The 270000-nt window shown below is 48.1% G+C and overlaps 11 protein-coding genes across 49 annotated transcripts in view; 7 read left to right on the forward strand and 4 right to left on the reverse strand.

The window, feature by feature from the left end:
* The first annotated feature begins 46413 nt into the window (after positions 1-46413).
* LOC126981437 (fork head domain transcription factor slp1-like) lies at positions 46414-48190 on the forward strand. Its single transcript, XM_050832476.1, has one exon. The coding sequence runs from the start codon at positions 46686-46688 to the stop codon at positions 47997-47999; it is 1314 nt and encodes a 437-aa protein (XP_050688433.1). The 5' UTR covers positions 46414-46685; the 3' UTR covers positions 48000-48190.
* Positions 48191-61904: 13714 nt separating this feature from the next.
* On the reverse strand, positions 61905-74172 carry LOC126982361 (angiotensin-converting enzyme-like). The gene is made up of 14 exons (XM_050834376.1): positions 74035-74172; positions 72361-72505; positions 71428-71612; positions 67594-67812; positions 67460-67464; positions 67003-67235; positions 66101-66301; positions 65597-65748; positions 65123-65265; positions 64621-64759; positions 63900-64067; positions 63254-63393; positions 62300-62431; positions 61905-62180 (listed from the first exon to the last, which is right to left on the reverse strand). Exons 2-14 carry the CDS (start codon positions 72503-72505, stop codon positions 62015-62017), a joined length of 2028 nt encoding a protein of 675 aa, XP_050690333.1. The 5' UTR covers positions 74035-74172; the 3' UTR covers positions 61905-62014.
* A 2701-nt stretch (positions 74173-76873) lies between these two features.
* On the forward strand, positions 76874-89006 carry LOC126981445 (MFS-type transporter SLC18B1-like). Of its 3 annotated transcripts, none has more exons than XM_050832487.1 (14): positions 76874-76973; positions 78435-78695; positions 79500-79798; positions 79988-80083; positions 80184-80257; positions 81148-81295; positions 82968-83127; positions 84030-84181; positions 85173-85366; positions 85957-86052; positions 87286-87454; positions 87883-88023; positions 88233-88312; positions 88422-89006. In XM_050832487.1, exons 1-14 carry the CDS (start codon positions 76970-76972, stop codon positions 88471-88473), a joined length of 1926 nt encoding a protein of 641 aa, XP_050688444.1. In that variant the 5' UTR covers positions 76874-76969; the 3' UTR covers positions 88474-89006. The 3 variants fall into 3 exon arrangements, with proteins under 3 accessions (XP_050688444.1, XP_050688452.1, XP_050688463.1); XM_050832495.1 differs by lacking the exon at positions 76874-76973 and adding an exon at positions 77070-77253; XM_050832506.1 differs by lacking the exon at positions 76874-76973 and adding an exon at positions 77680-77739.
* Positions 89007-90594: 1588 nt separating this feature from the next.
* Positions 90595-110728, reverse strand: LOC126981459 (monocyte to macrophage differentiation factor 2-like). 2 transcript variants are annotated; one of them, XM_050832521.1, is made up of 8 exons: positions 110006-110728; positions 103947-104034; positions 103250-103407; positions 102480-102602; positions 101848-101977; positions 97869-98391; positions 93941-97735; positions 90595-93908 (listed from the first exon to the last, which is right to left on the reverse strand). In XM_050832521.1, the coding sequence occupies exons 1-6, from the start codon at positions 110035-110037 to the stop codon at positions 98137-98139; spliced, it is 786 nt and encodes a 261-aa protein (XP_050688478.1). In that variant the 5' UTR covers positions 110038-110728; the 3' UTR covers positions 90595-93908; positions 93941-97735; positions 97869-98136. The 2 variants fall into 2 exon arrangements, with proteins under 2 accessions (XP_050688478.1, XP_050688487.1); XM_050832530.1 differs by lacking the exon at positions 110006-110728 and adding an exon at positions 104206-104335.
* Positions 110729-112490: 1762 nt separating this feature from the next.
* On the forward strand, positions 112491-166022 carry LOC126981470 (uncharacterized). 15 transcript variants are annotated; one of them, XM_050832610.1, is made up of 38 exons: positions 112491-112651; positions 118565-118694; positions 124008-124134; positions 124489-124663; positions 125313-125508; positions 126855-126956; positions 129122-129229; positions 130112-130207; positions 132973-133131; positions 135805-136038; positions 136466-136604; positions 137261-137610; positions 137937-138076; positions 139248-139383; positions 139777-139919; positions 140594-140783; positions 140989-141311; positions 141664-141881; positions 142614-142738; positions 143228-143453; positions 143927-144033; positions 151173-151760; positions 152914-153078; positions 153453-153669; positions 154130-154253; positions 155077-155277; positions 155803-155935; positions 156373-156450; positions 156828-157121; positions 157260-157388; positions 158033-158182; positions 159694-159791; positions 160061-160208; positions 160689-161178; positions 162156-162310; positions 163811-163909; positions 164124-164247; positions 165005-166022. In XM_050832610.1, exons 2-38 carry the CDS (start codon positions 118572-118574, stop codon positions 165016-165018), a joined length of 6624 nt encoding a protein of 2207 aa, XP_050688567.1. In that variant the 5' UTR covers positions 112491-112651; positions 118565-118571; the 3' UTR covers positions 165019-166022. The 15 variants fall into 15 exon arrangements, 14 of the variants coding, with proteins under 14 accessions (XP_050688567.1, XP_050688506.1, XP_050688518.1 ...); XR_007733956.1 differs by lacking the exon at positions 112491-112651 and adding an exon at positions 112740-112898 and having other exon boundaries at positions 164124-164314; XM_050832549.1 differs by lacking the exons at positions 112491-112651; positions 129122-129229 and adding exons at positions 112740-112898; positions 127518-127619.
* Positions 166023-167789: 1767 nt separating this feature from the next.
* LOC126981551 (zinc finger and BTB domain-containing protein 24-like) lies at positions 167790-173927 on the reverse strand. 5 transcript variants are annotated; one of them, XM_050832846.1, is made up of 4 exons: positions 173868-173927; positions 171837-171952; positions 171309-171441; positions 167790-171108 (listed from the first exon to the last, which is right to left on the reverse strand). In XM_050832846.1, the coding sequence occupies exons 3-4, from the start codon at positions 171432-171434 to the stop codon at positions 168538-168540; spliced, it is 2697 nt and encodes an 898-aa protein (XP_050688803.1). In that variant the 5' UTR covers positions 171435-171441; positions 171837-171952; positions 173868-173927; the 3' UTR covers positions 167790-168537. The 5 variants fall into 5 exon arrangements, with proteins under 5 accessions (XP_050688803.1, XP_050688792.1, XP_050688814.1 ...); XM_050832835.1 differs by lacking the exon at positions 173868-173927 and adding an exon at positions 172229-172763; XM_050832857.1 differs by lacking the exon at positions 173868-173927 and adding an exon at positions 172111-172763 and having other exon boundaries at positions 171309-171360.
* LOC126981518 (zinc finger protein 729-like) lies at positions 173479-187133 on the forward strand. Of its 10 annotated transcripts, none has more exons than XR_007733974.1 (8): positions 173479-173628; positions 176700-178171; positions 178309-178390; positions 179278-179458; positions 179915-180069; positions 180348-180707; positions 181440-186488; positions 186573-187133. XR_007733974.1 is itself a non-coding variant. In XM_050832672.1 (7 exons), exons 1-7 carry the CDS (start codon positions 173577-173579, stop codon positions 185423-185425), a joined length of 6288 nt encoding a protein of 2095 aa, XP_050688629.1. In that variant the 5' UTR covers positions 173479-173576; the 3' UTR covers positions 185426-187133. The 10 variants fall into 10 exon arrangements, 2 of the variants coding, with proteins under 2 accessions (XP_050688629.1, XP_050688675.1); XR_007733973.1 differs by having other exon boundaries at positions 181440-186444; positions 186530-187133; XR_007733975.1 differs by having other exon boundaries at positions 181440-186402.
* Positions 187134-189308: 2175 nt separating this feature from the next.
* LOC126981531 (uncharacterized) lies at positions 189309-206765 on the forward strand. 8 transcript variants are annotated; one of them, XM_050832757.1, is made up of 23 exons: positions 189309-189588; positions 189937-190170; positions 191008-191118; positions 191373-191587; positions 192547-192652; positions 193383-193547; positions 194218-194348; positions 194661-194921; positions 195366-195446; positions 196291-196446; positions 196586-196688; positions 197075-197188; positions 197806-197967; positions 198833-198934; positions 199667-199803; positions 200271-200516; positions 201502-201643; positions 202106-202248; positions 202424-202654; positions 203563-205847; positions 205934-206019; positions 206106-206277; positions 206486-206765. In XM_050832757.1, exons 1-20 carry the CDS (start codon positions 189313-189315, stop codon positions 203753-203755), a joined length of 3309 nt encoding a protein of 1102 aa, XP_050688714.1. In that variant the 5' UTR covers positions 189309-189312; the 3' UTR covers positions 203756-205847; positions 205934-206019; positions 206106-206277; positions 206486-206765. The 8 variants fall into 8 exon arrangements, with proteins under 8 accessions (XP_050688714.1, XP_050688696.1, XP_050688687.1 ...); XM_050832739.1 differs by having other exon boundaries at positions 205934-206105; positions 206192-206765; XM_050832730.1 differs by lacking the exon at positions 206106-206277 and having other exon boundaries at positions 205934-206105; positions 206278-206765.
* A 649-nt stretch (positions 206766-207414) lies between these two features.
* LOC126981553 (uncharacterized) lies at positions 207415-213049 on the forward strand. Its single transcript, XM_050832874.1, has 7 exons — positions 207415-208233; positions 208454-208610; positions 208854-209056; positions 209908-210102; positions 210493-210591; positions 212465-212623; positions 212885-213049. The coding sequence occupies exons 2-7, from the start codon at positions 208460-208462 to the stop codon at positions 213026-213028; spliced, it is 951 nt and encodes a 316-aa protein (XP_050688831.1). The 5' UTR covers positions 207415-208233; positions 208454-208459; the 3' UTR covers positions 213029-213049.
* A 1313-nt stretch (positions 213050-214362) lies between these two features.
* LOC126981554 (uncharacterized) lies at positions 214363-221254 on the forward strand. Its single transcript, XM_050832890.1, has 10 exons — positions 214363-215510; positions 216081-216317; positions 216676-216855; positions 216944-217146; positions 217409-217603; positions 217969-218067; positions 218611-218769; positions 219233-220005; positions 220412-220586; positions 220679-221254. The coding sequence occupies exons 3-8, from the start codon at positions 216711-216713 to the stop codon at positions 219368-219370; spliced, it is 939 nt and encodes a 312-aa protein (XP_050688847.1). The 5' UTR covers positions 214363-215510; positions 216081-216317; positions 216676-216710; the 3' UTR covers positions 219371-220005; positions 220412-220586; positions 220679-221254.
* An 18176-nt stretch (positions 221255-239430) lies between these two features.
* LOC126981555 (nuclear factor interleukin-3-regulated protein-like) overlaps positions 239431-270000 on the reverse strand; it is an 88434-nt gene continuing 57864 nt past the window's right edge. Inside the window, exons 1-2 of one of the 2 annotated variants that reach the window (XM_050832917.1) lie at positions 246384-247177; positions 239431-241261 (exon numbers count right to left, since the gene is read on the reverse strand). In XM_050832917.1, coding sequence (XP_050688874.1) covers positions 239748-241261; positions 246384-246408 — 1539 coding nt within the window. In that variant the 5' untranslated portion in view covers positions 246409-247177 and the 3' untranslated portion in view covers positions 239431-239747. Of the gene's footprint in view, positions 241262-246383; positions 247178-270000 lie in introns of those variants that run through there. The other variant, XM_050832906.1, reaches the window with a different exon arrangement.

Consider the following 270000-nt stretch of genomic DNA (forward strand, 5'->3'; position numbering starts at 1 on the left):
GGCACTACACGATATCAGTGCCGACTCCCTTCCCCTGATGAGGCTCAATCTGGCACTGGGAGGGGGGGGTGTAGAAGGGGGGAGGGGAGGAGGGGAGGAGGGAGGGAGGGAGGTAAGAGGGGAGCGTGGGAACTGAACTGGAGTGAGTGGGGAGGAGGTTGCTGCAACATGGTGGTGTGTGTGTGTGTGTGTGTGTGTGTGTGTGTGTGTGTGTGTGTTATTTGTTGGTGTTGGGTTTGTTTATAGCACTTTGTTTGTTTGTTTGTTTGTTTGTGTGTTTATGTGTGAGTGAGTGAGTGAGTGTGTGTGTGTTCGTGTGTGCTCGTGTGTGTGTGTGTGTGTGTGTGTTCTGACATGTTAATAGTATACATTTTTTTTCTGCGGGTTATACTTCTTTCCTGTTGCTAATCTATTTTCTCTATTATATATCTATTTTTTATTGATGTTATATATATTCTATTTTTTTCATATTATTTATTTCTCTGTTTCTTCCGTTTCTGTGAGGGTTATCGTAATATCTTCTCCTCTATTAAAAATGTTAAAAAAAAAAATGAAGTATATAATTGTAAGTGTAAAAAGTATTCAAGGTTTAAATACCGTAAAATAATGTATATAAAAAAAGTGCCCCCCAAAAAAAGTCAGAAAAAAAAGTGAACAGATTGTGAGAGATAAAAAAAATAGTAAGAGAGAAAAAATGAGAAAAGAGGTAGGCCTATATACAAATTAGAAAAGAGGTAGGCCTATATACAAATTAGAAAAGAGGTAGGCCTATATAAAAAATAGAAAAGAGGTAGGCCTATATAAAAAAATAGAAAAGAGGTAGGCCTATATAAAAATTAGAAAAGAGGTAGGCCTATATAAAAATTAGAAAAGAGGTAGGCCTATATAAAAAATAGAAGAGGTAGGCCTATATAAAAAAAATAGAAAAGAGGTAGGCCTATATAAAAAATAGAAAAGAGATAGGCCTATATAAAAATTAGAAAAGAGGTAGGCCTATATAAAAAATTAGAAAAGAGGTAGGCCTATATAAAAATTAGAAAAGAGGTAGGCCTATATAAAAAAAATCACTAGAAACATTGCGAGGCCTAGAAGCAAAATGTAAAAAAAAAAAATGCAAAAATAGTAAAAAATAAGTCTAAACAAGTGTAGAAATAAATGCGTAAAAAGAAAAAAAACTCGCGAGGCGGGAGAGTTAAAAAAAAATAAAAAAAGAGCGGTAGACAAGATGAGGAAGGGGAGTGTAAGTGGCGTGTTTGTTTGTGCGAGCGAGTGTTTGTGTGTGGATGCCCGGGGTGTTTGTGTGTGTGTGTGTGTGTGTGTGTGTGTGTGTGTGTGTGTGTGTGATGGAGAGGGAGGGAGTGAGAACATTGATAAAGATGAAAAAAAATAAATGAAAGAGAAAAAAACAGACCCATAAATAGATAGATAAATAGATAGATAATAGATAGATAGATAGATAGACAGATAGACAGATAGATAGACAGACAGATAGATAGATAGACAGGTAGATAGATAGATGAAATGACTGAATGAGAATGAGAAATACACACACACACACACACACACACACACACACACACACACACACACCAGGAGTTGACTGACAATAACAATGAAAAAGAAACACACACATTGACAGACAGACAAAAAAAAAAAAAAAACACGCGGGAGACACTTAGACTGTGACCCTTATCGACTTAATCTGTCCCTCGTTAGTCTGTCTGTCTGTCTGTCTGTCTGATCGGTTGACTGGCTGACTGACTGAGTGACTTCGTGTGTGTGGATATGTGTAATGATGGATGTAGGGATGACTGACTGGCTGATTTGACTGATCGGTTGACTGACTGGATGACTGACTAACTGGTTGAATGGACGACTGACTGACTGGTTGACTGACTGGCTGATTTGACTGATCGCTTGACTGACTGGATGACTGGATGACTGACTAACTGGTTGAATGGACGACTGACTGACTGGTTGACTGACTGGCTGACTGGCTGGCCGACTAAGTGACTGAATGACTGACTGGTTTGGTAACTGACTGACTGACTGGATTGCTAGTTGAGGGTTGACTGACTGGCTGACTGGTTGATTGGTTAGTTGAGTTACTGGTTGAGTGACTGAATAACTGACTGACTGACTGACTGGGTGGGTGTCCGGCTGCTGACTCACCTGTTAATTAGTGTGTCTGATCACCTGCTGGGAGACTGGTGACTGCGGGCGTGTGACAGACAGACAGACAGACAGACAGACAGGACACAGGAGCGGCTGTTAACTGTCTAATTGGGTGGCTGCCTCGTGACGGATTGACAGGCTGACAGAGTGACTGGTTAAGTGAGTGGAGGGTGGAGAGATGATCTGACTGGGGGGGGGGGTGACGTTCTTGGCCCTCCTTACCCCATCCCCCTTTTTTTTTATTCTTCTTTATTCTTCTTCTTCATTCTTATTTATTTTATTATTTTCCTTTATTGTCAACTTCTTTTATTTTTCACTATATTTCCGTGTCTGCTTATTAATGGAACTTTTAGCTATTTTGATTTTTATTTTCCCTTGGTGCTTTTTTGTGGAACTCGAAAATAATAATGATAATAATGATAATAGTAGGCCTAAGTAGATGGGTGTATGACTGTATGAGTGCGTGGATGTGGGAGTGGATGAGCAATGAGTAGGTGGATGTGTGGATGAGTGGGTATGTGGATGAGTGGCTGGGTGTGGGTGTGTCTGGGTGTCTGTTTGAAAGCCTAGGTGGGTGTGTGGATGAGTGTGTGGGTGTGTCTGGATGTATAGCTAAGTGGATGGGTGGTGGGTGAGTGGATGAGTGTGGGTGTGTCTGTATGTATAGCTAAGTGGATGGGTGGTGGATGAGTGGATGGGTGTATGCCTGGGTGCGTGCGGGGGCGTCTGTGGGTGAGTGGGTGTGTGGTTGGTTGCTGGGTGTTGGCGAGGGGGAAGGGGGAGGGTCTGGGTGTGTGGGGGGAGGGTGTGGGCGTTGGGGGGGTGGGGGGGCGGGGGCGGGCAGGATGCGGTCTGTTGTATCTCCATCAGCGCCTCAGGAAGTGAATTACACAACACAACATCAAACTCCACATCCGCGACCCCCACGAATTGATGTCCTTCCTCACCCCCCCCTTAACCCCTCACCCCCTGCCTCCCCATCCCTTCCCCTTCCTCCCCTTAGCCATTTATCCCTTCCCCTGACTCCCCCTGCCCTTTCCTTCCCCTCATTCTGATTCCCCTTCCCTCCTTCCCTTCCCCTAGTCATTCATCCTTGCCTCCCTTTCCCCTTCCTTCCCTGATCCTTCCCTTTCCCAGTCATCCCTCCCCCTGCCTTTCCTTCCCCTCCCTTTCCCTCCCCTCTCATCCCTCCCCCTGCCTCCCCTTCCCTGAGCCTTCCCCTCCCCTCTCATCCCTCCCCCTGCCTTTCCTTCCCCTCCCTTTCCCTCCCCTCTTATCCCTCCCCCTGCCTTTCCTTCCCCTCCCTTTACCTCCCCTCTCATCCCTCCCCCTGCCTCCCCTTCACTGATTCTTCCCCTTCCCAATCACTCATTCCTCTCCCTGCCTTCCTTCCCCCCCCTTCCTTAGTCCCTCTACCCTCGCCCTCCCTCCCCTTCCCTTCCTTCCCTGATTCTCTCCCTGCCCAGTCCTTCTCCTCCTCCCTTTCTCCCCTTCCTCCCCTAGGTTTCTCTACCCTCCCTGCCTCCCCCTGTCCTTTCTCTCCCCTTCCCTTAGCCGCTTTCCCCTCCCTTCCTCTCCCTTCCCTTCCCCTTCCCTATCGTTCATCTCACACACACCCTCCCCTTTCCCTTCCCCTCTTTTCCCCTCTTTTTCCTAACTTTCATTCGTTTCCTCTTCTCTCCTCTTTTCTCTGCCCCCTCTTTCTTTTCCTTCCCTCATCCTCCTTTCTCTTCTTTTTCATCCTCTCTTAATTCTTGTTTCCTTTCCTTTTCTCTTTTCCCTTTCTCTCTCCTTTCTTTTCCTGATGTTCCCTTCCCCTCCCTTTCTTCTTTCTTTCTTTGTTTTCCTCTCTATCTCCTTCTCTTCTTCTCTCTCCTTTTTTCTTCCCAAATCTTTTTTTTCTCTCTTATCGCTTTCTTTATATTTTCTCTCCTGGTGTCCTACGATTTCTCTTCCTTTCCTTCTCTTTCTTTCCTCCCTTCCTTCCCTTTTACCTCCCTCTTCTATCTCTCTTATCTACATTCATCTCTTTCTCTCTCTTTAATCTCATCCCTATTCCATCCCTCTTTCTCTCTTTCCTCCTCCTCCTCCTCCCTCTCTCTCTCTTTCCTCCTCCTCCTCCTCCCCCTCTCTCTCTCTCTCTTTCCTCCTCCTCTCTCTCTCCCTCTCTCTCTCCCCTACAACCATCTATTCTCCATTTCCTCTCCATTCCATTCTCTCTCTTAACACACATCCCTCCCTCTCCCTCTCCTTCCACCATCCCTCTCCGCAGTCCACCTCCTCCTCCTCCTCCTCCTCCTCCTCCTCCTCCTCTCCGTCCCGTCTCTATTTTCCGACAGACTCTCCAAACTCGAGTGATTCATATATTGTTTTTCGTCATTACTACTGTCGAGTTCCAACAGAATGTGCCAAGTTGGACAGCTGGGAGAGGGTGAGTCGCCCTCCCGCCCTGCCCTTCGCTCCCTTCCTCTGCGTTTCGTTCAGCTCCGGGTAGTGGCGGTGGTGGTGGTGGTGGTGGTGGTGGGGTTGTGTTGGGGTATGTATGGGGGTGGATAGGGTGTGGTGTGGTGGAAGTTTATAGGGTATGGGGTGGAAATGAAGGGTGTGTTTGTGTGTTTGTTTGTGTGTGTGTTGGTGTGGGGAGCGTTTATAGGGTAGGGGGTGGAAAAGAAGTGTGTTTGTGTGTGTGTTTGTGTGTTTTGTTTTGCTTCCTTTTTTTCTTTTTTCTCTACTTTCTCTTTTGCTTTCTCTTATCTTCGTTATCCTTTACCCTTCCTCCTGTTTACTTCTCTTTTCCTTCTCCTTCTCCTCTTTTCCTTCCTTCTTCTCTCCTCTTCTCCTCCTCCTCATCCTTCTCCTTTCCTTCCTTCTGCTTTCCTCCTCCGCCTTCTCTCTATCCTCCTTCTGTCCCTCCTTCTGCTCTCCTTCCTCCTACCTCTTCTCTTTTTCCTCCTCTTTTTCCCTCCTTCCTCTCTCCTCCTCCATAACTTCCTCCTCCTCTTCTTCCTTCTATCCTTCCTCCTGCTTTCCTCCTCCTTATCCTCCTCCTCTTTCTTCTCCTCCTCCCTCCTCTTTGTCATTATCTTCTTTCTTTCCTTCATCCTTTCCTCCTCCTTCTCCTTTTCCTTTCTGTCCCTTCTTCTGTTATACTCCTCCTCCTCCTCCTTCTTCTCTTCTCTCTCTCTTGGTGTTTTCCTCCTCTTCCTCCTTCTTTTCCTCCTGTCCTTCCTCCAGCCACCCCTTCCTCCTCCTCCTCCTTTCCTTTCTGTCTCTTCTTCTGCTCTCCTCCTCCTCCTTCTCTCCTTTCCCTTCCTGTTTTCATCCTCTTCCTCCTTCTTTTCCTTCTGTTCTTCCTCCAAACACCCCTTCCTCCTCCTTCTCTTCTCTCTCTTGGTGTTTTCCTCCTCTTCTTCCTTCTTTTCCTCCTGTCCTTCCCCCAACCACCCCTTCCTCCTCCTCCTCCTCCCCTCCCCCCCCTTCTCCCCCCGTAGTGGCAACGCAGCGAAGGTCACATGCACGGAACGAAACCCAGTGGAACGCGACCCTTCGAGGAACGTGCCGGATCCGACTTCGGCGACGGCCCGGCGGAGAAAACTCGACCCCCCCCCCCCTCGCCCCCCTCCCCTCGCCCCCCCCAGCGACTCCCGCCCCCTTCTCCTCCCGACGGCGTAATTGCTTCAATCAGGCGGAAACACGAAGGGCGTGTCAGGGTATCTGCAACATCCCCCCCTCCCCCCCCGCCCCCCCTCCGCCCCCCGTTGTCGTTCCCCCTTTCCTCTGTCTCTCTCCCTGGTTCCGTCTCTCTCTCTCTGCCCTCTGTTTCCCCTCTTTCCCTGCTCCCCCCCCCATGCCCCCTGCCTCCTCTCTCTCTCCCTCCCTCCCCCTCTCCCTCTCTCTTGTTTCCCCTTCAGTATGTCCTTTCTCTCTTCTCTTTTCCCTTCCATTCCTTTCTCTTCCATTCTGTTCTGTTTCCTTTTTTTCTTTCCTTCTCTTTCTTTCCCTTTCCTTCCATTGTCTTCCCTTCCCTTCCCTTCCCTTCCATTCCCTTCCTTTATTTTCCATTACTTTGCTTTCCCTTCCCTTCCTAGCCCTCCCCTGCCTTTTCTTCCCTTCCTCTCATTTCCCTTTCATTCTGCTTCCTTTCTCTTCATTCCCTTCCTTTCTCTTCTCTTCCTTCCCTTCCCTTCCCTTCCCTTTCCTTCCCTTCCCTTCCCCTCCCTTTACTTTCCTTCCCTTTATCTTCTCTTCCTTCCTTCCTTCTCTTCCTTCCTTCCTTACTTCCCTTCTCTTATCTTCCCTTCCCTTCCCTTCCCTTCCCTTCCCTTCCTTTCCCTTCCATTTCATTCTTTTGCCTTCCCTTCCCTTCCATTGCCTTCTCTTCCTTTCCCTTCCTTTCTCTTCGTTTTCCTTTCCTTTCTTTTCCTTTCCTTCCCCTTCCTTCCCTTCCCTTCCCTTCCCTTCCTTCTGCTATCGACCATCTCCCTTATCTTATATCTCTCTCTCTCTCTCTCTCTCTCTCTCTCTCTCTCTCTCTCTCTCTCTCTCTCTCTCTCTCTCTCTCTCTCTCTCTCTCTCTCTCTCTCTCTCTCTCTCTCTCTCTCTCTCTCTCTCTCTCTCTCTCTCTCTCCTTACCTTCCTTCCACCCTCCCTCCCTACCTCCCCCCCTCCCTCTCTTTCTCTCTCTCCCTCTCTCTCTTTCTCTCTCTTTCTCCTCTCAAGGGTTCAGCTGTTAACACAATATTGGACTTCATGTTTGTGTCATTGATGCCTCACCACCACCACCACCACCACCACCACCACCACCACCACCACCACTTCATCACCACTCTACCGCCCTCATTAACCACCACTCACTACCAATTATCATCACCAGTTTTTCATCACCCACCACTACACACACACACACACACACACACACACACGTCCACCCCCCACACACTCACAAACTTACCCCTACTCCCTACAGCCCATCTCCCACAACCTCCCCCCCACACACATGACTTAACCGCCCATACATGTGACAGGTGTGCATCAATGGGAGTCAGGTATGCATGGAGGTGACACATGTGCGTACGGGTGTCAGCAGGTGTGTGTGAGGTGATACAGGTACAGTGGTTTTTACAGGTGTACATGAAGTCAGGTATGCGCAGGTGAGAGAGAGAGAGAGAGAGAGAGAGAGAGAGAGAGAGAGAGTCAGGTATGCGAGGAACTTGTTAACCTGTGTGATGTGAAGGGAAGGGAAGGGATAAGAAGTGATGGGAAGGGGTGGTGGATAAGGAATGGGAAGGGAAGGGAAGGGAACTGCAAGAGAGGGAAAGGAAGGGATTTAAAGAGAATGGGAAAGGATGGGAAGAAAAGGAAAAGAGAGGAGGGTAAGGGAAGGGATGTCATGGGAAAGGAAGTGAGGAGAAGGGATGCGATGTTGAGGGAAGGGAAGGGAAGGGAAGAGAAGGGAAAGAAAAGGAATGGAAGGGATGGGAAGGGGAGAGAAAGGATGGGAATGAAGTAAGAAAGGAGGGAAGGAAGGAAGGAAGAGAAAAGGAAGGAAGAAAGAACGAAAGAAAAAAGAAAGAAAGAAAGAAAGGAAGGAAGGAAGGGAAAGGAAGAAGTGAATCAAATCAAGAGAGAGAGAGAGAGAGAGAGAGAGAGAGAGAGAGAGAGAGAGAGAGAGAGAATATAAGCTAACAGGGAGTGAACAAAAGAAAGGGAGTGAATATCAGGGAGAGGAATGAAGGAGGGAGGGAGGGAGTGAATAAACAGGAGGAAAAAAAAGGGAGAGAGAAGTGAATGAGAGGTGCGTGGGGAATGCGAAGGGGGAAGGGGGAGGGGGAGGGGAAGGGGGGAGGGAGAGGGGAAGGGGGGAGGGAGGATGATTGGCAGGGGCGGGACACAATGTAACGGGGGGGCGGGGGAGGGGAGGAAGGGGGAGGGGAGGGGAGGAAGAGAAGAGATGGAGAAGTGGAAGGTTGTGTTTGTGGAGGGGACAGGAAGAGGAGGAGGAGGAGGAGGAGGAGGAGGAGGGAAGATGAAGCGAAGTGGATATTGGTATAGAGAGGAGGAGAAGAAGAAGAAGAACATGAAGAAGAAAAAGAAGAAGAAGAAGAAGAAGATGGAAAAGAGAAATAAGTTAGGAAGAAGATAAATTAATGGAGAAGGAGGAGGAGAAGAAGAAGGAGGAGAAGGAGGAAGAGGAGAAGGAAGAACTGAGAAAAACAGCGAATTACGAAAGAGGAAGAAGGGGAAGAGAAGGAGAAAAAGGAAGAGAGTAAGAAAAATAAAAAAATAAAAATGAGAGAAAAAGGAAATGGAAGGAAAAGGAAAAAAAAAACACAGCAAAATAAAAAAAAAATAAAAAAAAGCCGAAAAAATCAAAGAAAACGAAAACTTCAAGAACCGCAACACAAACTCAACTAAAGAAACACAACACGGATTTTTCTCTCACGGCACAACACAAATCAATGGGTGGAGTGTTTCAGGTCGCCCCCCTCCCCCCCTCGCCCCCCTTCGCCCCCCTTCAAGATTTATATACTCTCTGGGCCCACAAACATAACTTCCATTCAATTAAACACGTTGGGTTGCCATTATGAAGAGTTCCCATGCTTTCTCTCTCTCTCTCTCTCTCTCTCTCTCTCTCTCTCTCTCTCTCTCTCTCTCTCTCTCTCACTACTGCAGGAAGCTTATTGTCGTGACGGATGACTCAGTTTAAAAGGAAAGAAAAACATACTAAATGGAGGAAGAAATGGAGGAGGAGGAGAAGAAGGAAGAGGAGGAAATAGGGAAGGAGGAGAAGAAGGTAAAAAGGGAAAAAAATAAAGAAGAAGGAATAGGAGGAGGAGAAGAAGAAACAGGAGGAGAAACAGAACGAGAAAGAAGGGAAAGAGGAGGAGGAGGAGAAGGTGGAGAGAGGGGAAGACTCGGAGAAGAAGGAATTAGCAGAGTTGAAAGAGGAATAGGAATAGAAGTAGAAGGAAAAAGAGGAGCAAGAGCAAGAGGAACAAGAGGCAAAGAATGAAAGGTTTGAAAAATGTATATAAAGAGTAGGAAAAGGAAGAGGAGGAGCAGTAGGAGAAGAAATAGGAGATAGCGGAGGAAGAGGAGGAGGAAGAGTAGAAGGAGGAGGCAAAGAATGAAAGGTGTGGAGAGATAAAGATAAAGATACAGGTAACATAGCCAAAGGTAGATAGGTAGATTTGGGCAAATGTGGGGAGGGAGACACTTAGGTAGATATTGACATGGATAAACAGGTAGGTAGATAGGCAGGTAGAGAGGTAGATGATAGGTAAGGACAGGCATATAGGCAGGGTGGCTGTAGGTAAGTGCGGGTAGACAGGGATTGATAGGTTGGTAGATTGGTGGGTAGGTAAGTAGATAGGCAGGCCGAGGAGGGTAGAAATAGGTTGATAAATAGTGGTTTGGTGGATTAGTGGGTTGGTTGATAGGTAGGTAGGTGGGTTGTGTATCAGGAGCTTAATCTCACCTTGTTATTGAGACATTCTTGGGGCGTGGTGGTGGTGGTGGTAGTGGTGGTGGTGGTGGTAGTGGTGGTGGTGGTGGTGGTGGTATCCATTTCACCCAGCTTGTGTGTGTGTGTGTGTGTGTGTGTGTGTGTGTGTGTGTGTGTGTGTGTGTGTGTGTGTGTTCGCCTGACCACCCTGCGGGCCCGACACCTCTGACCCCTCCCTCTCACCCCCCCTTTCTCTCTCTCTCTCTCTCTCTCTCTCTCTCTCTCTCTCTCTCTCTCTCTCTCTCTCACACACACACACACACACACCCTGTATACCTCTTTTCCCTTTCCCTCTCCATTTCTCTCCCTCCCTAACGCTCCGCTCCCTCTCCCTCCTTTTCCCTCCCTCCCTCTCTTTCCCTCCATGTCTTTTCTCCCTCTCTCCCCCTCCCATCCTGTCTCTTCATCTCCCTCACCCTCACCCACCCTTTTCCCCCCTTCCCTCTCCCTCCCTCCCCTCCCCCCTATCACCGTCACTATCGGAGGCTGCATCTCCCTCGCCCGTCATCTCGTTAGCGGCTTTACTCTCACTTGAGCAAACAAATCCTAATTACTGCCAAATCCTGCTCCTTCCTCTCTCTCTCTCTCTGTGTTTGTGTGTTGGGGAGGGTGGGGGATGTATGTGTTTGTATGTTTGTTTGTGTGTGCGTTTGTATATATATATATATATATATATATATATATATATATATATATATATATATATATATATATATATATATATATATATATTGTGTGTGCTCTGTCTTTACGTTTTAGCCTATGGCGCCGGAAGGCTTTCTTGGCGGGCCTGGTGGTCGGCCCCAGCCATGGCCTTGCCCCAGCCCGTTAAGGGGCACGCAAGTGTTTATTGACGCGCCATCTTGTTCTGGCTCATGCTGCCGCCCGGAACTCATCATTGATCCACATTGAGAGGGAATCTAAAATACAGGTTGATAGGTGGTTTTCAGGACAGCATGTGGGCAGTCTTGGGCCACTCGGCGATGTCTGAAAAATTGCCAGATCGTTTGTCCCGGCCAGCGGGAGGCGAACCAGCTTCCTCCTGGACGCTGTGCCCGCACGCTGCCCACTCACCACCGCCTCCCCCTCTCTCCGTTTCTCTGATGGAAGTTTGTATGTATGTCTGTGTCACACCACACGGCACCGATAGCTCAGTGGAGTATGGCTCTGCGCTGTCAGGATCCCGCCTGGCAGGAGGTTCGAGCCCCTTCCCTTTTCCGCTGATGAGTAGCGGTTATTGCCCATCCTTGAGGACGGGGGATGGGGCGTGTGGTGTATGGAGGCCCCGGCTGCACCCACACATCGACTAATGACCCCTGCCCTTGTCGGGAGGGTTCTTCCTGCCAGTGACGAGTCCAGCTCGTAGTCAGACCGTGGTGAATGACACACACATACAAAGACATACACACAAACACACCCCACACTCCCCCTCCTGACACACACACCTGTAGCCCATCACCTGTTTGTCCCGACGAGGCCGCGGGATTATCCTCTTAGGCGCGTCTCCTCCCTTAAGCCGCGGAGTCAAGTGCGTGGAGGCGCCCCATCAGGCAATCTGGGAGAGAGAGAGAGAGAGAGAGAGAGAGAGAGAGAGAGAGAGAGAGAGAGAGAGAGAGAGAGCAGTACCCAAAGGAAAACAAACAGAAGCAGAGGACCCCACACACAAGGCTTTCTCTCTCTCTCTCTCACTTTTCTGAACTCTAAATTAACTTATGGTCATTTCTACAGGAGGGAGGGGGGGGGGGAGGCCAAGGGTGATGTGTGTATGTGTGTGTGTGTGTGTGTGTGTGTGTGTGTGTGTGTGTGTGTGTGTGTGTGTGTGTGTGTGTGTGTGTGTGTGTATCTCGCTTTGTTATCGGAGGCGACGCAGCAGGAGGAAGGTCCAGAACTGCCTCCTCCTCCTCCTCCTCCTCCTCCTCCTCCTCTTCCTTCTTTTCCTCCTCTTTTTATCTCTTCTTCTCGTGCTTCCCTTATTTTTCATTTCCATCCTCCTCCTCCTCCTCTTCCTCCTCCTCCTCCTCCTCCTCCTCCTCCTCCTCCCTTCATTTTAGTTTCTTTCTTATTTTTTTTCTTCCTCTTACACTGAATTATCTTAGTGTTTCTCTTTCTCTTCATCCTCCTCTTAGTCCTAGTCCTCCTCCTCCTCCTCCTCCAAGTCCTCCTCCTCCTCCTCCTCCTCCTCCTCTCCCCTTCACAATAACACACAGAGAAGGGGTGAGAGGGAGGGTGGAAGAGGGGTAGGGGTAGGATAAGCTTCACCCCATTTCCAACCCCTCCCTCACCCCTCACCCCCCCTTCCCTCACCCCTCACCCCCCCTTCCCCCTTGTTAAATCTGTATAGAATGGGGTTATAAGGAGATGGTAACGCTCCCCTTTCCTCCTCCCCTTCCCCCCCTTATCCCCTTCCTTCCCTAGTCCCCCCTCCCTTCCCCTCTTCCCCCCCCCACTGAATTAGGCCCTCCCCTTGTATGTCTCAATATCCAGACCTCCTCCTCCTCCTCCTCTTCTTCTTCTCCTGTGGACCACCTGGATTTGATGTGTATTTTCGACTTTTTTTCTTGTTTCTTGTTTTCTTTTTTTCTCTTTTTCCTTCTTTCTTTATCTTGTTTTCTTTGTTTTTCTTCCTTTGTTGGTTATTTCCTTCCATTTTCCTTCATTTTGTCTCTGTCTTTCATTTCTTCTCTTCTTTCCTTCTCTCTTTTCTCTCTTTTTTTTTATTTCTTGATCACTCGTATTTTTCTTCCTTTTTTTCTCATTTACGGTCTTTCTTCTTTTCTTTCTTTTCCATTATCTTTATTTTCTTTCTCTTCTCAGTCGTGTTTTTATTCCTTATTCTTTCTTCTGTTCTCTCTTTATTTCTATCTTTCTTTCCTTCTTTATCACTTGTTTTTTTCTTCCTTTTCTCTCATTTGCTCTTTTTTTCTTTTCTTCTTTTAATCTTTCCCATTTTCCTGTTTTTTTCTTTCTTTTTTTTCTCATTATTTTCTTCCTCGGTCTCTCTTCACATCAATCTGTCGTTCTCTTAAGGCACTCGTTTTCCACTTCTCTCTCTCTCTCTCTCGCCACCAGTCAGCTCAGGGTGGACACTTCTTATCTAAGACTAAAGAGGAGGAGGAGGAGGAGGAGGAGGAGGGGGAGGAGGAGGAGGAGGAGGAGGAGGAGGAGGAGGTGTGGAGTGTGACTTTCCTTATTTGTATTTGAGATCTTGTTTTCCACTCTCTCTCTCTCTCTCTCTCTCTCTCTCTCTCTCATGTATTATTAATTTTTCGTCTTAATTTGAATAAAACTTCATAATCGTCATCATCATCATCATCATCCTTTTTTGTCCACTGTAGAACGAGGGCCTTTCCCAACTTCCTCTACCTCTTCCTTTCTCTCTCTCTCTCTCTGTCTGGTGTTAGTGTACTCCATCCTGCCCCGGCAAATGTTCTAATTCCACCTCTCCACCTGGTTGTGTGTCTGGTGTTAGTGTACTCCATCCTGCCCCGGCAAATGTTCTAATTCCACCTCTCCACCTGGTTGTCTGTCTGGTGTTAGTGTACTCCACCCTGCCCCGACAAGGTTCTAATTTCCCCATTCCACCTGGTCCCCTATTTGATATTTGTGAACTCCATCTTGTCCCGGTAGAGGTTCGAATTCCACCTCTCCGCCTGGTTCTCTGCCTAGTGTTAGTGTGCTCCACCCTGCCCCGGCAAAGGTTCTAATCTCTTCTCTCCGCCTGGTTCTCTGTCTGGTGTTAGCGTACTCCATCCTGCCCCGGCAATGGTTCTAATTCCACCTCTCCACCTTACTCTGTCTGATGTAAGTGTACTCCATCATCCCCAGGCAAAGGTTCTAATTCCACCTCTCCACCTTACTCTGTCTGATGTGAGAGTACTCCATCCTGCCCCGACAAAGGTTCTAATTCCACCTCTCCACCTTACTCTGTCTGGTGTTAGCGTACTCCATCCTGCCCCGGCAAAGGTTCTAATTCCACCTCTCCACCTTACTCTCTGATGTGAGTGTACTCCATCCTGCCCCGACAAAGGTTCTAATTCCACCTCTCCACCTTGTTTTCCATCCGTATATGTCTGTAGAAGGTGGACAACCCTTTTTGGCTTAGTTTCGCTGTAATAAAAAAACAGAAAACACACACACACACACACACACACACACACACACACACACACACACACACACACACACACAAACTAATATACCCGCTCCTGTGACAGACACGCCTTGTACACCATCCCCTGCGGTGAGAGGAGGAGGAGGAGGAGGAGGAGGAGGAGGAGGGGGTGATAAGGCATGCAGGAGGGAGAGGTGAGAGAAGAAGAAGGTGGGGTATGGAGGGGAGGGGACAGGAGGAGGAGGAGGAGGAGGAGGAGGAGGAGGAGGAGGAGGAGGAGGAGTGCAGGTGAACTGTCTTACTAATGAGGCAGCATAACTCCGCTCTGTCAAGGAGAGGAGATGGAGAAGGAAGAGGTGTGGGAGGAGGAGGAGGAGGAGGAGGAGGAGGAGGAGGAGGAGAGGAGGAGGAAAAGAGTTCGGGAGATGGAAACGGGCGATATTTAGAAGAAGGAAGAGGAGGAGTAGGAGGAAGAAGAAGGGAGTTTATAAAATGGATAAGAAGAAAGAGATATAGAAGGAGGAGAAGGGAACAGAAGGAGAGAACATAGAAGCAGACGGAAGAGGAGGAGGGGGAGGAAGAAGGAGAAGAAGAAGAAGAAGAAGAAAAGGAAGAAGGAAGTATAGAAGGAGCTGATGAAGAAAGAGGAAGAAATATAGAACGAGAAAAAGAAAGAGAGAAAGAAAATCACATAAGAAGAAAAAGAAGAAGAAGAGGAAGAGCAAAAAGAGGAAGAAGAAGAGAAAAAAAACAAGAAAAACAATAACAACAACAACACCCAACCAACCACTTAATCAACTCGGAAACACTCACTCTCTGACACCGTTATTTCCTCCCCCCCCCCTTACCCCCCCTTCCCCCCCTTCCCCCCCCCCCCTCCTGTCACTTCGGTGTTGCGCGCGGGACACTTTAAGAGCGGACAATGGGAGCAAAAAGATGAATTACCGACTTCGCTGAGGAGATACACATTCATATATTCTCTCTCTCTCTCTCTCTCTCTCTCTCTCTCTCTCTCTCTCTCTCTCTCTCTCTCTCTCTCTCTCTCTCTCTCTCTCCTTTGTTTCGCCTTTTTATCTATTTTCTTTTGTTTTTCTTTTTTTTCGTTTCTTTTTTCTACGTCTTTCTTTTTTTTCTCGTTTTTTTCCACTTCTCTCTCTCTCTCTCTCTCTCTCTCTCTCTCTCTCTCTCTCTCTCTCTCTCTCTCTCTCTCTCTCTCTCTCCAGCACCCTCACCCAGACCGACTCACACCCACACCCACGTCAACAGGCTCGGGGGGGGGGGGGGGGATGGGGAGGGAGGGGAAGTGAGGGGAGCGGGGAGGAGTGATGGAGAGGGATGTTTTGGATGCTGACGGAATGGAGGGGAGGGGAGGAGGAGATGAGAGAGATGCAGAGGAGGAGGAAGAGAAATATATACGAGAAATGTAGAAGGTGATGATTTAGGTGGTATATTATGAGAAGGGGGAGAAGGAGGAAGAAGGGAAGGATATGTTGGTAGGATATGAACAGGAACAGAAGGTGGAGGAAAAAGAGGGGGTAGAAGGAAGGAAGAAGAGGAAGAAGAAGAGAAATATAAGAGAAGGTGATAATTTAGGAGGAAGAGAAGGATATGTTAGTAGGATATGAATAGGAGAAGGAGGAGGAAAAAAAAGAGGATTGAGGTAGAAAAAGGAGAACCAGATAAAAAAAAAGAAGAGGAGGAGGAGGAGGTGGAGGAGGAGGTGGAACAGTAACAAAAGAGGCAAAAAAAATTCATGAGGTGGAGGTAACAGTTATGGTAGTGGATGACAGGCAGAACAGGATGAGGAGGAGGAGGACATGGGTGGTGGTAACGATAGGGAGGAGGAGGAGGAGGAGGAGGAGAAGGAGAGCAGGAGAGAAAGAGAGCAAGAAAAGGAAATCAGAAGAAGAATGAGGAGGAGGTGGAGGAGGAGGAAGAACAGACATGGGTGGTGGTGGCGGTGGTAGAAGTAACGATGGTGGTGGTGGTGGTGGTGGTGGAGACATGGGTGGTGGTGATACATGGGTGGTAGCGGTGGTGGATGGTAGTGGTGGAGGAGACATGGGTAGCGGTGGTGGTGATGGTGGCGGTGGTAGGAGTAGCCATGGTGGTGGTGGTGGTGGTGAAGACATGGGTAGTGGTGGGCGGTGGTGGCGGTGGTGGTGGTGGTGGTGGCGGAGGCTGCGGGTGACGGGCGGGAGATGTTTATCAAAGCGTCTTCACACGTGAGCGGTGATGCGAGTTGGCAGGCGCCCCTGGACCCCCGACCCACCGCTGTTATGATAGACCGCTGAGGTATGCGTGTGACCCCCCCCTGGCCCTCCCTCACCCCCTTGCACCCCTCCCTCCCTCTCCCCCCACCCCCTGCCACCCCAGTTGAGGGATTTATAAAGTTGTAACAGGTGAGAGGAGGAGGAGGAGGAAGAGGAGGAGCTAGGAGGAATGAGACTGGAGAAAGAGGAGAAGGAAAGATTGAATGAAGAAGAAGAGAAGGAGGAGGAGGAAGGAAAAGAGAGTAAATGGAAAGATGAAAGGAGGAGGAGGAAGAATGAGAATGGAGAAAGAGGAAAAGGAAAGACTGAATGAAGAAGAAGAGAAGAAGGAGGACGAAGGAAAAGAGAGTAAACGGAAAGGTGAAAGGAGGAGGAGGAGGAGGAGGAGGAAAGGAGAACAAAGATAAGGAGACGAATGAGAACAAGGAGGAGGAGGAGGATGGAAGGAAGAGGGAGAAAGAAGAAGAGGAAGGAGAAGAATGAAAGAGGAAAAGGAAAATTAGAAGGAAAAAGGGAAGTAAATAAGAGAGAAGGTGCAAAGGTGAAAGGAACGAGAAGAGGAGGAGGAGGAGGTGGAGGAGGAGGAGGAGGAGGAGGAGGAGGAGGAGAATATAGTTCTGTCGAGGTGGCTTTCTTAGTGAGGCTGATATGGTGGTGGTAGTGGTGGTGGTGGTGGTGGTGGTGGTGGTGGTGGTGGTGATGGTGGTGGTGGTGGTGGTGTTGAATGTGGTGTTGAATTTGTAATAGTTCTTCGGTGTTGCTTGGTGTTGTGGTAGTGAGTGGTGGTGATGGTGGTGGTCGTGGTGGTGGTGGTGATGGTGGTGATGGTGGTGGTGGTGATGGTGGTGATGGTGGTGGTGGTGGTGGTGATGGTGGTGATGGTGGTGGTGGTGGAGGACGGAAAAGAAGATGAAGAAATAAAAATAGATATGAAAATAGTGATAAAAATAATAGTTGAAAAGAAAAACAAAAAACAAAAACATGATCGAGAAGAAGAAGAAGTAAAACAACAACAACAACAAAAACAACAACGGTAGGAAAAAGAACAAGAACAAGAAGAACAGGGAGAAGAGGAGGACTGCGAATATAAAGAAGGATAGAATGAGGAAGAGGAGAGGCAGGTAGAGTAAGATAGGGAAGTGGAGAAGAAGAACAAGAACAACAAGAACAACAACAACAAGGAGGAGGAGGAGGAGGAGGAGGAGCGGCGGATTACGTTCCTCTTTCTTCGGGGTAGTTCAGTTTTGGTGCGGGGTCAATGGAGCGAACAAGGGCCGCTCAGGGGAGAGTGACAGAGTTAATCTCGGGCCACCAAGAGCCTTCCTAACACAGCCGGATTAAGGGGAATGAGCTGCGCGGAGGAGGAGGAGGAGAAGGAGGAGTTGGGATAGTGTGGGGATAAAATATGGTATTGGGTATGTATATGAGGAGGAGGAGAAGGAGGAGGACGAGGAGGAGGAGGAGGAGGAAGATAAGGAGGGATTGTGTGTTGATAAGATATGGTATTGGGTATGTATATGACGAGGAGGAGGAGGAGGAGGACGAGGGAGAGGAGGACAACGAAGAATGAGGAGACACGGAGAGCGAGGATAAGAGGAAGAAACAGGTGTATTGAGACGAGGAAATGGAAGAGGAGAGAGAAACATGGAAATTCAGGCAACAGAAAGCGTATTTGGCTCCTTACATGGTTAGGCCTACCCACTCTGGTGATTTAATCCGCTCGACAGTCACAGAGCAGATGAAAGCGCTTAGGTGTTAATTTAAAGTGTATTACCAAGAGATACAGACCTTACTACACTAGATGACTGTCTGTAAGTGTGTTTGTGGATATACTTTAATCCCGACGCAGCGAAATGACGGTCGATGCGATTTTTGATAAGGGAGTTGATGGTATTTCTCCGGTTTGAATAGGTAGAGTAAGACAGAGAACGGGATTGAAGGAGGAGGAGGAGGAGGAGGATAAAAAAGTAAAGAAAAATGAAAATCTGAGAAAAAAATGAGGAATGGAGGAATAGTAGAAGGAGAATTGAAGATAAAGGAGAAAGAGGAAAAGAACAACAAGAACTAAAAAAAGAAACATGAAGAACGAAAAAAAAAGGAGAAAGAATGAAAGAAAGAAGAAAATAAACGAGAAATAGAATCATCACCAGTAGTAGTAGTAGTAGTAGTAGTAGTAGTAGTAGTAAAAGCAGAAATAGTAGAGAAACAAAGGCAGAAGGAGGAGAAGGAGGAGGAGGAGGCAAAACTAGACTCAGTAATCCATGTATATAAATGAAGAACCGAAGAAGGTGTGTGTGTGTGTGTGTGTGTGTGTGTGTGTGTGTGTGTGTGTGTGTGTGTGTGTGTGTTCTAGGTGTTTACGGGCGTGGTAATGAGACGACAGATATGACTAAAGAAAGGGATAGACAGATAGATAGAGAGAGAGATAGGTAGATAGATAGATAGAACGAGAGTTAGGAGGATAGATAGAGAGAGAGAACCACCCACTTACCCACCTACCCACCTATCCACTTACCCACACATACCTAGCAATATCTACACACAAACCTCCCCACCTCCCCTACTCCCCTTCCCCTCGCTCCTTCCCTTCCTTCTTCCCATCTCAGCCCTTCCCCTCCCTTCCTCTCCCAACCCTTCGCCTCCCTTTTCTCCATCTCACCCCTTCCTCCCCCTTCCCTTTCCTTCCCCTCCCTTCCTCCCATATCTGCCCTTCCTCTCCCCAAACCCCTTCTCCCCCCTCCTCCATTCACTCCCTTCCTTTCCCTTCCTTCCATATCAGCCCTTCCTCTCCCCAAACCCCTCCCCTCCCCTCCTCCATTCACTCCCTTCCTTTCCCTTCCCCTCCCTTCCTCCCACTTCACCCCTTCCTTCCCTTTCCCCTAACGTCACCCCTTCCTGTCCCTTCCCCCATCTCACTCTCTCCGCTCCTCTCCCCTCCCTTCCCCCTTCAGTGCCCTTCGCCTTTCCAATACATACACTCACACCTTCCCATTCTTCCCCAACCCATCTTCCCCTCTCCCCTATCCCCCCACCTCCCCTTCTCATCCACCCTACCCCCTTCTCTCTTTCCCCTCATTCACCTCTCCCCTTCTCCTACCCCACCTCCCCTCTCCCCTTCCCCCAATCCCCTCTCCCCTTTCCCTCCACCTTCCCCTTCTCCACAACCTATCCTCCCCCTTCCCCCACCTTCTCAGTCTCTCCAGCCTACCTCCCCCTCTCTCCTTAACCCCTGTCCCCTCCCTCCTTCCCCCACGCCCAGCGCTGTTCACGATAGGCGGGTGGGCGGGTTAGCAATATATACACACCTCCGCATCTCTCCAAACCGTTCTCCCCTCTCCCCATCCTCCCCTCCCCCTCACCCCCGTTCACGATAGGCGGGCGGGCGGGCGGGCAGGCACCACAGCGCCCCCAATTTGCATGACAAAGCCGCTAACACCTCAAGATAATAGATTTTTAACCAGGTTTGTTTGCCGGAACGAATGGCCGCCGCCCCGCGTCACTGGGGAGGCGCTGACGAAGGGGGGGAGGAGGAGGAGGAGGAGGAGAAGGAGGAGGAGGAGGAGGTGACGTGGGTGGTGGTTGTGATGAAAATTACATAAAACAAAAAAAGAAAGATTAAAAAGAAGAGGAAAAGCGATAATTGTAAAGTGGAAAAAGAGGAAAAATGTGGAAGGAAGAGGAAGAGGAAATGATGAGAAGTGTAGAAAATAGAAAAAATAAAAAAGCAGAGGGAGAGTAAAAAGAAGAGAGAAAGAATGAGGTAGACTGAGGACAAAAAAGAGGAGGAGGAAGAGAGGGAGAAGGAGGAAGAGGTCGTAGAGTGGAGGAAAAATAGAAGGAAGAGAAGACAACAACAGCAAGGAATGGAAGGGAAATTAGGAAAAGGAGGAAGAAGAAAATATTTAAAAAAAGAGATAAAAAAGAAATCAAGCAGGAAGAAAAAGAGGAAGAAGAGGAAGATGGAGAGAAGGAAGAAGTAAGATAAAGGAGAAATATAAAAGAGGAAAAAGATAAAAAAAGAAGAACCAGTGATTTAGAGAATGAAGGACAGCAAAAAAAATAAGGAAAAATAAACGAAAGAAAAGACAAAGAATTAAAATGAGAAAAAGTTAAGAGAGGAAAATGTTAAAAAAAGAAGAAGAAGAAAAGGTCAAAGGAAAAAGAACTAGAGATAAAAGAATAGTTAAAGAAAAGAAAGAAAATAAAAGAATATAAAAATGAAGAGAGAGAGAGAGAGAGAGAGAGAGAGAGAGAGAGAGAGAGAGAGAGAGAGAGAGTCCACCCGTGACACGCCGCTAACAAGGGTTATGACCTCAGAGGCGAGAACGTCTTGCCCTTAATATCACCTCCTCCTCCACCTCCTCTTCCTCCTCCTCCTCCTCCTTCTCTTCATTCTCCAGCTTTTCCTTTTATCATTTTCTTTTTTTTATTTTCTCCTTCGTCCGTCTATTTTTTTCTTCTTCATTATCTACACACATACACCATGCACGCTTACACACATATGCACGCACACTCTCTCTCTCTCTCTCGCTTCAAAGCCCGGTCAAACTATATCAGTAATACATATTCAATATAAGAGAAGTAAGTAATGAAAGAAAGTGACGGGGGATAACCCGTTAGTCTGTCAAGTGACGGGGGATAACCCGTTAGTCTGTCAAGTGACGGGGGATAACCCGTTAGTCTGTCAAGTGACGGGGGATAACCCGTTAGTCTGTCAAGTGACGGGGGATAACCCGTTAGTCTGTCAAGTGACGGGGGATAACCCGTTAGTCTGTCAAGTGACGGGGGATAACCCGCCAGTCAGTCAGTCGGTCAGTCAGTCAATCGGTCTGTCAGTCAGTCGTTCAGTCAGTCAGTCGGTCTGTCAGTCAGTCGTTATTCAAAGTGTCGGAGGGAGGATCCGTCACGAAGTTCAGCATTCAAAGTGTCGGCGGGAGGATCCGTCACGAAGTTCATTATTCAAAGTGTCGGCGGGAGGATCCGTCACGAAGTTCATTATTCAAAGTGTCGGCGGGAGGATCCGTCACGAAGTTCATTATTCAAAGTGTCGGCGGGAGGATCCGTCACGAAGTTCATTATTCAAAGTGGCGGCGGGAGGATCCGTCACGAAGTTCAGCATTCAAAGTGTCGGAGGGAGGATCCGTCACGAAGTTCATTATTCAAAGTGTCGGAGGGAGGATCCGTCACGAAGTTCATTATTCAAAGTGTCGGAGGGAGGATCCGTCACGAAGTTCATTATTCAAAGTGTCGGCGGGAGGATCCGTCACGAAGTGCAGCATTCAAAGTGTCGGAGGAGGATCCGTCACGAAGTTCATTATTCAAAGTGTCGGAGGGAGGATCCGTCACGAAGTTCAGCATTCAAAGTGGCGGCGGGAGGATCCGTCACGAAGTTCATTATTCAAAGTGTCGGAGGGAGGATCCGTCACGAAGTTCATTATTCAAAGTGGCGGCGGGAGGATCCGTCACGAAGTTCATTATTCAAAGTGGCGGCGGGAGGATCCGTCACGAAGTTCAGCATTCAAAGTGTCGGCGGGAGGATCCGTCACGAAGTTCAGCATTCAAAGTGTCGGCGGGAGGATCCGTCACGAAGTTCATTATTCAAAGTGTCGGCGGGAGGATCCGTCACGAAGTTCATTATTCAAAGTGTCGGCGGGAGGATCCGTCACGAAGTTCAGCATTCAAAGTGTCGGCGGGAGGATCCGTCACGAAGTTCAGCATTCAAAGTGTCGGCGGGAGGATCCGTCACGAAGTTCATTATTCAAAGTGTCGGCGGGAGGATCCGTCACGAAGTTCATTATTCAAAGTGTCGGCGGGAGGATCCGTCACGAAGTTCATTATTCAAAGTGGCGGCGGGAGGATCCGTCACGAAGTTCAGCATTCAAAGTGGCGGCGGGAGGATCCGTCACGAAGTTCAGCATTCAAAGTGGCGGCGGGAGGATCCGTCACGAAGTTCATTATTCAAAGTGGCGGCGGGAGGATCCGTCACGAAGTTCATTATTCAAAGTGGCGGCGGGAGGATCCGTCACGAAGTTCATTATTCAAAGTGGCGGCGGGAGGATCCGTCACGAAGTTCATTATTCAAAGTGGCGGCGGGAGGATCCGTCACGAAGTTCAGCATTCAAAGTGGCGGCGGGAGGATCCGTCACGAAGTTCATTATTCAAAGTGGCGGCGGGAGGATCCGTCACGAAGTTCAGCATTCAAAGTGGCGGCGGGAGGATCCGTCACGAAGTTCATTATTCAAAGTGGCGGCGGGAGGATCCGTCACGAAGTTCAGCATTCAAAGTGGCGGCGGGAGGATCCGTCACGAAGTTCATTATTCAAAGTGGCGGCGGGAGGATCCGTCACGAAGTTCAGCATTCAAAAGGACGGAGGGAGGATCCGTCACGAAGTTCAGCATTCAAAAGGACGGAGGGAGGATCCGTCACGAAGTTCAGCATTCAAAAGGACGGAGGGAGGATCCGTCACGAAGTTCAGCATTCAAAAGGACGGAGGGAGGATCCGTCACGAAGTTCAGCATTCAAAAGGACGGAGGGAGGATCCGTCGGGATGTTCTTCATTCGAAATTACGGAGGCAGGTTCCGTCGGGGTCTGGTCGTGAACCTCCTGCACAAGCAGCGTCGGGGCGCCACGCGTTGAGGCCGCCGGGGAGACGCCCGTGAGTTAGCGTGGGGCTGTCCCGCCTTCCCCTGCAGCGGCCCCGCGTGCCGCGTGCTGCTGGTACTAGAGGCCCTTCGCTGCCCAGGCCCCGCACATCCTCCTACACAAAACAAGAAACTTTGAAACGTTTTGTCGGAAAGCAAATAGAAAACATGAAACTTAGTGACCGGAGCATCAGGAGTGGTTTGTAGATGGAAGTGGAGGGCTTGCTGAACACGCCCTGTAGAAGGCCCCTCCTTCTCCTCCTCTTCCTCTTTGTCCTCGATTTCGTCTTTTTCCTCTTCCTCCTCTTACTCTTTCTCCTCTTCCTCCTCCTCCTCCTCCTCCTCCTCCTTATCCTCCAAACATACTCTAACGCAGGTACAGCAAGTGTTATAATCAACTCTACAGGTCGATCTGATTAAACCACTAAAGCGGGCAGCCTCGTTATGAGCAGACCGTCTTTCTGTTGCCTGCCTTTTCATGTTACCAACAGAGTGGTGGATGAGTGGAACAGGCTAGGCAGTCATCTTGTGAGTACCAATACGATATACACTTCAAAAAAAAGATTAAATAAGTTCGTGGATAGTGATGTTAGGTGAGGTTAGTTTCACAAGAGCTGCCAAGCTTAAACTCCTTAAGTTCTTATATATTTTTTTCTTCTCTCTCTCTCTCTCTCTCTCTCTATGATATTTCCCATGATACTTCCATTGTCTCCCTGAGAGAGAGAGAGAGAGAGAGAGAGAGAGAGAGAGAGAGAGAGAGAGAGAGAGAGAGAGAGAGAGAGAGAGAGTGGGGGGGCAGGGGGCTATACAAATTGGACCAAGGACCCCCACTGGTCTGTAACAATATTATTTTTTTATACAAGAGCAACTTTTAATTGGGGAGGAGAGAGAGAGAGAGAGAGAGAGAGAGAGAGAGAGAGAGAGAAAAAGAAGAAATGATACCTGACGCTTGAACAATCTCTCTCTCTCCGTAATCCTGATAATGAGGTTGTTAGTTGTAATAATATAAGAAGAGGGTTGAACCAATGGTGGAGGGGAGGGAGGGGGGAGGGGGAAGAGGGGAGGGGGGGAAGAGGGGAGGGGGGGAGGAAGAGGGGAGGGGGTGGCGGGTGGCGTTGGGTAGCTTATCTGGACTTACCGAGAGAGAGAGAGAGAGAGAGAGAGAGAGAGAGAGAGAGAGAGAGAGAGAGAGAGAGAGAGATGCTGCGCTCATCGACATGTATATTTAATTGCAATATGTAAGATGTAAAAAAAAAAAAAAAAGAGGGATGTTGGTGGTGGTGGTAGTGATGGTGGTGGTGGTGGTAGTGGTGTGGTGGTGGTGTGAGAGGTCGTTTTGGTCGTCGAGTCGTGTAATTGATCCCGGCATTATGACCTTGTTAATGGGGGGGGGGGGGGAGGGAGGGAGGGGAGGGACAGGGAAAGAGGGGAGGGGGGGAGGGAGAGAGAGAGAGGGGAGGGAGGGAGGGAAAAAGGGGAAAGAGAGGAGAGGGTGAGAGGGTGAGTGAGTGGTTTGTGTGTGTGTGTGATTTGATGTGTGTGTGTATGTGTGCGTGTGTGTGTGTGTGTGTGTGTGTGTGTGTGTGTGTGTGTGTTAAGGAAGAGGTGTGAAAGGACATGTTACGTACCTCTCTCTCTCTCACACACACACACACACACACACACACACACACACACACGCCCTCATCCCTTCAACCTTATTCTATTAATTTGAATCACTTTGTGTTTATCAAACCACCAAACACTCCCTTAGTCTCCCCCTCTCCCTCCTCCCTCCCTCCCTCCCTCCTCTCCCATCTCCCTTCTCTCCCTCTCTCTCACTCTCTCCCATCGTAATCCCATCATCCCTCTCCCACGACCCATCAACTCTCTCTCTCTCTCACGCATCAGATATGAAAAATGGTTATCCCTTCCCTGTGTGTGTGTGTGTGTGTGTGTGTGTGTGTGTGTGTGTGTATTGGGGTCATAATCTGTCAATCAGTTTCTATCTCACGGACTACGAATGCGTGTCGAATGTTGTTGTTGTTGTTGTTGTTGTTGTTGTAGCAGCTGTGGTTGTTGATATATATATTGTTGTTGTTGTTGGTGGTGGTGGTGGTGTGTTCTAATATACACATACATAAATACGTGAAGATTCAGTACTATACATAAATTTTAGTGAAGTATAAGTTTGGAGTATACATTTAGAGCTGCGCGTGGCCTCAGTGCTCAAATCCGTCACTTCACCCCTTAACCTGTTAGTAGAGGGATCAAAATAAATGTTAATGGACCTCTACACGAACATCAGGTAAAGGTATGTAAAGGCAATGCTCAGAGGTAATGGTAGAAAGTGAGATTAATATATTTTTTTCTGCTATCCCAACACGTGAACAACCTCTCAATTAACCTTTCCATTAGTCCAACAACCCTGTCCTTTCTTCGCTTGGAACCCCCCCCCCCCCTTCCCCCTGCCCCTCATCTGTCACCCCTCCCCCCTTCTGCCCCCATCCCTCTCTCTCTCTCTCTCTCTCTCTCTCTCTCTCTCTCTCACTATCCTTCACCATCTGTCCTCAGCATCCTTCTCACCTTCTTCACGCCCTTGTCACGCACGCACGCACGCACGCACACCCCGCTGGAGACTCAGGGGGGAGGGGGGGGTAAGGGGGCAAGGGTCGTCGTGGGGAGACTATCATGGGTGAGCTGTTTGGGGTGCTAATGAGCGAATTGTGGCCGCCAGTTCGAGTCCCCAGGAGGTCCAGGAGGCGTGTGAGGGCGGGTCCGGTGTTCCGCTGGGCAGTGACTTGTTCCGTATTGGTTCGTTTGGGGTGAGGGAGGGAGAGAGAGAGGGAGGAAAGGAGGGAGGGAGAGATAGGGGCTGAAGGCAAGGTACAGAGGTAATGGAAGGAAAAGGACGATGGGAGGAATGAGAGGAAAGAGGGAGTGAGAGAAGAAAGGAAGAAGAAGGAAGAAATGAAAAGGGAAGAAGAGAGGGAAAGAGAGAAGAGGGAATGTGATGTGAGTGAGAGGTGAGAGGGAAGATGGGAAGAGAGGAAGGAGAGGAGAGAGAGAGAGAGAGAGAGGAAAGAAGGGAAGGGAGATAGAAATGAGAGGAAATATGATAAAAGGGAGGAAAGAAAGGAAGGAAAGGAAGATAGGTGAAGGAAGGAGGGAGAAGGAGAGGGGAGAAGAGAAGAGAGGAAGGAAGGGAAGGAGAGGAGAGAGAGAGAGAGAGGAAACAAGGAAAGGGAGATAGGAATGAGAGGAAATATGAAAGAAGGGAGGAAAGAAAGGGAGGAAAGGAAGAGAGGAGAAGGAAGGAGGGAGAAGGAAAAGTATGAGAGAAGAGAGAAAAAGAAGGAAGGAAAGAAGATAGAAAAGAAGAAAACATGACCAATGATTTTATGAGCCATTTTTTTCTCATCTCCTGTTGTTGTTGTTGTTTGTTGTTTGTTTGTTTCCTTGTTTGTTTCACACTTCCTCACCCTTTCTCTCCCTCCCTCCCTCCCTCCCTCCTATTTCCTCCTTATCTCCCTTCCACCTCCCCTCCCTTCCTCCCTTTTTCATCTTTTTAAATTACTCCCTTTTCTTCTCTCCCTTCTGTTCCACTTCCTCCTCCCTTCCTTCCATTCCTCCCTTCCTCCCTTATTTTCTCTCTCCCTTATTCCTTTTCTTCCTCTCTTTTCTTTTCCTTTCTCTCTTTCCCTCTTTCTCTTCCATTCCCTTCCTTTCCACTTCCTCCTCCCTTCTCCCTTCCTTCCATTCCTCCCTTATTTGCTCTCTCCCTTATTCCTCCCTTCCTCTCTTTTTAAATATCCTTTCCTCTCTCTCTCCTTTTCCTCTTTCATTCCTCTCCCTCCCTCTCCCTCAATCCCTCCCCTCTCACTCCTTCCCCTTCATTTCTCTCTCATATCCTCCCCTCCTGATATTCTCCCACGCTGATAATGGGGGTGGGGAGAAGGGGAGGAAGGGAGGGAAGAGGGTGTAAAAAGCTTAGGATAGGGGAAGGATTTGGGGAGGAAAGGAAGGATGTGGGGGAGATAGGAGAGGGGAGAAGGGGAGAACTAGAGGATGGAGTAGGGATGGGGAGGTTAGTGATAGGATGGGATGAAGGATGGATATTCTGGGAGAGGTAGGATAGGTTAGGATGGGGTAGGATAGGGTAGGATTGGGTAGGAGATAGGATGGAGTAAGGATGAGGTAAGCGTAGGATGGGTAAGGATAACGTAGAAGTAGGATAGGGTAGGATGGGGCAGGATAAGATAGGATAGGTAAGGATGAGAAAGGAGTAGGATGGGAAAGGATGGGGAGCTTGTAATGTGGTGGGTACGAGGAAGAGGGGGAATCGAAGTGGGGTGAAGCGGGGTATGGGTGGGGGGTGGGGAGGGGAGAGAAGAGGAGGAGGAGGAGGAAGAGGTGGGGAGATAAGATCGTTGTCGTCCTGTCTCCCCGTCACTCCCTCCCTCCTCCGCCATCCATCCTCCTCCTCCTCCTCCTCCTCCTCCTCCTTTTGTCCCTTCCCTCCTTACCTCTTGGCCTGTCCACGCGGATGACTCTATCACTGCTCTCTCTCTCTCGACTCAGAAAAAAAAAATACGAAGGCAAAAACTTGAATTATTACGGAATTTGTCGCTTTGAAAATAGTTTGTCGTGTGTGTGTGTGTGTGTGTGTGTGTGTGTGTGTGTGTGTGTGTGTGTGTGTGTGTGTGTGATAAAAAAAGAAAACGAGATGATGAAGATAAATAACTTGAAGACATATAAAAGTTTCCGAACCAATTTGTTGATTTAAAGAAAATCTAAATAAATAATAATGCGTTTTTTTTTTTTTTCAAGCGGATTAAAGTATAACAAAAAAATTATCAAGAGAAAATAAATTATAGACGTGGCCGGTAGGGAGAGGAAAAAGAAGACTGAGGAATGGAAGAGAGGAAGGAAAAGAAGAAGGTTGGGAGGAAATACGCGAGGAACGGAAGGAAGGGAGAAGAGCGAGGAGGCAGTGGAAAGGGAGAGAGAGAGAGAGGGGAGGGAAAGAGTGATTTAAAGAGGGAGAGAAAAGGTCCGTAGAAAGCTTTTAAGGAACGGAGTCTGGCGTATAGTGACTGATAGCTTGGGAACTGATGTCTAGGGAATGGCCGAGGAAGGAAGGAAGGGACGGCAGGTGGGAGAGCTTGTAATATGGGTGGTAAAATCTCTTGTAGCGGCCTGACACCTGTTGATGGAAGACTGGGTGAGGGAGGGAAGGTGAGCGTGCCATAGAGATGTGAGGTTGGGAAGGAAGAGATGGAGATGGAAACATGGAAACGTGGACGATCAGGCAGCAGAAAGACTATTGGCTCATTGCGAGGCTGCCTGCTTGCATGAATTGAAGAAGAAGAAGAAGAAGAAGAAGAAGAAGAAGAAGAAGAAGAAGTAAAAGAAGAAGAAGAAGTAAAAGAAGAAGAAGAAGAAGAAGAAGAAGAAGAAGAAGAAGAAGAAGAAGAAGAAGAAGAAGAAGAAGAAGAAGAAGTAAAAGAAGAAGAAGAAGAAGAGGTCCTTTTTTACTTTCCTTTAAGAGAGAGCCGATCAAGTGTCATCCTCGTGTGGCGATGCTCTCTTGTTCCCGAGCTGGAGGAGGTAATGAGGGCGGAGAGAGAGAGAGAGAGAGAGAGAGAGAGAGAGAGAGAGAGAGAGAGAGAGAGAGAGAGAGAGAGAGAGAGAGAGAGAGAGAGAGAGAGAGAGGAGAGGACAGGAGGAAGGATGTATCTCATGTTAACAGGGAGATGGGAGAGGAAAGAGAGGAAAAGGAGAGGAAATACTACTACTACTACTACTACTACTACTACTACTACTACTACTACTACTACTACTACCACAACTACCACCACCACTATAAATAAACAAACAAACAAATAAAAAATAATAATAATAATAACGTTACAAAACCAAAAGGAAGGATGAGGGGTTAAGGGGAAGAAGAGGGAGGGGGGGAAAGGGGGGAGGGGGGAGGGGGGAGGGTCTGTTTGCCTGCCAATGGTCGCGGGTGAAACCAATCGTCATCACGCCCCATTAGCTTGTATGCCCCCTTAGGTAATACATCGGTCCCCTTAGGTCGCCCAGTGGTCCCCTTAGGCAACACAATGGTCCCCTTAGATAACAGGATGCTGAATTTCACGCCCTCTTGTGTGTTACTTGTTCCTCTTGCCCTCCTCTTGCCCCCTGCTGCCTGCTTTTCCTCTTCCCTCGTCTTTTCTGATCTCTTCTTCCTCCTCCTTCTCCTCCTTTTTCTTCTTCTCTTTCCTCCTCTTCCCCCTCCTCCTCCTCCTCCTCCTTCTTCTTCTTCTTCTCTTTCCTCCTCTTTCTTCCTTCTCTTCCTTCTTGATTAAACTCCCAAACTCATCTTCCCCCTCTTCCTTCCTCTCCTCTTACCTCCACTTTCTCGTTGAAGATATGAGTCTAATGATGAATGACTATTTCCTCCCAGTTTTCACGCAGGAAGATCTAACAACCATTCCGGAGAGAGTTCAGGTATATGAGGGCGAAGAGAACGACAAGTTGAGGGATCTGATCACTAGGCAAGTAGTCCAGGATGAGATTGGTAGGTTGAAGAAAAACAAATCGCCGGGGCCGGACGAAGTATTCCCACGGATGCTGAAAGAGCGCAAGGAGGTCCTCAGTGGCCCAATTACCGATATCTTTAAGATGTTGGTGAATTCTGGGTATGTGCCCAATCAATGGAAAGCAGCTAATGTGACGCCGATTTTCAAAAAGGGAGACAAGTCAGCCACCTCAAATTATCGCCCAATTAGCTTAACATCAGTTGTAGGAAAGATGTTGGAGTCAATTATAGCCCGGAGCATTAGGGACCATCTAGAGAAGCTTAGTTTAATTCATGACTCACAGCGTGGGTTCACAAACGGTAGGTCTTGCCTTACTAATCTGTTGTCCTTCTACACTAAAGTGATCGAGGCGGTTGACAGAGATGAAAACTATGACATATTTTATCTAGATTTCAGTTAGGCGTTAGTGTAGCTTGTCACAAACAGTCTCGTAAGGACAAGCAGGTCTGCTGTTGCTTGTTCTTCCTTTGTGTTTTCCTCCTCGCCCCAAGTGTACATGCAGCCTGCCCTTCCGTGCTTGCCCGCTTCCCGCCCCGCCCCCCGCCGCGCGAAGCATTGCGAGGCGCGGGGCGAGGCGCCGTGAAAGGCGAGGCGCTGTTCCTATCGATTCCGCCTTTGTGACGGCCGACATCTTTATCGTGTGACGTCAGATGAATAATGACGCCTGATTGGTCACGCCCCATCATTCAGGGGACCACTCACAGGGGCTCCGCGGGGTCACGTGGGGCGGCAGGGGGAGGGGGAGGGGGGGGAAGGGGGATGCGGGTGTTTACTTTCCTGCGGCCCGTGAGATCTTCATTTGATTGGCCGAGTCGTGTGTGTAAAGCGGCGAGGACGAGGACGAGGAGGAGGAGGAGGGCGAGGACGAGAAGGAGGAGGAGGAAGAAGAGGAAGAGAAACAAAAATATGAGAAGGAAGAGGAAGAGGAGGAGCACGAGGATGAGGAAGAAGAGGAAGAGAAGCAAAAAGATGAGGGAAAGAGGAGGATGAGAGGAGGAAGAAGAGGAAGAGAAGCAAAAAGATGAGAGGAAGAGGAGGAGGAAGAGGAAGAGGAAGAGAAGGAAGAAGAGGAAGATAAGCAAAAAGATGAGGGAAAGAGGAGGAAGAGGAAGAGAAGGAAGAAGAGGAAGATAAGCAAAAATATGAGAGGAGGAAGAGGAAGAGGAGGAGCACGAGGAGGAGGAAGAAGAGGAAGAGAAGCAAAAAGATGAGAGGAAGAGGAGGAGGAAGAGGAGGAGGTGAGGGACAGAGGACGAGGGCACGGGAAGAGAAGATTAAAGGTCGGATCACACGGACAAATTTTCCTTCATCTTTTGGTATTTTCCCGCCAAGTGATACCGGTACTTACGGGCACCTCTTGGTAGGACGTAGAGTCGCGCCTGACCGCAGTCCCGCCGCCAGTACGGTCACCGGTATCCTTTGACTCATATCTTCTCCATTCTCTACGAGCTCACCTGTGTTTGTTTTCAACGGTTCAATTCTGTCCTATCTTTTCCATTCTCTACGAGCTCACCTGTGTTTGTTTTCAACGGTCTAATTCTGTCCTATCTTTTCCATTCTCTACGAGCTCACCTGTGTTTGTTTTCAACGGTCCAATTTTGTCCTATCTTCTCCATTCTCTACGAGCTCACCTGTGTTTGTTTTCAACGGTCCAATTTTGTCCTATCTTCTCCATTCTCTACGAGCTCACCTGTGTTTGTTTTCAACGGTCTAATTCTGTCCTATCTTCTCCATTCTCTACGAGCTCACCTGTGTTTGTTTTCAACGGTTCAATTCTGTCCTATCTTTTCCATTCTTTACGAGCTCACCTGTGTTTGTTTTCAACGGTTCAATTCTGTCCTATCTTCTCCATTCTCAACGAGCTCACCTGTGTTTGTTTTCAACGGTCCAATATTCTGTCCCTTGTTTTCGTTCTGTGCAATTTGAAGAAGCCCTTGGGATCGCTCTTGGCTTGGCTACCCTAATCTCATAATTTCTTTTTGCTTATTATTTTATTTTTGCTTTGTTTGTTTTGTGTACTGGAACAGATGACGCCACACACCACCGTCCTGACAAAACGTGTCTTGTACTTGGAGTGAAATAAAGAGAAATGGTTAATGTTGGTTAGTCGAGAGATTATGTACCACCTCTATGTGATATATTATGAGAATACCAAATATATTTCTTACCATATATATTTCTTGGCAAATAATGTGCCAAAACACAAATCTCTCCATCCATTGTTTGTGTGACAGAATGAGGGAGACGAAGGAAGCAGAGGAGGAGAAACAGGAGGAGGAGGAGGAGGAGGAGGAGGAGGAAGATGAGGAAGAGAAGGACGGGAAAAGAGGAAGAGAGGGAAAACCAGACTAACAGCTTCATCCTTCCTTCCCTTCCCTTCTCCCTTCCTCTTCCTCCTCCTCCTCTCCCTCCCCCTCTTCTTCCTCGTCTATTGAGCATAACGATTAAGGAATTTGACGATTTAAGAGAGAGAGAGAGAGAGAGAGAGAGAGAGAGAGAGAGAGAGAGAGAGAGAGAGAGAGAGAGAGAGAGAGAGAGAGAGAGAGAGAGAGAGAGAGAGAGGGTATGTTCTTAATTAGAGCCTTCACACCTGGTCTAAGGGAAAAAGGAGGAGGAAGAGGAGGAGGAGGAGGAGGAGGAGGAAGAGATGCTGACGAGGTGGCGGCCGTTGGAAGTCAAGGAAGGAAGGAAGAGAGGAAAAAAGGAAGGAAGAAGGAAGGTAGAAGGAAGGAGAAAGAGAGTGAGAAGAGAACGAAGGGAGGAGTAAAGGAGTGGAGGAATAAAAGAAAGAGAGGAAGAAAGGAAGTAAAGGAGAGAGGAAGGTAGGAAAGAAGAGAAGAAGGAAGGAAGGAAAAATTTGAAGGAAGGGAGAAAATGGAAAGAGAGAAAGGAGGAAATGAGGAAGATTCGAAGTGAAGGAAACACACACACACACACACACACACACACACACACACACACACACACACACACACACACACACACACACACACACACACACACACACATACAGGTAAACACGCTTCTTAAATGCTCCCTTGAGAGTCCTTTGATCTCCCTCCCTCCCTCCCTCCCTCCAACCCATTCCTTCCTACCCAAGAACCCTCCCGCTTTCCTTCCTTCCTTTCCTCCCTACTGGAAAGGATTCAACGACGCGCCACAAAGATGATTCCAACCTTCAGGGCTCAACCGTACGAGGAACGACTCAAGCGACTCAATCTCTTTACATTGGAGAAAAGACGCCTACGAGGGGATATGATTCAAGTCTTCAAGTATCTAAAAAAGTTCAATAACGTCGATTACTCCAAATTCTTTGAACTGCAAACCAACTCAAGAACTAGAAATAACGGTTTACCCATTCAGTCGAGTTGATGTAACACAGACATTGGAAGGAGTTTCTTTTCAAACCGAGTCATCCGCCACTGGAACAATCTTCCCTCAGAAGTAGTGAATGCGAATACCATCAACTCCTTCAAATATAGAATCGACCGTCATTTCGCTGCGTCGGGAGTAAACTGAATAACGAGGGGCTTCCATCTGCTCCTCAATATCGAGGTGCTGTCATCTGCTCCTCAAGCCCCAAGTGGCGATCGAGCAGATTAAATCACCCAAGCGGGCGACCTCGTAATGAGCCAATAGGCTTTCTGTTGCCTGCATTTCCATGTTTCCATGTTTCCCTCTCCCTCTTTCTCCTTCCCTCCCTCTCTCCCTCCCTCCCTCTCTCCCTTCCTCCCTCCCTCGCTCCCTTTTCCTCCCTTTCCCTCTTTCTCCTTCCCTCCCACCTTCCCAATTACCTTCCCTCCCTCCTTCCTTCCCTTCCTTTCGTCTCTCATTACCTACCACCACCTCCCTTTCTCCCTCCCTCCCTCCCACCCTTCCTTGACCTGACCTTCGTGGCGGCGGCAGGGTCAGCAGCATCGGGGGAGGGGGGGGGAGGGTTAGAGGGGGGCAAGGGGGGGGGGTCAGCTCCCTCACTAATGACTTAATTGGAAAGTTAATTTGAATATTATTGCACCGCGGAGGGACAGGAGGGGGGTGGGGGGTGGGGGGAGGGAAGGAGGAAGGGAAGGGAGGGAGAGAAAGGGAAGGGAGGGAGACTGAAGGGGAAGGAGGGAAGGAAGGAAGGAGGAATGAGATTGAAGGGAAGAGGAGGAATAGGAGGAGGAGGAGGGGAGGAGGAGGAGGAGGAAGGAAGAGAGAGAGAGAGCGAGAGAGAGAGAGAGAGAGGGAAGGAGGGAATAAAGGGGAGAGAGAGAGGAAAACGGAAAAGAAAGGGGAGAGGAGAAGAGAGGAATGCGTAGAGAGAAGGAAGGAAAGGCGTGTGTGTGTGTGTGTGTGTGTGTGTGTGTGTGTGTGTGTGTGTGTCTGGTATAATTAGTGTGATGGGTCAGGTCATCCCGCAGCCGCCGAACATCGATGGCCAATTAGTGATGGCTTAGTGATATTCTCTCTCTCTCTCTCTCTGTAATTTTATCATTTAACATAAAAAACAAACAAACCCAGTATAAGAACACAAGGTCATAATCATTTTCATCAACATCATCATCAGCAGCAGCATCATTTATCAAGAATCAATAAAGGTAGAGTCCGTTCAAACAACCTCGGCACCTAAGCCCCGCCCACCACACCCCAGCCCAGCCAATCACCAATAAGATGCTTTTTCAGCCTTTCCCAGCATCCACCAATCACATGCAGGAAATTTTATCTCTGTTTTTTTTCCATATATGTTTTATTATCATATATTTTCTCACCAAACAAACCAAACAAGAATATGCCTTAGTACAGTGGTTCTCAAACCCATTCCTGTTCATTTACAATTATTTTATAATTCTTTAATTTACATGTTTTATCAATCCTGCGAGAGCAGGATTAGTTTCGATTTTTGACGTTTCGGCCCGATCATAGTGGGTGGGAATGTCCGTCCGTCTGTCTGTCCGTCTGTCCGTCTGTCCGTCTGTCTGTCTGTCCGTCTGTCCGTCTGTCCTCGAGTTCTTGTCCGCCACGCATCCTCCAGAGTTCTTGATGGATATCAATGAAACTTCACACATTTTGTCAATTTTTACGGAGGGGGATGAACCCCCAAAAAATTGAAAAGGAATTAAATTTCTAAATGAAATTTTACATAACTTAACTTACTAAACCGGAGGGCGGAAATTTCATTAGAATACGAATATTTTAAAGGGGTTTACGCCCCTAAAAAATTATATGCATTCGCAGGATTGGGTATGCAGTTTTGTTAAAAAACTGCACTTCTACTTTATTATTATTTATCAATTTTTTAATTTTAGAAATACCTCATTACCCCTCAGAAACGGCTTCATTACCCCCATGGGGGTAATTACCCCCAGTTTGAGAACCACTGCCTTAGTAGAATCAAGCCATAAACAAAACTAACTATATAAAAAACAACGTATCATTAAATTTTCCAGTATTATATTTATTTATTTTGTATCATCTCCTTTATATAGTTATGGTGAAAATAATACAGCAAAATATAATGTATGTTATTTCACTTATATTTTTTTTTTTTTGGGGGGGGGTGGAAAGGGGAGCGATGAAAACAATAGTATAGGATCAAAAGTATGTGCGTGCGTGTGTGTGTGCGTGTGTGTGTGTGTGTGTGTGTGTGTGTGTGTGTGTGTGTCATTCAGTCTGTGGACATGCGAAGCCGTGGGTATGGTCGGCTGGTCGGCTGGTCGGCTTAGCGGCGGCTGGGCACACTTCGCACACAAATCTCAGCTTCACTTCGCCTTGATCCTCCTCATCCACCCGCCCCGCCTCATCCCTTGAGCCAACAGAGGCGACCACTGGCGGGCGGGGCGTGTCAACAGCCAATGAGAGGCGAGAGGCTTCATGCGTGTCAACACCGGGCCCTTGTCAGCGGCCCTCGCCACTGTCTCCTTGTCCGCCAAATGTCAACAAAAGGGTTAAGGGAAGCTTGTCTCTTGTCGCCTCTCCCACAAGACGTTTGCTCAGACGCTTTCGGTTCCCACAACAACTGTTTCCAAAGGGCCGCCACCACCGAGGAGATTAGTCTGGGCCGCATGAGTGTTTTTTATTTATCATGTTCATTGTGCGTGCAAGAGAAGGCGGTGGCTGAGTGATTAGCGTGCCGGTGTCGTGAGCCCAGGGACCTAGGTTGGAGTTCCACCGTTGCACACTGACAATTTCCAACCACCGCCGAGTGGCTTAAGATTATATGCCTACATGCTGCCCATATCTTCAATCAGCCCAAACTTCAGCGACTTCGGTCTTCGGTCAAGTGGAGTCATACATTAGGGCAGCTACGGCGCGTGTGTGTGTGTGTGTGTGTGTGTGTGTGTGTGTGTGTGTGTGTGTGTGTGTGTGTGTATCCTTCAGCCTTTTTTCTCGTAGCAAACAAACACATACTTCCTATAGTGAGCATTGCTTTTACGCTGTAGGAGTTTGGCAAGATCAGTGTTGGTGGATTAAGGCTTCTCGGACTGTTAAAACGAAGTGTGTACTTGTGTAATCTTCAGCCTTTTTCTCCGGTAGCAAATAGCCTTCATTCTAGGGCTTGTAGGACTGGAAAACTGGACCTAAAGCTTCTCGGGCTGATAAAACGGTGTGTGTGTGTGTGTGTGTGTGTGTGTGTGTGTGTGTGTGTGTGTGTGTGTGTGTGTGTAATCTCCAACCTTCTTCCCTCGCAGCAAACACACACATACTTCATTCTAAGGTTGTGGCAAGGTCTGGTTAAGTGCCCCCTTGCCGCCGCCTGACGCATTCCTCACCCCACCACAACAGGCCACCAGCAACCCGACGTTACTCAGCTGGCCGGGGAATGGAGGAATGAGCGCTGAGGGAGGGAGGGAAAGGCAGGGAAAGAGTGGAAGAGAGAGAGAGAGAAGAGCGATAGCATTTTGGGGTGTTAAGATGCATGGGTCATTTACCGCTAAGCACCCTTCATCTTTGCCTCTCCTTTCTCTCCTCTCCTCCTCCCTTTCTCCTCCTCTCCCCCATTCCCTCCCTCTCTTGAAAGCCCACTCGTGTAAATTTTGTTATATTTATGTTGTCTTGTGATAAAAACACTCATATAACATTGCATTGACCCCCTTCTCCTCTCCTCCTCCTCCTCCTCCTTTCTTCCTCCTCCTTCACTGCCCCCCCCCCCCCCGACCTGATCGAGGTTTATAAGTGAATGAAGGGCTTGACTAAAGGGGATGTCAATAGGGTTTTGGTCGTAAAAGAGCCAGGGAGGACACGTAGCAATGGTTTTAAGTTGGATAAAGTCAGATTCAACAGAGATATAGGCAAGAATTTGTTTACAATTTTTTTTCTCTCTCTCTCTCTCTCTACCACTGAAAGCATTAGCCACGCCACTTATATCATTTTAAGTGGTGTGTGTGTGTGTGTGTGTGTGTGTGTGTGTGTGTTCGCCCCTAACCCACTAGTATATCATCTCCCCGCTACTTATTTTCCCTTCTTTTTTTCCCTCCCTTCTTTCCTTTCTGCAAGCCTTCCCTTCCTCGCCCTTCTTTTCTCCCTTCCTTCCCTCCTTCCTCTTCCCCTCATCTCCTTTCCCTCCCATCCTCCACAATTCTCCTCCTCCCTTATTTTCTCCTTCTCCAACTCATCTCCATTCACCTCTTCTTTCTCCAGCATGCTCTCTTGAGGGGCCTCTTCTCTTGGGGGACCCCTGTCCATAGTGGCGCAGGCGAATTTAATTTATAGTGGGTCCCGTGATGTATTATTTATTTTTACAACAAAGGAGACAGCTGAAGGGCACCAAAAAAAGATACAATAATTAAAAAAAGCCCGCTACTCGCTGCTCTCAAAAAGAATCCAAAGAGGTAGCGTATGACTCTTGTTTGACCTATGCTGCCCAAAGTCGCTGAAATTAGGGTTGACTGAGGATCTGGACAGCATGTATAGGTAATCTTCCGCCACTTGGAGATGGTTGAAAATTGTTAGTGTGCATCAGTGAGACTCGAACCCAGGACAAGATGGAAGAACTGTATTGTGGCGCACGGCAGGGAGAAGAACTTGGACCTTGAAGTGGCGGAGGACAGGGTTAGAGGGAGGAGACGCATCAATAACAGCGACCTCGTATATAAACAGGATAATAATGCTGCGGATGAAGGAGAAATGAGACTCGAACCTGGGTCCTTGGGCTCACCACGCCGGCACGCTAACCACTCAGCCACTGTCTCCCCTCATTTCCTTCTCCTGTCTTCTCTCTTTCCTATGCTTCCCTCCTTCCATCCTCCTCTCCTCCTCTTCCTCTTCCTCTTCCTCTCTTCTCTCATCAGTCTTCCTCTCCTCTTCCCTACTTGCATCCCACTTCTCCTCGACTCGTCCCCCCCTTCCTCTTCACTTCCTCCCTCCTCCCCCCTTCCTCTTCACTTCCTCCCTTCTCCTCCCCCCTTCCTCTTCACTTCCTCCCTTCTCCTCCCCCCTTCCTCTTCACTTCCTCCCTTCTCCTCCCCCCTTCCTCTTCACTTCCTCCCTTCTCCTCCCCCCTTCCTCTTCACTCCCCTCCTCCTCCTCCCCCCTTCCTCTTCACTCCCTGCCTCGTCCTCCCCCCTTCCTCTTCCCTCCCCTCCTCCTCCTATCATCCCTTACATCTTACCTCCCCCTCCCATCCACCAACTTCTGTCCATCTCGTCCTCCCTCCTCCTCCTCCTCCTCCTCCTCCTCCTCCCCTCCCATTTTCCTCCCTCTCTTCATTCCACTTCTGTTTCCGTTTCCTCCGCTTCCCTTTCTTTCCTCCCTCCTTCCCCCCTCTCCCCCCTTCTCTCTCCCCCAGCCTGGCGTGCATGGTCCCGTTGTGTGTTAATTCCGGGGCTTCCGCATGTACACACTCGAGCCCAGGTGAGAGAGAGAGAGAGTGAGAGAGAGAGAGAGAGAGAGAGAGAGAGAGAGAGAGAGAGAGAGAGAGAGATGGAGGGGAGGTAGATTCCAAGCACACGACTCATCTTAATCCCTCTCATCCCCCCCTCCTCTCTCTCTCTCTCTCTCTCTCTCTCTCTCTCTCTCTCTCTCTCTCGCTTCCCTCCCTACCCCTACCCCCTACCCCCCCAGCATCCGTGACACCCCTCAGTTTGTCTGGCCACACACCTACACACTTCAATCCCTTACGAGTGTTTCCTTTAAATCCCCTGAACCCCCTCTTTCTTTCCCCCTCACCCCTCTTTCTTTCCCATTTTCCCTTCATCTGTGTGTTCGTCCGTTCGTCTGTTTCTCTCTCTCTCTCTCTCTCTTCTTCCCTCCGGTTCTCTCTCTCTCACACTCTTTCTCTCCCTTTCTCTCCCTCTCTCCAAACCTAAATCCAGTCTCCTCACTCTCCTACTTCTCTTCTTCTCCCTTCTCTTCTCTTCTCTCTCTTCTCTTTTTCTTCCTCTTCCTCTTCCTCCATGTTAAGTTTCCATGCGAATCAGTAAAGTTTTGGGATGGAAAGAAGAAAGGAAGGAGTAGAAGGAAGGAAAGAAGAAGAGGAAAATGAAAGGAAGGAAGGAAAGTTTCTTCGTGATGGTTTTTAGGCCTTGATAGAAATGAAGGAGAAAAGAGAAAAAAGCGACTATAAAAAGAAGGGTATAGGAAGGAAGGAAGGAAGGAAGGAAGAAAGGAAGGAAGGAAGGAGGGAAGGGAGGGAGGAAGGAAGAAAGGAGGGAAGGAAGGAAAGAAGAGGAAAGGAAGGAAGGAAAGAATACACACACACACACACACACACACACACACACACACACACACACACACACACACACACACACACACACACACACAATGCCAGCCTGTCCAAACACTCGACGTATCCTTCGCTCTGAATCCGCGGCCACCAGTCAAAGAGGAGGAGGAGGAGGAGGAGGGACATGAGGAAAGAGTCGCAAGAGGAGAAAGGAAAAAAAAACAATAGAAATGAATAGAATGAAAAGAAACAGGAGAGGGAGAGAAGGAATAAGAAGAGCAAGAAGAGGAAGAGGAAGAAGAAGAAGGAGGAAGAGGAAGAAGGAAAGAGATAATAGGGTGAAGAAGAGAGAAGCAAAAAGGAAGAACAGAAGAAAAATACGAAGAAGAAGAAGAAGAAGAAGAAGAACCACAAAGAAGATACAAGTAAGAAAGAGAAGAAGAAAGACGAAAACTGATTGGAGAGGAGGAGGAGGAAGAGGAGGAGGAGGAGAAGGACCAAGAGGAGAGGAGGAGGAGGAGGAGGAGGAGAGAAAGAAAAAGGAGAAGAAGAAGAAGAACCACAAAGAAGATAGAAGTAAGAAACAGAAGCAGAAAGACGAAAACTGATTGGAGAGGAGGAGGAGGAGGAGAAGGACCAAGAGGGGAAGAAGGAGGAGGAGGAGGAGGAGGAGAGAGAAGGATAAGGATAAATAAGAGGGATGAGTGTGGATTATTGCCCGCCAGAGGTGACTGTGTAAACTAGTGGAGGAGGAGGAAGAAGAGGAGGAGGAGGAGGAGGAGGAGGAGGAGGAGGAGGTATAGTCTTCAATACCCCAGATGTTGATGGATCGGAGCCGCGGACCAAACAAACAACAAACAAACAAAGGAAGAAGAAGAAAAACAGGAAGAAAAGGTGAAGGGAAGGACAAAAGCAGAAGGAAAGGAGAGAAAGAATAAGAAATGGATGATGAGGAGGAGAAGCAGAGAGAGAGAGAGAGAGAGAGAGAGAGAGAGAGAGAGAGAGAGAGAGAGAGAGAGAGAGAGAGAGAGAGAGAGAGAGAGAGAGAGAGAGAGAGAGAGAGAGAGAGAGAGAGAGAGAGTGCCGAAAGAAAAAGAAGAGGAAGAAAATTTAATGAAGAAAATAAATGTTTGATGAGAAATAACGAGAACAGGAGTAGGCCTATCAAAGGAAAGGCAAAAGAAGAAAGAATTAGAGAAATAGTGCGGAAAGAAAGAGAAAAGAAGAGAAAGAAAATTTAATGAAGAAAATAAATGTTTGATGAGAAATGAAAACGAGAACGGGTGTAGGCCTATCAAAGGAAAGGCAAAGGAAGAAAGAAATTTGAATGATTAAATGATAAATAGGTAATGAAAGAGAGAGAGAAAAAAAAAGAAAGAAAGTAGAAAGACAAGAAGGAAAGAAGCAGAAAAGAAGCAAGTAAATAAATAGGAAATAAAAGAGAAAAAAAGAAGAAAGAAAGTAGAAAGTAAAGAAGGAAAGAAACAGGAACGGTCGTAGATAAAGAAACACAAAAGAAAACGAGGAAATGAAGATGAAGCAAAAGAAAATATGAAAGAAAAGAAAGAAAAAGGAAGGAAATAAATATGAGAAACAGAAATTAGGCCAAAAATTGAAGCCACAGAGAGAGAGAGAGAGAGAGAGAGAGAGAGAGAGAGAGAGAGAGAGAGAGAGAGAGAGAGAGAGAGAGAGAGAGAGAGAGAGAGAGAGAGAGAGGAAAAATCAATTCAAAGACCATTAAACTTTAGGGAAAATATGGAAAAAAAAAGGGAGGGACCACCACCATCATCACCACCACCATCATCACCACCACCACCACCGCCACCACCACCCTTAATGGCCTCCCCCTTCCCACGTAAATTACCCCTGGCTGAGTCCCCCGTCAACCCCCCAGCACGTGTTCCCTTAGACCCCAGGAGAGAGAGAGAGAGAGAGAGAGAGAGAGAGAGAGAGAGAGAGAGAGAGAGAGAGAGAGAGAGAGAGAGAGAGAGAGAGAGAGAGAGAGCATGTAATAAGAGGAGAAGGAAAAACAAGAAGACAGAGAGAATAACGAGGAGACAAAAGAAGATAAAAGAACAAAATGAGAAGAGAAGAGAAGAGAGAAAAACAAGGAAACAATAAGAGAAGAGGAGAGAAAAGGACAACAAAGAGAAGGAAAATACACTTAACTCTCCTCAATCACTAACTCTACCTCCACAGCCTCCCTCGCTCCCTCCTCAGCATCTTCATCTCCTCCTCCTCCTCATCTCCATCTTATACCACCACGGAGCATCATGGAGGAGAGAAGAGGAGAGGAGAGTGGATGCTGGACTCTCCTCTCCTCTCCTCTCCGCCCGCCATCTTTTTCCGTCCCCCGCATACCTTTTTTAGCCCGTCTCCACGCCTCGCCTTGCACCTGTCCCCCGCCCACACCTGTTACACGCACACACGCACACACACACACAAGGGGACGCCGCCGTAGCTTTCACCAAATGGCAGCGATGTGGGGCTAACTAAGGTCCATGTTAGAGGAGGTTGAGAGAGTGATGGAGGAGAGGAAGTTTAATGTTCACTCTCCTTAATATAATGATGCTGGATGTTGGAGAAATTTTACCCTCTTCGTTTTCTTTTATTCCTCTCTTTCTTCCATTCCTTTGTTCCTTTCTGTATTTATTTATTCATCAATTATTAAGTTAAGGCGACAAATTTTCCCTTTTTCCCTCCTTCTCATTTATTTATTCTTCAAGTATTAAGACGACGAATTTTCCCTTTTTCCTTCCTTCTTTTCTTCTTTCCTTTCGACTTGTCTTCTTTCCTTCCTCCCATCACGACCATTTTCCCAAGGCCACAGGGAAGATTAAGCTCGTTTTCATGGGTGTTTTTTTCCAGTTCGGGGTGTGCGTGCAGTGGTCGTGGTAAACTATCACAATAGGGTCACAAAACAGTCCAGGAAAACCCCGACAGCAACTTCGACGAGAGGCTTTTCAAACAGGCGAATCGAGACGCTAGTACGTTTAAGACTACGGACTAAGAATGCATTGTGTGTGTACCAAGGCTCGCTCTAAGGTAAACTGAGATGTTGGTTTTAGTTTGCTTTAATTGGGACCCTTAGCGTTATTATTATATGTGTCTGGGAATGTTTAGTGTGTTTAGTCCAGTGAGTTTAGAGAGAACATTTAACATTCAGTATCCAGACGAGGAAAACGCGCACAGTAACGTTGGTTGTAGTTTGCTTTGGAACCCTTAGTGTTATTAATATATGTGTCTGGGAATGTTTAGTGTGTTTAGTCCAGTGAGTTTAGAGAGAACATTTAACATTCAGTATGCAGACGAGGAAAACGCGCACACTAACGTTGGTTGTAGTTTGCTTTGGGACCCTTAGCGTTATTAATACATGTTTGGGAATATTTAGTGTGTTTAGTTCAGTGAGTTTAGAGAGAACATTTAACATTCACTGTGCAGACGAGGAAAAATCGAACATTGTGCCGCCCTCCTCGCGCAATATAACGTATGGATTAAATAGTTGATTCTAGTTTCCCGGCGATCATATTTAATAGGGATTATGTTTTGAGACTCACTGCTTTTAGAGAGATAATTTGACATTCGCTGTACAGACAAAAAAACATCGAATTACTATGCACATTACAACCTCCGCGCGCCGTAAGAAAGAATAAGATTGGTTCAAGTTTGCTGGAGACTTTATTTAAGCGGGATTATGTTTTGAGGTCCTACAGTGGTGATGGTGATGATGGCAGTGGTGGTGATGATGTGATGACGGTAGTGGTGATGATGGTTGTGGTGGGGATGATGGTGGTGGTGATGATGATGGCAGTGGCGGTGATGATGGTGTTCGCAGTGGTGATGATGGTGATGATGGCAATGGTGATGATGATGTGATGACGGTAGTGGTGATGATGGCAGCGGTGGTGATGGTGTTCGGAGTGATGATGATGATGATGGTAGTGGTGATTATGGTGGTGGTGGTGGTGGTGGTGGCTCAGGATATGACGAAGCCTGCCAAGAGAGCCGAGCGTGGCCAAGCCTTGATGCCCTGGACTCGGCTTTGGGAGGATCTGCATAATGGGCGCAGTTGAGGGGCTCCGGCGTGTGTGTGTGTGTGTGTGTGTGTGTGTGTGTGTGTGTGTGTGTGTGTGTGTGTGTGTATCAAGATCTAGACACAGGGAAGGCTTCTAGCGACTCTCTCTCTCTTTCCTCCTTCTTCCATGGGGCTTCCAGATGAGAGAGAGAGAGAGAGAGAGAGAGAGAGAGAGAGAGAGAGAGAGAGAGAGAGAGAGAGAGAGAGAGAGAGAGAGAGAGAGAGAGAGAGAGAGAGAGAGAGAGAGAGAATGTAAACAAATAAGGAAAAAAAAACATATAAAGCAACAGAGATACGAAGATAGAAAGAAAGAAAGAAAGAAAGAAAGAAAAAAGAAAAGAAAAAAAGACAGAAAGGATCAAGTAAAGAAAGAGTGAAGGAAAAAGAGAGAAAGAAAGAGAGTGAGTGAGTGAGTGAGTGAGTGAGTGAGATACAGTAACACACAAACAAATAAACAAAAAAAAAGAAAGAAAGAAAACAATAACTCACAAAACTCCATCCCTCCCTCATCTCTCCCTTCCTCCACACACCACCACCACCACCACAACACAAACAAACAAACAAACAAACAAACACCACCACCAACATCAACACGAACACCAACACCACCACAAACAAACACGCACATCACCACCACCACCACCACCCCACCACCGCCACACCTCCCGCCGGTCTAACACCAAGGTGCTAATCCCCCACCTGGCCGCAGCTCGTCACACACCGATTAAAACATCATTTGAGGCGCGCTCTCTCCTGACGGGGCGGCGGCTCGCTCGTTCACCGCCCTTCGCTGGTGGCCGCGGGAGGAGAGAGAGAGAGAGAGAGAGAGAGAGAGAGAGAGAGAGAGAGAGAGAGAGAGAGAGAGAGAGAGAGAGAGGAGAAAAGAACGAAGAGAGAGGGAGAGAAATGGGAGGAAAACTTAAGTATCTCCTGGAGAAGAGAGGAACGAAAGAAAGAAATGCAAGGAAGGAAGGAGGGAAGAAGGAGGGAAGGAGAGGAAGAGAGAGTGGGAGGAATCGGAAGGAAGGAAAAGAGGAGAGGGGAGAGAGAGAGAGACATGGAAAGGAGAGAGAAGAAAGGGAAGGAAGGAATGGAAGAAGGAGAGAGGGAGAGATATGGGAGGAAGAGTAAGTACCCGCTGTAGAAGAGAGGAACTAGAAGGAAGGAATGGGGGGAAAGAGGAGGAGGAGAGAAGAGAAAGAGAGAGACATGGGAGGTAAACTAGATGACCACTGAAGGAGAGAGAGGAATAAGGAAGAAGAAATGGAAGAAAAGGAAGGAGGAAGGAGGAGGAGGGGAAGAAAGAGAGAAATAGAGATAGAGAAGGAGAGAAGATAAAGAGGGAATGGAAAGAGAAGAGAGAGGGAGAGAAATAGGACGGAGAGAGAGAGAGAGAGAAGGGGAGGGAAAAGAGGAGGAGGGGGAGAGAGAGAGAGAGAGGGAGAGAGAGAGAGAGAGAGATGGGAGGCAAACTAGGTGCTAATCCCTCCCTTTCTTGCCTCATCTGCCTCGTAGTTAAAATGTCATTCGAAGTGATTTCCAGGTTGATTGTGGAGGTGAGACGTGATCATGGGGCGGCTGAGGAGACTTAGTGGGGGGGGAGGGGGAGAGGAAAGGGTGATGGAAGGAAGGGAGAGGAAGGAAGGAGGGAAAGGCAAGGGACGGGAGAGGAAGGAAAGGGTGAAGGATTGGAAGGATAGGGTGAGGGAAAGAATGCAGATAAGGGAAGGAAAGTGTGAGGGGAAGGGAGATAGGGAAGCGAAGGGAGGGAAGGGAAGGGAGAGGAAATAAAGTATGAGGGAAGGAGAGAAGGAGTGAGGGAAAGGAAGGGAGAGGGGAGGGAATGAAGGAAAAGGAAGGGAGAGGGGAGGAAATGAAGGGAAAGGACGAGATAGGGAGGGAAGGGTTAGGTAGGAAACGGTGAGGGAAAGGAGAGAAGGAAGGAAGGAAAGGAGGGAAAAGAAGGGAGAGGGGAGGAAATGAAGGGAAAGATTAGGTAGGAAACAGTGAGGGAAGGAGTGAGAGAAAGAAGGAAGGAAAGAAGGGAAAGGAAGGGAGATGGGAGGAAATGAAGGGAAAGGCTAGGTAGGGAAAGGTGAGGGAAGGGAGAGAAGGAAGGAAGGAAGGGAGGGAAAGGAAGGGAGAGGGGAGGAAATGAAGGGAAAGGTTAGGTAGGAAAAGGTGAGGGAAGGAGTGAGAGAAAGAAGGAAGGAAGGGAGGGAAAAGAAGGGAGAGGGGAGGGAATGAAGGGAAAGGTTAGGTAGGAAACACTGAGGGAAGGAGTGAGAGAAAGAAGGAAGGAAGGGAGGGAAAGGAAGGGAGAGGGGAGGAAATGAAGGGAAAGGTGAGGGAAGGGAGAGAAGGAAGGAAGGAAGGAAGGGAGGGAAAGGGCGTTCTGTAAAGAGAGGGCGAGTGTGATGAACGAACGTAAGATATAGGAATTGCTTATATCGATGAAAGAGAATGAGAGAGAAAGAGGAATAAAGAAAGAAAGAAAGGAGAGAGAAGAAAAGGGGCGAGAAAATAACATTAAAATAGAAAGACGAAATAAAAAGCATGAGAGGAAGAAAAGAAAGAAAAGAGAAGAAAAAACACAGAGAGGAGAGAGAGAGAAAGGGAAACTAGAGACAGAAAGGAAAAAGGAAAAAGACCAGGTGAGAGAGAGAGAGAGAGAGAGAGAGAGAGAGAGAGAGAGAGAGAGAGAGAGAGAGAGAGAGAGAGAGAGAGAGAGAGAGAGAGAGAGAGAGAGAGAGAGAGAGAGAGAGAGAGAGAGAAGGAAGATGTTACACCACAGGAAACTCCATCACCATTTTCATCACCATCATCATCATCATCAACACCATCATCATCAACAGATCCTATTTTATATTATTTTCTTTCTCTCTCTCTCTCTTTTCACACCCCATTTCGACAGTACATAACTCCGTTTATCACCCACGAATGTGCAATCACCACCACCACCACCACCTTCATCACCACCTTCATCACCACCTCAACTCCGCATCATCACCACTACAAGACTCCATAAACTTTCCTTACTCAACACCCCATCACCACCACCACCACCACTGTCATCACCACCACCACCATCACCATCATCTTCATACCCTCCAATATCATCACCATCATCACCACCACCCCAATAACCATCCCCTCCCACACACCTTCACCCCTCCCCCCCACCTTCTAACCCCTTCACCACCACCACCACCACCACGGGGCTCTGAGGTGGCGGGCGCCTTTGTTCGGTAATCCTCGCGCCCAAACCTGACAGCTCGTGGGAGAGGTGTGAAAATACCTTTCTTCGCTATTTTCACCGGGAAAGAAAAGATATTTGTCGACGGTCCGCCCTGAGTTACCGGGAGGGCGTTTATTCGGTGGGGTTTTAGTGGTGTTTTCAGGGTTTGTCTTGCGGTTTTTACATCTGGGTTTGTTTTAAGGGAAGAGTCGCGGGTTTTTGGGCGGGAGGCGTCGGTGGAATTGCTTGGTGTGAGGGGCGTCGGCGGGTTGTTGTGTTGCCGCAAATATTGACGCAAATCAGGCAAGTTGTTCAAGCGTGGTCGCCGCCCCGCCCCGCCGCCCCGCCCCGCCAATCAGCACGGGGCTGTCGCAGGGGGCGGGGCGAGCCGTGACGGAGGCCGCTGATGGGTGTGCGGGCCTCGGAGGGGAGGAGCCGCGGCAAGTAAAATGTTGAGCGGACAGGTAGACGGTGATCAGTTTGGAGGCCGTGCGGGAAGGTCGTGTGTGTCCCCGAGTGTCCCGCCCAGTGACTCTTCCGTTCCGCTTCCTCCCGCACGACGCGACGCCCTGATGGTCAACCTGGGCTGCGGCGGCTCCTTCCAGGCCGGCAACAGCAGCATGGACTCCGGCGCGCCCCTCAAGCACTCCTTCTCCATCAGCTCCCTGCTGTCCGAGGCCGTCCTCAGCACCGCCCCCGAGGACACAGCGGAGCAGCAGGCGCGAGACGACGACCTCAGCCTGCAGGACTTCGAGATGGCGGCGGCAGTGGATGACGAGGACGAGGACATCGACGTGACCGGCGCCGGGAGTCCCGCGGCGGCTGCCATGTCAGACTCTGAGCCCGAGGAGGCCGAGAAGGAGGACAAGGAGGCCAAGAAGAAGGAGGGTGAGGAGAAGAAGAAGCCCGAGAAGCCACACTTCAGCTACAACGCCCTCATCATGATGGCGATCAGGTCCTCGCCGGAGAAGAGGCTGACACTCAGCGGCATCTACGAGTTCATCATGAAGAACTTCCCGTACTACCGCGAGAACAAGCAGGGCTGGCAGAACTCCATCCGCCACAACCTGAGCCTCAACAAGTGCTTCGTCAAGGTGCCGCGGCACTACGACGACCCCGGCAAAGGCAACTACTGGATGCTCGACCCCTCGGCGGACGACGTCTTCATCGGCGGCACCACCGGCAAGCTGCGCCGCCGCTCCACCGCCGCCTCCAGGAACAGGCTCGCCGCCTTCAAGCAGTCGCTGCTCGGCAGGTTCGGATGCTACTCCCCGCTGGGCCTGGCGCCGTACGCCGCGGCAGCTGCGGCCGCAGGCCTTGGGGGTCCGCTGGGCAGCCTGCCCGGGGCCCTCACCTCGGGCCTCGCCTCCTCCACGCTGTACCAACAGGCGTCGGCAGCGGCCGCGGCGGCGGCCCTTTACCGCAGCTACCCACCCACCTACTACCCCACCCTGCTGCACGCCAGCCACATGGGCCCGGCGGCGCCCCCGCCAGGGCCCCCGCCACCCGCTGCCCTGCCCAAGGCTACCACCCTCAGTCCGCCACCTCAGCAGTCATCCGCCTTTAGTGTGGACCACCTGCTGTCTGACGCCGCGCACCCCACGAGCGCGCCGCCGCGGGGCCTGCTGGTGGGCCTGGGCGGCCTGTCATCCCACGCCCAGCATGACGCCTACCGCAACTCCCTCCTGGCGCAGGTGAGCGAGGCGAACCGCCGCGCCGCCCTGCACCGGCCAGTCACAGTGGTGGGCGGCAGGCCCAGCTAACTCCCGCCGCCCGCCTCGCCGGGACACCCGCCTCCTGGCGACGCCCGTGCCCCGTCCACCCATCCGCCCACCTCGAGTCGCCCCCACGCCCCGCCTCCCCCAGCCGGCAGTGCTCCTCCCCCGCCACGCTTCCCCCACTCCCCCGCCGCCGCGCCTGACTCCCCGAGGACCAGCAGGTGACTGACTTGGTGTTCGTGAGTGTTTATATGACTCATCCCGCCCGTGCCCCGCTGCCCCACACTGTCTGGCCGCCCCGTGTCTTCCCTCGCCTGTGCTGCCCTGCACGCCACCCTCGGGGGCTGCCCTGCCTCTCACTGCCCTCCCCCCCTCACCCTCACGCGGCCAGCCAACACTTACCACCGGTGACTCCCGCAGAGCCGCCCCGCGCCCTCCACCATGTGTCGGGCGGCTCGTTGCGGCCTGGCACAGCGGGGGCCTGGCCGCCTGGACCTCCGGCGCCCACACCTCAGCACGGCTCCCGCCGCCCTCCTTCACGGTGGACGCGCCTCAAGTCACTCCTGAGGCCCCTCCGTCACGCCTTTGTCGGGTGCTCCAAGATGCTGCCAAGGGCATGCTCGACCTCTCATCGCCCCCTCGGAAGCAGCGCGCGCCTCCCTCCTCGCCAGTGTGCGCCGCGCCCAGCTCCGCGCGCCGTGGATTGAGGAGCCCCGCCGTTCAAGTCTCCACCACTCCTCGTGGGCGGCCCCGCGCGGCGTGTTGCTGTGTCCCGCGGCGCTCGGAGGCTGTGGCAATGGTTCCCTCCGCCCTGCGCCGCCGCCCCGCCAGTGGTCCAGCGCGTGGCCTGTCGCGCTCATCCTCGTCCCTCGTCTTCACCTCCTCGCCCTCGTCCCTGTCCCATCAAGTGTTCGTCAGTAACCCCGAGGCGTGGGTCTCCCTCCTCACCCTCACCCGTCATCCCTGTCTGCTCATCCTCACCTTCTCATCCGCTCTTCCTCCTCCTCCTCTTCCTTCTTAACTTCACACCCTCCTCCTCCCCCTCCTTCCCCCATCCCTATCCTTCCTATAACTTTACATCTTCCTCCTCCTCCTTCCGTCATCCTTTACCTCCCTATCCTTACATCCCCCTCCTCCTCTCATCCTCCTTATCCAATATCCTTAATTCAATGATGACAGCGTGGCCTACCGTCCTTAACCCCTCCTCCCTCCCTCCCCCAACCCTCGTCGTCCTCGCCGTCGTGTGTGTGATGTACATATAATAATACCTCGTGTACATAGTCGTTCGTCGGCCGCCAGCAGGGACCCACACGCCCCGCTCCCTGGCCGACCCCCCCCCTCCCCTTACTCTTAGGTCCAACTTCTACTCTAATTTGTAGCTGTTACTCTTATTCTTCCTCTTACTCTTCTTCCTTCTCTCCTTCTATCTTCTCCACCTTTCCTATCTTCCTTCCTTCCTTCTTTCCTTCCCTATCGTCATCCTTTCCCATCCTCCTCTCCTCCCCTATCTTCTCCTTTTCCTCTTCTCCTTCCTATCTTCCTTCCTTCCTTCTTTCCTTCCCTATCGTCATCCTTTCCCATCCTCCTCTCCTCCCCTTCTTCTCCTTTTCCTCTTCTTCCTATCTTCCCTTCCTTCCTTCCTTTACATACTTACTCTTGGGTTTTTCTCTTACGTCTTCCTCTTCCTCTTCCTCTTCCTCTTCCTCTTCGGACGCGTATCTTACTTAAGTTCCCCCACCCAAACCAAAGACTCCGGATCATCGCTCGTTACTTCGTTATTCTCGTTGTTGGCGCTTGTTGTATTTTTCTAATAAAAGATATATTGGTACTCAAACGCCCTCTTGATTCTCCTCTTGCTTAATTGTGTGGGGAGGGGAGGGGGGGGGTTACTCTCTTTCTCTTGGCTGCCTTGTGTGTGGTGAGGGGGGGAGGGGGGTAGTGTGTGTGTGTGTGTGTGTGTGTGTGTGTGCGTGTATACATCTCGGGAGCTTCCTTTTCAGAGTAATGGTGAGAAGTTTGACAAGGAAGGGAGAGGGTGCATGAAAAATCTCTCTCTCTCTCTCTCTCTCTCTCTCTCGCTCTCGCTCTCGCTCTCTCTCTCGTGTATACAGCCCCGCGGAGTTCAAGGTGTTGTGTGTAAGTGGTGTGTAGAGGAGGCTACCCACACTGCGTCTGTGTAAATAAACGGTTTGGAGAGACGGGAGGGAGGGAGGGAGGGAGGGAAGGAAGAAGGGAGGGAGGGAGGAGACGGGAAAGGAAATGGCTGGACGATGTAGATGCAATAATGTGTAAGGAAAGAGAAGTGAAGGAATTGAAGCGGGGGGGGGGGGGGGGGATGTGTGTGTGAGTGTGTGTGTGTGTGTGTGTGTGTTACCGGCGCCCAGGCACACACATCTCACAAGGCTTTCCTATAGGAGTTGTGGAGTGGGGGCCTTTCCGTGGGTAGTTTTATGACCCTGGTGGTGGTAATTTGACAAAGCCTCTGAGCGTGATCGTAAAGCAACACTCATGGGAAACCGATTCATCTCCTGTTTGGCCTTTCGGAAATAGTTGATGTGAGCGGCGGAAGAGTCTCAGAATCCCGCCCTAAAACTTGACAGGGATGGAGTGGCAGAAGGAGACAAGAGAGAGGTAAAGATTGGTTTTAAACGCGGCAGTATCACCTCTCCTATACTTAACCAACTGCTCTTCTCAGAATCCCGCCCTAAAACTTGACAGGGATGGAGTGGAAGAAGGAGACAAGAGAGAGGTAAAGATTGGTTTTAAACGCGGCAGTATCACCTCTCCTATACTTAACCAACTGCTCTTCTCAGAATCCCGCCCTAAAACTTGACAGGGATGGAGTGGAAGAAGGAGACAAGAGAGAGGTAAAGATTGGTTTTAAACGCGGCAGTATCACATCCCCTACTTAACCAACTGCTCTTCTCAGAATCCCGCCCTAAAACTTGACAGGTATGGAGTGGAAGAAGGAGACAAGAGAGAGGTAAAGATTGGTTTTAAACGCGGCAGTATCACATCCCCTACTTAACCAACTGCTCCTCTGTCGTCACATATGCATGCTATCTGACCTTTAAACCTCCCGGGAAACCATAGGAAGGCGTGTAGAGATGGAAACAAATGTGAAAATGAGGTTACATAGATTCGTTAGTTATGACATAGGTCCAACTTTTACTCAAATTTATTGCTGTTACTCTTATGGTTCCTCTTACTCCTTTCCTTCTCTTACTCTTCTTCCTTCTCGCCTTCTATGTTCTCGACCTTTCCTGTCTTCCTTCCTTCCTTCTTTCCTTTACCAGGCAGGATAAATTAAAAGGAGATGAAGTTTAAGAAAGACAAATTATAAAAGTGTGAAATTAAAAGCCTGTTTGGATCAAGGTTAGTTTTGTTAGTGTTTAGTTGTGATAAAGGTAAACATACACGCTAAAAGTCAAGCAGTTTATGGAAGGCAGTATAGGAAAGGTGTGAAATATCAAGGCTGTCTGGATCAAGGTAATTACTGTGACAGGTAAGATAAGGAGCCATAGAGGTGTGTATATATATGGCTGTAAAAGAGTATCATATAAGGTGTGTGGTTGTTAATGAAAGGTGTGGCAGGTAAGGAGGAGGTGAAACAGAGGTGGAAAGGAAGGCAGTCATGGGCGTAGCTTTGGAAGAGGTGGAACAGAGGTGGAAAGGAAGGCAGTTATGGGCATAGCTTTGGAAGACGTGAAACAGAGATGGAAAGGAAGGCAGTTATGGGCATAGCTTTGGAAGAGGTGGAACAGAGGTGCAAAGGAAGGCAGTTATAGGCATAGCTTTGGAAGAGGTGGGACAGAGGTGGAAAGGAAGGCAGTTATGGGCATAGCTTTGGAAGACGTGAAACAGAGATGGAAAGGAAGGCAGTTATGGGCATAGCTTTGGAGGAGGTGGAACAGAGATGGAAAGGAAGGCAGTTATGGGCATAGCTTTGGAAGACGTGAAACAGAGATGGAAAGGAAGGCAGTTATGGGCATAGCTTTGGAAGAGGTGGAACAGAGATGGAAAGGAAGGCAGTTATGGGCATAGCTTTGGAAGACGTGAAACAGAGATGGAAAGGAAGGCAGTTATGGGCATAGCTTTGGAAGACGTGAAACAGAGATGGAAAGGAAGGCAGTTATGGGCGTAGCTTTGGAAGAGGTGGAACAGAGATGGAAAGGAAGGCAGTTATGGGCGTAGCATTCACAGGGGAAGGGAGCAGGTTGACATAGGGAAGACAGAGAAGCAGAAATGATAGGTTGACAAAGAGAAAAGTGAGATATAAGATGTTTTTTAGACGGGAGAGAGGGAGAAGGGAGATGACATAGTGGAAGAGAGAGATATAGATACAAATAAATAAATAAATTGATAGATGAAGGGATGAGAGAGGGACATTATAAGATGCTTTGGCCGTGGGGTGATGTGATGTATAGAGTATAAGGAATGCATTGAATTAAAAAGATACATACCTATATTATTACCTCTAAATATTACTATACATGTTACATACCTATATTATACATACATTATTGTTTCCTTTTTGGTGCCCTTGAGCTGTCTCGTTTGTTGTAAAAAAAAAATAGATATATAAATGAAGGCAGGAAAAGATCAAATAGCGAAATTAAAATAGGACGGTAGCCAATTAGGTGGAGAAAAAGCAATAGAGTTCTGAGGTAAAGAGAGATATATTAATAAAGACAAAACAGAAAGGAAAAGAAGAAATAAAAAAGGAGAGGAATAGTAAAATAAAATGGGAAAAAATTGTATATATAAGAAAAATAAAACGAAAGAACAAAATTTTAATAGCTCACATTTATAGGCTAGCGAAGTGTATAGCAAGGGAGACTTACCAAGGACTTGTAAAATGGGGTTGAAAGGGAGAGGAGAGAGTAGAGATGACATATCCTTGGCAGGGGCACATAATATAAACAGGACACGTGTGGCAGGGGAAGTTTGTGAATTACAGGGTAGAAAGTCTTAACAGGGGAAGGGTATTGGCTACAGGGTCATAATGATAATCGCCAACCATTAATATTGAAACTAATCAATATTTATTTAGAGCAAGGGAGACAGCTCAAGGGCAAACATAAATTCCTGCTTGGCGCTGCTCCGATAAAAGAGAAAATGAGTGTCCAGGAAAGAGGTTCATTCCGGAAGGCAAGATGTCGTGATGCTCTCCTCTTGAATGAGTTTAAATCGTAGACAAGTCCATTTTCCTCAATATTAACCCTATTTCACCTATTTCCCCTATTTTTCCATATCCTTACTAAGCTTCTCTCCTTATCAGCATTAACAAGCTTATTTTTCACCACCGTTTATAACACTATTTTCCACTACACTCTCCTCGTGAATGAGTTTAAATCGTAGACAGGAGGAAATACAGACGGAGGGAGGCTGTTCCAGAGTTTACCGGGCAAGGGATGAAAGTATGAAGATGCTGGTTAAATCTTGCATAAGGGGTTTGGACAGAATAGGGACGAGCAAGATTTGTAAGTCGTGTACAGCGGGGCCGCGGAAGTGAGGGGAGGCATACAGTTAGCAAGTTCAGAAGAGCAGTCAGCATGAAAGTATCGTTTGCGTATAGAAAGAAAAGCAACACTGCCGCGGAATTTAAGAGGTAGTAGAAGAGGAGGAGAGCTGATGAGACGAAGGACCTTTGACTCCACTCTGTCTAGCAAAGCTGTATGCGTTGAGGACCCCCAAACATGAGATGCATACGCCATACATATACATCAATGGACAAAACCGGGTACTAGATATCTTAACAAGGGGTGATGATGTGACAGGGTAGTGTGGCAAGGGTTATAGTGATGGTGTGGCAGGGGTTATAGTGGTGGTGTGGCAGGGGTTGTGGTGGTGTGGCAGGGGTTGTGGTGGTTGTGTGGCAGGGTCGGGCGGTGTGCGGGGGGGCAGGGCGAGCAGAGGCGAGCAGAGGAGAGCAGGGCTGAACACTTGGGGAGGTGACTGATGTGTTTACTAACTTGGCGGCCACACCTCTCCAGCATCCATCACCGCGTGTGTGTGTGTGTGTGTGTGTGTGTGTGTGTGTGTGTGTGTGTGTGTGTGTGTTGATATCCCTCCCTCCCTCCCTCCCTCCCGCTCCGCCCTCCCGCCCCTCCCTCATCACGATTCTATTTACTCAACTGATGTGTTTTCACTGTTGTTAGGATCTGCTAGTGGAGGGGGGGAGAGGGGAAGGGGTGGTAGTGGGGGGAGGGGGAGGGAGGGGGGGGGAGTTAAAATTATGATATATATAATTCATCTGCATTATTCTCAGTCCGTTCTCTTATAATAAGGATAACAGTAGTAATGATAATAATGATAATAATAATAATAATAATAATAATAATAATAATAATAATAATAAGAAGAAGAAGAAGAAGAAGAAGAAGAAATAAGTAAACCACACAAACTAGAATATAAAACACACACACACACACACACACACACACACACACACACACACACACACACACACACACACACACACACACACACAAGCATACACACACACAACCCCCCCCACACACACACACATAAGCACCCCCCTTACACACACACACACACGCACATAAACACACACACAAACACTCACTCCCCCCCCCCCACACACACACAAACACACACACAGACACGTATACACGACAGAAACACGTGTAAGCGAAACATTATCATGACTACGACGCGATAACAATCATAATAAGACTTCCTCCCCCCTACCCCCCCCCCTCTCTCTCTCTCTCTCTCTCTCTCTCTCTCTCTCGGGGCGGTAATCACATCCTGTCCGCCCCGCCACACACAGCACAAAGCCCCTGAACAAGGATTAGCGCCCCGGGCCTTCTCCTGGGGCATGGCGGGGCGGGGCATGGCATGGGGGGACTCGGGGCAGCATCACGAGACCGTCATTCCGTCATACTGTCACCCTACACCCTGATCTTCTTCCTCTTCTTCTTGTTCCTCTTCTTCTTCTTCTTCTTCTTCTTTCTTATCATGTTGCTGTTGTTGTTTTTCTTCCTCTTCTTCTGGGTCTCTCTCGTGTTCCTTTATTTTTATTTTTTTTTATTTTTATTTCGTGTATCATTTCTTTCTGTTCTTTTCCTCTTTCTTTTTTTTTCGTATGATTTTGCAGTTGAAGAAAAGGGAATAAGGAATAGGAGATGATGTAAAAAAAAGAAGGAGATGGAGGAGAGGAGGAGGAGGATGGAACAGGAGGAAGAGAAGAAGAAAGAAGAAGAAGAGGAAAAAATAAATGAGAGAAGAAGAAGCAATATTAGAAGGTGGAAGAGGAGGTGGAGTAAAAGGAAGAGGAGTAACAGAAGGAGGAGGAGGAGGAAGAGGAGGAGAAGAGAAGAAGAAGCAATATTAGAAAGTGGAAGAGGAGGTGGAGGAAAAGGAAGAGGAGTAACAGAAGGAGGACGAGGAGGAGGAGGAGGAGGAGAAGAGAAGAAGAAGCAATATTAGAAGGTGGAAGAGGAGGTGGAGGAAAAGGAAGAGGAGTAACAGAAGGAGAAGGAGGAGGAGGAGGAGGAGAAGAGAAGAAGAAGCAATATTACAAGGTGGAAGAGGAGGTGGAGTAAAAGGAAGAGGAGTAACAGAAGGAGGAGGAGGAGGAGGAGGAGGAGGAGAAGAGAAGAAGAAGCAATATTACAAGGTGGAAGAGGAGGTGGAGTAAAAGGAAGAGGAGTAACAGAAGGAGGAGGAGGAGGAGGAGGAGGAGGAGAAGAGAAGAAGAAGCAATATTAGAAGGTGGAAGAGGAGGTGGAGTAAAAGGAAGAGGAGTAACAGAAGGAGGAGGAGGATGAGGAGGAGGAGAAGAGAAGAAGAAGCCATATTAGAAGGTGGAAGAGGAGGTGGAGTAAAAGGAAGAGGAGTAACAGAAGGAGGAGGAGGAGGAGGAGGAGGAGGAGAAGAGAAGAGAAGAAGAAGCAATATTAGAAGGTGGAAGAGGAGGTGGAGTAAAAGGAAGAGGAGTAACAGAAGGAGGAGGAGGAGGAGGAGGAGGAGGAGAAGAGAAGAAGAAGCCATATTAGAAGGTGGAAGAGGAGGTGGAGGAAAAGGAAAAGGAGTAACAGAAGGAGGAGGAGGAGGAGGAGGAGAAGAGAAGAGAAGAAGAAGCAATATTAAAAGGTGGAAGAGGAGGTGGAGTAAAAGGAAGAGGAGTAACAGAAGGAGGAGGAGGAGGAGGAGGAGAAGAGAAGAAGAAGCAATATTAGAAGGTGGAAGAGGAGGTGGAGTAAAAGGAAGAGGAGTAACAGAAGGAGGAGGAGGAGGAGAAGAGAAGAAGAAGCAATATTAGAAGGTGGAAGAGGAGGTGGAGTAAAAGGAAGAGGAGTAACAGAAGGAGGAGGAGGAGGAGGAGAAGAGAAGAAGAAGCAATATTAGAAGGTGGAAGAGGAGGTGGAGTAAAAGGAAGAGGAGTAACAGAAGGAGGAGGAGGAGGAGAAGAGAAGAAGAAGCAATATTAGAAGGTGGAAGAGGAGGTGGAGTAAAAGGAAGAGGAGTAACAGAAGGAGGAGGAGGAGGAAGAGGAGGAGAAGAGAAGAAGAAGCCATATTAGAAGGTGGAAGAGGAGGTGGAGTAAAAGGAAGAGGAGTAACAGAAGGAGGAGGAGGAGGAGGAGGAGGAGAAGAGAAGAAGAAGCCATATTAGAAGGTGGAAGAGGAGGTGGAGGAAAAGGAAAAGGAGTAACAGAAGGAGGAGGAGGAGGAGGAGGAGGAGAAGAGAAGAAGAAGCAATATTAGAAGGTGGAAGAGGAGGTGGAGTAAAAGGAAGAGGAGTAACAGAAGGAGGAGGAGGAGGAGGAGGAGGAGAAGAAAAGATGAATTATTGGTCTTATTGTTGGATAGAATAAACGTTTAATATAGTAAAAAAAAAAAAAAAGGGGGGGGGGGGAGACAGGGTGAAATATGTTTAATCTTGAAGGAAAAGGAAAAGGGAAAGGGATAGAGCTTATTTTTTTCTTTCTATTTGAACAACCTTATTATTTTTTCTTTATTTAGGCAATCATTAATTTTAAGCTTTCTGTCAATCTTAGGCTTTTTCACCTTATTTTTCCTTACTGATCTTTTCTCTTCACCAACAACAACAACAACAAGCTTACTTTTATTACCAGCATTAACAAGTTTTTTCTTTACTTAGTCATATTAATTTTACCTTCCCTTTCCAGCAACATTAACAAGCTTTTTTTTATACTATTTGAACATTAAGAACAACAACCTTATTTTCATTATCTAAACAACCATATTAATTTTACCTTCTCCGTCCATATTCAGCTTATTTTACCCTGTTTTCCCTTGCCATCGTATACAACAAGCTTATTTATTTTATCATCATTATTACATGCAAGCAGCCCTATGCCCTTAGCCTCTTCCTCTCCCTTAAGATTAAGCGTATTTCACTCGTTCATTATCTAAACAGCCATATTAATGTTACCTTCTCCGTCCGTATTCAGCTTATTTTACCCTGTTTTCCCTTGCCATCGTATACAACAAGCTTATTTATTTCATCATCATTATTACATGCGATCAGCCCAATCCCCTCTCCCTCTTCCTTTCCCTGTTTCAGCCGTTCCCATATTTTTTTTCCCTTTTCCTCAAGATTAAGCTAAATTTACCTATACTTTCCCTCACTGAACTCTTCTATAACAACAACAATTTTATCATTTTTACTCTGCGATCAGCCCAATCCCCTTTCCCTCTTCCTTTCCCTCAAGATTAAACGTATTTCAGCCGTTCCCCGCGGCGGTGCCTGGGGCGGGCTGTCAGCGGGACCCACTAGGCTGAGAGGACCTTCTGATGCGGTTTCAATAAGCCTTTTATCGGCAAACATCCCATAATTCGGCAGTGTTTGTGTGAATGGGTTCGGTGTAAAGTTTGTGCCGCGGGCTAACATTACCGCCCAGAGCGAGAGGAGGAGGAGGAGGAGAGTAAGAGGAGGAGGAGGAGGGGAAAGAGGAGCTGGTGGTGGCCTGTCAGTTGCCTCACACGCTATAAACTCAACCCTCAAAGCACCCTACTTCGAATCCCTCCGTCGTCCCATACACATCCAGCCACCAATACGCATATACACACACACGTTTCAGTAGTTTATAGACCATTTATAGTCCCGAGGTTTGGTTAATAAGGTAAAGAAACAAAAAATATATATAGACCCTTGAATCGCCCTCTTTGGAAACTCTTCCGTCGCCCCGGCAAACAGCTGTGAAGGGATCCCCCGTTTTTTTTCACGCTGTTCGACGCGCATACAACAGAAAACGGGTTATGAATGCTCCACTGCCTCGGGGCGGGGGGATACTGGGGAGGGGGGGAGGGGATGACACAAGGCAGGGGAAACGAAGAGGAGGAGGAGGAGGAGGAGGAAGAAGAGAGGAAGAGAGAAGCAATAGGAGAGGAGGTCCCTTGGTTTAAGCTTGTTAGCCTCTCTCGGTGGGGTCCAGGAGGAGGGAGGGAGGGAGGGGTTGGAGGGACAGGAAGGGGAGGGGAGGGGGAAGGGAAGGGTAGGGGGAAAGTGGGAGGAAGATATTGGATAAGAGAGAGAGGGAGACTTGACGGGAAAGAAAGGGGAGAAAGGGGAGGAGATTGGATAAGAGAGGAAGAGAGAGAGAGGGTAAGAGGGAGGGAGGGAGGGGTTGGAGGGAAAGGAAGGGGGGGGGGAAGGGAAGGGTAGGGGGGAAGTGAGAGGAGGAGATTGGATAAGAGAGGAAGAGAGAGAGAGCAAAAGAGAGAGGTTTGAAGGGAAAGGAAGGGGAGAAGAGAAGGAAAGAGGAAAAGAGGGAGAAAGAGAGGGAAGGGAAGAGAGAGAGAGAGAGAGAGAGAGAGAGAGAGAGAGAGAGAGAGAGAGAGAGAGAGAGAGAGAGAGAGAGAGAGAGAGAGAGAGAAGGGAAAGGAAGAGGAGTTAAAAAGTAGAAGAGGAACACTAAGAGAGAGAGAGAGAGAGAGAGAGAGAGAGAGAGAGAGAGAGAGAGAGAGAGAGAGAGAGAGAGAAAAGAACTCGGGACATGGGGACAGAGAGAAGGGGGAAGGACAGAGAGACAGAACCGGAGAGGGGTCGAGGAAGGGAGGGGAGGGGTGGAGAGAGGGGAGGGCCTGGCCGGGGAAAGGGGAGGGGTGGAGGGTGAGAGGGGAGGGTCGAACGGGCGCATTGAGGAAGCTTATTACCCGATGCGACAAATATGGTCTTGAGCCGCTGGTAATGACAGGCCTTACCCTCCGCGGCCCTGTCAGGCGGGACGGCCGAGCGGCGCCACCCACTTGACAGTTTTGTCCCCCGACGCTCACCCGCCTCGCCCCCCTCCCCCTCCTCCCTCCCTCCATCCACCTGGGGTCCTGAGTGATGCGGGGGGGCGGGGGGAAGAGGAGGAGGACAGGAGGAGGAAGAGGAGGAGGACCAAGAGGTAGATCAGAAAGAGGAGGTGGAGAGGGAGAAAAATATGAAAAGTAGGAATTATATGAAGAAGAAGAAGAAGAAAGAGGAAGAAAGTCAAGAATCAGGAGGAATTAAGAGAAGGAGGAGGAGGAGGAGGAGGAAGAAGAGGAGCACCAGGAGGAGGAGGAGGAGGAGGAGGAAGAAGATTATGAAAAGCATATGAAAAGAAGGAGGAAGAAGGGAAGTAAAAGTAAAATAATATAAAGAAAAAAGAAGAAAAGGGAATAAGGAATAGGAGATGAAGAGAAAAAAAAGAAGAAGGAGAAGGAGATGGAGGAGGAGTAGGAGTAGGATGGAGGGAACGGGAGGAGGAAGAAAAGGAGAAAGAAGAAGAAGAGGAAAAAATAAATGAGAGAAGAAGAAGCAATATTAGAAGGTGGAAGAGGAGGTGGAGTAAGAGGAAGAGGAGTAACAGAAGGAGGAGGAGGAGGAGGAGGAGGAGAGAAGATGAATTATAAAGATGACGATGATATGGATAAGTGAAGGAAAGTGGAGGAGAATGAGGAAGAAGATGGGTGGAGTGACAAGGAGGAGGAGGAAGAAGAAGAAGAAGAGGAAGAAGAGGAGGAAGATGACAAGAAGAAGAAAAAAAAGAAAGAATTGGGCGGTAAATATAATCACAAAAGAGAGGAATACCGACAATAAGGAGGAGGAGGAGGAGGAGGAAGAGGAGGAGGAAGAAGAGGAGGAGGAGGGCGATGAAAAAGGAGAACGATTACAGCGATGACAAAAGGGAAGAAAAAGGCCACAACAGAGAGAGAGAGAGAGAGAGAGAGAGAGAGAGAGAGAGAGAGAGAGAGAGAGAGAGAGAGAGAGAGAGAGAGAGTAAAGGAGAATTCCAAGTCTATTTTCTCTTCTATTCCTCATTCCAATATTCCAAGTCTTATTTTTCTCTTCTATTCCTCATTCCAATATTCCAAGTCTCAATTTTCTCTTCTATTCCTCATTCCAATATTCCAAGTCTATTTTCTCTTCTATTCCTCATTCCAATATTCCAAGTCTATTTTCTCTTCTCTTCCTCATTCCAATATTCCAAGTCTATTTTCTCTTCTCTTCCTCATTCCAATATTCCAAGTCTATTTTCTCTTCTCTTCCTCATTCCAATATTCCAAGTCTTATTTTTCTCTTCTATTCCTCATTCCAATATTCCAAGTCTATTTTCTCTTCTCTTCCTCATTCCAATATTCCAAGTCTTATTTTTCTCTTCTATTCCTCATTCCAATATTCCAAGTCTCTATTTTCTCTTCTCTTCCTCATTCCAATATTTCAAGCATTCCTAATTCTTACATTCCAACTCCTCACACTCCTGAAGAACTGGAGAAGGGAGGGAGGGAGAGAGGAAAGGTTGGAGGGAAAAGGAAGGGTAGGAGGGAAGAGGAGGAGGGAGAGATGGGAGAAGAGAGGAAGAGAGGGAAGCTTGAAGGGAAAGAAAGGGGAAAAGGGAAGGGAGGAAGAGGGGAAATAAGAGAGAAAGAGAGGGAGGCTTGAAGGAGGAGGAGGAAAAAGAGGAAGAAGAGGAGCAACAAGAGGAGAAGGAGGAGGAGGAGGAGGAAAAGTATGAAAAGAAGGAAAATGAATCCTCTCTCCCTCCTACCCTTCCTTTCCCTTCCTCCCTCCCTCCTCCAGTTCTTCAGGAGTGAGAGAAGGAGTTGGAATGTAAGAATTAGGGAGATTTGGAATACTGGGATGGGAGGGGCTATCATTTTGGGCATGGAGGACTGGGGACTGGAGGTGACGAAGGGATAGCCGAGGTTGTGTTGAAAGCCCCGTATCCATATAAACGCCTCGATGCCTCGGTCCACCTGTTTGAAAAGCCTCTCGTAGAAGTCCCTGATATTTTCATGGACAGTTTTGCGATCCTAGTGCCGATTTCACAGTCCAACACAGTGTCTTCGTAACAGCCCGAACCAAACTACAGAATCCCATACAATCTAAAATGGTGAGGTCCTCGATGCCACACTAAATACACAAGACTTTTCCAGTATAGTTTCATCAAATTTGTGAACTTAAATATAAACACCAGACACTATAGAAGGCTAACCCCGCAGCCGCCACTACCCCATAGGCCACCTTAACGTGGAAATACTATATATTCTCTTCTTCCCTTCTTGTTTCATATACCAACCCAGAGTGAGGTCATTTCTCTCCTTCTCTCTCTTTCCCTACAGACCTCCATACCTCCTCCTTCTCCTTCTCTTCTCTTCTTTCTCTTCTTTTCTTCTTGTCTTCATCTACCAGCCCAGAGTGAGGTCATTTCTCTCCTTCTCTCTCTTTCCCTACAGACTTCCATACCTCCTCCTCCTCCTCCTCCTCCTCTTCATTCTCCTCCTCCTCCTCCTCCTTCTTCCTTCTCTTCTTCCCTTCTTCAGACTTCCATACCTCCTCCTCGTCCTTCTCTTCTCTATAGTCCTTTCTCTGTCTCCTCGATCTCTCTTACCCTTCAGACCTCCATACTTCCTCCTCCTCCTCCTCCTCCTCCTTCTTCCTTCTCTTCTTCCCTTCTTCAGACTTCCATACCTCCTCCTCCTCGTCCTTCTCTTCTTTATACAGTCCTTTCTCTCTCCTCTATCTTACCCTTCAGACCTCCATACCTCCTCCTCCTCCTCCTCCTTTCTTCTCTTCTTCCCTTCTTCAGTCTTCGTCTACCACCCCAGCGTTAGGTTTTCCGCCCGGACGCGCCTCTGCAGCCATCTGGTGAGCGGCGCTAAGTACTCCAGCAGCGGCGCGGCGTCCAGGTCCCGCGAGCCCCCAGTTAGAGCCCCGAGCGCCTCCCTCCACGTGACCGAGGCGCCGGCGGACATGACCCTCCTGACGTGGCGGGAGGGAAGGAAAGAGAAGAGGAAGAGGAGAAGAGATGGATGGTTAGGTTGTATTACTTATACCTTGTGAGTTTGTTTGTGTTCTTTTTTTTTGTGTGTGTGTGTTACCTGAGGGTGGGGGCAGCGGTGCGGAGGGCGGCGGGGGGGCAGGCGTGGGAGGGCAGGGGCAGCGGGCGTCCCAGGGCAGCCTCACACAGTCCTTGGTGCACCTGGAACTGAGCCACCACGGCCACGAGGTACCTGACGAAGGGGGGGAGGGAGGGAGTTAAAGGGGGAGGAGGGAGTTAAAGGGGGAGGAGGAAGTTAAAGGGGGAGGAGGGAGTTAAAGGGGGAGGAGGAAGTTAAAGGCGAAGGAGGGAATTAAAGGGGAAAGGAAAGCAGAGAGTAAAAACATAATTAGATAAAGAGTTTGCAAGACATTTCGGCACCCAAGCACACATATATTCCACAATGCCTTCGTAGGAGTTTCGGGCATTTCCAGGGATACTCCTATGACCCTGGTTGTAGTCTGACCCTTCCTCTGTGCCATGAGCCAAAGGGAACACTCATTAGAACCCGCCTGATCTCCATTTCGGCCCGTGGAAATAGTTGAAGTGAGGGACCACAGCGGCTGAGAATGGCGACCCGGGAAGGAATGGAAGTAGATTCGTGAGCCATGCAGTGTGTGTAAGGGGCGGCGTCCGGGAACAATGGTGGCGGTGAGAGGAGTGATTTAAGAGGGAAGGGAGGGAGGGAGAGAGAGGAGGAGGACACGAGAGGGAAATGGGGTGGAAGAAGTGTGGGAGAGAGGGACAGAGAACGAGAGAGAGAGAGGGAGAGAAAAGGAAACCGACCGATAAATAGCTAGACAGACAAACAAACACAGACATAAACAGACGGACAGACACACAACCAGACAGAGTAAAAGGCGGATACACAGACAGACAGACAGACGGACAGAGGAACAGACGGGTACACACACACACACACACACACACATTCCCCCACCTCACCCCCATCCCCTCCCCACCTCCCCCTCCACCCCCGTCACCCATCTCCACCTCATTCCCTCCCCCCCTTTACCTGACGTAGGGGATGTTGTGGGCGACGTGGTACTTGGCGGCGGCGTCGAGGGCGTGGGGTGGGCGGGGGGAGGGGGGGGACACGCCCTGGTAGTGCGCCCGCAGCCGCCAGAAGGAAGGGTTGTACTCCGAGGGGCCTACCTGTGGAGGGGGGAAGGAGGGGGGGTGTTAGTGGTGGTGGTGGTGGTGGTGGTGATGGTAGTGGTGATTGTGGTGGGTGACTACTATATTTAATCTCCAGCCTCCTTTCTTTCTATCTTCTTCAGTGTTTCCCTTTCTTCCCCTTCCTCTCTTCCCTTTTTCTCTCCCTCTCCCTCCTCCTCCTCCTCCTCCTCCTGTCACTCTCTCTCCTCTTATCCCATCGTCAGTCCAGTGTCTTTTCCTCTCCCCATTCCCCTCCCTTATTTTCCTCTCCCTTACTTCACCCTCATATTTTCCCCTCTCCTCTCATAGCCGCTCCCCTCTCCCCCCACTCCTCTCTCCCCGTTCCCCTTACATCCCTCTCCCCTCACGTTCCCCTCAACACTACCTATTTTTCCCCTCACTACCGTTCACCTCGCTGCCTTCCCCTCACACCCTTCCCTCAAGTTCCCCTCAATATCATCAATTCTCCCCTCACTCCCTTCTCCCCCGACGCCCCTCCTCACCGTGCCCTGGAAGACGTCCCAGCGCCAGGTCTCAAGGGCGGCAGCGAAGGCGAAGCGCGGCAGTTTGCTGAGAGCCTCCCTCAGAAGGCTCCGAAGGGGGTCATGTGCCAAGGCCGCCAGCTGTACCGTGTCACCGATGGCCTCGTGAAGGGCTGAGTTAGGCGCGTCCTGAAGGAAAGGGAAGGGAATTAAGGAGAGGGATGGGAAGGGAAGGTGGGGGGATGAGGATGAGTGAGGAGGAAAAGGGAAGGGGCAGGGAAGGGAAGGGAGGGTCAGAAGTGGAAGGGAAGGGAAGGGAAGGGGTAAGGAAAGAAGGAAAGGGAAGGAGAAGAAGGGAAGGGGAGGGATGGACATGAAGGGAAGGGAAGGAAAAGGAGGAAAAGGGAGGGGAAGGAAGTGGAGGAAAAGGGAAGGGAAGGAGAAGGAGGAAAGATGATGGGAATGATAGAGAGGGGACAAGGCATCATCATCACCACCACCACCATCATCATCATCATCATCATCACCACCATCATCATCACCTTCTTCATCATTTTATTCTTTTGTGGTGGAATTCCTTCAAACACACACACACACACACACACACACACACACACACACACACACACACACACACACACACACACACACGACCCGCCCCCTCACGCATAACCCCCCACCCATCCACACACAGTTCTTACCCCTCACCTCCCCCCCTTCCCCCTCCCCCCCACACACATACCCTGAAGACGGGCGGAAGGTGTCTGTAGGCGTGGAAGTAGTGGACGTGACCCAGTTCGTGAAGGGCCTCCTGCACCGCTGTCCCGCCCCTGTCGCTGCCGCCCCCGACCCCGCCGCTCCGCCCACCACACACCACCAGCCTAGACACACGGGGGAAGCAGGAGGGAAGGAAAGGGGAGGGGTTGAGGAAGGGAAGGTTGGCAAGAAGAAAAGTAAAAACAACACAGACAGACAGACAGACAGACAGACAAAACAATGATATTAGTTCTATTTCTCCCAGCGCCATCTATAAAAAAAAAAAGCAGGAAAGATAGCCAGTCGATAAGTCTACAAATACAATAGTCTACATTACTCTACAAAGTACCGAATATACCATCAATTAATATCAATAGTAGACAGTTGAATAGATTGGCAATAAACAATATAATAAATGAATAAATAAATAATAAATAATAATGATGTAACACAAATAAACAAACAAACAAACAGCTAATTAACCTTACCTGTAATCTCCAGGTGTGAACATGTCTAGGGCGCTCGGGTGACATCCCCCCTCCCGCCCCCCGCCACCCCCGAGCCAGGCGTGGGTGAGCACCGAGGGGGGCAGCGGGGGGAAGCCCAGGCCCTCGAACACCCGCTGCGCCTTCTGCGGGAGAGAGAGAGAGAGAGAGAGAGAGAGAGAGAGAGAGAGAGAGAGAGAGAGAGAGAGAGAGAGTGTGTGTGTGTGTGTGTGTGTGTGTGTGTGTGTGTGTGTGTGCTATTATTTGTATTCTCTTGTTGTTGTTGTTGTTGTTGTTGTGTATAGGTTCTTAGTTGTTGTTGTTATTATTGTTGTTGTACTAGCCTAAATACTTTTAACGATATGGGAGACAAACAGAATACTAAAAAACAAAATTATAATATTAACTAATGTTCGGGAAATAAACAAAAATAGCTATATAATAAATAATAGAATAAACAGACGGCGCAAATCTTACCTTGACAATATCGACAGCAAGGAGGTTGTTGTCATCGGGGCGGGGGGGCGACGGGGCAGGAGCAGCGGGGCGGGGCGGGGCGGGGCCAAAGGAGGGAGGGAGAGGGAGGAGGAGGTCGAGTAGAAATGTCCAGTCTTGGCCCCATAAATCTCCTGGGACGAAAGTTAGTTAGTTAGCCAGTTAGTTAGTTAGTCAGTTAGTGTGTGTGTGTGTGTGTGTGTGTGTGTGTGTGTGTGTGTGTGTGTGTGTGTTGGATTTACAGGCTAGTTATAGTTTGTAATGTGGTTTTATCTTTCTCTGTCTATTCATCTATCTCTCTGTCTATCTATCTCTATCCTTCCAATGACGTTCAAATTTTCTCTTTCATTATTCACATACGAAAAATTTAACCTCTATATTCACTAGAGTTACCATTAAAAATATACATTTTCTTCTTTGAGAGTAAAGAAGAAAACGTAAAATTGGGCTAACTCAAGAAAGTGACAGCCTCTCTTCCCTTCTTACCTGACAGATGGACGGGAATGGGATGGTCCCGCCGCACCAGCTCCCTGCCGTAATGCTTCCTGAGGGCGCCCCGGACCACGGCGTGCAGAAGGCGGTACAGCGGCGCCACCTGACGGTACAGCCGCTCCACCACCGCCTGCACGCCCTCGCCGCCGCCCAGCTCCAGCTCCGCCCGCCACGCCGCGCCCATGTCCCTATATCCTGCAGAAGGTTAGTGTGGGTGTGTGACTTGTATACAGACTCACGGCTTACATAAAAGGCATGAACGGCTACCCACACCTCCTCCCTCACTCCCATACCTCTCCGCCCCTCGCCCATGTCCCTATTCTGCAGAAGGTTAGTGTAAACAGATTTCTGGCTTGACTAAAAAGACCTAAATAGACACTCACTCCTCCACTCATCCACTCATCCTCCCTCACTCCCGCATTCCTTTCCCTTCCTTCCACGCCTTGCCCATGTCCCTATTCTGCAGAAGGTTAGTGTAAACAGTCTTCTGGCTTGACTTAAAAGACCTAAATAGACACTCACTCCTCCACTCATCCACTCATCCTCCCTCACTCCCGCATTCCTTTCCCTTCCTTCCACGCCTCGCCCATGTCCCTATATCCTGCAGAAGCCAGAAGGTTAGTGTGGCGTGAAGGTTTGCTCATATGATTTTTTTTTCTCGTCGGCATATAAATCACTTCAAAGTGTATGATGCAAATCACTGTCTGTCCTTGATAACAGAAGATCCTGGACAAACATTATTCTCCTTCTAGGCGTCTCCTCTTTTTCTTGTCCCACAACGCAAAGAGAAGCTCCTCGTTTGATGCCATTCTTGCGCCCTTCCTTCCCTCACCTCCTCCTTCCACTCACCTTCCCCTCCCTCCCCCTCCTTCTCTCTCCCTCCCATTCCCTCTCACCTCCCCGCCGCGCCGCGCTGTTCATCACCGCCACAGCTCGCGTGAACAGCGGCGCGGCGGCAGCACTGAGGGCGTCGTGCCAGCCCCGCCACGCCGCCGTTAGCAGCTCGGGGTCGCGGGAGGAGGTCATGAGGCGGGTCAGGTCAGCCTCGCCGCGCAGGGTCACGTGTCCGAGGGTGACCGTCGTGTTGCTGTACCGTCGCCGCAGCGCACCCACTAGCGACCCCAGGGACCTGTTGGGGATGGGGGATTAGGGGGTAGAGGGGAAGGTGTGTTAGGAGGGTAGAGGGGGAGGGGGGGTCTGTGGGTAGTGTCCCTGAGTGGTCCTTCCGTTTTCTATAAATATCAATACTTACGATATTTTTTTTTTATCTGAATTTATTTATCATCTTTTTTATGTTTATTTATTTTTTTGCAATGTGACATCAAGATCAAGAACATTACTTATTCCTATCACCGTTGCTAGATTATCGTACTCAGCGCATTACAGTATTTACCGGTTTCTGACGCCTAAGTATTGCCAAAACACATCAGGATCTAACTCTTTTTAGCGATAACTATAAATGAGTTTCGTTATTGGAGCCCAGAAGACAGTTTTGGGGTAGGAAGTCGGGGAATATAAGCGGCTGAGTACGACAATCTGGCAAGGCTGCAAGTTCCTATCCTGCTGAGGGACTTTGCTTGCCTGGCCTGGGAGAGGGAGTAGCGAGGCCCCCTGGCGATGAGGTGCAGCATGCGGCGTTGGGGCTCCGTGGCGTTACTCCTGAAGAAGCAGCGCGCCTCCCACGCCCTCTGCTCCTGCCACCTGGCCTGGAAAATATGAAAGGATGGAAACGGAGAAGAAGGAGAGGGGAAAAGAGGAAAGAGATAAAAAGGAGAGAGAATGATAAGAAGCATGAAGGGATTGGGAGGAGAGGAGAGGAAAGAAAGAAAGGGGGAAGAGAGGATGACGAGGAGGGAAAGAACGAAAGGGGAAAAGAGGAAAGTATGAAGGAGATGGGCGAAGAGAGGATAGAAGGAGAGGGAAAAAAAAGGAAATGGAAGAGGAAAGAGATAGGGGAGAGAATTATAAAAAGCATGAAGGGATTAGGAAGAGAGGAGAGGAGAGGAAAGAAAGAAAGGGGGAAGAGGAAACAGATGAGAGTGAGGAGATAAAGATGGAAGAGAGGAAAGAGAGAAGAGGCGGAAAGGAAAGAGAGAAGTGAAAGGAGAGAAGAGGAGACAGAGAGAGAGAGAGAGAGAGAGAGAGAGAGAGAGAGAGAGAGAGAGAGAGAGAGAGAGAGAGAGAGAGAGAGAGCATCGTGAAAGTAGAGATAGAGGATAGAGGAGGAAAAGGAAGGGGAGAGAGAGGAAAGAAAGGAGTGTTAGGTAAGGGAAAGAGAGAGAAGAGAAAAAGAAAGACAGAGGAAGGAAACAGGAAAGAGAGCATCGTGAAAGTAAATGAAAGGAAGCGAAATATAGGCGAAGGAAGGAAGGAAGGAAGGAAGGAAGGAGAGGTCAAAATGAAGGAACAAAGGAAAGGAGGGTTAAGGAAAGGAAAACACAGGGCAGAGGCAGATAAAAGGGGAGTAAAAGGCAATGTTTCGGGTATATGGTACAGCTACGCGTGGCCTCAGTGCACATCTCCGTTTCAATGACCCCTGAGCTTGTGGTAGGGAAGAAGGAAGAGGAGTTTGGAGAGAGAGAAGCGTAAAGGAAGAGATAGAGAGGAGAGGAATGGAAGGAAAGAAGGGGAAAGAGAGGAAGAAGAGCATTAAAAGATGGGAGGAGAAAAGAGATAGGAAGGAGAGAAGAGGAAAGAGGAGAAAGAACAGGGAAAAGAGGAAAGAGAGGAGCATGAAAGTATATAAGAGAAAAGAAAGGAGAGAGAAGGAAGAGGAAATAAAGAAGAGGGGAAGAAAAGAGAGCAGCGTGTGGCATATATGGGAAAGAAGGAAAAGAGGAAAGGAAAGAGAAGGGAAGAGGAAGGAAAGGAGTGTAGGATGAGTGGAACAGGCTCGTCAGTCATGTCGTGAGCTCTAATACAATAGTCACACTTAAAATTAGACTAGACAAATTCATGGACAGCGATGTTAGGTGGGGTTAGGTTCACAGGAGCTGCCTTGTACAGCCCTACCAGCCTCTTTTTTTTTTTACAGCTAAGGAGACAGTTCAAGGGCGTAAAGATGAAAGAAAAAAGAAATAAGAAAAGCCCGCTACTCACTGCTCCCTTACAGACTCCCTACGTTCTTGTGTTCTGATGTTCTTAAAAGTATATCAAGGGGAGAGAAATAGGAGGAAGAAGGAACGTTAAGAGGAGAGAACAGGAAGAAGAAACAAGTTAAGAAAATGATGAACGAAGAGGAAGAGTAAGGAAAGGATTAGGAAGTTAAAGAGATGAGAGAAAATGAAAGAAAAAACGAGAAGTGGAGGAGGAGAGGAGGAGGAGGAGAAGGAGACGCAGGGAGAAACGGAAAGGAGGGAAAATGAGAAACGGAAGCGATCGAGGAGAGGCGAGGAGGAAAAGGTAAAGAAAAGAAAGGGAAAGGGTTAAAAGGAGGATCAAGGAAGGAAGGAAGGGTGTATGGAGGGAGGGAAAGGGATCAAGGAGGAGGAGAAGGAGGAAGGGGGATGGGGAAGGGGGGGGGGAGGGATAATTTGGGTGAGAAGCCGAGGAGGTGTGAAGTAGACAAAAGGGGGAAGGTTTAGGGAGCGCCGCGGGATGGGGAATGCGGGCGAGGGCGGGAGGGCGGCGTGCCATTACCAGGGGGGGGGGGGGGGTGAGGGTTTGAATGGCGGGCGAGGTGCGTCGGGTGGGCGCATGGGCGCGCTGAGTGTTCGGGCCGAGCCTGGTGCTCTCCGCGGTAACACACGAGCTGGATTAAAGTTCAGATTAAAGAAGCGTCGTTCCTCCCTGTTCCTCATTGATGGAAGACTCAAGGCGGGAATCTCAGAGCTGGGGCGGTCCTGTCACGAGGGAGGCGGTGGCGTGCATGGTGTGCGGGCGTGAGGCTTTTCCTGGAACTCTTCATTGGCGTCGTTTTTCCCGCCGTGGCCGTCGCCGCTTGGTTCTCTGCCCAACCCGGTCAGCCGTCCGCGGTGAAGCCGAGGCTTTGGGTGAAGAAGAGTTTGTAACGAACAAAGCTGATGAAAGAGAGGCTGGGAGTGTCCCCCTGACCTCACCTGACCATCTCCGCCCCCCCCTGCCCGCCGCGCCGCGCTGCTCCAGTCCAGTCAGCTCCTGCCTCTCCGCCAGACAGGCGCCACCTCGCTTCACTCTCCGCCACCGGTTCGCTCTCAGTCTGAGCCTCTGAGGTCACGTGCCCACAGTACAGCAAGGCGGCAAGGAGGGCAGGTGTGTTCAGCGGCGTGCTGTGCTGATCCTCGCGGCTGCTGACTCCTGAGTCCGGTGCTGCACCAACAGTCATGGGCCACCTCCCTGACGCCGGCTTGGCTGAGGGCAGCGAGGGCGAGCTGGAGGTGCTGCTGAGCCTGCTGCTGGGCCTCAACACGCCCCAGGCCCGCCACCTCCAGGACTCCTTCGCGTTGCAGTCCACGCTGCTGCTGCTGCTGCGGGACCTGCTGCTGGAGGGCGGGACGCAGCCGCCAGACAACCTGCTGCGCCTCATCGCCCGTATGCAGAAGAAGCACCAAAGCCGCCTCCGCCGCCGCCAGCGAGCAGCGTCGAAGGAACAGGTTGGGGACAGCGTGGCGCCCCTGTACCTTCCTCCGTGTGCAGCCCTGCAGCCGTGTCTTGCCCCTGACGAGCCTCAGCCTCAGCCTCCTCCACTGGGCCGTTACTTCGCGGCGTCCGTCCTCGGCGGCCCAGCGACAGGCGTCGCTGACCCCGTCCTGGACTCCCGCGGGACCAGCGAGGACGAGAGGGACGACCCCGCCAGGTCACGGCCCGCATGAACCCGCCAGTATTTTCTGCAGGCTGCCGGCCGCTGCCCCGCGACTCTACGATGACGAGGCCCTCAACGCCAAGGCCACTGGTGCTGCAGCGCCTCCTGGCGGTGCTGTGTGTGTGTGTGTGTGTGTGTGTGTGTGTGTGTGTTTGTCAGTATTTTTTAATAATGTATATGCACATGGTCGTGCGTTCCCGGTGTCACGTTCAATAGTTTATATTAATAATAAAATCCTGATTTTTAAATGCAGCACGTATTTCATTAACCCACAGCTCTGCGCGGCGCCGGCTGTTTTGTCTTGGGGCGTGGGTGAGGGGGGGCATAGGGACGAGGGGGGCATCAGGGGACTTGGGAAAAAGGTAAAAAATGGCTGGATGTGATGGCGGGGGAGTGTTAATTATTGGAGAAGAGCTGAACGAATGGTGAACGTGGAGGACAAGGCAGAGGCGTGCGGGAAGGAGCACAGGAAGACACAGCCAAGATTCGTCTCTACAGACTTTTCTCTGGCCGCTGGTGAGGGCTGAGGAGCCGCACCTACCGTGTCCGCCGCGCTGAGGGTATGGCGGGGGCGGGAGGGGGCGTGGGGTGGGCGGCCGGTGAGCGCCTCCCACGCCTGCTGCGCTTGCTGCTGCCTCACGCGGAGCAGCTCACGGTTGTAGACAGCGAGCCAGGCCGCCACATCGACTCTGGGGACGGGGCAGGCCACAGGGGAAGGCGGGGACGCTGGCGGTGGAGGAGAGGGAGGAAGGAGATGACCACGAAGAAATAGAGATAGATCAAATGAGATAAAAAAATATATATAAAAGGCATGATAAATCTTACTGAATAGAATGGGTCTGCATGAGTGGGGGTGTTGACATGCTGGGGATGTGTAGGAAAGGGAAGGGGGTAGAAGATGGGGGGGGGTAGTATGGGGATATCTTGAGAAGGGACAGGAGGGGTGACGGAGGAGAGGGGGAGGAACGTGGAAGATATCTAGAGAAGGAAAGGGATAAGGAAGGAGGAGGAGAAGGAGCAGTGGGGATTTCCAGGTATGGATGAAAATGGGGAAAGAGAATGGAGGAGAAGAAACGGGGAGGGGTGAGGTGGGAGAGAGGAGCAGCGTGGGAGATAAGGAGGGAGCGTGGGGAGGAGGATGAGAGATATTTAGGAAAGGGGATGAAAGAGATAGGGGAGGGGAGGGGCATGGGAGATATCAAAGAAGGGAGGGAGGGAGTAGCGTGGGAGATAAGGAGGGAACGTGGGGAGAATTAGTGGGGAGGAGGATGAGAGATATTTAGGAAAGGGGATGAAAGAGATAGGGGAGGGGAGGGGCATGGGAGATATCTAGGAATGGGGTGAAGAAGATGAGGGGAGGAGAGCAGCATGGGCGATATTTAGGGAAGGGGGAGGGTGGGAGGAAGGTGATGGGGGGATAGCTAGGGAAAGAAGGAGTATAGGGGTGAGGTAAAGAATGGGGCTGTCCACGTACTGGGGCTGGGGCGGGGGCGGAATGGGGCAGCGGGTCGGGGCGTATCGGCTTCCAGTGGGGGTACCAGCAGCAGCAGCGCCAGCAGTAGCATCAGCGGCAGCAGGCAGGGGCAGGGACAAGGGCGTGGCCACCTCGAGGTTGCCATCTAGCGAGGAGTGTAGAAAGTATTGCCTCAACACAACCCTGGTAAAGGAACACACTTTTCTTCCCCCTTTTTTGTGTGTGATGAAAGATAACATAAGTCGTCTTTGTGGTGCAATGGTTAGCGTCCCCAACTACGAATCTGCTGGCCTGGGTTCGAATCCCTGCCTGGAGAGTCGGCGGTGCTCATCTCCGTCGCTTTGCCCCTTAAGCCTGAGATGGGGAAGAAAGAAGGGGAGGAGTTGGGAGAGAAGATCGTGAAGGAAGAGATGGGAGAAGAGAAAAGGAAAGGAAAGAAAGAAGGAAGAGGAAGAAGAACCCATCACCCCGGGACACAGGTCAGGGCAATATCCAAGTTACCACAGTTTACCTTGCGCCTCCGTGGAACAGTGGTTAGCGTGCCTGGGTATACGATTTGACTTCTAATCCCGGCCCGGGTAGTCGGCGTGCATCTCACCCAGCTGTTCATCCTTCCTTTCGGGCTGGTCGATAACTGGGCACTGAAACTGAACTGTAAGGCACCGTTGCCAGATTGTCGTACTCAGCCTCCCATGTTTGCCGATTTCCGACCCAAAAACTGCCTCCTCGACCCCAATATCTACCTTCATATATAGTTATCGTTAAAATGGTTAATTATTGGTGGTAAATACGAGGCTCCGAGTACGATAATCTGGCAACGGTGCTGTAAGGTAGGGTAAAGGTGGGTGCATACACTATAGCTGCGCGTGGCTGCGGTGCTCATCTCCGAACCGTTGGCGCTCTAAGTCTGTGGTAGGTAAGGACCCATCACCCCGGGACACTGGCCAATGTAGAGTCCGAAATTGCCTCAGTTTACCTTCCCCAGGTTTCCCCAGGCACCCATTTATTGACCAACCCGAAAGGAAGAATGAACAGCTGGGTGATTGGCTGATTGGCTATGTTCAACTATTTCCTGGCGTTCCATTAAATCCTGCTACACCGAGATTCGAACCCGGTCGCGCGGAGTCGTATCCAGGCACGCTAACCACTGCTCCACGGAGGCGCAAGATAAACTGTGGTAACCCGGATGTTCCCCTGGCCCTGTGTCCCGGGGTGATGGGTTCTTCTTCCTCTCCTTCCTCTTCCTTCTTTCTTTCCTTTCCTTTTCTCTTCTCCCATCTCTTCCTTCACGATTTTCTCTCCCAACTCCTCCCCTCTTTCTTCCCCATCTCAGGCTCAAGGGGCAAAGTGACGGAGGTGAGCACCGCCGCCACGCGCAGCTATGGCGTATGCTCCAACTTTGCCAACTGTTTTCCTTTCAAGAGCGGCGCTTAGACGTTTTTTGTTTGTTTCTTTGTTTGATTGATTTTCTGTATTTTTTTCCCCCTTGAGCTGCTTTCGTTGTGTAAAAAAAAAAGTTGTGTTCTCTATCGTACAAAAAAAAAACATGTTAGATTTTCTTCTCCTTGCTTTCTTTAATTTTGTTTTATGCTGTTTGTGTGTGTGTGTGCTCCTTCTCGTAAAACACACACACACACACACACACACACACACACAATCACCTTAGTATATAACCTTTAATTGGTGTGTGGCTGGACTGTCTTTTGTCTGTCTGTCAGTATGTCTGTCTGTAGCCGCGACACAGACAGACAGACAGACACGCTGGGAGATGAGAAGAGATGAGGGATGCTGTGCTGTGGTGATGCTGTGGCGGCGAGGAGAGCTGGAAAGGGACTGACTGACGGACTTCTGACACCAACCACCACCACCACCACCCACCACCACTACCACCTCCACCACCTCCAATACCAACATCATTATCCTCCACTCACCTCCTCCTCCACATTGTCCTCTCTCCCCTCTCCCCCCCTCCTCCTCCTTCCCTTCCTCCTCTTTCTCCCTCTCTTTCCTTCTCTCTCTTCCTGCTCTTTCTTCAGTGCCTTCATCACCACCACCACCACCACCTCCACCACCACCACCTCCACCTCCACCACCACCACCTTTATTCGATTTTTGCTTTCTCCATTTTTTTTTCTTTTTTTTTCTATTTTCTTTCCTTTCTTTCTTTTATTTATTTGGTTTATATTTCTTTGATTTTATTTTCTTTCTATTTCTTATTTTCCTTCTCTTTACACATATACACACACACACACACACACACACACACACACACACACACACACACACCATCAGCTCCTCAACACGAGAGTCCAAACCCGACCTTACAATAGGGTTCGAAGAAGAAGAAGAAGAAGAAGAAGAAGAAGAAGAAGAAGAAGAAGAAGAAGAAGAAGAAAAGAGGAATAAAAATAGAAAAGAAAAAGGAAAACACATCAATAAAAAAATAAACTGTCCAAGACTATTATTATTATTATTATTATTATTATTATTATTATTATTATTATTATTATTATTATTATTATTATTATTATTATTATTATTATTCCTGTTACGAAGTGAAGGAGGCAGATGTGTGTGTGTGTGTGTGTGTGAGAGAGAGAGAGAGAGAGAGAGAGAGAGAGAGAGAGAGAGAGAGAGAGAGAGAGAGAGAGAGAGAGAGAGAGAGAGAGAGAGAGAGAGAGCCCAGGGGGAGTATTATGTCCCAATTAAAGATCGTCTCCCTTCTCACAATATTTACTCTCCCTTGCGCACCAGAAGAAGAGGAGGAGGAGGAGGAGGAGGAGAGGAAGAGAAGAAAAGCAAGGAAACGAGAGGGGAATGGTGAAGAGGGGAGAGAGAGAGGAGGAGGAGGAGGAGGAGGAGGAGGAGGAAGAGAAGAAAAGCAGAGGAGGGAGAGGTTGTGATGAGAAGGAGAAGGAGACGAGGAAGAGGAGGAGGAGGAGGAGGAGAGGAAGAATAGCAAGGGAGGGAGAAGAGTGTAGTGAGGGGAAGAGGAGATGGAATAGAGAGGAGAAGGGAGAGAGGATAGGGAAGGAGGAGGAAATAGAAGGATTGTTAAGGAAAGGAATTGATAACAAGGGAAGAGAAGGAAAGGGGAGGGAAGGGAAAGTAATGGAAGGGAGGAATTGTAAGAGGAAGGGGAGGGGAAGGAAGGAAAGGGAGAAGCAGTGTGGGAAAGGGAAGAGGGAAGGGAAGGGGAAGGAAGGGAAGGAAGGAATATTGTGGGAAAGGGAGGAGGAGGGAAGGGAAGGGTAAGGAAAGGATAGGAAGGGAAGGGAAGGGAAGGGAAGGGGAAGGTGGAATAGTCTGAAGAAGGGAAGGGGAAGGAGGAATAGTCTGAGGAACGGAAGGGAAGGGAAGGAAGGGATAGTGTGAGAAAGGGAAGAGGAGGGAAGGGAAGGGAAGGGGAAGGAGGAATAGTCTGAGGAAGGGACGAGAAGGGAAGGAATTATATTGTGAGAAAGGGAAGAGGAGGGAAGGGAAGGGAAGGGGAAGGAGGAATAGTCTGAGGAAGGGACGAGAAGGGAAGGAATTATACTGTGAGAAAGGGAAGAGGAGGGAAGGGAAGGGGAAGGAGGAATAGTCTGAGGAAGGGACGAGAAGGGAAGGAATTATACTGTGAGAAAGGGAAGAGGAGGGAAGGGAAGGAGGGAAAATGTGAGAAAGAGGAGGAAAGGGAACGAGCTGAAGAGGGGCATGATGGAAGGGGTGGGGTTGGGTTAGGGGGTTAGGTAAAGGGAGGAGGGAAGTAGATAGGGGAGAAGAGTGAGGTTTATGGTTTTCAGTGTGAGGTTTAATTAGGCGAGGGTTGGGTACAGCTGCATCATCGGTGATTTAGAACAACGCGTCGTGAGTTGAGTCGAGCTGAAGTGATTCGTGTTGCGTCGACGGTTCGTCCCTGCAACGGTACAACACTTCCGGCGGTTTTTGTTTCATTCGTTATTTTTTTATGTTAACTCACTTGTGTTCTTCTTGTTCTTTATTTTAAACAATGCTTCTCTCTCTCTCTCTCCTTTTTTTCAATTCTCCTCTTTTTTTTGTGTGTATGGTATAGTGTTTGTTAAATATAAGCTTCCCTAAGACATGCTAGAACTTCTACCTCCGTATCCATATCCGTAACTTTCTTTTAAACAATGCCTCTCTCTCTCTCTCTCTCCCCGTATCCGGTTTGATAAGAGGTCTTCAGGACAGCATGTGGGTAGTTTTAAGCCACTCGGCATGGTTGAAAACTGTCATCTTGTAGCGGCGGGCGGGACTTGAACCCGCGTCCTCCTGAACACCGCGCCAGCACGCTAACCTTTCAGTCACCGCTTCCTTATTGCTTAGTTACGTGTCAGTCTCTTTTAGTTGAAGTATTTGACAACGTCCACTCTGCATACCCCCCCCCCCTCCCCCTCCACCTCCTCCTCTCCTTTCTGCTCACCTGCCTGTTCGAGCGTATTGAAAACAGAACACCAACTTGGGGCCTCGGAGCTTCAAGTCAAGGTCGGATGCATGGCGGCGCAGCGAGGCGAGAGGAGGACGAGGCAGCGGGCAGTGGGGTCTCTCTTTTGTCGAGGAAGGTTCTGCATGCGGTAGCAGTGTCGTGACCCTGGACGGCCGCTGGAGAATGAGTGAGTGGGGCGGAGAGAGTGGCCCTTAGCTGAGAGTGACCTTTTAGTGCTTGTGGTTTGAACGCGGGTTGGTTCGTGTTGTCGTGGCCCTGTGCATAGGACGACCCCTAAGTGCAAGTGGTTTGTGAGTGGTAAGGGTCGTGTCAGGGCGGTGTGTTGTGGCTCTTGTGCTGAGAACGACCGTTAAACCTGATGATTCGGACGTGGAAATTCATGTTGACCTGAAGAAAGATTTTATCATCTAGAGTTGTGTGTCTGGAAAATAAGGAACTACTCGCAGGTTAGTTTGGTGTTAAGTGAAATCTTCTGAACGAGTGAAGCAGTGACTGAGTGTTTTTTCCCTCCCGTCCTGAAGTAGTCAGTGTCTACAAGTAACGGTCTCGTGTTGGGCTGAAGTCGCGTGTCTGAAAGTTAGTTTAGGGTCTCGTGAAATCACTAATCAAGCACTGGATGATTTTTTACCCTCCCGCCATGAAGTACTCTGCGTCTATCCTTGTGTGGAGCTGAGGAGCCGTGTATTTGGAGGCTAGTCCAGTGTTTCATCTGAACGAGTCGAACACTAGACTGCTCTCTCATCCTGACGTACTCTGCGTCTGTAAGTAACGATCTTGAGCTGAGCAAATTGAAATCTAGTTGTGCCGCGGCCAGGCTAACGTGTGCTTCGCCACCCATTGTTCAATTGCTGGAGTAACTGGTGACTGGCGGTGAGACTTGCTCCCACCTTGAGGCACCCCAGGACCATCAGTTACCCCAGGACCATTACCGGGTACGTTAGTTACCCCAATCATATCAGAAGGGAATTGCACCCAGTCCCTCTACCCATTGCAATGACCCATGGACCCCACTTCTCGAGTTGCAACTTTGGCGGCTAACCCACTACGAGCGTGACTCTAGCCTCGGCGTGAGCGTGCAGACAGCTGGCAGACTTGTGGTGGTTTGTGTGGACTAGTAGGCCTAAGCAGAATCCCTCGCGGAAAGGGTCTCCATTTCAGTAGCTGGTGGTGGCGTGAAAAGACATGAATATAGGTTGTAGTGCTTAGTCTTGCCGCACGGTACAGGTCACGTGTATGAGTTTGTGCTTCATTTTGCTGAGGATTAATTAAGTGCACGTTCTAAGAGTGGCCTTCGATCTTAACCTTATAAAAGTCTCATCGGAAGAGTAAGGTTCGAATCCCAACGATACCACCAATTTACAACCTAATATTTTTTTTTAATATTGTTTCCATAAGTTGACAAGTGGTTAAGCTTTTGTACAGCGGAGCGTGGTGAGTGTTGTTCCCAGTGACATGGAACTTGAACCGATTGCTTGCTCTCAAACTATCTTTATCCTGAGACTATCTATATATCTACATTATTTAGATCTGTCTTCTTGTTAGCCTCGCCGACATCACAGGAACAAACCCTGAAGACAGTGATGTGATGCGTAACCTTCGTGCCTAACACCCCTCCCTCCCCCGCCAGGTTCAGGGAGTCCCGTAGCAGGCGTGGCGCGCAACATCATGGAGGGTCGCCAGTGCTCCGGCCTGGCCACGCAGCAGCAGCAGGGCGCCGACGATCACCTACAGGAGTCGCAGCCTAACCCCCCGGCGCTCGATGCCAGCCCCCTCTCCCCCTCTTCCACCTCCTCCTCTTCCTCTTCCTCCTCCTCTTCCTCAGACTCATCCAGCTCCCCATCGTCGCCGCTGCCAACCCTTCCGCACGTCATTGTGGACGAGACGCGAGGTGAGGCACGTTGTTAAGTAGTTACCCCCCCCCCCTGTCACCCTGCCGCCACCCCCCCCTGTCACCCTGTTCCTCTCCCTGTCACCCTGTTCCTCCCCCTGTCACCCTGTCCCTCCCCCTGTCACCCTGTCCCTCCCCCTGTCACCCTGTCCCTCCCCCTGTCACCCTGTCCCTCCCCCCCTGTCACCCTGCATCCCCCCTGTCACCCTCCCCCCCCTGTCACTCTGCCTCCTCCCCTCCTGCCATGCTACCCCCTCCCCCTTGCCATACTGCCTCCTCCCCTGCCATACAGCCCCCCTCCCCTGCCTGTAGACTATATTATATGAAACTATATATTATGAGCGGAAAGTGCACATGATACACACACGCACACACTTACACACTTGTCATTCATAATGTTCACACTGGGAGTCAGACAATCAGGGTCGCATGTCGATTTTTTTTTTTTTTTTTTCATCTTGCGATTAATCTCCGTCTCAGTCTTCATCTCCATTTTCATCTTCCTCTTTGTCAAACTCGTCTTGTTCTAAGTCTTCGTCTTTGTCAAACTCGTCTTCTACGTCTTCCTCTTTGTCAAACTCGTCTTGTTCTTCGTCTTTGTCAAACTCGTCTTCTACGTCTTCCTCTTTGTCAAACTCGTCTTCTGCGTCTTCGTCTTTTGCTTCGTTTTTGTATTCTTTGACCTGTATCGCTTTGTATCACTTCATAGGACCTCCTCCTCCTCCTCTTCCTCCTTCCTCTTCCTCCTCTTCCTCCTTCCTCGTCCTCCTCCTGTCTATCGGTCAACTAACGCATCACCAACAGAGGACACCACCGACCGCGGCAGCCCCGTGTACAAGCCCACCACGGAGGCCAAGAAGGAGGGTCGTTGGGGCTGCTGCAAGAGTCTGCGTCGGGTCAAGCAGTACAAAGCCCTGGGTGTCGGCGAGGGGTCCCCGTGCGCCCGGCGGAAGCGGCGGCCGGGTAACGGAGGCGAGGTGTCTTCCGAGCCCAAGAAATGTCTGTTCACGCAGTACCAGTGGATGCTGCTGGTGCTCATCTGCTTCTCCTCCCTCACGACCTCCCTCGCCATCTGCCTCTTCCCGCCATTCTTCCCCAAATTGGTACGTACGTGTGTGTGTGTGTATATAATAATAATAATAATAATAATAATAATAATAAACGGTTCCTTCCTTTCCTCCTTCCTTCCTGCCTTCCTTCCTTCCTTGTTCCTCCCTTCCTTCCTTTTCTCTCCTCCTTCCTTCCTCCCTCCCCTCCCCTAATCCGTCCTTCCTCTCTCTCTCCCGTCGCAGGCGCAGAAGAAGGGCTGCTCCTCCACACTTTTCGGCCTTATCATCGGAACGAACTGCCTCACGTCCTTCCTGGTCACGCCCTTCATCGGCAAAAAGGTGGTTGTGGAGTGTGGGGTGGTTGTGGAGTGTGGTTGTGGTTGGGAGCGAGTATGAGGGCTCGCTTCACTAACCCACTCCCGTTTTCTATTCCTCACAGCTGAACAAAATTGGGATCAAGTTCGCTTTCTCGGCCGGTATCTTCGCTAGTGGCGCCTGCTGCATCCTCTCGGGGTAAGGAGGGCGAAGGAGAAGAAGTGGTAGAGTGTGGGAGGGTGTAAGAGGAAGGGCTTGGGTACATGTGGAAAGAGGAGGAAGAGAATGGAAAGGGTAGGACTGATAGGGGGGGTACAGAGGAGTGGGAAGAATGGAAGGGTGACTGAAAGAAAAAGAAGGAAGGAGGGGAGTAGAGATGGTACGAAGGGATGAGAAGGAATGGTGATTGAAAGGATAGTAAGGTTAGGTTAGATTTACAAGTCCTGCTCCGTGTATAGTCCTCCCTGCGATCTCAGACTGGGATATGAATGGAAGGGAAAATAGGAAGAAAATGTACATGGAAAGGAAATAAAGAACCGATATGGATGGAAAGGGAAAAGGCAAGAGATACAATAGGCTAAACAAGTCCATGGGTAGTGAAGTTAGGTTAGATTTACAAGTCCTGCTCCGTGTATAGTCCTCCCTGCGACCTTACCACCGTTGCCAGATTATCGTACTCAAGGGCCTCGTATTTACCGGTTTCTGAGCCATAGCTATTACCAAGAAACACCAATAATTAACCATTTTAACGATAACTATATATAAAGGCAGTTATTGGGGTCGAGGAGGCAGTTTTGGGGTCGGAAAATGGCAGACATGGGAGGCTGAGTACGACAATTTGGCAACGTTGCGAGTCCTTACGTCCTTTTGCTCCGGACCAACGCTGCCAGACTGTCGTACTCAACCTCTTATATTTACCAACTTCCGACCCCAAAACTGTCTCTTGGGCCCCAATACCGAGATTCCTTTATATTTATGGTTAAAATAGTTAATTCCTGATGTTTCTTGGCAATAGTTAGGCGTCAGAAACCGCTTAATGCTATGCTGAGTACGATAATCTGGCAACGGTTCTTCGTCCCCTCCGTCAGGCTGCTGGAGTGGTTCCCGCCCGGCGCCGTCTTCGTCACCACTGCCATCATGATCCGCGCCGCCCACGCCACCGCCAACGCCCTCACCATCACCTCCATCTTCGCCTTCATCGGAATGGAGTTCCCCGAGTCCATGGCGCAAGTGTTCGTGAGTGTTGCGTTGGGTGTTGTTGGGAGGAGGAGGAAGGAGGTGGAGGAGGGGGAGGAGGAGGAGGAGGTGGTGGTGGAGGAGAGGAAGATAATGGAGTTGAGCTGAAAAGAAGAGGAGGAGGAGGAAGTGGAGAGAAGGGAACAGATCCTAGGAGACGGGACACAACCCTCGATTAATACCTGGTACCCATTCACTGCTGGGTGGACAGGGGCGTAGGGTATCGGAAAAACCGCTTAAATTTTTCCACTCCGCCCGGGAATCGAACCCGGGTTCTCGGTTGTGAGCCGAGTGTGCTAACCACTGCACCACGAAGCCCCTTAGTAGAACGAGAAGGATAAAAAAAAAAATTATTTGGCTCGATTTGACCCAATTTGACTGACTGTTTGACCCTATTAACCCTATTTGACCCCATAAGACACGATTTGACTGACCCGATTTGACCCTCTGTCACCCAATTTCACTATCTGACACGACTTGATTTGACCCGTTTTTTGTTACTCCATGCCTCAATCTTCCCTTCCCCCTCAGCTCCTTCCCTTCGCCTCCAGTTTCTTCCCTTCGCCCTCAGCTTCTTCCCTTCGCCTCCAGCTTCTTCCCTTCGCCCTCAGCTCCTTCCCTTCGCCTCCAGCTTCTTCCCTTCGCCTCAGCCTTCTTCCCTTAGCCCTCAGCCCATTCCCTTCGCCTCCAGCTTCTTCCCTTCGCCCTCAGCCCATTCCCTTCGCCCTCAGCTCCTTCCCTTCGCCTCCAGCTTCTTCCCTTCGCCCTCAGCTCCTTCCCTTCCCCCTCAGCTCCTTCCCTTCGCCTCCAGCTTCTTCCCTTCGCCCTCAGCTCCTTCCCTTCGCCTCCAGCTTCTTCCCTTCGCCCTCAGCTCCTTCCCTTCGCCTCCAGCTTCTTCCCTTCGCCCTCAGCTCCTTCCCTTCGCCTCCAGCTTCTTCCCTTCGCCCTCAGCCCATTCCCTTCGCCTCCAGCTTCTTCCCTTCGCCCTCAGCTCCTTCCCTTCGCCTCCAGCTTCTTCCCTTTGCCCTCAGCCCATTCCCTTCGCCTCCAGCTTCTTCCCTTCGCCCTCAGCCCATTCCCTTCGCCCTCAGCTCCTTCCCTTCGCCTCCAGCTTCTTCCCTTCGCCCTCAGCTCCTTCCCTTCCCCCTCAGCTCCTTCCCTTCGCCTCCAGCTTCTTCCCTTCGCCCTCAGCTCCTTCCCTTCCCCCTCAGCTCCTTCCCTTCGCCTCCAGCTTCTTCCCTTCGCCCTCAGCTCCTTCCCTTCGCCTCCAGCTTCTTCCCTTCGCCCTCAGCTCCTTCCCTTCGCCTCCAGCTTCTTCCCTTCGCCCTCAGCTCCTTCCCTTCGCCCTCAGCTCCTTCCCTTCGCCTCCAGCTTCTTCCCTTCGCCCTCAGCCCATTCCCTTCGCCTCCAGCTTCTTCCCTTCGCCCTCAGCTCCTTCCCTTCGCCCTCAGCTCCTTCCCTTCGCCCTCAGCTCCTTCCCTTCGCCCTCAGCTCCTTCCCTTCGCCCTCAGCTCCTTCCCTTCGCCTCCAGCTTCTTCCCTTCGCCTCCAGCTTCTTCCCTTCGCCCTCAGCTTCTTCCCTTCGCCCTCAGCTTCTTCCCTTCGCCTCCAGCTTCTTCCCTTCGCCCTCAGCTCCTTCCCTTCGCCCTCAGCTCCTCCCCTTCCTCCCTCAGGCGTGGACGCGCACCGCCATGAACGTCGCCCAGATGCTCGGCCCCGTGGTGGGCGGCGCGCTGATTGAAGTGGGCGGCTTCAAGCTCCCCTTCCTCGTCATGGGCAGCATCCAGATGTCCATGACCTTCCTCTGCTGCATGCTGCCCCCCGATGAGCCTGGTGGGTGTGTAAGGGGGCCTGGGGTTGGTGTATGGGGAAGGGGGAAGGCTTGGAGAGAGTGTGTGTGTGTGTGTGTGTGTGTGTGTGTGTGGCCTGCTGCCCCCGCATGAGCCTGGTGGGTGTGGAGGAGAGAAGAGGGGAGTAGGAGGGGGAGGAGGTGAAGTTTAGGGAGGGGAGAGGGGGAGGTGAATGGGAAGGAGGAGAGGGTGAAGGTTGAGGTGCATGTGGAGAGGGCAAGTGGAAGGCTGGCGTCCAATAAAGGCTTTCCACCTGTACCCAGTAGGTCAACTTTTATGAAGCTGGGATGTTTTTTTTCACAACCAAGCTTGAAGGGTCGACCAAAGCGTATTGGTCATTTTATTTATTTTTTTCATTTTTTGTTATTCCAGGGAACACTACAAGGCCTGCAGCGTCGAGCAAAGTGTCTCTTTTTATTAGTTTTTCATTTCATTTTCTCTTTATTTATTTCAGAAGACGACACAAAGCCTGAAATCGAGTGAACTGTTTCTTTTATCATTTCATCATTTTTACATCTTTTTTTTTTTTTTTGTATATTGTCCTTTTACTTCATTTTTTTTTATTTATCATCCCAGAGGACAAGACCAAGCCCCTTTTTTTATTATTTCACTTTTTCATTAATTTCAGAGGACGACACAAAGCCTGAAATCGAGTGAACTGTTTCTTTTACTATTTCATCATTTTACTTCATTTTTTTTGTCCTTTTCATTTTTTTATTGTCTTTTACTTCCATTCTTTTATTTATTGTCCTTTTACCTCATTTTTTATTGTCTTTTACTTCATTTCTTATATTTATTGTCTTTTACTTCATTTTTTTATTGTCTTTTACTTCCATTCTTTTATTTATTGTCCTTTTACTTCATTTTTTTTATTTATTATCCCAGAGGACAAGACCAAGCCGGAGGGGTCTAGCGAGGTGTCCATCTGGCGGGTCATCACCATCCCCAGCATCTGGATCGCCTTCATCACCTTCATCTTCTCCACCATGAGCAACGGATTCCTCTCCATCAACCTCGAGCCGCAAGTCCTTCGTCCGGTAAGTCTACGGGAGGCCTCATCACCTTGTTGTACGATAGTTAGCTACCCTCAAGAAAGCACATTAGTCAAGTCGAGGGATAGTGAGGTTAGGTTGGGTTAGGCTTACAAGTCCTGCCCTGACTGATAGAGAGATAAAGAGAGATAGAGATAAAGAGAGATAGAGATAAAGAGAGAGAGATAAAGAGAGAGAGATAAAGAGAGATAGAGATAAAGAGAGATAGAGATAAAGAGAGACAGAGATAAAGAGAGACAGAGATAAAGAGAGACAGAGATAAAGAGAGACAGAGATAAAGAGAGACAGAGAGAAAGAGAGAGAGATATTTAGAGAGACAGAGATAAAGAGAGACAGAGATAAAGAGAGACAGAGATAAAGAGAGACAGAGATAAAGAGAGACAGAGATAAAGAGAGACAGAGATAAAGAGAGACAGAGATAAAGAGAGACAGAGATAAAGAGAGACAGAGATAAAGAGAGATAGAGATAAAGAGAGATAGAGATAAAGAGAGATAGAGATAAAGAGAGATAGAGATAAAGAGAGATAGAGATAAAGAGAGATAGAGATAAAGAGAGATAGAGATAAAGAGAGACAGAGAGATAGAGAGATAGAAAGATAGAGAGACAGAAAGATAGAGAGACAGAAAGATAGAGAGACAGAAAGATAGAGAGACAGAAAGATAGAGAGACAGAAAGATAGAGAGACAGAGAGATAGAGAGACAGAGAGATAGAGAGACAGAGAGATAGAGAGACAGAGAGATAGAGAGACGGAAAGATAGAGAGACGGAAAGATAGAGAGACGGAAAGACAGAGAGACAAAGATAGAGACAGAAAGATAGAGAGATAGAAAAAAATCAAAGTCGTTAGGAGGAGGAGGAGGAGCACTGATAGGCTTTTTTTTATGTCCTCCATGCTCAATGTGACGGAGATGGGCACCGCAGCCACGCACAGCCATTCCTTTACCTTACATGCTCTTCTCTCCTCTCCGCCGTCAGTTCGGGATGAGGTCGCTCTACGTCGGGCTGCTGTTCGGGCTGAAGGACGGCGCCAACAGCCTCGCCGCGCCGTTCTGGGGCTGGGTGTGTGACCGATACCGCCGCTTCTCCAAAGTCTACATCTTCTTCTCCTCCATCCTGGCCTTCGCGTCCTTCTTCTTCCTCGGCCCTTTTCCTGGACTGCCTCTGGAAAGGTTGGTCCGGCCTGCATATTTTCCTTCTTCTTCCTCGGCCCGTTTCCATCCCTCCCTTTTTCCATCCCTCCCTTTCCCCTTGTTCCCATCCTCTTCCTATTCCATATTTACCCTTGGCTCTTATTCCATGTTCCATTTTTATCCTTCTCTCATTTCCTTCGCGTTTTTACCCTTTTCTCATTACCGTTTCCATTTTTGTGTTTCTTATTCACTCCCTTTTCAGTTTTGCCCTTGCTCAATCCTCCATTTTTTTCCCCTTTTCCTCATTCCCTTCCTTTTCCCATTGTTATCAGTCCCTTCTCTTTTCTCCTTGTTTTGAATCACTTAAACTTTCTTCTCCCCTCCTTCCTTTTTTTAATCTTGTTTTCATCCCCTTTCTTCCTCTTTGCACGTGGTTTTAATCCCTTCCTCTTCTCATCGTTCTCAGTCCCTTCTTTTCTCCTTGTTCTAATCACTTAAACTTTCTTCTACTCTCCTTCCTTTTTTAATCTTGTTTTCATCCCCTCTCTTCCTCATCGCACGCCCTTCTTTTTCCCATTGTTCTCAGTCCCTTCTTCTTTTATCCGTGTTCCCGTCGTCGCCTCCTCCAGGACCATCGGGATCGTCATAATGTCCCTGACCCTGAACGGCGTAGGCATCGGCGGGCAGCAGGTGGCCGGGGTGGTGGACGCAATGCGGGAGGCCGTGTGAGTAGACTGCCTCGGTGCTACTACTTCTTGTGTTTCCCTTGTAGAAATTCCTCCTTCTGAAGCTGTCTTATTAACTGTTGTACCTTCTTGTGTTTCCCTTGTAGAATTTCCTCCTTCTGAAGCTGTCTTATTAACTGTTGTACCTTCTTGTGTTTCCCTTGTAGAATATCCTCCTTCTGAAGCTGTCTTATTAACTGGTCACAATGATGCTGTTACTTAAGCTTCTTCCTACCCTCTGTTCTCAATAGTTTAGTATAAAAAGAACCTACACGCACTTCAGTTCAGTAATAATCCACGAGACCCTTTTTCTAGCTATCCCAATCCCTTACGCAAGAGTTGACCAGCGTTACTTAAGCTTCTTCCTACCCTCTCTTCTCAATAGTTTGATATTAAAAAAAAAAGATACAGGCACTTCAGTTCAGTAATTATCCATGACTTTTGTTTCCCAGCCATCCCAATCCCTTGTGCAAGAGTTAACCAGCATCTCGTCATTCTTTCATCCCTTTCGCTGGTAAACTCTGGAACACCTTTTCTTTGCATTTCCTCCGTCCAAAATTGACGCTTTCGTTCGGCCACTCGAACTATCTTTGTTTGTTTGTTTTTGTTTGTTTTCTATGCCCTTGAGCTGCTTGTAAAATAAAAAATATAAATAAATAAAATATCTGTCAAATGCAGCCTAGGGAGGAAATGGGACGTGGCTTGACTTGTTGTGACGTTAGACATCAACAAAGTATATTTCCTTATTAAGAGGTTACAGGTTAGGTTAGTTTTCTTTTGTAGACTTTATGCTTATTCTGTATATTGTATGTAATTTATTATTTGTCTGTATCAGTCGTTACCAAATGCAAAGTTATACGAGTGACGAGTTCACGTGGTCACCGTGTGTGATTCACCATGGTCTGAACACGAGATAGACTGGCGATCGCCAGCTCTATGGTACCCTCCCCGACTGTGCTTGGAGCTCACAAGTGACGGATCTCTGGGCACGGCGGTAACCTCGCACACCCCCAAGAGGCGGAACACAACCCTTCACTGACGCCCGGCACCCATTCACTGCTGGATGGACAGGGGCACGGAATAAGAGACTGACCATCCGTCTCCATTCCGCCCGGGAATCGAACCGGGGTTTTCGAAGATTCGAGAGAAGCGCGTTGACCATTGCGTGTATGTAGTACGTGTGCTAATGCTTGGTGTGGTTTTGTGGTCCGTATGTCTCTATCCCTCCGTCAGGCACGCGGGTCTCCCTGACGAGGCGAGTCTTCACGGCTGCGTGGCGGGGCTGTGGGCGTCCTTCTCCGGCATCGGCCGCTTCTCCTCCAGGACAGTGTCGGGCTACCTCGTGGACACCATCGGCTTCCGGAACACCTCGGCCATCGTAGTGGCGCTGCACGCCTTTGTGGTGAGTGGCTGGCAGAGTAGGAGCGATAAATAGGCTACGTGTTTGTTGATGCTCTTAGGTAGGGATGGGGAATGGATGACGTACAGTTGCTCTATAATTACAGGATCATCATGAATGACTGCATGTATGTAAGTGTACAAGCTTTCATCTGATGTAACGAAGAAACGTTCATCTGATGTAACGAAGAAACGTTGTTATATACGGAAATGGTAGGAAATGGCAAACTCTCAGTTGATTATATACCAAGAGTTCGTACCGGTCGGATATAACGTGTTTTCGGATGAAGTCACCCCCTTCAAAGGCCCCAATTGGTTCGTCCAAGCAAGGGTTTACTGTATTCTTATCAAAGTTCGTGTGGTGGCTTAATATTTACATGCTTTGTTTTTCTTTTGACTTGCTTTTTTAACCTTTTCTTTAATCTCCTCCAGGTGGCCATGACCGGTACCTACCTGGCCGTGTTCTGGCGGCGGGAGTTCGCGCGGAAGCAGGGCGGCGGGGAGGAGAACGAGCGGGACCGATTCAGGGGCGTCCTCAACACCTCGCCGGCAGACCCTGTGACGACCAAGACCGTGAGTGGGTAGGGGATCGGCGGGGAGAAGGGGGGTAGGGGGTCAAAAGTCGTCCAACATACCTCGAGGACAATGATGCTTGCCAAATAAACAAAAAAAAAAGGGGTTATGGTCAGCAGAGAGACTTGGGTTTTCACTAAATGTATTCCTTAATAATCTTAATCTCTGTTGATGGCGTGGTGTTCGTAACCGCAGTGACCTGTTCGCAGATCAACATCGCCACGTCGCTCCGGGATAACATCGAGGACTCCATCGTGCTCGGCTCGGCGCCCATCCCCGTGTCCACCAGGTAGGTGCCGCGCACGCCCGCAGTGGCCGCGCGGGTAGAGATTACGTTGTCGCAATAATCTGATCCCCTCCTCGGTGTTTCTCGTACAGACGTGCCTTCATCTTTACAGCTACGCCCGCGGCTACCTGAGCTGCTCGCCATTCAACCGAGAGTCCGTGTAGCGCGAGGCAGGACACTGCGCGGGGCAAGCCAAGATGCCTCAGGCGGGGCCGGCGGGGCGGGGCGGCCGGGGTCGTAGTGAGCGTGGAGAAAGTCTAATTAACTATTCTGATTGATTAAATGTCGAAAAAGCTCCCTGTGTGAAGGCCGCGTGGCGGGTGCGGGCAGTGGCGGGGGACGGAAGGGCTGGGCGGCGAGGCGTGTGCCCGGCCATGGGTGACATTCACCTCTTTATACTTGCTCGCACGAGCTGCCTTGCGAAGCCTCGTCACCTGCGTCTCCAGAGCCCCCTCGTCCTCGCCAGGACCGTCGAGCAGCGGCCGGCGGGCGCGGCGGGGGGCAGGAGGCGGTGCTCCCAACCTGACCCACGGACGTGCGTTTATAGTTAACAGTATTTAATTATAGAGATAATAGTTTCGATATTAGTTATATTGTACATAGAATAATGATTTATACTAATTTATTGCCCACAATAATGTATATTATATTGTCCACCTAATTATCTGCGAATATTAAAATCAGTATACAACCTTCGCATCTGTGTTTTCCTCAAGTGCTCACAACGGTTCCCGTAACGCTCGTGTAAGCCTCCCCAGCGTGTTTCGCCGATGTAGTATTCTGATTGGCTTCGTGAAAAAGTCTGGTCGAATCAATCTAAATTCTAAACGGACGTGGTCAGCGAACAGTAACCAGCTTGCTAATAAAGTCTTGGGTGATTGCAACAACGGTTTCACAATATCTTTATTTGAGGTTTTGCGACTGATGTAGGTGCTGTTGACAGGCAGTCTTAGTAATTTGTAATAGCTTCCTGCCCCTGCTTGATGGAGTCTCAAACTATTTTAACTAGGTGGGCCGGGGGAGGCACTGAACCAGGGATCTCGAGAGCGTCTAGCCTCAATGTTTACCCCTAAAGCCTCGTTGCTCGATAATCGGCGAGTGGGGTGAGACGGAGAGTTTGAGTGGCGGGATGGAGCTTCAGTCTCATCACCAGAGTTCGAGGTCTTGGTTGGCGCTGGGCGGAGTACGTGAGGGAGTCTTGCAAGGAGGGCGGCTTGACTCACTGCACAGCTGACTATTACTGCGTCGTTGTTACTGTGTGTGTCATAGGCTAGACAGCGAGAGACAAAAAAAGACTCATATTCTTTAAACATATCGCCGCCCAAGTACACACATTTGACAAGACTTTCGTGGGAGTTGTGGGCATTCGCACTGGTAATTTGATGACCCTGGTGGTATAGTGACGAAGCCGCTGTACCGTGAAAGTGAAAAAACTCCTGAGGACGCGATTAAACAAGTAGCTACAGTGATCATGTTTCTTAAAGACCCCTCTAAGCGAATTAATGAGAAAAAAAAAACCACACGCCAACCATTAGTATATTATATGTATTAATGCGTTTGTGATCAGTTTATGTATCCTCTATTTTGGGGGTTTATGTCAAGGCTATAATTTGGCCCGTCGTTGCTACCGGGTTAATCTCCGTCTTGACCTTCGGAGAGAGTAGATGCGAGAACCGGAGGCGTCCAAGAATATTACGGAAGATCGACAAGTATTACTGTGCCGTGATGAGCCGCGTCGAAGCACTGTAAGTAGACTGAACCGACTTATTATTTTACTTATATTTACGTAGTTGTATTTACCTCGTTGCGATGTAAAGGAGGCGAGCCGCTCATATCGTGTCCCTAGATCACGCGTTACCCAGTTCAGCGTTAAGGGGCTATTACACTCTCTCTCTCTCACACACACACACACACACACACATACCTACTACTTTCCTCTACCTGTCCTTCCTCTTCCTTCCCTCCCTGCCTCTTTCTCATTCTTCTTATTCCTCTTTCCCATATAACTTTTCCCTACTTTCATTTATACTTTTTGTTTCCTTCATTCCCTTATTCTCCTCCTCATCTCTCTCTCTTCATCCTTTTCTTTCCCCTCCTTTCTCATTTCCTCTCTGCTCCTCCTCCTCCTTTCTCATTTCCTCTCTCCTCCTTCTCTTTCCTTCTCCTCCTCCTCCTTTTCCTTTCCTCCCTGTACCCATTCCACACACACACACACACACACACACACATAGCCACACGGCCCACTCTACCCCTTACTAACAAACCAACCCAAAATAATATCAGACTCAAAGTCATTTATTTATTTATTTGAAACATACACAAATATAATATTAAAAGGTAGGACCACAGACGTTCTTCGGGGAGGGGGGGGGGGGTACTTACTAATGTTCACTTACTAGGGGACAAGAGATCTGTATTATTATTATTATTCTGCTTTCACTGTCGATCACGAGACATCACTTCACGGTCTATGCTACGCTAACGTTACTTATGAAGGTGGAGGAGGAGGAGGAGAGGGGAAGAGGAGGAGGGTGAGGAGGAGGAGAAGGAAAATTACAGAAAAGGAAGAAGTGGATTTGTGGAAGTCAAAGAAGAAGAGGAGCACTTTGGAGGAGGAGGAGGAGGAGATGAAGATGGAAGAAATGAGAGCAAAGGAGGAGAGATCACTGAGGAATAGGAGGAGGAGGAGGAGGAGCATTAAGGAAGAAAAGGAAGAGAAGGTAGATATGGGGAGGAGAAGAAGATCACTGAGGAAGAATATGCAATGGAGGAGGAGGAGGAGGAGCATTGAGGAAGAAAAGGAAGAGAAAGTGGATAAGGGGAGGAGAAGAAAGATCACTCAGGAAGAATATACAATGGAGAAGGAGGAGGAGGAGGAGGAGGAGGCACAAGATGATAAATAAGTTACTATATATAAATCCTAGAAGACCTAACTGGGGTAGAAGACATTGTTGGCTTCCTCACTAAAGGGTTGTATTTGTATTTTCCTAAGGACTTAATAGCTAGGAACGAACGGGTTGCTAGTAAGACACACGGACGAACATCAAGGAACTGCGAGGAGGAACGCAGACGGGGGAACGAACGAACGGACGAACACAGTCTGAACACGTCACTGGTTGTTGCTGGCGGTGCGGAGATTTGGCAACGTGAGTTAGTATGTAGGTTTGTGTGGTGCTGCCCGACTGCCTGCCCCCCCGACTACCCCTACACACACACACACACACACACACACACACTATAGCTTGTCATTTGGCCACACTTTTTGTCGGTAGTAGATATGAGTTATTGTTTAAAATCATGATTAGTCTTTTTGTAACATCTCGGAACAGACCTTGTATACTTCATGGTCTCAAGGGTAGGCTACAGAAGGGAAAGATTATGGGGGAAAACAATGCTAGTAAACAAAATATTTAACCATTGTCTGTCCGATCGCTCTGTGTCGTAAAAGAAAGGTTGTTGAGGTCAGGTTTCGTCAGGGTATAGTTAGCACCCCAATGCTTAGTTTCACGACTCCTCGCAACAATAAACAACCTCTATAAAGAATAAATATTTGAAAGAACTTGACAGGGGAGCCACAACACACTGCCTCCACTGCTATCAAAGGAGTTCAGAGACTAACGCACGAAACCAAAGCAGAGACACATCACGGAATGTCTGATAAATGTCTTAAGTGGCGCATATAAGTACATAGTAACTTGATAGCAGGCCATGAAAACCACTACAAAACTACTCTGTGTGCAAAGGTTTGGCACGAAGGTTTGGTCACGAGGAATGGGGGCAGGGCTTGGAGCTGGGGTAAGAAGACATCGAGTCGGGTCAGGTCAGATCAGGTCAGGCTGCACCACATGATATACACATAGGATTCTAGAGGAGTCTGCTTAAGAGTAACATGAACAGGTCGATCAATGGTAGAAAACAGAGTAGATAAATACATACACTCTCTAAATGTTACTACTGTTACTGCACGAGACACAGGGTTGTTGTAGCCACTTGTAGAGAAAAAGAGGAGAGAGAGAGAGAAAGAGGAGGAGAGAGAGAGAGAGAAAGAGGAGGAGAGAGAGAGAGAAAGAGGAGGAGAAAGAGAGAGGAAATGCAAAAAGTACATTGTGGTTATTTTATCTTTTCTAAACAGTAAAGATGAGTGAGTGCTTAGGATGGAAGCCTCGATCAGGAGCTCATCTCGAACCTTGTCATTGATGAAGATGTGGGAGTGTACAACTGATGGATGACTGACTGACTGACTGACTGATTAACTGACTGCCCAATCCCTCATCTCACACATATACACACATACAAACACACACGATAAAGAACAATACCACCCTGCAATCAAAAACCCTTTAAATAATATAAATCAATCATCACTCTTTCAATATTTCAACCATTATTACACACACACACAAAACACAAACTTCATTATATCATCATTTTGAGGCTATGATGAGTATGTATATATAAAAGTCACCGCGTTGGGGCCCCATGGCATTTATAAGAAACCGAGTCATTTCTAAAGAGTTGTGATGTTTGTGAAGTATTTGTGGTATGGAGTTTTGGGGAGCCATGTGAAGTGTAAAGTCCTGATGAAAAAGAGAGAAGGAAAAAGGAGGGGGGATAGGGAGCTTATTGGGGAGGAAAAAGGGGGCATATGTGAGGGGTGCAATACGAGGGGTCTATGGGTGGTATTATAAGACATTTCGCTGCCCAAGAACACATATCTGACAAGGCTTTCATAGGAGTTGTGGGCATTTCCAGTAGTAGTTTTATGATCCTGATGGTAGTTTGACCCTTCTTCTGTACCGTGAACCTGAAGAAACACTCATTAGAACCAGACTAACCCTCTCTTTGGCCTTTAGAAATAGCTGATGTGAGAACCGAAAGTATCTTATAATACTGACCAATGTGTCTGTCTGTCTTGGCTCAACTACTAAATCACAAATAAGGATAAAATAGCCACTTCTTTTTTTCATTTTATGTCTAGCGGTAGAAAAAGCACTTCACAAATAAAATCACACTGGACCCAAATGAATGACGGGAGGTAGATGGACTTTGAACTATTGGGTGTCTTGACGAAAAAGGTGACTAAAGAATCTCTCCGAACTAGACAGACAAGACCACATGGAGGGAGTGCAAGCCTTATTTGATATTGATATTGGCACGTCATGAGAAGCGATGGGGGAAAGTGATCGGAAAACGGCACTGGAAATGGAAGTATACAGAGAAGGAGAGGAAGACCCGAGACAAGATAAAAAGATCGTCAGACAGTTAGGATCATATAGAGAGAGGACAAGGCTTAGATGGCACAAGGACATCATGAGGAGCAATGGGGAAAGTGATGAGAGAACAGCACCGGAAATGAAGGTACTGGGAAGGAGGAGGAGGAGGAGAGGAAGACCCGAGACAAGATAAAAAGATCGTTAAACAGTTAAGATCATATAGAGAGAGGACAAGGCTTAGATGGCACAAGGACAGAGAAGGGTCTGAATAATAACATGGCTGGTGATGGAGGGAGGGAAGTGAAGGCGGCTCACGAAGAACAGCGACCTCGTATAGAGAAGGAGGAGAAGAAATAGCCGTCTAGGGTCGCGATTGAACTCACAACCTCCACCACCACCAACCAAGCACCAGACCCACAGGAATCCCCTCGAGTGTTTGACATCATTAGCAATTGTTTTGTAGTCTCAGTTTCTTCGCTATAAATGCCATGGGGCCCAGAGTACAAAATGCTTTTAATAGACCGGCCACTCGTATAAACCTGAATCATTTGAACACCTCGGATATCTTTGTTTTGAATAGTGGTGATGGATGTGTGGATGCTCTAATGCACATCCATCCACCCATCCGTTACAAACATACACCTAGCAACATCAACACAAAGCAGCGCCATTAATCAGCTTCCCTAACATCAATCTCGGCATTTCATTTCTACACAAATACTTAGGCCAGATTTTTAAAGTGTTGTATTCGTACTTATTGTCAGTTCTGTGGCTAGTTTGGCTTTCCTTGACCTTCAAACAGCGGCAGCACTTGAAGAGTAGATCCCCCAAAATGAATCGTCTATATTTAGTCACTGCTGACCTTAGGACCACAGCATAAATATAATTATGCCGCATAAGAGATGTTTTAACTATTGTCAATGGGCTGGGCCATACCATCAGGCCCCTCCATGCAAGCCTACTGGCGCCGTAGGTGGAAACGTAAAAAAAATAAAAAATAAAAAAATAAAAAAATAAAAATGCAAATCTATCCCATTGATTTGTTCAACATTGTGACACATTCCTTGAAGTGACTCCTCGTTCACACATTTTCCTTGACAGCCATTGTACACATGCACGTACAATTCCTCACGCCAGGCACACTGCCCTGTGAGCCAGGCCTCCATCCATGGGTAACAGCTGGGAGAAAGTAGTGCAAAACAGATTGGCATTTGTAGAATACTGAGATAGAGATGAAATACTTCGTAAATAGTAACATTACTTGAAGGATACCTTAGGACAACTCTAGGGGGTCAGGGAAACCTCATCAGCTAACATCAACGGTGGGGGCAGCAGCCAAGGGTTCCAGCAGATAAGCTTCCTCTTTGCCTGTGTGAGTCAGGAAGGAGCAAACACTGCACCTCTTTATTGCCTTTTCCTCATGACTGCGATGGAGTCTTGAGGGCCACAACCATTTGTTAAGTACAGCAGACATACAGTGGATCAAGAGGGCCACTTATGATACAAGTAATGCATGCCTTGGATCTGCTATGGCCAGGCTGGTTACTGAGTTGATCCACACAACTGTATGTATGAGAACTAAATCATTGTGTGGTGAACCTTCTCAGTCACAGGCAACAAGAAAATGGGTCAGACAACATTGTGACTGGCTCCGGGGAGCATCAAAGTTTTGACTGTTATGTCATCTAGTCCTAGGCACAACACAGAGCCGGGGCGCCACAGCACACGGGCCACAAAGGCTGTTTGTCATTCTGGCAGTGAGGAGACTAGAAAATGGTTTTGTGGCACACACAACTACTGCTGCCGGCTACCTCCAGCAGCACTAATGGACTATTGTGTTTCCTCAGGAGGTTTGGCACACCTCCAGCCTAATATGTTATGCGTGTGTTGAACCATCCGTGTCCAGGCAGCTGACTGTCATATTGACTTTTGCCTAAGAGCTCTGAGATGACACCTAATGATGCACTAGCCAATCAAGTGACAGGAGATATGGCAGAAGAGCCAGTGATTAGAAATTTTTGTCACTTTCACAAGTGCTTCATGTGGTGATGATGTCCGCCAAAATGGTCTGTCTAGCATGTTATGACATGACTACCATCACTTGGTCCTCTGTGGTGGTCTACCTGTGACTAGCACCACCACCACCACCACCACCACCCCACATACTGAGGTGCAGCTCTATGCAGTTCACCTGTGCAGGCAAACCACTGGCAGTGTCCACTTGGCACACCACTGCTCTAACATTAATCATATGAGGATAATAGAAGGTACACACTTGTTGTCCTGTAATCTAATGATATGACCACATTTGGGGGTGTCAAGCAACAGAGTGCTCTGCCAGGAACAAACATAACGGACCTTTGGCCAATGTTTAGATAGTTAATTATTTGAACGTATCAATTACAAGCTTTGGCTGATCAAGACAGTTTTTTAATGGTGGGTCAAGAAGTAACCTGCACTTAACTTTCACTTTCCATTGTCTTCTTCAATATGTTAGGAACTTTTTTACATGACTGAGCAAAGCTATATTCTTGGATTAAATCTGTCACCATTATTCTTGCCAGTGTGTGAGAGCTATGTTGACCATGACGGGACACGAGAAAAGTATATCAGTTCAACCTTCTGTGGTTCTTCAGATTTCCAAACCCTCTGGGCCTCCTTTGCTAAAACCCAGAGACAGGAAGCACTCTGTCCCTCCCACTCCTGCCACTACACAGCTGAGCTAACACAGACGTGAGGAAACAAACTAGTCGTGCTCTAAGGGCACAGCCCAGCCTACCTTGGGTCTGCTGACTAATACTATAAATGCATCACAATATTGTGGAGTCTTGTGTCTTTGTCCGGAACACCAAGACCAGGTTTCCTGAATAAGATATCATCTCACTGGGTGATTGTCGCAATAAATAAATCTAAAGGTGTCAGTAGTGATGGGTCCGGAGGTTTGTACGAGCCGCTGAGCCAAGCAGTCAGCGCCCTGCCGGGCCGTGGAATCATGAACAAGGTGGAATGAGGTATGGGGTACACACCTTGCTGAAATCAGCTTATTCCAGATGAATGCCTATCACCACAGCAGACCTATGAGTCACTGCTCCAGGATGACGTGATGGCAAAGAAATGTGTCCTTTGGGACAAGATGTTGCCTATCAAGTGTAAGAGAGGGAGGCTTGTTTAACTTGACATAATTATAACAACCACAAGTAATTCTTTAATTTCACTGTTAAACAGTGCAACAATTCAGATGAAACACTTTCACCAGTTCAGAAAAGTCCTAACTACCATAAATAATTCTTTTAACTCCACTGTTACACAGTGCAACAATTCAGATCAAACACTTTAACATTTCAAAAAATAAAGTCATTCATCTTTAGTGTGGCAACCTGCCACTGACCTTGAGCATTAGAACAAAAACTGGAACACCAGGCAGAGACCTCTGCCTTGGCTACCAAGGCTACAACATTACAGTAACAACGAACAAACACTTCTGCAGCGGTACTCTCACATTCTGATGCAAGTCCTGTAACTGTGGCCTGTTTGGGTATGAAACCTCTGTATTTTTTAAATACTGATTGCAAATACCAACTGAGGTTGGGATACAATGGTCTCCATAATACATTTTGTTCATATCTGTGCTGCCTTGCACTGTGGCCCCTCACATGGCCAGGGTGGCCCCTCAAGGTGCTTGCAGCTGCTGGCTGCCTTCGTCTTGAGGCACAGCCAGCCTTGTCGTGCACTCCTTAGTCTCCTCCTGCCAAATGCTCTACATGTCTGTTCTGTTTCATTACCTTTCTTTGTACTGTCTACTCTAACTACCCCAGCATTTTTCTCTTAAAAAAATATCTTTCCTTTAGTAAAAATCCTTACAAACTTTCTTGTGTCAAGATGTCCACAGCATATGTTATTTTTGGTTTCGTAAGAAAATATAAAATAAAAGTAATGGGCAACATGCTGTCTGGGGTAGTGAAAAGTCTAGGTAACCTACTCACTACCACCATGCCTATGCCTGTACTAGGAGCATCGCCAAGCTGTACAAAACAGTATCAGTAATCTGCCACCTGACGCAGCACACAGAGCACATTTACTGCACGAGAGACTGTCCAAGCCCTGCCTCTTCTTCACTTTGCATCATGACTGCCCACCAAGAACAGAGTGGAGCAGAAAATATCCTTGAGAGCCAATCACAACACGAAGAATGAGAAGATGGGGCCGGACACACCTCTATAGTGACTGTTCAACCCCTGCCTCTTCCCCATTCTAAGAGTTACGACTGACCCCTGAGAAAAATGTGGATTATGAACTATTCTTGAGAGCCAATCACAACATGAAGAATGAGATGGGGCCGGACACACCTCTATAGTGACTGTTCAAGCCCTGCCTCTTCCCCATTCTAAGAGTTACAACTGACCCCTGAGAAAAATGTCGATTATGAACTATTCTTGAGAGCCAATCACAACACAGAGAATACAAAAGGACACAGCAGGCGCCACATCTGCAGTAACCGCTTCATGATGCTGCGCAGGGCCACTGGAGACACCTGGGAACTTCACCTGAGTGTTAATACTTTACAAGATTTGGCCACGAGTCAGTAGTGAGTGTGATAGACCCAAAACTTGATCACTAGAGAGCTGGACACTCAGAGCCCAAGGTGTCACACTCCCCCTCGCCTCGCCCCAAGTCCTCGGCCTCAGGGAAGGTCGAGGGAAGAATCAGGTAAGTGAGGACAGCGTAGTAGTGGATGAAGGCCGCCAGCACCACGAACAAGTGCCAGATTGCATGGGCGAGCGGCACCCGACCATCCAGCTTGAAGAACACCACACCGAGCACATAGATGATTCCGCCCAGCTTGAGCTCCGCCAACCCCGAGTGGTCATCCTGAAACACAGTGGTGGTGGTGGTAGCTTTGGTGTTGATATCAGTAAGTGGAGGTACTAGTAGTAGGAGTAGGAATAGTATTAGTAGGAGTAGTAACAGTAGTGGGGGGAAGCATATTCACATTGTTCATCTGATTTAATGGAACACTCCACCATTGAGCAAAATAATGAAAGTGTGATTTAGAGAAGATTCCTATCAAGTGGAAGGGGTGGCTTCAACAACTCCACTTCATGAGTTTGCCGTAGTGGTGATGATGATGATGATGGTGGTGGTGTTGAAAGTAGTACTGGTGTGAAAAATTGAGAATGTTAGTTCCTTAAATTATGGGTTAATGTGACAACACTCGCGCACACACACACGCACACACACACACACACACACTAAATCATTGTCTAAAATGGAAAATAACTTCATGCTAAAAATTATAAGAATCTGCTAATGACTGTCAACTAACATAATAGCATGATTTACAAACCTAGATCTTTATACTCCTTAAGATGCATTTATATTACTTAAGATATATGACATACAGTAGACATTTAGCCTGAATAATATGGTTAACACAAAAAAAAACTCTAAAATGCCAAAAAAAAAGTTGAACATCGGTGGATTAATAACACTAATCACCCACGTCTCTGAAAGCTAACACACAGAAGTACAACATATCTAATAACGGCAGTCACTCAAATGTGCCGGGAGTCAAAACACAATGTCCTCTCTATTGCCTGTTTACACTCATACTCGGCAATCCTTAGTCCAGTTATTCCATGCTCATGCCACACAAGGGACGGACTAACTAGTGACTCCCGCCAGGCTAACATTCTCACAACAAACTCCTCACTAGATGCCTGCTTTAGCCCATCCTCATATAGCTTTGTGTATTTGTAGTTTATGATCTGTAGTATGCCTCGTCTGTAAGCTCCACTGAGAAAATAAATAGTATAATGAGTTTGAAATACTTGATCATTGCAAAGTTTCCTATATTTTTTGTCAACTGCGCGACAATCTGCATCCTCTCTCCATCCGAAAATGACCTCTCTTTTGGCCACAGGAGCAGTGCTAATGGGCTCTTTTGATTTTATTTATTTTTGCCTCTCAGCTGCTTCCTTAACTGTAAACAAAAAATGTGAGGCAGAATCATGGGATCTCTGACATTAATAGGCCTAAGCTAAACCTACGTCATTCAAAACCACATTTACGATATTTCTGAAGACAATTTCATATATTTCCAGCAGTTTTACGAGCAGTGTTTAGCAGGCTTCTTTGCTTTCATTTATTTTTGCCCTTGAGCTGTTTTCTTTACTGTATTAAAAAAGTCTTCCTCTGCATTCTTATTTTCCATAATCCACTCTGTCTTTCTACATCTCCACTTTGCTATGACACTTCAGCACTGCAGGTGTACATCAGACATGGCAAACACTTCCGTTAGAGGGACAACACTGAGGGCAGCCAGACCAGACCAGACCAACACAGACAGACAGACAAAGGGAGGCACAGCTGTGTGGTTCAGCCTGTCAGGGGGCGCCAGCACCTAGTGACACATTAACCCGGTAGCAGCGGGGATCATGTTTCTTAATGGTCCCTCCAAGCGAGAAAAAAGAAAAAAAAATCACCCCTCACACAAACCATTTCATAATATATATCAAAGCGTTTGTGATCAGATTATGTATCATCTATTTTGGGGAGTTTAAATCATGGCACAAATTTGGCCCGTCGCTGCAACACGGTAAAGCCACAAATTTGGCCCGCCGCTGCTACACGGTTAATACAACAAAAACAAAGACTTAAGTGTCCCAAACTGTCCCACTAACTCACAAACACAGAGAATACAGTCTTAGCCTAAAGTAACTTGCGCCTGGGTCTCTTCAGCCATCAAGAGGAAAACTCAACTGTACCTTGAAGACCTGAAAGACACACTCTGCTAAGCCACAAAGACCTAGATGCAGCCTGTCTCTCAACATCCCAAGATTATATTTATACTTGAAGCCCTGAGGTGGTAGAATGACCCCACACAGCAGATAACTTGATAACCACTGAAGGAGAGGACTGAATAACATGAGATCAAGAGCCATGATGCTGTTTGGGTGATGGAAACTAGAGGCAAAAGAGAGATATATGGAAACTGCAGTGGAATGATAAACAAGCTGATGGTTATGATGATGATGACGGAGTGGAAAGGGGCTATTACACTGGGCAAATTTTCCGTGGATCATCAGTCAAACCACGATTTCCGCTAGCGTGGTTTTCATTTGTTTCTTGTTATTGCTGCTGATGATGATGGTGAGTAATACCGTCGTCCTTCGGTGAAATGTACGGTAGCTTTGGAAGATCGTGGAAACGTCGGAAAACCACGGAAATGTGAGAACCACGCCAGCGGAAATCGTGGTTTGACTGAAGATCCACAGTGCACAGATGCCCAGTGTAATAGCCCCTTAAGGTGTACTACTCTAACACCTCAAGAATTAGGTACTTGTGATTGATCCATGGAAAGCAGTCTGAAAGTATACTGTGCCAAAGTTCAGAAAAAAAAGCCAGAGTTCATCCCATCATGATAATCTACTATACATAAATATGGCAAGTTTATGGCTTGCTTCTCCCTTAGCTGTCTGGGATGGCATATTGGGCAGGCTTTGTGGTTCTGTAGGGCAAGGTGGCCAATAGGTACACACTGGTTCAATACGTTTGCATCAGGTATCTAAACTTATCTCCACAGAATGACAACACTTTTGGTCATATTCTCAAACATTTCAGCTCCCAAGCACATATATTTGACAAGGCTTTCGTAGGAGTCGTGGGCATTTTCAGGGGGAGTTTTATGACCCTGGTGGTAGTTTGACCCTTCCTGAAAAAGCTCACATTAGAACCCGACTGATCTCCTTTTCAGCCTTCGGGAATAGTTGATGAGAGGGATGGAAGCGTCTGACATTACCGACCTTTAAATTTCAAACTCGGTCTCACACTGATCCCCAACTATTCCTCATATATATAAACAAAGTGCTGTCGAGTTCTGTGGAGATATATTTTTCATTCCCTGATGCAAGATGGTGCCACTATAAACACTTGCCTGCGCCACAACGGGCTGGGGCGACCATCAGGACCCACCAGTGAGGAATAGGCTGTGCAATAGGCTGCGATGTAAAAAAAAAAAATATTGACCTGGTGCATACCTAGTGGATACCTTACTATAGTCCAACCATTTTAAATAGTCCGTTTCGGCGTCCAATTCCGCAGGTCCTTTCCTCCACTCTTCTCTGCCACACAGCCCCAACACCTATTTTTCCCTCTCATCACCTATAGCTAACATATGAGAGGAAGGGATAGGTGTTGGAGGAAAGGACCCAAGGAATCGAACACCCAAACAGACTATATTTGAAATGGTTTGACTATAGTGCTGCCCCAAACAGTTCCTCTCCTCTCACCTCCCTGTACCCCCAAGGCATCAGCAGACCCACTCACCATGTCCATCACCGCCAGCGAGGGGAGGATGCCGATGACCAGGTAGAACACAGTCTCCAGCATCTTGAACCTCTCGTGGAACATCTGCTGGTACAGGATGCCCGCCACTGCCAGCACCCAGATGCCCCACCTGCCAACACACACACACACACACACACAATGGTTAACTGAGCTGTTTGATGGCCTCGACATGGAGATCGTATAAACAAAATCCTCACCATGAATTTAAAGCTAGTGTGTTCTTTGTGTATTCTATGTGTATTCGAAGATGTTTATTACCCTCTGTCCCTCGACTGCAATGTTTCTTTCTACTTCTCTCATTGTTTTCATTTACATTTTTTCTTTCTAGGCATCTCAGGTGTTTGGGAGCAGGTGAACAGGCAGCTTATAGTGTCCCTACTCCTCCCTCTCCACCCGATTTCTCTCTTATAATAATAATAACAATAATAATAATAATAATAATAATAATAATAATAATAATAAAATGGAGACAGAACCCCATAAACATAGCTCATTACCTGTATGTCGCTACTAGAAGGATGGTAGCTAGGTAAAAACAGGTAAAACTCGGTAGAAATACACACACACATTTCCTGTTAATTCTTTGCCCAAATAAACGGCGAGTAACGTACCACAGATGCATGGTCCAGGAGTCCTGCGGGAGGGGCCGTAGGAGCAGCCAGGGGGTGTAGGAGGTGGCGATGAACACGTAGATCATGGCACGGTCGCCTCGGTGCAGCACCTCCTTCAGCTTCCTGCCGGGGGGATGAAAACGACGGTGATGAAGAAGATGAAGAAGATGGAGACAATGATGGAGATGGTAAAAAACAAGATGAAGAAGATGGTGTTAAAAGAAAATGCCAAATCATCCGTTAGCTTTTTTTTCCTCCAGGCAAAGAAATCAAGGAGAGTTTCACATAAACGAGAGAACAGCCAGATGGACATGACACTTTAATTAATCATTCACCACGACAGCCAGACATTTGCAAGAGATATGATAAAGAAAATACTATATCATCCAGCTTTTCCATCCTCCAGGCAAAGAAATCAAGGAGAGTTTCACATTGACGAGAGAACAGCCAGATGGACATGACACTTTAACTAAATCATTCACCAGGACAGTCAGACATTTGCAAGAGATATGATAAAGAAAATACTATATCATCCAGCTTTTCCATCCTCCAGGCAAAGAAATCAAGGAGAGTTTCACATTGACGAGAGAACAGCCAGACATTCACCAGGACAGCCAGACATTAGTAAGATATATGGTAAAGAAAACAGTTCAAAATATTAAATCATCCACCAGCTTTTCCATCCTCCAGGCAAGCTTAGCAGATCAGGGAGAGCATTTCATATAGACGAGACGAGAGAACAACCGCCCAGACAAGACGCTTTCACTCACTTATAGTATCCGAGGTAGAAAACGATGTGGAAAAAGGTGGACACGAAGAAGAGCCCGGCCAGTCCCAGTCCGTAGATGGTGGCCGCCAGCTGGTGCAGACTGGAGTGGGCGGCTGTCACCATGAACACAGCCCCGAAGACGGCCGGCAAGACGAAGAGCTGTGGGGAGGGGAGGGAAACGGTAATTACTGAAGATGATGGTGGTGGTGAAGAGGGAGATGATGATGATGGTGAAACGATGAAAGATGATGAAAATGAAGGTGAAAAGGATAAGTAGGGTGAAAAAAGTTTATGACGAAGATGAAAAACAAGATGAATATCGTGAAAAAGAAAGTATAGATGGTGAAAAAGAATATGCAGATGGTGAAAGAAAGATGAAGGAGATGGTAGAAGCAAGATGAAGATGAAGGTAATAAAAGGAATAGAACACAAAAAAGAAAAAAATTGAGGAAATAGAAAAAAATATATATATCCCATCAACAAAATACATCAGGTAAGTAATACACAGGAGATACAGTCCCTTCTGGCATATACAGAGATCCTTCAATTATACTAAACACACAGAACAACGCTACTAGACAAAGAAAGTCCATAACAAATGTCTGAGAAAATAACACTAAAAACAATAACAACTAGGATTAATAACAACAAAAAAGTAAAGGAGACTAAAACACTATACCCCACACAGCCTTACTTACCCCATGAGTTACCATGTTGGCCCAGTGCTCGACGCTGGTGGGCTGGTAGGCTGCCCGGCCCACCGCCACGCCATTCATCCACGTCATCCTGTGAGGGGTAGGACAAGGCAGGCTTAGCACGGATAGGAGGTAGGACGAGGCAGGCTTAGTGCAGGATATATGAGGCAGGTCGCTTGGTGCAGGCAGAACTGTGTTGGTAGATAGGGGGGTTGTTTTCATTGTGGGGAAAAGTACAAATATAAGGTGGAATTTAGCATACAAAGAACGTGAACAGTAGGCTGGTGCAGTGTAAGATATATGAGGCAGGTTGGCTTTGTTGGTGCAGGCAGGACTGTGGTGATAGATGGTGAGGTATTCTGTTAAGTGGAAAGGGTAGGGTTACAGTATCAGGTAGAATATGTGAGGTAAAAATATAGGGTGGAGATAACCGCAGACCAGGAGTGTACGCCAAGCTGATATGAGGCAGGTCAGTTTGATGCAGGCAGAACTGTGGTGATAAATGGTGAGGTATTCTGTTAAGTGGAAAAGGTAAGGTTAGAGTATCAGGTAGAATATATAAGGTAAGAAATAAGCGCAGACCAGGTGTGTACGACAAGCTGATTTAGTGCAAGGAAAATGAGGCAGGTCAACTTGGTGCAGGGAGGGCTGTGTGGGTAGATGGTAAGGTACATTCAATAGTGGTAAAGGTCAGAACGTAAGGTGAAGGTCAAAACAGAGAGGGTGAGAGAAAGCCTAGTACAGTGCAGGGAAAATGAGGTAGGTAAGCTTAGTGCAGGGAGGGCTGTGTGGGTAAATGGTAAGGTACATTCAATAGTGGTAAAGGTCAGAACATAAGGTGAAGGTCAAAACAGAGAGGGTGAGAGAAAGCCTAGTACAGTGCAGGGAAAATGAGGTAGGTCAGCTTGGTGCAGGGAGGGCTGTGTGGGCAGGGTAAACAGTGAGGTATTTTTTTAGCAGTGGAAAAGCTAAAAGATAAAGATGGACCTAAGAATAGAGAGGGTGCAGGGAAGGCCGGGTCAGTGCAAGGAGTGAGAGGCAGGCTGGGATACTGGCGACAGACACTTACAACAGATACAGCGATTCACTTTATTACTGTGGACAGCGTAAGAGGATAATGATGGAGCTTGGCATACAGAGGGTGAGAGGAAGGACAGCTTAGCGCAAGGAGTAAGATGCAAGTTCTGATAGAGGGGATTTAGATATTGTGTTTATCGAGTAAAATAAAACTAGTGGGCAGTGGTAGTAATTTGACACTCTCTCTCTTTCTCTCTCTCATGCAGCAGACTATGGAAAAACTAGCTACCTTCTGCATTGACACACCCACACCCACACCCACGTACCCACACACACACACACACACACACACACTCACGTAACCAAATACACGGACTCAATTAAACACACAGGAGCTTCTTATCACAACAAACTTCAACTCTTTTACCAGCCTGAAGGAGACACACACACACACACACACACACACACACACACACACACACACACACACACACACACACATTACCGCAATCATAATCTTCACTTGATAACAGAGCACTTGACAAGGCTTTTATCACCTAATTTTTATATTGCTATGCTGCATTCATCCGTACAGAGGTTCTTGTAGGTGTACTATAGCGACACTCATGTACGTGAGGAGTGGTAAAGAAAGGATATATTAATTAAGGTCAATTCTTCTGCTTAAAAATTCAATAGCTCTAAATCGTTCATGTAAAAAGGATGTTATAATTCCCCCAAAAAAGATCTATGACCATGATTTTTTTTGAGGTGAGAGGAAGAAAATGAGAATGCAAAGAATAGGAGAATGAACACAGAAAATGCAAAGAAAAGTACAAAAGGGAGACAGGAAAGATAAGAGACAACAAAATCATGATAATTTCCCAAAAAATGTAACTATGAATTTTTTTGAGGTGAGAGGAAGAAAATAAGAATGCAAAGAATAGGAAAATTAACACAGAAAATACAAAGAAAGTACAAAAGGAAGACAGGAAAGATAAGAGAGATAACAAAAATATGATAATTTCCCCAAAAATATAACTGATTTTTTTGAGGTAAGGGGAAGAAAATAAGAATGCAAAGAATAGGAAAATGAACACAGAAAATGCAAAGAAAATACAAAAGGAAGACAGGAAAGATAAGAGAGATAACAAAAAAAAAAGATAATTTCCCCCACAAAGATATAATAGTGAATTTTTTTGAAGTGATTGGAAGAAAATGAGAATGCAAAGAATAGAAGAACATGACGAAAAATGAACTTGGAAGAAAACCAGAAAGACGGAAAGAAACAAAAGGGATAACAAAAGGAAGATGGAGAAATAACAAAAGACACAACAACAAAAATAAGATAACAAAACACAAGAAAAAAATAACAAAAATAAAATAAGACAGAAGAGGATAACTAAAAAAAAAAAAGAGGAAAAAAAGATATGAAGACATGATTAAGACATACTAACAAAAAAATACAGATAACAAGATAAAGAGAACTGACATGATAACAGAGATGAAAATAGACATTGCAGGGACAACAGAGAGAGAGATAACAAGGAAAAAAGAAAGATTACAAGAAACACTCACCATTTCACACAAGATCAACTTTTAGCTATAAGAGAATAAAATAACCAATAACCTCTCTTTTATCTTTTATGGGAGCGGCAAGTAGCAGGCTCTTTTGTGTGTGTGTACCATTTTCGTTGCCCTTGAGCCGTGTCCTCCGATGTAAAAAATAATAATAATAAATAAATCACTAATAAACCCTTTTTTTTTTTTCTTTCCTAACACTGTCAAGACCTCCTCCCCCTCCTTTCCATCACACTTCCTCCTCTTCATAATATAATCTATGGCCCTCATCTTCTTTCTTCATTTAAACTACCCTGACCTTCCTTCCTTCCTTTTTCTCCTCCTCCTATTCCTCAGAGCCAGCACATTCCTTCTCTTTCTCGTTCTTTTCCACGATTCTCTTCTTCCTTCGTTAAACCCGTGACCTTCCTTTTCCTTTTCCTCCTCTTTCTCTTGGTCCGCCTCCGCCCCTCTCCCTTCCCCCTTTTTCTCCTCCAATTCCTCCTAATCACTGGCAACATTCCTTTTCTTTATCTCTCTTTTCTCTTATCCTTTTCTTCCTTTGCTGAAGCTGCGACCTTCCTTCATTCCTTTTCCTCCTCCTCCTCTACCTCCTCCTTATCCTACCTTCCTTACACCTGTATACCTATCTAACGCATCTCCACCTTTCCACCAATACCTTCAGTAACACCAAATCCACTAACTACTCACATTCCGATCACCAAATCCACACTGCCTAGCCACACGCCTCTCTTTATCATTCTTTTTGAGTAACTGACCTGGCAACTGGCTGCTTCTTTTCTGCACACGAGTGAAGGAATGTGCAAATTGAGGAATGTATACCAAATGAGTGCATGTGACTTGGCACCAAAACTCATGCCTGGGGTGATGCTGCAGGAATACTGATGCTGTGCTGGGAGTGGAGGTGATGGTGCTGGTGTTGGGTGGTAAGGGTAGTGAGGAGAATGGGTGAGGCTGGTGAGGATGAGAATGGTGGTAGTGGTGGTGGTAGTGGTGGTGATGGTTGAGGGTGGTGAGGATGAGATTGGTAAAATAGTGAGGGTGGTGGTGATAGTCGTGGAATATATAATAAGGGGTGGTGGTGGTGGTGGTGGTGGTGGTTCTCAGTTATCACCCAATTTTCTCTTTCTCATTCTTTCCCTAATTCTTTCATTTGATAAGATTGAGACTTTCCTCCCTTTGCCTCATCTTCCTCTTCCATTTGGTCTTCCTCCTCCTTTGCATAGCTATCATTCCTTCTCTTTCTCATTCTTTTCCCAAATTCTTTTCATCCTTCATTTGGACTATGACCTTCCCTCCTTCCCTCCTCTTCCTTACAAAAACACACATTTATACACAAAGCAACAATCAGCAACAATTTGATGGGGCCACCTGGACACACACACACACACACACACACACACACACACAATGTACATATATAGGAGTAAGAAGCTGACAGGACTGGTAATTCTGTTTTCAATGCTGGGAAGATTCTAATATGTAGTAGTAGTAGTAGAAGTAGTAATAGTAGTAGTAGTAGTAGCGAGGTGAGATAGGTATCTATCTATCTATCTATCTATCTATATATCTTGTGTGTGTGTGTGTGTGTGTGTGTGTGAGAGAGAGAGAGAGAGAGAGAGAGAGAGAGAGATTCATACATACACTCAAGTCACTCATACATATAATACTAAACTACATTACTTCTGACACCTTTTAACAGAACGGCTAACAAAGAAGACCATGTTCTCTCCCATCTATACGCTCCTCCCTTCCACGCTCCAGCCAGACCTAACAAAGTGACCTCTTGTAGCACCCCTTTCCTCATTTTACTGCCTTCCTTTTCTCATCGTCATTCATCATTTCATCGACACCTGCTCCTAGGAGACCACACCAGGGGATGGCCACGGCAGAAGAGTTTCCATCTCTCTCTATTCATACACTCCCTCCTTGCCTCTTCCTTTTCTTCTTATCATTATTCTCTCATTATTATTATTATTATTATTATTATCATTATTGTTATCCTTATTAGTATCTATTTATTTACTTCCTTGGCATATAATAAAAGAACTAAACAGGAAGTCTAGAAATAGGACTACAGAGAAGGAGACTAAAGTTAAGTTCAACAAGCATGTTTGTATAACGTACAAAAAGTCATCGATGAGGAAGCTCTAGAAACAGTAAATGGATATGTACCGTAAACTTAGAAGAACTGTCGCATATAAGTTTCTTACACTTAAATTATAAATAAATATGCATGTAAGACCAGCTGGAGTACTTTTGGAAAACAAGGTAACAATGAAAGGCTCTCAACTGCAAAAGTAAATAGATAAATAAATAAATAAAAGCCTGCTAATTGCTGCTCCTGAAAAAGAAGACAGAATTGAGTGGCCAAATGAGAGGGTCAGTTCAAGCAATGTACTGGAAACTGGAAAGTATAGAGCGATAGTGTATTGCAGTGAGGAAAGTTAAGCTAAACAGTACCATTGAAAAGCAAAGTGTGTGAATAAACAGAAGAGAGGACCGAGAGGAGGAGGACCTAAGATGCGATACAATGCGTTACAGGTCAAAAGGAGAAGAAGAAGAAATTATGGATGGAGAGGTGTCTTGAGTCTCCCATCTCAAAGGAAAGGGTTTTTGATGAGTGTGTTCACGTAATGAGAGATGGATCAGATATATTAACCCGGTAGCAGCGATAGGCCAAATTTGTGGCTTACCGTGTAGCAGCGACAGGCCAAATTTGTGCCATGATATAAACCCCCAAAAATAGATGATACAATCTGATCACAAATACTTTGATATATCTTATGAAATGGTTTGTGTGAGGGGTGATTTTTTCTCACTTTTCTAGCTTGGAGGGACCATTAAGAAACATGATCCCCACTGCTACCGGGTTAAAACTGAGTTTCTGGAAAGGAAATTGAGAAATGCAGTAAGAGGGATGCAGAGATGGATGCTGGGGGATGCTAGGTGTCACTATAATGAATGTGAATAACTGCAAGTGGATAAGAGAACAGGCAAAAGTGGATGGCATAATAAAAGCGATTAAAACCAAGGAGTGTGAACCGGATGCATAAATAGGAGAGAGGACAAGGAATGGAGAAATTGAGAGACTAAGAAATAGATAAATAGCTGATATAATAAGACCTAAAGGGAGGGTGTTTAATACTGTAGGTGTGATGAAATTAAGAAGTTCACAGAATAATTACACTGACATTGGAAACTAGACACAAGACAAAATTAAATAAAAATGCTCTTGAGTGACAAATGTCTTAACACTGATTATAATACAGGCTGATGATGATGATGATGATACAAAAAACACTAACTTGAATAAATCTCTCTTATACTTTAACATTACCTAGCCTGCACATCTCTCTCTCTCTCTCTCTCTCTCTTGGTATATAGGGCATGCAGGGTGCAGGCTGAAGCAGGGCAGGAGGAAGGGAGGGAAGGAGGAACCTGCACGGTGGAGGGTGGCATCCTACTTCTCCTGCGGCGAGGGTCCTGCTGGGGGCATCCTGGGGGGACCACTGGGGAGGCTGGGACCACAGGGATGCTTGATGAGGAAGGCCCCTGGAGTTGTGAGGCAGGCCAAGGTTGGGGCCACTGGGGTGTAGAGGGACAAGTCCTTGGGGTGATGAGTGAGGCAGGTCCCTGGGGGTGGCTGGGGGAGTTGTGATGTATGCCCCCTGGGGTGCACGACTGTCCCAGGACCGCTGAGGCTGGGCCCTGGGGTGGAGTGAGGCTGGTTCCCCTGGGGTTCTGAGTGATGCTAGGGTCTGGAATGGTCCCTGGGGTGTTGATGAACAAGATTGTCCCAGGGGCGTTGAGTGAGGCAGGTCCCAGGGGCGGAGTGAGGCAGTTCCCTTGGGGCTGGGGAGTCGTGGGGTACTGAGGCTGGTTCTCCCGGGGTGCTGGGTCCCGGAGTGGTCCCTGGGGTGCACGAGACTGTCCCAGGGGCGTTGAGTGAGGCAGGTCCCAGGGGCGCCAAGTGCAGGGAGAGGCAGGCCCAGCAGGGGAGCAGGATAGCCCCAGGGGTGAAGAGGGCGGCAGGTCTCAGGGGTGGAGTGCGGCAGATCCCAGGGGCCTCACACACACCCCAGGAGCAGGCAGGTGTGCAGGACAGGTGTGCAGGCCGCCCCGCCCAGCGCCGCCCCTCACCTATCTGTTGCGCCGCCACACTGATGCTGCTGAGGCTGGCTTTGAACTGCTTATTTCATGGCCAAAGGAGTCTATTATTTCTTATTTTAATGATCATATACAAAGAAACGGGAAGGTAAAGCTCATCATAATTGCCTCTTCCTATATATGGTCATTCCGGCCGGTTCTTCTTCTGAGGCGGCCTTGGACTGCTTATTTCATGGCCAAAGGAGTCTATTATTTCTTATTTTAATGATCATATACAAAGAAACGGGATGGTAAAGCTCATCATAATTGCCTCTTCCTATATATGGTCATTCCGACCGGTTCTTCTTCTGAGGCGGCCTTGAACTGCTTATTTCATGGCCAAAGGAGTCTATTATTTCTTATTTTAATGATCATATACAAAGAAGAGGGAAGGTAAAGCTCATCATAATTGCCTCTTCCTATATATGGTCATTCCGGCCGGTTCTTCTTCTGAGGCGGCCTTGAACTGCTTATTTCATGGCCAAAGGAGTCTATTATCTCTTATTTTAATGATCATATACAAAGAAACGGGAAGGTAAAGCTCATCATAATTGCCTCTTCCTATATATGGTCATTCCGGCCGGTTCTTCTTCTGAGGCGGCCTTGAACTGCTTATTTCATGGCCAAAGGAGTCTATTATTTCTTATTTTAATGATCATATACAAAGAAACGGGAAGGTAAAGCTCATTATAGTTGCCTCTTCTTATATATTTAAATGGTCATTCCGGTTTTTCTAATTGCCTGTTCTGTGATGCTGCTAATGGGCTGTTTATTTCATGCTGAGCGAAGACTGTTTGGCTTAATTTGATGATTAAACAAAGATATACAAGGAAACTGAAGTTCATATATGCATGGTTGTCTATAATTGATCCCTTCACATGACCTATCCAATATGCCGGTTTTATCTCGGTTCTTGCGGCCATCAATTAACCTCCTTTCCCTTTCCAGACAGCACTGTGGCCATAGAAAGACTGTTCTGCATTAATAATTTATTACAAACACGGAGACAAGGTGGTAAATCAAAGCTCTTGAAGGTAGCAATACCCTCATAAGTGTTACCTTAGCAATATATATTAATAGCTAACAAATCTTCTGTTCTGGTGCCATTAACCCTCTTTTTATGACATGCGGGTTCATGGCATGCTCTATATAATGCCAATGAACGGCTACATCATCCTGCATGAAAGGAATATAAAGGAGATCTCATGATGGAGGCCGCGGATGAAAGGTTGTCAACCCGCATGCTGGAATAGAAGGATTTATAGGCAACCCCGCAGGATACAGATGATGGTTTGTAGTCATAAGTCTGCCCAATGTTCAGCTGTATCTAGTGGTGATTTAATGAGTAGATATTTAATGTGTGAATTGCTTAAAATTATGCAAAATGTATAACTGCTAATATTTCTGCCAGTCTGTCATGAAATATATCGGTATTATAAGGTCGTTGTGTGTAGATCTATTAATATAAGGCATTTTCTGTTAATTATCATGAAAAATTAATATGTTATGAGCGAGTAAAAATCTATAAAAACTATTTGCCCACATTTTGCTTGTGGAATGCATGAATAGAGCTCCAGGCTCTATAAATAATTGCAGTATATTATAAAACAACTCAAAAGCTCTTAAGATCTTATAATTATTAGTATCATCCTTTGCATAAAACAAAAATACAACAGGAGCAGGTGCGCTGTCACATTTTGCTTCCAGAGACTAGAAATAAAGCTCCAAAGTAAATAAATAATTACAGTTTATTATAAAACTACTCAAAAGCTCTTAAAATCTTAGTATTTTAAAGTGCATAAAAAAATACTCCGGGAAAAGGGTTCGTGCAGGTGTTCAGACGCGGCCGCCGCAGAGGACGCAGGCAGGGCGGCGGATTGACGTTTTTTCTTCATGTTTTCTCGGTGCTCGCCTCGACCCCCGCGCCCAGCACCTCAGGAGTGAAGCAGCCAGGCAGCAAGAAGGTAAGGCCGTGCCCCTAGCTGTCCTTAGTTAAGAGAATCCCGCCCAGCAGCCCGTGACATGAGGCGGGTGTGCTGTGTTTACATTCTGCGGCGGTGTGTGGGTGGGGGAGTGGCCGCCCACCGCCTGGCATGGCGTGTCGCTGCCCGCCACCGCGGCGACAGGCCTGCCGGGGGTGGCGTGCGGCAAGGGCAGGCTGCTGACGCCCCCGTGACAAGAGGAGACACGCATGGAGGCACGCCGCGGGAGGTATGCGGGGCGCACCGCGTAACCCTTGCCTGGACGTGGCCGTAAAGGGCTTCGTATTTCTTTTATTGCCGCTCCCTATTTTGGTATATTTGTTCTTTGATGGTATTTCTTGGTTTATTTGAGTGTTTTGAGGCCTCATTTGTTGTTTAAATTATTAATAACCATAATATGCCTAATGGCATATGTAACGAGATGTGGAAACACAATCGGGTCGAGGGAGGCAGAGCCCCCCCATTATGAGGTAACCCTAAGGGTAGTTAATGGGGATGAAACCCCCTTTCTGTAAGACTGAACACCTTTCGTATTTTAGGTGTGGTGAGCCGGTGGTTTGTGCTGGCCTGGGATGCTGTGGGCTACCCAGCCGCCCGTGTCCATGCTGGTGATGGAAACATGGAAACGCAGGCAACAGAAAGCCTATTGGCTCATTACGAGGTTGCCCGCTTTGGTGATTTAATCTGCTCGACAGCCTGGGGCCTGGGGGAGGGATGAGCCCACCCACAGACCGAGAGTAGATGAAAAGCACTCGCATATATTGAGGAGCAGATTCAGCTCAATATTCAGTTTACTCCTCCTCGGCGAAGTGACGGTCGATTTCTTTGATATTGGAGTTGATAGTATTACATTTACTATTTCTGAAGGAAGATTGTTCAGTGACGGATGAGGAAAGAAACTCCTCCTTCGGATGTCTGTTCACATTGCTTAGACTGAATGGGTAAACCGTTATTTCTAGTTCTTAGTTTGGTTTTCTTGTTGGTAAATTGAGTAAAAGAAATTTATTGAATTTTTTATTATTGAAGACTTGAATCATATCTCTCTTGAATCGGTCTTTTTCCTAATCTCAAAGAGAATTAGTCGCTTGAGTCGTTCCTCGTAAGCGGTTGAGCCTTTAAGGTTGGTATATTTTCGTATGCCGTCAGCTGAATCCTTCCTTTCAAAATGTTTCTGTAATTAGGAGACCAGAACCAGAACTGTACCATATACTGGGTGGTCTTTTACTACCAATTAGATATAGAAGGATAGCGCATTTTACACTCGAAGTTCTCGCATCACGCCCGAACATAGTGTTAGCTTTTGTTTATGCTTTTTTACAGGCTTTGTTTTGTTTGCTGCTAGACTGCTGATAGTGATGACTTTCCTCCTGCATTCCCACAGAGGTCTCCCATCATGTCTCCTATTCATGATGTATATTACTGTTCTGGACTGGACCATGATTTGTCAATTTTACCCACATTGCAAAAGATTTGATTTGTCAATAATAAATTTGATTTTTGTGGATTTGATTCTTTCTGAATGATTGATGATGTCTTCCCTTTTCTTTTCCTTAGTGCCCAAAGTAGGATTGTCATCAGCAAATTTCGATTTTTGCTTTTCGTATGATTCGAATGATGAAGATGAAGAGAATGAAGATATACTTGACCTGTTACTGGACCCCCTAGTCTCTGAGGAGGCACTCCAGTAGTGCTGTGAAGCCAATCTGTCGAGTAGCCAATCTCTTATGTCGTGATTTCGGTATCACAAATCTGCGATCCAAGTAGTACCTCCAGTGTGGGTAATTTTTAGTTTCACCTTTCGTTCCTCTTGCGTAAGTTGTCTTACTGGAGATATATCAGGATGTGCTTATATATGGGGCAATATATCTTATATATAATTACAAGAGTGTCAATAAATAAATTAGATCATTTTGGGTGTATGGAATTTCATTATTGTACTGTTTTAGAATTGTCTTCTTTATGTCGTACTAATTTAATTTTTTTTTTTCTCTAATAATTGAATGTCAAACTTATGTTTTTTGTCTTTTTTATTGGCCTGTAGTTTAATGAGATTGAAAATTGCTTTTCGGTTTAATGCAACGCTGGCCCTTTTTTCTTCATTTGACTTGTTGAATATGTTATGAAGTTGTTGGTGGCTCTTTTATTGTTTGTTGGGCTCTTTTAATAACCGAGGGACAAACCGTCATCTGGTCCTGTTGAGGTCTCTGTTGAGGTGTTCGTAATATTTCTTCACTTCTTCATTGAGTACTTTTTCATTCGTCAGCGTTCCTGGGTTCGGGCAGGGTTCGTTCTTTCGTGAATTTTGGATGTTTTCGACTGTGAATACGGATCGTGGTTTCCTGTTTGAGGATTCTGTCATCCTGGATTGCATCAGTTTTTGAGTCCTGGAGAGCGTCTTCAGTCTTTACGTTGTTTTGATTTTTTTTTTTATTTTTGATGTTTGTGAAGAATTTTTTGATTTTTTTTGATTGTTTCACTAGCATTTTTGTGCTAATTGTTTTTTACTACTCCGATACAGGGTCGGCCGCTGTTTGTTTTGCTAATTGGCTTCTGAGTGCAGACTTGCTTTTTGTTCTCTTTTTCATTTTTTTAATTTCTTTTTTTTTTTTATTTTTAATTTTTTTCTCTTTTTTTTTCTATGGTCATCACGGTGGATCTTACGCACCATTTACCGCCATGGTTTTTTCAGCTCCTGTTTTACTCTTTTCACACGGAAAAGCTTTGTTTTGGTCTGTTAGGCACGTTGTCGCATTGTTTTGTGAAGCAGCTCAAGTGGGTGAGGGGGTCACAGGCTGGTTGAATCTGTTTTTCTTTGTAGTCTGGTATCACTGGCCTTTCAGCTTATTTTTTGACGGTTTGTTGTGAAAGAGACTGAATTTAAATGAGATTTGTATTTTTTCAAGATTCACCAACTTAATTTTTTTTCCAGGTATAACCACAGTCAGCTTAGCAGATTGTTTTCTATGAGTTATCCAGATCCAGAGGATCTTTTTCTCAACTCCAGTGAGTTAAGTCTGCCTTTAGAACTCCTCTGAGCAATTAGCCCTCTTCTGCTTGTTCTCCAAATTCCAGTCCCATTATTATTGCTTCTTGTTAGGCTGTTAAGATTTTTTCTTTATTGTTTACAAGTAGAGTGGTGTTACTCAGTTATATTAGTTCCATTTTACCTGTTCATTTGTTTTTTATTCTGCACGATGTTTTATTATTCCTTTTATGGCAGGGGCTTGATTTTTTTGCAGCAATTTATTCTAATTCTCTATTCCTTTTTGTCTATTTTATGGTGCTTTAGTTTTTTATTTTACGATTTTTTTTTACTCCTCAGAAATTTTAGTTCAGATTACTAGATTACCCGAAATGACCAGTTGCTGTGATGGCTACCATCTCCCTTTCTTGTTTTGGGTAGACCGCCCTAATTTTCTCAGTTGCAATAAATCAGATTATTGGTTTGTGTATTTAATGGAGATGAGTAATGGTTTGTACAAAATGTTGCGTTTGAATGGGGTGCAGCTCGGCAGTTTGAGTTCGCTTGTCGGAGGATGCTGCCGGATATCGACCGTTTGGCCGCAGTTTCAAGTGAATGATCCAGTTTTTGAATAGCTTTCAAGAATTTCTTTTAATGATCATACATTTCATGGCTATTTTCACATTTGTTTTACTCTCTATACTCTTTCCCATGGCTTCCCCATTGAGTTTGAAGGTTGTTAGAAAATATATACCTATATGGCAACAGAAAAGCAGTTGGTTAAGTAGAAAACGATAATATGGCGTGTTAATCTTGTCCCATCTGTTATGGTTATTAATTTGCAAAACAAACAAGGCCTCAAAACTCTCAAATGAACTAAAGACTATTGATTGTAAGGTAAAAAAGGAAGCAGCAATAAAGGAAATGTTTACCCAAGCTGTTGAAACTCCATGACTATAGAAGTTTCCTAAAAGCACATCTTGCAAGGTATGCAGGGCAGACAACATACCTCTTGCCTTGGACTAGGTCATAAGGGTCCTCTCTCATGGTGGGTATGAGGCCCTTTTTATTAACTCACTTATGACCTAACTCATATTGCTAGACTTGTCAGTGGAGAGCATGGCCAAACACAAAACACACATCAATTGGAAAGGACTTAGGAATAACTGCATTGAATAATTTGTCGCCAGAGAAACACATAAATGGAATTGTAGGTGAGATATACAACTTGGTGAAAACATAGAAGTTGTTTTTCAATATCTGGATGAGGAAATTAATAAACTGATTGTAACAGTGATACATCCAAGGTTGAAAACACAGCAACATTATGGTCGCCAAGTACAAAGTTGAATATAAAGAAAGAAGAAAGGATTCAGAGGGCAGCAACGATTTGGGTTCCAGGACTAAGAGATTTAACATATGAAGAGAGATTGAAGCGGTTGAACTTACTGACACTGGAACAGAGGAGGGAGAGAGATCTGATTACAGTGTATAGGGTGATGAATGGGATGGAGAAAGTGGACAAGGAAGATATGATAACATAGGACACAAGAAAATCATAAGGTCATATAAGGAAGATGAAAAAGGAAGCCTGTAGAAGGGACATTAGGAAGAACAGTTTTCCACAAAGAGTCATGAAAGCCTGGAATGGCTAGGAAAAGAGATGTGGTCCACACAGCTCCTCACTCCTCGGCCACTGCTGTCGTCTGTTTGTTTACATACAGCTGTACATTTGCTCGTGCCCACAACCATTTTCCATCCATATGACCAAGGGTTGGAAGAAAGCGGCCAGTGTGACACCACCTTTAAATAGAGCAAGGATAACACTGGATAAGACAGGAAAATAGAAGAGAGGAAGTTAAATGCAATATTCAAGAACTTTGGAAAAATGTTTAGTGTGTGAACGAAAGGGAGCACAATCAGACATAAGCCGAAGAGGAGGGGCCATTACCAACCCTGGTAACCCAATTCATCTGAACTGAACTGAAAACTAGTTGGGATGGATTATCTAAGGCAGATGATGTCAGAATTAATGTGGGATATCTTGAAGTTGCCTCAGAAGTAAATAATGGGTGTAATGCTGTCCCAAGAGTTGCTGGGAAAATATTAATTAACCCACCTGTTAACTCATTAGGTAGTGTTTTTGTCCCCTCTTTTTTCTTCTCCCTACTCTATTGTCAGTGTCTTTTACTTTTCATATCTATGTCTGCTCATTGAGGGGACTCAGTTTGGGTCTATATCAATTTCTGATGTCACCTTGATGCCATTTCATAATGACAACTTTATTCTGCATTTCAAGAATGTGAGGATCTTGCACTCCTTCAATCCCTCCAGTGTTTTGTAACCATCTCTTGTGGCTGTAACATGTGCCATTTGTGTCTTTCCTTCCAATGACCCAGTTGTTTTATTGGATTGCAAGGTTGTGGCGAGAGGGGAAAATGATTAAAGGAGATAGAAGCATTCTCTTGATAATGTATCCCACAGGCTTGTTTCTTATGTAGAAGCTTAAATGTTGCTAAGCTACATTTTAATCCTTGTACATGTATATAAATTATTTCCTCTGGTTATGGTGTTGTACAGATTACTAACAATGTAACCAAAGCAGCAATTGTATGTGTATATGATTAATGTGTGAGTAAAAGTTGCTCAGCAGCCTAGAGTCATTGGCATTAGCTCCTGTAAAGGTCACTGTTATAGAATATCTGAACTTATTTTAATTTATAAGCCCCAAATCTTCACTTTGTTACCATTTTATGTCACATTTATTGACTTGTGAGAAAACTCTGCCTCTGGCTGAAAGGGTCATGACAACAATTGTTTAGTAATGCTCACATTTAGATAAGAGCACTTAGCTGCATAACAGTGGCCTGTACAGTTAGTGTGTAAGCTGTGGCATGCCTGCCTCACTAACACTCTGGCTCTGTGGGCGGCAGATGCACCATGCCGGTGGCAGGCGGCAGAGCACAGAAAAGGGTCAATGAGAGGACCACCAACCACAACCTGGACCCCGGCAGCCTCCAGCACCACCGCGATGTCCTGCAGGAGGTGGCCGGCTGGCACATGGTGAGTGGAGCCTCAGCAGGATGATCCCCTAAAGTATAGGTTAGGTTTGTCACTGTGTAGACCTTTCCAAGAAGTGGGTTCACTTGTCGGAGAAAATGATGCTTGCAAAAACTGAGCTGTGGTAGGAAAATTAGTGTTTGCATTTTTCCAGGATTGAGTCAAGCTTGTAATGCATGCATGTTATATTTTTACCATATATTTCCCTAAACTTGTGTGACTTTTGAATCAATTCATTCGGTAAATCATGCCATTCATATATTTTTTGATTTAAGAAAGTGAATTATCTTACTTTATCACCTCTTTTTGTAGAGTTGCTTCATGTTCTCTCTTTCATGTAAACTTCCTATAAATATGATATTATTACTATTATTATCACTATTATTATTATTATTTTTATTATCACTAATTATTATTATTATTATTATTATTATTATTATTATTATTATTATTATTATTATTATTTCCTAGTCACACATTTGTGCAGCATAATCATGTTACGAATGTTCAGTTGTACATCTGGTGTTGGCAATTTTTTCTCTGCCCAACAAATTACTTTACTTTTTCCATTTTATTCTGTCTCTTTAATTGTGTTCTCCAAGTTACACCTGAATATTCTAGTACCTGTCGTGTGTGTGTGTGTGTGTGTGTGTGTGTGTGTGTTGGCAGCCGGTGTGGTGGGTGTTGGCTCCTGGCATTGTCGGGGTCAGTGAGGCACCCGCAGCGCCAGGGTGAGGAGACCGTCAGCCACAGGTGAGGCGAGGCTGGTGCTGCTGCTCCAACACCCCGCCTCCTGACCTGCCTCGTCGCATTTTACCTCCCTGCCGCGGACCTGCCTCCCTCACTAGTGTCCTAAGCGGTAGCCTCGTGGCCCGCAATACACGTTTAGGGGGTCGGTTTAGGGCTATTTCTGTACCAGTGGGCTACCGGCGGCGTGGCCACGAGGGGCCCGGCGGGGAATGTGGCAGGAGGCAGGGCGTGAGGGGGGGCCTGCAGCGTGTGCCCAGGTTGTCTGTGGGGCTGGACAGTGTATTCAGTTATGGTCACACGTGCTGCGTAGTAATAGTACGTGTTAGCGCTGCCCACATCAGGCAACCCTCGATCCCTCCTTTCGGCGACTTGTCAATGAGAGCATCGTGAACCCAGCAGAGGAAAAAATAATATCTGCACCACTCTGAAAAGTCTTCCGCCCATCAGCGATTATAGCCAACATGTGCAACAGGACCTGCACATAAAACAAAACACTCGTGCGTCACGCATCGTTTTTCCAGCGTTGGCGTGCGTGCAGAGGGGGTGTTTGCATGCCAGGCACCCGCTCCTGGCACCACCACTCCCTTGTGCCGCCCAGCAGACCTTGGCTATGTTAATTAGGCGGATGTTTATATTTCCTCGCCAGGGCGGGATGTAGTACGTTACCTGTCGCGGCCTGAAGAACGTGGGGCTCAGCGCACTGGGTTATTATTTGACAAACATGCTGTGCGGCGCCCCTGGACTTATTTTGTCAAAGCTTAAAAAAATCCACCATATCCTGGGACTCACGACCAGTCAGCCTAGTTTAGATTGACAAACAGACTCGTTAAGAAGAATTTTGTGCCCCAGGAAGCTGGGGCCGGGTACCTAAAGGGGCGAAAAGCACAGCTGAATTGATTGATTATTAGCAGGTATTGCGTCAACGCGGGAAAGCACGCGGCCCAGCTCACGGTCATGTGTGTCCGCCCTAAATCCGTCCATGATCACTGAGGGGCACGTGGCGGCTACTGCCATACACCACTGCCGATGTTGTGTGTAATAAGGGGAAGGGTGTATAGTGACGAGAGTTGGGTTTCCTGAAAGCTATTGCGTCTCTCTCTCTCTCTCTCTCTCTCTCTCTCTCTCTCTCTCTCTCTCTCTCTCTCTCTCTCTCTCTCTAAATGTACCCTCTATCAGACTATCACACACACACACACGGCATTTCGTCTCCTCTTCACACCTTGACACTCCACAGTTGCCACCACTCGTCTGCCTTGCCTTCCCTCCTCCCTCTCCTCTCCTCCCTTTCCCTCTCTTCCCCTTCCCCATCCCTTCCCTTTTCCCCTTTCCTCCTTCCCTTCCCTATCCCTTCCCCCACTGCAGCCTCTCGTGGTGACAGTGTTACCAGATTGTCGTACTAGGCATACTTTTTCGTCTGCTTGAGGCCCAAAACTGTCGAGCCTACACTGATAACGATATACATTTACAATAAGAGTTCAGATGGTTAATTATCGATGTTTTCTGCAATTGTTATGGGTCAGAAACGGGAAAATGCGATGTTCTGAGTACGATAATCTGGTAACGCTGCGTGGTGGTGATGGTGGTGGTGGTGTTGGCTCTGTCGGCGTAAATACCCGCCTGCAAGACACATGACGCGTTTGCTTGCCTCCTTATAGCACTGAAAGGAGAAAAAATAAAAGCTTTGGAGGTCATTGCGCATTTAAGACAGGGATAACGAATACGTGGTTTTGTGTTGACTCTTCCTTGTATGATATTTGATAAGAAAAAGGCCCACATTCTCAGACATTTCCGGGTTCTAAATTCCACATTTGATAAGACTTTCGTAGAGGTTGTTATAACGAATACGTGGTTCTGTGTTAACTCTTCCTTTGTATGACATGCGGCTTGATAATAAAAAGTCCCACATTCTCAGACATTTCCGGGTTGGTTCTAACTTCCACATTTGATAAGACTTTCGTAGAGGTTGCTGTGTTTGTATTTCCATGGTGGGTATAGTTTTATGAGCCTAGTGATAGTTTGACAAGGCTTTTGTTCTACCTTGCACGTGAAAAAGTAGTACCGTACTCAATTCAACGTTGCCAGATTGTCATACTCTGCCTCCCATGTTTGCCGATTTCCGCCCCCAAAACTGCCTTCATATATAGTTACCGTTAAAATGGTTAATTATTGGTGTTTTTTTGCAATAGCTACATGGCTCAGAAACCGGTAAATACGAGGCTTTGAGTACGATAATCTGGCAACGGTGGTAAGGAGTTAGTCTGTGAGGTCGCAGGGAGGACTATACACGGAGCAGGTCTTGTAAACGTAGATAAGCAAAGTAGAAGGAAATAAGAAATAAGAAAAACTACGTCGCCTGGTCATCTGCTATATCTAAAATGCCCCCTCGAGTAGGAAGAGCAATAGTACAGTAGTAACTTTAGCTGTTCTGTCGCCTTTAATTAAACCTCAATCAATCACACGCGATGCCCTTTCTCCCTCCTTCAAACAGGAATACGTAAAGAGCGCTAGCCAAATGCCTCACGGGAAAAGAAAAAAAATATCATTAATGAGGAAAGGGAACCAAGGGAAATCAAATAGGGGGGGATGGGGGGAGGATGCTAGCTGAACGCCCCTCTGGAATAAAAAATACAATGTTAGGTTGTATTCATTTTCACATATGGACGCAATGGGAGAGGCAACCATACGTAGTAATATGGATAATAGTAATAAAGGATGATAGAGAGGGAGGGTGAGAGAGAGAGAGAGGACAACAGCTATCTATGGTGGTGGTGGTAGTGGTGTCATGCAAGGGGGGGTAGGGGGTGTAGGGGTGGTGGTGGTGGTGGTAGTGGTTATGTGCCAGAGTATGTGCATTGGGAGGTGGGTGGTAGGTGGGGTGATGATGATAGGTGGGGGAAATAGTAATGGTGGTGTTGATAGTGGTAGAGGTGGTGGTGATGGTGGTAATGGTGATGTTAGTGGTGGTGGTGGTGGTATATAGTATTGGTAGAGTCATGAGAATTGTAATATAGAAGGGGTACTGTTAGGAATGGGGATGTGGATGGGTGGTGAGGGGCTAATGATTATAGAAGTGGTTGTGATGACTGCTGAGGGAGTATTATTATAGATGGTGATGATGATGGTGATGGTGGTGATGATGTTAATTATATAGAAGTGGTCAGTAAGGAAGTACATAATATTGGGGGGGGGTGTTGATGTGGTACTAATGATGATATGTATTGACCATTAATAGATTGTAGTGGTGGTGGTGTTGGGGTGGTGAGAGTGGTGATGTATATTGACTGTGGTGATAGGTATCGTGGTGGTGGTGGTGGTGGTGGTGATGAATGGGGTGGTAATGGAGTAGTAAGTAGTGGTGGTGACAGTGGTGGTAGTGGTGATGCATGATGGTGGTGGTGGTGGTGATGGTGGGGTCATTTGATTTGGTGTTCATAAATAGGATAGAGTGAAGAGGTCTGTCTCCCCCCCCCCCCCCCTCTCTCTCTCTCTCTCTCTCTCTCCTTCCATTTAGTCTTTCCATTTCCTATCTCCCTCATTCTTCCTTCCCTTACCTCTTAATCTCTCTCCCTCTCCTTCTTCCTCTTCCTAAATCTACTTCCCTTCTCTCTACCATCTTCTACATCTCTTCCCTTTCTCTCTCTCTATCTCTCCTTTCCTCCGCATCTCTCATCATTCCTTTTACTTCCCTCAACACCTCACTCTCTGTTTCCCCTTCTCCCATCTTTTCCCCTCACCCTTTCTATCTCCCACCTCCTCTCCCTCCTCCTCCTCCTCTGCTGCCAACACACCCAAAATAGCATCTGCCTGCCTCTTGCCCTCTTCTAATCCGGGTGGCTGATGTGAGGTGACTGGCTGTGATGTGAGGTTGTGGGATGGATGATGTGGATGATGTGGCTGGATGTATGAGGTGAGGTGACTGGCTGGATCTATGGCTATGGTTGGGTGATGGGGCTGGATGCATGGTTGTGGTGTGGGTGTATGGTGGAATGCAATATCACACACAAACACACAATTACTTTTTATATATTTTCATCCCTTGCCATTATCTATATTTTTCTAACTTTTTTCTTTTTCTTTCTTTCCATCTTTCTCTCTTGCTTCTGGTAAAGGACTAGACCCCCTTTCTTTCTCTCCTTCTTTCTTTCTTTCTTTCTTGCTTGCTTCTGGTAAAGGACTAGCTCTCCCCCCCCTCCCTCCACACTCTCACACACACACTCCAGCCACAGATGTCGCACCGACTAAACGAAACTTTCCAACTCTCCCTTTCCTCATATGAACTGGCCCATCACAGGTTCAAATGGATAATTGAGCTCTACTTGATCTTTTTGCCTAGTAAGGTAAAGTTTGGGGCATATGCTATAGGTGTGTGTGGCCTCAGTGCTCATCTCCGTCGCATTGGCCCTTGAGCCTGCGGTGGGCAAGATTGCATTACCCTGGGACACTAGGCAGGTATGACAGGTTACCACAGCTTACCTTTCCCAGATTTCCCCTGGTACCCATTTATCAACCAGCACAGGAGTAAGGATGAACAGCTGGGTGTTATTAACTTGCCCTAATGTATTGCAGGAGGACTGGGAGGAGCTTGAGGCACTGCTGGAGACTGAACACCTTATCCTGGGCCAGCCATATCAGCCCCAGCAGCACCAGCAGCAGCAACATCATCGCTCGGACATCAACCTCCTCCAGAGTCCAGGTGAATGCCACTCACACGTAAGGTTGTATTATAAGACATGTTTGACAAGGCTTTCGTAGGAGTTGTGGGCATTTCCAGGAGTAGTTTTTTTGACCCTGGTGGTAGTTTGACCTTTCTTCTGTATATACCAGAACCATGAGAAAGAAAGTAAGGGGGTCTAGTCTTTAATAACAGAAGCAAGAGAGAAAGATGGAAAAAAGAAAAAGAAAAAAGTAAGAAAAATATCGATAATAGCAAGGGATGAAAGTATAAATAAAGTAATTGTGTGTTTGTGTGTGATTTTGCATTCCACCATACAGCCACACCACACATCCACATCACTAACATCCTCCCTCTGCATCCCTCCCCCCACAGAGCGCACCCCACGGCTGCCCCACGAAGCACCACCCTCCCGCAGCAGTTCTCGGCGCTCCCTCCCACGCACACACGGCGCCTACTCTCTCCCCCTTCAGCAGCTGTCCTCCATCCTCCTCAACATGACCTTCTCGGACGCTGAGGATGAGCACCAGGGGACGGGACGGAACACAAGGTGAGGACTAGGAGGGACAAGGGAGGAGGAGGAGGAGATTGGTGAAGGAAAGGGAGGGTAGGAGAAGAAGGGGGAAAGGAAGGAGAAGGATGGGGAAGGAAGGGTAAGGTAGGAGGAGGAGGGGGAAGGGAGGAGAAGGAAGGATGGGGAAGGAAGGGTAGGGGAGGAGAAGTAGGGGAAAGAAGGGGAAGGGAGTAGGAGTAGAAACAGGAGCAGGAAGGAGAGGCAGCAGAAAGAGGAATAGGAGGAGGAGAAAGTGGAGCAGTAAAAGCAGAAGCAGAAATGGGGAAAAAGAGCAGAGAGAAGTAAGAGGAAGCAGCAGGAACAGGGAAAATAAGAGTAGGAAGGCCTGTTATTTTATTTTTTATACTGTCTTAGAAAAAAAAAATTGTCCAATAATGAAAACAACAGGAAGAGGGAAAATAAGCATAGGAAGACTTTTATTTATTTATTTATTTTTTTTTTTTTTACTGTCGAGCAATGGAAAAAAAAAAGAAATGTCCAATGATGAAAGCAAGTAAGAGAAAGCAACAGGAAGCAGGAAAATAAGCGTAGGAAGGCCTGTTTTTTATACCATCTTGGACAACGAAAAAAAAATTATGAGATGTGCAATGAAGCTCTAACTCTTGATGTCTTTCCCTCTCACCAGCAACAGCCAGGACCGATCCCTGAGCCGCTCCCGCACAGAGTCGGGGGTGAGCAACGCCTCCACCGTCTCCCTGGCCAGCCCCTCCTCCTCTGCCGGGCCTGCCGCTGCTGCCAATGGGCCCATGGCTGCCTCGGGGAGTGCCGCCGGGGCCCTGGACATTGCTGCCGCCCAAAATGCCTCGGTAGTTGATGTTTCAGTGAGTGATGCCCACCCTCAAATGCCTTCTTATAATGTAGAGAAGCAGAAGTACAGTCACACCTTGGATTACAAGCTTAATTCGTTCTGGAATTTTTCTCGCAAACCGAAAAACTCTTAAACCAAAACGAACGCACACTGTAATGCTGAAAACACAAAGATTGCACACTTGAGCACAAACATAAGCGGACATGAGCGCGTGGATTCTACCTCTGCAAGTGTACAATACGGACTGACACCCCACTCCCATTGTTTTCCACTCTGACCGCTCTTGTCTTGCGGCGAACAAAGGGAACCCACGCTCGTGTCTTCGACTTGTACAAACGGGATGCTTGTAAACCAAGTCACCGCTGGTAAACCAAAGCATTTTCAGTGATTTCTTTTTTTTGCTCGTAAATCAAAACACACAGGGTCGCATTACAAGACATCCCGCCGCTCAAGAACACGTATTTGACAAGGCTTTCGTAGGAGTTTAGGTTATTTCCACGAGTAGTTTTATGACCCTGGTGGTAGTCTGACTCTTCTTCGGTACCGTGAACCTAAAGAAACACTCATTAGAACCTTATTGATCCCCTCTTTGACCTTTATAAATAGTTGATATGAGAAGCGAGTGTGTTTTATAATACTGGCCATAAAATAAGGGACTCGTAAACTGATGTATTACTGTATTGACACTTGGTTCTCTATATATTCAGATCCCAACCTTCTCCTAATGAATAGATTTGATGGGTCTTTCAGCTGCTTCAATTCTTTTATAGGAGTATCATACTGCGTTTTTTTTTTATGTGTTGTGTTTTCCCCTTGGTCTGAACAGGAGTAACATATCAGAGGCACTTGTTATATGGTTTATTTTACCATTATTAACCCAGTAGCAGCGGGGATCATGTTTCTTAATGGTCCCTCTAAGCGAGAAAAATGAGAAAAAAATCATCACTCACACAAACCATTTCATAATATATATCGATGCATTTGTGATCAGTTTATGTATCATCTATTTTTGGGGGGGTTTATATCATGGCACAAATTTGGCCCGTCCCTGCTACACGGTTAAGCCACAAATTTGGCCCGTCCCTGCTACACGGTTAAGCCACAAATTTGGCCCGTCGCTGCTACCGGGTTAATGCCTCTAAGTACCTACTGTCACCCCCATACCCCCTTTTGTCATGAACCTCACCCTATACAACCTCCCGTCACACCCATCACCTCTCCCTCTCTTGATGTAAGGCGTTTATTTTACCCTAATTAATGCCTCTAAGTACCTACTGTCACCCCCATACCCCCTTTTGTCATGAACCTCACCCTATACACCTCCCGTCACACCCATCACCTCTCCCTTTATTGATGCAGGGCGTTGACAAGAAGAAGATTGTGGAGAAGCTGCAGCAGATCCAGGGCTACATACAGCAGACCACAGCAGCCATGGCAGCCCTAGAGCAGCAGGGAGACATTGTGCGTACCTCTCTTGCTCTCTTTCTTCTCTCTCTCTCTCTCTTCCTGATCTTTACATTTAGCTGTGTCTTAAAAGGTATCACTGGTCAAATGCCTTATCAGTTATGTTCATCTCTGTTAGTCTTTTTTGTCTTATTGTTCTCCCTTTATTTTTTTCTCTCCTCGGTTTTTATATATGTAAAAAAATTATTACTGTTCATGTACCTCATCAGTCGTATTCCTTTTGTCAGTCGTTTCTTGTCTTTTTTTTCCCATTCTGTTTCTTTTATGCCTCAACAGCTGTCATTGAGGTTAGGTTAGTGTTCAAATGCCTTGCCAATGCCTCATCAGTCATCTCATTCCTCTTGCCAGTCTGTCTCATTTTTTCTCTCTTTTCTAGTACCAAAACAGTCATTATATTCCTTTTGTCAGTCTTTTTGTTCCTCTTGTTCTCTAATTCCTCATCAGCTATCATTCCCATCATGTGAGTCTTTTGTCATTTTTCTCTCGTTCTCTAAGTCATCACCCATCACTGGTCACGTGAGTCATGAGTTAATGTTTGCCTCCTCCCCCCTGAGGCAGGCTAAGGTGGGGCAGTACAACACCTTGGCCAAGATTCTGCGGGACCTACGTAGCACCGAGGCCAAGCTCAAGGCTCAGGGTGGCCAGTATGCTGAGGTTATTGTGAGCTGGGTGTAGATGTGTGTGTGTGTGTGTGTTGACGAGAGATGTGTGCGCTCGATGTGTGTGTGTGTTTGTGTGTTTAGTAGGCCTTGTTTCCCCTTCTTCTCTCCCCATAACTTCTTTCATTAGTGATTTTTTTAACTTATCTCAATCGTGTATCATTAACTCGGCATGCAGTGTGTGTGTGTTTGCCAATCCGTATGTTTCACTCCAATTTGCCGTCGTATTAACCCGCTGGACCTTAGCGACGCATGTGATGGGTTGATAAAAATAAGTAATCGAGGGACCAGTGACGCATGTGATGTGTCGTCTGCTATCGAGTGTTGTGGCGCCCTAATGGACCGGCTAGGAGACTGATTTTTGAAGTGGACATATAGGCGGTTTGTGGGAACAGTATTGCAAGCAGGCAACTCGCTAGACCCACACTGGACCCACACACGCGCATCCCACGCTTGGCATCTCATCGTCCTCAGATATCATGTTTCTGTGAACCTGTAAACTTGACCAGCCTCCGTTCGTCATCTCGTCACATCTTTGACACACCAGGAGATATACGTATTCCAACTCCCTCCTTTGCTCTCAACCCCAGTCCTCCTTCATCAGCTGAGTGCATAAACATCGCATTGCTCAGATGAACTTACCGACGCTCACAAACACTATGGGATAATGAAACATTTTATCACGTAATAATATGTGCATATGAACATAAAATAGTCTAAATAACATAGAGTGGTACGCAACACCGGGCAACGTATGTCAGCTCTTCTCCCTATCATGGACCCCCAATTCAAGGTCACTGGCCCGAAAATGACCTCTCGTTCGGCCACCTCTTTTGAATCTTTTTTGAAGGAGCAGCGAGTAGCAGGCTTTCTTTTTATTATTGTTTCCTTTTTTGTGCCCTCGAGCTGTCTCCTTTGTTGTAAAAAAAACAACAACAAAACAATGTGCTCGTATTACTCTCACAATTATTCTGATACTTACAAACAATATCGGACCCATATATTGGTGATTAACATTCCCTATTTTTATTACGACTCGATTTTCCAAAGCATCGCATTTACACACTCGTTTATCACATTCATTTACGTTTTATATAATTGTTCTATAGTCAAGTTGACTGGTGGGCTACGACACATTACTCTTCAAAGTGGTTTAGTCCTTATTTAAACACATTTTAGCCTCAGGGGGTTGACTCTTACGTAGGATTGCCAGCTACCCTTCACACAATCAAACAGAGTGGCTTTTTTCTCCCTGATATGAGTATTATGCATTATATATTATTCAAGGGGGTTATCTATTCCTTAACACATACTTAGCCGTGGGGATCAACTCTTATGAAGGTGTCAAGTGTTTTCCCTTAATGTGCGAACTAACTGTGACGGAGAGCATGGATTGGCAAACTCACACACTTACCGTATTTCTTGTTGGAGTGGAGTGTTGTCGTCACTAACCAGCACTGTGTTGTTGTTTTCCATGCCTGCCCCTCACCTCTCGGACCCCAGGGCTTGCAAAGTGATATATATGCTCGCTATGTCAACCTCAACAAGTCGCTTCAGCACCAGGAGGAGGAGTACCTGGACATTCTCGCTCGCTCCCTAGTCCTTAACAAGGTAGATATATAACCCAAGTGTTGTGCATTGATTAGTATATGTGGTAGAGTAATGGCTGGTGGTTAATCTTGAGGTTTTTTTAATAATCTTTCATGGTGTTGCGCATCATCATATTTGGTTGAATTTGAGAAGTTGTTGTTTTTACGTATTGCAATTTCAAATATTAAAGAAACTAAACTTTTTTCTCATTAGTTTCCTACTTGCATCGCTTCCTAATCAGAGTATTTTGTGGATGCTGACGGATGCTAAGTTTTCCTGCTCGTAATTCACTAAGAGCGATGAATAGATAACTTCACGAAACAACTCTGCACTGTTCTGTATACTTGGTTAACATTCCACTTCATCCTGTGACTCTGTGGCGTCAAGTTAGCATCAGTCTCATATGGGTCTCAGAAGCCATTGAATGTGGTGCTATAGTCTTTGGATATTAAACTGGCCCAGAAGCTCCTCTCTCCCCCTCACCCTCCCTCTAAGGAAACACTGACTCATAAACACCTATATTGAAACCAGAACGTGAGACCATTTTTGCATTGGTTCCTGCTGGTCCTTTCCTCCCTGCTGCTCTGCCACACATCCCAACACCCGTCTCTTCCTCTCATATGGTACCTATAGCTAACATATGAGAGGAAGAGATAGGTGTTTGGACTGTGTGGCAGAACGGCGAGAAGGAAGGACCCACGGAAGCCAATGCAAAAACGGTCTCTGCAATCTGGTTTCGCTGTACCTCAAACCTCCCTTCATCCAAGCGATCACCTCCCTTACTTATAGGAGAGGGGGGTTATAAGTGAGCGGGTTGGATGTCTGGTGTCCATTGTTGCTGACCTCCCCCCTCCCCCCCACCCCTACCCCTTCCCCCTTACTCAGCTGCACCCTCTGACACAGGCTGCAGCACAGGTGGCCAACGGAACACAGCACCCAAGCACAGCACCAAGCAGCGTCTCCCCAGCATCAGCACAAGTCAACGGCCGCGAAGAGACGGTGAGTGCTGCGAAGATCTGCCGTGTGTTGCTTCATCCCACTTTTATCCCGCCCTATTGTGTTTGACGTCATTCTTTGTTGATGTATTATGTTTGTGTCGGCCTGAGCACCTTATGGCATCTTTTAATTAAGTGTATATACAGACTCGTAATGATTTGAGGAGAGGAGTGGTGAGAATGTTGTCAGGAGGGTGAATATGTGCGTAAACCCAGTGTTGACAGAAAGGGTAAAATCTGCCATGTTACTGCATCCGTTCTTCATCCATTCTTCAAACCCAGTGTTGACAGAAAGGGTAAAATCTGCCATGTTACTTCATCCGTTCTTCATCCATTCTTCAAACCCAGTGTTGACAGAAGGGGTAAGCTCTGCCATGTATGTTGCTTCATCCCATATGTCCATTCTCTTTAGTGTTTAAGGGCAACTTTCACCGTCATTTTGTTTGTTTTGATCGTTACCAATGGCGGCGATCGACGCTATAATTTTCCACGTGAAACTGGCCTATGGGGTAGTGGCGGCTGCAGAGGAAGGGAGAGCTGTTGAGAATGTGTGGTAAGGTGCGGGGCTAGGCTAACCCCGCAGCCACCACTACCCCATCGGCCAGTTTTACGTGGAAATGCTATAGCAGCGATAACAGCCATTGGTAACGATCAGTGCAAACAAAATGACTGAAAGCGGCCCTTATCATCATTCTATGTTTAGTTGGTGTTGGACTGAGCTCTCTATGGGATCCTTTGTTTGTGTGTACAGACCCATAACTAGGATTTGAGGATACAAGGGGCAAGGATTTATAGTCAGGAGCCCAAACATCCCTCCCCGCCTCCAATGTCCCAGTTGAATACGCCTTTCTACCCTACCTCTCTCCTATCTCTCTCCAAAAATCATGCAGAGTTAACAACAACATATTCATATTTTCATCCTTTTGATGATCTCTGTGTATCCTCTCCTGCCTGTTTTGACTTTTGTTTGTGTGTACAGACCCATAACTAGGATTTGAGGATACAAGGGGCAAGGATTTATAGTCAGGGGCCCAAACATCCCTCCCCGCCTCCAGTGTCCCAGTTGAATACGCCTTTCTACTCTACCTCATCCCTATTCTCTCCAAATCCCTTATGCAAGAGTTAACCAGCAACTTCATATTTTCATCCCTTTTGCTGATGAACTGTATTTCCTCCTGCCTACGACTTGAGCTCCGTCACGAAGGGAGCATCGATACACCTCTCCCTCCGAAATTGACCCTCTCCACTGGGCACTCATGCTATTTGTTTGTGTGTACAGACCCATAACTAGGATTTGAGGATACAAGGGGCAAGGATTTATAGTCAGGAGCCCAAACATCCCTCCCCGCCTTCAATGGCCCAGCTGAATACGCCTTTCTGTCATCCCTATTCTCTCCAAATCCCTTATGCAAGAGTTAACCAGCAACTTCATATTTTCATCCCTTTCCCTGATGAACTCTGTATTTCCTCCTGCCTACGACTTGAGCTCCGTCATGAAGGGAGTATCAGTATGCCTCTCCCTCCGAAGTTGACCCTCTCCTCTGGCCACTCATGCTATTTTGTTTTATGGGAGCAGTACATCGTGGTAGGCTTCTTTGTTTTCATCTTTGTTGCCCCCGAGCTGCTGCCTTTACTGTTACAAAAAGAGTGGATGGTGGCGAGTAGCAGGCTTTTTTTTTCCACCCCCTTGAGCCGTGTCCTTTGACGTAAAAAAAAAAAAATCATTGACAGGGAGGAAGGCACAACACTCCCTAGTCCCCCTTTTGTTTACTGTAGACCTGAGTGCATGTAGTTATGAGGCTATGATCTCTCTCTTTTTTTTATTTTTTCTACAGGAAAGGAAACAGCTCAAGGGCATAAAAAAAAGTATTAAAAAAGGCCCACTAAACGCTGCTCCTAAAAAATAAAAAAAGACAAAAGCAGAGTGTGTCCAGGAAGTATACAGGAAGACCAGATAACCCACAACGAGGACATGATCACCATAAAGGAAGAGCAGTATCATAACCATCCGAGACTGTGATCACTGTACACTGGAAGGACACCGCAGTATTACAATAAGGCTGTGTTCACCATACATAGGCAGAGCAGCATCACGGCCCCAGTAGCGCAGCATGGCGGGGCAGGGCGTGTAACAGCTTGCATTGTGATATTGGGGCTCCTTTGCTGTTGGAGAAAAGTAAAATCAGAGACTGGAATTTTTAACCCGGTAGTGGCGACAGGTCAAATTTGTGGCTTTACCATGTTGCAGCAATGGGCCAAATTTGTGGCTTTACCGTGTAGCAGCGACGGGCCAAATTTGTGGCTTTACCATGTAGAAGCGACGGGCCAAATTTGTGGCTTTACCGTGTAGCAGCGACGGGCCAAATTTGTGCCATGAAATAACCCCCCCCCAAAAAAATAGATGATACATAATCTGATCACAAATGCTTTGGTATATATTATGAAATGGTTTGTGTGAGGGATGATTTTTTTCTCATTTTTCTCGCTTAGAGGGACCATTAAGAAACATGATCCCCGCAGCTACCGGGTTAAATAGCTAAGCATTATTAGGTGACTTAAATATTGCAAGACAGGAGGACACAGTATTCTTTAGCCCCTCTTTAGTATAACCCTAAGTACACATAATAAACTGAGGCTTGAATCACCATATACAAAGAGCATTTTAATATAGCAACGAGGCTACACTCACTACACATGGGCAGAGAAGCAGCAGCAGTAGTAGTAGTAGCAACGTGGCGGGGCGTGTAACAGGTTGCATTGTGTTGTCAGGCCCCAGAGGAAGGCAGCCGCGTGGTGGGTGTGGTCGGCTCAGAGAACGTTCGCACGCTACAGGACCGCCTCTCGGCCAGTCAGGAGGAGTCTGTGGCCATCATGAGCCAGATGAGGGCCAGCATAGCACGCCGCGAGGACCTCCTGACACGATATAAGGTAGACGGCAGTGATAAGGACACATTTCGGGGGCTCACACACACACACACATTCTGGGTATTTCAGTGGGTAGTTTTATGTGCCTAGTTATAGTTTGACAAGGCTTCTGCACCCAATGAATCTCCTTTGTGGCCTTTGGAAATACTGAGAGAGCTGACAGCATCTGGGAATACAGGCCAATAGTTCAGGATAGAGAGTTCGATAGTCTTGCTTTAGGTTGAGTTTGGAATCCACTCCCCTTCCCATCACCGTTGCCAGATTGTCGTACTCAGAGCATAGTATTTACCAGTTTCGGACGCCTAACTATTGCCAAGAAACATCAGGAATTAACTATTTAACGATAAGTATAAGTGAATCTCCTTATTGGGGTCCACGAAACAGTTTTTGGGTCGGAAGTCGGTAAGTGTAAGAGGCTGAGTACAACAATCTGGCAACATTGCTTCCCATGTCTTTGTTAGTTGACCTCTGACATGGTGCACCGACTGGATGATTGGGTTATGCAGGCATGTCTCCGCAACGACGTGATTTGTCTACTGTCTACTCTCGTTCCCATGTCCTTGTCCTGCTTGTGTCCCCATCCCTGTGTTACTGTTGGCTCTTTGTGTACCCTTATAATATTCTTGCACCTCTACCATATCTCATCACGGTTTAGTATATCTGTACCACAATTTTATCTTTTCATTCTCTCAGCTACCACAAAAGCAGGCGTTTGAACAAGTTGTATGTTAGTGTTGCTGTGCCTGGAAAAGTCAAGTCAGCCTCATTTATATATCTCCTAGTTAATATAATTCAAGTATCAAATATCAAGACTCCTCTCCACCTGAAATTGACCTCTCTTTACTTTTATCTTTCTTAGGAACGGCATTTACCGGGCCTTTTAGCTACACTTTTTTTTTATGCCCTTGAGCTGCTTCCTTTCCTGTAAATAAAAAAATAAAAAAGCTGAGATAATACATAAATATGGCTGATACGATTTTCCCGGGGACCACCGTGGAAGGGTCATTACTTGGGAGCTTACTTGGCATGTTTAGGAAAAGGAATTGTTGCATGAAAATTATATGCCATTGCTTGTGACTTGGAAGACATGCAGCAGTTGGGTAATGCAAAGGAATACATACATTTTTTATCTTTCTTTTATATACTTTCTTTCTCTGTATGTATATCTCCTCAGGCATGATTACCAGATATGTATTATGAAGCCTGCTCCCGTTTTCTTCCATGCTGGGTGTTATGGCTGGGTGCCTAAGAACGGACTGATCTCGGCATTGTTCATGGCAGTCAGCTCTTACTCAGCATGAAGGGAGGAGGGAGTGGGCCTTCAGGATCGTTGAGTCAGTAGGGTACGCTTAACAAATCTGTATGCACCATTCTTATCAGTATTTATATCAGGGGAATAAAAAGCTACTCCAGAAATCTAAAATGAAATACAAAGATGAAGTACAGTCGTCCCTCAAATTGTACAGTTTCCAATAGTACAGTTTCGGTTTTATTCGGATCGTCACATAAGATCTTGTAGGATTTTTAAATTTCCTGGTCGTCGGGAAATTTAAAAACCCTTAAAAAAATCTATGAAAATCCACATAAAACCATAACCGAACTATTGGAAACTGTACTATTTGAGGGATGACTGTATTGTCAAAATTATGTCTATCAGTATTTATTTAGACATATTTGGGGCGGCTTCGGTTTAGTTCTCCTGACGTGACCAATGATTAGAATGGTGCGTATGGATTGGTGAGCATACCTTACCTTCTTCACACTATACTGTCGCTATTATCTCCCCGATGCTTGAGACTGGCAAGGCCCCCCTGGGTCACCTGGGGGGGAGGAGCAGCAGCACCCCTCACCTCCCAGCTCTTCCCCAACACCCGCATCCCTCTGCCCCCACCTCCTCCATGGCTGTCATCTCACGTAGTTACCCCCGCACCATTGTTGTCACCACCTGTGTTGCCTGTCACTACAAATAACATGAATTTCTGCACACCAATGCCCTTATAACCAATGTATTTTACCTAGCTAACCTCCTCCATGGCTGTCATCTCGAGTAGTTACCCCCGCACCATTGTTGTCACCACCTGTGTTGCCTGTCACTACAAATAACATGAATTTCTGCACACCAATGCCCTTATAACCAATGTATTTTGCCTAACTAACCTCCTCCATGACTGTCATTTCTTGTAGTCTCCACCACCTCCTACCATCATTATTGCCATCTCATTTCTGTCGCTTCATCTAACAACATATTTTACCTAACTGACCTCTGCCATGGCCCTAACGCACCCTGCCCAGTACCCAGCCTTCTAACGCACACACACACACGCACACACCAGTCAATACATGTGCCCAGTACCCTTCCCTCTCACACCCTAGTACACCTTGGCCAATATACCCTTCCTTCACACACACTAACACACCCTGCCCACCACCTTTCCTTCCCCTCACACACACACACCAACACACCCTTCCTTCCCTTCACAGCACCAACACACCCTTCTCTCCCTACCCTTCATCCATTACACTAACACACCCTACCAAGCACCCTTCCTTCCCCTCACACCCACACACACACCCTGCTCTCCCTACCCTTTACCATAACCCTTATACGAGTTCACCCTGCCACCACCTTTCCTTCCCCTCACACCCACCCACACACCCCGCTCTCCCTACCCTCAGGCCACCCAGGAGCGCCTTGCCAACCTTAAGCGGCAGAGGCAGGGTATTCAGGAGGAGAAGCAGCGCCTCATCCAGCAGGGGGCCAATCCCAACGGTGCCGGGCAGGAGGACGAGGACCCCATCCCTGGCGCCGACACCTGGACCCTCTCGGAGCTGACGAAGGCGCTGGTGGACTTCCAGGCTCTGCAGGACAAGGTGGAGCGACTGACGGCTGTGTACTCGACCAGGGCCCAGGTGCGTGTGTGGGGAGCGGGTGGCTGTGTGTGGGTGGGTGGGTGTTTGTGTGGGTGTGGGTGTAAGTGCTGGACTGGGATGTGGTAGTGTGTGTGTGTGTGTGTGTGTGTGTGTGTGTGTGAAAAAAGAGAGAGAAAGAAAATACCTAGAGAGAAGGACAGTAAAGATGGTGATAAGGGTGGACTGCTGATGCTGGAGAGAGAGAGAGAGAGAGAGAGAGAGAGAGAGAGAGAGAGAGAGAGAGAGAGTAAAAATTATTAGCGTAATAAAACGATGATGATGATGATGATAATGATTCTTGTTTGGGTTGGGGTTATGTGGGGAGAATCACAATATCCTAGTATCTGTATGCATGTGCAGATAGCTCTTTACTCTCCTTATCTCCACTCCCATGTTCCCCTCGAACCTCACTGAATCCTCCTCCCAGGGTGTGGATCCTGATGACGCGGAAAGCCAGGCGGACGTGGCCAGCAAACTCGGCCAGCTGGCAACCAAGAGGCGGCAGCTGGCGGACGTGCTCACCAGACTCAAGGGCTACCAGGCTCTTAGGCAGCAGGAGGAGAGAGGTGAGGACAATGTTTTAGTCACCCATGAAAAAAAAGAGGATGTAACAAGATAGAAGGAAGAAAACGTGGGTCTTTTCGTTCTTCATTCCATTCCATTCCTTTATTCAGGGGTTATCAGGTCCTCAGGCAGCAGGAGAGAGATGAGGACAATGTTTTAGTCACCCATGAAAAAAAGAGGATGTAACAAGATAGAAGGAAGAAAACGTGGGTCTTTTCGTTCCCCATTTCATTCCATTCCTTTATTCAGGGGTTATCAGGTCCTCAGGCAGCAGGAGGAGAGAGGGGAGGACAATGTTTGAGTCACCCATGAAAAAAAGATCTCCAGCCCTTGACGATGTAACAAGAGGGAAAGAATAAGAGTTGCGTACTTTTGGCCTGAGATGTAGTCGGTAAAAATATCTCCTAATCCAACTCCTTTATGATACGGGTGATGTTGTATACATGGCTGGGTGTGGTGTGGTGTGTGGTGTGGCTAGGTTTGATATGCCTACCACAATACTGCAGAAGAGGGGAAGGAGGGAGGAAGGAGGCGGATTGGAGTCGAAGTCGCAATCTTAAAATTAAAGTCGGAGGCAGAGTTTAATTTTTTATGTCTGACTCCACACCCCTGGCTTGTGATCCCTGACCTCACTGGCTAACATTCTTCCCTTCCCTAGATGGCCTGGATGGTGTGGGTGGCAGTGGGCGCTCCACCTCCACTGCTCCAGCCGGTGCTTCGGACGCTAACCACCTCCCAGCCTCCTCCAACACCCACACCACAACGACAAGCGACGAACCAGCACCTCCACCACCTCCACCACCTCCCTCTGCCTCACTCTCGGCCTCCGTGTCCAACATCAACGGGGAGGGACATCCAGTTAGCCCGGCCAGCCTGAGGGAGGCGGCGAACTCGGTAACCCAGGCCTCGGAGGAGCTGGTGAACCGCAAGGCACAGCTCAACTCTCTCCAGAAGCAGCTGAGCGACATGAAGAAGCTCCTCGATGTGGCTAACAAGGCCCGACAGGAGGTGAGGAACTGTTTTTCTTTCTTTCTTTCCTTGGAAGACGCGAGTGTGGGTTCCCTTTGTTCTCCGCAAGATCTCAGTCTGCTTTGTACGCTTGCAGAGGTAGCACCCACGCACTCGTTTCTGCTTATGTTTGTGCTCAAATGTGTGATCTTTGTGTGTGTTCATTTTGGTTTGTGAGGAAAATTGTGGAACGAATTAAGCTCATAAATCGAGGTATGACTATTACATTATTTCTTGCCCAGTACTCCAACATAGCAAAGTTACATAATTTGCCCATTACTCCAACTTAGTGTACTCATATTTCTCATCTTTATGTATTTTCACAGTTCGGGGATGACGGCGCCGGTGCCCTTCCCTCCACCAGTGCCGCCGCTGACGTGCCCACTGAGATCCTGGAGGTGTCGGGCAAGAGGATTGTCCTGACGGAGGCTGAGAGACAGAACCCAGAGATTGCTTCAAAGTATAGGTGAGTGGAGGAGCATCAAGCATCACCCCTCTTCTTCTTCCTCTTCTTTGTCCTCTCCTTCTTCTTTGTCTTCTTTGTATCTCTTCTTTTTGTGTAACGTCTGAATTTTTCTTTGTGGGGTTGGACGGGCCATGGGCTGTATTTTAAGACACCATCGCTTCTCACATCAACTATTTCTAAAGGTCAAAGAGGGGATCAATTGGGTTTTCATGAGTGTTTTTTAAGGTTCATGGCACAGAGGAAGGGTCAGACTACCACCAGGGTCATAAAACTACCCCTGGAAAGGCCTACAGCTCCTAAGAAAGCCATGTCAAATATGTGAACTTGGGCGACAAAATGTTTTAAAATACGACCCTATGAGTCTCTCCCACTCTTACCTTGAACCAACTCTCTGTGTGTTGAATTTCTCTCCCTTCTTTTCCCCTTTCATTCTTCCTTTTCTATACTTTTTCCTTAATGTCTTCTCTTAAATAGCTCCCCTTTCCCCCTCCTTTACCTCTCTCATCCTTTCCCTCTCCTTAATTCTTTCTTCTTTGTCTCTCTTATCTCTAATCTTTTCTCTCTTAATACGTTTTCTCCATGTCTCCTCTCTTGTGTAATCTCTCCTTTCTCTTCCTCTCTTCTAACACCATTCCTCTGTCTCTACTTTCTCTTATATATCCATTTCTCTCCCTCTTCTTTTGCATGTTTTTTTCTATATCTTCTCTCTTTCATATCTTCCCTTTCTCTCACTCCTTCACACCCTTCTCATCCTCCTCTTCATACACCTCTCCTCTATACCTCCTCTCTCACACATATCTTGTTTCTCTCCCTCTCCCCCTTCCTGTCTCCACACACCTTTTCTCTCTGTCTCCTTCCTATCTAATCTCTCTCTCCTTTCTTTTCCTCCTTTGCCCCTCTCATCCTTCCTTTCTCAGTGCCTCCTCCTCTTACATTCCTCCCTCTTTTCTCCCTCATTTCCCTCCTTCATCCTTCCTATCTCCATTCCTCCGCTCTTACATTCCTCCTTCTTCTCTCCCTCATTTCCCTCCTTCATCCTTCCTTCCTCCATTCCTCCTCTCTCGTACATACCTCCCCCTTCTCTCCCTCATTTCCTTCCTCCATCCTTCCTTTCTCCATTCCCCCTCTCTTACATGCCTCCTCCTTCTCTCCCTCCGACGCCACACCACAGTCAGCTATCCCGGGCCAAGGATCGTCTGGCCAAGATGGAGGAAATAATAGCCATGATCAGCCAGGCAAGACACACCGGCCAGAACCTGCGTGACGTCATCCCCCCGGACTACCTGGCCATCCTGGAGGAGGCGGAGGTGAGTGGGGGGGGCTGGGGAAGCGGGGGTAAGAGGGAGAAGGTGGGAGTGTTAGGATAGGGAGAGAAATGGAAGGAAGAGGAGGGGGAGTCAAAGAAGGGAGGAAGTTGGGAGAGAGGAAGGAAAGGGAGAGAAATGGAAGGAAGAGGAGAATAGAGGAGGGAGAGCCAGGGAAGGGAGGGTAAAAGGGAGATCAGATGGAGAAAGTTGGGAGAGAGGAAGGAAAGGGAGAGAATTGGAAGGGAGAGGAGAAAAGAGGGAGATAAAGGAAATGCATAGTGAGCGAGACGGAGGGAGGAGGTGATGTTTCCTGTGTGGTGAGAGTTAGGGAGGGAGGGAGACACACACATTACCGTCCAGAACACCGCCACATTCACCACACCCTCATCACAGAACAACCCACAGGCGGAGTTTGCAGCTGAGTCAGGCGGCCCCGGTCCCCTCAGCCGCGCCTCAGCTCCCCTGCAGAGGCCCCTGGAGGTTGAGGAGGAGGAGGTAGGCAGGCTCTCAAGGCGCCCCACTCGTCCCCCACGCATGTAAGTATATGACGCAGATATCCATATTGTCATTCACAGTACATGACTTTCCACTCTTGCTCATCCCTGTGCTATCCAAATCCCATATGCAAGAGTTAGCTAGCATCTTCATTCTTTTATCCCTCTCAATACTCTTGCTCATCCCTGTGCTGTCCAAATCCCATATGCAAGAGTTAGCTAGCATCTTCATTCTTTTATCCCTCTCAATACTCTTGCTCATCCCTGTGCTATCCAAATCCCATATGCAAGAGTTAGCTAGCATCTTCATTCTTTTATCCCTCTCAATACTCTTGCTCATCCCTGTGCTATCCAAATCCCATATGCAAGAGTTAGCTAGCATCTTCGTTCTTTTATTCTATCTGCTGGTAAACTCTGGAACAGCCATTCTTTGTCTGTATTCCCTCCTCCTGCCTGCACTTGACTTGAACTCTTTTACAAGGAGAGTATCAAGTCACCTCTCCACCTGAAACTGACCTCCCTTCTGGCCTCATGTTCTGTTTTCTTTTGTTGGAGCAGCATCTAGTAGGCTATCTCACTGCTGTTTTGTTTATTCCCCTTGAGCTGCCTCCCTTTCTCTCTTAAAAAAGAAAAACATACCTTGGCCTCATACTAATAAAAAAGAAATAATTAAAGTCTCCCATTCTTCCAACATTAAAGTTTTCTCTCTCCCACAGGGGCAGCATGGGGCGGGGTGAGGCTGGGGCCGGGGCAGGAGCAGGTCGGGACTCACAGGTACGGGAACAGGAGAGCCGGGAGATCTCGGCCATGCAGCAGCGCCTCAACAAGAACAGCACGAGGGTGTCCGCCATCAACGAGGGCTCGCAACACGGACATGAGAAGGGCGCCATCAAGAAGCAGCCCCAGGTGTGTGTGAGGGGGGGGGCCTAGAGGTCTTGGTGGTCACTGGAGGTAAAAAAAATAAGGTGTTTGAGGGGGGGAAAGAGGAGACTGGTTATGGGGGTGGAAGTATTAGGTTGGTGAAAATAAAAGAGAAAGAAGTTGGTGATGAAAAGGGTATAAGGACGAAGGGAAAGTGCATAACAGGATGTCCGTAATGATGGTATTTCAGGCACTATGGCAGGGCAGCAGCAGCGGCGGCGGCGGCGGGGTTGCCAGCAGCGGGGTGGGCGGGGTGAGGGAGGACCCACGTCTCGCCCAGGTGTTGGCCATGCAGGAAGAGCTGCGTCAGAAGAAGAACGCCCTGGAGGCCCTCATGAGGCGCATGGGCAAGTCCTCCTCCCTCAACATGGACAACATATCCGACAACATCTCCGACAATGTCTCCGAGGCATCCGACCGCCTGGGGGACGTGCGCGGCAGTGGGGGGGCGGCCACCTGGGGGGAGGCTGGGGGGCTGCACCACTTCTCCGATAACCACTATCAGCAGTCCAGGTGAGGGTTTAGGGGGGTGGGTGATCGGCTTGCTTGGGGGTCAGTTTCTCTTCATCTTGATCTTCCATAGCAGTATAATTTAGCAGGTGTTGTTTTGTTCTTTATTTTTTTCTCTCTTTACTTACTGTAGCAGAACAATATAGCAGATCTTCTTTGTTTTTTTCTTCTTCTTATTATTATTTGTTTAACGTTCTTATTTTTCTTCATGGGGATGGATGGTTATTCTTTTTATTTCTTTTTTCTATACTTATGTAAAGCACTCCAACTCCGACTCTTGCCAAAAGTAGGCGACTCCAGCAACTCCCGACTCCACACTCCTGCATAATACAACAAAATCCTTCCCTTGTTCTAGTGACGAGGACTTGATAGACGAGGATGAGGCGGACCTTCCCCCCCGAGGCAGCCAGCTCCGCCCTCAGCAGCCGCCACCCATCGCAGTCTCCCCCAAGGACCGCAACCGCCACTCCACCAGCCGCCACCGCCGCCGCCAGGACTCGGGGCGCCTCTCGGTGAACAACCTGACGGCCGCGACCCTCCCCACCCCCGCCAGGACCAAGCACAACCGCCTTAGTGAGACCAGCCGCCTTTTTTTAATTTTTTTTTTTTTTTTTTTTTTTTTTTTTTTTTTTTTTTTTTTTTTTTTTTTTTTCGTTTTTTTTTTTTTTTTTTTTTTTTTTTTTTTTAAAGCCTTGTAGTTGTGAATTTTTATATATATAATTTTGATTTTTTTGTGTTTTTCTCTAATTTTTTTTATATGTTTGTCTGCTTTGATATGATTCCTTATTCCTTCATTTATTTATTTATTTTATTATTATTTTTTTTTAGTCAATGCTTTTTCGTGTTTTCTTTCTGAGCTTTGTACGTGTTTTGTGTTTTTAAGATACGGTTATACTCTCATCTCCATCCCCTTCCATTTCTCCCTTTCCTTCTTTTTCCTGTTGTACTTTCTATTCCTTTTTCTATTCCATTCCTCTTCCCTTGCCCTCTAACCCTCATTTTTGTGTTGATTCTTTCCCCCCTGTTTCCATTGACATACCATCCTCTCACCCTCCCTCTTTCCCTATTTTCCCTCATCCTCTCTTTCCTGTTTCTCTCTCTCCCATCTTTCCACTCACACTATGCCCCTCTCTCCCCCCTCTTCCACACTCCCTGCTACTTTTCTCCCCATCCTGTTTGTTCTCCCCTCCTGTTCACACTCAACCCCTCTCCCTCTTCTTACCTTTCCTTTCCTGGTCCCATTTCTCCTTTCCTACTAACCTTCTGCTCCCATTTGTACAACCAGGACCTTATTCTCTCCCCCAGGGGCCAGCAGTGCTCCCAAGGCCCTGTGGGAGTCTGTGGGCACTCCGCTAGATGGCAGCAACTATAAGTCTCCCTCCAACACCACCATGCAGACCCAGCACAGCCTCAATGCTGCACTCAGCCAGGTGGGTCTTGCCTCTCACCAGGGATGCTGCGCTGGAGTTTTTTTATTTATTTATTTTTTATTTTTTTTATTTTACGGATTTCTCGTATATACAAAACCTAAGTGTTACCAGGGCAGTGCATGTATCGTTCCAGACCCCCAAAACTCTCATACCCACACCAGTAATGATAGCCAATTGAAGTTATGGGTAAAACGTTTGATTATAGATGTTTTTTGCAATAATTATGACCGAGAAACCAGAAAATACAGTGTGCTGAGTACGATAACTGGTAACACTGACAAAACCCTGACCTTTCACTGTGGCACTTCTGAACGTATTTGGCGCTTAGTGTAAAAGGGGCAACCAGCTGATGCTATAGTTTTAAGACCTCCCTTTTTTTACCTTTCCTTTCCTGGTCCTTTTCTTTTCTCCTTCCCTACTCGCCTTTTACTTCCATTTGTACAACCAGGACCTTCCACATATCGCCACACTAACTCAAGTCCTCCTCAGCTCACCCAGGTGCAAGGAACCATCAACAACCTGCAGGAGAGTCTTCGCCACGAGCAGAGTCAGGTGCTGGGGAGCTCCCGGGCGTCCCTCTACCAGCCCCAGCTCGTGCCGCCCCTCCTGCCCGACCTCACCCCCACCTCGCTGCCCCCCATGGTGACCCCCAGCCAGGCCCTCACCCCCATGTCTGCCTACGCTGGCCTTGGCTCCCTCGCCCTTGCTGCTCAGGGTAGGTGAAGGAGAGAGAGAGTAATGATGAGTAAGAAAAATAGAAGGAAGGAAAGAATTAGAGAAGAAATTAAGGGAATATTGGAAGAAAATAAGAAGGAAAAAAGTGAAAAGGAGAAAATCAAAAGAGAGAGTCGGTCTATCGGCATCCTCCCCTCCCCTTCATGAGCCGTCACCCAGCAAGGGTCTGTGGCTCCTCCTCGGAGGGACGTACACGCTTGACCCTGACAGCCTCAATATAGCCCATGTCCCTACTCATGAGGTGGGGAAAAAAAAAAAAAAAAAAAAAATCAGCATTAAAAAAACCCTCAGATTTTGGAGGTTTTCGGATTTTGGAATTTCGGATAAAGGATTCTCAACCTGTAGTAGTAGTGGTAGGCTAATAGTAGTAGTAGTAATAGTAGTAGTAGCAGCAGCAGCAAAGAGCGTATGAACTGAGTGTGAATGGCCTTGCTCAACTCTCTCTGTCCCCAGGTGGCGGCGAGGCAGTGAACCAGCAGCTGTTGTCGGGCCTGCAGCAGTGCTTCTCCCAGCTCCACCTACACTCCCTTGAGATACAGGCCCTGAGCAAGCATCTGCAGGTGAGGCGCCCCTTCTTTTACTACCCCACTACACCTCAGTTACCCACCTTCCCCTATCAGCCCTTCCAGTGAGGCCAGCACACAGCCACACAGCACATCCTTTTCATTGTCCCATTGTTAGAGGAAGGGACACTGGCAAGGTCACTCTGGTCTGAGGTCACTGTGAACCCCAGCCAAGGCTGTGTGTGGCTCTTTTCTCTTTTGTTTGGTACGGTTTTGACACCATCTTGTGCCTTCAGGAAATGAAACACATGGCCTTGAAGGTGACTACTATTTGTCTGCGTGTGTGTCTACCACAGGCATTGATAGGCAGGCTTTTGGGCTGCTAATGTCAAGGTGCTGGATAACTTGAATTGTGTTCTGGTTTATGATTTATTAGATTAGTTGTATTATTATTATGTATTTATGATTTTAATTAATTTAGTTAGGTTTTTGTACCTCTAAGTGTGTGTATGTGTGCGTGTGTGTGTGTGTGTGAGTGTGTGTGTGTGTGTGTGCATTCATGCATATATGAGGTCTTATGTTGTGTGATGTGTGTGACCTTTGGTTCTCCTGTGAGGACAAGTTGTTTGTGGCTCTGTTCTTGGCAGTGACAGACAGGGGCAGTTCCTGAGGTGTCCCGGCTCCTGGCTCATCCCTTTAGTAATAGCAGAAGAGCAGGGCTGGGCTGCACCTGCCTCAGCTGAAAAATAATGATGCCATTAATACCCTTTTGTTCTTGAGTTTGTTTTGACTTTACAGCTAACAGAGCTCAGCCATGCACTCCTCCTTAGTTACAATTATCCTTAGTTTTTGTTCTGTATTATTCCCTGGCACTCACCGAAATTTAGTTTGTCATTAATGCAGAACCGTGAGTGTGCTGGCATTCTCATAGTGGCTCACTTACTCCTCTTCTGTTGACTCCAGTCTTGTAGCTGTTGGGTCAGTATATTTCTGCTGAGAATCATAACCAGATGTAGGCTTACTAATGTTTTTACATCATTTTTCAGCTTTTATGAAGTTTTTTTGTTTTTTTTGCAAGAAATGCAGTACATAGCTAAACTTTGTATGATAGAGAGTGTCCCTCCTGAACTGATGACTTTGACTAACTGGAAAAACATTTTGTGGTGTGCACATTTTATAACAAGATAGTACAAGTATTATAACAAAACACAAGGACTGTGATCCTTTGTACCCAACAAACGAAACTCAAAATGAGTAAAAAATGGCACATGTTGTGATCACGTGGACAGCCGTCAGCCATGTCCAGAACAGTGGTGAGAGTTGAACCTGGGTGCTCAGGTCACTGCTTGGGGAGTGCAAGCCGCCTTCAGAGATATCTAATTCAGCCCATGCCAACTATCAACATCAGATTAATGGTTAGACATCACAAAATTGGGATAAAAAATTTGAGTTGATTTTAGTTATTCATCACCTATGATATGATATTTGAAAGAGACCATTGTGTACATAAGTGCTCTGCTTATTCACAGTCCGTGTGTGGCCGTCATCACATGTGTACACTTAACACTGGCATTCATCCTTAAAGGTGGACCACCGCTGATCAGTGCAGTGCAAACCTTTTCTACTCCCCTCCATGTCCTGTTCACTCTGTACCTGCTTGCATGCTTGCTTCATCCTTAACCTGGTAGCAGCGGGGATCATGTTTCTTAATGGTCCCTCCAAGCGAGAAAAATGAGAAAAAATCACCCCTCACACAAACCATTTCATTATATATATCAAAGCATTTGTGATCAGATTATGTATCATCTGTTGTGGGGGTTTAAATCATGGCACAAATTTGGCCCGTCGCTGCTACACGGTAAAGCCACAAATTTGGCCCGTCGCTGCTACTTGGTTAATATCATGCTTTGATTTTCTGTGACCTCTCCTAAAGTTTTATACCTTTCCTTATTATAACATATGCATGGCTTTGAATGTTCTGTCACCATCACATGAGTCCATCTTCATTTATCTTAGTGTCTTGAACAAGTCTTACCTTTTAATCTCGGTACCTTGTGGCACCTCAAGACATAGTTGTGATAGCTTAGAGTATTTTGCAAGGTGTGTGATCTAGTCAGCTTGTGGCAAGAGCCGTCGCTGGCCTGTGCCATGCCACTGTCAAACACCTTCATGTTGCTTGACAAGATATGGAAGGTTAATTACTTGACTCACGGCTGTGGCCTGAATAGAGAGGTGTTCCATTTATAATGTTTTATAGAGGTTTTAGAGTTGTATAATTTTACATGAGCTGTCGTCCTTACTGGGGCATTATTTGCACAGAGTTAGTCTCATCAGTGCCCATACACAGCACAGAAGTGTCCTGCTTGTATCAGTACTTGTCTTGCTTCTGTGGTCACTTAGCTAAACTTGTTCTTACTGTTTATATAGCCTTGTTAATTTGTAGTGCTGGTACAAGTACAGAGACCCATGCATACAGGGGTGCTTTGTGTAGAGAAGACTCTCACCTGCACCATTTATACTTTTAGTTGCAGTGGCATTCTGTTTCCAGAGGTGCCATGCTTACTGATGTGCCTTATAGCCATGTTTACAGTGATGCCAAAACTGTATTCCTGGGTACCAGTCATTTAGGGGTGTTATGCTTACAGAGGACTTGTTCATTCACATGCTGTTTATACACAAGTGTATCTGTGATGGCACTCGTCTGCAAGGTGTCGTGTGTACAGCAGTGTCTTGTTCTTGGTGGAGTACTTGGTGTCTTACTGTGAAGGCCTGACTGGGGCTGTAGTGGGTCTGTAGCAATGTTGCCAGATTGTCATACTCCGCCTCCCATGTTTGCTGATTTCCGACCCAAAATCTGCCTCCTCGACCCCAATAACTGCTTTCATATATAGTTTTCATCAAAATTATTAATTATTGGTGTTTTTGGCAATAGCTGTGGCTCAGAAACCGGTAAATACGAGGCTCTGAGTACGACAATCTGGCAACGGTGGTCTGTAGTGCTGTGAGCAAGGTGCCTTGGAAGGGTATGGGACTGCACTGGCCTGTCTTCCTGTCCCAGTGCTGCACTTGCATGTCCGACACACACACACACACACACACACACACACTCACACCACACTACGCCCTGCAACACCACACACGCACCAACACACTACACCCTGCATACTATACACCACCACCCAATGCCACACCAGACCACACCACATCACACCCTTCTACACTTCTCTATGCCGCACTACACACCACAGCACACCACTTCAAGCCTCACAGTACCACACCACACCATACTACACAGCACCACTCAGTGACATACACACACACACACTCACACACACCTGCATGCTGGGCTCCCAAATACTATTCTTGTCAGTAGCTGTTAAGTCATTATTTCCACTGTATTGGCTGCACAAATAAAATCGTCTCCCCCTCCTGTCCTCTCTTGACTCTCCCTGCTCGGTGATGGTCTTGCTCTCTGCTGCCCACACACCACCTGCTTCTGTTTACTCCTCCTCACCTCAAGTCCTCCCCTCTCTCACCTCCATTCTTGGGGCATTTGGTAAACTCTCACGACTTAACCCGGTAGCAGCGGGGATCATGTTTCTTAATGGTCCCTCTAAGCGAGAAAAATGAGAAAAAATCACCCCTCACACAAACCATTTAATAATATATATCAAGGCATTTGTGATCAGATTATGTATCGTCTATTTTTTGGGGTTTATATCATGGCACAAATTTGGCCCATCGCTGCTATACGGTAAAGCCACAAATTTAGCCCGTCGCTGCTACCGGGTTAATGGACTAGATGTTCGTTCCTCCCGTCGACTGCAACCTTTCACTGTATACCTTGTTGTCTGTTTGGTCGATGAGGTACGAGGAGTCTTGAGGAGGAATGAACATTTTGTCAAAGCCACACACATAGACTTGGTGTAAATACGTGCTTGGGAAATACTTCAAACTCAAGGGAACATTCTCTACTACCTCTTACTCGCTCAGCCTTGTAAGTACAGCTGTCCCTCAAATAGTACAGTTTTGGTTTTATACGGATTGTCACCGAAGATCTTTTAGGATTTTTAAATTTCATGCTCGTCGGGATATTTAAAAATCCTTAAAAATCTTCTTAGAAAATCCACATAAAACCAAAACCGTACTATTTAAGGGATGACTGTATGTAGCTTCTTTGCATCATATATTTGGATCCATGGATGTCTATGTAAGGAAAGCAAAAACACGCAGCATTCCATCAAGACATTTCAGATCAAGGGAACATTCTCAACTTCTCCCTCCCTCAACCTTGTAAATACTTGCCTTTTTGTACATCATATTTTTTTCATGAACATCCAAGAAAGAAGCAAAAAAAATGTAGAAGGGCAATAAAATTCTGCACATATTCTCCTCTCATGTTATGTGTATGAAGAGAAGGTGGAGGCAGACGAGTGTTCTGAGGGTCACATTCTTAACCTGGTAGCAGAGGGGATCATGATTCTTAATGGTCCCTCTAAGCGAGAAAAATGAGAAAAAATCACCCCTCACACAAACCATTTCATAATATATATCAAAGCATTTGTGATCAGCTTATGTATCATCTATTTTGGGGGGTTAAAATCATGGCACAAATTTGGCCTGTCGCTGCTACACAGTAAAGCCACAAATTTGGCCCGTCGCTGCTACACGGTAAAGCCACAAATTTGGCCCGTCGCTGCTACACGATAAAGCCACAAATTTGGCCCATCGCTGCTACACGGTAAAGTCACAAATTTGGCCCGTTGCTGCTACACGATAAAGCCACAATTTTGGCCCGTCGCTGCTACTGGGCTAAAAATTTCGGCATCCAAGCACACATTTAACGAGGATTTCACAGGGGTTTTGGGCATATCCAGTGGAGGTAGTTTTAGGACCCTGGTGGTAGCAAAAAAAAACATTCATTAGCGCTTGATTAATATTCTTTTCGACCTTTGAAAATTGTTGACATGAGAGGCGGAGGTGTCTGAGGATACCAACCAGGTCTCCATCACCACCTGAACCGAACCACTGCTTACCAATGACTGAAAACTGAAGTCATGGTTGAACTCTTCACTCGGTCTGCCGTTTCCATCATTTCATGTGTCACCGCTCTCACCACCATGCTAGTGATATGATTTACACTTCATCACTGATCACTGCTTCAGCTTCACCTAGTTCATGTTGGCTAGTTTGTCTCATAGGTATCAGTTGGCATTTATCATTATGGACTCAGGTGAAAGTGTACCTGTGTAATATCTCTGAAGGTTGCTTGCAAATATAATGTTCTGTGGGCCATTAAGAAGAATGGCTTGGATAGCGAGGGAGAGACTGCATTATAGACAGCACATAAAAGAAGAACTGGTGGAGGCTCATTGCAGGAATCAACCCTCTCAGTCCCAGCAAGGAAACCAATGACAGACTGAAGATGTGGCTTAGAGTGAGAGAGCAGCATTGAGGTATTGATGAAGGAGGGGGAAAACAGCGAACCAGGTCAAGTTTGTCTGTGGCTGCAAGGAAACCAATGACAGACTGAAGATGCGGCTTAGAATGAGAGAGCAACGTTGGGGTCTTCAAGAGGGGAGGAAGGAGGCAGGAAATAGATTGTGTCCATGCTTGCAAGGAAACCTATTGACAGACTAAACAGATGGATTAGTAAGCTCCCAAACCAATACCAAAGACTTCAAAAATTCCTGGTACAGTGTTTGGTGTCGATATTTAAGTTGAGAAATTTGAGGAAACCAAACAGCAAGTCTCTTACATATCTGGTGTTGCAACGAAAACCTAACCAGTATGGAGTGTAGAAGATTAAATAGCTTGGTGTGGGCGATTACAAAGCCACTGTGTTGGACTGTGAAATCGGCTCTCAGTGTATGGCTTAGGATGGGAGAGCACTGTTGAGGTACTGAGGAGAGAAGGAAGGAGGGCAGGCAAGCGTGATTAGTGTGTGTTGTGGCTTAGGATGAGAAAGCAGTGTTAAGGTATTGAGGAGAGAAGGAAGTAGGGAGAAAGCAGTGAAGCAGGGCAGGCAAGCATAGTTAGTGTGTGTCGTCTAGAGAGGAAAGAGAGAGACTTTCACCATGGCCACTCCTTCCATAGTACTTCAGCTTCATCTGTCACAAGAGGTAAGTTGGAGATCCCTGAAGGAGTTAGTCTGGCATTAGTCCTGCAGTGAATAGGAAGATGAGTCTAGCTGAATATACATGAAAATAAATGGAAGTGTATGGCTGAAAAGGTAGTGAGATATGCCTGGAAAAGCTTAAGTGTTAGACATAGTTAGAGGTTATTGAAGGGATTAATTTGTCATAACCCTGCAGTGAATAGGAAGATGAGTAACTGAATATACATGAAAATAAATGGAAGTGTATGGCTGGAAAAGCTTAAGTTTGAGGTTATTGAAGGGATTAATTTGTCATAACCCTGCGATAAATAGGAAGAAAAACTTACATTGAAAGAAAGCAAGAGGGAGAGCATAGCAGAAAACGTGATGAGATATACCCGGAAAACCCGAGATGTCAGACAAAATTCCTCGGTAAATGGGAAGTCAAGTTTACGTAAAAATAAAGAAAATGCAAAACTATGTCAGAAAAAATTATGATGTACCAAGAAAAAAAGGGTTGAGGTCTTAGACAAAATGTACAACTATCAACAGCAATAAGATCAGCCATTATGCAGGGAGCACAGACAGGTAAGGTGAGAGCCAGAGACTGTGGGATTCAGTGTCCTTGCGGAGGCCTTTGTATGACTGAAGGGTGGAGTGTAGCGTGCTTGGGAAGGCCTCTGCGCATGTTGGCGGGAGATGTGATTCAGTGAGCTTGGGGAGGCCTCTGTATGACTGGATGGAGGGTGGAGTGGAGCCTGCTTTGGAACACCTCTGATTTGGATAGCTGGGTGGAGGGTGGAGTGTAGCGTGCTTGGGAAGGCCTCTGCACATGTTGGCGGGAGATGTGATTCAGTGAGCTTGGGGAGGCCTCTGTATAACTGGGTGGAGGGTGGAGTGTAGCGTGCCTGGGGAGACCTCTGTGTGTATTTACCTAGTTGTGACACGGGAAAAGAGCTACGCGCGCTGTGTGTGTGTGTGTGTGTGTGAGTATAAAGTTTATGGTACAGAAAATTTAAGTAAGAAGGCATCCATCAAATCAGTCTCGAGGGTTCCAGACAAGATCGTATGTCCTGAGCATTTCCCTTCCTGGTTTCAGCTTCTGGAGAGGCGAGACCAGACCAGCTCGGCCGCCATGGCTGATGTGGGGGACGGCCTTGGGAGGGGCGGGCGGGGCGGCGCACGGAGGAGTGAAGAGGAAGAGGAGGAGGAGGACAATGAGGATGATGATGTGGCAGGAGACCCCCGCCCTCCTTACCCTCTCCACCACAACCTCTTGGCTGCGGCCGGCCTGCGCCCTGGGAAGGAGGGGGGCTCTAGCCGGGCACCCCAGGGCTCCGCCTACCCCGTATACCTGAGGCAGCAGTCCGAGAGTGGCGCTCCCTCCTCAGGCGTCACCAACCCCATTTATGGCCACCTGGGGGACCTGCGAGACCAGACTGGGGGCACCTGGGGCTCCCTTGCTCCTACCCCAGGCACAGAGCAGCCCACAGACACCCTGGGCTCGCTCCTAGGCCCAGGTGCCCCAGGGGAGGCTCTGGAGGGCAGCTCATCACACCCATTGCTGCATCTGGGCCGTATGGGGGAGGAGGCCAGCCAGACACAGGCCCCTGAGGCACACCACTGGGCCTCCCTCGCCTCCACACACCCACTGCACCACCAGACCACAGACCTGCTCAACAACCAGGTAAGACACGTCCCATTGAAGAGATGTAGACTCATCATCATTTAACGTCCATTTATTCCCTATGGTGGGGTTGGACGGGATATGAGCCTCCTCCACTGTTGCCGGTCCATAGCCATTTCTTCCGCGTTGTTCAGCCTCCTCATATCTTCCTCCACCACCTTTCTCCACGTCTTCCTTGGCCACGCGTAGACTGTGTTTGCTAATTCATACAGGTAAGACACACACCTCTGAAGGGATACAGGCTGTTTGACAATACATATCAGGTAAGGCACATACCAATGAAAGGATATAAACCACTGAAGGGATGCAGGATGTGTTTGACAATTTATACTCAGCTCCTGTAGTAAAGTTTTATTATTTGTTACATCAATGGAAAGAGTTAAAGGGCATAACAAACGGAAAAGCAAAAGTCTGTCAAGTGCTGTACTAGTAAAGGACTTAAGAATGAGAGGTGTAAGAGGAGAGATCAGTTTCAATGTTAACCCGGTAGCAGCGGGGATCATGTTTCTTAATGGTCCCTCTAAGCGAGAAAAATGAGAAAAAATCATCACTCACACAAACCATTTCATTATATATATCAAAGCATTTGTGATCAGTTTATGTATCATCCATTTTGGGGGGTTTATATCATGGCACAAATTTGGCCCGTCGCTGCTACCGGGTTAAAGGTGTCTTAGGGCCACTTTCACAGTTTGCAATGATGGGTTTGTAAGTCCCCGAACAAATACCAAAGACTTCAAAAATTCCTTGTTTAGTGTATTGTGTTCATATTTAACTGTTTAGCAGCGATGGGCCAAATTTGTGGCTTTACCGCGTAGCAGCGACGGGCCATATTTGTGCCATGATTTAAACCCCCCAAAATAAATGATGCATAAACTGATCACAAATGCTTCGATATATATTATGAAATGATTTGTGTGAGGGGTGATTTTCATTTTTCTCGCTTAGAGGGACCATTAAGAAACATGATCCCTGCTGCTACTGGGTTAAGTCAAGAAATCTGAGGAAACCATACCGGTAAAAAATCGAAAACCAAACCATTGCAGAGTGTAGAAGATTGAATAGTTTGGTTCGGGTGATTACAAAGCCACTGTGTTGGACTGTGAAATTGTCTTTTAATACTCCCCTAAATGGCTGTGTCCCCCCTCTACAGGTTCCTCCAGGCACACGCGCCAACAACTACTGGGACAACTTCCGCAGTTACTCCCGCCAGAACCTGCTCTCCACGGCCACCAAGAGCAACACCAGCGACCTCCACCCCCCCTCCACCACCTCCACCTCGGCCCCTGCCCACACCGCCTCCTTCGCCCTCCACCAGGCAAGTCCCAACACAGGGTCATATTCTCTGGCGCTTTTGACTCTCACAACACCTATTTCCCAAGGCCACAAAGGAGATTAGCTATGTTCTCATGACTATTTTTCACATCCATGGCGCAGAAGCCTTGTCAGACTATTACTAGGCTTTTGGATACCCTCATTAACCTGTTTGAGTACCTGAAGGTGTTACTGAGGCACTATTTGGGAGGAAGAGGAAGAGGAAGAGGAGGAGGAAAACAGAGGAAGAGAAGGAGGAGGAGGAGGAAGAGAAACTGGAAGGGAAGGAGAGGAAGAAGTGGAGCGACCTTGTGGCTTAACATGTGGTAGCGTTGTTCCTTGAAACGTGATGTGACGGCCCTTTCTTTGCTTCCCCAGGGTCGGGAGGGTGGCCGAGGCGAGGACAAGCGTTTCAACGTCTCGCTGGGCCACAACAACACCAACAGCGGGGCCGGTGCCAGATCCAGGATGCCCAACCCCCACATCAACAACCCCAGAGGTGCCGCCAACCCCCGTGTGAGGAACCCTGTGGCCGCCAGCTCCCAGCACCTCCTCAGCCAGAACAAACACAAGGCAAACAACAGGAACAAGCAAGGTGGGTCCTCGGCCAAAGCTCTACCATTGCTGTGAGGACTTAGTGTATCAATTTATTCTTTTATTTATTTTATTTGTTTGTATTTGTGTTTCTCAATGGCACAAGTAAGGCGCCGTTGTTCTTAGACTTCAAATTTTCACAAGTCATCTGCTTCAGTGTGACATTGTATGCTAACAGATTCCTAGAGTATGATCACTAGCCTGTACATGGAGTAGTAATAGTAGTAGTAGTAGTAGTGTTATTATTATTATTATTGACGTCCATGAAAAAATAATAATGAGAAAAAAAGACCCACTAATCACTGCCCCTTTAAAAAGCGTTCAAAAGAGTGGGCAAAAGAGAGGTCCATTTCAGGAGGAGAGGTGTCTCGATACTCTCCTCTACTCTACACAATATGCATGCAAATTTACCTTTACCTTACTCCCATTTCCCTCTACCTTAACTCCATTCTACTCCTCAGGTGACTTATGGGTGACCTCCAAGGGCAGCGAGAGGAACCTGCCGCCCCAAGACCGAGGCTCAGGGGGCAGGAACCTGGGTGGTTACCTCAACTACAACACTGTGCGCGCCAACACCAGCGACAGGTGGGTGGACTCTTGGCTCCTCAGTTCCTGCAGGTGGTGACAGCTGTGATCAGGGTTGTGGAGGTAGGCAGAGTTGGGATCGAGAAGTTGGATGTCAGAGTCAGAACTTTTCTCTTTAACCCGGTAGCATCGGGGATCATGTTTCTTAATGGTCCCTCTAAGCGAGAAAAATGAGAAAAAATCATCACTCACACAAACCATTTCATAATATATATCGAAGCATTTGTGATCAGTTTACGTATCATCTATTTTGGGGGGTTTAAATCATGGCACAAATTTGGCCCGTCACTGCTGCACGGTAAAGCCACAAATTTGGCCCGTCGATGCTACCGGGTTAACCCTCTCATTGGGCGTGGCGGGGAAAGCAACTATCCCCTCAGGCACACTCTGGCAGCCAAATGGGGGAGGGGGGGGGGTGTCTCAACCTCTGTATGTCAAAAACTATTCATCACAGCTAAAAAACAAAAACTCCATTTGAAAGAGGAGGCCCAGGTCCATAAGATTTGGTTATGCATGCCTCTCCTGCGAACGTACAGGCACATTCAGGGGGTGTTGCCTGCGAACACTTACGTCAGTGCGTGCGTGACGGTCAGCCATATTGAGGCAACTGCGGAGAATCGGAGCTCTCTTCATGGTGCTGGCAAGGTGGTATTGCCAACTACAAAATTTACAACTATTTGGTCAAAAAATCAGTCAGTTGATAGGTGATGATTTTTTTATGGCAAAGAAAACAGCTCAGTGGCAAAAACAAACAAAACATAAGAGCCCACTAACAACAACAACAAAAAAGCCTGCTAGCAACGATTATTATGATGTCTTTCAGTGATGGTGCTGAGGGAAGCGGTGTGACCCTGGAGGTGCTGCGTGAGGCCGAGGCGCTGATCCGCCGCCATGCCAACCAGCCAGAGTTCCTGCTGCAGCTGTTCCGCCACGCCTCGCAGATCACTGTGCACACCGACCAGCACGTGGCCGTGGCGCTCCTGCACGACCTTGCCTCCCAGCCACACCGACCCGGCAGCCATGGGTTAGTGTTCTTCCCACCCCCTCCCCAGCCCCTCTCCAGCCCCTCCCCAGCCCAGCCTTCCAGCCATGGGTCAATCTCTTCCCCAGTCCCTCCCAAGCCCAGCCCTCTAGCCATGGGTCAATCTCTTCCCCAGCCCTTCACCACCTCTTCTCCAGCAGTCTCCTATAAACTGTCTCTAAGTTTAGTAATTTATTTGCCCTCACAAAGTATGCACATTAAGTTGTCTCTAGAGGCCATTTTTTGTTCATCCTTTGGTCTGCCTCCTTGCCATAGAAAGAAAAGTATTTTCTGTTTTAGAAAACTTTTATTGACTTTACATCCTAAAAAGTTCCTCAGCCTGTATTAGTTTATTCTTTCTTTGACACTCATAGGAAAACTGTGCCTGTAGAAATATTTATTTAAAGACTACCTGTAGAAATAATTATTTAAAACTTTTGTTGCTCTGCATCAGTCCATTTCTCTTTTGTTAACACCTTTGACAAGAAAGTTGATGTGCAACAATGTGGGCCGTGTGTCTCCCTTCAGAGTGAATGCCAACCCTGGGCCGGGTGTCCACGGCCATGCCGAGGGGACTGTTGGCCTCTCCCTGCCAGCCCCCCTCAGAGACTCGTGGAGGCCCCAGCCCCCACGCAGTCACCCCCAGAACACCCTCCCACAGGTGTGTGTGTGTGTGTGTGTGAACATTCTTTCAGTTATAGTACACTGATTCTTCAGTTGTTCATGTGCAAGTTGCAATCACACTTGTGCATTTTCTTACACTTTCATTATGTTGAAGCAGAGGATAACCTGACTGCTGTGTGGAATAGTCCTTTACCTCATGACTTATTTATCAAGACAATGCAGAATGACCCATGGGCCCGGGGCCTGAATATAAAGACTGCTATTAGCGGCATAGGACCACTGTACTTGCAATGCCACAACAATATACCGCAATAAGTCAGTCAGTCAATTAGAGACTGCTTAGCATCAAACAGAATGGAGAAATGGAGAGTTGCCATTAGGAGAATAGGTTGCCACATGTAACCATATATGGAACCTCTCAAAAGAGACAGAAAGAGAATGTGTGGAATGTACAAGCTCATGATTTTCTTTCAGGACAATGTGAGTGTGGTGGGGCTGTCAGGGTCAGAGGTCAGCGATAGTGGCCTGACCTCAGAGGACGAGGACAGCAGGGTAAGGAAGGCTCAGAACTTGACGTTACTGAGAGCGTTGTTATGTCGTTGATGGAAAGATATAGGGAGAACGTAAAGCAAATATTGGAAACACATTAATAACCTTTAAGCAAGGAAATGATAAGAAAACAGTGACTAGTTTAACTTCATGCCTAATACACTTCATAACAAACTTTGTAAATATCTTTGACCATTGATAAACACTTAGAAGGTAAGGGACTCAGTTTTGAAGTTGATATGAAGAGAGTAGTGATTTTTTTGGTGTAAATCTTATCCTCATACAATTCATAACTAACTGAATGTCTCTCCTTTCATTCCTCTATTCATTACTAACTTAATGTCTTATCCTCCCTCGATTTCTTTCCCTCCTCTCACCAGGCTCTTTATCGCAACGTCAAGAACCTCAGTCTCAGCCCAGGGGGAGCAGTACCCCCCCCTGCACCTCCGGGAGGCGTGAACACAGGTGGCAGGCCCCCGTACCCCCAACCACCACCGCCCCTCCACCCCCACTACCAACACAACTACCATGAATTCCCCCACCACCGCCAGCACAACCTCGTCCACCCCCACAACACACAGGGAGGGGAGAGCGCCCGCAGCGGTGCCAATTCTGAGAGTTCTCTGTATGATCATCTGGTGTTTAACGACTCCCACCTGGCCACTAGACAAGAGGTGTGTGTGTATGTGTGTATTCACCTATGTGTACCTGTTTGTAGTATACAGAGCCTGATCTCAAGCTTGGATAGTCCTGTCTTTCAGTCTATTTGTCCAACTCTTCCTTCATTTGATCTAAACTGCCTGCTTTAACAGGTGGTGGAGGACTGGGTGCGGCGAGGGGTGGAGGAGGAGGAAGAGGAGGACGAGGCAGGGCCCAGCAAGCTTCTGAACCAGGCGGACACAGCAGGATCTTCCCCCGAGGACGCCCACAACCTCATCCATGTGTGTAGCCTCCCCTCGTCACCTTTGCTTGCTTATTTATCATAGTTACACCTCAGAGGGAACCAGGCCGGGTCTTGAAGCTGTTAGTCTCGTCATGAGGAAAGTGAGGTAGAGGTGGTGTGGGTGTGTGACTGGGATGGTGAGGGTAGTGGTGTGAGGAGGGGAGGGACTTAGGTGGTGAGGGCGCCTTGCTTTTCTTTATTTTTGTCATGAGGAAAGTGAGGTTGAGGTGGTGTGGGTGTGTGACTGGGATGGTGAGGAGGGGAGGGAGTTAGGTGGTGAGGGGGACTTGCTTTTCTTTATTTTTGTCATGAGGAAAGTGAGGTTGAGGTGGTGTGGGTGTGTGACTGGGATGGTGGAGTGTTTCCCATGTGGTATTGGTATGCTGGATATCCCCCTCCCAAGGTGAATGACTACATTTTTCTTCATTGAATTGTAGCAGCCACTCTTTGTTCCATTCCTGTAGCTTGGTGATGTCTTCTTGTTGGAAATCCACAGTCAAGGGGATGAAATCTAAAGTGAAGGAAACTAAAATAAACAAAAACACAGACGTGATTCCCTTGCTATAACTACATGCCCATCACAAATTCCACCACATTTAGAATCTCCTTACACCCCCTCTCTCCCTTTCTCCCCCTCCACAGCCACTAAACAACGACACTGAGTACCTCACCTTTGAGACTCTGGTGGCCTCCGCCGTGAGGGAGGGCACGGAGGTACTGCAGGCCCAGGCGTGTGAAGACGTTGCCTCCCCGCTTCTGCTGAATTCCCTCCACCACAGCCTAGTGGCCCACGTAAGTCTGAGAGGCTTAGATGACAGCAGATGTTAAGAGGTTCATCATTAGGCAGTTTGTCCAAAGTTAATGATTATCATCCACCTATATCTATCTACCGTATTTCCTGCCATATAAGACGCACTTTTTTAAATAAAGAAGAGTAAAAAAATCATCCTGCGTCTTATATGGCGTTGGTTAGGTTTTGGTAGGCCTAGGGGTTATTGTTACTGGTATGAAACCAATACCCGAAACACCTCCGTTTGACATAATAGTTCCCAGATGTCCCCTAAACAAAATATATTGTATTTTGTGCCGTGTAACGTGCACTTTTATCACTCAGAAAATGCCAAAAAGTTATCCCTGTGCGCTATACGGCTATACGCTGAAGGTACAAATTTTGATTGCTTTAGATAATGAATAGTGTGATGCATTAGAAAAGGAAAGTGTGAATAAGCAGAAGAGAGGAGGAGGACATGTGATGCGAAAATAACATACAGGTCACAAGAAGAAGAAGGCGCCACACGTGGGAGCCGAGGTGCGGCGTGAACACTTAACACAGAACACAATTCTGCCGTGGCGCTCCAGTCACCAGTGTGCCGGGTGCCTTGGCAGTGATGATTAAGGTGGCTATTACACGGGAACAATATTAGTGGAGCAGGGTGCTGCCGGACGTGACTCTGCTCGGCGACCGGGGGGCGGACATTTATTTATTTTTTATTCTAAATATATCTTGCCAAATTATAGGTGGGTCTTATACTCTGGTGCGTCTTATGTGGCGGGATATACAGTATATACCAGGCTGGGATCCTTGGAAGCAAGGGTAGCCGTGACAAGGCACACACCCTCGCAACCACACACACACACAGACACACACACACACACACACACACACACACACACACACACACACACACACACACACACACAAACCATGCATTCACTTATCTTAGTCCCCCGGCCCCCAACGGAGAATGCTGGGTTTTCCACAGCCACACTGCCATGAAGAACTAGTGGAGGTAGCATAGTCAGTGATCACATCCACAACAGGGCCTCGGCAATGCTAGTTTACCCCTGCCCTTTCATAAACTTGAAACTCTCCCCCTCCACACCTAATGAGTCCCCTGGAGCAGGCCTCAGGGACAGCAATATACGCGAGGCATCCCCACCAAAAGTCACGTGGCCTGTGTCCTGCTCGAGCACTCACTGCAGCTCTCTATTCATTTCTGTAACGCACAATCAGTCTGCCTTGCTCAACAGACATTCCCTTTCATCCAGTACTCCCTCTCACTGTCCATCTAATTATAATGCATCTGATACATTATTACACTTATGCTTCTTGAGTTATATTATTTGACACTTGCCTCTTGAATCATTAAGTATTGTCAGAATTTGATACCTTCTTGGTGATTCTAAAGGGCTGAATCAAGCTTAGGATAGGTACAGACAGGAAAGGAAATGCAAGTATGTATTGGTCAGGAATGCAGGGAGGGGGAAGGACCCAATGCTTCATCACCAATGTTCTCCTGCAGATCCAGACCCGAGCCCAGTCCCTGCGGCTGCCCCAGACCTTCCTCTACTCCACCGACACTGAACTCAAGTCTGCCCTCCAAGCCTTCTCTGGCAAACCGTAAGCTCCAGCATTGTTAACTTCATCATCATAATCATTACCCTCATGTCATTTTGTCCATATGCTGTGTGGACAGGTAATCCTCCTCTGTAGACATCAAGACCACAAATTTTTGTTATATACTTCCTAAGATCCACTCAGAATATCATGCTAAACTAAATGAAGGCTTGAATCTATGTTTTATTAGGTCCATCATAATTAATATAGTGAATCAGTATACATGAGTGGCCCCTGACCCCTCACACCTTCTATTCCCCCCCCCCCCCCAGGCTGTCCCAGGTGAGCAGCGACGTGCCGTCACTCATCTCCCAGGTGCTGCTGACCCAGTACTGCTCGGTGCTGGTGCAGCGTCTGCGCGACAACCAGCCGCTGCTGCCTCAGACGCCCACCAAGCTGCCGCCCGGTGCCCCGCCCAAGGTGAGACTCAGCTGCCACATGCATCTTCACGGAATGCAAAATGACAAAGTATTTTAGCAGCTCCTTTTGTAATGGCAGTATTTAATTAAGTACGGAAAAATAGAAATTAGGGGAGGAAAAAGTAGGTTAAGTATTATAAGTAAATATAAGTATCGCCAGAATCCGTTACCGCGTGGAATAAATACTGGCATTACACTCCTCTAAGGTATATTCTGCTTTCAATTATTTTACTTTGCAGGAGGGAGTATCAAGATGCCTCAGACTAGATTTGATCATTCTTTTGTTCTCTCTTTAGGAACAACACATTATAAGCTGATGTATTCTGTGTTCAGCTTTTGGTCTGTGTCCTTTGGCGTGTTCTATCAAATGTGCTCCCTCCCCCTCCCTCTCCCAGCCTTCCCCCATCAGCGGCTGTGAGGTTGTCCAGTTACTGAGTGTGTAGTGGAAGTGAACACTCACCGTGACCTTCCTCCCCTACAGGCTGGTGAGGTGGGTCTGGAGGGTGCCGCTGCCACCCCCACAGCTGGCCCCCCAGAGTGCCGCCCCCCCCAGGAGGCCACCACAGCTACCCAGACTGAAGCCGGAGTGTTCTCCCTCCACCCCCAGAGGCCGCCCCTCCACACCTTCAGCCTCACCACCGGGGCTGCTGCCGCCCACCCACCCCCATCAGCCTCCCTGTCAGCTACCACCCCTGCTGACAGTCCCTGGCAGGCCCCTCCACCCCCCCCTGCCCCCCTGCCCTCCCCCAACCACAACCCTAGTGGAGGGGAGTCCCTGGCAGAGAGTGCAGCCTGCGCCGGTGGGCCTCTCCCTACTGCCCCGTCTGGCTCCTGGAGTGCCGAGGGCTTGGCCTCCCCTGCCTCACCCCTGGGGGCTGGCCGGGGAGAGGCAGAGCAGGAGGAGGCCATGATGGATGAGCTGGGTGAGCCAACACTGGTCCACACACTGGCTGAGGCTGACCAGTCCCAGGGTGAGTCCATACCCAGCACTCAGGGACATTAGCTCAGGGTTGCTTAAATATAAATTGCACCCCAGCACTACCACCACCACCACCACCATCCCATCATTTTTCTTTTGTCTCCTCCTCCTCCTCATGACCACTCAATTATCCTTCTCTATTTGTATTCCTTTCCAGTCACATACGCGCCACTAAATCTTACATAAGAACGTAAGGAGTCTGCAAGAGGCCGGTTGACCTATACCAGGCAGCTCCTGTAGGCCTAACCCCACCTAACCTCACTATCCATGAATTTATCCAACCTCTTCTTGAATGTATCTATGGTATTGGCACCCACAACATGACTGCCAAGCCTGTTCCATTCATCCACCACTCTGTTAGTAAACCAATTCTTGCCTGTCATTGTTGAATCCGAATTTATTTAACTCAAAACTGTTGCTATGTGTTCTACCTGGCTCTTTTATAAACAAAACTCTAGTAACATCCCCTTTATTAAAGCCCTTCATCCATTTAGAAATCTCAATCAGGTCTCCTCGCAACCTTCGCCTTTCTAGAGAGTGTAGATTTTAATGCTTCAGTCTATCCTCATACTGCAAGTTTCTCACCCCCTGAATCATCTTGTCATCCTCCTCTGTACAGATTCTAACATCTTGATATCCATTCTTTAGTAGGGTGACCAGAACTGAAACACATAATCAAAATGAGGTTTAACTAGTGCTAAGTAAAGTTTGAGGATGACTCCAGCGCTCCTATTGCTTACGCTCCTTGAGATGAAACCCTGTACCCTGTTTGCACGATTCTTATCCTGAATGCATTGAGCCCTAGGACGGAGGTCAGCGCTCATTAAGACTCCTAAGTCCCAAACCTGCTTAGAGGAGTGTGACTTGTTTGGAGGAGTGATGCACTCTATCACCACCAACACCACCTTATCATTCTTCTCTGCCTCGTCACCATCACCTCCACTTATCCACCTCCTCCTCCTCCTCCAGACGCAGTGGAGGGTGACTGGGGTGAGGACTCCCAGGCGGAGGGCATCATGCAGCCTGAGGTCAGTGGGGGGGCAGTGGGCGGGTCCTCCCACACCCACTCCCCACCCCAACACCCTGGATGGCTGCCGGCAAGGGAACGACACAACTCCTCGCAGGTCAGTGGTGTGTGTGTGTGTGTGTGTGTATTTACCTATTTATATTTACCTGTTTGTAGTCTACCGGGCCCAAGCTAAGCTCCAATCGCCCCATCTCCATATCTACATTCATCCAGCCTATCCTTCATTTGGTGGACACTGCTCTCCCCTGCTACCGGGTTAAAGCCATATAAGAAGGAAATCATCACATGTTATTTAATGCACCTATACACATTAATATTTTGGTTGTTATTGGATAGTCTATTAAATCCACTAATCCAGAGAGCCTTGGGTCAGATGCTATCCAGATCAACAGACTTTTATTGCATTTGTTTCCTCGCGCTGTATTTGATTCCTTCTTCTTCTCTGTGTCTCCAACAGGTGCCCTTTAAACATATATTTGTGTGCTTCTTCCTTCCTTACATAACTTTTGTGCTGTTTTTTTAGAAGTGTGTGAGTGTGTAGGTGTGTGTGTGTGTAAGTTTATTTTTATGTGTGTGTGTTTGTATCTTGAAGGGACCAAGAATATTACAAAACAAGGAAGCGTTAATATTAGGAGCAGTAAATAGCGGGCTTTTTTTTATTATTATTATTATTATTTTTTTTTTTACGCCCTTGCACTGTCTCCTCTGCTGTAAAAAATAAATAAATCAAATGACTCGTCCATGGAAAACAAACGCATCATATATAATCTCTGACCTTCCCAGCACTGCAAACTTGACCTCTTTTCAATGTATTTTTCGAATGTTATGAAACTAGAAACTCCTCATCTAAAAAGCAAAAGCAAAAGAGTACATCATTATTTTGTAAACCAGTAAATCTAGAAAGAAAGGTATCTCAAACTTCTATAGATAGATAGATAGATAGATAGATAGATAGATATAGGGCCAGTTTTACAGTTCCCCATGATGGGTTAGTAAGCTCCCAAACCAATACCAGAGCCTTTGAAATTTACTTGTATAGTGTCTGGTGATTATATTTAAGTTCACAAATTTGATGAAACTATACAGGAAAAGTCTTGTGTATTTAGTGTGGCATCGAAGACCTCACCATTTTGGATTGTATGGGATTCTATAGTTTGGTTCAGGCTGTTACGAAGACACTGTGTTGGACTGTGAAATCGCCTCATAGATACGTTTAATACCTTTGTTTCGCCTAATTCTCCTATACCTGTGGAAGATGACGGAGACTTGGCTCATATCCCTTAAACCCACGAACTTATATATTTTAGTTTCCGCTGTGTACATGAATGAGGGAGACAGATCAGTGAGGCTTGTCTCTTGTCCCCTTACTGGCCACTTACTGACTGGTCCTTCACGTATGCCCTGCAGCTGCTATTAACCCTCCAAATGCTCTGTCCATACTAGGCTGGCATTGTTTTTTGTGTGTGTGGGTGAGTGGGGGTAGGCAGGTGAATGTGTGTGAGTGTGTATGTGGGTATGGCTGTGTTGTCCTTCCATTTGTGCATTAACACCTGCATCCTCCCCCTGCACCATGCCTTCCCCCACCCTTGGCGTGCAGCTGGAAGCAGAGGCGGAGGTGGAGGGACTGGTGGAGAGTGAGGCGGAGGCGGCTGCTCTCGGGGCCGGCCACCTCCTCTTCATGGACCAGCAGAGTCAGGTGAGGCACGTCGGGGATTATAACAAAGCAGTGTAGAATTATGACCTCTGGATCTTAGGCCCAAACAGAGAGGCTTCCTGGATGAATTACGAGAACAAAGTCGGCCTTCAAACATATATGCAACCTTCCGAAATACGTAATTACCACATGTGAATACTTTAACACCCCTTGACTGGATGAAATACTTAACGTCACCTCCATTCTCTTTCCGCAGGAGCTGGACGAGGTGCCCACCAAGCTACAGAGTCCCCAGGGTGGCTCTCCTAGTGACAGCCCCGAGCAGGCCCTTCCCCAGCAGCACCACCCCCACCACCCCCAGCGCCCTCATTCACCCGCTGGTCAGTGAGAGTGAGGGACGGGTGGGTGAAGGAGGAGAGAGAGGGTGAACTTAAAGCTTAGATCGTTGTATGTCAGAATTTTCTTTCGTTTGGGCTTATTTTAATTCTTAGTGTAGTTATGATTTACTCTTGTCTTTTGGGCTTACAACCAAGAGAGCCCGGGTTCGATTCCCGGGCGGAGTGGAAAAATTTGGGCGGCTTTTCCGATACCCTATGCCCCTGTCCACCCAGCAGTGAATGGGTACCAGGTATTAATTGGGGGTTGTGTCCCGTCTCCTAGGATCTGTTCACTCCTATAATTCCTTCCCCTTCTGTCTCTCTCTGGCATATGACCACAGATGTTGCGCCGACTAAACAAAACCTTCCAAACTTTCTTGTCTTTTGTTTGTGCTTCCTGTTCTTGTGTTCCCTTAGAGATGATTAATAGTTTCTGAAGTGGGTGAAAGGGAAAGGGGGTAAAAGTTAAGGCCTAGCTATTTGTATGCCACCATTTTCTCTGCTTGTGGGACATTTCTTTCTTACCGTAGTTGTGTCTTCCTTTCATTCACTCTCCGTGCCTCCTGTTCTCCCTTCCCTCACTAATTGTTTCTTTAGTTTCCTTTTTGCTACCTCCTATGCACCACTGTTCCATCAACCTCCTCTGCTTCCCGTCATTAAACATTCTCAATCTCACTCTGGTTGTCCCTTACCTCATGCCTTTGATTCCCTCACCCTTCGTGCACGACTCACCTTCTCTCTCTCTTCCTTTGCGGCACAGGGAGCGAAGGGTGACTGAAACAGGCCCGTAGCTGCTCCTTCTCACGCTGTCGAAGGAAGAAGCAGAGGAGAAGGCAGTGGCAACCCGTGGAAGGCAAGAAACTTCCAAGCATAACTGAGGAGCCCTATAAAGGGTTGCACAGAGACACATTGGTATTTGAGGACGACGAGGAGTTAAGTGACGAGGGGCTGCAGGAACAACAGGCATGTGTGGTGAGCAGCCCAGTACTCATGCTGGGCTCCTGTTTGGTGAGCTTCTTCACTCTTTTCATGTGCAAGATGAGATACAATCAACCCACAACCCAACACTGAAGGCCAGAATCAACCTCACCAGCCACTCAACCAGCCAGGTCAACAGGCAAAACATGTATGAGAAGCACTGTTATGATTTTGTGGGTCAACCAGGTATGCACATTCCACGCCAGCTGTTAGGTGATTCATGTTACACCATCACAGAAGGAGTTTGGCTGAGCTGAATAGAGAAGTAAGATCACCCCTTCCCTGAGTCAACATTGAGGTATACTATTTGTGTATCGAATATTCTTAGCAACAATTCTATCGCTGTTAGGAAATCCCTCTGCCAAATGTTACGTGTAGGATTTGTTGTTCAGTGTTACCAGCCAGTCCACACGGCCGGCATGCCTCGCACAGGGTGTCTGTATGGGGCGTCTTGTGTGAGCATGGTGACGGTGTGGACGGCAAACCTGCATCTGCTCAAACAACACTGTGGACGGTTTCTTCCTCTGGGGTCTGTTGGGTGTTCCGGGAGCTGGGAACGCTGCGCCACAGACCAAGCGATCCATGACAATCAGACCTTACCACTAAAAATTTTCAACATGTTCTCTGTGTCGGGTTATGTATTGTCTGTGTGTGATGACTGTGCCAAGGAGGAGCCGAGGGTTCAGTCCGACGAGTTTAATGCTTTCTGAGTACAGTTAAAGTATTATCAATGTACTATTCCGTCTTACCAGTTCAACTATATAATGCTTAAAGGTTTATATTATTAAATGTCTACACTGAATTTAAAGTCATAATTTTCTCATACCTGAAATTTTAAAAGGCCTATTATATGTTTGCCAGAGGTCATCTTATGGCAGTATTTGTTCCCTCAACCACATTAAGTAAGAATATTATTATGTACTCATCATTGGATTTTTGTCAGTGTTAAAATTTGATGTCACCAGCACCCCCCCACCCCACCCCACCCCCCCAACCCCCATGTGACCCAGACTGTTCCCTTCCTTCACCAACCAGTGCCCTGCCCCTCCCTTATGTGACCCAACCTGTTCCCTTCCTACACCAATGGATGCCTGCCTCTCCCCTGTGTGACCCAACCTGTTCCGTTCCTTCACCAACCAGTGCCCTGCCCCTCCCTTATGTGACCCAACCTGTTCCCTTCCTACACCAATGGATGCCTGCCTCTCCCTTGTGTGACCCAGCCTGGTCCCTTCCTTCACCTTTGGATGGCTGTCCCTCCCTTGTGTGACCCAGCCTGGTCCCTTCCTTCACCTTTGGATGGCTGTCCCTCCCTTGTGTGACCCAGCCTGTTCCCTTCCTACACCAATGGATGCCTGCCCCTCCCTTATGTGACCCAGCCTGGTCCCTTCCTTCACCTTTGGATGGCTGTCCCTCCCTTGTGTGACCCAACCTGTTCCCTTCCTACACCAATGGATGCCTGCCCCTCCCTTATGTGACCCAGCCTGGTCCCTTCCTTCACCTTTGGATGGCTGTCCCTCCCTTGTGTGACCCAGCCTGTTCCCTTCCTACACCAATGGATGCCTGCCCCTCCCTTGTGTGACCCAGCCTGTTCCCTTCCTACACCAATGGATGCCTGCCCCTCCCTTGTGTGACCCAGCCTGTTCCCTTCCTACACCAATGGATGCCTGCCCCTCCCTTATGTGACCCAGCCTGGTCCCTTCCTTCACCTTTGGATGGCTGTCCCTCCCTTCCCTCCCCTCACCCATGGCCCCCTTGTCCCTTCTCCTCCCAGCCTCTTCAACCTCCCACATCACCTCCCCGACATCTGCCGAGGTATGCGGGACGCCACCCTCCCAACCCTCAGTGTTTGCTGGGAACATTACGTCTTGATATCTGATTTATTGTCTCCGGATGTCCCTGGTGCCTCAAAGGGTTGTAAGGAGCGTTGCTGCTGCTCAGTTTGCAGTCCTAAAATGAAATTCGTGTGGAAAGTGCGTAAAAAAAAGTTGAGTAAAATTAAATTCCTTATGAATCAAAAGAGTGAATGGTTGCTTATTTCCATCGACTTGAGGATATTTTTTTAGTTTCCAAGGTGGAGTTTTTTATTATTATTATTTTTTTATTTCTATTTTTCATGAAGCATTTGATTATTCAGCTTGACGGTCCATCTAAACAACGAGCGCAGGTGTAAGTGGGTGAGTGAGTGTTCAAGCCAGTGGTGCGGCGCCTGGATGGGCCCGCCAGCACACGTGAGCCAGAGAGGAACACGGCAGATACATGTTGATCCAAGCGTTGTTATGTACCCACTCCGCTTTGTGTATCCAGCTTATTACTCACAGCATTTAACCGGAGCATACGTGTAAGCTGAAGTTAACGAGGCTATTATAATCAAAGCAAACCACGCCCATGTTTTCTTTACCTAATGCAACACTTTGAGAGGTTTTGAGATTCGGAGATTTCTGCTGATATTGACCTCTTTTCTGGCTCCTCATTCTTGTTTCTTTTATCAGAGCAGCAGCTAGCGGGCTTTTTTTGTCGTCCTTGTTTTTTGCCCATAAGTTGCCTCCCTTGCTGTAAAAAAAAGGGTATTGTGTAGGTCAACATTTTATTTTCTAACAAAACTGGATTCCTTAGGCATATTATGATAAAGGCATCTTCTTCCGGTCTTTCCATGTCCCACAGCTGCCCAACATGGTGCAGTGGGAGGAAAGGATGCGGGGATGCGAAGAACAAGCCTTAAGCCTATATCAAACTTGCCCAAATTTGTTCATGAATTCAACCAGCTGATTCGGAAGCAAATTCAGCCAAGTGTGACTCGGCCTTAAGATCCTGTACTTAATATCTTTTCGGCAGCCTCCATGAACTCTGCTGCACTCAACCGAACACTGCACGATGCTCCCAAATTCTTCCCTGAACCTGAGCCGCATCACAATTTGGCTGCTGCACACGAGTAATTCACCTGGAGTAATCTTTACACAACACAAATTCAGGGTTGAGCGGGTTGATTCAGGTGGAGCTCATAATATCTTGGTTGAGCGTCCCAGACCTCCGCCACAGTGGTGTTGGGAGAAACCACTCGCCCATTACCTTGGCCCTAGAGCTGTACGTGGTTGTTCAGAGAAGTGTCAAGCTATGGCCACTGCAAGGTAACTGATATTGCAGGAGACCAAGAGAGACGGAGGTGTGAGCTGCTGCTGTCCACCACAAGCACAGTATTATCATGATGCACAAAGAGGAAGCAAACAGTTCATGACCAGCCCACCACCAACTCTGAACTATAACTTATCACTCATTCAAAGTATTGTTTAAAGCTGAGGTGACCCTGTGGGCCTGTTGTTACCCTGGGTTGGAGTCCTCCCCAGGGGCAGAAATGTACATGACATACTGGTACTGGACCTCCCCCTTGCCCCCCAAGGCCACAGAGAAAGGTTCCAGGTCCACCGGCTCCACCTGGTCCATCTGCTTGTGGAGGTCCCCCTCACCCCCTTTGTCCTCTCCCTCCTCGCCAAGACAGGCGGCTTCGTCCTCCTCCACCAGCTGGCTGCCATCCGCTTCCATGGAGGTGACGATGGATGGCAGCGGACACTCGTGGTGGGGGTCCAGGTGCAGCTCCCCCGGTGCCTCCTCCAGGGCGTCCGGCACCTGGATGGTGGCAGCGCTGCTCAGGTGGTCGCTGGCAGAGTCAAGACTGGCCACCTCCAAGTGGTCTGCCGCAGCCTCCAGGGGATGGGGCGCCTCCAGCTCCGGGGCCACGGACAGGTGCTCCCCCGGCAGGCGCGTGTCGACAGGCAGGTGGTGGTGGGGCGGGTCCTCGGGGTCCAGGATGCTGCCCTTGAGGTCCCCCAGTGTGTCACTCTGGGATATCTCCATGTCGCCCAGGATCTGCACATTGATGAGGGACACGCTCGGGGCCATCTCCATGTGGTCTGGCGAGGAGGACTTGACCTCCACGGTGCCAAATTGTGCCGGGTCCAGGTCTCTTGAGGTCTCCATCATGCCCAGGGTCTTCATCTTTAGCTGGTCATGGACAGGGTAAGTGACCTTCTCAGGCAGCTTCTCACAGGCCGACAGAGAGAAGGGCTGCAAGCTGCTGTTGTCGTAGGTCTCGGCCATCAGTAGGTCATTGATCACAATGGAGGCCACGTGCTCACTCTGCTGCAGGTGCTGCTCAGGGGGTGTGGCAGCTGGAGCCTTCTGCAAGCCAGACTCCGGCCCTACAACCAGCTTCTTGTCCTGAGTCAGGGTGGGGCCATGCTTCCTGCGGCCCCTCCAGCCCAGCTCACGGCCGTGGGCGCTAGATGCGTGGCTCCTCAAGTCCTCGCCACTGGGGAAGTTTTGCCGACACACATGGCAGATGTAAACCGAGTGCTTCCAAAGGTGGAGCAACAGAGATGACTTTTTGCGGAACTGAGAACCACAGTAGCTGCAGGGGTGGTGGACCTTGAGGTGCTTCACATTGATGTGGTGCCGGTAAGCTGTATGTGTAGTAAACTTGGCCTGGCACTCGTCACAGGTCCATGACTGGGCACTCCTGTGGACAGCGTTGATGTGAGTGTTGAGCTTGGAGATGGTGAAAAACTTCTCCCCACAGGTCTCACACACAACCTTCTTCTCCCCGTGGGCATAGAGCAAGTGGCTGCGGTAAGGCACATGGTAGTGGAACACCTTGTCACAGTGTCCACACTGGTACTCGGCCCCCACACGGTGCACCACATTGCGGTGGTAGCGCAGGCCAGCCTTGGTGCCAAAACACTTCCCACAGTCCTGGCATGCCACCTCCTTGTTCCTCTCTTCCCCGATGGCATGAAACTTGAAGAGGTGGGCCTTGAGGCGGGCCTTGGTGGTGAGGTAGCGGCCACACACCGAGCAGTCCCAGCTCTTCTGGTGGGTGGCAGTGTGGGCCACCAGACTCTGCTTGCACAGGAAGGTTGAGCCACACTCCTCACAGGCATGCACACCCCCGACCTTCTGCTTCTTCTTCACCTTGTTTGCTGCCTGCCTGGCCTTGCCAGGGACGGCTGGCTCTTCTGTGTCTGAGTGTTTGGACAAGTGATGGACCCACAGGGCCAGGCTGGTGTACACCTCGTGGCACTGGGGACAACAGTACTTCTTGGCCGTGGCTCTTCTTCGACTTGTCTTCCTGGACCCCTCCAGCTCCTTTTCTTCAACCGAGTAACTGCCACTGTCATCATCAGCCTTCTCCGGTTGGCTGGAGTCAAATGCCAAGGCCTCGTCACAGTGCACTTCAGGGTAGCGGTTGGGCGGCTCACACACGCCTGCTGAGGAGTCCTGACTCACCTTCATCTTCTCTTTATGGCACTGCAGAGTGGCCTCAAACATATTCTTGACATTCTGCTTTTTTGACTTGAGGTCTTCCTCCATCTGAGCCACCTCCTGCACCAGAGCTTCACACCTGGAGCAGATCATCACACTCACATACAGCACCTCGCGCTTGGCCCGCCCCACAAGCCGGGCCAGCTGCAGACTCAGAGGAACCTTGCCTGGCTGGGGCCCTACACTGAGCAGCCCCACCAGGTTGCAGCTCCTGCCATTTGTCCCACACACCAGACACACACACTCCTCCATGAAGGCATTGGGGCCTCCCACCAGACCATTCTCCACCAGGCAGCTGGGAGAATCTTGAGGCGGGTAGTCCTCCATGGTGGGCACTGTTACACAGTCATCTGGAGCCTTGGTGCAGCCCTCAGGCCCCTGCCAGGTGGTGGTGTCTGTCATCTGGTTGGTGATGCTGTTGGTGCCCTCTCCCGCCTTCCTCAGGTAGCCACTGCTCAGGCACCATGGCATGGCCTTGCGGCTCAGACTTGGCTTCCTGCCTCTCTTGATGTCCTGAGGGTTGAAGTGTCTCTCACAGACTCCATACTCTGAGCTGCCTGCAAGCCAGTCAGTCTGAAGTAGGAAATATTCCTCAATTAAAAGTCAGATTCACAATGATCTACAGATTTTTTTTCTTTTTTCAGCAAGTTAAGTAAAAATATAAAAATTGGTGCTTTAACACTACACCTACACACAAAACAGGGGGGGAAAAAGAGAGGGTCAAATTCGGTTTGAGAAAAGTTTTGATACTCCCCTCTCAAAAGCCATCTCACCTGAATTGTGGCATCCTGCAGGGCAGCGAGCCAGGCCCCACGCTGGTGACTGCTGCGGGGCAAGGGGAACACTGTGAGGCCAGGACCCTGGGGCACCCCACACACCAGACAGGTCCTCCCCTCCATGGCAAGGCTGGTTGGGGAGGGTTGATGGGCCAGATGAAGGATGGGACTGGAGAGGGGATGGTCAGCAAGACTGACGGGGGTCTAGCTGACGACACTCAAGGGAACCCATCATACATGAAAATATTTGAGTACTATGAAGGGTCAGTCATGTATTCTTATATGCTATATGGAAGTGCATATACCATTTACTTATTACCCTTGATCAGGTTTCAGGCCCCTCTCTGCAGGGCCGTCAACAATTACAATGTTAGCCTTGATAATAATCCTCAATGCACTTATTTGCAACGTTGTAGTGAGTGAGTCTTAATTGCTTTCATGAATAGCCTACTGATGTTATTTAATAAACTTAGCATCATCATGGTCAGAGTAGATGCCAGCAGTATAAAAGTGGTATTTACTTACTTAATTTACTTAGTCTTGCCTAGAGGCTCATGCCTAACACTTGTGGTGATCTACTGCTGTAGCCAGTCCTGGTGAATTTGTCTGCAAGTGAGTCTTGTTGGCCAAACGTGAAAGAGCTGCAAAAAGTAGTAAGTTTAAAATGAGTTGTAGCAGGAAACTTATGAGTGAATGTTGCAGAGTTCAGTAATGTTGGGGAGAGACAACAGAATAATGGAACTGATCTTGCACACCATAATGTGAACTGAACTTGAATTAAGGTCTCCCACAGGCTTACCTGTAAATCTACATATCTGCACATTCCTCCTCTTCAGTATTTAAGAAGGGAGGATAGTCCATGGACCCACAGCCTCTAAAACTCAGGTTGTTCAAGACTTTGTAATACGATAATGTACCTCTGATGTGGGGGCAAAATCCTGCTGAGCTTGCCAGTCTTGTGTAAGAAGATTGTTGTGAGGTTAAGGACTGGAAGGCAATGTCAGGGCTGGGGGAGTCACTAGCTATATATATTTTTTATTGTAGGTCTTCCAGTGTTGGTCAGTGAACATGCAGCTTGATTATACGTATAGATGATTTCCAGTGCAGGATCCTCTAAAAGTTCCTCTTTACTGGACTTTTCTACTTTTCCCGTGTTTATGTTGGGGCAGAAAATATTGGCAGTGGTCTTCATGCAACACTTTCCACCCTTTCTTCCCGGAATTTACCCAACCTTTTCTTGGAAGTACTGGTGTTCTTGGATAAAACTATTTCTTCGTTTAAACTATCAACAAATCTTAGTGTAAACGATTCCTTTCTGCGTGGTGTGTTGGGCATCTTCGGGTAAAATCTGTTATCATCTTCAGTGTTTTAGGGGGCTGGTTATACCATAGGAACACGGCCGCTAAAGCCCCTAAAAACTGTTCTGCATGTTATTGTTTACGGTGGAGCGATGGGTGCTTGTTTACCTCCTCCTCAACGGGTTCACTTTACCACCTTCCTCCTGTCTCTACTGCGTCATTTTCTGTTATGGGTAATTGCTGCTATTTTGGTGCTTGTTCGTCATCGATTTTTTACTTTGCTGTTATAAAACTGTCGTTCCTCACTTTTTATCCCCGTTTACTAAGGCATAGGGTGGAATTCATGGGCCGTAGAGATGATTTGAAATATTTTGTCGTATCAGGGTTTATAATACTCTAGTTCGTCCTCGGCTGAGTTAAGTGCCCTTCTTTAATATGATTTTGCCACCTCTGAAATAAAGCTAATGGCGAATTTATGTAAAAACCGAAAAAAGACTGCCACTGGACCATCACAGCCCAAATTTAGATCTCTCACATTCTGTTTTCGCCTTATATATAGAGAGAGCAACGAGTATATAAAGGCAATACTTCTTTTGTGTACATATATTATATTCATCGGTTTCTTCTTGTTCTCCTCCACTTCTTTGCCCTTTAAATGCCTAGCTGCCAAAACGAAAGCCAAGCCCAGGACCAAATGATGCTGGCAGGTGCAAAAAGTGACCCATACAGGACGTAGGGAATAGCACCTTGTCCCGTGTAGTATATTTCCCGTTCTGTATGAGTCTTTTCTCGTCTCAGGAGCTGCCGTTATGAAGCCTTGACGTTTGGGAAAGCTGAAGTCACCTATGGCATCAAGATCAGGATTTGAGCTTCCCGCCAGGTGCGCGCGTGACGTCACCAGGCTTTCAGACATGGCGGATGTCCCCTGGTGAAGAAAGGCCTCCTCCCTGGCCTAAAAAAGGGTAACATGTCCAGCTCTGAGGTCCAAACGGGGGATTCTTCGCAGCAGATAAATGAAGGTGATATTGCTGTTCCTTTCGAGTGTGTAAGAGAGGCTCGGTGTTGCTAAATAAGGGAGATAGAGCCGCGTTCCAACACTGAACACTGATGATGGGGCCTGGTGGGGTGTAAGGTCTGGCCGTCCTCGCATCAATTATTTCCAAAGGTCGAGAAAGAGGTTATTTGGGTCCTAATTCATGTTTTTTCAGGTTCACTTTATAGAGGAAGGATCAAATTGCGAAAAGAACTATAACATTACCCCTGGAAATGCCCACGACGCCCAGGAAAGCTTCGTGAAATAGGTGTTCCAGGGCGGCGGGGGCTCAAGACTAAGGGTTTTGGAACTTTCTTTTATTAGTGGCGGACAACAAACCCTCGAGAAAGACCCTCACCCCCCCCCTCACCCCCCACCCCTGGGCCAGCCACCATTAAGGCCACGGCCCCTGGCCCAGACGCCCTGAGAAAGGCCTGGGTTATTATTGACGAGAGGGCAGCCATGTCTTGCGAAATTAATACTTGTAATATGATTATTTGATTATGATTATGGCTTCTATTTAGCCTGAATGCAGTGCAGGAACAAATGACTTCAGAAAATAAATGGGGGGTCGAGGGGGGCGAAGCCCCCCTATTTAGGTGGGTTGTGGGGGCAAAGCCCCCCATCAAGGGGGTTGAAGGGGGTGAAGCCCCCCATTAGGTAGGTTAAGTTTGGTTAGGTTAGTTTAAATTCACTTGGCATTCAGTGTGGCCCGCTGATAATTTGCAGCGAAGGGTGTGACACGGCGGCACTGGTGGCCCCTAAGCGAGCCAGTGGTGCCGGGTGGGAGCCGGGCGACAGTGGGTGCATCTCAAGCATTGGAAAGTCATCATTTAGTGATTTCCAGAAAAAAATACCCCCAAATTGAAAAGTATAATTTTTTGTCCAGAAATAAGCAGTCAGTGTCTCTAGATTTGCAGGCTACCCTTTCCGTAATAATCCCCGGGGCATTATAAACAAGGTTGCCATAGCTCATTCATGTCATGGCCATGGTGGTACTAAGGCCATGGCCATCCCCAGCTTCCCATGGTCCTCCCGTACCCATTCCTAGGACTACCTCTGTTTTGCAGAATGCCCCTTAAAAAAGGGTAGCATAATAAAAGTGGCCCTGGGAATGGATACTGGAGGGCCATGGTGAGCTGGGCATGGCCATGGCCTTAATACTGCAAGGGTCATGACGCTTATGAACTGTGGCACCTTTACTTGTAATGCCCCACAAAGCTTGCAGAATGGGAATGAGAAGGCCATGGCCAAGCTAGGGGTTGGCCATTAGGGCAAGAGGTTGGGGCATGTTTACTGGGAACCATGAACCAATGAATTAGCAAAGTCTGATATTTCTAAGGGCCAGTATCTTAAATCTAGTCCTGTGGCCTTCCATCTCACCCAGTAGTAGGGCCAGGGCCATGCATAAAAAAAGGGCCATTAGGGCAAGGGGAAGGGCTATATAACTTGGGAACCATGAATCAAAGTGTTAATAGAGTTTGATATTCCTAAAGGCCATTACCTCCATTGTGGCCCTCCATGGCACTCTGAAAGGCCATGTAAAGAAGGGGCCATGTAACCTTAGGACCATGAATTAGTATAGCCATAAGCCAGATGTTTTAGATGTCATATTAGTATTTATTGGCAGTAATGTGAAATGTTTGGCTTATTTATACCAATTTCAGGACTGAGTTAGACGTAAGGATTTTCAGAGTTAGGTCAACATGTTATAAACTCAGTCATGTAGTTATATAAAAAATCAACAAAGCCAACCAACCTCACCATGAAATACAGATCAAAAACATAAATCAGCCTCATTATTGCTACGAATGACTAATATGACTTTTGGAAAATTAGGCGTTAGACACTTCTCATGGATAAAGCTTCAAGTAATGTACTGTGGCCCTCCCTCCTCACATCATGGCCCTGGTCTGGTCCGGTTGTGATAGCCCCAAGACAATGTCAGGCCATGAATTATGTGTGTGTAGTGTTTCATTTGTATTCCTTCATGAGAACTGGTCTTAAAGGGGAGGGATGGATGCTGGGTCAATATAAATGGTCCCATCTTATACTAAGGGACCAGTTGTCACATCCTAATTAACCCGGTAGCAGCGACGGGCCAAATTTGTGGCTTTACCGTGTAGCAGCGACGGGCCAAATTTGTGGCTTTACCGTGTAGCAGCGACGGGCCAAATTTGTGGCTTTACCGTGTAGCAGCGACGGGCCAAATTTGTGGCTTTACCGTGTAGCAGCGATGGGCCAAATTTGTGGCTTTACCGTGTAGCAGCGACGGGACAAATTTGTGCCATGATATAAACCCCCCAAAATAGATGATGCACAAACTGATCACAAATGCTTTGATATATACTGTATTATGAAATGGTTTGTGTGAGTGGTGATTTTTTCTCATTTTTCTCGCTTTGAGGGACCATTAAGAAACGTGATCCCCGCTGCTACCGGGTTAACATGAATATCATAAACTAATACAAAAAGGGAAAACAGTAAATAACATCCATCATAGAATAGACAAGAAAGAAACTGCAAAGGGGAGGCCATTGCAAAGGTTATCTCCCTGACCTTCAGCTGAACTGAACATGAGATGCCTGACAGGAATTTTCCAGCATTACATTGATAGATTCCAAAACAACTTCAACCATGGGGATCACTTTGGCTCAAGGCTAGAGTGTCTGCCCTATGTCTCAGTGGCTTGGGTTTACATCCCAGGCAGAATATTTGGAGGAATATTTATTTTCCTGACTAGATTAATTTCTCGTTTGGTTTGATATGTGAAAAAAATACCTCCAGAAAATCATTTTATAGTAAAGCCTTCGATATTTCCCTGGAACAAAGGCTTGTGTTCTCAGACGATTCTGCTACAAAGGATATTGGTATTGTCCTCCTAAGTGGTTTCCATAGTACAGAAGCCTTGTCAACTTATCATTAGATTCATAAAACTATCCATCATGGAAATACTACCCTTGCTGGTCTTTATTTTTATTCTGTTTAATCTTTCAGAAAGATCCCTATAACCAGTGTTTTCATCCTAACCACATTCTGACTCTTGTGTTTTGATAGGCCTTTCTGGACACTCTCTGGTGGACGGCGATGTCAACGTTGTGGGCGAGATGGAGAGAGATGGGTCGGAGCTCAAGGTTCCCTCCATAATGAGCCACGACGGGCCGGGGCTGCCGGGCGAGGTGCAGTACGTCACCACCGACGAGGCCGGGCAGCCCGTCACGGTCATGTACCCACAGTCCAGCCTGCCGTTGCTCCGCGCAGCCGACGGCAGCTACGTCAACTTTGTGGAGCTGGGCCTGGACCAAGGGGCCCTGGAGGGTGATGCCGGCATGGTGGAGTTCTCAGCTGACGGCCCCATCACTGTGGTGACAGCCGACGACACCAGTGAACAGCTGGCCCTGCTGGACAGTGACCCCGGGCAGCCGGCCGTCTCACTGGCCAGGGGGGACGGGTCGCAGGCCATCACTTACCTCACGGCAGCAGAACACGGGGGCGAGGGCTCCCCTTCGGCCATCCTTGGGGAGCAGTTCATCCAGATTCCCGCCAGTGACCAGTCCGGGTCCACCCACACCATCACATTACCGCTCTCCTTCCTCAATGACGGCACGGGCGTGTCCATCCTGCAGGGCCTGGGCCAGCTGCAGCTGCCACTGGTGGGTGAGGGGGCCGGGGACTCCATCACCCTGGCCTCATCCGTGGAAGCCGACCACCACCTGCAGGCCAGCGACACCCAGGTGTTGTCTGTGCTGCAGCCCACCTCAGCCCCCACCCCTGCACCCCCCACCCCTCCCCTGAGCCAGCCCCCAGCCCCACAGCAGGAACCAAGACCCTACGTCCCCAAGTCGGTGGTTGTCAAGACCAGCGGCCAGCCCACAGGCAAGACTGGCCACCAGCCCCGCAAGCTGATAGGCACAGGGCCGATGGCTATCTCGGCCCAGGGCGTCCTGCAGAAGATTGGCAACCGCATGGTGACAGTCTTGCCCCGGCCGGAGGATCTCAAAAAGCTGCAGGAGAACAAGTCCCTCATTGTGAGTGTCAAGGGGCCTGGCGACGGGGACGGGGCAGGATCCAGGAGTCCCCGGGCCAGGCGGGTGCCGGTGCCAGTGAGGCCACACCAGCGCTACGGCCGGCGGGGGCGAGGCGGCGCGAGGGGCAGGCCTCCCTCGGCGGCCAGGGCAGAGCAGAGTGATGGTGGCAGCAAGGATGCAGCGTTCACCAAGAAGGAGGGGCAGGACGACTCCATCCTGCTGGCAGAGGCGGCCGGCAGCCCTGACCTCGACTTGTGCATCAAGATGGAGGACCAGGCCAGCGAGGGCATCGTGGTGGACATGACCCTGCCCGGCGGCTCCCCAGCCTCAGCTGTCCTGGTCAAGGGTCCGCCCGAGGACGAAGAGTTCATCCTGCCCCACAAGGAGCCGATCTTCCACAGTGCACCGCGGCGGGGGCGACGCAAGAAACGCGGGCGGGGCCGGCCGAGGGGCACTTATGTCATCTCCTCCAGCGGCAGGAGGCCTGGCCGACCCAAGAAGGTGGGTGCAGCTTGGCAGTGGGTGGAGGGTGAGGGATGAAGCATAACAGTGGCGTGGGTGTGGGTTTCAGGGTGTGGGTGTGAGTGTGAGTGTGAGTTTGACCACCACTAACAGCTCTCCTTGTGTCGTGCCCCCAGGTGGAGACACTGGTGGAGGGGCCGCACGGGGCACGCATGATACACACCGGCCCTGACACACGCCTGCAGGAGGCTGAGCAAGGTAAGTCATGAGCCAATCATCGTCTCTCTTCATTTTTTGTAGGGGAGTGGAGGGACTCTGTAATACAATGGCACAAAGCTGTAGCACATGTCCCCAACTCTATCCTTTTTACCTTTGCTGCATACAGGTAGGTAGCATGTAGAATAAACAGTGATGGTTCCTTTGATTATTGGTCCCTGAATTTTGTGTTTGGTAAAATTGTGTTGTGTTCTGCAAGGATCAAGGGATAAGGGACGAGAGGATCAGACTGCATGAGAGAGGTGTTGCTGTGTTAGTGGATGGAAGTAAAGAAATTAAGTATTCAATATGCTTGTATGCCAACAGTCTAGCCCACCCAGCCATACTTGCATGTCTTCGCAGATATGATGAGAGTTTGTCAGTTAATTCATACAGAAGCACAAAAGTCAGTGAGAATCCCCCTCTGTGCTTCAACCCCTAGCCTCATGTCCCTTCCTCTCTTTCCCATCCCTTCAGTTCCCTTCCAACCCCTAGCCTCATGCTCCTTCCTCCCTTTCTCCCTTCCTCCTTTTCCCATCCCTTTAATCCCCTTCCAACCCCTAAACTCTCACTCCTTCCCTTCCTTCCTCTTTCTGTAACAACCTCCTTTCTACCTCTCTTTAATCCCCATCCCAACCCCTAGTTTCACACTCTTCCCCTCTCCTCCTCCCATCCTTGTCCTATCCCCTTATCCCCTCCTCCCACCCTCATCCTCTCCCCCAGTCCCCTCCTTCCATCCTTAGCCTCCCAGTCCTCCTCTTCCTTCCTCTCTCTGTGGTCCATCCCCTAAGACTCCCTCCCTCCCTTAGTCATACTCTCCTCCCCTCCCTTCCTCCCACCCTTATTCTCTCATCCAATCCTCCTAAAACCACCTCCGCTCCCTCCCCCAGAGCTGCCCAACATTGAGCTGGCGCGGGTAGACAACAATGATGGGCTGGAGGAGCTGCGGGTGCTGGAGATGGGCGCCCTCAAGCAGGAGCCCATGGAGGAGGACCCGCTGAGGCTGGACCCGGTGGAGGAGCCAGTGGACCCCAACAGGAGGAGGCTGCCCCCACGGAGAAGAGGTGCCAGGTGAGGATCGACAGGAGTGTTGGTGTGTATGGGAGAGTGTTCCGTGGTGCATGTCATCCTGAACACCACTTACACACATTGACCACTCTGCCACCTCCTCTCCATGCCCACAGAACCACTTACCGATCACTTAGTCTTTCCTTACCACACCTCTATTTTACAAACCACAGCCTTTGTAATCTCCCTACAGTCATCCCTCAAATAGTACGGTTTCCAATAGTTTGGTTTCAGCTTTATACGGGTTGTCATAGATCTTTTTAGGATTTTAAAATTTCCTGTTCGTCGGGAAATTAAAAAATCCTTAAAAAATCCATGAAAATCCACATAAAACCAAAACCGAATTATTGGAAACCATACTACTTGAGGGACGGCTGTATATCCTTATGTATCCTTCCATATCCTTGGCCTGATGTCTGCCCAGCCACCACACAGCCTACCCTGACCTCTCACCCACAGGTACGAGAAGATGATCCAGGCCCTCAAGAAGCCGGAGTACGAGGACGATGACCTGTCACTGGGGGAGGAGGAGGACGCCTCACCCGACTACCTCACCTCCCGTCGCCCCCCGCCCCCCCCACGCCCCAGGGGAACCTCCGGCCCTGGGAAGAGGGGTGAGTGTTCAGTGGATTGTGACATTTGTTTGGTTGGAGATCAATCTATTTGGGATTTTCATTATAGACACCTGAAACTTTCATAGAATATAGAGAAATTTTAGAGAAGTCTGATAATTTTTTCTAATTTTTCGGATATTACAGACAGTTCCCCTTAAGTTGATTTCTTTGTGGAGCGAATACATAACTGACAGCTTTAGTTTCTCACTGTGTGTTGTTTAGCTATATATTTTTACACAATAGTTCACCTCTGTCTCTCTCTCCCTTGTCCCTGCCAGGCCGCCCAAGGAAGCACTGGCCGCCGCCCTTGGTCAAACTGGAGCCTGACACCCCCCAGCAGCAGCAGCACCAGACGCAGCACATCCTCTGCAGCCGCCTGGACATGGACCCGGGGAGCCTTAACGCCACTGACTTCACCCAGGCGGAGAAACACAACCTGCTCATCACCTTCCAGCAGCCAGAGACGGGGGAAATGGTGATCACGATGCTGCCCCCGCCCCCGCCCTCATCCTCCTCCACCGCCGCTGCCGTCTCAGCCGCCACACAGTCCTCAGCCGCCACCACCACTACTGTTGCTACTGGTGTTGTCTCACATGTGCAGCAGGGCCAGGATTTCCAGAGTGACCCCTTGGCAACCAGTGAGTGTTGTTTGCTTTCCCTTCCTCTCCTGTCTTCCCTTCCCTTGCCTTTTCTTACTTAATTTTCATTCTATTAGCATGATCCTTCCTTCCTTCCTCCCTTCCTTCCTTCCTTTCTACAGTACTTATGGGATCTACAGTGTTGTTTGCTTTCCCTTCATCTCCTGTCTTCCCTTCCCTTGCCTTTTCTTACTTTATTTAAATTCTATTAGCATGATCCTTCCTTCCTTCCTCCCTTCCTTCCTTCCTTTCTACAGTACTTATGGGATCTACAGTGTTGTTTGCTTTCCCTTCCTCTCCTTCCTTCCCTTCCCTTTTCTTACTTTATTTAAATTCTATTAGCATGATCCTTCCTTCCTTCCTTCTTCCCTTCCTTCTTTCTTTCCTTCTTTCCTTCCTTCTCAGTCTGATCTCCTTCCTTCCTTCCTTTTTCTCATTAGTATAATCTTCCTCTACACTTAGTTTCGTTCACCTCAAGGCATCTAGTGAGTTTCACTTTCTTCTTTCCTCCTCTAAGCATGATTCTCCTTCCTTCTTTCTTTCCCTTCTTCCTTCCTTCTTTCTTTCTATCAGTATACTCTTCCTCTACACTTCCTTCATTCCCTCTTTCACTATGATCTTCCTTCCTATCCTTCCTCTCTTCATTCTCCTTGCCAGTGTAACCTTCCTTCCTACACTCCTCCCTTCCTCCCAGCAGAACACTCTTTTCTACCTTTTCCTTCTCTCCCCCAGGTGATGATGCCTCTGAGGGGCACCGGTGTGAGCACTGCGGCCAGGTCATCCAGTTCAAGCGCGACTACATCCGACACCTGCGGCAGAAGCACGACCTGCGGCCCTACGAGTGCGACCAGTGCGGCAAGACCTTCACCTCCAGCTCTGCCCTCGAGGCCCACCACCGCGTGCACGGGCTGGAGCGTCCCCACCGCTGTGACTACTGCGGCAAGGGATTCCTGGACCCCTCCCACCTCAAGACCCACGTGTTGACCCACACCGGCGAGCGGCCACACCGCTGCCACCACTGCTTCAAGGCTTTCGCGCAGGCCTCCCAGCTGAAGAAGCACCTCGCCCTCCACCAGGACGGCCACCAGTACCGCTGCTCCGTCTGCAACCGCTCCTTCGCCCACCGCGACACCCTCTACACCCACGTCAAGACTCACACCTCCAGCCGCCCCTTCATCTGTGACATCTGCAGCCTTGGGTTCGTCACCAGCAGCGGCCTCAACCGCCACCGCAAGGTTCACAAGCGGTCCAGCGAGCCTCTGGGCAGCCTGGAGGACGAGTTCAAGTGTACGGTGTGCCAGGCGAACTTTACCTACAAGCGCACGCTGACCAAGCACATGACGGCGGTGCACGGGGACGGCCCACACATCAAGGAGGAGAGCGAGATGGACACCAAGCCCTTCCACGCCGAGGTGTCCCTGGTGGAGCAGCTTCAGGAGCAGCTCAATGAGGGGTACGCCCCCAAGACTTCTGAGCTATATGATGAACCCAAGCAGTCGGAGACGCTGGAGAGCAAGTTCCCGACCAACCCCTTCAAGTGCGGGATCTGTGAGGAGTCGTTCACCGACGTGGACGTCCTCTGCGACCACTACACCAACTCCCACACCGGGGACCAGGAGGTGTACTGCGACGTGTGCTCAGTGGGCTGTGCCTCGGAGCAGCAGCTGGAGCAGCACAAGCACCTCCACCTGTTTGAGGAGCAGCAGTCCATCATCCACACCATCCCCACTGATGAGTTCCCCTTCGTGTGCTCCATCTGCGGCAAAAGCTTCAGGAAGCACCAGGAGTTCAAGCGTCACCACCGCGGACACACGCAGGAGAAGAACTACAAGTGTGACCTCTGCAATGCCGGCTTCCCCCTCAAGTCTGCCCTGGACAAGCACGTGCTGGTGCACACCGGGGAGCGGCCCTTCAAGTGCGACATCTGCCTCAAGAGCTTTCGGCAGAGTGCGGCGCTGGTGAGGCACAAGCTGTGGACCCACCGACTCAAGAACCAGAACAAGTGTGAGCTGTGTGGCAAGACTTTCTTCACGCCCACACTCCTCACCTACCACCTGGACAGCCACGGCGATGCGGGACAGTCGGCCAAGAGCCGCCTGGCCGAGCTGGCGGAGGACGAGGAGCAGCAGCTGCTGGACCAGCCAGGCGAAGGTGGGGACGAAGAGGGCCGGGCGGAGGCCAAGGAGGGCAGCCACCACAGCTGTGAGTACTGTGGTAAGAACTTCCCCTCCTATGTCACTCTGCTCACCCACAAGCTGACCCACAAACTCAGTGCATCGTACAAGTGTGACGTGTGCCACAGAACTTTCCGGGAAAAGAGATACTTGCAGAAACATAAACTCACCCACAAGGGTGTCAAGAGTTGGAAGTGTGACATCTGTAAAAAAGCCTTCGCCACAAAGCTCACCTTGATCAGGCACTCCCACGTCCACCTGCGGGAGGCCCTGCGCCCGGGGCCTGGCCTGGGCATCATCCCCGAGGAGGGGGAAGATGGTGAGATGGCCGTGGGCAGCACTCTCCCCTCAGTTCTCAAGTGTGATGACTGTGGCATCGACTTTGCCCACAAGAGCCACTACGTGCGGCACAAGCTGCTGCACTCTGGCACACCGCTCCTCAAGTGTGGCCTCTGCAACAAGCTGTTTGTGCACAAGAGTGACATCATCCGCCACAAGGTGATGCACTCCTTCATGTTCACCTGCGACGTGTGTGGACGCAACTTCCACAAGCGTTCGCTCTTCATGATGCACAAGAGGAAGCACACAGACGACAAGCCCTTCAAGTGTCACTGCGGGAAGAGCTTCTCCACCAGCGGCAACTACAACACCCACAAGCGCATCCACAGCGGCGAGAAGCCCTACAAGTGTGACATGTGTGACTACCGGTGCTCCCAGAGCGGCCGGCTGCTCAAGCACAAGCGCATGCACACCGGCGTGAAGCCCTTCCCCTGCGACATTTGCGGGAAGTACTTTGCCAACGCCGAGTCCGCCAAGATCCACAAGAGGATCCACACGGGCGAGCGTCCCTTCAAGTGCGGCAACTGTGGCAAGACCTTCATCAACAACAGCAGCCTCAACCTGCACATGCGCGACCACATCCGCGAGGAGATGTTCAAGTGTGACGTGTGCAACCACAAGTTCCGCCGTAAGCACCACCTGGAGAAGCACCGTCAGTTCCACACCATGGAGCAGCAGCAGTACCACAACACCACCATGGGCATGGAGGGTGAGATCAGCACCGACGCCCAGCTGTATATGTGTGACGTGTGTGGTCGAGTGTTCGACAAGAAGAAGTACCTCTACACCCACCAGAACGTTCACTCTCGCCAGCGCAATTTCCCCTGCACCTACTGCGGGAAGCAGCTGGCCTCCCGCCTGGCCCTCAAGAACCACAACCTCATCCACACTGGCGAGATGCCATACAAGTGCACCATGTGCAGCAAGGAGTTCCGCAGCTCCTCCAACCTCAAGAGGCACGAGAGGACACACTCGGGCCAGGAGGCGGGCGGGCACCGCTGCGACACCTGCGACGAGACCTTCTACAGCGCCGAACACCTGAGCCAGCACAAGGCCAGCCACATGCAGGGCATGATGATGGTGAACCCCACAGTGGACGCTGTGTCCGACAACCCCCACCACCTGTACGTGTTTGAGGCGGTGCGGGAGGTGGGCGAGGCCATGGACACCACACCACAGCTGCTGGTGGACAACAACCAGCAGCAGTTCCTGGTGGACGGCTCGCAGCCGCTGCTGGTGTTCCCCGAGGCCACCGCCGCGCCCTACCCAGAACTCACTGAGGAGCCCGACCCAGACCCAGACCCGGTGGAGGAAGACCCCGGTGGACAGCAAGACGTGATCATAGTGCCAGAAAAGCTGGAGGAGGAGAAGGTGGTGGAGAAGCCCTTCAAGTGTGACGTGTGCAGCAAGTCCTTCGCCAAGAAGCAGTACCTCACCAAGCACAAGTACCGCCACCGGGAGGTCAAGCCCCATGCCTGCGACGTCTGCAACAAGCGCTTCGCCCAGAAGTTTGAGGTGGCGGTGCACAAGATCAAGCACACGGGCGAGCGGCCGCACCAGTGCAACGTGTGTGGCAAGCCCTTCCGCAGCAAGGTGAACCTCCTGCACCACAAGATGCGCCACACGGGGGAGTACCCGTTCCTCTGCTCCATCTGCCACAAGGGCTTCTCCACACAGCTGCAGCTGGAGCGCCACGTCACACTGCACACGGGCTCCCACCCCTACAAGTGCAGCATCTGCCAGCGTGGCTACACACAGCGCACCAATCTCTTGAAACACTTGGCCAAGGCGCACGACATCATTGACATCTCGCAGATTGAGGGAACAAACTCCATGGAGAATGCAGAGGCCGTGGAGAACATGGAGAGCATGGAGACAGACGGTGGCGTGGACACAGCCATCCTGGAGGAGGCCAGGGAGCGCAGTGCGGTGGAGGAGGAGGCCACCCACGCCGCCATCGCCATGGAAGCTGACCTGCTGACCAACGATGAGGAGCAGCAGGCGGCCTACTCGGTGGTGGAGGTGCACCCGGACTACCTGAAGGACTACCTGCTGACCAGCCCCCATGTGATGTCCACGCACGAAATGGACCCCAAGCTGCTGCAATCCATCCTTCAGCAGGTCCGAGGCGGCGGCCACGAGGACGCCACCGCCAGTCTCACCGGCGGCCCGGAGGTGGTGCATGTCAACGCCATAGACGATTAGTGACACACACACACACACACACACCAAGCAACACCACCCACTCAACCACCTACTGTTACCATCCTCATCACCACCATCATCTTCAGCCAACACCAAAGCCATACACTGACAGGGCTGCATCATCACTCCTCTGCCCTTCATCTCACATCCTACAACACACACACACACACACACACACACACACACCATACATACTCAGGTGGACTTGGTAGGGTGTCACTAAGTCGTTTGAGGTGTGTGGCAACAGAGGGAGTTAGAAACCAGGAGAAGGAGAAGGAAAAGAATGGGTACTCTTGATAATAGGAAAAGGACAGTGTGAAGGAAAAGGAGGAAGAGAGGAAAAAGAATTGGGTACGCCTGGTTATAAGAAAAGGAGGAAGAAGGAACAGAAGAAAACGGATGAGTACTTGTAATTATAAGGAGACAATGAGGAGGAGGAAAGAAGGGAGAAAAAAAACATTATGACGCGCTTAAGTCCCTCTGTCTCTGCCTTGTGTCTTGCAGGATAAGGAAGTGAAGTGCTGAAGGAGTGACTCTAAGATACTGATCCTCACTCTCTGACGGATCTTATTTGCCATGACTGTGATTCTCGGGTTGGTATTGTTAAACGCTTCCGCCCCGCACACCAACTATTTCCAAAGGCCAAAAAGGAGATTATTGGGTTATAGTGAGTGTTTTTTCAAGTTCAAGTGCAGAAGAAGGGTCAAAGAAACTATGCATGGAAAGGCCCACACATTTTTTAGGTTCAAGATGCAGAAGAAGTAAAAAAGATTATCGGGTTATAGTGAGTGTTTTTTCAAGTTCAAGGTACAGAAGAATGGTCAGAGAAACTACGCATGGAAAGACCCACAACTTTTTTAGGTTCAAGGTGCAGAAGAAGGGTCAAACTACCATGAGGGTCAAAAAACTATCCATGGAAAGACCCACAACATTTTAGGTTCAAGGTGCAGAAGAAGGGTCAAACTACCATGAGAAAGGTAAAAAAACTATCCATGGAAAGGCCCACAACTTTTTTTTAGGTTCAAGATACAGAAGAAGGGTCAAATTCCATACCATGAAAAGAGTAAAAAAAACTACCCATGGAAAGACCCACAACTTTTTTAGGTTCAAGATACAGAAGAAGGGTCAAATACGTACCATGAGGAAGGTCAAAAAACTATCCATGGAAAGGCCCACAACTTTTTTTTTAGGTTCAAGATACAGAAGAAGGGTCAAATTACGCACCCTGAGAAGAGTAAAAAAACTACCCATGGAAAGACCCACAACTTCTTAGGTTCAAGATGCAGAAGGGTCAAAAACTACCCATGGAAAGAAGGGCCCACCACCACAACTCCTACGAAAGCCTTCTCAAATGTGTGTGCGTGCGTGCGTGTCGAAATCTTTAACAGTACCGCCCACCTCTGTCTCTCCCTTATGCTTCCCTGCCTTCCCAAACTTAAGCATTAGTCTCGTTCGTTCTGTAAATAGTCGTGTATTTATGTACATATCAACCCTTCCGAACCCTTTCCTTCCCCCCTTTCCTTTCCGCCTTTCCGTTCCGCCTTCCATCCTTGTCGGCTACCACTATTTAACAAAAAGACACGACAAGGCAGTCAGTCGCATGGATCTAGACACACACACCAACGTTACTCTAGCAAACTCTTCCTCCGTTGTACTTTTTCCAAGGATTATTAAAGTAAGAGAGATGGAAGTAAAATGTCTCGGCTCTTCCCTTTGTTTGTATGCTTTTATTATTATTATTATTATTATTGGAACGCAGGTAAAATGTGTGTATGTACGTACGTATGATGCTTTTTAGGAGAGTGGAGTGGGTTAGGTAAGTTGAGGCGGTTTGTTCATTGTTGGAAGGAAAGAAAGAAAGGTGGTTTTTGGGAGAGTTTGAAGGAGGAAAAGAAGAAGAAGGAGGAGGAGAGGAAAAAAATGATGGATACTCTAGGTTATAAGAAAAGGGGAAAGAAGAAGGAAGGAAAAGAATGACTACTAATTATAAGAAAGGAAGAAAGGAGAAGGAAAGGAAGGAAGAAGAAGGAAAAGAGAATAGCTACTCCTAATTATAACAAAGGGAAAAAGGAGAAGGAAAAGAATGTCTACTGATTATAAGAAAGAAGGAAAAGGAAAATAAAAGAAGGAAAAAAGAATGACTACTCCTAATTATAAGAAAATAAGAAAGAAAAGAATGAAAAGGAGGAGGAGGAAAGAGAAAAGAAAATGGGTAGTCCTCCCAAATATTAGAAAAGGGGAAAAAAGAAGGGAAGTATGGGCAATCGTACTTATAAGAAGAAGACAAAGAGAAGGAAGGAAGGAAGGAGAAAAGCAGTGGAAGATTATAAATAGGAGGAGGAGGAGAAGAGAAAGAGGAGGTGGAGAAGGAAAAAATGAAGGAGGAAAAAAATGAAAACTGGGAAGAGGAGGAAAAGGAAAAAACAAAACAAAATAAGGAAAGAAGAAGAAAAAGAAAAAACGTTCCTGATTATAAACAAAAGAAATAAAACGAACGAAGATAGAAATTAAGGAAGAAAGAAAACGTTTATGAATAGTAACATTGAGAGCGTGAGAGTGAGTTAGCCCACAGCTCTTCATTATGGCACACCTGCATAGCCAGCCCACTCACCTGTGTCTCCGATTTCTAGTCACACCTGTCTTTAATTAACTCGCAGGTGTTGAGGGTTCTTGAGCTATAGCGCTGGTGGAGGGGGCAAGATCGTAATCTATTTAAATCTTGCTCTGAAGTTGTTGAGCTTGAAGAAGAGGAGTGGGTGAATGGAAGAGGAAAGGTTACAGGAGGAAGAAAAGGGAAAGGAAGAAAGAGAAGGAGGAAAACTGATGAAGGAAAGGAATGGTGAAAGAAAGAGTAGAAGGGGTAAGAGGAAAGGTAGTTGTACAGGAAGAAAGATATAGGAAAAGGAAGAAGAGGAACGGAAGGAAGAGAGGAGAAACAGAAGGAAGGAGAAGGAGGAGGATTGGTAAAAGGAAGAAGCAAAGGAGAAGGAAGCTTGATGATGGGAAGAAAGAGGGAATGAATTATAAAGAAGGAGGGATAAAGAGAAAAAGGAGGAGGAGGAAGAGGAAGAAAAGGAGAAAAGGGCGAATTGAGCGAGGAGGAAGGGAAGAGGAAGAAAAAGTGAAAAGCGAGACAAAAGGACGGATAGCCTAGTGTGAAGAGGAGGAGGAGGGGGAGGAGGAGTTAACCTTTGAACACTTGTGAAAATGTGACGGCAAAGAGTTGACTAATAGGTAAGAGAGAGAGAGTAGGCTATGCGTTATCAGTGAAGAACGCAGTGCGGGTGGTAAAGGATTATAAACGTTAAATATAGGAAACAAGTGATATTCAACACTTAATTGCCTTGAGGAACGCTTGTCACGCCTTCTACAACATTTACTGACGATGGTGAAGGCTTAAAAAACGTGCATGGAAACCAGAAACAAGATCGCCGTCAGGAACCTTTGCTTCGCCTATTACAACCTCTGCTGATGGTGTTAACAGCTTGAAAAAGTGTCAGATAAGAAGAAAACAAGCTGTACCCGACACACCGCCTTCAGGAACCCTTGCTTCGCCTATTACAACCTCTGCTGATGGTGTTAACAGCTTAGAAAAGTGTCAGATAAGAAGAAAACAAGCTGTACCCGACACACCGCCTTCAGGAACCTTTGCTTCGCCTATTACAACCTCTGCTGATGGTGTTAACAGCTTGGAAAAGTGTCAGATAAGAAGAAAACAAGCTGTACACGACACACCGCCTTCAGGAACCCTCGCGACGCCCTATTCTCAACTACTCGAAGTCCTTGCTTTGCGGTTACTACTACTACTACTACTACTACTACTACTGCAATTCCTTTCCACACACCCCTCCTCATCCCCCTCGTTCTTCTGCGCCTGCCTATCGATCATGTTTAGAAGAGCCAAGACCTCGAGATCTACGCTGACGAGGTGCTTCAGTGTCTTACTCCTTCTGGTCCTCCATCGCGCGGCCGCTGAGGAGGTGGCGGGCGAGGTGGCAGGGGGAGGCAAGGAGAAGGAAGAGGAGGTCAGCCAGCCGCCCCCGCCGTGGACTCATCGTTATCATCAGGACGTGGAGGGCGACCTGGCTGTGCGGGAGTACCTTCTGCAGGAGGTCCACCCACGTACCGCCCTCATGTGCCCCAAGGGTCTCGCCATTGCTAAGGTACGGGGAGGTGCAGTCTCTCTCTCTCTCTCTCTCTCTCTCTCTCTCGTTATCTTCATCCCTCCCTTTCTTCCTTTCCTTCCTTATTTCTTTTTTTCCACTTTTCTTCCCTTCGCTTTCCTTCCTTCCTTCATTATTTCCACCATTCCCCTCCTCTTTCCTTCCTTCCTTCCTTCCTTTTTTTCCATTTTCTCACCTTCTCTTTCCTTCCTCCCTTCAATTTTTCCACCTTTCCCCTCTTTTCCTTTCTCTCTTCCTTCCTTTCCTTCTTTCCTCCCTCTTCTTTCCTTCCTTCCATCCTCTTTTTCCATTTTCTCCCCTTCACTTTCCTCTCCTTCCCTTCGTCAGGTTACCATGGCGCTGCAGGTGGCGAAGGACGTGGCGGAGGCGCACCCCGACGCCCACCTGACCGCGCCCTTCGCTCACTGGCTCGTGCAACCCCAGGACGGCGTACCCAGTGGCGGCGAGGCCCAGGGGGTGAGCCGATGCCCTACGCTACAGCGCTGCCTCGGCTACCAGGCGTGTCTCTTCTCCTTCGGGATTGAGTTTTGCCACCTGGATCCCGTCCCTGGCCAGCGGAAGGTGAGGGGACATTTTTTTTCTTGTTTTCTATTTTTTTTCTCATTTATATATATTTCTTTTATTTTTGTACCTCATGAGACATCTATGTTCTTATCTTTCCCTGTTTTCTTTTTATTTAAAGCCATTTATTTTTCTTATCGTTTTATTTCTTTTCAAGAGACGCACTATTTTTTGCATTTCCAATTTTTCTCGTTGATTTTATTTCCTCATTTCAAGACATTAAATTTTCAGACATGTTTTTTTAGATTATTAAGAGAAAAAAAACTCGCACCCACACCGATAGCGATATTCATTGATGACTATTATTCAGTTAGCGATATCGTTAATTACTGATGTTTTCTTTGTAATCTTTATGGGTCTGAGAGCGGAAAATACGTTGTTCTGAGCACCGTCGCCAGATTATCGTACTCGGAGCATCACATTTACCCATTTCTCCCCCATAAATATCACCAGGAAATAGGAATAATGAACAGTTTTAACACTAAGTACAAATGAATCTCGTTATTGTGCCCCAGGCAATAGTTTTTGTGATGGAAATCGGGAAATATGAGAAACTGAGTACGATAATCTAGCAACAGTGGTTCTGAGTAGGATAACCTGGTGCAGCGTTGCCAAACTATCGTACTCATCGCATTGCATTTTCGTAGTTTCTGACCAATAACGAATGCAAAAACAAACAAACAAACATCAATAAATAGGAGTTTTAACGCTAACTTCAATTTTCTATCGCTATTTGTGTAGGTACGAGAGTTTGAGGCTTAAAAGTAATAAAGACGATGTGGTGAATACGATAATCTGGCAAGGCTAACCTGCTGGTGCCGCCGCTCACGCCCCCAGAACCTGCTGGTGACGGTGACGTGTGTGCGTGACGCTGCGCTGCTTAGACTCATGAGGGAGGCGCAGTACGACGACGCCACCCTCGCCGAAGTGGAGAGACGCCTGGAGCTTGTGAGTGACCGCCCTGTCCTGTCCCAGAGAGAGAGAGAGAGAGAGAGAGAGAGAGAGAGAGAGAGAGAGAGAGAGAGAGAGAGAGAGAGAGAGAAGTATATTTTTGTCTGCTCCCTCTTACCTCCCCTTTCTCCCCTTTGCTGTTATCTCATTTTTCTCCCCATCTCCCTTCCATCCTTCCCTCCTCCTTTCCTGACCTCACTTCCTCTCTTGACCCTGATGACGTCACGCTGGTCTGCCGCCGCGCCCCACAGGTCCTGCATCTCACCTACACCTCGCGTCTGGAGGAGGGCGTCGAGGACCTTAGCTCGACGCAGATAAGGCAGCGCGAGGAGGCGGAGGGGGAGGTATTCCGAGCAGCGTGTCCTCGGGTCCTGGACGCGGCCGCAGCAGGCTACCACGGCCATTGTCGCGCCGAGCCCCCAGACTCCGCGGCCGTCAGCGAGGCCCTCTGGTCCCTCCTCGGAAGGTGAGAAAGACATACAAGCGTCTTTTCATTTTGGGCGTGTTGTGTTCCTGGAGAGGCTGCGTGTGATTGAAGTTTATTTAGGGCCGATTTCACAGTCGTTTTGCTTGCTTTGATCGGTACCAATGGCGGCGATCGACGGTATAGTTTTCCACGTGAAACTGGCCTATGGGGTAGTGGCGGCTGCAGAGGAAGCGAGAGGTGTTGAGAGTGCGTGGTAAGGTGCGGGGCTAGACTAACCCCGCAGCCGCCATTACCCCATCGGACAGTTTAACGTGGAAATTCTATAGCGGCGATCACAGCCATTGGTAACGATGAAAGCAAACAAAATGACTGTGAAAGCGGCCCTAATTAATCCCTAAGTATTCACGGTAATGTCGACAGTCGAGGTGTTTGATTTGAGTCGATGTCGGAGAAACGCAATATTTTTTACGTTCATCCAGAGACGTGTTATTAAAATGCGTCCAACGAGAGGCAAGTGTTCTGCACCAGCCCTGCCCCCTCCGCTGCCTGTGATATATTTCAGACTTGTCAAGAAGTAATCGATAATCTAATCAAAACTAGTCATATCATCGTAAGCTCCATCACAGCACCTTCAAATTTGCTAGATTCCATGTCAGATTTTTCCTGTAACTCCACCACCGCGGACAGACTGATGAATGGACGCACAGCAGGTGTTAGGAGTGGCTCTTACATCTGGTGGGCCCCGTCAGCTGATCTCTCTCTCTCTCTCTCTCTCTCTCTCTCTCTCTCTATCCTTTCTTTCCTCTTGTTTCCCCTCTTCTTTCCTTCCTTCCTATATTCATTTATCCCAATTTTCTTCCTTTCCCTTTCCTTCCTTCCTTCATTGTTTCCACTTTTCTTCCCTTCCCTTTCATTCCTTCCTTCCTTTCCTTTCCCTTCAACTTTCATTCCTCCCCCTCCTCCTCCTCCTCCTCCTTCTGACGCGCACTCCCCCGCAGGGTCTCGACCCGTCAGTGCCGCGAGGAGGTGCAGCAGATCTACTGTTCCTTCCTCTACCACGACAAGGGCCTTTGCCTCCCGCCTTTCCTCGTCGCCCCGGGCCAGGTAAGAACTTTTTCATATTTACAGCAAGGGAGGCAGTTCAAGAGCAAAAAAAGAACAGGAACAAAAGAGCTTGCTAGACGCTGCTTCAACCCAAAGAAAACAGAACGAGAAGCCAAAGAGAGGTCATTTTTTTCGTTTTTACAGCAAGGGAAGCAGCTCAAGGGCAAAACACAAAAACAGGAACAAAAAGGCTTGCTAGACGCTGCTCCAACCCAAAAAAAACAGAACGAGAGGCCAAAAGAGGTCAGTTTCGGGTGGAGAGGTGTCTTGATATTCACTCGTAGGCTACACAAGGTCTAAATAAATTTCTTTAGATCTTGCTTGCCCTAAAACGATCGGCCACCTTACGACAGACACAGCAACTCTACGGCATAAATTTGACGCTTGGTATTGAGGCCCCGCATTCTCAGGGCTGTATTTTAAGACACCATCGCTCCTCAAATCAACTATTTCTAAAGGTCAAAGAGGGGATCAATCGGGTTTTCATGAGTGTTTTTTAAGGTTCATGGCACAGAAGAAGGCTCAAACTACCACCAGGGTCATAAAACTACCCATGAAAAGGCCCCAAACTTCTAGGAAAGCCTTGTCAAATAGGTGAACATAGGCAACGAAATGTTTAAAAAAATACGGCCCTCAGACGCTTTCGGCGGGTAAGGGTGCAACAGAAGAAGGGAAGGAGCAGCAAAATTAAGGGTGAGGTGAACATTGACGATCCTCCCCGCTTCCCCAGGTGGCCGAGGCTGACCCTGAGGACCTCCAGCTCACCGACGCGGCCCTCCCGAAGGTGGGTCCCCGCCCGGCCGCCGACGAAGACCCACCACTCTCAATGCCGGCCCCGCTCCACCCCGCCCGTCTCGCCTTCCTTATCCTCACCCACAAGGATCCCCCGGCCGTGGTGAGTAGGAAGGAGACAGCTCAAGGGCACAGAAAATGGAAACAATAATAAAAAAAAAGCCCGCTACTCGCTGCTCCTAAAAAAAGAATCCAAAGAGGTGGCCGAAAGAGAGGTCAATTTGAGTATTACACTGTCCTCTTTATATTATTGATGTCAAGGAAGATATAATTATTTTGACAGGTATTTTTGATTCGGTCCTTAATTTGTCGCCTTAGCGTAAACTAGCGAGTCAAAAAAGAGTTCGGAAGTCAAACCTTTGATCTTTATGACTGAATATATATACTAAAAGGTGTTGTTTACAAGTGTTACGTTGTCTGTTTTAAAGATTTACCGCTCTGCCTGTCTGTCACTCTATCTATCTGTCTATCTATCTATATCTATCTATCTATCCGTCTGTCTATTTATCTCTCCTCTCCCCACCAAATGCAGCTCCTTCTTACCACTGCCTATTTATCAGTCTATCTATCTATCTGTCTATTTATTTATTTATTTATCTCTCCTCTCCCCACCAAATGCAGCTCCTTCTTACCACTGCCTATTTATCAGTCTCTATATTATTTTATTTATCTCTCCTCTCCCCACCAAATGCAGCTCCTTCTTACCACTGCCTATTTATCAGTCTATCTATCTATCTGTCTATTTATTTATTTATCTCTCCTCTTCCCCGCAGATGCAGCTCCTCTCCCTCGTCTACCGTCCTTACCACCTCTATGTCCTTCATGTAGATCGCCGAGCCACCGACATGCGCCGCGCCTTCACCGACCTTCTCCTCCACCGCATGCCCGGGGCCACCAACATAAGGTACGCCCCACTCCCCCCTCTGTCTATCTATCTGTCTGTCTATCTATCTGTGTATCTATATATCTATCTATCTATCTCTACACATTCACCCGTTAAAACCCTAAACAGAGTGATTAACCTTCCAAGACCAAGACCAAGCAATTGCATTTCCCATTCACCCTCTATCCTCCCTCCTCTCCTTCTCTCTCTCTGTCTATCTATCTATCTATCCATCTCTACAAATGCACCCGTTAAAAAGCTTGAACAGAGTCACTGCTTTCCGGAATCAAGATCAAGACCATGCAGTATCACCTCCCATTCTCTCTTCTTCAGGATCCTACCGCCGTCGCGCTCCTTCGTGGCCTCCTGGGGGTCCTACAACATCGTGCGGGCCGAGCTGGAGTCCTTCGAAGAGCTGCTGAGGATGGGGCGCTGGGACTTCGCCGTCAAGCTGAGCGGCGCCGACCTGCCTCTGAGGGACGTCGACGACCTGGCGGCGACCTTGGCACCCTACCGCGGCATGAGCTTCGTGCCTCTCTTCGGGCAGCGCAACGAGGACATGGCAGCGGACCAGGGCCTTGCGTGGGACGTCTGGTGAGTTGGGGCGCGAGGTGAAGGTCGGGGAAGGGCTGGGTGAGGCTGGGAAGAGAGGGATTGGGCTGGAAAGGGCTGAAGAAAGGGTTGAAAGAGTGAGAAAAGGTTCGGGGCGGAGGGTCGATCGCTGGGAAAGGCTGGGGGAGGCTGGAAAGAGCGGGATTGAGTTGAGAAGATCTGGAAAGGGCTGAGAAAGGCCGGGGATCGTGGGAAAGGGCTGGATCGGAGGATGAAATGGACAATGAAGAGCAGGAGAGGGATGAAGGGAGCGACAGAACTGGTGTGAGCGGAAAAGGGCGTGACAAGGTGAATATTGAAGGAAGGAAAGGAGAAAGGAGAATGGAAAAGAGTTGTACTAAATCTTTTTATCAACAGATTATGATAGTTTACCCTCTTCTCCTCTCATTTTCTCTATCTCTAGACGGATCTATTTATCTATTGCAGGCACGGGTGTGAAGGTTATGTCTACAACGTGACGCGGGCGGGAGGTCAGCCGGGCCCAGAGGACATAAAAATCTATACGGGGTGAGTGACTTTTCTTTTTTCAAGATCCACCTATGGCGCTTTCCTTGTGGTCGGTCCCAGCTCGGTATGGCCCAGGCAAGTGTTTTTATAGTGGCACCATCTTTCTGGGCTCATGCTGCTCTCCGGAACTCATCTTGATGCGGATTTCCTACAAGAAGACATCACCAAGCTACAGGAGTGGAACAAAAAGTGGCTGCTACAATTTAGTGCAGAAAAATGTGAGGTCATGCATCTTGGGAGGGGAAATCCAGCATACCAATACCACATGGGAAACACTCTACTACCCACCACAGAGGCACAGAAAGACCTGGGAGCATGTGTTACCAGGCTACCAGTGAGGGCGAAATCCGTGCCAATCGCAGCGGACGGGTTAGAGAGTTAACCTAGAGTCCGGGTTTACAGGTGGTCTTCAGGACAGCATGTGGGTAGTCTTAGGCCACTCGGCGGTGACTAAACATTGTTAGCTAGACTCGAACCTAGCCATCGCCTCCCTGCTTGTGTGTATGTGTGTGTGTGAGGGGTGGGGGTGGGGGGGGGTGGAGGGGGAGGAAGAGTGTAATACATCATCTCTCTCCCATGCCTTCCTGTCTCTTTCTTCTTCGCCTCCCCGTTTATCTCCCCTCCTCCCCGTTCATCTCCCCGTCTCCCTGCTCATCTCCCCGCCTCTCTGCTCATCTCCCCGCCTCTCTGCTCATCTCCCCGCCTCTCTGCTCATCTCCCCTTCTCCCTGCTCATCTCCCCGCCTCTCTGCTCATCTCCCCGTCTCCCTGCTCATCTCCCCGCCTCCCTGCTCATTTCCCCGCCTCCCTCTCACCCCTCACCGCCCTCCCTCCCTCCCGCGCAGATCCCAGTGGTCCATCATGAGTCGGGACCTCGTGGACTACGCCGTGAGCCCCGCCCGCCGCTCCCGCCCCTCCAACCGTTGGCAGTATCACCTCCAGACGTCCATCATCCCCGACGAGAGCTACTTTCCCACGCTGGCCATGAATTCCCCTTACGCGTGAGTCTTGGCGTGAGTGACTGACTGACAGATTGAAATTATAACGGAAATGAAGCCGTACCGATACAGTGAAGCTTTGAATGACTGAACCTCCGCCCCTCTCTCTCTCTCTCTCTCTCTCTCTCTCTCTCTCTCTCAGGAACGCCACCCGCCACCTTGGGTTCCACTGGCTCAAGAAGTTCGAGGGACTCAACACTCTGAACCTTTGCCGTCACACCGAGGACACGGACTTCTGTGGCCAGGTGAGAGAGAGAGAGAGAGAGAGAGAGAGAGAGAGAGAGAGTACTACTTTAGATTTCTTTCCATGGCTATTTTTTTTCTTGTTTTTCCTCTTTTTTTTTCCTCTTGTCCTCCTCTTTCTTCTTCTCTTCGTCCTCCTCTTCCTCCTCCTCTTCTTCTTTTTCTTCGCTTTCTTCTTCTTCTTCGCTTTCTTCTTCTTCTTCTTCTTTTCTTTCTTCTTTTACTACTACTACTACTACTACTACTACTACTACTACTACTACTACTACTACTACCACTACTACTACCACCACCACTACCACCACCACTACTACTACCACTACCACCGCTACTACTACTACTACTACTACTACTACTACTACTACTACTACTACTACTACTACTGCAGGGTCCAGGTCCTATTGACGAAGACGACCTGCGCCACATGATCGAATCTTCCCACCGCTACTTCTTCGCACGCAAATTCCCCACGCAATCCCCCACGCACTCAACTCGCGTCAAGGTGCGTGAGTATACCTGGTCCTTCTTCTTCCAACGTCGTATCAGTCTTTAGTAACGATAACGAGGCTGATTTCGTCTTTTTTGACCCCGTTTTTTTGTTTTGTTTTTGCTCGGTTTTGTTGATTTTTTTATATATCAATTTTTACGGCTGAATAATGAATAATGGAGAAAGAGGAATGAAGAAAGGATGAAGAGTGTAAAATGAATGAAGAATGAATGAAGGTTGAAGAGAGAATGAAAAATGAGGAATAAACACTTAACTCTGTGAAAATCTAACACTTTTAATACCTAACTCCATCCTCAAAACAACTTACTGCCTTGCTATTTTTCATTCTTTTCACCAATCTATCTATTTATCTATCCATCTATTTATCCATCAATATCTATCTATCTATCCGTCTATCTTTTTCTAACTCTGCATAATAACCTTTGCATCGATGTGTTTGCGACCTATCCATCTTCCTATCTCTCTCTCTATCTGTTTGTCTGTCTATCTTTTTCTAACTGTGTATAACAACCTTTGCAATGATGTGTTTTGCGAGCTATCTATCTCCCTATCTCTCTATCTATCTATCTGTTCACCTGTTTACCAATCTACCTGTCTCCTGCGCTTGCCAGATGAGTGAGTATGTACGGACCGGATACTACGCCGCCCTGAGAGAGCTCCTGCCGCGGCCAATCCTTCGGCAACTCCTGCAGGCGGCCCACGAGCGTCTGACGGGCCCCTCTTCCCCCTCCTCCTCCTCCTACACCCGCCCTGGGGACCTCCTTTCGCTGCGGGTAAGGGGAGAGAGATGGAGAGAGAAAGAGGGAGAGAGAGTACTGTTTCCCTCTCTCCTCTCCCTCTTTCTATCTCTCTATCTGTTATTTATCATCATTTCTCTTATCCTAACGTTCATTCGCCGTATCAAAGTCTTCCCCGTTTCTTCTTTTTCTCCTTCTTTTGCTCTTCTTCTCCTCCTCCCTTCCTCTCTCTCTTCTTCTTTTGTCTCTTCATCATTCCTCCAACATCCTCTCTCTTTGTGTTACCTGTACTTTCTTTCTTTCCTTTTCCTCACCTGTTCAACTCTCTTCTCTTCCTCCTCCTCCTCCCTTCCTCTCTCTCCCACATCACAGTTCTCTTTTCTTTCCTCTATTCATTGCAGCAGCATCCCTCTCTCTCTCTCTTTCTCTCTTCCTGTACGTCCCTTCCTTATCCTTCTTTATCCACCTTTCTTCCTTATGTCTCTATCTTCCTTTATCCATCTTTCTTTCTTACGTTTCTATCCTCATTTATCCAGCTTCCTTCCTTACGTCCCTTTCCCCTCCCTTTCCTTTCTTTCTCCTCTATCCATCACCTTTCCTTACGTCTGTCTATTCTCCTTTATCCCTCTTTCTTTCTCACGTCTATATCCACTATCCACCTCCCTGCCTTACGTCCCTATGAAGGACTAGGAAATATCTAACCTTTACATCGTCTATTTTGGGCCAAGGCTATATAACCCAATTCCACACAAGCTCACGACCCCCCCCCCCCTCAATACTCTAAAAGGAAAACTCTATAATCACTATCGCTACAATTCCGGAGACATATTTGGAATCCTCATTAAAGTTTACAGGTATTGAGTATATGGTTAATCTTCTTACGACCATATATACTCCTCAGGTCCTGCCCCTTCTGCATCCCACCAACCCCTGCTGCGCGCTGCCCTTCGAGCGGTCCTTCAAGAGCACACAGGAGTTCGTCTTCTGGTTGGACTTTACCCTCGTGAGTGTGTGGTGGTGCTGGGGTCCGTCTGCTGTCTTCTTTTCTTCGTTTTTGCTTGTTTTTATTTTCTTCTGTCTTTCTTTTTTTCTCTTTTTCTCTCTTTTTCTTCTTCTCTTTCTTCCTCGCTTTCTGCCAGTCATTTTTTCTCTTTTCTTATTCCATTCTTTCTTCGTTTCTTCTTTCTTTCTTTCTTTCTTTCTTTCTTTCTTTCTTTCTTTCTTTCTTCCCTCCTTCCTTCGTTCCTTCTGCCTTTCTATCTATCTATCTATCTATCTTTATCTATCTATCTATCTTTCTCTCTTTCTTTCCATTTTTTTCCTGCCTGTTTTCCTTCTTTCTTTCTTTCTTTCATTCTTTCCTCCCTCTTCCTTCCTCCCTTCCTTCTTTCCTTCCTTCCTTCCTTCCTCTTCTCCTTCCATCCATCCATGCACCCATCTTCCCTTCCTTTCTTCCTCTTCCTTCCTCCCTCTTCCTCCCTCCTTTCCTTCTTTCCTTCCTTCCTTCCTTCCTCTTCTCCTTCCATCCATCCATACACCCATCTTCCCTTCCTTTCTTCCTCTTCCTTCCTCCCTCTTCCTCCCTCCTTTCCTTCCTTCTTTCCTTCCGTCCTTCCTCTCTTCCTTCCATCCACCCATCCATTCACCCATCTTCCCTTCCTTTCTTCCTCTTCCTTCCATCCCATCCCTTCATCCCTTCCCATTCTCACCCTTTCCCTTGCGTCCCTGGCCGTAGGTGGACGCCGAGGGGTTGAGGGCGGGAGCGGCGAGGGCGGCGGTGGGGCAGCTCCCGCCCTTCGACTGTTACCCCGACGGTCACATGAGGGCGCTGCGGGCAACCACCTGGAGCGAAGACCCCCACGCCTCCCGCAGGTATATGAGAGAGAGAGAGAGAGTTAGTTAGTTAGTTAGTTAGTTAGGTAGGTAGTTAGAGAGTTACATAGAGAGATAGAGATAGGGAAAGCTCATTATCACTACTACTACTACTACTACTACTACTACTATTACTACTACTACCACTACTACTACCCCTACGATTGCACCACCCATAACCACCCTTTCCCACACGCAACCCCTCCTTCCCCTTCCCCCCTTCCCTTAAACACCCACCCCTTCACGTCTACCCCCTACCCCACCCACCCTCCCCACCACACCCACACACTGCCACCCTCCCTATCACCCCCACCCTTTCCCTCATCCTCAACCCCCATATACATCTCTTTAGACACCCCTTCATTTCAACCTCAACCCCCCTCCTTTATTTCAACCTCAACTCCCCCCCTTTATTTCAACTTCAACTCCACCCTCAACCCACCTACCCACCCACCCTCCCGCCGCAGGTCTCCCCTCTCCACCAACATGCCGCTGCCCTTCGCCGCCCCCGGAGCCGACGCGGTGCACGTCGAGCTGTGGTTCCACGTTGGGCCGCGCAGCCTGCCCCCCGCGTGCCTGGTGGGGGAGGGACGGCCAGCGCCCCTCCCTCCCGGCACGCCCATGCTCTTCCCGGGCCTGAACGTGGAGCAGGTGACGGCCGAGGCGCCCCTGGAGGTGGTGGTGCAGTTGGTGGACCCCCGGGGGAGTGTGAGGTGGGTGATAGTGATGATGATGATGATGAGGAGGAGGAGGAGGAGGACTAACTATCTATCTATCTATCTATGTATCTATCTATCTATCTATCTTACTAAAGGTGATGATGAGAATAAGTGTTGTCACTCTTTTTTATTTTCTTTTATTTATATGTTTGTGTGTTTGTGTTTATCTGTTAATAATTTGAGGTTGTGTATATATTTTTCGAGTGGATGTGGTTGTAGTCGTGTGTGTGTGTGTGTGTGTGTGTTATCCTTAAGTGCTTTAGGGCTAAGAAGACGCAGAGAGAGGGATGATGTGTGTAGCTCCTGACGAAGGGGCTGTAGGATAGGCTGCCGGAGAGTGACTGTGGGTGGGATGACTCTGGGAAGGGCTGATATATGTGTACCTCCTGATGGGGATGGCTGCAATAGGGGCTGACGGGGGTATCTGTAGTAGGAGCTGACTGGGGCTGATATGGGAGTGCCTGACGGGGGTATCTGTAGGAGCTGACGAGGGACTGATATGGGAGTGCCTGACGGGAGTATCTGTATGAGCTGACGAGGGACTGATATAGGAGTGCCTGACGGGGATATCTGTTGTAGGAGCTGACGAGGGACTGATGTAGAAGGGGCTGACGGGGGTATCTGTAGTAGGAGCTGACAAAGGGCTGATATGGGATTGCCTGACGGGGGTATCTGTAGGAGCTGACGAGGGACTGATATGGGAATGCCTGACGGGAGTATCTGTATGAGATGACGAGGGACTGATATGGGAGTGCCTGACGGGAGTATCTGTTGAAGGAGCTGACGAGGGACTGATGTAGAAGGGGCTGACGGGGGTATCTGTAATAGGAGCTGACAAAGGGTTGATATGGGAGTGCCTGACGGGGGTATCTGTAGGAACTGACGAAGGGCTGATATGGGAGTGCCTGACGGGGGTATCTGTAGAAGGAGCTGACGGGGGCTGATGTAGAAGGGGCTGACGTGGTGTGTTGGGCATCAGGTGCGAGGAGACAAAGAAGGAGGCGTGGGAGGAGGATCGAGTGGTCCCCAACGCCGACGGAGAGCGAGTCGAACTGGCGGTCTTCGTGTCCCTCTTCTGCGGCCTCATGGAACCCGGGTCGTGGCGTGTCCGTGTGTTCCAGGTGTGTTGCGTGTTGTGCTGTGTTGCTTGTGTGTGTGGTTGGGGTGTTGTGATTTGGCTTGCTTCCGCCTTAACTTGCTTTCGATGTGGTTAGATTTGCGTTGCGGTTAGCGGGGCTAGGCTAACCCCGCAGCCGCCACTACCCCATCGGCCAGTTTTATGTGCATGGAAATACTATAGCGTCGATCCCCGCCATTGTTAATGATTAAAACACACAAAATGACTGTGAAAGCGGCCCTTAGTTCCGATGTGGTAAGTCTTGTGTTGCGATGGGATTATAGAGTGTGGGACTGGGTTGTGTTGCTTGAGATTGCGTATTGCGTCGTGTGTGTGTGTGTTTGTGTGTTTATGTTTGTGTGTGCGTCATTCAAACGGCCGTATACTGAGGTGCCGTGCGGTGCTGATACGGTTGGGATACGGACTTATGATGTAACCTTTGCCTTAACATCCGCGTCGCCCTCAGAACGGCACAGCGACGCCCCCCCGCCTCTACGAGCTGCCCGTGGTGGTGCTGCCGGCGGCGTGGGGGCCAGGCGAGCCGGGGCCAGACCTGACGAAGACCCTGTGGCACGTGGAGGAGGTGGCTATGCTGCCTCTGTCCCCCGGGTGAGATAGATAGATAGATAGATAGATAGATAGATAGATAAATAAATAAATAAATAAATAAATAAATAAATAAATAGATAGATAGAGAGAGAGAGAGAGAGAGAGAGAGAGAGAGAGAGAGATTAATCAACCCCCCCCTCCCCCCTTTCTCTCTTTCTCTCTCCCTCCAACACAGAGAACAATCACCATCTGACACTCTTCTTCCGCTCATGAGGGAGAAGAGAGAAGGACACGAAGAGGAAGAAGAAGAAGAGGAGAAGGAAGAGGAAGACGACGACGAGAAAGAGGAGGAGGAGGAGGAAGAAAACGAGCAGAACCAGACGCAGAGGAAAGAAAAAGAAGAAGAAGAAGAGGAAAGAGGAAGAGGAGGAAGAGTTATAGATCCAGACAGCTACAAAAGAGAAAGGTTAGTGAAGGTCCTAAGGAAGGGGTCTCTTAAGTTAGGTTCTTCCTCTTCCTCTTCTTCTTCTTCTTCTTCTTCTTCTTCTTCTTCTTCTTCTTCTTCTTCTTCCTCTTCTCTTTTTTTTAGCTTTCTGTTATCATCTTCATTATTTACTAAGATCTGTTTGTGTCTCTGTTTTTCCTTCTTCTCTTCTTCCTCCTCTTCTTTTTCCTCTCTTCCTCCTCCTCCCCCTCTTCTTTTCCTGTTTCCTTATTCTCTGTGTCTATCTCTCTGCTTTCCTCCTCCTCCTCTTTCTCATTTTCTTCGCTTCTCAGTTCTATTAATAAGATTCTAATTGTGTATGTTTTCCTCCTCCTCCTCCTCCTCCTTTTCCTCTTCTTTTCCTGTGCGACTCTGTACTGTTTTAACAAGGGTCTCTTTCTGTCCTTTATCTCTCTTTTCCTCCTTCCCCTCCTCCTCCTCCTCTTTCTCCTGACTCTCTCTCTCTCTATGTCTGTCTATGGTTTCCTTCTCCTCCTTCTCCTCCCCTCCTTCTAATATTTTCTCATGATCATCTCTACTAACAATGCTATCTATGTCTTTTATCACCTGCTGTCCTTTGTCCTCCTCCTCCTCCTCCTCCTCCTCTTCTTCTTCTACTAACGACGCTCTCTCTGTCTCTCTCCTCCCCTTCTTTCTCTCCTCCTCCTCCTTTCTTTCTTTCTGTGTGACTATCTCTTTTTCTTCTCTTCCTCCTCCTTCTCCGTCTTCTTTTCCTATGATTATCAATTATTCTACTAGTAAGTCTCTCTCTCTCTCTCTCTCTCTCTCTCTCTCTCTCTCTCTCTCTCTCTCTCTCTCTCTCTCTACTAACAACGCTCTCTCTTCCCCTCTCCTCCTCTTCCTCGTCCTCCTCCTCCTCCGCGGCGCAGCGTGGGGGAGTGGGTGGTGTGCGGCGGCGGGCTGCTGACGGCGACGCTGGCGGTGGTGTTCGCGTATCACTGGGTGGTGGTGCCCGCGATGCTCTCCGTCCGCGCCTCGCCCAGGATGCAACGCTCCGCCCTCCTCGTCCTCGCCGTCGTGTTGCTGCAAATCGTCCTGTCTTCGTCGTCCTTCTGTAGATGATGATGATGATGATGATGATGAGGAGGAGGAGGAGGAGGAGATAAATGAGGAAATATGAAGAGGAAGCGAAGGAAAAGGTTAAAGAGGAGGTGGAGGAGGAGGAAGAATAGGAGAAGTTAATTGAGGAAGTATGAGAAGGAGGCGAAGGAAAAGGAGGAGGAGGTGGAGGAAGAGTAGGAGGGGAACAAGGAGGAGGAAAAAGGAAGAGCAGGAGGTGAAATAAGAGGAGGAGGAGGAGGAGGAGGAAAAGCAGGAGGAGGAGGTGAAGGAAAGTATGAGGAAGAGAAGGAAAAGAAGTGTAAAAGGAAAAGAAAGAAGAACGAAAGTATAGGAGGAGGAGGAGGAGGAGAAGGAGATGGAGGAGGAAGAGAAGAAAAGGAGGAAGAGGAGAAAGAGAAGGAAAAGAAACAAAGAAGTAAGGAAAGAAGGACGAGAGATAGAGAAAGGGATGCAAGAGAGAGAGAGAGAGAGAGAGAGAGAGGGTGTGTGCGCGGGTAACATACATCCTCAGGGCATAGCGAGCCACGTTAGATTTTAGCAGTTATCGTACAGCACTCAGCCTTAACTTCGCTCCTTACTCCTCTTTTATTTTAACCCTTTCCTTCCTCACTAGTTCTTCAAGATGTTTCTATTACACTTCTAAGTTTGTAGTAATGTTGTATTGGGAGGCTGGTGTCTGTAGTTTGTCTTTGTGTGTTAAGCAAGGGATGCATAGAGATGAACAAGATGGGAACTGGATATTTTAAAATTCACCCGTTTGTATTCTTTGTTTTAGATGTTTATATAGTTCTAAGTTTGTAGTATTGTTTGTATTAAGAGGCTGTAGGTGTATGGAGTGAGTCAATCTGTTTTTAATAAAGGATGCTTTGAGATGAACAAGATGGGAACTGGATATTTTAACTTTCTCGCTTCTGTAATGGTTGTTTTAGATGTGTATATAGTTCTAAGTCTTGTTTGTATTGAGAGGCTGTAGGTGTATGTAGTGAGTCATTGTGTGTTTAAAAGGGATGCGTCGAGATGGAAATTATGGGAACTGTATACTATTTTAATGTTATTTTCCTCTTTTCTTCTTTTCTTCTAGTGGTCTGAGCTCTGTGTAACTAGTCATTCTGTGTTTTAACCCGGTAGCAGCAACGGGCCAAATTTGTGGCTTTACCGTGTAGCAGCGACGGGGCAAATTTGTGGCTTTACCGTGTACCAGCGACGGGCCAAATTTGTGGCTTTACCGTGTAGCAGCGACGGGCCAAATTTGTGGCTTTACCGTGTACCAGCGACGGGCCAAATTTGTGGCTTTACCGTGTAGCAGCGACGGGCCAAATTTGTGGCTTTACCGTGTAGTACCAGCGACGGGCCAAATTTGTGGCTTTACCGTTTAGCAGCGACGGGCCAAATTTGTGGCTTTACCGTGTAGCCTACCAGCGACGGGCCACATTTTTGTCATGATATAAACCCCCCAAAATAGATGATGCATAAACTGATGACAAATGGATTGATATATATTATGAAATGGTTTGCGTGAGTGATATTTTTTTCTCATTTTTCTCGCTTAGAGGGACCCTTAAGTAACATGATCCCCTCAGCTACCAGGTTATGGACGGAAGGGTTAGGTAGTGATAAAGATATTAGTAGTTTGTTATGTGTTATTCTTCTTTAGACTATATAATTTAAGCCGGCCATACACTATCTCATGACTTTTTTTTTTTTTTTTACAACAAAGGAGACAGCTCAAGGGCACAAAAAAAGGAAACAATAATAAAAAAAGCCCGCTACTCGCTGCTCCTAAAAAGAATCCAAAGAGGTACTGGTATAGTGTCTGGGCGGTTTTTCATCCTTGTTTCATTATCATAAGATCGTTTTTTTTGCACTGGGGTATGTTATTAAGCCACGCGCTGGTGTCATGTAGGAGTTGAAGCGCTAAGAGACGAGGAGAACCGAAAATACCCCAAAATCCTTGTTATTTCTTGCACGTAATTATTTTGTAAGACATTATTCTGTTCCGTTGAAAGGTCAGAATCTTATAAATACCCCAAAATGCCGGCTATTTCTTGCACGTAACTATCTTGTAAGACGTTATATCCTGTTTCGTTGAGAGGTCGGAATCTTATAAATACCCCAAAATGCCGGCTATTTCTTGCACATAACTATTTTGTAAGACATTATATCCTGTTCCGTTGAGAGGTCAGAATCTTATAAATACCCCAAAATGCCGGCTATTTCTTGCACGTAACTATCTTGTAAGACGTTATATCCTGTTCCGTTGAGAGGTCGGAATCTTATTAATACCCCAAAATGCCGGCTATTTCTTGCACGTAACTATCTTGTAAGACGTTATATCCTGTTCCGTTGAGAGGTCAGAATCTTATTAATACCCCAAAATGCCGGCTATTTCTTGCACGTAACTATTTCGTAAGACGTTATATTCTGTTCCGTTGAGAGGTCGGAATCTTATTAATACCCCAAAATGCCGGCTATTTCTTGCACGTAACTATTTCGTAAGACGTTATATCCTGTTCCGTTGAGAGGTCGGAATCTTATCAATACCCCAAAATGCCGGTTATTTCTTGCACGTAACTATCTTGTAAGACATCCTGTTCCGTCGAGAGGTCGGAATGTTATTATATCGATGTATAGATTAATTCAATGATGCTCTCCACTTGTGATGCTGCAAATAACATGACCAGACAATGAGTATTTTTGTAAGACGTTATATCCTGTTCCGTTAATTGAGAGGTCGGAATGTTATTATATCGATGTATAGATTAATTCTTCCCTGATGCTCTCCACCTGTGATGCTGTAAAATTAATAACACCAACAAACAACGAGTACTCTGCTTGTATTCTTTATATGGAGAAAAGCCTGCTGCAGCCTCCCATACCCTAACTAAAAGGAAGATAAGGTGAGAAAATACGTAGCGATGTTGTGGTGAGGCGAGACGAGTTTTTTTCTTTTTCACGCCAAGTTTTCCTGTCCACCTGTGATGCTGCAAATAACATGAACAAAACAAAATCATTCTGCTTGTGTTCTTTATGGGGAACTTTCTGGAGCCTCTCATATCCTAACTTAAAGGAAGAGAACGGGAGAAAATACGTAGCGATGTTTAGGTGAGGCGAGACTAAACTATTCTTTCCCACGTCAAGTTTTCCTGTGATGCTGCAAATAACATGAACAAAACAAAATCATTCTGCTTGTTTTCTTTATGGGGAACTTTCTGGAGCCTCTCATATCCTAACTAAAAGGAAGAGAACGGGAGAAAATACGTAGCGATGTTTAGGTGAGCGGAGACTAAACTATTCTTTCCCACGTCAAGTTTTCCTGTGATGCTGCAAATAACGAACAAAACCAAATCATTCTGCTTGTCTTCTTTATAGGGAACTTTCTGGAGCCTCTCATATCCTAACTAAAAGGAAGAGAACGGCAGAAAATACGTAGCGATGCTGTGGTGAGGCGAGACGTTTATTCTTTTCTACGTCAAGTTTTCCTGGTCAGGCCTTCCAGCACCTCACTCCCACCACACCATCTGACGAGGACGAGGATTTACATCTTTCTCGAACCCTGTGACACGTTCTCTTGATGACTAAGGAGAGTCCAGGCCTGGAGAGCAGCAAGGAAGTGAGTCTAACCTCGTAGTGTGACAGGAAGCTAGCGAGGAGGCGGGCAGAGTAGACAAGTTGGTTTTGCAAGAGTATACCGTTTGTCCTCGGCGCACGGATGGTATGCTTGGGGCTGTAGTGATGTCTTCTTGTTCTTGTGACGCCTCCTTGTCCACCACTATAAGGATTTGGCAGCTGGAGGGATAGTTTGGGGGTGGTTTATGAAGAGAAGTGATGGGGAAGGGTGAAGCGATCGGTGGGGTGTGAGATGAGATGGTGTGACACGTCTGCAGTTAGTTGTGGTGGTGTTACTGTCGTGTGTCTGGGTGAAGCTGGTTGACTGCCTGGTTGACTGATTGACTGGTTGACTGGCTGACTGACTGGTTGATTGGTTGACTGACTGGTTGAATGGCTGGTTGATTGGTTGCCTGACTGACTGACTTGCTGGTTGACTGACTGAGAGCTTGCTGGGTTCTTACTTGCTGACTGACTTATCTGTTAGCTTGATGGGTTTCTCTGGGTGAGCTGACTGACTTAGGTACTGACTGACTGATTTACTGACTGTCTTAGCTGACTGACTGACAGCTTGATGCGATTCTCTTGGTGAGCTGACTGACTGACTGGTTGACTGACCGAATGACTGACTGGGTGGTTGACTAACGGATTGGCTGACTGTTAGATTGACGGGTTGGTTGACAGGACGACAGTTTGAGAGCGGCGTAACAATGATAGCACAGTCGTCGCTTCGTTCACTCAGTAGGAGGATAAAGAGTTAGGGAAGCGATGTAGCGGGTGACGTGTTGGGCAGAGTTCTCCCTCAGGGCCTGTTGCTGCTCCCTCGTCTCGCCGTGTTCTCCGTCAAGCCTCGTCAGCAGTGAATAGCGGAGGTACGGATGAAGCTGTTGGTGTGAGGAAAGGAAAAGATGGGAGCGAAACTGTTGGTGTCAGTGTTGCCAAGTTATCGGATCGGAAGACTGTTGGTGTGGTTGCAATAATAAGTGAAGGCTCTAGACAGTAATGAAGTGTGAGGCGTCTCGTTGTAATGTGTTAAGCGCCCGTCTCCTTCCAGCGGACTCACAGCGTCCCACTCACACCCTTGCCCGGCAGGTGAATATGGGCGGCGGCGGCGGCGGCGTGGAGCTGCTGACACGGTGGGCGGCGCGCAGGTACGGGCGGCTGGTGCTGGCGGGCGGCCTGTCCACCTTCCTGATGCTGAACCTGACGCTGCACGCCGGCGCCGGCCTGCACTACTACTGCAGCACCGGTGAGAGAGAGAGAGGAGAGGGGAGGAGAGGAGAGAGAAAAGGAAGTACGGGGCATGACAAAGACAATGGGAGGAAAGGAGGAAGAGAGGAACGGTGGAAAAGAGGGGAGAGAGGAGGAAAGGAGAAGGAATGTTGAACTGGAGAGGAAAGAGGAAGAGATGGAGAGAACGAAGGGAATGAGGGAGGAAAGAAGGGAAGAAAGCAAGGAGAGATACTCACCCCCCCCGCCCCCCCACACACAGAGTGCCTGGAGGGCGTGCTGGCGGCGCCGCTCACCTCGCTGGACCGGGACGTCATCCTGCACATCAAGGAGCGCTGGCTGGACCCTCCGGCCCCGCGCGGCGCCTACAAGCCGTCCTTCCCTCTGGATCAGCCGCCCTGGGCCTCCCTGGGCAGCTGGGGCGAGGCCTACAAGTTCATCAACGACTACTTCAAGCAGTACAAGGTGGGTGACCGGCGCGGCGGGACGGTGGTACAGGTTAGCAGGCCAGGGAGTGTAACGGCCAAGGTTGTGTTTGTTCAGTCTTAAATTCTTCTTCTTCTTCCTCTTCTTCTTCTTCTTCTTTTTCTTCTATTTCTCCTTCTTTTTTTCTTTTTTTCTTCTGCTTCTTCTTCTTCTTTTTCTATTTCTTCTTCTTCTTCTTCTTCTTCTTCTTCTTCTTCTTCTTCTTCTTCTTCTTCTTCTTCTACTTCTTCTCGTTTAACGTTCTTATTTTCCCTTATGGGGTTGGACGGGCTGTGAGTCTCTCCCACTCCTGACAATCTTAAGCTCTCCTCCGTGTTGTTCACCCTCCTCATATCTTCCTCCACACACCGTCTCCAGGGGTCCTCGGTCTTCCAGTTGCTCTCCTCCCTTCTGCCTCTACCTAAGGTCTTAAACGGTGTTACAAAGCTCTCCTGTGAAAGGGTTTTATGATACCTGAAAGAGAACGCCCAGAGTGACTTTTGACGCTGCCCGCTGCCCCACCGGTAAAGCCTGTCCTTCTCGCCTTTATATAGTGTTTTGAAGCTTAGGGTTTATGGGCTATATTTTCAAACATTCTTGTGCCCAATCTCACATATTTGACGAGGCTTTCATGAGAGTTTGGGTCATTTCCTTGGGTAGTTTTGTGACCCTGGTGGTAGACTGACCCTTCTTCTGTACCATGAACCTAAAAACACAGTCGTTAAAATTCGATTGATCTCCTTTTTGGCCTTTGGAAGTGGCAGGTGGAAGCGTTTAACAATACCAACCTGTGATCTGATCCCCTTTTCTGACTTTCACTTGACCCCCCTCCCCTCCCCTCCCCCCCCCAGAGACCCGGCAACTTCGTGGAGATCGGGGCGCAGGACGGGGAGTTCATGTCGCTCACGCTGTACCTCGAGCAGGTGATGGGCTTCCGCGGGCTGCTGGTGGAGCCGAACCCGAGGGACTACGCCGCGCTCCGGGCCAAGCAACGCGCCTCCACCTCCATCAACGCGTGCGCCACCCCGAAGATAAGCCACCGCAAGGTACACACACACACACACACACACACCAAATGAGATGTAACATGGGAACACACACACACACACACACACACACACACACACACACACACACACACACACACACACACCAAATGAGATGTAACATGGGAAACAGACACGTCACTAAACATGCATCTTCTGAGGAAATTAAAACTTATGGAAAGGCATCTGTTGTAAGCGGACACGCCCCTCTATACACACATCTCCATCTCTTACCTCTTGCAGACTCCTTACGTTCTTATGCTATGCTATGCTATGTTATGTTCTTAAGTTGAGTAAGTCCACCAGAACCACCCAACATTACCTACGCAGGACGCCACTTCACCCTTACTCCTCCCTTACACCCCCCTCACCCTCACCTTCCCCCCGCAGGACACGCTATGGCTGAGACACGTCCCCGACAACCTGCCTCCTCTCTTAAGCCGCATGCAGGCCGGCAGCAACAGGCTTCTGCAATACGTGGCCAAAGAGGTGAGTGTGTGTGTGTGTGTGTGTGTGTGTGTGTGTGTCCCCATATGCCTCCCTATCCCTCCCCCTCTTCCCTCTATTAAGTGATTACCTCCTTCCTCCTGTGTGTTTAAATCAGCTCTTCCTTCTATTCTTCCTCCTTAAACTCGTATAATTTAAAACCATTCTCTTCTTCTACCATCGCTAACCTCCTTCCTTCCATCCTTCTCATCCGATCCTGTGTGTTTAAATCAGCTCTTCCTTCTATTCTTCCTCCTTAAACTCGTATCATTTAAAACCATTCTCTTCTTCTACCATCGCTAACCTCCTTTCCATCCTTCTCATCCGATTGCTCTTCTGTTCGCCTTCCTAGAGGGTTGAAGTTTGGGGTTTAAGATCGGATCCCCTTTCTGAATTCCACTTCCACCATCTACTTCTACCTTCTACCATCGCTAACCTTCCTTGCTGACATCCTTCTCATCCGATTGCTCTTCCTGCGCCTTCCTTAGAGTTGAAAGTTGGGGTTTAAGATCGGATCCCCCTCTCCCTTTCTGACACCATCTACTTCTACCTTCTACCATCGCTAACCTTCCTTGCTGACATCCTTTTCATCCGATTCTTCTGCTCGCCTTCCTAGAGGGTTGAAGTTTAGGGTTTAAGATCGGATCCCCTTTCTGAATTCCACTTCCACCATCTACTTCTACCTTCTACCATCGCTAACCTTCCTTGCTGACATCCTTCTCATCCGATTCTTCTGTACGCCTTCCTAGAGGGTTGAAGTTTGGGGTTTAAGATCGGATCCCCTTTCTGAATTCCACTTCCAAGCACTTCCAAGCTCCTTCAGGTCCACATTTTTCAACATTTTGGCGCTCAAGTACAAACACATTTGACAAGGCTTTCGTAGGAGTTCTGAATATTTCCATGTGTGCTTTTATGACCCTAGTGGTAGTTTGACTGTTCTTCTGTACCATGAACCTAAAAGAACACTCATGAGAACTCTATTAATCTTCTTATGGGCCTTTGGAGATGGCTGATGTGGGAGGCGAAGCGTTTGAGAGTACCAACCTTACTAAATTCCTAGTTCTCTGTATTAAGACACTTCCTTCCCATTCTTTTCTTTCTTTAATTATCCGTACACACACACACACACACACACACACACACACACACACACACACACACACACACACACACACACACACACACACACACACACACACACACACACACACACACACACACACACACACACACACACACACACACACACACACACCAACGTTGCCAGATTATCGTACGCAGCGCATCGTTCTTTACCGGTTTCTGCCCCATAACTATTGCCAAGAAACACCAGTAATACACCATTTTATCGATAACTCTATATAAAACCAGTTAAAGGGGTGTAGGAGACTGTGAGGGTTGGAAATCCGCAAATATATAAGATCCTGAACACGACCATCTGGCAACGTCGACACACACATCTTACCAAATTATCGAACTCATCGCATTTAATTTTCGTATTTGCTGATCGATAACTGTAACAACAAAGAACGAAAAACATCAATATTCAACAGTTTTAGCACTTTGATTTTCTCACGTTACTTGTGTAGGTACGAGAGTCTGAGGCATAAAAATGATAGATACGATATGTGTGGTTAATACAATAATTTGACAACGTAGCTACCAGCCTCCCTCCTGTCCAACCCTCCAACTACACGCTACCAGACACCCTCTTCGCTGATTCACCATACGCACACATATACACAAACACCATACCACGCTCCTTCCTTCCCACACCTCCTCCTCGTCCCACATACTAACAGACGCTCCCTTCCCATTCTCCCCCTTCCCATTCTCCCCCTTCCCATTCTCCTCCTTCACCGCCTCTTCCCCGCAGGACCGAGACTTGGGGCAGACGGTGGAGGTGCAGTGCTTCAACGCCGGGGCCCTGGCGGTGGCGGCGCTGCGCTCGGTGTTGGTGGATCTCCTTGTCATCTCCACGCACGGCGGCGAGATGGACATCCTCAAGTATATCCCCCTCTCCGTGAAATTAAGGGTGAGTCAGAGAGAGAGAGAGAGAGGAGAGAGACAGATAGGTAGATTGATAGAGAGAGAGGTTGATAGGTGAATAGAGATAGATAAAGAGAGAAGGATAGAGATAGACAGGTAGACAGATATAGATAGATAGACAAACAGATAGAGAGTTATATAGATAGATAGATAGAGATATAGAGAATGAGAAACCAAAATACCTCTACTGATTTTGTTACTATTATCGCTACTACTACTACTACTACTACTACTTCTTCCTCTGCAGATGGTCGTGGTGGTGGTTCCGCTAGCCACGACCGAGGAGCGGGAGGCCTTTAACGAGCTGGCGTCGCATCGAGGGTTGGTCCAAGCCTTCGACAAGTACAACATCCACATCTTGGTGCCGAAGGAGGAGGTGAAGATCGTGTGAGTCGGCGAGAGAGAGGGAGAGAGAGAGAGAGAGAGAGAGAGAGAGAGAGAGAGAGAGAGAGAGAGAGAGAGAGAGAGAGAGAGAGAGAATCATTGTTGTCTTTTCTCTTTCATCGCAATCGGTTTTTGTTATTGTTATTATTATTATTATTATTATTATTATTATTATTATTATTATTATTATTATTATTATTATTATTATTATTATCATTATTATTATTATCCTAGAAAGCCTTGGCGGGAAATAATAATAAAAACAATAAAGAATGACTCTGAATATCGCGACTTTTTTTTTCCGTCTTGTTTCCCTATTATCATTATTGTTAAGATTATTTTTTTGTGTGGAGAATGATTGCTCTCTCTCTCTCTCTCTCTCTCTCTCTCTCTAACTTGTGCAATTGCCTTCCTATGCGTTCTTTTGTTAACTGTCGTGTGGTTGTATTCCTGTTATGTTCGTGTATTAGCTGTCGTATGCCTGTTTACCTATTATGTTTTTTCTTCTTAACTTGTGCAATTGTCTTCCTATTATGTTTTTTTTTCTTCTCTTGTGTAATTGTCTTCCTCTATTATGCTTCCTTTTATTAACTTGTGTGGTTGTTTTCCTCTTATGTTCGTGTATCAGCTGTCGTATGCTTATCTTCCTAGTATGTCTTCTTTTATTAACTCTTGTATGATCGTTTTCTTCTTATGGTCTTCAATGGTTAAAGAGAGGAAGCGAAGGCCAAACAAATGTATGCAACACGTAAGAGGAATGTTCGGAATAAATAAATTAATAAATGGTTTTCCTGTCAAGTTGAAGGCCGGAAGATGATGACCCAAACGACGTGGTTCCTCAGGTAGATGGTAATTAAAAGGTACCGCACAGGTGAGTGGTAATTAGCACTCACGTGACTACTACTACCACTACTACTACTACTACTACTACTACTACTACTACTACTACTACTACTACTACTACTACTACTACGTTGCTTTTTTCCTTTAGTAATAGGACTTTTTTTTCTTTCTTCATCTTTCTTTTTCTTTATTTCTGTCTTCATCATATAGCCATAAGATGATATGTAAAGTTGATAGTTACTATATATTTATTTGTATGCTTCGTTTTCTGTTTAGTAATGGGAGACTTTTTTTTCATCTTTTATTCTTTTTCTCTATGTTATTTCTCTTCGTCTTTATCATATACTAGCCATAAGGGATGTAAAGATAAGAGTTCCTAGTTATTTGTTATCCTAGTTATTCTTCATCTTTGTTCATTTTTTCTCTTATTCTTTACTCCATTGCCATAAGTTTGATATTAGGTAAGATACTTGTTTTGTGTGTATAAGAAGAAGGATATTGAGTGTGTAAAAGGACATTAAGAAGAGGGGGATTAGGTGTGAACAGAGGCTGAGTGAATGAAGAAGGGGCGAGAAATGGACGAGCGAATAGTCAAATAGTCACTCGTTAGGTATAGTCCGAAATGTCCACCTTCCCTCCTCCAGGTTAGGCTTTCACGGGAACATAACTTCACACAATATTGAGTTTTTCTCCTACTGTTAAATCGAGCCATTTGTAATATTTGTGTATGAGACGATGTGATTCCGTACGATGCAGGTTGTTGGTTCATACGTTCGTTAAGTTACCCAAGCGTCGTTGTACACTTTAGCGAATCTTTCCTATCCGGGGTTCGCTTGCGGCGCGTCGAGTCAGCGAGTCAGCTCCGGTGGGCGAGAAGCAGCGGACTGGGCGATTTTTGAAGGCTACAGGCTGCTTAGATTTTGTATCCGCTACTTGCTACTTGCTTTTTTAATAGTTCTGATACGTATTGGGCTACTTTACTTTGAAATCCCCTACTCTCGAAGTGTGTGTGTGTGTGTGTGTGTACGCTACTTATCGTCAAAAGAATCTGGCAACCCTGGACCTCAGCTCACTAGTCAGTCTTACAACGTTGCCAGGTACCAGCTTACCGTACTTAGCATATATCGTATTTTCAGTTTTTTGACACCTAACTACTGACACTAAAACATTGATACTTGACGCTAATAGCATTAACTTTAATTGTAGATCGTTACTGGTGCTTGTACGACGGTTTTATGGTCTGAATATGATGTATGCAATATTCTGAGTGTACGATGATCTGGCACCGTTGGGATTCGTTAACAGGTGAGGCGAGAGGGGCGTGTGGTGCGTCGTGCATCCTCCGGTAGTGTGCAAGGCGCCTAGAGAAGAATCCGACTCATCTCCTTTGTTGTGGCCATTGGGAATAGTTGTTTTGAGTGTCGAAGAATACAAGTCTTACGTGGTCTCAGAACGATACGGTCCGCATACCAGGGGAGGCAGCCTTTAGGAATGCAGGGGTTATCAGGGTCCCATGAGGTGTCGGTGAGCGTCTTGGGTCACGTCATAGTTGCCAGTGAGGAACATCCGACGGTGGAACAAGAAGAACATGGACAGGTCTTCCTCGTCAGCCACTCAAGCTCCGCCAAGATGCTGTTCATTATGAGGTAAGATACTTGCTTGTGTGTGTATATCTAAGAAGGACATTAAGTGGGTATATATAAGTAGATGGACATTAAGAAGAGGGGTTTGGGTGTGGCAAGAGGTTGAGTGAGTGACTGAAGGGGCTAGATGTTACAAGACGACACACACACACACACACACACACACACACACACACACACACACACACACACACACACACACACACACACACACACACACACACGCTAAAGGGCTAACGAGATCCATTCACTCAACTCTTTGTATCTTCGAAGTTGTGAATACGTATTTTTTTCTTTATTTTCTTTTACAATATTTTTATGATTTTCTATTACGTGCATCACACACACACACACACACACACACACACACACACACACACACACACACACACACACACACTATCGGACTTTTATCCTTTTCCACATGTACGATTACTCCGAAGACGACAACGTAAACCTCCAAAATTAGCATTCGATCCTCCTTTCCCTCAATTGTTTATAGCAAGCCACGACGAGGAGGAAGTTAGGATTCAAAACCTTTTACAAGATATTTACGCTCTGATTTTCCGGTAGCCACGTCGAGAGCACCGGCCGCCCCTAGAGACTGCCTTCCTCTTTTCCCATCCCCGTCACTCGCTTGCCCTCAAAGATACACTGAAGAAGGGGAAGAAGCAGGCGGCGGCGGCGGCATCTCCCTCTTGTGTGGACTGTAAAGGAGGAGTGGAGGAGAAGAGTCATGTTATATTCTTGATCTGGCTTACGCTTCCTCCTCCTCCCTCCTCCTCGCCTTACCGGAATTGTGACTCGCAGGTTAGTAGTAGTAATAGTAGTAGTAGTAATAATAGTAGTAGTAGTAGTAGTAGCTGTAGTTGTAGTAGTAGTAGTAATCTTCAACAGTTTTCTGGAGCGTACGCAACCAATTCCGTGTTATACAGAAAGTAGAATTGAACAGCGTAAAGTCTGCGGAAGTCGCCTGTCACATTTAGCACCAGCAGATAGATTAGCAGCGGGGTTTTCAGCAAGACTGCCACCAAGTTCATAATTTTTACCAACCAGACAAAGTATGTTACGAGCCGAGCGTTATCTGGGCAGTGACGCGATGAACTCCATGGACACAGCCGAACACGTTTACATTTCTCTAGTGTGACAAGTTTTTCTCCCGCGGCAGGGTGCGGTGTGCGTGTCATTCAGTGACGGGTGAGGATGTGCGGCGGCGGCGTGGAGTTGGTGACACGGTGGGCGGCGCGAAGGTACGGGCGGCTGGTGCTGGCGGGCGGCCTGTCCACCTTCCTGATGCTGAACCTGACGCTGCACGCCGGCGCCGGCCTGCACTACTACTGCAGCACCGGTGAGAGAGAGAGAGAGAGAGAGAGAGAGAGAGAGAGAGAGAGAGAGAGAGAGAGACTGACTGATTGACTGACGCCCCTTGTGTCCAGAGTGCCTGGAGGGCGTGCTGGCGGCGCAGCTCGGCTCGTTGGACCGGGACGTCATCCTGCACATCAAGGAGCGCTGGCTGGACCCTCCGGCCCCGCGCGGCGCCTACAAGCCGTCCTTCCCTCTGGATCAGCCGCCCTGGGCCTCCCTGGGCAGCTGGGGCGAGGCCTACAAGTTCATCAACGACTACTTCAAGCAGTACAAGGTGGTGGCATTACACACACACACACACGCACACACACGCGCGCGCGCACGCACACACACACACACACACACACACACACACACACACACACACACACACACACACACACACACACACACACACACACGTCCTCCTTAGTATTCCCGGTTGCGTGACGCCATATTTTCATACGTTTTATCCTTGATGTCATGTCATATTCTGTCTATTCTTCACTACCTCTAACCTGTTCATGACCTGCTCGCTCTTCCCCTTCACCCCGCAGCGGCCCGGCACCTTCGTGGAGGTCGGCGCCGGGGACGGTGAGTTCCGCTCCCTGACGCTGTGGCTGGAGCAGCGGCTGGGCTTCCGCGGGCTGCTGCTGGAGCCCCACCCGGAGGCGTACGTCAAGCTGCGGGGGAAGACGAGGGCGGCCCACAGCGTGCAGGCGTGTGCCACCCCGGAGGAGGGACATAGAAAGGTGGGGCAGAGAGAGAGAGAGAGAGAGAGAGAGAGAGAGAGAGAGAGAGAGAGAGAGAGAGAGAGAGAGAGAGAGAGATGGTGGGGGTAGAGAGAGAGGAGGCACGGAGGCGGAGTGGGAGAGAAGTAGTGAAAGGATGGAGGTAGAGAGAGAGGGAGGAGAGAGGAGGGAGGTAGGAAGAGATGGAGGCAAGGCAAGAATGAGACCCTGATATAAAGTTCATGTGACGTAATTTGCTTTTTCTCTATTTTATTTATTATTATCATTATTATTTAACGTCAGGTTGTTACGTCTCTCTCTTTACTCCTCCTCCTCCTCCTCCTACTACTACTACTACTACTACTACTACTACTACTTCCCTCCAGGATTTTCTTTGGATACGTGAGCCGAATCCCGACCTCCCTCCCCTTCTGCGTCGCCTTCAGGAGGGCAGCAACAAACTCCTCCGGTTCGTGCCGGTCGAGGTATGTAATTCGCCACGGTCTGATCGCCTGTGTGTGTGTGTGTGTGTGAGTTGCTTCCCTCCGTCTCCTATAGTGTTCACATCGGCATCTTCGTCTGCGTCTTTACCTTCGTCTTCTATTTTTATTTTTGCGTCTTCATCCTTTTATCATTTTCCTTACCTTTATCTGCGTCTTGTTTATTGTTTTTATTTGCTTTTCAGTCTCTATCTTCAACTTTACCTTTGTCTGCGTTTTGTTCGAGGGAGAGAGAGAGAGAGAGAGAGAGAGAGAGAGAGAGAGGTCTATTTACAAACTGATTATGGTCGTTCCTCGTTTCCTTGTAATATGGATTAGTTTTTTTTTATTTCCTTCATTCTTTTCACTAATTTCTTTACGTATGGTCAACGATATAATTCTTTCATTGAGGTTCTACGTTTTGCTTGAGTTATCGGTCAGAAACTGCGAAAATGCAAGCGATGAGTACGATAGTTTGGCAGCAATGTGATGAGTACGATAGTTTGGCAGCGCTGGATCTCCTTCGTCAGTCTTTCCCTTCCCCTCCAGGACCGTGACCTTGGCCGCGTGATCCCCGTACAGTGCTTCAACCTTGGCGCGCTGGTGGTGGCCGCCCTCAGAAGCCTCACCGTGGACCTCCTCGTCATCTCTACCCTCGGCGGGGAGGCGGAGGTGCTGCGGGGCGTGCCGGGGACCATCAGGGTGAAGGTGAGGGGGTGGATATGGGGTGAAGGTGCGCGTTGCCTCAGTGCTCATCTCCGTTGGATATATATTGCATGCGTAACTGCTGCCTTAACTTTCTGACGGTTATTGCTTTTTTATGCTAGTTAGCTTTTTGTTTAATCATTTTTCTCCTTTTCTCTTAATTATTTTTTTCTCCCTCCTTCCTGCTGTCTTTCCTTTGTTCTATCTCCTGCTTTCATTCCCTCCCTCCTTCCTTCCTTCTCTTTTTCTCTCTTCCATCCATCTCCTTTTCATCCTCCCTTTCCGTTCCTCTTTACCTCTCTCTCTCTCTCTCTCTCTCTCTCTCTCTCTCTCTCTCTCTCTCTCTCTCTCTCTCTCTCTCTCTCTCTCTCTCTCTCTCTCTCTCTCTCTCTCTCTCTTCTCTTTATCCCTCTCCGTCCCTCCTTGATTCCCTCCTTCCTTCTTCTCTCTCCCTCTTCTTCCTCAGATGTTGGTGGTCGTGGGCAGCATCGTCACGGCGGATGAGATGAATTACGTCAAGAAGGAGATAGTTAAGTGGAGGCTGGTGCTGGTCTGGTCAAGGGAGCACATCCACATTTTTGCGCCCGAGGACCAGGTGGCGTAGTGTATATGTGTGTGTGTGTGTGTGTGTGTGGATGGGTGGGTGGGTGGGTGTGGGTGGATGGTTTCCTTTTCACCCTCCCTTTCCATCCATCCCTCTCCTCACCAACCTTCCCCTTCTCTCCCTCTTCTCAACCTCCCCCTTCGTCCTTCCTTGGTACCTTTCCTCCCTTCCTTTCTCTTTCCTTCTTCTATCTCTCTTTTTCACCCCCCTTTCCATCCATCCCTCTCCTCCACCTTCCTCTTCTCTCCCTCGTCTCAATCTCCCTCTTCCTTACCTCCCTTCCTCCCTTTATCCCTCCCTATCCTCCACCTTCCTCTTCTCTCCCTCGTCTCAATCTCCCTCTTCCTTACCTCCCTTCCTCCCTTTGTCCCTCCCTCTCCCTCTCTCTATTAATGTGCAAGGAAGGGAAATCAAACAACTGCGCTTCAACATTCTTCTAATACGAGACTTCAACCCCGAGACTGAGGAGGTGTGGAACGCTTAGCCATTCAACTAACTGGTGCAAATGATCATAGAGAGCTTGTTCGTGCACTGGTTCGACTCCCCCTTGAGGCTCCGAGGCGTGGTGCGAGCCGAGGTTCCGTCTAGGCGTAAAGGCGGGCTTTTCTTCCATTGCCTCTTCGTCCGCTGTGAAGGTAAGATCTGTCTCGTCTTTGTGATTTGTGTTGGCTTTGCTACTCTTGGTTTGTTTGTACTTCGATTCGCCTTCAGAGTCAAGTTTTGATCTCAGTGACTGGATTTAAGACTATTTGGTTCTAGTTATGCTGCCTCAATTCTGGGTTTGTTATTTGTTCGAGATTGTTAGTCAGATTGCCTTTCCGCTTTCATGATAACGTAATTGATATAACTTTGATGCGTTTTGTAGCTTTTGACTTAACCAGCTTTTGACTTAACCAGCTTTTGACTTAACCGCCGTCGTACTGGACATCTCTTCATTCTTATTTAAGGATTTGTTAGAACTTGACTTGTTTTTGTAGCTCTATAATGACTTCCCGCCTTCATGGCTGTGATGGATGAGTGAATTTTTTTTTTTTCCTGCAGGTGGTCGGCCAAGGTGTGGTGAGAGGCGAGGCACCACATCTTAATTACTGTACGACTAAGGAGTAGCAGCGTCCAAGGCCATAGGAGGGTGAATGTCAAGGTCCCCAGAGTTCCTGTTGTGCCCAAGGGAGTTCAGTGGTCTTCAAGCCGTGGACGCCCGCAGTAACATGAGCAGGTTGGTGGATGAACGCATTGCTTCTAAGTTATTTCCATATTTGTGATTATCTTTCGTAACTGTTCCGTTAGGCTGATTGACGTTTCTTGCAGGTTTCGGTGGCTGCCGTCGCCGCCCGTTTGTTGCTGGTCTGTTCTACGCGGGGCCTCGTGTCTCCGTCCCGTTCCAGAGCTCTTCTTATCCACGGCTTTTAACGCCACCCAGCTCTCGAGAAGTCAGTGTGTCAGACTCTTCGATTAAGCAGTGTTGCGAGATTGAGAAGCTTCCTTGTTCTTTTAAGTCCGTGGACTCCCTAAGTTTTTAGTTTTTTTTTTTATAAAAAAAAATAGCGTGGGAACCTGTGAATTCGTCTCCGGAGACTTTTCGAGGTATCTAAAGGCAATAAACACTGGTCGGAAATAAAATTTATTTTCATAGAGCTCCATAGTGATTGTTGGCAACATCCTTCACCATCCAGCGGTACTTCAAGCTGAATGGACCTTCTACAAGCTGCATGGACATTCTAGAGAAGAATAGTTAGTTTTTAAAAATCAGGAGGAGCGAGTCTATCTTCAGCACAACATTGCTCCTGTAAAAATACCAACTAAAAATTACGCGCGCTCAGGAGTATATGTAAATAAGTATGTTTATACGAGGGTAGGACTGAGATGCAAATGCAAGCAATGTGTCATGTTCGTTTAGCCTGCCCTGATACGGTGCCGATCGGTTTTCTGTGAGCCGCGCGAGCCTTGTGACGGGAAACTCTAGAAACCATCACCGGGGGAACTGAGCTGGGCCGCGGCACCCACACCAGCTGATACTATTTCCCCTAAACGAGTAACAAACTAGTGCTATCGGATCACATTACGCAGAGCACATCAAAACTCGTCCCAGAAGAGTTTTAAAAAAGTTGGTTCATTCAGATACAGATGGATGAAGGAGGGTCAATGAATGGTTGGGCTGTGTTCCTTACATATTAAAAGCAACACTGACATAGCCTTCAGACGTGAGGACAACAACATGCAGGTCGAGGCGCCTCCCTGACACAGACTTGCTTGCTGTCACGTATCAACACTCAATGAGACCAACGTTTCCAGATGGTCGTGCTCAAACTCTACTAATATTTGCCGATCTCCACCCCTTTAACTGTCTATAAAGAGTTATCGTTAAAATGGTTAATTTATTGGTGCTTCTTGGCTATAGTTATGGGTCAAAAACCTGTGTACGACAATCTGGCAACGTTGAATGAAACACACAACCTTACACGATATACGCTGCGTTGCGTTCACTCGTGGATGCTCCCCCTTACGCACATGTACCCTAGAACGCTTTAAATATGTAAAACGGAATTCTTATTTACTGATCTACTCATGCCTCACTAACCCCCACGCAGATTGGTAGGCTAGTTTTTTTATTAATTTATGGAGCAAATCAGCCCAGTACCACCTCCATCAACAGTACCACCACCTCCACTACCATCAACAGCACCACCACCTCCACTACCATCAACAGCACCACCACCTCCACTACCATCAACAGCACCACCACCTCCACTACCATCAACAGTACCACCACCTTCACTACCATCAACAGTACCACCACCTTAAAAATAATAACACCGTCTCCGCTAACCACTACCACCATTATCACCAAGCCAAACAGCATCCTCCCCACCACGCAGGCAATATCAATATCACCCCCATCACCGTCTCTCCACCACCACCACTACTACTACTACAGCCTCCACCATCACTATAGTCTGTTTCATTTCATCTGTCCACCAACGCAGCGGGAATTTTGATGGATGTGGCACCTGCGCATTTCTAGTTCGTGAATATGTGTAAATCAACTGTTGTGATGTCTCAAGCTTAATTTTCAATATATTTAAATGTTTATGCATACAATAAATAACTCAGTCGTTTGCATCGATAAATTTATAATCTAACCTACAAGCACATGAAAAGACAAGCTCAAACGATCTACGGTTTTTCAAATTCATTGATTGATAGCTCATTTCAGGTCTATTAAAAGACATCTGGCTCTTCAAGTGCATATAAAGGATATCTTAATAATTTACTGCATGTTAATAATGAATAATAATCGAATTAACATGAAATATTAAATAATAGCTGTTTAATGCGATGCTAGGCTATTTCATATATTAGGCTGGCTACCCATATTATTTACATGCAACACATCAAAATTCCTTATTATATAGACACTTGGTGAGTCGGATGTCACTTTATGTACCTGAAGGAGATGAAATATGAGTATCTGAATATAAAAAGACTTGTTTTTTTTGGATACACAAACATACAAATGTATCACTGAAAATATTAAGTTGATCTTCACGAATTAACAATGCGCAGGTGCCACATCAACGTTCACGAGTGGACAGAGGGAATGAAACCGAGTATACCACCACACTCATTTCCCTCAACCTTTTGGGGGGAGGGGGGCGGAGGGGAGGAAAGTAGTCTCTCTCTCTCTCTCTCTCTCTCTCTCTCTCTCTCTCTCTCTCTGACGTCATATCGCACGTGAGCTTCGCGTCACGTGATTACTGGCTCACGAGAGAGAGAGGGAGGATAATTTTTTTATGGATTTCCTTGTTATGTGGGTGTTGTTGTTGGTGGTGGTGGTTTATTTTTTCCAGCGGACAAGGATGTGTGTGTGTGTGTGTGTGTGTGTGTGTGTGTGTGTTTGCTACGCACAGCCTCCAACAGATATTTAAAACCTATACGCAACAAAATTCTGTTATACACAGCATCTTAGCGTTTACATCAACAACATAAAAAGTCTCTGGGAGTCTCCTGACACATTTAGCACCACCAGACTGATCAACAGATGGTTATGCTGCAAGATTTCCACCAGCACGCACCAGCTCTTCAATGCCTACACGACAAACAACAAGTCACGGGCGGAGCGTTACCCGGGCAACGACACGGTGAACTCTACGGACGCAGCCAGCCACGTTTACATTACTCTCTGACCGGTATTACAGACGCTTCCACCCCTCACACCAACTATTTTCAAAGGCCAAAAAGGAGATCATTCGAGTTCTAATACCTGTTTTCTTTACGTTCACGGTACAGAGGAAGGGTCAAACTACCACTATAGGCATTAATCTACCCCTGGAAATGACCAAAACTCCACGAAAGCCTTGTCGATTATGTACTTGAGCATGGAAATGTTGAAGAATATGGCGCAAAGTATGGCTCCCGTGTTGGACAATGCGAACACTTCAGATTTATTCCCCCTTAGAACATAACTATTCTATATTATTATCTCGATCATGTGTTTGCAGGGCGATAAATGACCACGTTAATCATTCTTTGTTTCGAAATCTGCTTTTCTCTCCGTTCTCCTGCTCTACATCTGACTCTGCCTTTACCACACAGCTCCCGTTAGTTCTTGAGTGGTAAGAGAATGAGCAGAAATTATCTAAGCAACGCGAGAACCGAAGAATAACAGCTGATGTAGAGAGATTAGTGTTTGTTTTGGCGAGCCATGGAAGCATTATCTATACTTCTCTTTACTACTTCTCTTTCTAGAATGAAATGGTTTATCTCTGTATTTTGCTCAACAGCGTGCAAATACCAGTGATACGTTAAAAGTGCAATACGATTCAGGAGCTGTTGTTTACGCGTTTCTTTCTTTTTACTTTCTTAATATTTTGCTTGGCTGGATTTTGATGAACTTATACGAGCCTTACAATCACTGTCGTCTACCTCGTATCAGAGTTAATCTACGGCAAGCACGACAATAATGAATAGTGGTATCACATTTCTGAGCTCTTCAATCACACGCGTCATTATATGTTTACAGTTTGCTTTCCCGAATGAGGACAAACTTATTCAAAGCTCTACCATCGCCGTCAGATATACTGGTGCTAACCCTAACCGTCTAGCTTGTATAAGAGTTGACCTGGGGCGAGTATTATATAAAGAGACTGCATGTGTGGGGGCGTGAGGAACAAACAACCTCCAGGAAAGAGTGCGTGAGGGGGGAGGAGGTGGGAGGGGGGAGGAGTATTTTTCAAGTGGGTGTTGTTGTTGTTGTTGGTGGTGGTGGTAGTGGTGGTGGTTATTTTTTTCCAGCGGGCAAGACAACGGTGGTGTGTGCGCGAGCAAGATTTGTATAATTTTTTTTTCTTCATATTTACGTTTACATAGATTTCCACGTTTATATAGATGCCCGCGTTTACGAAATATCAAACATTTTACCGAAGTTCAAGATATTACAGTTGTTTACGTCTATCCACGAGAGAGAGAGAGAGAGAGAGAGAGAGAGAGAGAGAGAGAGAGAGAGAGAGAGAGAGAGAGAGAGAGAGAGAGAGAGAGAGAGAGAGACCCCGCCAATCACAAGAGGCCTGACAAACGCCGCCTGGACTCTAGAGAAACATTTCGTTATAGCAAATAATAATAATAATAATAATAATAATAATAATAATAATAATAATAGTAATAAGCCTTCCAGGTAACTCCGCGGCAGGTGAGTTGAGTCTCCTACGCATCCCCGCTCAGGTGTGCACAGGTGAAGCTAAGTCTGGAACGCGTTGCCAAGGTGCTCTCTCTCTCTCATGGACGGATGTAAACAACTTCAATATTTCGAACTTCGGTATTACGAAAAGAGTTAATATTTCGTGAACGCGGGCATCTATATAAACGTTGGATATCTATGTACGCGTAAATATGAAAAATATAAAATTGCAAATCTTACTCGCAGATGTTACGCTGATGTGGAAATGTTGATAAAACTTGATAAATTAATACATAAGTGAAATAGCCAAGAAGATAAATTATATAGATAGTAATAGTTGTAATGAAGATAGATAGTAGTAGTAGTAGTAGTAGTAGTAGTAGTAATAGTAGTAGGAGGAGGAGTTGAATGTGGAAACGTGATGTGACGGTGGAAGTGGTGGTGGTGGTGGTGGTGACGTCAGTTATGGTCACGTGGAAAGGTGAAAGCAGGGAGGATGAGAGGGAGGGAGAGAGGTAGGGAGGAGGGGAGGGAGAGAGGTAGGGAGGAGGGGAGGGAGAGAAAAACGAAGAATAAAAATCAAAAGGAGGGAGAGGTCAAGAGGAGAGGAGAGGAGAGAAAATGAGAGAAAATATTAAGAAAGGAGAAGGGGGGTGAAGAGAAGAGGAGGAGGAGACTACTTCACAACACACACACACACACACACACACACACACACACACACACACACACACACACACACACACACACACACACACACAAAACTCCCACCCACCCATTCCTACGTTTTCCCCCCTTCCTCCCTTTCTTCACTTATTTCCCTCTCTTTCTTTCCTCTCCCTTCTTCAATCCTTCCTTTCCTTTCTCACGCCTTTCCTTACATGACCCTCCCACGCCTTTTACTCCTTTCCTCTGTTTCTCCACTCCCACTGTTCCCTTTCTCCCTTTTCTCCCCTTTTCAACTCTTATTTTCCCTTCCTTTCTTTCCTCCTACTCCCTCAATCCTTCCTATCCTTCACCTTTCCTTATATAATCCTCCCTCTTCTTTATCTTTCTTTCCTCCCTCTCTCCAGTATCTCTATTCCCTCCCTCTCTTTCCTCCTTTCCTCCATTCTTCCCCTCCTTTCTTTCCTCCCTCTCCCTCAATCCTTCCTCTCCGACACCTTTTCCTAAAATCCTCCCTTATCTTCGTTTCCTCCCTTTCTCCACTTCCTCTATTCCCTCTCTCTCTTTCCTCCTTTCCTCCATTCTTCCCTTCCTTTCTTTCCTCCCTTTCCCTTAATCCTTCCTCTCCGACACCTTTTCCTACAATCCTCCCTTATCTTCGTTTCCTCCCTTTCTCCAGTATCTCTATTCCCTCCCTCTCTTTCCTCCTTTCCTCCATTCTTCCCTTCCTTTCTTTCCTCCCTCTCCCTCAATCCTTCCTCTCCGACACCTTTTCCTACAATCCTCCCTTATCTTCGTTTCCTCCCTTTCTCCACTTCCTCTATTCCCTCCCTCTCTTTCCTCCTTTCCTCCATTCTTCCCCTCCTTTCTTTCCTCCCTCTCCCTCAATCCTTCCTCTCCGACACCTTTTCCTACAATCCTCCCTTATCTTCGTTTCCTCCCTTTCTCCACTTCCTCTATTCCCTCCCTCTCTTTCCTCCTTTCCTCCATTCTTCCCCTCCTTTCTTTCCTCCCTCTCCCTCAATCCTTCCTCTCCGACACCTTTTCCTACAATCCTCCCTTATCTTCGTTTCCTCCCTCTCTCCACTCCCGCTATTCCCTCCCTTTCTCTCCTCCCACTCCCTCAATCTTTCCTTTCCTACACCTTCCTTATACAATCCTCCCACACCTTACACTCCCCCACTTTTCCTCCATTCCTCCCACTTATCTCTACCTTATTTCTTCCTTTCCTTCCTCCTTATACAACCCTCTCACACCTTTACCTTCCTTTCCTGCCTTTCTTTCATCTCTTCATCTCCCTCCCTTTCATCTCTACCTCAGTTCTTCCTTTTGTTCCGCATCTCTCCTTATATGACCCTCCCACACCTTACCCTCCCCCACTTATCTCTCCTCAATTCCTCCTCTCCTCTTCCACCTTCCCTTATATAACCCTCCCACCCCTTACCGTATACCTTTCCTCCCTCTCCCATCATCCCCCCACGCGCCCTCACACACAGGTAGGCACATCCAGGAGAGGTAGAGGTGAGAAATACACGCTAAGCTGCACTTTTGCCCCGGTCAGACAGCGTGTAATCCCCGCCTCGTTGCCCTTATGTAAGACTCGTGTGGGCGGACCAAGACTCAGAAGCCGCCACTAAGAGACACAGGGACGCCGCCAACTGTGCTCCTCACCCCCACAGATTACCTTTCTACCTTACTTCCACTCTTCCCCAGGTGTTCCGTGTTTAACCTGAGGACGAGGGGGGAGAGTGGAGGAGAGGGAGGGAGGAAAGTGTAACCGGACTGAGGGATTATTCTTAGGTTGACATGGTGGGGAGAAGGCACCTAATATACCACAGTCATTTCATTAAAAGCTACCACGAGTTATTTTTTCCCTCTTTAATTATGAGTCTTGTTCACATTAAGTTAAGTAAGCGTGGGAGTATTTTAAGCTTGGCGCGAGGGGACGAGAAGACACTTAATATACTAGTCAAGTCATTAAAAGTTGACAAGTTATTTTTTCCTCTTTAATTATGAGTCTTGTTCACACTAACTTTAGTAAGCGTGGGAGTATACTAAGCTAGGTACATAAGATACAGCAAAACATTCATAAAAAGATGCCACGTATTTTTACTCTTGTTTATATTGTAACCTAGGTAAGCGAGGCAGTATTCTTGCACTGACACGAGAAAAGGAGAAACCACTAAAGCGATATTACATTGATGATACTCGAAAGCTGATAACCGCCTTGAGAGCACACACCTGGCGAGAGTTTAGGGTCTGTCTGACATTTCGAAGTGTGGCGTTTTTAGAGGAGCGAAGTTGAAAGTGATTACCCTTTCACAGGTGTTCACAGGTATGCTCAGGTAACCAGGAGAGGGAGAGAGAAAGGGAGGAAGAGTTAGGAGGAAGGGAGGGAGGGAAGTAAGGGAGAAAGAAAGAGAAAGAAACTGGGAATGAAGGGAGAAAAGAAAGGAAAGAAAGCAGAAAAGGTTGAGGAAGGAAGGAAGGGAGGGAGAGAAGGATGGAGAGAGGGAAGAAAGAAAAAGGGAAAGAGAAAGAGGGGTAGCTAGAAATGAAAAGAGGAAAGAAAGGAGATGGGAATGAAGGGAGAAAAGAAAGGAAAGAAAGCAGAAAAGGTTGAGGAAGGAAGGAAGGGAGGGAGAGAAGGATGGAGAGAGGGAAGAAAGAAAAAGGGAAAGAGAAAGAGGGGTAGCTAGAAATGAAAAGAGGAAAGAAAGGAGAGAGAACAAACAAAAGGTAAGGAAGGAAGAGAAAGAAAAAATGAGAAAAAAGTAGCGAGGAATGAGAAGAGAATAGAAAGGAAGGAGAACAGAGATGAGGGAGGAAGGAAGGGAGGGAAGGAGAGAAAGAGGGAAGGAGGGAGGAAGGGAAGGAGAGAGGGAGGAAAACGGAAACACAGGTGAGAGAGGAAGTCACAATGCTTACTTAAGGGGTTCACTGACACACGAGAACCCATACGTCCCTCCAAAGGTGTGTTCCGTACATGATTAAGAGCCGGGTTACCTGTACAGCCACGGGGGGAGAGGAGGAGAGAGGAAAGGAGGGAGGGAAGGAGGATGGGAGGAAGGGAGGGTAGGAGGAAAGAAGGGAAGGAGGGAGGAGAGGAGGTAGAGAGGTGGATTTTTGTTTTTTTTTTTTTTTTTACGTCTCAGCCTATTCCACCGGTAGGCTTGCTTGAGGGGCCTGGATGGTATTTGGCCCCAGCCCGTCATGGCGCAGGCAATTGTTTATAGTGGCGCCATATTGAGAATACTTAAGCTGCTGGAAAAATACTGAAAGAGGAGGCGGAAGAGGAGGAGGAGGAGAGGAAGGAAGAGGAGGAGGAGAAGGAGGAGGAGGAGAAGGAGGAGGATAGTTGTGTTCACGCATATGAAAGGACGATCAAAATAACCTGTCCTTCCTCTTCCTCCTCCTCCTCCTCCTCCTCCTCCTCCTCCTTCTCCTCCTCCTCAGTTGGGTCAGCGTGAATATCACCGACTGAATGACCGCCTTGTTGCCTTCCCCAGAGCAAACACACACACACACACACACACACACACACACACACACATACACACACACACACGACCCTTACAACCTTGTCAGACGAACTTAACCTCTTGTGAGTGAGAGACAAACGCCCCTTACGAGAGAGAGGGAGAGAGGGAGAGGGAGAGAGGGAGGGAGAGGGAAAGAGGGAGAGGTTACACACCCTTACGTCACTCACTCACGTCAGGGTCACGTCTCGGGAAGCCTCTGAAGGGGTGGCTGGGAAGGGCAAGGATCGGTAACCTGAAAAACAAAAGAAAACGAGAAGCCATAAAAATCGAATAAAGCGAAGGAAAAAAATAAGGATAAAAAAGCCTTAAAAATAAAACGATAATGGAGATATAAACGAAATAAATCACACAGAAATAAATTATAAGAAGAGATAAGGAATGATAATAATAATAATAATAATGGTTAGCGTGATGGACGATGCGGATTCGAATCTACCGCTGCCGCCTGGGATTTTTCAGTCACCGCCGAGTGGCCTAAGACTACCCACATGCTGTCCTGAAGACCAGCCATCAACCCGGACTCTAGAGGAAACCGTCCAAGTGAATCAAGAACGAGCTCCGGGGGACAGCATGAGCCAAGAAGAGATGGCGCCGCTATAAAAGACTTGCCTGTGTCATGGCGAGCTGGGGCCGACTACCATCCAGGCCCCTCAAGAAAGCCTACCGGCGCTATAGGCTGGCACGTAAAAAAAAAAATAATAATAACAATAATAATAATAATGATAATAATAATAATAATAACAATAATGATGATGATGATGATGATGATGATGATGATGATGATGATGATGATGATGATGATGATGATGATGATGATAGAGAGAGAGAGAGAGAGAGAGAGAGAGAGAGAGAGAGAGAGAGAGAGAGAGAGAGAGAGAGAGAGAGAGAGAGAGAGAGGTGGATGGCAGGGAAAAAAAAAACAGTACAGAAAAAATTACAGGGAGACAGCATAACACACACACACACACAGACGAAGAAGAGAGCAAAAAGCGTAACAAAAGAGGGTGGTTACGCAGTTGTCATGAGGGTTGACAGCTTGCCACCATCAGCGAGGGAAGGGGAGGGAAGAGGAGGAGAAGGAGAGAATGGAAGGGGAGGGAAAAGGAGGAGAAGGAGAGGAGGGAAGGGAAGGAGAGGGAAAGGGAAGGGTATGGAAGGAGAGAGGAGAGGGAAAGGGAGGAGAGATAAGTGAGGAGAGGGAAAGGGAGTGGGGGAGGAGAAGGGAGGGGAAGATAAAGGAAGGGAAAGGGAGGAAAGAGAAAGAAAGGGGAGGGGAGGAGAGGGAAGTGTATGGGGAAGGGAGCCAAGGAGAGAGGAGGGAAGGGGAGGGAAGAGGAAGGAGGGAGAGAGAGGAAGGAGAGAGAGAAAGAAGGAGAGAGAGAAGAAAGAGGAAGGGGAGAGGAGGAGAGAGAGAGAGAGAGAGAGAGAGAGAGAGAGAGAGAGAGAGAGAGAGAGAGAGAGAGAGAGAGAGAGAGAGAGAGAGAGAGAGAGAGAGAGAGAGAGAGAGAGAGAGAGAGAGAGAGAGAGAGAGAGAGAGAGAGAGAGAGAGAGAGAGAGAATTAACCAGATAAGGAAGCGTAGAAGGAAACACGTCAGCCAACAAACGAACAAACAAACAAACAAAATAGGAAACAAACGCGTGACAGGACGATAAAGTTAAGAACAGGATCCTACGAAGTCCTATTTGCCTCCTCCTCCTCCTCCTTCTCCTCCTCCTCCTCCTCCTCCTCCTCCTCTTCCTTCTTCTTCACTTCTTTACCTCCTACCTAAACATCGCTTCTTCTTCATTTCTTCTCTTCCTTGTCGTATACTGTTCCTCCTCCTCCTCCTCCTCCTCCTCCTCCTCCTTCTTGTCTCGTCCTCCTCCTCCTCCTCCTCCTCCTTCTTGTCTCGTCTTCCTCCTCCTCCTCCTCCTTCTCCTCCTCTTCCGCGTAATCCACTTCCTCGTTTTCATTATCACAAAAAACGTGTTCGTCCTCTTCCTCCTCCTCCTCCTCCTCCTATTATAACTCTTGCATCTGGACATGTAACTTGCTTGGTTGTCGAGGTCACAGCTAAGCCAGGTCACGTGAGGGCCGAGGTCACGTGAGGAGGGAGGTCACGTGGGGGGGGAGGGGGCGGTCACGTGGGTGGCGCGGAAGTATTGCTGGAACCGTGTTGTCGACGTTTCTGAAGAGCTTCCCTTATCCCGCCTGCTCCGCGACCCCCATACCCCCGTTACCCTCCACCCCCCCCCCTCTCTCTCTCTCTCTCTCTCTCTCTCTCTCTGTTATTGTTATTGTTGTTGTTTTTGGTTGTTGATTTCTCTCTGACCTTTACTGGACAAATCTTTGGATAAATATAATAAAAACTAAAGGGCGTAGGGCGAGAGAGAGAGAGAGAGAGAGAGAGAGAGAGAGAGAGAGAGAGAGAGAGAGAGAGAGAGAGAGAGGGGGGGGGCGGTGTTCCCTCCATTAAGAACACGCGACAAGTGTCTGGAAGATCACGTGAAAGAGAGAGAGAGAGAGAGAGAGAGAGAGAGAGAGAGAGAGAGAGAGAGAGAGAGAGAGAGAGAGAGAGAGAGAGAGAGAGAGAGAGTATGAAATAAATAAATAAATGAATGGAGAAAGAAGAAAACGGAGAAAGGGGGAAAAAAACAAGATAGAAAGAAATGAACGAAAAAAAAGAAAAAGGGAACGGGAGGAAATGTTTGAGAAAAGAAAATAAACAAACAAGAAAAAAAGGCGTGAAGAAATAAAGAAATAAAATAGAAAAAAAAATATCGAGACGAGTGAAAAAAACAACAGAGAGAGAGAGAGAGAGAGAGAGAGAGAGAGAGAGAGAGAGAGAGAGAGAGAGAGAGAGAGAGTATTTTATGATCAACTTATCTTCTGTAATATTACTTCTCACTATATAACCTTCTCCTCCTCCTCCTCCTCCTCAACCTCCAAGTGCTTATATAAGAACGATTTACAAGCATTAAGTCCGCGCCCGCCTGCCGGTTTACTTTTTATGCTAGTTGACCCTAAAGACTCAGGAGAGAGCACGCGACTGTTCCTTCCTCGCCTTACGTCACCTTTGGAGGGTTAGATAACAGTGGGTCCCTTATCTATAACGACCTGTTTTTTTTGTTATTTTTATTGTGTTTCTCTATCATTTTCTTATTGTTATTGTTATTCTCTCATTGTTATTCTTACTTTCTGGTCTTTTTCTTATTATGTCATTCTCGTTTTCTAATTATCTCACTTTTTCTTTTTCTTATTCTTAATTTCTATTCTTGTTATTATTATTGTTATTCTCATTCTCTTATTATTATTTTATTATTCTTTGTAAATCTAACTCATTCTTTTTTTACCGAGTTTGCGTTCATTGACTAACATCTTTATTTTTATCTTTATTTTTTCTACTAACGAGACTTTCCTTTAGTTTCGCGAGTATTGCAATTTTGGGTTGTTACACGTTTCTCGCTACTAACTTTTTTGTGTGTCAGTTTTGCAAAGCGTTCATCGACTAACATTTTATTTTTCCGTGAGTATTTATTGCAAAGGACGAATAAAGAAGAAGAACAAGAACGAGAAGAAGAACAAGAACAGGAACAAGAACAACAACAGCAACAATAACAATAACAACAACAACAGCAACAACAACAACAACAACAACATGAAAAGAAAAAAAAAACAAGAAAAAAGTACTAACACGTGACCTCTATAAATACGCTCTCTCTCTCTCTCTCTCTCTCTCTCTCTCTCACGTGGAGCTGATGAAAGATAAAACGGAATTAATCGTAACTTTATTTTCTTTATTTTCTACTAATGAAAAGACGAGAGAGAGAGAGAGAGAGAGAGAGAGAGAGAGAGAGAGAGAGAGAGAGAGAGAGAGAGAGAGAGAGTCACGTGGGGCGTACTGACACGTGCCCCAACTAACCCATGGAACGGAAGAGAGAGAGAGAGAGAGAGAGAGAGAGAGAGAGAGAGAGAGAGAGAGAGAGAGAGAGAGAGAGAGAGAGAGAGAGAGAGAGAGAGGTGGGCGGGGGGGGGGGTATCTGGAAAACAGGTGAATGAATATCGTCATGAGAAAGGAAGAAAAGGAGGAAAAAAGATGAGGAGGAATGAGAGGAGAAAGGGACAAAAGGGAGAGAGAGGGAAAGAGAAATTGCCAGAGGGAAACGAAGAGGAGAAAAAGGAGAGGGAGAAAGGGAGGAACACGTGTATTCAGTGACCACAAAGGGAGGGAAAGGGAGAGAGAAAGGGAAGACGCAAGAAAAAGAGGAAAAAAGGGGAAAGATAACGAAGCGAAGGGAAAGAGAAGAGGGAGGAAAGGAAGGAAAGGGAGGGATAAGATAAAACAAAGTGCGAAGAAAGTGAAAGAAAGGGAATAGAGAGGAAAAGGATGGAAAATAAAGAAAATGGAAAGAAAAGAAAGGTGAAAAGGGAGAGAGGGAATGAAAGAAAATGGAAGAAAAAATAAATGAGAATCAGAAGAGGAAAGGAATGAAAGGAGAAGTAAACAAAGAGGGGAGAGAAGAGGGGAGGGTAGACGAGGTAATGAGAGAGAGAGAGAGAGAGAGAGAGAGAGAGAGAGAGAGAGAGAGAGAGAGAGAGAGAGAGAGGAGAGGGATAAAAGAGATGTTTATATGAAAAGCTGAATGAGTTAATGGTACACACACACACACACACACACACACACACACACACACACACACACACACACACACACACACACACACACACACACACACACACAGATGTAGGACAGTATAAAAAAAAAATATATATATACGACTTAAAAGATACATACATAAAACCAAGTTAGAGATTATGCAGAAAATGAAGGCGAGAAGGAAGGAAGGGAGAAAGGAAAAGAATGATGAGATAGAAAGACCATAAATATAGCGAAATAAGGAAACCAAGGAAAGAAAGAAGGAAAAAAGAAATATATTGAAAGTAATACAGATGAACGAAAGGACGAACACAAACAGTTACAAGGAAAGAGAGAATGCGATAAAACTGACATGAGTAAAAATAAAGAAAAAAATAAATAAACAGATAAAAACAAACATCCAACCAAACAAACAAACACACAAACAAAGTAGCAGAAGAATTTCGACAACCGTAAAATACAAATGAGATAAGAACCAAACAAAACAACAACAACAACAACAACAAACAACAACAAACAACAACTACAACAACAGGAGCACGCAGTCATAACAGTTACGTAATATTTTTTTTGGTGTTGTCAAGCAAAATAATAAGATAAAGATAACATACGAGATAAAGAGACGTAGCTGCCGCCGGCCACGTAATCACCGCGGGCCAGCAGAGATTAGAGATAAGGGAGACACTTATTATTATTACTTTTTTTTACTTAACAAAAAATTATCTTGGACTCGTAACCTCCCTTCCCTTGATATAATAATTACTCTTTTTTTTACCATATTTTTTTTCTTCGTATTTTTTTCTTCTTCTACTACTACCACTACTACTACTACTACTACTACTACTACTACTACTACTACTACTACTACTACTACCGCTACTACTACTACCATTACTTTTACCATCATTAAATTTCTTCCGGGTCACCTCTGTGTGTGTGTGTGTGTGTGTGTCACGTGACTTAGACAAACACACATAACTTACTATTATTGAATCTTGAAACGAACAAACAAGCTAACATTGAAAGCTAAATTATACCCGATACGGACGAGAGAGAGAGAGAGAGAGAGAGAGAGAGAGAGAGAGAGAGAGAGAGAGAGAGAGAGAGAGAGAGAGAGATTGACGGACTGACAACACACACACACACACACACACACACACAAGATCAATAAAGCACACACAAGGTAACATGACGGCAGAGAGAGAGAGAGAGAGAGAGAGAGAGAGAGAGAGAGAGAGCAAAGTACAAGTACACTAATAAATAAATTCAACTCTATCTCCTTTATCATTCCCCCCTCACTCCCCCCCCTCTCTCTCTCTCCCTCTCTCTCAAAATAACTCACTCGCTCTCCGCCAATCCCGTGTTACGCAAGAACCGCCCCGCTCTCCCATTGGCTGACGGGGAGGCGGAGGAGGAGGCGGAGAAGTCACGTGAAGGAAGAGGTAAGGCCACGTGAGGAAAATTTGACCCCATTTGAGCGTTTGCCGAAGAGGAAGAAGGAGGAGGAGGAGGAGGTTGACGAGGAGGAAGAAGAAGAGGAAGAGGATTAGGTGGATCTGGAGGAGGAGGAGGAGGAGGAAAAGGAGGAGGGACAACTTAGAGAGAGAGAGAGAGAGAGAGAGAGAGAATTACATAAGTTTCATTTCTGTTCGTGTGAGAAAGAAATAAAGCCAGAGAGAGAGAGAGAGAGAGAGAGAGAGAGAGAGAGAGAGAGAGAGAGAGAGAGAGATCCTGACACGTGACCAAAGCCGCTGTTGTTAAGAGAGAGATGACGGAACACATGATAAGAGAGAGAGAGAGAGAGAGAGAGAGAGAGAGAGAGAGAGAGAGAGAGAGAGAGAGAGAGAGAGAGAGATATGCTTCTTCACTAACTCACACATGCACTCACTCAATCACTCACCTCCCCCCCCCCGACCCACCCTTCCTCCCACACACGCACACACCAACAGACACACAGACGGACAGGACAGGAAGGGAGAGAGGTGGATGGGTCAGGATCACGTTGGACTGACCTTGAGAGCCCTTCCCCCCTCCCCCCTACTCCCCTTCTGCCCCCTCTCAACATTCTCTCTCACCCCGAGTAATTGCTTGCGCTCTTCCCCGGTTGCCAGTGATTGTTTTTTTGGATCAGAATTCTCGGCTGACGTCACGATCCAATGCGTCTTAATATTTAGCTAAGGCTCAGTTCATACTCTCATTCCTCCTCCTCCTCCTGCTGCTGCTATTCTTCCCCTTCCTCTTCCTCCTCCTGCTTCTTCTGCGTCTCTTCCTTCTCCTCCAGCGGGTGTGTCTCGACGGGGGGTTGAGGGCGGGACAAGTTCGCGAGTAATTGTATAAACAGCAACAGACTGACTTGCCTACTTGTTACAGGAAGGGTGGCTGGCTGTCTGTTGGCTGGTTGGCTAGCTGGCACTTGGTGGTGGGGGTGGGTAGGGGTGGGATGGGGTGGTAGTGGTGGGGGATGGGTGGGGTTAAGGGGAATGTTGTTGTGGTGGTGATGGTGATTGTGGTGGGTGGGGGTGGTCTTGGGGTTGTGGTGCGGTGGTGGTGGTGTGAAGGGGATGGTGGGTAGTGGTGGGTGTAATGGCTGCTACTACTACTACTACTACTACTATTACTATCATCACTATTACTACTGCTACTACTACTTGTTTAGTTTGAGTAATGTACGAACTGATAATGATAAAGCTCTTTGATATTATTATTATTATTATTATTATTACTATTATTATTATCATTATTATTATCATTTATTATTTACGTCGCTTTCGTAACGGCAACGACCTCAATAACCTCAAGACCTCATCCTTTATTCATTCCACTCAGCTCTTTACCCTCCCTCTTCCCCTCCCCCTCCTCCCTCGCCCTCCCCCTTCTCTTATCCTTCCTCCTCCTTCCTCACCACCCCTCCTTCTCTTCCCCTTCCTCCTCCTCCCCCTCGTCCTCTTTCACCTCCTCCCCTCCCCCTCCTCCCCCTTACATCTATCTTAGGCCTTCATTCCCCCCCTCCCCCTCCCCCCTCCCGGTGTAGCTTACGCCCTTGGGTCCCCGAGTGTAATTCGCGCCCCAGGGAGTGAGCCATACGCCGCCCCACCCTGGGAATGGCCTTGGCGCGGGGGTGCAGCTGCAGTGTCCGCCCCGCCCCGCCCCGCCCCGCCACTTGAGGGAGGCTTGATGGAAGGGAAGGGTTGGTAGTGCTTGCTCTCTCTCTCTCTCTCTCTCTCTCTCTCTGACCCCCGGCGCCGAGTAGCATTGCGTCAGGATATTAGAGGAGGAGGAGGGACAAGGAGGGGGAAGGGGGGAAGGAGGAGGGAGGAGATCAAATGACTGGACGAGTTGCAAATAGGGTTTTGATAAGAGGTCTTGCGTGTTATTATTATCATTATTATTATTATTATTATTGTAGTGATAGAAGTAATAGTAGTAGTAGTAGTAGTAACGGCAGAAATATTATCAAGTTCGTAATATCAAGGACAGCCAGAGAGCCAGCCAGACAGATAGACAGACAAACACAGACAGACAGACCAGAGCAGGGTAAGTAAGGTAAGGGTAGGAGCAACGCAGGGAAGGGATGGCCCGGGCAAGGTAGAGTAGGGTAGGTTATGATAAGAGACAAACAGACAGACCAGAGCAGGGTAAATAAGGTAAGGTAAGGGTAAGAGCAACGCAGGGAAGGGATGGCCCGGGCAAGGTAGAGTAGGGTAGGCTAGGGTAAGAGACAAACAGACATGGCGGGGTAAACTAAGGTAAAATAGCAAGGTACGAAGGAGCGACGCAAGACAGTACAGGTTAAGGCAGGGAAGGGATGGGCCGGGCAAGGTAGAGTAGGGTAGGTCAGGGTATGATAAGGGAAGGGAGGACAGGGAGCTTACGACACGTCAATGGTCTTGTACTGACAGGGTGAGTAGCTTCTGAAGTTGCCCACCCTGCCTCACCCTCCCTCTCCCTGCCCTGCATTCACTAGTGGCACGAGTCTTCCACCCTGTTCTTGTTCTCCCTGCCCTTCAACTCCCTTCCTCCCTCTCCTCCTATATACCTCCCTCCCCTCCCTACTGGTCTTCCTCCCTCCTATCCACTCTCCCTCCCCTCTACTTCCATCCCCCATGCATGCCTCCTCCTCTTCTTCCTCTCTCACTCTCCCTCCCATCCTCCTCCTCCCTCCTCTTCTTCCACCGCCCATGCCTGCCTCCTCGTCCTCCTCCCTCCTCCAAGCATGCCTCCCCTCCCCTCCAACCGCCTATCAATGCCTCCTCCTCCTCTCCCTTGCCTCTCCTCCCCTTCCACCTCCTCTTCCTCCTCCCTACTCCAAGCATGCCTCTGCCTCCTCCTCCTCCCTCCCTCCACTCCGATCCCCCAAGCACTCCTCTTCCTCCTCCCTCCCTACCTCCTATCCTCCTACTCCCTATCCCTATTCCTCCTCCTCCCTCCTATGCTTTCATAGCCTTGGCCGGGCAAAGCATGGGGGGGAGGGGGAGGAGCAGGGGGAGCCTCACGTGGACCACTCGCGTGAGTCGAATGCAGGGAGGGAATGGGGAGGGGAATAGGAGGGGGGGGGGTAGGGACGGGTGTAGCAGGCGTTGAGTAGGACATATTTTCATGGTTGTTAGCTCGTCTCTCTCTCTCTCTCTCTCTTAGGCTGACTCCTCCTTTTATTTAAAAATATCTCACACGAACCCTACTGCCTCTTCGAACTCTCACGTACCACTTTGCTCTCTCTCTCTCTCTCTCTCTCTCTCTCTCTCTCTCTCTCTCTCTCTCTCCACTATTCTCTCTCTCTCTCTCTCTCTCCACTATTCTCTCTCTTATCTCTTACGTATTTTGCTCTCTCTATCTCATTTTCCCACTCTCCCTCCTCTTCCTTAACCCTCTTTTGCATCTTACCACTCATCTCTGGTCCTCTTTGGCTCATCTTCCTCCTCCTCCTCTTCTGCTCTTGTCGTCGTCCTCCGCATGACCTCCCGCGTCGTCTTCCTCTGCTGAACTGAAGGCAAGGGAGGACTGATGACGCCGCCCCGCGCTATAGACGCCCCAACCTGAGCGATCTTCATTTGTTTTCAGGTATAGAGCTGTTTGTTTGTTTCCGTGTGTAGGGGGTTCGATTCCCCTTCCTCGGCTTGATAATGTGGAGTTGATGCTCAGTTGTTTACTTCTTTATACATTTCACTTGACTGATGTTATTTAAGTGATTTCGTAACTTTCTTTGGATGGTTATGTTATCAATGACGATTTTTTTTCTCATCTGCTAGTTTCCAAACGGTTTAAGACATAACAGGCGGTATTTATTGCGCCATCTTAAGGTATTATTATTATTTTCCTCATAATACATAACCTGTTTTTATCTACGTATATATCTTTTGAGGCTCAAGGACAAGACAATTCTCAACCAGGTAAATTTAGTCAGGCGTCACACCTTTCGCTCCTAGCTGGGCGGCGCGCCTCCGCAAGTGCTCTTTAGTTGAGGATCAGTTTGCTTTGCTGGGGACTGGCTGTCAGGTTAAGGGGGGGTGGTAGGGGGTGGTGAGGGTAGCCAAACACAGGAGTACGAGGGCTTGTAAACATGTATATCTAATGGCACAGTATGTACAAATATGTGTTGTTGTTTTAAGAGAAAATACATTGGGTATTGTCATCTTAAAAGTGGTACAATAATAATATTAATAATTAACGTACAAGTCAGGTGAACAGATGTAGGAAAACGCTGGTTGTTGGGGCGAGTTTGTCCTTGGGGGCGGGGGCGTGAATGTCAGGCCGCCCGTCCCCCAACACCCACACAGAGGCACACACAGGCGCACACACGTTCACGGACACGCACACACGCCCATGTCACAGCCACCACGGACGACACACACGGACAGACTTAGCGGGAACCGTCAGAGTCCGCCTCGGAGCGTGGCCGGCGGACCAGCATGTACTTGAGCGTCGCCACCTCCGTCGCCAGCCGCTCCAGCTCCGAGCGGAGGTGTGTGTTCTCGTACTCTGAGGTGTTGTCGGGGTCCACTGAGTGTTGCTGCTGAGGCGGGTAGCCGCTCATGTGCTGCTGCTGGTGGTGGTGCTGCTGGTGGTGCGGTTGTTGGTGTTGGTGGTGACTTCTGCTGCTGCTGCTGTCCACCATGGAGCAGTTGGAGGGCGAACCTGAGGGGTTGTCCGATCCGCGGTGGTAGTCGGAGCAGGAGGAGGAAGTGGAGGAGTAGCTGATGCCGGAGTCCCGCTCGTCGGAGGAGCCTACGGAGTCCTCGGCGGGGTCCTGCTGGTGATCGCCGGGCTCAGACTTGATGGCCTGGAGGGCGAGGAGGGAGTGGGCGGCGGCGTCCTTGTCGCCGAGGTGCGTCTTGTGGCGCAGCTTGTGGGGCAGTGACATGCCGCACTCCGGGGACCGCCTGCAGAGCTCGGGGTCGCTGGGGGAGTAGTCCATGCGGGAGGCGGCGGGCGAGGGAGGGGAGTGGGAGGAGGGCGGTGAGGCCGAGGTAGGGTGGGCAGAGAGGTTGAGCGCGGACTGGCCGTAGTAGAGGTCGCTGCTGGAAGCGGGGGCGTACTGCTGGTGGTGGGCCTGAGGGGATGTGCCGTAGCCGGACGGGTCATGGTCGTGGAGGTCGTCCATCTGCGAGCCACTGTGGGGCGGGTAGTGGCCGTAGGGCTGAGGGGAGCCGGGCCCGTCGTGGGCGTAGTGCGTAGACTGGCTGCTGCTGGCGCCGTCCCTGCTGTTGCCGGACTCGCCGGTGGGGCTGAGCAGCGAGGTGACGGATGGGGGGCTGCCCAAGGACAGCAGTGCCTGAGAGAATTTGGTCCGCTTGTTGATGGCGAGGATCTGGTCCGTCTGTGGCATGTTAGCGATGACCTGGTCGATGTTGACGAGGCCTTCGCCCTGGATGCCGTACTTGTCCTTGATGGCAGTGAGTTGAGCCTTGAGCACGTGGTTCTCCTTGGACAACTCGATGACCCGCTGTTCGAGGATCATGTCGTTGAAGCGCCTCTTCTCGCGGGACCGCTTGGCGGCCTCGTTGTTGCGGCGCCGCCGATCCCAGTAGGACTCGTCCTTCTTACTGTCGGGGATGAACTCGCGTTGCTTGCGCTGCGTGAAGATGTCCTTCTTGCGCAGCGAGGCGATGTCCAGGGTGGAGGGCAAGTTGAGGCCCGGGGCGCCCAGGCCGACAGGGGTGTCCTGAGGGCCAGCCATAGAGGCCTGGCCCTGCTGCTGGCCCGGCTTCTGGTCCATGACCTGCGGCGCGGGGTAACTGGAGTGCAGGAGCGAGGAGGAGCAGCCGCTGTATCCGCCCAGGCTGGCCACGGATGGGGAGAGCGGGATCAGTGCCGGGTAGTTGACCGGGCAGGACTTCACTGTCTCAGCAACCATAATTCGATGCTGAAGAACATCTGTTGGAAAAGGAGAAACCGGTTAGAGGATGTGCCACTCTCACAAACGCTGCTTAGTGCTACAATGTGCTATGTTAAAGTAGGGTAAGTATGTTGCACAATCCTACATGCAGCCCCGTCAGAGCCAAATGGCGGCGAGCCACGCCGCGGCGCGCCGCCCTACCTGTTCCCAAGCGCCGCGGCCCCGACGCCCGGGGACGGCAGGGCTGCAGCTCGGGGCAGCGTCACACACACGGGGCGGGCGGGTAGGCGCATGGCCGCTGCCAACACTGACCTTGGCCACCACCACCACCATGAGGGCCACGGCACTCCCATTATGGCGGACCCAAGTGCGCCACACCAAGAAGAACCACTAATAAAAAAAGTCAAGGAGCGAACGTTCCCTCCTTCCGGTGTGGTGCGCGGGGCCACCAGCTTACATGAGACAGCGGCCACCGACCCCGGGGGCCCCGCGGGGTGCCCGTCCCCTCCCCCCTCCCTGCGCTGCACCGCCTCCCCGACACCTGGACTCTCCAGCCGCCACTTGTTTCACCGTCACACCACCACCACACCACTACCACCATCACCATCACCACCCGCGTCCCCACAACGACGGTGCCATGCCCTGCCTCATCACACAGCCACGTCACACACGGCCTCGCCTCACCGCCGCACAAGGAGACGCTGCGAGGCCTTCCCCTGCATGCAAGATTACAACTAGAGAATCTTCAGTTGTCGTCTTTAAGAGCGGCGTCCTCCCGCAGCAACAGAGGCAAATATTCACCGTTGCGGTAGATGGCAGCGCCGCCGCCGGTGACCAGCGCAACACAAACTGAGTGAAGGAAGGTTGCGTAAGGCGCGGCGTAGCTCCAGCACTGACCGTCCCTGCCCGACCAGCACGCACACCTTCAGTGCCTCGGCGCCTCAGTGTCACGAGTCACTGCAGGCTGTCAGCAGTGATGGTCCCCCCTCGTAAACTCATGCGGGGGATCTATTGCTAGGCAGAATGCTTGGTGGGTGATGGGGGAGATGGGGGAGGCGGGGAAGGGAAGGAGAGGAAGAAGGATAGGGTGAGCCATGGGGGCCGGGAGGGGCTAGGCGGGGCGGGGCGGGGCGGAGTATCGTCCACACAAAGGGATCCCTCGCACCAAGGCTCCCCGGGCCACCACCGTAACGTGTTTCACATTATCAAGGTTTCAGGAACAACCTCGACCACGATACAGAACGCAGCAGTGACGTAAGAGTGTACACGGCAGCGAGAGCGACACCCACAAACGCACGCACTCACTCGCGCGCCTCCCCGGGCCCCTATCCCCCGCTCCCCAAGCTTGGGTACGAATGTGTGTTCGTATGCCTGCGAGAGTCGCGGCCGCCAACGCTTTACCTGCCGCCAGCCAGCCGCTCTGTTTGGGTACGAAGTGGGTCCACTGGGGACCTTTTGCTTGCCGACCACTGAAGTATTAATAGACCCATGCACCGGGGGGAACTGTGGTGCTCCCCGGCGTGTGCTGCCCCCCCCCGGGCGGCAGGAGAGATACGAGGTGGGTCAAGACGAAACGAAGTCGTTGCCGGAAAACGTATTACGCAGGCAAGGTTGCGACACCAAGACCCCAAGATATTTGTTATTGCGGTCCTCACTCCCCCTCGGCGCCCCTCCTTACGCCACCCTCGCCCAGTCAAGCACTTACTTGCACCTTAAATGAATTAACTTTTACCGATAATGAAAAACCTAGCTAAAAAAATACTAATCTTCACCGCGCCAAGCAAAGCCAAGCACGGCGCAACCACATAACATAACCATGAAGTCACCACGGGAGGAAGGATCTGCGGCAGGTACTCACGATGGCTGTGGCTGCGGCGGGTCCAGGCTGGAGAGTGTCTCCGAGTGTGTGGACGGACGCAAGCAAGCAGAGTACAAGCGCTTCCTGGCCGTAGCGACGCGCGCCAGCTATTGGACTGCTCGTGTACTAACAACCACCACCAACGGAGCCACACCGCCTTTGCTGTCCTCAACTGCAGAATTTTGGTGCGTTGCCAATTTGTTCCTGGAGCGAGGGATAAGACAAGGGTCCGCTTCTGAGATGTCTCGGGCCACCGCCTCGCCCTTCTGCAGCAGCTGAATCACGGCGGGAAATATGTTTCCTTTTTACCCCGATGGACAAACTTGAAACACCCGCCGACGAAACAAAACGAGACGCGGCGAGGAATTGAGGAACATTTCGAGCGCGGGATGTTACAACGTGCTAGTCCGGAGCGGTGCGCGCAGCCTGAGCCTCGGCGCGATACCAATATACGTAACACCTCTCACACCCGCTGCTTTTACCAATCTTACCCAAGCAGGAAAAACCCGCCATATCCTCGCGCCCACCACGTCCCCTGCTGCCCCTCGGCCACGGAAAGGCGCAAAGCAAGCAAACATTTGATTAATTACTTAAGGAAAAAAAAATGTTTTCTTCAAAAATTCTAAACGAGTGGAGCTATTCTGGGAGGCTAAGATGTTGCCATGACGACCACTGAGGACAGGCAGGTGGGCGGCCAGTCACGCGAGCCGCCCACCAGGTGCCCTCAGAGGGGGTAACCCACGTCAAGGGCTGCCGTTGACTTGCCCCCCTCCCACCCCTCGCCGTGGGCAAAGTGCACGTCTCCTTTGCACCTGCACGTGAGGCGTTATCTGTTACACAACCCATGAGGATAAAAGCAATGGAAATGTCGTAACGTTGATAACCAGGGAAAGGCGAGGCGGTTCACGTTTTGATGATGTTCAGGTGAGGCTCGTTCGCGTCTGTTACCTTCTGCCATGCCACCTGCAGGTCGAGGGGCGCCGAGATTGTCCCTCTTAGAAGCACGCCTGCAGGAGCGCCGCACGAGCCAAGCCAAAGCAAGAGAATCGGACGCGCTTTCAGCATCCTCACCTTACATAACTCTCCGCTGCCAGCCCGACTGCACGCCGCCCGCTGGCTTGACGACTCATGTAACTGTGGCGCTCAGCACGACCTCGCGAGGCTGGCAGACCTTGCGCGCTGGGAGGAGGCAGGCAACAGGACGGCGGCGGGCGCGGAGCATCAATAGGTTCAGCTTGATACACCCGTTAAGGGAGGACTGTGGCGACGCGGCGTGTCGTCCCCAATGCCCCGAGAGCTTCAGAACGCACCTCCCCCCCCTTCCCCCCCTCCTCCCAACCCTGCAAGGCCCTAACCCTGGCTCCCGATCCCACATCATGAACGAGTCACATGGCAATGTTGCAGCTCCTCCCCTCCCTTCCCCCTTACCCTCCCCGTCCTCGCACCCTTGCCTGCTCACGTTAGGTAAGCCGCCACGCCCTTCGTTACCCGCGGTGTCGTCCAACACCCACCAGTGCACTGATACACTTACGTAAGCCATGCCTCGCACCCTCCCTGCTCTCTGACCGTTAGTGGCGAAAAGGCGGGAGGCAGGGAGAGGTGGCGCTGTGATGCAGGGGGGGATGCAGCAGGGGGAGGGAGGGACACGTGCAGTTGCCCTCACGTGTCTGGGCCTTACGGGGCGGGGAGGCACAGCGCTCAGGTTCCTCCGAGGAGTACGAAGACCGCTCGACTTTATTTATACTTTTCCTCTACCAAGACGCGAGGAACTGCACGCCGCACTGCCTCGACGCCCTTGGCTGCGGCCGTCGAGGAGCGGGTACGAAAAAGGTTGTGTGGTGAGCGAAGACAAGTGGGAAGGCTGAGGGTGAGGAAGGTGCACTGAGGGTGATGACGTAACATATTTCAAGTCGCGTTGTTGCCAGGACTCTCCGGCTCGCACCGGTGGCGGGAGCAGCAGCAGCAGCAGCAGCCCCGCGTCCCTATTATAACTACGGTTGCCGTAGCGAGGCCGCAGCTCCTTCAGGCTATTTTTGGGCTTTGCAACGACCCTGCACCGCCGCCTCCTCCCCGCCGCCAGGAGAGGCTGGCAGGGTGTGGGGAGGGCGGCAACTCCTCATGAATGAGGTTCACATGACAACTTAATGTCTGCGCGACTATCAGGGTGTGGAGGGCGCGAGCAACACATACAGCTGGCCCAGGGCTGGTAAAAAAGCAAACAGCCTTGACACGCACAGCCTTGCCTCCATCCCCTCAGACATACACACATACACTCCACACACATACGCCCACGCCTGTCATTTTTACATTTACCCTCGCCTCAGCCGTCACGTCCCTGCGACACCCAGAGGCGAGCGGGGCGGAGGCAGTGGGGCGGGCCGTCCCTAACGACCTCAAGAATGACGTTTGTTGAGGCGGCGGCGGGCTGGGTGGTTCACCCCGCGCCGTCCCAAACCTTGAGTGCCCAGGCCTCGAGGCGCCGCTCATCCGGGCCAGCCACGCACTGCTGACACAAGTGCTGCCCCTACGTGCGAGCATGTACACACACACACACACACTTGGCTATCATCTTTCCTCACGAATGCAATATCACACATTTATTCACAGAACCAAATTGCTGATATATCCCACTTATTCAATTATAGACAAATTATATGAATATACGAATTGTGTAATACATTACGCATACAACCAAGTGGAAAATGGCCACAATCAACTCTAGCTCAAATTGTCCACGAGTGGATGAACAGAATTATAAACACTGATAGAAACGATTATATTATACATAAGAACACACACACACACACACACACACACACGAGTAGGTTATTGCACGAGTCAAATGAACAGCAGCAGAAAGCATACGGTGATTACAACAGCGCGCGTCACAGGATGCCGCAGGAGTCACTGGCTCGCCTCTTTACGTCAATCATTCAGCCGCCGCCTGAGCCCCGCGGTGGCCCTCTGGGCCCACGTGCCGCCTGCCGTGACTAATCAGGCCCGAGGCGGTGCCCGCTACACCCTCCGCCCCGACCCTCACCCACATCCACCCTCGCCTCCTCCGCCGCGTCCACGTGACCCGCGGCACTCGCATAATTATCACAGGGTTACTCTTCGACGTCTTTAAGTTATCACGCGTATCGGTAACATTGACAGCTTTATGAGCAGCAGAATCCTTCATTTAGCACGGCACGGAGTTGTCAGGTGTGTGTGTGTGTGCTTGCACTAAAGCCCATGTTGGGTGGGCGGGCGCTGTGAACATATTAGTCTGTGCCGGAACAGTGTCCCATACCACTACTTACTGTTGCTATGTATCACGGCCGTCATGGTGACCCGCGACGTCGCACCAGCACGGGGCAGGCCGCTCACAGGCTTGACGCTTGGGGCGTGTGGAGGGGCGGCACCCGCCTCACCCTGCAGAGGAGCCACACTCGCTGTCTCCTGTCACCTCTGTCTTCAGACCAAGTTTCCCTTGGAGCACAGTCACCACACGGGTCCAGGGCGCGTAGTCTCAGGCTGGCTGGGGACTAAGTCCACACGCGGCAAATCACATCCACGAGACGGTCACCAAACGCTAACTGTTGCCGGGGAGCACGAGGAACAACACCAGCTGCCTCGACCGTCGCCTGCTGACTGACTGACTGACTGCCTTGCTGGGGCGCCGCGTCCTTCCACGGCGGGTGTCACCACAGGACTGAGGGCCAAGGTTGGCGAGACTTTCTAACAGAAACGTGGTCTTGGGGAAAACGCGTTCCCCTCCGCCCAACAGCTGCAGGCCGGCCCAGTGATGGCCCCCACGGAGTCCCGCACCACCAGTCTCCTGCACCAGACGTGCCGCCCTCCAGCAGATGCAGCGCGGCGTGAGTGTTGCCCCGAGCGGCGTGGGCGGTAAGTGACCCTGGCCCGCTCATGCCGCCTGCAGAAATCAAGTTCAAGACGCGGCCGAGCGTACAGCCGCTTTCTCTTCCTACTGCCGATGCCGCCTCCACCTGCCTCGCCTCCCTCCAGCAGACCGTGCAACCTACATAACACGTACTTCGGCGGCTCTCTCGGTAGCACTTTCCCGAACCGCGCCGCCCACCGTCCCTGCCGAACACACACCGCACCGAGGCACCAACACCACCAGATACTTACCAACTAAGAAAATATCGAAGACAACAGAGCCTCGAGGGAAGCTCCGTGTGAGATGAAGTCAAGGTCCACAGCGAGACACACCACACAGCACTGACACTTGCTTCACTACAGGTTCCAGGCGGGGAACTAACTGCTCCTCGATATCGTTTGTATAGTAATATCCTCCCGCCTCGCACGCCCCGCCCCCTCGCGCGCGTCGGCCAATGGGCGCGCGGGAACTAGGCGTGGCTTGTGACGGCATAGAACGTTACATCGAGAGAGTGACGTCACGGGCTTCTCCGGAAAGCATTGTGTAATAACTGCGGCCGCGTCTGACAACCACCGAGGTCCGTGTACAAATGTTCCCGCCTGTGACGCCCGTTGTTTATTTGTGTCCATCCTGAAGGCGCAGAGGCTACAGGAGTCACCTCTCGCTTGCACCACCACCAACGACAACAACCACCAGTGCGTCTTTCACCACCACCAGCATCACCACCACCGGAGACAGGCAGAGGAGGAGGAGGAAGACAGGGTGGAGGTTGCACAGCGATCAGGTGGAAGAGGTGAATTTACAAGGGAGTGTTTCGTCATCTCTCTCTCCCTCTCTCCCTCCCTCTCCTCTCCTCTCTCGCAGAACGCATCGCACCGGGCCGCAGACAGGATTTTCCGCGGCGGGAAGTGGACGAGACCAAAATAGAGAGCACCGGAAGGACATGAGCAGAGATAAAGAGATACAGAATGCGTCCACGTTATAGAAAGGCGAGAATATTATAATCATACGTGAATATAAAACGTCAGTACTCACTATTATTACTACCGACCTACTACTACTACTACTACTACTACCACCACTAAAAAAAAAAAAAAGAAGAGAAATAAAAGGAAAAATCACCACCATTTCTGCATTTTTCACACCAACCAAACAATCATCACCACGCACCACCATCACGAAAACAAACACATCACCACCTTCATCACCGCTGCCACTCCCACGGAAGCTACCCGGATGTCGTTGTAGTTGTTTCATGTTCATCTCCATCAACACCAACTATCATCACTACCACCACCACCACCAGCATCACTATCATATACCCATTCACCTCTCTCCTTCTCTTACCTGCCATATTTCATCATCACCTCTCTCTCTCTCTCTCTCTCTCTCTCTCTCTCTCTCTCTCTCTCTCTCTCTCTCTCTCTGGTTGATTGTTTAATGTCTTGTTCATGTTAATCATCTCTATTATTATTATTATTATTATTATTATTATTATTATTACTACTACTAAGAATAGATAACCAGGCATGTGTTAACTAATGGGTACATACACGTGCACCTGTGTGTGTGTGTGTGTGTGTGTGTGTGTGTGTATTAACGTGACCTTGTATGCGGTGAAGACTCGGTGAGGCTTCTGTCACAACACACACACACACACACACACACACACACTGGTTTGTTTCTATTGTCCTTGTTTTCACACTGTTGTCTTTCGCTGTCATTCCCGCGGCTTTGTGACTTAGGAGGAAGAAAGGACGAAAAGAAAATGTATCCTCCTTTGCATTATTATTATTATTATTATTATTATTATTATTATTATTAGTAGTAGTAGTAGTAGGAGGAGGAGGAGGAGGAGGAGGAGGAGTAGTAGTAGTAATAGTATCGGTCACGGTCGCATGGACAAGAACAAGGCAACAACAACTACACTCTAATAAAACGAAGTGTTCCTCCGTTAACATTCAGTTCAACAACGTGAAAGTCCATATTCTTAAACGTATCGGGTTCCCATTACGACGATTTCCCAAGGCCACGGAGAAAATCAACCGGGTTTTCATGGGTGGTGATTTTCCCGTTTAAGGCGCAAAGTCGTGTAAAAACTATCACGAGGATCACAAAACATTCGGGAAGATCCAAGGAATTTCTACGAGAGCCTTTTCAAACAGGCGACTTGCGGTGCCGAGACGTGTAAGGGTCGCATTACAAGACTTTCCGCGGCCCAAGAACACCTATTTGACAAGGCTTTCGTAGGAGTTGTGGGCATTTCCAGTAGTAGTTTTATGACCCTGGTGTTAGTTTAACCCTTCTTCTGCACCGTGAACCTAAGGAAACACTCATTAGAACCCGACTGACCCCCTCTTTGACCTTTAGAAACAGTTGATGTGAGAAGCGGAAGTGCCTTATAATACCAACCTAAGAATCCGGGCTAAAGTCTCAGTAAATATCAAGCCGTATTTAGCACCTGGAGACTGACCAGAAGAGGGTTTTTCAGTTAGTTTTTCACCAGATTGCACCAACTTTCTAATGGCTGCACGGCAAACTGTGGGTTACCGGCGGAGCGTCATCTATGTGGTGACGCGGTGAAAGTCTACGGACACAGTCAGCTGCGTTTGCATTACTCCGCAGCTCCTGTGATGGCCAGGGTGAACTTGACAGACGATATGATTGGGCGGGGAAGTGGCAGATGGAATTCAATGTCGGGAAGTGTAGTATTCTGAGTGCAGGTAGGAAGAACCCAAAGATATAGACAAGAATTGGTTTACCAATAATGGTGGATGAATGGAACAGGCTTGGCAGCCATGTTGTGGGTGCCAATACCATAGATACATTCAGGAAGAGGTTGGATAAAGTCATGGATAGTGAGGTAAGGTTGGGTTAAGAGTACAGGAGCTGCCTTGTTGGGCCAACCGGCCTCTTGCAGACTTCTTACGTTCTAAATGTTCTTATGTTCTTAACACTCCGGGTCGTCAGCACATGCCATAGCCTAAGAACATACGCTTTATTTCGCTTCTGAGTCGCTCCTTCAGCTTCTCTTTATAGGGTAGAATGATTTAGTTCAGTAGTGATTTAAAAACTTGCAAATGTCAGTGTGTAAATGTGGTATGATATTTTGGAGTTATTCTTTCATATATAGTCATGGTTTCTCTGTTTTTGGTTCTACTGAAATTTTACAAACGTGTGTGAGCTATATAATCACTGCTGAGTCTAACGGTGTCACTTACAACTGTCTGTCTTATATGAGAGTTGAGTAAAGACAAACAATGTGTAAACAGGCAGAACGAGAGCACGTGAGACTGAGAGACAACCTACATAAGTGTTGCCAGATTGTCGTACTCAGCCTCTTACATTTCCCGATTTCATACTCAAAAATTGTCCCCTCCACCCGGATAGCTAGATTCATTTATAGTTATCGTTGAAATGGTTAATTACTGGTGTGCTTCTATTTTCTTGCAGTAATTGTGGGTCAGAAACCGAAAAATACGATGCTCGGAGTACGATAATCTGGCACGCTGAGAGAGACATCCAGCCAATCCGGAGAGACCTGTCAACAAATACTGCCAAGACGCAAGATAAACACCAATTCAACAGCGTACTGGAGCCGCTGCACCCCTTCCGGAGGACTTCCTGTGGCAGCCTCGCCCTGCGCTATCCTGCTCAAGTGCTGCGCCGTTGCCTCCACGCTCCGGACGTCCTTCCGGTGTGGTTGACGCGCGGCGCAGGAGACAGCGGTCCCAGCGCCCTGGCACTGGCCCGTGTGACGTCACCGCGGCAACAGAGAGGCAGCGGCAGTCACGTACACACATTTGACACGCAAGACCCCCGCTGAGGCTTCCGGCGCAGGAATTGAGGGGGCGTGAATCTCGAGGCACGTGAAGAGCGGCCGCGTGCAGCATCCTCGCCCCGCCCCGCCCCGCCCCGGCCCGCTGAGACGCTCTTTACGGCCGGAGGAAACTAGTTCATCCTTGCGTCGATTGACTCCCGCCGCCCCCTACCTCTCAGGACTCTTATGCTCCCTCTGCGCTAACGGTGACATGCGACGAGCGACTCACGAGGAAATCCCAGCTATACCCCCCACCCACCCTCTCTCTCTCTCTCTCTCTCTCTCTCTCTCTTTCTCTCTCTGTCCTTCTGTGGGTGTACGAGAGACTTGAGGTGATGAACTTGACTAAGGTATCCACCCTACGCCCCCGCCCCAGCGTGACCCCAGTCCCATCCAGACCCCAAATGACGCTCTCAGGACCCGCGGAAGTGTGTGGCGTGAGCGTGAGAATGACGGAGAGAACGTCATGAGGTCAGGAAGTGAGCGAAGCGTTGTGACGACACAGGTGGCGCGACGGAAGCTACGAAGACGACCACAGTGACGGCGACGGGGAAGGGACGGAAGGAGGAAAAGACGAATGGTGACGGAAGAAGAATGACGGCGAGGAAAAGGTGAAAAGAGGAGGGGTAAAGGGGGGGACAGAAGCAGCGACGACGAGGAAAAGCCGAAGGAAGGAAAACGAGTCTGAGGAAGAGTAAAAAAATAAAGAGAAGAGACTAGGAAAAGAGAATAAGGAGGAAAACACAAAGGAAGGAAAACGAGGATGTGAGGAAGAGTAAAAAAAGAAAGAAGTCAAAGAAAGAAAAGATACGTGACCGCGAGGAGAAAAAGAGAACAAAGAGAAAAGGGCAAAGAAAGGAAAACGAGGGAGTGAAATAAAGAAAATAAAGCAATAAGAGGATTAAAATAAAGAGAAAATAGAGACGTGATGACGACGAGGAAGAAGAAGAAGAAGCGAAGAGGAACAACATGAAAGAAGGGAAGAAAAATGAGGGAGAAATAAAGTAAAAACAAGTATAAAAGAAAGAAGAGAGACGGAACGATGAAAAAGAGGAATAAGGGAAGAAAAAGAAAGAGAAAAGAGACAGAGAAGAAGACGAAAGAATAAAGAGGATAGAGAGAGAGAAGAAGGACACGAGAAAGAAAGGAAAGTGATGACAGAAGAGAGTAGGAAGAATAGGAAGGGAAAAGGAAAGAGAGAGAGAGAGAGAGAGAGAGAGAGAGAGAGAGAGAGAGAGAGAGAGAGAGAGAGAGAGAGAGAGAGAGAGCTGAGAGGAAGATAAAACAAAACGAGGCTAAGGAGAGAAGAAAGAGAGGTCAGGAAATGATAACGATGACAGAAAAAGATGGAGAGAATTAAAAGTAGAAATATGACATGGGAAAAACAAGATAAAAATAGAAAAATGGAGAGGAAGGAGAAGGAGGAGGAGGAGGAGGGGGAGGAGGAGGCTGCTGCTATACCTCTCCCTCCTCCCTCCCTCCCTCTCTCTCTCTGGAAGGAAGCAGTCACGTGGTGCAAGAGAGAAGAAGGTCAGACGTTATAAGAGGAGCCTGAGAGGGGAAAAGAAACCCAACAGCTTATTTTTTTCTTCGCCTCGATTCTTACCTTGAAGAGAATGATAAACAAGCCTTACGTGTGTCTCTCCCACTCTGCCCTTCCCCCCCTTACAAGCTATACCTATTACCCTCCTCCTCTCCCTGCCTTCTCTCAAAAAATTCCTTCGACTTTCTCCTCTTACCTCCCTTACAAGCTATACCTATTACCCTCCTCCTCTCCCTACCTTCTCTCAAAAAATCCCTTCGACTTTCTCCTCTTCCCTTCCTTCCTCCCTCCCTTACAAGCTATACCTATTGCCTTCCTCCTCTCCCTCTCATTCTTTCGACTTCTCCTCTTCCCTTCCTTCCTCCCTCCCTTACAAGCTATACCTATTACCTTCCTCCTCTCCCTCTCATTCCTTCGACTTCTCCTCTTCCCTCCCTTCCTCCCTCCCTTACAAGCTATACCTATTCCCTTCCACCTCTTTCTTCCCTTCTCCCAAGCCGTTCCTTCGACTTCCTCCTCTTCCCTTCCTTCATCCCTTCCTCACAAACTATACCTATTCCCTTCCACCTCTTTCTTCCCTTCTCCCAAGCCGTTCCTTCGTCATCACCACTACTCTCACCACCAAGCACCACAACCACCACCACCGTCAACCATATTCTCTTACTAACACCATCGCCTTCATCACCATCCATCACCAGCATCGCCACTATCAACCATATTCTCTTACTAACACAATCACCATCACCATCACTACCTCACCACCATCACCACTACCATGACATCACTCAATTCACGATAACGGAGGGTTGAATCACACACACACACACACACACACACACACATTCATTAAGTAACTAAGGAAGGAAAAAAGGAAGCCACTCGAGAGACCTGAACTCTTAGCAATTCCTTAATGTGTCATCCCCTCGAGACGGGCCAATAGGAGACGAGCATACGAGTGACGTCACGGATTCACCACCAATGGGAACGCGCTATCGTCTTGAGAGGGTGGACGGTTACGTCAGCTTTTGGGTTACTGTCCTGGCAGGTTACATAAGAGTTACGTAACTTCGGGACTCGCGCGCACATACACACACACACACACACACATCCCGGCCACCTCAGTAACAAGAGATTGACAGGACACTAAAGAAAGAAAGAAAGAAAGAAAGAGAGAAAGAGTTAAAGAGAGAGGAGATGGGAAGAAGTGGATGCTGGGGGTAAAAATAGAGAGAGAGAGAGAGAGAGAGAGAGAGAGAGAGAGAGAGAGAGAGAGAGAGAGAGAGTCGGTGACGTAACATCGGCTTAAGTAAGAGGAAAACCGGACAGAGAGAGAGAGAGAGAGAGAGAGAGAGAGAGAGAGAGAGAGAGAGAGAGAGAGAGAGAGTAAGCGACACTAGTGATTATGTAGTGGTGGTGATTGTGGTGGCTGTAATAGTTGTAGTGGTGGTAGTAGTAGTAGTAGTAGTAGTAGTAGTAGTAGTAGTAGTAGTAGATACACAGACAAACAGACAGACACAGACGACATATATACCCCTTCACCCCACCTATTACGTAACTCCACTATCACCACCACCACCACCACCACATCAACATCAACAACAACAACAACAACTACTATTTTAATCAAGTATCGCACACATACGTAACAAACAAAACCTCCCCCGTCCCACCCCACACCACCCCACCCCGCCCCACCCCGTAACCTATGTAATCACCACCTTTTGAACCGTCTAAGCCCCGCCCCGCCAAGGTACGCCCCATAACACAAATAGCTGCCCTTACTGCCCCGTCTCCGCCCCGTCCAACACATAACACAACAGAAATAAACCTTAAGAGACCCTCAATAACTCATACTGCACCCCACCTACTCTACCTTGCCCCGCCCCTGCCCCTGCCCCGCCCCGAAACACAAATAATATTAACCCCTTAGCCCCATCTCCACCCCCATTAATACCCTCCAGAGACCTCTCAATAAAACACGTACCACATCTTGCCCCGTCCCCCTTTGCCCCGCCCCATAACGCCCCTCAAGCCCCGTCTATAGAAACCCCTCAAAAACATTCCCAATCCTGCCCCCACCCACCTCCAGCCCCGCCCCGTCCCCGTAACATAGCAAGCGCGGGGAATGTGACCGGGAGAAAACATGGAGCGCTATTATGTTGGGTAAGCAGGAGGTGGAGGTGGAGGAGGTGGTGGTGGTGGTGGTGTTGAGTGTGCGTCTCCAGTCCTCTTCACGTGTCTGGTAAACGTGACCGGCGGTGGTGGTGCAGGAGGTGGTGGTGGTGGTGGTGGTGGTGCAGGCGGTGGTGGTGGTGGTGCAGGAGGTGGTGGTGGTGGTGGTGCAGGCGGTGGTGGTGGTGGTGGTGGTGACTCGCGTCTTATCGATTATTTGTATACATTACGCTATGCTCTCTCTCTCTCTCTCTCTCTCTCTCTCTCTCTCTCTCTCTCTCTCTCTCTCTCTCTCTCTCTCTCTCTTTAATTCGTTCTCCTTTCTTTCGTTTTCTTTTTTTGTTTTTGTTGGTTTTCTTTGTTGTTATTGTAGTAGTGAGAGTTATCATTGTAGTAGTAGTAGTAGTAGTAGTAGTAGTAGTAGTTAAGGTTTGTTTCTAGAAGTTAACACTACCACCTCCATCTCCTCCACCACCATCACCACCATACAACGGGAAGGTGAAGGCTCCTCCTCCTCCTCCTCCTCCTCCTCCTCCTCTTCCTTACGTAATGATTCTCCTCCCTTACGTAACATTACAACTCACAGGATTACGAGACAAATTTATTCCACCTCCTCCTCCTCCTCTTCCCCCTCCTTCTCCTCCTCCTCCTCCTGCGGCTCCGTCAGGTAACGCCTCCTCCTGAAATTAACCTTTGGACACCTGCCTGGGATTTACTCTCTCTCTCTCTCTCTCTCTCTCTCTCTCTCTCTCTCTCTCTCTCTCTCTCTCTCTCTCTCACGGGGCTTCTTTGACTCAGTCCTTCACGAAGCATTATATAAAGGTTGTTGTTGTTGTTGTTGTTGTTGTTGTTGTTGTTGATGAAAGTTTTGACAATAGTGATGATAATATTGGTAGTGGTGGTAGTGAAGATGATGGTGGTGGTGGTGGTGGTGATGGTAATGGTGGTGGTGGTAGTGAAGATGGTGGTGGTGGTGATGGTGTTGTTGGTGGTAGTGAAGATGGTGGTGGTGGTGGTGGTGGTGGTGATGTTGAATGAAGATGAGGATGGTGGTGGTGAAGGTGCTCATGGAAGTGGAGGTGATGGTGTTGTTGTTGGTAGTGAAGGCGGAGGTGGTGGTGGTGGTGGTGGTGGTGATATAGTCGAAGGGAGATCAAAGAAGAGCAAAACCCTATTAATATTACCTGGGACGGTTGTCATGGTAACGCACGAGACCTCCCTTCTCTCTCTCTCTCTCTCTCTCTCTCTCTCTCTCTCTCTCTCTCTCTCTCTCTACCAATATTTGTGTTTGAGTTCACTGCCCGATGTTGTCAACTCTTAATCACCCCTCCCTCCTCTCTCTCTCTCTCTCTCTCTCTCTCTCTCTCTCTCTCTCTCTCTCTCTCTCTTCTTCTTCTTCTTCTTCTTGTTCTAAATTTGTCCTCTTTAACGCCGTCCTCTTCCTTGTGTCCTTAATTCCTCCTCCTCCTCCTCCTCCTCCTCCCCTTCCTCCTCCTCCTCTTCTTCCTCCTCCTGTTTTCCTCTCTGTCCTCATTTCAATCTATTTCCCCGTCTCTCTCTCTCTCTCTCTCTCTCTCTCTCTCTCTCTCTCTTACCTAAACAGGCTATATATGTAAGGTATGAGGTCATTTTTGCCTTCCCATCATGGGGAGGGGAGGGGAAGGGGAGGGGAGATGGGAAAGGGAAGGGAAGGGGAGTTGGGAAAAGGGAGGTGGAGGAGGAGGAGGAGGAAGGGGGGGTAGGATGCATTGGGGTAGGTCGGTGACAGAATCAGTTGGGGGGAGGAGGGAAAGAGGAGGAGGAGGAGGAGGAGGAGGGAAGGGGAGGGAGAGAGATAACGAGAGGGGAGGAAAGCAGAGTGGAAGGGTAGGCTACATTTGGAGAGAGAGAGAGAGAGAGAGAGAGAGAGAGAGAGAGAGAGAGAGAGAGAGAGAGAGAGAGAGAGAAGGAATGAGGAAGGGAAGGGTGAAGGGAGCTGGGAAAGAATGAGGAAAGGGAAAGGAAGAAGGGGAAGGAATGGGGAAGGGAAGAAAAATTGGGGGAGAGGAGAAAGGGGAAGGAAGGAGGGGAAGAAAAAGGGGATAAGAGGAGACGAGACGAAGAGGTACTGAATGATTTAAGAAGAACCAAAGGAAGGAAGAGGATGAAAGGGTTAAAGAAGAAGAGGAGGAGGAGGAGGAGGAGGAGGAAGAGGGGAGAAAGGGAAGCAAATTAAAAGGAGGAAGAAAGGGAGAGGTAGGGGAGGGAGGAAGACGTATAAAAGGGAGAGAAGGGGAGAAAAGGGAGAAGACTTTGCATAATGTAGAGAAGAGGAGGAGGAGGAGGAGGAGGGAGGAGAGAAGGAAAACGTTAAGAGGGAGAGAAGGAAAAAGAGAAAGAAAAGGGAGAGACACAAGAATAGAATGACTAAAAAAGAAAGGGAGGAATGGGGAGGGAGGGAGGGAGGAGGTGGAGGAAGGGGAGGGGAGGGGGAGGAGGGGGGGAAGGCAACGAACAGGTATGGGTCAGGTGTCTTCCTCACGTGTCCCGCCCCGCTTTACCTGCCCCGTCCAGACCCGTTCCAGCTCCACCCCAAAGCCCTGTTCAGTCCCCGTTCCATTCCTATACCTGCCTCGTTCAGTTCCAGTATTCCAGCTTCCTACCTATTCCATGTTCCTGTTCAATTCCTGTATTCCAGAACCCAACTTGTTTCATACTCGTTCAATTCCTGTATGCCAACCCCTTTCAATTCCCGTTCAGATCCTACATTCCAGTCCCGTTCCGTTCCATCCTCGTTCAACTCCCGTCCCGTTCTTCAAGTTCCAGCCCCATTCCTTTCATAGCCATTCAGTTCCCGTTCCATTGCTGTTCCGTTCCCGTTCAATTCTCCTATCTCCTTCTCTTCCCTTCCTTTTCAAACATGTTATTCCCTTCCCTTTCCTCTCCCAATCTTCCTCTCAATCCCTCTTTCTCTCTCCCCTAGTCCATCCATCTCCCTTCTCCTCATCCCATCCTCTTCCCTCCCTTCTTCTTTTCTTCTTCTCCTCCATACATAACCCTTTCATCCTTCTTCTCCCCTCCCCATTCCTCATCTCCCACCCACCCTTTACCCCTCCCCTCTTCGTTACACCCTCCCCCATCAATCCCACAATATCCACACCCCATTCCCATCCCGCCCCGCCCTGTAACACACTCCGGGGCAGCCTCAGGTCCTCCGGGGTAACACGCAGGAGCTCCTCTGGCCCCGTGCACGTGACCTAAGACTTGGCAACGCTGCGGGACACTGTGAGTCATACGTGGCACCTCTGGACGCTGGGGGAAGGGGGGGAGGTGGTGGCACTCATGGGGGAGGGTGCCAGAGAGAGAGAGAAAGAGAGAGAGAAGGGTGCCAGTGTTGTATTTTCCTGTTTTTCTGTTTTTTCCTTTTATTTGATGTGGAAATTAGTAAATAAATAAGTGATTCAGTGTTTCGGAGTCTTGTGTGCTTTGAAGGTTCGAAGAGGAGGAGGAGGAGGAGGAGGAGGAGGAAGAGGAGAGGAAAAGAGTGAACTGGCAACCCCTGGCAACGCTGTGTTAGAGAGAAGGGTTGCCAGGTATCCATTATTGACGTCTTTATTTACGTAGTGGCGAAAGGAGAAGAGGGGGAGGAGGAGGAGGAGGGTATTTGTGTTTGAAGAAGAGGAGGAGGAGAAGAGGGAGAAGTGAGGACAGAACGCGTATAATTCATGATTTCGACACACACACACACACACACACACACACACACACACACACAAGGTGATGCAATCGATGTATGTTTTTTTCATGAATGGTGTAATAAGAGAGAGAGAGAGAGAGAGAGAGAACGTTTCTAAATCTATCACTGATTAAATATATTTCCTCAATTCTCTCTCTCTCTCTCTCTCTCTCTCTCTCTCTCTCTCTCCTTTACTTTCTCTCTTCCTCCTCTGGCCTACTCTCTTTCTACCCTCTCTCTCTCTCTCTCCTCTCTCTGCACCAAGCCGAGGGTAGAAAGAGAGCAATTCGCTGAGAGAGAGAGAGAGAGAGAGAGAGAGAGAGAGAGAGAGAGAGAGAGAGAGAGAAAGTCATTTACGTGCCATTACCATCACCACCACCACCACCATCACCATCACCACCACCATCACCACCACCATTACAAGAAGTCATATATACTATTTCTTTCTCTAATATGGTATCAACAACTACTACTACTACTACTACTACTACTACTACTACTATTATTACTATTACTACCACCATCACCATCATCACCATTACAAGAAGTCATATATACTATTTCTTTCTCTAATATGGTATCAACAACTACTACTACTACTACTACTACTACTACTACTATTACTATTACTACCACCACCATCACCACCAGAACACGACAGAGCTAAGTAACAAAGGATGTACAAGAAACGTCACATCCTTTGTCTTTATCGTTTACTTCTAATCTTTTTTTTTTTTTGTTATTCTTTTTTTCCTTCCCTTCGTCTGTTCTCACGTGACGGAATGGGTGACGTCCCTTCTCACACGACTTGACGTTTGGGAGAACTACTTTCATTTGACTTCGTTTTTTATTAGTTTCTCCTTTTTCCTCCTCGTTCTCCTTCTTCTTCTTGTCCTCCTCTTTTTTCCAACTGTTCTGCTTTTGCTGTTCTGTTTGGCTTCTCTTTCTCTCCTACTGTTTTTTGTTCTTATCTTATTTCCCTCCTTCTCCTCCTTGTTCTTCCTTTTCCTCATCTTTCTCCTCCTTCTGTTGTTTCTTCTGTTCATCTCCTTCTTTTCCCTCATTTTCTATTCCTTCTCTTTCTCCTGTTATTCTTTTGCTCATCTCATTTTCCTATTTTCCTCCTCTTACTACTGCTGTTATTCTTTCTGCTCTTGCTTATCTTCCTCCTCCTCCTCCTCCTCCTCTTCTTGTTTGTTTTCCTGTTTGATTTCTCGTAACCAAGCAAGGAAGGAAAGAAGGAAGAGTCAACTGTATATACGAATCTTCTCTTGGCTATTGACGTACGAGGCGACTCTTCTACAACTACTTCTTGGTCGTGGTCTTGGTATTGTTATGGTTGTTGTTGCAGTTCGTCTTTTGCAACGGGTACACTTTTCCATTCTTCTGTTCACAAATTCTTCTCGTTTTCTTCTTCTGCTCCATTTTGTTGTTGTTTTCTTGAGTTCAATTTCTTTCCTTCTTCTCCGTCTCGTTTTCCTTCTTGGTTTTCTCCTGATTCATTTTTTTTTTATTCTCCCGTCTAACTGTTCGTTCGGGTTCACTGTAAACATCCTCTTCCTCTTCTTCTTCTCCTTTTTCCTTGCTCCTTGAATATTCTTTCCTCTTGCGCTCCTCTGCTATCACGTTCCCATTCCTTCTATCCTCTCCCCCAGTTCTCCTTTTTTCTTTTTTCCTACTTTTCAATCGTATAATTTTCTTTCCTTTTTCTTCTCCTCCTCCTTCTATTCTCTTTCATCATCACTTGTTCCCGTTTGCTCCTTCTTCCTTCTTCTCCCTTGTGTGACCTACTTTTGCCTCCTCCTCCTCCTCCTCCTCCTCCCTTTCCTCCTCCTCCTCCTTCTATGACAGGCGTGAATGACGATGCTTCCCTCATCATCATCACCATCATCACAATCACCACCACCATCATCACCATCATCATCATCAGAAACAATAACATCTTCACGCAGCATCCCTCCTATTATTATGAGAGAGAGAGAGAGAGAGAGAGAGAGAGAGAGAGAGAGAGAGAGAGAATGGCACTATGTAAGATGTAGAAATAGATAAAAAAAAAAGGTTAGGAGGGGGGGAGCTGGGAATAGGGGGGATGGCAAAAATAAAAGGATGTATGAGAGGGGCGGAGGAAGGAGGGGTGACAGGGGGGGCGTCGACCCTAACCTGCCCTACGCAACGAAGAGAGGTGACGCTTCTGCTGTTGAAGGGGGGAGGGGGGGAGGTAGAGGAGGAGGGGAGGAGGGAGGGGGAGGAGGAGGAAGGGAGGAGGAAAAACGCGTGTCATGCTAGGGTGGGAAAGGTGAGAGAGAGAGAGAGAGAGAGAGAGAGAGAGAGAGAGAGAGAGAGAGAGATAGAGAGAGAGAGAGAGAGAGAGGGTTGGAGAGAAGGAAAGGAAGGAGATAAGAAAAGGAGGAGAGAGAGAGAGAGAGAGAGAGAGAGAGAGAGAGAGAGAGAGAGAGAGAGGGGTAAGGAAAGGGGGGGGGGACGAAGGCTGAAGGAGAGGAGGGATGTATTTGAGAGAGAGAGAGAGAGAGAGAGAGAGAGAGAGAGAGAGAGAGAGAGAGAGAGAGAGAGAGAGCGTATTGCCTCACATTGCTGAATCAGGACATAGGGGGCAGCACCACCACTACCACCATCACCACCACCACCACCACACTTAGAAGTAACCCTAAGTAGAATTAACATCACTACCACTACCTGCTACAACTCCTACATCACTACTAACACCACCATTACTTATATCATCACCACCACCACCACTACCATCACCACTAACATACTACTACTACTACTATTAAACCATCTAACTTAACCTCACCACCACCATCACCACCACCTCAAGACCACAGACACACACAAACACCACATTCACACACCATAACTCTTCCCACACCACCACCACCACCACTATAACGTCAACACCATTAGCAACACCGCTGTCTCGATTTCCTTTCTTCTTTCCTACTATGTCATTCTTCCTTCAGATCAATCTTTCTTTCCTTCTCTTTCCCTCTCCCTGCCTCCCTTCTTTCTCTCCCGCTCCTCCAAGCACATTAAAACAAAGAAATTCGACCTCTCCTTCGTTGCCTCCTTCAGCAGTACCACCCATGACCTTCCTCAACCTCCCCTGCCTTCGTCTAGTCCTTCCCGCCCTCCCAAACCTCCTTCAGCGTCCTACATTAACTCAAAACAAAGAAACAGTTGCCTTCCTTCGTCGCCTCCTTCAGTAGCGCCAGCCATGACCTTCCTCAACCTCCCCTGCCTTCGTCTAGTCCTTCCCGCCCTACCAAACCTCCTTCAGCGTCCTACATAAACTCAAAACAAAGAAACAGTTGCCTTCCTTCGTCGCCTCCTTCAGTAGCGCCAGCCATGACCTTCCTCAACCTCCCCTGCCTTATTTCCTTTCCTTCCCGCCCTGCCAAGCCTTCTTCAGCGTCCTACATTAACTCAAAACAAAGAAACGGACCCTTTCCTTCGTCGCCTCCTTCAGTAGCACCACCCATGACCTTCCTCAACCTCTCCTTCCTTCCTTCACGACCTGCCAAGCCTTCTTCAGCGTCCTACATTGGCTCAAAACAAAGAAACGGACCCTTTCCTTCGTCGCCTCCTTCAGTAGCACCACCCATGACCTTCCTCAACCTCTCCTTCCTTCCTTTTGGCCTTCGCGCCCTTCCAAGCCTTCTTCAGCGTCCTACATTAACTTAAAACAAATAAACAGTTGCTCTCCTTCGTCGCCTCCTTCAGTATCGCTAACCATAACCTTCCTCAACCTCTCCTTCCTTCCTCCTGGCCTTCGCGCCCTTCCAAGCCTTTTTCAGCGTCCTACATTGACTCAAAACAAAGAAACACACCCTTCCCTTCGTCGCCTCCCTCAGTAGCGCCAGTCATGACCTTCCTTAACCTCTCCTTCCTTCCTCTTGTCTTTCCCGCCCTCCCAAACCTCCTTCAGCGTCCTACATTGGCTCAAAACAAAGAAACACACCCTTCCTTTCGTCGCCTCCTTCAGTAGCGCCAGCCATGACCTTCCTCAACCTCTCCTTCCTTCCTTCAGTCCTTCCCGACCTGCTAAGCCTTCTTCAGCGTCCTACATTAGCTCAAAACAAAGAAACGGACCCTTTCCTTCGTCGCCTCCTTCAGTAGCGCCAGCCATGACCTTCCTCAACTTCCCCTGCATTATTCCATTCCTTCCCGCCCTGCCAAGCCTTCTTCAGCGTCCTACATTAGATTAACACAAAGAAACACACCCTTCCCTTCACCGCCGCCTTCAGAAACTCAACCCAAGCCTTCATCTGCCTCCCCTGGGCCTCTCAAGCACGTCAGGAGGGAGAACGAGGGAGAGGAAGGGAGAGGAACGGCGCCTAGAGTTTGTTGGGGAGGGTGACGCCGCTTACGCCAAGATGCGGAGGCGGAGCGGAGCGGGGCGGGGCGGGGCGGGGCGGTGAGGGGGGATCGAAGTGGGGTGGGGGGTTCACGCAAGTCAGCCAGCGCCGTCGCAAGCAAGCAATGCCCCAACGTGCAAGGCGTTGAATGGTCACGGGCGGACAGCTTGAAAATCCGTACCCACCTCTCTCTCTCTCTCTCTCTCTCTCTCTCTCTCTCTCGAGTCCTGCAGCGTGATGGTTATACAAACATTTTCGTTCTCTCCTCTTCTGTGGTCCGTGCGGTACACACACACACACACACACACACAGGCAGACAGAAGGATGAATAAATCTCTTTACGCAGCATAATTCTCTCTCTCTCTCTCTCTCTCTCTCTCTCTCTCTCTCTCTCTCTCTCTCTTCTTCCCCATCCTATAAGGCGTCTATAGCTATGTACCTTCTCCTCCCCCTCTTCCTCCTCCTCCCCACTCCCTTCCCCAGTAGCCAAGGCCTGAACCTCCCCCTCCTTCTTCACCCACCTCGAGTTCTTCGGCATTCACACCTTCAGGAGAAACAGAGAAGCTATTACTACTACTACAACATCTATCTTACCTATCCTCACCACCACCACCACCACCATCATCACCATCACCTCAACAGCACATACAACAGAACACACACACAGCACACCATTCCTCCAACATCACCACCACCACAACGACTACAGCGTCAACACCACTTTCAACATCAAACATTTATTTCCTCCCCTTTCTTTCTTCGTTCCATCGTCTCTATCCTCTCCTTCGCGGCACAGCAGGGGTCATACTCTTCAATATTTCGGCGCCCAACCTCACAGATTATTTGCTAAGGCTTTCGTAGGAGTTTTGGGCATTTACAGGGGTACTTTTATGACCCTGGTGGTAGTTTGACCCTTCTTTTGTACCGTGAACCTAAAGGAACACTCAATAAAACCCAACTGATCTCCTTTTTGGCCTGTGGAAATAGTTGATGTGGGAAAGCGTCTCAAAATACGGGTCGGCGCCACAGGGATGCAGTCCAGCGCAGCGCAGCGGAACAAAGGAAGGCACGGAAGCACTGGCCCGCGCACCCTGAGAGCCTCCAAGAGCGTGTTTGAAGTGTTTGCGCCCCGTCGAAGGAGTCCCCCGAACGCAATCCTTAACTGGGCGCGAGGGTAGAGTCCTGCAAATCCTCAAACACAAGGGCAGAAGTCAACGGTTTGGAGTCCTGCCCCAAAGATCCTTATGGCCCAACGATCATGCCTTCTCTTCCTTCCCCTGAACCAAACACAAGGGCAGAAGTCAACGGTTTGGAGTCCTGCCCCAAAGATCCTTATGGCCCAACGATCATGCCTTCTCTTCCTTCCCCTGAACCAAACATAAGGGCAGAAGTCAACGGTTTGGAGTCCTGCCCCAAAGATCCTTATGGCCCAACGATCATGCCTTCTCTTCCTTCCCCTGAACCAAACATAAGGGCAGAAGTCAACGGTTTGGAGTCCTGCCCCAAAGATCCTTATGGCCCAACGATCATGGCTTGTCTTCCTTCCCCTGAACCAAACACAAGGGCAGGAGTCAACGGTTTGGAGTCCTGCCCCAAAGATCCTTATGGCCCAACGATCATGCCTTGTGTTCCTTCCCTTAAACCTTTGGCTTCTAGGATGAGCGAGAGGCAAAGAGCGTTCCAGGCATTGCCCCGACGAAGACTCGGAATACAGAACCAAATGGAGGGAAATCTAACAACACAAGAATCACCTCAAACCACCGTCAAGCCAAACCTATACAATAATAACCATGGTTGGACGAGGGCGGCTGAGTCCAGGACGGTCCTCACACACCCCAAGAACCTCAAGAGTGCGTTGTGTCACGTCTTCACTCCCCAAGTAAGTCCCCAACACACAACTAACCAGTACTGACGGAGTGGACGAAGGCGGCAGAGTCCAGGAGAGTCCAGGACGGTCCTCACCCCCCCCAAGGACCTAAAGTCTGCGTTATGTGTCATGTTTACGCCCCGACAAAGTCCCCAACACAAAACTAACCTTGGCTGGCTGGCGGCTGGACGACGACGAGCAGAAAGAACGCTTGAATGAGGGCTCCTGAAGCGGCCCAGAAGCGACGAAGGGCAGAGTTCTAAAGTCTTGGAGCACCTGAGGACGGCCCTTCGAGGTCACGTGCACAGACAGAGCCACAGACTAAGAGTTCTCAAGGGCGCGACGCTTTCGAGTCTCGGCGTCCAGTTCGTGGCCTTCCTTCGACGGAGCCGCGTCTTGGAGTGTCAGGCGGCCCGGGGCGGTGGGTGGAAGGTGGCGGGGGTTGCGGGAAGGGCGGGCCGTGTATATGTGTGTGTGTGTGTGTGTGTGTGTGTGTGTGTAAGAGACAGAGAGCACCCCAGCAGACACGTCCTCTTGAAGAAGCAGCAGCGACCGTCACCGTCCTTGAGTCGCCGACGGAAGGGAAGCAAGCGGGCCGTCGTGTCCTAGCAGCAGCGTTACCTCACCGCGGCCGCACACACACACACGTAACTGCTCCTGTGGCCGACACCTGCGCGCGTTACACAACTCCGACCGCCGCAACGAAGCCTCTAGTGGGCCTTCAAGCACCGCGCCTAACGACCTCACGCGCAGGGAACTCCAGGATGCAGAAAACCCTCCAAGAACGACGGACTAACGGAGAGCTGTGGTTCCTCCTGGCGGCGACGGGAGCGAGCGGCGACCGACAGTGTGTAACTTTTCCGTATAGAGAGTAAGAGAGGAGAGAGAGGGAGAGGGAGGAGAAGGAGGAGGCCGAGGGACGCGCTGGTGACGTCACGGCGGGAGAGAGAGAGAGAGAGAGAGAGAGAGAGAGAGAGAGAGAGAGAGAGAGAGAGGGAGGGGAAGGAAAGAAAGAGGAAGGGAGGGAGAGTGAGGGGGGTGCAGCGGCAGAGAGTGGAAGGAAGGCAGGCGTCTGAAGAGAGAGAGAGAGAGAGAGAGAGAGAGAGAGAGAGAGAGAGAGAGAGAGAGAATACATCGCCCTGACCCTCCGCACCACCATTGCCATCACCACCACCACCACCACACTCAACACCACCACAATGATTCTTCAATATTGCATACACGGACAGAGAGAGAGAGAGAGAGAGAGAGAGAGAGAGAGAGAGAGAGAGAGAGAGAGAGAGAGTATAAAACACAGGTTGCTAAAGCTAGTCTTGAGAGAGAGAGAGAGAGAGAGAGAGAGAGAGAGAGAGAGCAAACGCGCAATAGAGAGAGGAAGGAAGGGATGGGTAGAGGGAGAAAGAGAGAGAGACGGCACTGCCACCAGAGAGAGAGAGAGAGAGAGAGAGAGAGAGAGAGAGAGAGAGAGAGGGGTCACAAGGTACGCGGGTGTATGGGGAACGTATGGCAACCTTCCCCCCCCCCTCCCACCCACCCCTCCCCCCCTTCCTTCATACACTGCCCCCCCTCCCCCAACCCTACCTCCCCCTACACACCTTACAATCGACCATCCCAACACCTCCCATACCCTTCCCCTCCTCCCCCCTCCCCCCCCTTTCTTTCTAGCCACGGGCGGGCGTCAACCCCATCCAACATAACCCTACGCGAGAGAGAGAGAGAGAGAGAGAGAGAGAGAGAGAGAGGGAGGGAGAGAGAGAGAGAGACGAAAACAAAAAACGTGAAAATCATCCGTCCCCTTCTTCCTCTCTCTCTCTCTCTCTCTTCTTCCTCCTTCTCCTCTCTCACTTTCACATTTTTCCTCACTTTCTTCTTCCTCCTTTTTTCTATTGATCTCTTTTTCTCTTCCTTCTTTTTCTCTCTCCTCTTCCTCCTCTTCCTCTTTAATCTTACGCTCCTCCTCCTCCTCCTCCACCTCTTCCTCTTCCCTTTCATCCTCTCTTACGCCCATATCCCTCATCTTTATCCCTCCTCCTCCTCCTCCTCCTTATCCTCACACCTCTCCTCCACGCTTTCATCAATATCCTTCTTCAATCCCATTCTTTCACCTCCTCTTCCTCCTCCTCTTCTTCTTCTTCTTCTTCTTTACCCTCGTCTTCTCTTCCCTTCATCAACATCCCCATACATCTTTATCTTCCACCTCCTCTTCCTCCACTTCATCCTCCTCCTTCTCTACATCCACCACCGTCCTCTTCCTCTTCCTCTTCCTCCTCTCCTTTATCACCTGTTCCCTCGCCCTTGCCGCGCCCCACTAGGCTTATGCACGGCCGCGGGTTTAGGCCTAATAGCGTCGGGGGCAGCGGGTCCGCCAACTCAGCAGCCAGCGCCAGAAACGCCCTTGGTGTGCACAAGGTCACTAGCCTGAGAGACGGCGAGGGAGAGAGGGAGAAGGAGAGTGAAGGAGGGGGGAGGGTTAGAGAGGAGGGCGTAGAGAGAAGGGGGATTGAGGACAGAGAAGGGGAAGGGGGTGGAATGAGTAGGGGTAGAGACGGAGGGGTGGAAGAAGGGGGAAGAGCGAAAGAGGGAAAGAGAGAGAGAGAGAGAGAGAGAGAGAGAGAGAGAGAGAGGCGGGGGTAAGGCTGTGTTCAAGGGTAGGGGTAGAGGAGAGGGGGAAGTGGGGAGAAAGGGGAGAGAGAGAGTAGTGAAAGAGGGAGGTAGAGAGGAGGAAGGGTGAGAGAAGGGGGGTAAGAGAGAGAGAGAGAGAGAGAGAGAGAGAGAGAGAGAGAGAGAGAGAGAGAGAAGAGGGCGTTAGGGGGGCGTTTGGGGGGGGAGGGGGTAAGGGGGAAATGTATTACGCAGGAGCAGACGAGTAGATGTGGAATGAGTCCTGAGATACGAGAGAGAGAGAGAGAGAGAGAGAGAGAGAGAGAGAGAGAGAGAGAGAGAGGATGGGGTGACAAGGTCCGTATATGGCGGAAAAGAAGATGAGGAAGAGGAAAAGAAGAGAGAGAGAGAGAGAGAGAGAGAGAGAGAGAGAGAGAGAGAGAGAGAGAGAGAGAGAGAAGACAAAAAGGAGTAAAAAGATTGGGAGACAGATTGTTTTAAACGATAACACGTGACAGATGAGAGAGAGAGAGAGAGAGAGAGAGAGAGAGAGAGAGAGAGAGAGAGAGAGAGAGAGAGTGTGTGTGTGTGAAGAAAAAACTACAAAGACAAAGATGAAGTTGAATAATAATCTTAAATAATGGTGGTGGTGGAGGTGATGGTGGTGGTGGAGGAGGAGGTGATGGAGGTCGTGGCGGTGTTGCTGTTGATAGTGGGGGTGATGGTGGTGGTGTTTATTTGTGTTGTTGGTGTTGGTGGTGAGGAAAGAGCTTACATAATCATCCTCTGTGGTGGTGGTTACGGATTGTCGTTTTGGGCCTTTTTCTGTGTTAAATTGTCTAAAACTGCACATTATACATAGTTACCCTCTCTCTCTCTCTCTCTCTCTCTCTCTCTCTCTCTCTCTCTCTCTCTCTCTCTCTCTCTCTCTCTTCCCCTTCCTACCCTCCGTCTCTCTCCCTAGTCTCTCAGGCTAGTGCTTAACATTAATAGATATGCAGAAATATTACTGTAGATTGACAGTCTTATTAATTCCACTAAGTGTTTAATTCCAATTTTCTCAACAAAGTAAAAGGAATACGAATAGGAGCTTAAATATGCTTCGTTTACTACTTTATTTTTGTTCTGCTTCCGAATTAAAATGAGAATGACAATGTAAATTATAGTTCGTTATCGCTGACAAAAAAAAATTTGTCAACATTTATACTCAGTGAAATGAAAAGAGCAATTAATGATAGAAAAATGTAGTAAAAAATAAATGAAGAAAAATTAAACGTATGCATTCTTTATTTATAACATGAACTAAATGATTAAAAATTATCTCATAGAAAAGGGAAAGTGTGTTTTTTTTTTGTAATTTTGTTGTCTCGCTCATCTCAATGCCGTATAAATGAAGAAAAATTAAACGTATGCATTCTTTATTTATAACATGAACTAAATGATTAAAAATTAGCTAATAGAAAAGGGAAAGTGTGCTGTTTTTTTTTGTAATTTTGTTAAGTTGTCTCGCTCACCTCAATGCAGTATACAAACAGCAACGTGGAATATGCAAACATGGTGTTCATTATACGAGCTTTCTAACGGGTGACGGGAGAGCCATGGCTGCTTTATAATACTCAAGAGAATATCTAAATAGTAAGTCCTTCCTTCACAATCACACAAAACATTCCTCACGGGACACCTTGTAAATAAATATAAATAGAACCACAAGTCCACAACCATCTTGCAGTCAAATTTTCCACTATTTTAGAACTTAATTTCATCCCAGGGATTTCCCGGGATGTGTAAAAATATCCCGAGATTATTAAACCGTGAAAATTGTCTGGGATCCCGGGAAACAAACCCTAGTGGTGGTGGTGGTGATGGTGGTGGAGGTGGTGGTGGTGTTGATGGTGGTGGAGGTGGTGGTGGTGGTGATTGTGGTAGAGGTGGTGGTGGTGTTGATTGTGGTGGAGGTGGTGGTGGTGTTGATTGTGGTGGAGGTGGTGGTGGTGGTGATTGTGGTGGAGGTGGTGGTGATGGTGGTGGTGGTGAAAACGTTGGTAAAGGAAGGAGTGGTGGTTGATATGGTGATGATGGCGGTGACGGTGGTGAGTGTGGTGGTGGTGGTGGTGATGGAGGTGGCAGAGAGAGAGAGAGAGAGAGAGAGAGAGAGAGAGAGAGAGAGAGAGAGCAGTTTCTAAAAAAAATTACTTAACGTTTACCTTGAAATTCCTCAAATGCCAAAAACGCCTAAAAAAAATAACAAGAAAATGAACGAGAATAAAGAAAAAAAAACCACACAAGGGTAAACTAATACAATGTTCTTCCTATTCTTTCCTTTGTTATTATTATTATTATTATTATTATTATTATTATTATTATTATTATTATTATCATTGTATTAGTAGTTGTAGTAGTTGGAGGAGGAGGAAGAGGGGGAGGAGGAGGAGGAGCAGGAGGAGGAAGAAGAGGAGGAGGAGGAAGAAGAGTTGTTGCTGTTGTTGTTGTATAAGATCAGTGAGATAAGTGATTCGTTTTCATACATATTTTTTTGTTTATATAATCCTCTCTCTCTCTCTCTCTCTCTCTCTCTCCATTAGGTTTAGGTGGGCAGCTTCTCTTACGCAACTCCACGCGCCTCCACCACCACCACTATCAACACCACCACCACCACTATCAACACCACCACCACCACTATCAACACCACCACCACCACTACCACTACCACCACCATCACTATAATCACCACAACTACCACCATCTATCTCTATAACTCACCATTACCACCACTACCACCACCACCATCACCACTACTACTACTACTACTTCTACTACTACTACTACTACAAGGGGACAGAGAATGGAGATTGATGACTGACACCCTCCCCCCTCCTCCCCCCTAGCACACATCCCCTTTAATTCCCCTTCCTGTGCCTCTTCTCTCAACTGTCCCCTTTTCC

This window comes from Eriocheir sinensis, chromosome 4 (assembly GCF_024679095.1).
Source record: "Eriocheir sinensis breed Jianghai 21 chromosome 4, ASM2467909v1, whole genome shotgun sequence".
NCBI classification, from domain to species: domain Eukaryota; kingdom Metazoa; phylum Arthropoda; class Malacostraca; order Decapoda; family Varunidae; genus Eriocheir; species Eriocheir sinensis.

Excerpts from the sequence above, each read along its gene's own strand:
- LOC126981437 (XM_050832476.1), top strand. The coding sequence starts at position 46,686 with ATGTTGAGCGGACAGGTAGACGGTGATCAGTTTGGAGGCCGTGCGGGA.
- LOC126982361 (XM_050834376.1), bottom strand. The coding sequence starts at position 72,505 with ATGGCAACCTCGAGGTGGCCACGCCCTTGTCCCTGCCCCTGCCTGCTG. Across the intron at positions 67,813-71,427 it reads CCCTCAGCGCGGCGGACACG|GCCAGGTGGCAGGAGCAGAG; the intron begins GTAGGTGCGGCT and ends CATATTTTCCAG. Across the intron at positions 62,181-62,299 it reads ACCGCTGCCCCCACCCTCAG|GAGGGTCATGTCCGCCGGCG; the intron begins GTAACACACACA and ends CCGCCACGTCAG.
- LOC126981445 (XM_050832487.1), top strand. Across the intron at positions 78,696-79,499 it reads CATTGTGGACGAGACGCGAG|AGGACACCACCGACCGCGGC; the intron begins GTGAGGCACGTT and ends CATCACCAACAG. Across the intron at positions 86,053-87,285 it reads GACGCAATGCGGGAGGCCGT|GCACGCGGGTCTCCCTGACG; the intron begins GTGAGTAGACTG and ends TCCCTCCGTCAG.
- LOC126981459 (XM_050832521.1), bottom strand. The coding sequence starts at position 110,037 with ATGCCCCCAGCAGGACCCTCGCCGCAGGAGAA. Across the intron at positions 103,408-103,946 it reads CCAACATGGTAACTCATGGG|CTCTTCGTCTTGCCGGCCGT; the intron begins GTAAGTAAGGCT and ends CCCTCCCCACAG. Across the intron at positions 98,392-101,847 it reads CGCTGGCGGTGATGGACATG|GATGACCACTCGGGGTTGGC; the intron begins GTGAGTGGGTCT and ends ACTGTGTTTCAG.
- LOC126981470 (XM_050832540.1), top strand. The coding sequence starts at position 112,879 with ATGGAGGCACGCCGCGGGAG. Across the intron at positions 118,695-124,007 it reads AGGTGGCCGGCTGGCACATG|GAGGACTGGGAGGAGCTTGA; the intron begins GTGAGTGGAGCC and ends AATGTATTGCAG. Across the intron at positions 126,957-129,121 it reads TAGAGCAGCAGGGAGACATT|GGCTTGCAAAGTGATATATA; the intron begins GTGCGTACCTCT and ends CTCGGACCCCAG.
- LOC126981551 (XM_050832846.1), bottom strand. The coding sequence starts at position 171,434 with ATGGAGGGGAGGACCTGTCTGGTGTGTGGGGTGCCCCAGGGTCCTGGC. Across the intron at positions 171,109-171,308 it reads TGCAGGATGCCACAATTCAG|ACTGACTGGCTTGCAGGCAG; the intron begins GTGAGATGGCTT and ends TTCCTACTTCAG.
- LOC126981518 (XM_050832672.1), top strand. The coding sequence starts at position 173,577 with ATGTCCAGCTCTGAGGTCCAAACGGGGGATTCTTCGCAGCAGATAAAT. Across the intron at positions 173,629-176,699 it reads TTCGCAGCAGATAAATGAAG|GCCTTTCTGGACACTCTCTG; the intron begins GTGATATTGCTG and ends GTGTTTTGATAG. Across the intron at positions 178,172-178,308 it reads GGCCTGGCCGACCCAAGAAG|GTGGAGACACTGGTGGAGGG; the intron begins GTGGGTGCAGCT and ends TCGTGCCCCCAG.
- LOC126981531 (XM_050832739.1), top strand. The coding sequence starts at position 189,313 with ATGTTTAGAAGAGCCAAGACCTCGAGATCTACGCTGACGAGGTGCTTC. Across the intron at positions 193,548-194,217 it reads ACAAGGATCCCCCGGCCGTG|ATGCAGCTCCTCTCCCTCGT; the intron begins GTGAGTAGGAAG and ends TCTTCCCCGCAG. Across the intron at positions 202,655-203,562 it reads GACAGCTACAAAAGAGAAAG|CGTGGGGGAGTGGGTGGTGT; the intron begins GTTAGTGAAGGT and ends TCCGCGGCGCAG.
- LOC126981553 (XM_050832874.1), top strand. The coding sequence starts at position 208,460 with ATGGGCGGCGGCGGCGGCGGCGTGGAGCTGCTGACACGGTGGGCGGCG. Across the intron at positions 210,592-212,464 it reads TGCAATACGTGGCCAAAGAG|GACCGAGACTTGGGGCAGAC; the intron begins GTGAGTGTGTGT and ends TCTTCCCCGCAG. Across the intron at positions 212,624-212,884 it reads CCCTCTCCGTGAAATTAAGG|ATGGTCGTGGTGGTGGTTCC; the intron begins GTGAGTCAGAGA and ends CTTCCTCTGCAG.
- LOC126981554 (XM_050832890.1), top strand. The coding sequence starts at position 216,711 with ATGTGCGGCGGCGGCGTGGAGTTGGTGACACGGTGGGCGGCGCGAAGG. Across the intron at positions 217,147-217,408 it reads ACTACTTCAAGCAGTACAAG|CGGCCCGGCACCTTCGTGGA; the intron begins GTGGTGGCATTA and ends TTCACCCCGCAG. Across the intron at positions 218,770-219,232 it reads CGGGGACCATCAGGGTGAAG|ATGTTGGTGGTCGTGGGCAG; the intron begins GTGAGGGGGTGG and ends CTTCTTCCTCAG.